A 288,358-nucleotide genomic window follows, 5' to 3' on the forward strand; every position below is an offset into this window, starting at 1 on the left:
CTGGCTATGCACACATCCCACCCACTCCTTACTTCAAGTACAGTGGAACGCCAATTATACGAACTTCAATTATCTGGATGTCCAATTATCCGGATTGCTTCGGGGGGGAGGTTCAGTTTATATTTGAGTTGCTCCCGAAGTACTATTCTTATCCTCCTAGCCACATGAGATTGCCCCTGGAAGTCTCAGCAGTTATTTTTGTCGCTGACAGAGCATGGGTAGGAGCGAGTAGGATTGCCCCTGCCCCAGCGCTGCTGCTAGACCATCAGGGAAACAAGGTAGGCCTGTGATATTTTCCTGTGGGTCTGGGAGGGGGGTTAGAGGTACCTGTTCAGGGAGGAAGGGGTAATGCTGTCTATTCTTGTTGGGGGGGGGGGCTGTTTGTGCTGAAGGTATTTTTTTAATTAAAAACAAAAGAAAAAAATTTAACCCCAATCATCTGGATTTTTGATTATCCGGACTACCCTCTGCTGATAATCAGTGTTCCACTGTACTCAGAAGATTCTGAGAAAAAGTCTGCTACACCTGTACCTCCCTATTTCCCAGCATTTCAAATTAGAGAGAGAGCATAGCCTCATCTTGCTCAATAAATTGTAAGGGAGGACTACTCTTTTGGCATCCCTCCACCTATGAAAAGTTGTAAACTCCTAACGTATCTGTTTAAACTTTGGAATTAAGATTTAAGGGGCAGTTCTTACACAAGGGTGACATCTAGTGTCTAGCATCAGGGCATGACTACAGAGCTCCAAAAGCAGCTCTGCTGTATCCACGGCAATGACTGCAATAAAATTGGATCCACACCTTCCCCCATGCAAACTATTGATGGGAGATCTCAGCCCTGGGTCCAACTCAGCAAGAAGCCCAGAGGAACAGACTATCAAAACAAAAAAAGGTCTGCCCTCTCTAAAACTTCTTAAGTCATGAATTGTAAAGACACTTGCAAATATCTACTTAACTCTAAAGAGAAGGGAAAGGTGTATAGGGAATATCAAATCAAGGATTAACAGCAATTTGCTTTCCCTTACCCCAGTCTTGAAATATAATTCATTCCCTTCCCCAGACAATAATTATGGCCATTTCATGATTAAGAACAAGTCAGTTACACTGGCTTTATGTCACCACTCTACAGTACTCAGAAACTTTAACTGACACAAAACAGAACAAAGCAAGCACAACACGATGTAGAAAAAAGAAAAATCAGATATAAAACTTTATTGCACTTCCAACACATTAAATTAACAGCATCTCCTCATCTGCATGTCAGGGCATGAGAATCCATGCTCCTGCCTTCCTAGTTTTAATAAAGTGGCCTTTGAAAATCGGTTCTGGAATCAGTGCAAAATGAAATCTGGAACCAATGAATGAATTGGCTTTGGGTCGGGTAGTTTTTGTTTTTAAGGAATAAATGGTTCTTTTGTTGTACTGTAAAAAAATCTTTGGCATCTTAGTTTATTCCTTAAAGAGCACCAGATACCTTCATGGAGTACTTTGGAAATGGTAATTATGCCCTCCAAGTCTCTCTGGCAATTCCAGTTGTTTCCCCCAACCCCATTCTGTTTTATTCTCAGGCATTGCAAATTTGTGACCATCTCTGGGAAAAAGTGACTAAAAGTTACCAGAAACAAAAAAATATGATGAGGTTTTAATAAATTCTGTTAGAGCAAACAATTTGTAATACAACAGTACAAAATCCATCCTTTTATGTGAGAAAAAAATAAATTACAGAAGTTCAAACACATAACTTTTGCAGATTGCTTATGGACTTGTTACATGAAAAAAAGGCCATTCTTAACATTTTGAATCCTCCCAGAGACAGTCACAAAAACTGCTGAAAACCCACATAGCTCAGAAAGCCCTTGGAGAAGAATGATTTATCTGTCAAAAATGTATTTGCTCCTGGTAAAGAAATTAAATAGTTAAAATAAAACCATGCTATAAAAAAAAAATAAACAGTGCCCAAATATTTTTCCTGAGGCATCAGTGGCTCTTTAAGACCAATACCTAGGGTGACCACCTTTACTAAACAATCTTGTTTTTATCTCTTGTCACATTAGCTTACAGGGGCAACTGTAGTGCATTTCTAAAAGGAACTGACTTTACTGTTACAGGAAGTCTTGTTGCCTCAACAGGAAGTCACCTAAGCCAGGCAACACAAAATGGCTGTCTCCTTTAACTCAGATTGGGGTTTTGGGGTTCAGCAAATGGTCAGATGTGATGAAAGAACTTTATCCCAGTTGTATCTTTGTATTAGCCATGAAATATTTTTTAAAAACAGTTCACTTCATGCTGAGAAATTACCCATAGTTTAGCAGGTGGTCTCAATGGAGATCTTCCTTAAAGGCACATCCCTCAGCTTTCAAGTATTGACCTGTCGCTGGAGAATCCAGTCACTGTCTTCACCAACGAAGCACCCAAAGCTTAGCAGTCAATGCTTCACCCCTTCAGTTGGGGGAATATCTTCACCCACCCCCCTATAGCTGTGGCATTTCTGTTGGGTTTCCCCAACCCCAGAATCAACAGCAAGAGTTCCACATTCATAACAGACCCAAGTTACCATAAGCTGTCTTTCTTGGGTTAGTATTGCCAAATGTGATGGCTGCACTGTTGTATGTGTTAAAAGGAAGTCACCCCAACTTTACAACAAAATGAAAATGGGTGAAAAAGGCAATATTCCAAGCTGGATGAGGTCATATCATGCCTGTTACATTCCAGGCAATACCCAGCAAGTTTAACAGCCTCGGTCATCCTGTCACTGAGGAAAGGGAAGTGATCTACATCCTGCCTCTCCATGACTGCTTCTCACCAGTAGATCCCTGGGATAGATGCATTTGTGTCACTGCATCTCCTATGTTTTGTTGGTATGTTCCATCAAATTTCAGTCTGTTCTCTTAACAATTTCCAGCTGCCAGTTTAATGGCATATATCCCCCTTCCGCTATCAGGGAAGTCTTTGTCCATGCCATTTTCTTCCGATAGGGTTTTCTACCTCTGAAGGAGGGCAGTTGAAGGGACAAGGGCATTCTGAAGTTGCAGGGTAGGACATCACTTCTAAACGGGGTGCAGGGGGGAGGGTTATCATTCCCCTTCCCCCAACCAGCAAAATTTGGAACAGGAAGGTCCTCTGCTCCTTCTGTCCCACAGTTTTTGCCCAGCAGCTCTTAAATATTTTTTGTCTTTCATCATCAGGCATCTTTGGCAGCAATGGGAGGGAAAAATGACATTGAAAATTGTGGCCTAGGCCTCAGAAGTAGCCTGGGGTTTGAGTTCGGCCTTTTCCATGGCAGTTCCATAAGGTAGAGAACGCTTGAAGAAGCCCAGCTATAAACAAAAAACAGAAACCACAAATCAGATACATTATATACACAAATATCTGCATACGAAATACTTATGTATGGAATAATCAGTAGCATAAACCTCACAAATCGATTTTTTAAAAAGTGTGTAAAGGCCACACACCATTCCCACCCATCTTTCTATGATAGGACTCCTGTACCACAGCTATGACCTATTTTTTTTTTTCAGTCAACATGAGAATTACCCAAATATGGGGCTAATTTTTCAAAATGATCTGCTTCTCCATGGACACAATGAAGGAGTTTCTCAATACCAGGGGTGCTCAAGCAACCACAGAACTGCCACATATGTTTATTAAAAACTTTATATACAGCATTAACAGCCTAAAAAGGATCCAAGCAGTTTACAATGTATAGTTCACATTCATTAAGAAAAGAACTCCATTTAAAAATAGAAGAAAGAATAAAAGCAAAAGTTAATTTTTTTTTCTTAAAATACTATAACAATCAACATCTCAATAATAACAATTCTAATAATAAAAATTATAATAGTAAAACAATCAAATCTCAATAAACCATAACTAATATATACAACTAAAAATTTCCATAACAGAAATCAATCATTACATAAATACAGATTACAGTCTCGGACTTAATTCTTCAATTTGAGAAAGCCAATTGAAAATAATGTGCTTTTAAATGTCTTTTAAAATTTATATATGACTAGTGTTTAAGCCCATTAGATTAACGGGTGCTAGAATATATGTGCAGACTTAAGAGTTAAAACAATTTACTGTCTGTCTCCTTGGCTACTGTCTGTCTATCTGTCTCATTGGCTGCTGTATGTCTCTCTGTCTTTTTTTCCTATCTCTCTCCTTTTGTTGTTTTTTTTTTCTGTGTGTGTCTCTCTCTCCTTGTGCATTTTTTTCCTTTAAATCTGTCTCCCTAGCTCCCTGTCCTTTTGTGTGTTTGACTACCATCTTCTGTCTGTTTGGCCAGCCTCCTAAAAATGAACAGCCTCACTCTCAGCCACGATTCTTTCATCTGCCAATTCCTTTATTCTTTTTCCTTCCAGTGACCTTACAGCTTCTTGCTCCTCTTCTTTCAATCTCTGCCACTCAGAGACGACGACACAGAACCTTCTGTTTTGCTTTCCTTTTCAGGGCTATCTGGGCTCGCCCGCCACGGCCTGCAGCGGCCAGCAGCCGCCGATAGATGCCGCATCCAGCAGCTGCGGCCTGCAGCTGCTGACATCCACCGCGCCAAAATCCACCTCAGGGGAGAGAGAGAGAGATGCGCGCGCATGCGCACTCCTACCTGCGGTGCCCTACAGTGCACGGAAAATGGGAGCACACAGATGGGAGTGCGCATGCGCGGCTTAGGGTTTTATTATATTAGATTCTTCTTTTCTCAAGTCTATGGGCAAGTTATTCCATAGCCGCGGAACTAAATAAAAGAATGCATAATCTCTACTTGATGCAAGATGTGCCTTCGAGATATGAGGAACAACTACCCTATTGTCATTCAAAGATCATAATAAATGCCTTGGGGCATTAAATAACACCAAATTAGAAAGATATGAAGGCTGTAGCTGAAATAATGCTCTATGTGCCAACATCAAGATCTTAAATTTGATCCTAAATTCCATTGGTAACAAATGGAATTTTAAATACAAAGGTGTCACATGATCACAAATATATGCAAGGCCTAATAATCTAATTGCAGCATTTTGCACCGTTTGCAGGTGCTTCAGGTGTCTTGACCTGCATATACTAAATTACCATAATCTAATTTTGACAATATAAAGGCATGAATTAACGTGTGCAATGATTTCTCATCCAAAAAATCTCGAATGGCTCTAAGCTGTCTTAATGCCCCAAAACCTTTAGCAACCACGGTTGAAACCTGCTCCTCAAAAGTTTAGATGACAATTGATTATAATCCCTAAGTACCTGAAATTATTTACAAGCTTTATACTATATTTATTGAAAGAAAAATCTAATTGCGGTGTTGTCTTATCTCCTGAGATACAACATGCTATTATAGTCTTGGATATATTTAGAACCAATTTATGTTCACTCAACCTTCTATTTTATTTAAGCCATCTAAAAAAGAGGACCTAAATCTAAAGTTGCATGTGATAGTCTATAGACTAATAAGATGTCATCTGCAAAAATGTATGTACTGATTCCTAGTTCTTGAATTCGTCTTGCCAAGGGGCTCAGAAAGATATTAAACAGAACTGGTGACAAGGCTGACCCTTGAAGTACTCCACAATTTAACGTTCTATCCTGAAATATTGATCCCTCAGTGACTACTCTAAAAGTACGTCCTTGGAGAAAAGCTGAAAACCAGTCAGATAGGAATACAGGAGCTTCCGAGATGAGAAGTCCCTCAGGGGAGGATTCTCAAATGTTACAGTGCCCTTAACATGGTCACTAAACCGGTTCCAGCCAGTTTGGCGTGCCAGTAATTTTACTGGCTGATTATTATCAGAACAGCCTTTGCTGAGCTTCCTAGCAGTCTCCGATTCTGCCATGCAAATGTAGTACAGCAAGGTCATTAATATTAAAAAGGTAAAAAAAGGAGCACTCCAACTGATCCTCTATGATTCCCTAACCTCGTTGTGCCACATTTGTGGCAAAAATTTTCCGACTCAGGCTCTGACAGGAAAATAAGGCTTGACAGCTCATACCCGGCCACACCAAACCCCCACCCCCAAAAAAAGAAACGTTTAAAAAACCCTCCTAATTGAAAGCAGCAGGAGGTATGCCCTCTGCCAGTGATTCCCATCCCCCGACATGAGGGATGCCCACTCTCTCCTGCAGCTGCCACTGGGCCCCAACAGTCCCGCTCCCTGACAGGAGGGATGCCTACTCCTTCCTGCCACCTCCCCCCAACAATCCCCCTCTCCCCGGTAGGAGGGATGCCTACTCCCTCCCGCTGTGGGGTCCCCGGCACCCCCAATTTACCCCCCGCCTTATACCTTTCAGATGTTGGCCAGCTGGAGGGATGCCTACTTCCTCCAGCCAGCAGGCCTGCCTCTCCAAAATGGCAGGCCTTTCCCTTCCTGGGCTGCACCGGGGAGGGGCGTAAGGCGCCAATTGGCCTAGGAACTCGAGGCCCCTCCTATACGCAACACATGCACTTATGGGGGGAATTCTATAAAAGGGAAAGGGGATGGAAGGTATATACCTCCTTTTTGTGGTTACATGTTCAAAGCAGTTTACATATACTGTATTCAGGTACTTATTTTGTACCTGGGGCAATGGAGGATTAAGCGACTTGCCCTGGGTCTCAAGGAGCAGCACTAGGATCGATCTCACAACCTCAGAGTGCTGAGGCAGCAGCTCTACCACTAGGCCACTCCTCACCTCCTTATCAGTAATGCCTAGCCGACATCAGCACGCAACCCTAAATTTGTTAATTGACTTTAATTGGCGTTTTAATTGAAAACACCATCAAAAGTCAATTCAAAACATTCAAAACATTCAAAACTAACTGAAGTTGTGCGTGGAATTCAGCAGGGTGCCTCCTGACACATAACTAAAATGGGCTGAGAATCGGTGTGGTATGACAGTAGGTGTCTGCGTTAGGCGCCATTAGGTGTAGTTAATTTAGGCTCCAGTAGGTGCAATAAAAGCGCCAAGTGGCGCATAAGTGTTAGGCACCATTTCATCCTCATATGCCTTCATGAAACAACCTCCTTGAAAGCTCCTACACAAACATACCTTGGATTGCTGACTTAGAACAGTGGTTCTTAAACCTGTCCTGGGGGACCCCCCCAGCCAGTCGGGTTTTCAAGATATCCCTAATGAATATGCATGCATATCACCTCTCTTATATGCAAATCTACCTCATGCATATTCATTAGGGATTATCTTTTGCCTTCTGTTCCTTGGCTGTTGCCTCACTGATGTAAGGGGAGCTCATGATTGGCTAGCTCAGCCAGTGACCAGAGGAGAAGGAATATGGAAAGAGTAACAGAGCCCATTCAGCTGTTGCACTGGTGGAACCACCACACCACGACCTCTGCCTTCATGGGAGAAGCAGTAAAAGCCTGAATGAGTAGGAGGGGAGAGAGTTCCATTAACACTTACAAGAATAAAGTAATCAGAAATACTCCCATCTGTGGAACTACTTATAAAAAGACATTGTGCTTAGAAAGCCCAAATCAAAAATTACTTAGAGACTTGAAGAGAAACACTTCTCTGGAGGAGGGATCCAGAGAGAGAGACAGAGAGAGTAAAACTGTACAAGGACTTTCACCAGAAAATCTAAAAGAAACCAAGTGACTAACTTTTTCTATGACCTCTGTCTGCATATCATTATGCTGAAGTGTCTTATGGTTTTTGCCTGAAAAATTCAAAGAAACCCTCGATTCAGAACTTAATCTTGTTTGGATTGACTTACTGGATGCAGAAAGAAAGCTGAGTGAGTGGATTACTGTGTCAACTGGCCTCCAAACTCAAGCTGGACCCCCCCCCTTCCATCCAGTATTAATCGCTTGTCTCACCGCCCAACTTCCTTACAGTGTCTGCCCACTCTCTCCTTTCATGTCCCCTCTTCCATCATGTTCAACCTCTGTCTCTTCCCCACATCTGCCCTCTTTCTCTCTTCTCTTTCATCCAGTATCTGCCCTCTGTTTCTCCCTTCTATAAAGCTTCTGCCTTTTCTCTCCCTTTCCAGAAGTATCTCCTTGTGATGCTCCCCCCTTCCATACAGCATCAGTCCCCTCTCTCTTTCCATCCAGTGTCTTCCTTATCTCTCTTCCCCCCTTTCATCACATCTCCCTCCTGTCTTTTCTCCTCCCCACCTGACACTCCGGCTGCTGATTCTTCTCCAAACAAGCATCATCATCAAAACAGCCTACCCATTGTTAGAATTCTCCTGTGGGGCTGCACATGCAACTTCAGTACGTACCGCTGGTCATGCCCCTCCGATGTCCTCTGTTGGTTCTGGTATAGAGCCGGCTGTCGGTCATACAGATGTGGCCCCTCGGGAGAGTGAGGCCAATTGTTTTGCCACTGCTGTTGCTCATTTGGAAATGCAGCAGCAGTGTACAGGGTGGCAGCAAGAGAGAGGTGTAGGAAGTGCTACTCTTGGGTATGCGGCAGCCCAGAACTGTTGCATGGGACTGTGAAAAAAGATGCACAGCCACAAAGAACACTGATCATGGTCCTTGAGGGCCACAGCCCAGTCATGTTTTCCACAATGAATATGCGTGAGATTGATTTACATATACTGCTTCTACTGTATGCACACAGATCTCATGCATAATTATTGTGGCAATCATAAAAACCCTTTGCTAAAGGAACCAGGAGTTAACTGCAAAATCTGGAGTTACCTTGTACAGGACATAGATTAGCAGAGCCAGGAGGAGCAGGCCCAAGAGGATGGCCAGGATAATAATCCACAAGGGGACCCCGTAATTGCTCTCTGGTTTACTCCAATGAATTGATGTGTTCACCTTTAAAACCAAAGGACAGACATATGAAGCACAGAAAACACGCAGGCTTCTTACACAACTACAAAGACGAGCAAACAAGTAAATATAGCGAAAGGGTCAGCACAGAGAACCCACATGTGAGAACAGCCTCTAGATCTGTGTCATACACTCAGCCTTCAGGCTTCATTGCCCCATACACAGTAAGGGACTGATATTCAAAGCAATTTAACTGTCCAGAAACAGCTCCTGGCTGGTTAAATGGTTTGTGCAGGGTTATTTGCTCATATTCAGGAGGACTAAACCAGTTAGTGCTGCTGAGCATCACCACAGACCCCCAAACTCAAAGCTGGTTATGTGATGAGCGGTCCGGGGTGGGGCGTGGGTACAGAGCCAGCATTTATGCAGTTAATCACACTGAACAAGTCAGTCTTACCTTTGTGGTGTTGCTTAGGCAGTTAAGTGCTGAATAACGCACTTAACCACATAAGACAGCTGCATGAACCAGGATATTCAATACCTGTGCCCAAACATGGTTTGGCACTGAATATCCAGGAATAACACTGGCGGCAGCTAAAACAACCAACACTACAGGGTAAAGGAGATGTTACTTGATATACTGCTTTTTCTGTGCAGTTATAATCAAAAAAACGAACAAGAAGGTGACTATTTGGTGCTCAATCTCCTTTAGCAGATAATAAACCACTGACTTGACACGATTGTGTTTCGACCCCAAAGGCCTGCCTCAGGAGTCTGATTTTGGATCTGAGGAGAAAGATATCTATGGGTTCACAAACGTGTGACCCATCTCTTTTAGTCTTGAAAAAGACTGTTTATACATCTGTCGTCGAAAACAAACTATATAATTACGTGAAGTAAAACAAGTTATTTGTGTCCAACTTGTGACCCACATACAGTGGTCGAAGATAGTGCTGCGAACCCGTTTGCTTTTAGACTTGTTCCAAACGGGATCACAGCACTGTCTTCGGCCACTGTATATGGGTTACAAATTGAACACAAATATCTTGTTTTACTTCACATAATCGTTCGTTTTTGACGACAGATGAATAAACAGTCTTCTTCAAGACTAAAAGAGATGGGTCACACATTTGTGAACCCATAGATATCTTTCTCCTCAGATCACAAAATCAGACTCCTGAGGCAGGCCTTTGGAGCCGAAACATGATCATGTCGAGTTAGTGGTATATTATCTAATAAAGGAGACTGAGCACCAAACAGTCACCTTCTTGTTCATTTTTTTGCCTTCCACGACCCAGGAGGGGAGAATCTCCTGTTTTTTCTGAACAGTTATAATCAAAAGCAGTTTAGATATTTTAGACAAGTACTTATTTTGTACCTGGGGCAATGATGTGTTAAGTGACTTGCCCAGAGTCATAAGGAGTTGCAGTGGGAATCGAACTCATAACCTCAGGGTGCTGAGGCAGCTGCTCTAACCACTAGGCCACTCCTCCACTAGTAGATTATGGACCCTTGAATTATCAGTTTGGGAGCCGAGTGCACAGATTCTAGTACACAGTAACACTAAGGACCAGATTCAGTGAAGGGTGCCCAAATCTGGGTGTCAGAAAAAAGATTTGTGCCCAACGCTATTCTACAGAGGGCACTCAGGGTTGGGCACCCTTGATAGAATAGAGTGTAGTGCCAATTCCCACACCCACAGTGGGTGCCATTCAGGTGTAATTCCTGATGCCTAATTTTGGGCATGCAACAGTGGTATTCTATAACACTGCATACAAATTTCCGGAACACCCCTGACCGTCCATGCCCCTCCTATGGCCATACCTTATTTTGGGTTACGCACTATAGTATTTTGGCAAGCACTATGGTATTTGGGCAAGCAGTGTTATAGAATATCGCCAATTATCAATAATAGATTGTTAACGCTCAATTATTGCCCTTAATTGGCTTATTACCCAATATAACTGCACACACATTTTGGGAATGCACACATATGGGTGCCCTTTATACAACTATCCAGTTCCCAAACAGAAAAAGCATCTCTCTGTTTGCAGAGCTCAGGCAGAGAATTCAGATTTCAGGAGCTTGTGTTCCCTACCCCCCTGGTCCATCTCTTTGTCTCTCTCCCAGTGCATCTCTCTCAAGTTGACAAGGGAAGGGACCCCTCCATCTGCCAGCTAGCAGTGAACAGTACTCACCTGATACGATCCCATGGGATAGTTCCGGGGCAGGATTTTATAGGGCATCTGCTGGATCTGATATACTGCCTCGCACTGCAGTAGGAATGGCTGGTTCTCTCTCTGAAAGGCAAAGAAAGGAACACTTTCTAACTTAAGAGCACTAATTACCCTGGAGAAATGGAGGCCACAGACTAGAGCAGTGGTTCTCAACCCTGTCCTGGAGGATCACCAGCCAGTCGGGTTTTCAGGATATGCAGGAGAGAGATTTGCATATAATGGAGGTGACAGGCATGCAGATCTGCCCCATGCATATTCATTAGGGCTATCCTGAAAACCTACTGGCTGGTGGTTCTCCAGGACAGGGCTTGGAACCACTGGACTAGAGGTCTATACAAGCATTGAGTTCAGAGACCTGTTCTGTCTCAGCACTAATGCAAAACACTTGTGCAGCTGATTCATGCAGCTTGAAGGATCACTGGCCCATAAAGACCGTGGGTGCACCAGTGTAGGGATCCCAAAGCAGCTATGACAGTTCATGCTCTCTGGCAGACTCCAAGACTAAGCAACTCAGAAGGTCTCATTAAGCTCTGTGATGGGTCAGTGTCTGTGCTGGCTGTGATATCTCTCCTCAGGCTATGAGAATAATCGGGGAAGCCTCCAAGGTAGCATATTTGCAGTTGGACAGGACTGTAAAGGTCACCCCTTCAATCAGATTTTGTGGTGGGGAAAGGAGGTAAGGAGAAGTTGTAAAATCATTGAGGTTAGACCTGCTGAGAAAAAAAAAATCATTTCTAATGAGCTTCGTTTTCTTGCATTACTGTCAGAAAGCCTTGCACAAATATAACTTCGATGTCTATGGTCAATATTTAAGTCACCTCTGACTGAAGATATCAGATAACTTTAAATTAGGGCTCAATAAATCTCAGCCAGCAAGGAGAATAGAATAGAAACATGGCTGAGAAATGTCCTGTTTTGGACTGGGATGGACCGTGGCAGAGGCCAACAACAGCCTGCTAGAATCGCAATCCTCTGCAGGCCGCAATTAGTTTTTAAAGTGAGACCAGGAGGCCAGGGAGAAGCCAGATAACGGGGCCGAGGGTAACATGTCACGTGAGGTCCTTAAAATATTGGGGCTGCTTGGACAACCACAGTGCTGGCGCCTATGCCCCTATGCTTCACTTCTCGACTGACAACCCCCATGTGAGCTCTGACATCGGGCCTCCTAATGCTGCAGCTGTAGTGACAGTGAACGGCCAGCAAGAGGCAGCGCTTAAGACAGGCTTTTCGCTGCCAGAGTGCTGTCGCTCCCGCTTTAGGAGGCCTGAAGGTATGTGGGGAGGAGGGTTGGTCATGGAATCGGTGAGCCCGATTTTTTAAGAAAACAAATCAATTCGTATCAATTCACTGAAGTGAATAATTTTGAATCAGCGAAAATGCGGATTACAAATTAACATACATGATCTATTTCTAGACAGAAAACAGTATAAAACACAAAAGCATTATCCTTCATCAGTCTTCTACATGTCATAATTCAACAACAAAACTCATTTACAAATAAGTGTGTTTTAAATAGCCATTTTGGTTGTACTATACCCACAGAAGGTTAAAGGGTCATAGATAAGAAATACTGTACTGCCTTTTTACCTCTATGTGCCAGGTGCACAGTTATAGAAATGCCCCATATAGTTTTAGAAATGAATCATTCATTGTAAGAACAATCTTAAAAGCCCTAACACATTAATTTAAACAACATTTTCTAACCTTTTTCAAGGCCACAGCACACCTACATTTTCAGAGAAATCTCTATATAACAGGAGTATGGACATGGCCAAAAGAAAATTAGAGAAACACTGAAGTCCCATCAGAGGCTGAGCTGAAAGAAGTCTAAAGATATCGTCTCAGGAGGAGGTAAGAGAGGGGATATTGAATGCAAAGCAGGGCCATACTCTAGGACTCAGGCTGTATCTAGGAAGAGGCAGCCTGTGTGACTGCTCACAAAGAAGCTACTGCACACTGAACAATCCCAGCGCTGGCAACTCACGCTAATTAGAGAATGACACGGGGAAAAAAATCTGTCCCCGTCACCGGAATACCATCCCCTTCACTGACCCGTCCCCGCCGTCACCTTCACCGTCCTGTTCCCGCAGCATCCACCCTTCCCTCTCGCCACTTCACCGCCCTTCAGCGGCCTGAGAATCTCCCTCCCTCCCCCTTACCTTTGTGGCGTAAAGAAACTTAAGGGAGGGAAGGCGCACGGTCACCGATTGCGCGTGTGGCCCCTTCCCTCCCTCCCTCTGGCCAAATCTATCTATCTCCCTCCCTTTGCAGAGCTTTAGAAAAGAAACTGATGCTGGTGAAGCCTGCCAGTACCGCCCTGCAGTCGCGTGTGTTTGGGCAGAAGCTTCTCCTCTGACAATTGTCATTTTATAAACACAAATAAAACAGAGCAAAGTTCAATAAAACCCATCTCCCCTCCCTTTCACAAATATCCCCTTCACTATTGTGAAAACTGAACAAACCAAATTACTACAGAATGCTACATAGAAAAATCAAGCTAACAGAATACTTTAGTCACACATAGCAAGAATAATGTTAGGGGAGTGCAACTAGGGCAATTGCCCCCTGGTCAGAGAGAGAGCCCTAAGCCAGCTGGAAGCTAAAGAAGCACAGCTTGGACTTTGCGGTCCCCAGTTATGTCTAATACCAGCTCTAGCAGGATACATATTTCAAATCTGAAATATTCTAATCACAAAATATAAAATAATTTTTTTTTTTTTTCTTTTTGTTATCTGGTAATTTTATTCTTCAAATCACATTGGTCTCAGGCTTTGGTTTTAGGTTCCTTCTGTCTTCATTGTGGCATGGCTGGCTCCTGAAGGTAAAATAGGCACAAGAGGAGCTCAGGAGAAGATGCCGAGTCTGACACAGGCGCAATTTTTTTTTACCACAGGAGTAAGACTTTTCACTGCTCCCACGGGGCGGTAAAAGGTCTTGTGCCCATTCCCGCGGGGCGGTGAAAGGTCTTGTTGCAAATGTCTCCATTCCTGCGGATTTACTGCGGTGACCCACGGTATACCATATTAAACGGTCCCTATGTCATTCTCTAATGCTAATCTCAGTGCTGCCCTGTTTCAGCCTTAAACTGAAGTGGTTTTTTTTTTGTGAGGATTGAAACACATTCAGTGGTTGGAGGAGCACTGAATGATTAGGTTCTACCTTTGATAATCTTCATTCTGTAAATCCACGGAGGATTCTGTACAGTATTCAATCTACACCTGCGAACCAGGTCTTGGAGAAAGCCACATGCATTGTTTTCTGCTCCTCCTTCTCAGCAGAGGAACAAAAAGCTCCCTACAGTTGAGTCCAAATGCCAAAGACAGCACTGGAACAAAGCAGATAGAAAGGGCATGGGGAACTTCACCAAAAACATATCATTATTTTGTTCTGTTCTACAATATGTAAGAAAAACATTAATAAACTGGAAACATGGGAAAAAACAGGCATGAACATGGCAACAATATGAACCAATCTGCTATGTGCAATGAGCACAAACTCGAACTTAGCCAGCGGCAAAGACAAGTACTCCGAGGGCTCTTACTCAAGATGCATACAGCCTACGCTTAAACCTCTGACAAGGTCAGAAGGCAAGCTGGCTCACAGGGGGACAGATACTGAGCTCTGATGGTGGCACACAGCAGGCTGGCTCCACAGGTCCACCTGAGGCTTGACCCGTGAAGCTGCAATCCAGCTCCACAGGAACTGCTTCCTTTCCCAGGCAGAGAGCCACCTGAATAAGGGATCTCAAGGCACTAAATCTACCAAAAAGAACTTGCGTCAAAAAAAGAATAAAATAAGTAGAGCAGATCACAAAACACTTCTGCACTCTTTGTTTGCAGAAATACTGTAGGGGGCTCTGTGCTCCTCTGCCAAGTAGGAGGAGCAGAAAATGTGTAGATTTCTGCAAGAATCGGTTCGTGGGTACAAATTGAACACCTACTGTGCAGACTTCGGTGTGAATGCTGCTAGACGTAATGATTTAAGTTTTGGATTTTGAATATAATTACTCAACTTTTCTAAATCTGAGTTCAAAGCAACAATCAGATACTCAAGTTATTTTTCTACCAAAGTGAACTTACTGTACAGTCAAAGCTGTACCTGAGGTGACAGAGGACAAAGTGACTTGCTCAAGGTCACAGGGAGCGTCACACTGCTCCTACTGATTCCATTACAGTGTCACAGCAGACTTGCTGTCTCTTTTTTGGCTATATTATGGCGAGCTGCTGAATTGCAATTGGGGTTACAGAACTCACCTGCATGAAGGTCTGTGCCCAGATTCGGAAGTACATATTGAGAACTGCTGTATTCCGCTTTTCCAGTGTCCCAACGTCACAACGCAGATGAAAACACTCCACCTGTGGCTGCGAGCATCTCTGCAGGGAGAGAAAGAGAAAGTGAGGCACGCTCTACACTGCTGTTGCTACCTGAGCTGTTTCTGTTCTGTACCTGCTTTGAGGTACACGAAGGGGTATGTAGAAGGGGTTAGACTATTCTGTTTAGTTTTCTGACCAATCTTCTTACACCCAGGAACACTTCAAAAAGGAGCAAGAGACTCACCAATGTATGCGTAGTCCCAGAGGGGTTGCGGTTGAGATCCCTCTGCTGGATGTGGTGCTGTAGATTGGGCGCTTTTGTTGTAGTCTGCTCTGTTGGAGAATGCTGCATTTAAGGGAAAATATTTTACTATCCGCTGCCTCTCTCCTTTCAATGCTCATCCAGATATTTAGTTTTCTACAGATTTTTAAAAATAGTTTCTTGAATTGTTGCTGTGATGGCAGAGATTGGTCGGTCAATGTCAATGCCAACCTTTAACCAGCAGGAGGCGCCAAACCTATAGAAGGCCAGCCATGCTTCAGAGACCCCTACTCAGCTGACTGCTTGTGGATAACCAGGAATTCCCACTTGTTAAATCATAGAAATAACTTTTTTGAATTACTACTATTAATTTATAGTCACAAAGAAGACAGTCTGAAGTAAAACTGTTGTAGAGTCCCTCCATCTAAATAGGGTTACCAGAGTTTCCATCTGTTCTGCCCTGAGTCTGCCCTCAGCCCTGCCCCATTCCACCTCCCCCCACCCCAAATCCAGCCCCGGCTCTTCGGGCCAGAGCTGGAATGCATCCGCGCATGTGGATAAAGGAGGATTAAAAATGTTTTAAATAAATCAGAGGAAAGAGACACACTTTATAGTAAACCTTACATCTCATTTATCTCAGTTTTACCAGCTGCTCAGTTTTATATGCCTATGCTCCAAAAGTCATTTCGTAACAGGATACTGCTTAACCCTGAAAAATTAAATTGCCTGAATATTCAAGTAAATTACACTTTGCATTACAACAGAACTGTTCTACAGTTCTACAGGGAGGGGATGTTTCTGCAGAGAAAACAGAAAACTGAAGTAGGCAAAAAAATTCAAGCAAATTAATTCAAGATTTTTATTCTTTCTGACTCAATGAAAGTCTTTCTGACATGTCTAAGGGCAAAATAACTCTGCCAAATTTTAACAGAATGGATGAAACCTAGCATGAGGAGGAAATCTGTAAAACAGCACAAATTTGAAAACAGGTCAATCAGACTAGCCCAATGCATTTCTAAGGGAGGAGGAGTTCTAGCTTCACATAGAAATTTAAGACAAATGTATCAGTTACAGAACAGGGCAAGGCAATTTAAAAAGTGGAATTTCTTACTCTTCCAAACAACCAGAAACTACTCACCCTCCCTACAATACTAAAACTACATCGCCCAACTGCCAGATTCCTAAAAGCTAAACCTCTGCAATATCACCCTGTAGTGCATACTGCTCATACACACAAAAAAATATCTCCCTATAACAGCAGTACCAAACTGCCCCATCTCCTAAAACTATTCCCTGCAAAGTTCCCACTTCAAAAATCTACTCCAACTGCCTCATCATCCTGTAAACTGCTCCAACCTGAAGAACTACCACCCACCATAGGTGCCAGCTCTGTGGGTGCTAGAATACCCCTAATACTCTTTCCAACACTGCCCAGCCTCAGAGCTCAAATATTCCCCATGTAAAGCTGAAAGAAAGGCAGTCTCTTCTCAGCTATTGCTCCCACTTCCCCCTGCAGCCTATTGGTCAGGCATTCCTTAGCCAGCCAATAAGCTGCAAAGTAAGCAGGAACAATAGCTGAGGAGACACCATTGATCAGATATTCCTTAGCCAGTCAATAGGCTGCAGGGCAAAGAAGGACTGAGCAATAGGCTAATAGCAGAGAGAAGAGTTGCAGTGTTTCCAGTCCAGTGAATATTGGCAGGGGGGGGGAACAAAATAGGGACAGGAATCAAATTTGGCATGGGAAAAAAACACCTAGTAAAATGACACACTAGACTAGAGTTTTAAGAAATAAGCCAGTTTGGACCAGGTTTTTGAGAAAAATAAGTCGTGCTCCCCCTAAAAAAAATGATCCACTATATTTCTATGGGAGAAGCAGTTTCAGCTTCTTCAGCTTAGAAACTTTGATACAGTGAAATATAGCAGGTAAGGTATTGCTCCTAAACTGCTTATTGTCTCTTTCAATTGAACTGAGAAAATTTAGAAACCTTTGTTATATAAAAAATACATACCTTTGCTCTATAAAAACACCCAACCAACCCTCCTATATCTCATCTTAATATTAACCTACTTCACTGGCCATTTTCACCTATCTACCCTTTGATAAGTCTTCCTAAAAAAACAAAACAGATTTTCAACTTTGCATGAAAGTCCATCTGAGCCGGACTCATTTCAGGTAAAATGCCCCAGGCTAATGGAACAGCCATTGAGAAAGCAAGGTGCTTTACACTGTCTAATGCACATCAGTCTTTCTGCAGCTGTGATCCCCCAAGCTGTGTGTGGCTGTGAAAAGTGTGTGTCCCCAGGCAGTGCAGGACAAATACATTCTATAAAATGTCTGCCCAGGTCATGATCCTAAATGCAGGTATTGTGATACCATTTAGGGTCTGGGTTCAGAGTCTGGAAAACTCTGGTCTACACCACGGCCTGGAACATGCTCATGTCATCTCCTCTGAAAATATTGCAGGGCCAAGCCACACAAAACATAAAAAACCATCACCACCATCTTGAACTGTTAAGTGGCAGCCAGTGAAGTGTGTAGAAAAAAAAGGGAAGGGGGAGGTGACATGATCTTGCCTCCCCCTCCATGTCACCTAGTTTCAAAAGATATAAGTTTTGCTGGGGCTGCTTAAATCATTACAAAGCTGAGTGGTAAGTCAAGGGAAGAAATCTAAATGTCCGGTTAAATAATATAAGAACCAAATGGGACAGAAGCAGCCTTGAACAGCCTCCCAGTGGAGGTGGTGAATACTCAAATAGAATTTAAACATGCTAGAGACCAATAGAGCAAAAGTAGTAGGAACAGGGCTGAAGAGATAAAATACGCCAATGGGAGAAGGTGATATCTGGTGCAGTGTTAATGTACCTGAGTTACTGGTCTTAAGGAAAAGGAGAACATAAGAATAGCCTTACCAATGGTCATCTAGCCCAGTAGCCCAATCTTCGCAGAGCCCAATCCAAGTCACAAGTACCTGGCAAAAACCCAAATAGTAACACTATTCCATGCTACCGACCCATGTCTGTCTCAACAAAAGACTATGAACTTTTCCTCCAGGAACTTATCCAAACCTTTTATAAAACCAGTTACATTAACTGCTCTTACCACATCCTCTGGCAAGTTAGTGAGGCAGGGTGGGCAAAAGGCTGGATTGGCCTTAAGTGTACAGCAGCATTATGGAAATGTGTTTTCTGTTGGGGGTCTGCTGAGTACTTTCAACTGACTCAGAACAGTGACTGCTGGAAACAAGATGTAGAGGCTTGGTGGATCATGGTCTGACCAGCATGGAATTTACTGTATATTCCTCCATAATATCCTACCCCTAGGACAGAATGTAACCTTCCCTCATCCCCAGAATCAAGCAAGTCTTCTGGTCATTGTCCTCTCTACACAGTCTTTTCTTGCCCACTTAGGGCCTGATTCACTATTTTCTGTCTATGGCAATGGACTTTCATGACTTGTATAAAGGGCCTAAAGAAATTCCAAAAAATAATATATATATATATATAAAACTTAATTAACATTACAATTTGTCTGTTGTCAAAGTTTATTCAATTTGAAAATTCATAAAATACATAGCAAGTCCTCACCAGTAAGTTGCGCTCGTTGATGGGGTGACTTGAAGTACAGTTCATCAACCTCTGGGTGGAATAGTGCATCACATACATCACCTGCTCATTCTGAAACTTCATCGGACATCTCAGCTCCAGCATACCGTGACTGATAGAACTGGGACCAATATTAACCAACTGCAAGGGGAAAGGAGGACAATTATCCGTATGATAGGTTAGGACAGCATTCTACAACCAATGGGAAACCACTGTTCAAAAACCACATGGACACACAGTTACAGAGACTTTCAACTCTAGGACTGGGAGGCTCAGGGTATGAGCACAGGGATACAAACCCTCTCACCTCTAGCACCTCTCACCTCTAGCTGAGAGGATGGGGATAACGATATAGAGCAGGGGTGCCCAAATGGTCGATTGCGATCGACCAGTAGATTGCAAAGGCAACGCGAGTCGATTGTGTTGCCTTTGTGATCTTTTTCTCCCTGCTGCTTCCCCAAGCCAAGCGCTGGACTCACAGGACTTCACCTCTGACGTCAATTATGACGTCGGAGAGGAAGTTATGGGCCAGCCAATCACTGCCGGGCTGGCCTGGAACTTCCTCCCCGACATTAGAATTGACGTTGGAGGTGAAGTCTTGTGGGCCTGGTGCTTGTACACGGCAAGCCTGGCTTGGGGAAGCAGCAGGGAAAAATCGGCGTGATGGCTTGGGGGGGGGGGTAGGGAAAGAATCAGGAAAATGGAAAAATCGGTACAATGGCTTGGGGGGCAGGGGGAGAGAGAAAGAAAGACAAGCAGGCAGAGGGAGAGAGAAAGAAAGGCAGAAATAAAGAGGGGGCGGGGGGAGAGAGAGAAAGAAAGGCAGAAATAAAGGGGGGGCAGGGGGAAAGAGAAAGAAAGACAGGCAGGCAGGGGGAGAGAGAAAGAAAAGGGATTTACAGAAGAAGGAAGTGCAACCAGAGACATCTTGAAATCACCAGACACAAAGGTAGGAAAAATTATTTTATTTTCAATTTAGTGATCAAAATGTGTCCGTTTTGAGAATTTATATCTGCTGTCTATATTTTGCACTATAGCCCCCTTTTACTAAACCGTGATAGTGGATTTTAGCGCAGGGAGCCTATGAGCGTCGGGAGCTGCGAGGGGCATTCAGCGCAGCTCCCTGTGCTAAAAACCACTATTGTGGTTTAGTAAAAGGAGAGGGGGTATATTTGTCTATTTTTGTATAGTTGTTACTGAGGTGACATTGCATATTTTAAAGTCATCTGCCTTGACCTCTCTGCGTACAGTGTGCTTTGTGTTTTTTTAAATTTTATTGTTGGTAGATCATATTGACTTGGTCATTTTAAAAGTAGCCCGCAAGCCAAAAAAGTGTGGGCTGGATTGTTGATTATTGCAGATTTAGCTGGATATAGGTCCTCGGCTACAATACCAATAGAATACATGGTGATGGGATGATCAGTGTATAATCAGAGCCAATTTATCACGTCACAATGTAGGCATTTCAAACCTTTATATATCTATGGCATTAAGAAGTGTGTGCTCATTCAGTGTATTTAACCTTTCTATTCTATTACGAGGTACCTACTTTAAGCTTGTATATGAAAATATAGGCTACAAGCTAAATAAGTGAAATTATAGGGAAATATGAAGGCATGGGTTATATCGTCTGCACGCCCAGGCTCACCTCGTACACATGTTCCACTTTTGGACCCAGCTCCTCCTCTTTCACGGGCTTTTGGACAGGCTTCCAGTTTTTGATTGGGAAGGAGAAACTGTCCTTGGAAACACTAAGAAACCAAAAGTGCTTATGGCCAACAGTATCATGCATTCTTTTTATCTCTTCCTCTTTGTCTCTCCCAACTAATCAACGTGAACACCTCTCTTGGTATTTTCCCTTCCTCTATGGCAGACAGCAAGAGTGAAATCTTTTCCCTACTGCATTCTCTGTACAGCCACCAGGTGTTGCTGTAAGCAAACAGGTGGCTCTTCTCCATTTTGCCTCTCTCCTTTCCTTTCCCCCTTTGCATCAGTGATGAGTCCACGTTCAGAATGAAACTCAGCTTATTTTAGATCAAGAATTCTCAAACCCAAGCCACAGCCAGCCAGTCAAGTTTCCAGAATACTGACAATGAGATAATTTGTATAAAATAGAGGCAGTGCTTGCAAATTTATCTCATGCATATTCAAACAACAAAAGGAGAAAACCAAAACAGTCTGCAGTGAATAAGGCACAAACCAAAAGCAAAGAAAACTGCAGACAGCTGTATAAAGAAGCAGGCTAAATTTATTAAATCAAAATCATGAATGCGGTTAATGTTACCACCTTGAGCCAAACCAAAGGACCCGACACGGTCCGTGTTTTGGCAAACACGCCTTCATCAGGGGTCCCAGGTGGATAAGGTATCAAATAAAACCGCAGGCAAAAAAAACTCAGCCCGAGTGCAAAAACAGCAATATGGAAACGATCTCTGGATACTCTGAGTATTGCTGTTTTTGCACAGAGGCCGAGTTTTTTTGTCTGCAGTTTTATTTGATACCTTATCCACCTGGGACCCCTGATGAAGGCATGTTTACCAAAACACGGACCGTGTCAGGCCCTTTGGTTTGGCTCAAGGTGGTAACATTAACCGCATTCATGATTTTGATTTAATAAATTTAGCCTGCTTCATAAGAACATAAGCAGTGCCTCTGCTGTGTCAGGCCAGAGGTCCATCGCGCCCAGCAGTCCGCTCACACTTTCTTTGTACATCTGTCTCATGCATATTCACCATCTTTATAACCAGACTGACTGACTAAGGTTCTTCAAAATTTATCTCCTGCGTATTCGTTATCTTCAAAATCAGACCGGCTTGGTGTGTCCCAAATATTGGGTTGAGAACTCTGGTTTAGAGGAATAGGAAAGTATCTAGCTTTGCCACGGCTCATATTGCTACACTCACCCGTTGATAGACATGGTAGAAAATGCCTCCACCTGAAGATCCCAAGGAACCACCTCACTCCTGGAGTTATTCTCATTCTTGCTGTCAAAGACAAAAACACAAAATCACACATCATCCTTACCATTTTCTGTGCCCTTTTAATCCCTCCCCCCCTCTCTACCCAGATTCTTGCGTTACCTGTTACTGCAATGGTTTACCCTTGATCTTCCTGAGCTAATCTTACTCCCAATGCAGGAAAATAGACATGGGGAAAAAAAAAATCAGTCTAAGACCATTGCACTAACGGGTAGCACAGTGGTCATGTAAAGAGCAAGCAAATCATGTCAGATTAAATTACAGTTATCGCAAAAAAACACACTAAATCTAGCAGCTCTTTTCACTCATTTCACAGAGCTGAATCTTTAAGTCAGCACAAGGGATGCAGAGGTTTCCCCCCACCTACTGCCAAGTTGGCCTGCCATACGACAAAAATGTCTCTGGTCCCTGACTCCCCATTCATGACCTCCCCTTGACCTCCATCCCTCACCTTCTCATGCACCTTTAAGCTTGAAGCAGGAGTGCTGCTCACTTGGTCCTGCCTATGGTCCACCATCTTGAAACCCCAACCTGGGCTGAACTGCGTGGAGTCAATTTGCCAAATTATTGCCTTATTTGGTAGGCTGATGTTTTGCAATGTGTCCCACAATGCACTGCATTGGCTTTGGCAATGCCAATTTTCAAGATGGCAGCACGGAGATAAGAGAGTGTGGGTATCAGTCCTGCTCCTGCTTCCTAATTTAAAGTTGTAAAAGGTCCAAGAGGCTCTTCAACTAGATCATCAGAGATGTTTTAGGGGTCAGGGATCTAAGTAAATCAGGTCTGGAGATTTTTCACAAGTCTTCAGTTGACACTAGCATAGACCTGTCTGTGCATATATTTGGTGTATTCTGCCCTGTTAATGTACATTTTTTTTGTGTGGCAGACTTATTTACATACCATTTGGTTACTGCACTGTGGAGCTAAAATTCAGCATTAGACTTGCACTAGGAAGCTGTGCGTTAAATGTTAGTGCCCAGCTCCAATGCAAGCTTATGGAGTCTAGTTCCCCTCCCCCATTATTCACATACCTGCGAACCTGAAACTCAATCTGAACTTTCTGCCTGGAGTCCCGGAGGAGGGGCACAGTGAACCTCAAGCCTCCCCACAGCTTTAACCAGGAGTGAAAGATGGAACAGATGAAGACATGGAAGTAAAAGTTACAGTGAACAAAAGATTTATAGAGAGAGGAAGAGGAGGTAATGAAAGAGACAAGAGGAAAAAAAATTACTCTTCAGTATTCTTAGAGCACTCTAAACCAAGATATTTTATATCAGAATTACACGTAGGTATAAAATGTCTCTGCCTCATACAGCTTAAAATCTAAAGGGTTGATATTCAAAGTGATTGAACCATGTGGGAGAGGCTTCCCCTCCAGTTAAACTGCTTTATCCCGGCTATCTGCTGATATTCAGTAGCATATAACAGAATAGTGTCACTGAATATCAGCGCTGACTAACCCTGCAGTATCCAAGTAATGCAAGGGTGGTCCACGAGCAGAGACGGCAGATGGCCCATCTAGTCTATTCAGAGATGTTGCATGGATAGTTAACTGGGCAAACAGGAACATATAAAAAACAGTCCTATCTTCACCTGGTTAGCTATCTGGTTACTGGCACTGAATATTGGCCGGTACCTGGATGTGGACTCCCTTACCGTCCCCCTCCACCCCTCTAAAGAAACTGCCATCTTTCCTCCAACCATTCCTTTCCTGAAAAGTACTAGGATCACCCTTCCAATTTCTCTTCCCTCCCAGATTCCCCCCAGGTCTACCCATCTATTCCAAGTGGCCTGGTGCGGGGTATTGGGGCAAGAGCAAACCTCATTCACTCTTGCCTATCACTCCTGTATCAAAATGGCTGTCACAAAGAGAAAACTAACCCCCTCTTTTACTAAGATGTGCTAATTCGATTAGCGTACGCTAAACGCTAACACAAGCATGTTAGTCTATGGACATGTTAGCGTTTAGCATGCGCTAATTCGATTAGCGCACCTTAATAAAAGAGGGCCTAAGCTTCTCTGGGTAGGGGACAGTATTTGGTTTGGACAAGAAAAATATAGCTATTGGCAGCCCTCATGCCACTTTTGAAACGTGCTTGAAAGTACTTTCTATGGAAGTTCAAGTTAATGCTTTTATTTTAAAAAAACAGGCTTTTTGGAAGTTAAAACAAGTTTATAGAATCAGATGTTATTTTCAACAGAATCAATTTAAATTACTAGTTCAAGAATGTATTGTCAAAAGAAAGAGTGGGGAAGGGACACAAGTCAACCAAGAATGTATTGTAACACAGATCACTATAATAATATGGGCTGTACTAAGCAAACTATAATCACATTAGAAATCTTCAAAATACTTTGACAAAACTAATATATCAGGCAAGAAAGTTCGATAAGAAGTCTCCATTATTAAAATTACAATGGCTGTTTGTGGAACATCGCGTAGCATTCAAACTTAGCTATCTAATTTTTAAAGCATTTCAAGGCTAGGTCCCTCTTTCCTTAGTCAGTCGGTTCTTTTTTCAAAAACAATACTAACCAATTACGACAAAGGTACAAATTTGGTACTACACTTTCCAAATGCAAAAGGGATTAAATATAGGAGGGTGTTTGGTCAGTCCTTGGCATACTAGTTCGTTAGGTGCCATTCGACCCGTGCTTAAGCCCTAGTGACTTGATAAATTACATATCTAAAAAGAAATCAGTTTTGTGCTAGTCTGTTAAGGTCCTTCAGCATCATCTCCATGGTTGTTTTCAATGTGTCCAGATGCAGGTTGCCCTCTTTGCCTGGTTCCTTCGATCTTTCCAAACATAATGTCCTTCTCTTCCGACAGTGTGACCAAAATAAGACGGTCGTAACTTCATCATTTGAGCTTTGAGTGACATAGCTGGTTTGATCTCTTCCAGAATCGATTCATTAGTTCTTCTGGCGGTCCACAGCACGCATAAAATCCTTCTCCAGCACCTAAGCTCAAATGAGTCAATCTTCTTTCTGTCTTGTTTCCATAGTGTCCAGCTTTTGCATCTGTAATTGACCATTGAGAAAATGGATGTGTGGACAAGTCTGATTTTTGTTTGGAGTGTTATTTTCTTGCCTATGAATAGTTTGTCGAGAGCCTTCATTGAAGAGTGACCAAGTGCTATTCTGCGCAGTATTTCTTCACCACTTTCCATGTTCATGATCTTCGTCTTGTTTATGTTCAACTCTAATCCCATGTCATGACTTTCGGCTTTGACTTTTCTCAGTAGATACAGCATATTTTCTTTGCTACAGGTGATGAGTGTTGTATCATCTGCATAGTGCAGGTTGTTTATATTTCGGCCAACAACTTTGAAACCAACACTCTTCTTCCAAATTTGCTTTTCTGAATATGGCTTTTCCATAAAGGTTGAACAGGTAAGGTGACAAGATGCATCCTTGCTGATGCCACATTTTATTGGAAACCAATCAATCAGGAAACCAATCAATCAGTGCTGCCATATTCTGTTCTGTGGTGGGGCTGAGGCGTCAGTTTGAAACACAAAAAAACTTTGACATCCAGATATACAGAAATTTTATACTTTCGATATTCTGTTCTTACTGCAGCTTTTTCATTTTCGTAGAGGCTCTTTATCAGATGAGTTATGTGTTTGGGTATTCCCATTTGATGATAGAGTTCTCCATAGTTTATCGTGATCCACACAGTCAAAAGCTTTGCTATAGTCAATGAAGCAAAAGTATAGTTGCTTTTGGTATTCTTTGCTCTTCTCCATTATCTGTCTAACACTGACAATGTCTCTTTTTCCTTGACCTTTTCTGAAACCAGCCTGAATTTCAGGTAGTTCTTGCTCAATGTATAATTGTAGCCTTTGTTGTATTATTTCAGCAATATTTTGCTGGCATGTGGAATTAATGCATCACCTTGCTAGCATGTGGAATTAATGCATCACCTCTATTCGATATAGGTATGAACAGTGATCTTCTCCAATTGGCCGGCCATGTTTTTTCCTTCCAAATCTGTTTGCATAGTTGAGTGAGGGCTATGATAGCACCTTCTGAGCCTTTGATTAATTCCAAGTGACTTGAGTAGCCTCATGAGACTGCCGCTGGAAGTCTTCCAGCGGCAGTCTTACGAGGCTACTCAAGTCACCTGGTATCAATGATATTCCAATTGAATTAATCAAAGGCTCAGAAGGTGCTATCATGGCCCTCACGAAGCTATTTTCATCGCTGAAAAAGTATAAGCAGGAGCGAGTGGGAATTGCTCCTGCTCCAGCGCGCTACTAGATCACCAGGGAAAAAAGGTAAGCCTGGGGTCCTTCCTCTGGGTCTGGGATGGGAATTGGTGGTGTCTGCTGGGGGTTGTTTCTGGGGTTCCGATAGGAGAGAGTAGGTATCCCTCCTGCCGCAGACAGTGGGGGGAGGGGGGAGGTTCAGGGGTGGCGGCGGGTGGGAGTGGGCATTCCTCCTATCGGTGGACTTGCAGTGGGGTTTGTGGGTTCCCTGCTGCGGCCACTCAGCTGATCGTGGCAGGGAGATTTCCTTGCTGCAATCAGTTTAGCGGCCATGTCTATTTGAAATGTAGACCAGCATTAAGCCACTTCCAGGTGAAACCACACCCATGCTCAGTCTTGGGAGAGCTTAAGTGTCTCTAGGTGCCTCCTTGCACCCCCAACAGGTGTCCTGCCTCAGATTGTTTTTTTTAAGAAAACGTGCATTCCGATTGGCTGCTTAGACAGCGGTAGGATGTTTACTGCTGCCTACAATCGGGATGCCATTTATAGAATTTGTCCCATTGTGTATTTCTCCTGTCCAGTGAAACACCTGGGCCCTGAAAAATGGTCTTTTTCCTCCTTCAGAAAGTACTCTAGAGAGCATGGGGATCCAGGTTACTCCTTCTATGCTACTGTGCACTTCAGTTCTGCTAGAAAAAGGCTGTATTCTTGAAGCTAGCAAGTTAAAAGTAAAACCTGATGAATGGAGAAAGAATTATTTTATGCTTGATGTAGCTCACAGAATATCTACCGTCTAGAGAAGCTGATCACAGAAAGAAGAATCTCACTCAGAACTACTGCACCCCTATCGGCTCTCCCTAAGTACCCTTGCCACCGATGCTTTATCCAGCCACTAGGAGAGGCCTCAGCTGAGATACAAGAAGAGGTCAGCATCCATAATGGCTTTTGATCTCAGGACAAGGTCATCAGCTCATTCTATCAGAGCACTGCCAGACACAGCAATGCAAGAGATGAACTGTCCAAAAAGTCCTACAAGTAGCAGCAACAATCATGCACCTATAAAATGTGCATGCATTATCTAACAGCTAGACCCATTGCCTGCATCACAGCATGTGTGTGTGTATGTACATTCCATGTGAGCTATATATGCTGAAGCACAATTGTGCCCACTACTTCTCCATTTTTGTATCACAGCTCAGAATTTAAACATTTCAGTTATTCTACGGGAGTCTTGCCCCCTACCCAAGATGAAAAAGGTCTCCCATAATTACTCACGCTAGTGCCAGACTTCATAGGGTTCCCGAGGTCACAGATTACCACCTGGGTTTGGTTCTCTTCATAGGTACAAGGGAGAATGGAGAGAGACTGCAGAAAAAAAAGACACACAAAGGCACCAGTAATGACACTGCAAGGAACAAATAAGGGGGGGGGGGGTAGAGGGGGTGAGACAGCACAGGTTAGACCAGGGGTCTCAAAGTCCCTCCTTGAGGGCCGCAATCCAGTCGGGTTTTCAGGATTTCCCCAATGAATGTGCATGAGATCTATGTGCATGCACTGCTTTCAATGCCTATTCATTGGGGAAATCCTGAAAACCCGACTGGATTGCGGCCCTCAAGGAGGGACTTTGAGATCCCTGGGTTAGACAGAGTAGCAAGAAGAGAGGGCAGGGAGGAGCATCTAGGTTCTGAAATTTCTCCTTCTCCATGTACCACCTGCTCTTCCATCCTCTGTACCTTATCCATCACTCTCCCTTAGGTATATGTACAAAGCTTTCAATTTATTTATCTTTGCTGCTAAATACAAAGAAAAAAGTCAAACAAGCTGAATGCAAGATCTTTTTATTGTACTAACTTAATGCACCAGCTTGAGAACTTTGCTCCTTTACTCAGTTCAGTACAGAAGCTACCTGAACACACAAATACATTCCATAGGAGATGCGAGTTCTCATTGCTTTTTAATCACACCCCTTCCCCCACTTTAAGAACATAAGAATAGCCATATTCAGTCAGATCAATGGTCCACCTAGCCTAGTATCCTTTTTCCAAAGTGTCCGATTCAGGTTACAAATACCTGGCAGAAACCCAAATAACAGCAACATTCCATGCTACCAAACAAGGGCAAGCAGTGGCTTCCCCCATGCCTGTCTTAATAGACTATGGATTTTTTTCCTGCAGGAACTTGTTCAAATCTTTTTTAAACCCAGCTATGCTAACCATTGCTACCTTTGGCAATGAATTCCAGAGGAACTATTCGTTGAGTGAAAAAAATATTTCCTCCTGTTTGTTTTTAAGGTATTTCCATGTAACTTCATTGAGTGTTCCTTACTCTTTATAATTTTTGAAAGAGTAAAAAAATCAATTCACTTCTTTAATTTTTGGAAACTGAGGGAGACTAGCAGTAAAATTTACTGCTACAGTGGAATTAAGTCTGGTGCTGGGTGAAGAAACTTAGGGTTTCTATTAAGCCCCTTTCCCTTTGTTTCAAAGTGTTTGACAATTCTAGTTTCAAACATTTCATGTCCACAGCAGTTTGGCTGTTCTAGTTTACAATCCTGATCCTAAAGCTGGCAGGAGAAATGCTCACTCCCTTCTGCTGGCAGGCCCGCCTCTTCAAAATAGCAGACCTTCCCCTTCCCGGTGCATGCTGGGATGAACTGAGAAGAGGCCTAAGGCCCTGACTGGCCCTGACTATTCCTATGGGAGGGGCCTTAGGCACCTGGGTCCATCTAAGTCTTAGGCCCCCTCCCTCCCAGTGCATTCCAAGGTGAACCAGAAGGGGCCTAAAGCCCTGATTTGCCCAGGTGCCTAAGGCTCCTCCTAAGGCCACTAGAGGGAGGGGCCTTAGGCACCTGGGCCAATCAGGGCCTTAGGCCTCTCCCCAGTGCATCCCAGGATGCTGGTGGGAGTGAGTGAACATCCCTCCTGCTGGTCTTCTAAAAATGAATGGGGGGGTCGGAGATTGGGACTGCCCACTAGACCACCAGGCTTGGTGTGGTGGGGGACTGTTAGGGGGAAGCTTGCAGTTGGTAGGTCCCCCAACCTTGCGACAGAAAAAAAAAAAAGTATCCCAATGTTTGGGGTGTGGGGAGGCTTTTAGTATCGGGAGGAGTGCTTTATTTTTTAGGCATAGCTCTTGTGTGCGCGTTGTGCACAGACAAAAGCTGTGCCCATTTAAAAAATGTAGCCCCTATTCTCCCTGCTTGCTGGTTCAGGCAGGGAGAGCAAGCTTTTATGTTTTATTTTTGACAAGCAAGCAGGCAGCAGGAGGAAGAGCTGTGCTAGCAATTTTTCTTCTGAGCAGTCCCCCTCCCTCCCCCCCCATTACCAGTGATTTTCTGCAACCATAGCATGCATATATTTTATATGCTACTGTGCAGAGAATCTGGCCCTGGGTTCTAGCCCTCGAGGACGATGGTTGTCCACCTCTAGGTTAGAATAAACCTTCACAGAAATTAGAACACAATGACAGGGAAAATTACCGTGGGGGAATAATCTTCGAGTCAGAGATCACTGCATCAGTGACCTTGTAGTCAGGATATTACAAGGGACATTCAGAACAATATAACAATGTAATCTATTTGAAATCAAAATGATCAAAGAAAGGGATTGGGATTTTGTATATGGCCTTTTTGTAGTTTTATAATCGCACTCAAAGCGGTTTACATACAGGTACTTCAAGCATTTTCCCTATTGGTCCTGGTGAGCTCACAATCTATCTAATGTTCCTGGGGAAATGAGAGGATTAAGTGACTTGTCCAGGGTCACAAGGAGCAGCATGGGGTTTGAACCCACAACCTCAGGGTGCTGAGGCTGTAGCTCTAACCACTATCACACTCTCCTCCAAAGAGTGATCCAAAACACAAAAGGACTTATTTTTTCACTTATTACAGTTACTTTTAGACCAAGTTTCTGTAAAACTTTTCAATATCCCTCCTGAAGTTGTTTCTCCCTAAATGTTTTTTTTCTTTTGGTTATTTTATTTTAAACAAATGTAATTTATCCTTCTATTCCTTATGTATCTTTACATAACTATAGATAAGATTGTATGTTTTTATTGTTTAAATGGTTGTTATTTGTCCCCCCCCAAATTACTATTGTTAAATGCATTGAATTATTGGATATTGCGTTCAAATCAAAATTTTAATAAGCTTGAAACTTCCTATTTATTTATTTGGGAAGCTCAGAATGGTTTACCTGAATTTATTTAGGTGCTCAAGTATTTTTCCCTGTCTGTCCTTGCAGGTTCACAATTTATCTAATGTACCTGGGGCATTGGGTGGGATTAAGTGACTTGCCAACACCCTACAGGGTGCTGAGGCTGTAGCTTTAATCACTGCTCCACACTCTCCCCTATTTCAGTCTCCCTCAGTTTCTCCATAGATAAGCAGGATCAGCCACACCATCGCAACAGCACCAGACTGGAAATGCTCTCCCAGAGCCCAGAAAAACTTACTGTAAAGTGCTCCCATGTGTGTAGCCATTTGTTTACCTTCTCAGTTTGTTGATTCTGCTCTTGCTCTTCATTTCTTTCTAAACTAAAATTGTAGGGCCCAATATTAAGCCTATGGCAAGTCAGCAGTTTTTAAGCTACTGACAGCCGTGGACTGAATGAAAACTGGATATTCAGTGTGAGGCTATGTCCAGGCTCTGGTATTAAACATTCAGGTATGTGCAGTCACCTGAAATTAAGTGGCTTGGGTTAGTACTGGTCACATCTCAGACAGGGATGGCACAGAAGTGAGGGGAAGGACTCTATTCCATGTGACCTCTCTGTACCTCATTATTGCGTACAATCCCACTGTACTGTGCTTCTGGAGGGAGGATTGCATATAGCTCGGCCTCATAGGCTCCACCCTCCCCGTCATTCTTGGCATTGAAGATTACGGTGAGTGCATTATCATCTCCAAGGTGCACAACATTTTTGTCCCTAGAAAAGAAAATAGGAAGGTCAGTAAAAGTCTTTTCTTTAATGATAAAAACTGTGGTAATACAATTTATTTATTTTTTTTACACAGAGGGGTCAATATTTAGCAGCACTTATCTGAGTAGAAGTGACTCCTCGATACGTGTTGCTCACTGGGGCCAGTCAGTAATTTTCAGTGAGACTATTGCTGAAAGTTATCCAGTGTTAACTGGAAAGTGTCACAGTGGCCCAGGGTGGAGCTGTGAGTAATCTGGTTAGCAGCAATATTCAGTCTGCTAATTGGTTAACTATCTGGATAAAGTCAGGACAGGAAAAGAGCTCCTTTATCTTTATCTGGGTACCAATCAGAATAAGTGCCAACATAAGAACAGCTACTGTATACCCGGATATTCAGTGCTGAATACCTAGGTTACATTTATATCTGGGGGTGGGGGAGAGGCAGGGAGAAAGAGAGATGGTGTCCAGATATTATGCACCCTAGGCAAACCTTTAATCATCCCCCTCACCAATGTGCTTTTAGGCTCCTTGGGCTCCGAACAATCATGATCACCCAAAAACCACCCTTCCCAGAATCTGTGTAAATGACCAGTTTGAAAACTCCTCACTTTCCCTGTTGGTAAAAGTACCCCCTTGTTAGTTCCTTGGCTTACTGTACTTGTCAGAACCTATGGCTTGGAGTTGGTCTTTGGTACTCCTTAGAAGCTGCTGCTCCTGGGCAACTGCCTAGTCATGCCTAATGTTTAGGCCAGCCCTGGGGGAGGATTCATTACTTAAGAGGGACACCTAGTAGTTGGTATCTGGAAATATATCCGGTATCTGCCCTCCCCCTCCCCCAAGCTAAGTGCTGTTGCTCAAATGACCAGACTAGCTATATTAGTGCCAGAGATGAAGGGGGAGGGGAGAGAAGTATAAAAAATTAGGAGTATGATTCTTTAGAAGACCATTCTGCCAACAAACAGTCCAAAACTAAAATGTTGGTTTAAATATGTACAACAGCACAGAAGAATAGGGGTTTATTGTATGATTGCATCATTTTATAAGTCATAAAAGGGCAATTCAACAGCAAGGCACATGGTAGGAGTAGGTACCTACTTTTCCTTATAGATCACCAGTATAACTGGATACATATGGGCTATGTGCTTTGACAAAAGCACTTACACCCTTTTTTTTAAATTAAACTTTATTGATTTTAAAATATTAACAGTGCAATAAAAAAGTATGTGAACATATAGCAAAACAAGATAAGCAGTTTCGACTTACAAACATATCTGAGCAATAATTTTAACCCACTCACCCTCTGATTAATCAATAAAAGCACGAATACATATATTCATTCAGTAACCTTCCTTTCTGTAAAATAATAATGCAATCCCACTCACCCTTTCCTGGATGTGCATGTGAAAATAACAAAAAGTTAAGACATAGAACCAACTAAACTGAAGGGGGGAATTCTGTGCTAAGTGCGAGTTCTATAAATGCGGTTTCACATGGAACTGTCTTTATAGAATACTGGTTTAGTCTGCATTCTTAGGCCTAACTTTAGGCATGAGCATTGACACCTGCCAAAGGCCAGTATCAATGCTTACACTTAACTACTGTTAGTCAGGTACATAAATGGAAGAATTCTAACACTCCGTGCCTAAATCCTAGGAACACTCAAGATTCGCCCATGACCCTTCCTTGTCCAGGTCTCCCTTTGGAGTTGCAGACGAGATGACAAAGGCGTGCAGGTTGTAGGGGTGTTTCCTTATTTGCACCTGAAGGTTAGGCCTCTCTGACGTCATAAAGCCTGAACCATTGTTTGCAAGAAATCATTCCAGCCTAAACCTAGCAAGAAGAGAAAGAAGATGCATTCTGGGTATGTACCAGAACTGTATTCTAGTCAAGGACATCCAGCTATGCCTACATGCTCTGCCTATGTGAATCTTGGGGGAGTTATGGCTCCTGTGCTTCTTATCTAATGCCTCTGTTCAGCAGCCTGTACGAGACTTTATATAGAAAGGCTATTCATCTAAGTTATGTTTCTGGAGAGGTCATCTGATGAGATTCAAGTGAAATGTGCTAATTAGAATTTAGTCTATGCTGGGATGTGAGTGAACTTGCATCTTATTATAGGTTTCTCTGCACTTCTTCTATAATAATTAAGACCTGGAAAGTTACCTCTTGTGACTCTCTGCCTGAGAGAGAGAGAGAACTGGACTTTAAACAGATCTGGATTGCATCACATAAAGGAAACCTTTGCTGACAACCTAATTTACAGCTGGACCAGTGGCTGACGAACTCTTGTTCCTGTACCAAGGGAATTCATATCTTTCGTGCTGAGAAGAATAATTCCGTTTCCCGGGCTAAGGCCTAATTGGATGGTGAGAGTAAGGAACTTATCTATCTTTTCAGCTGGGTTAGAGAGGGAATCCTATTGTCTATAGGATAAAGATTTGTAAAGCTACTCTTGGTGATAAACTGTAATGGTTTGCTGCTAATCAGGAATTATTTAGAGTGTAATAATTAGTTTTACTTATTTTCTAGCAAGTGTGTTGTAATAATTATGTACTGAGTTTCATATATGTATTCGGATATTTTGTGAACAATAATTAGTTATTGTTGCTGGCTTATGAACTATATTTTTCTATTTTCATAATAAAAGTATTTCATAATGCCTGGGTCTCTATTCATAGTTTAAACTGGCAAAATAACGAACCTTGGGTAAGGAGATTATGGTTTCCCCTAGAAAACTAACAGGCATGTATTTGTTTATGTAACTGATTAGTCATCCATAAATCTTTCTACAAGTTTATAGCATGGGGTGCAGAGCAGTAATCAATGCTAATTACCACTTGTTAACGCCAATTGCTGTAATCACCAATTACTTTACACATTTATTTGCAATCCACGCCAAAAAACTGTGCATCTAACTTTGGGCAACTTATACAGAATTTGAGATAGTGTGTGTGCTTTAAGTGCCAGTGATATCAGCATAACTTATAGGGGCATAGTTATTAATGTGTGTTACCATTAAGACATATTATTTCAGCCCAAGTCCCGCATTATGCAATTAAACCTAGTTACTAATAACTGGGGTGAGCAGTATAATAACCTGCCTTAACCTTAGCCCATGTTGATAGCTTCCACCTTAGTTCATTTGCAGACTGTGATATCTAAGATGCTTTAAAGTGTATTGGGCTGACATTGTAATTTGGATTCAGGCAGGCACATAACGTTGAATTGCTGCTGATATCAGTTTGTGATTCACTGAAGGAAGGGTTGGACAAAAACTTGAAGTATTTTATGGTTTCCTTAGATGTGTCTGGAGCTTTTGATTTGGTTAATGTGGATTTATAATTGCTAAAGTAGAAAGAAATAGGTTTGAGAAATGAGGTATTAAGTTGGTTTTCATCATATTTAGATGGAAGATCATTACAGGTAAAAAATGGTGGAATGGTATCCAAAGCTGTTTTATTGGAGAGAGGAGCTCCTCAAGGACCTTGTCGGCCTTGTTGTTTAACATTTACATGGCTGGATTGGGTGAAGTGTTTTGAAACTTGTGACTACAATATAGAATGTATGAGGGTTTTCCCCCCCAATTGCGAAGAAGGAGTTAGGGATCGAACGTCGATTGAATGTATGAAGAAGTTGTAGAGTGGATGGTAAGTCATGGATTACAGTTGAATGTTAATAAAACTGAAGTTATGAAGGCTTCTGTGCATGCGTGGATGTCGACGTGATGACGTCACACACATGCGCATATGTGCATGATGTCATCGCACAGACATACTGAGATCTTCCAGATGCGGCCCCAAGCTCAGGGAAGGAGACATGAGGTTTGTGTGGGGGTGGAGTGGAATGGGGCAGGGCCAGGTGTCCTCTTTTTTTAAAAGAAGGAATCTAGTAACCCTAGTCATGAAGCACCCACAGCTATCTCACAGCTGAACACATCATACGTGCTGAGTTCAGGTGAAGCGGTACTTACCCATACACAGCGAGCTTGAGGTCTGGCACACAGATGTTATCCTCTCCACAGTCCAACTGTATCTGTGCCTAGAGTCCACCACGGAGAAAGGACAAAAAATATTCATTAAGTCCTCTTATCATTTCCCACCTTATCCTTCCCTTCATCTCTCATGGCCTTCCATTACACTGCAGGGGCTTAAAAAATGCATGAAGCAATCAGAACTGTAAGTGATTCAACTAGCCCAGTGACTGATTAGTGTTTTGTGCTGCCAAAAAGAGAAGAGTTCAACTTCTAGCTAATGTAAAGGATATCAGAGGTAAAAAAGAAGGCTGCTTTGGAAGTAGGCCTGAAAGCCTTATGCTGCTCTCTCCACCCAAGGAAGCCACCATTGTGCAGAAGGGAGTATAAAAACAAGTGGAAAAGACGCTGCACATTACTTTTTTTTTTTTTTATACCTCTGGGAAACAGTTACTCCCTCTTCTCACAAGAAGGGTCAGTCTCCCTGCAAAAGGAAGTGACTGTGCCTTCCTCATCTGCTGGAAGTTACTGCCCCAGCGTCCTGCCAGATCTGGCAAGCACAAAAGCCTACAAAGAGGCACACTCTTCCTTGTACCTTTTGCTCGATGTAGTTCTTGGTCAGATAGTTGAGAACAGGCTGGAGGCCGTGAGTGTCAGCAGGGGCGTGAGGATCCAGGGTGAAGTTCAGGCTGACATATATGGCCGACAGTTTATCACGGAACTCTGATTCATCCTAGAAAGGAGAGGCAGAGGTGGAGGGAGTGAGGAAGATATAATGAAGGGAAGGCCCATTGTTATCCTAGTGATCTATTAGCAGCTTGCATCTCCAAAATACCCATAACAAATCATCTTCAAATAGGACCGGGGATGCGTCTAAGGGAGGTGGTAGGAAAGGAAGTGAAAGTTAGTGTAAGTTAAGTTCTGCACTTCTTAAACTTGAAAGTGAGAGAAGTCTGTGATAGTCTGTTTGTATATAAGTGTTGATGGGCAGTAAGAACACCTGCTGTCAACATGTCTTATTTATATTGTTCAGCTGATAGCAGGATCATACGTTGATCCTCATACCAGAAAGCTTTGCATCCTTAATTTATTCACTCCAAGCAGGGCAGGATTAACCAATAGGCCAAGTAGGCACGTGCCTAGGGCCCGAAATGGTCAGGAGGGCCCGATGAAGGAGGACATCAACATTGTTTTTTCCAAACGGCGACCTGGGTTGGCCACTGTTGGGAATAGGATACTAGGTTTATGCTCTTAAGTTCTTATGTCTGTCTGTATCTTGTTTATCAGGGAACAAAGGTAAAAATGGATTGACTTTCCATTCCCAGTTCTCTTATCCTGTGCAAAGCAAATGAGTTTCTGATTCATCAAACAGAATATCAACATATTTAATGCTGGTTTTTACTAAATGGCGCTAGAGGTTTATAGCGCGGAACAGTGAGGTAAATTCTCCGGAATTCTATGAGTGTCAGAGTATTTACCTCACTGGCCTTTGCTAAAAACCTCTAGCGCTGTTTAGTAAAAGGAGCCCCAAGTGCAAAATGAGCTTTATACCTCCTGAGGGATAAAGTATTTTATGGTATAAGATGGTATTTCACACTAGCAAGTCAGACGTATGATAAAATACAACACTTGCAGAAAAAATGTAGGGCCTTAGGTATGAGTGGCTCACTGCAGAACCAAAACTCTGGAATGCACTTGGAAAGGTTTAAAAAGTCTTTGAAGACTGCCTATGGGCCTTTGGTGATAAACTAAATAATATCTGATGCCAGACATCAAGCTTCCAATTTTTAGGCAGATAAAGGCCAAATGGCTCATCTATTTGCAGTACCCATTATCTCCCCTCCCTAAGAGATCCCAATACCCCTTCACATATAGGTCATGTAATGTTTTCTATGTTAAATTTTTTGGAAAGTTTTGTGTCTTCTGTCAAGCTCACATCGTATCTTTTGTAATCCACTGAGGATTGTAGATCGAGCAGACTAGAAATCTTTTGAATGAAATACATAAAATGGTCAAAATGGGAAAACTTGGCATACCAATTTTCTTTGGAAATCTACTGACATATGAACTGCAGGTTCTAAAGCACCTGTGGTAATTTCAAATCCTACTGTACACACATCCCTCTAGACTAGGGTTACCAGATTTTTCCAAAAGAAAATCTGGACCCATGGCCACGCCCCCAGGCCCGCCCAGTTCCACCTGTGTCATGCCCCGTTCTGCTCCCAGCCCCTCCCCCAGTCGTCATCCGTGCATGTGACACGATGACATCTTGTGCGCGTGATGTCACCGCATTACATCCACGCATACCATGCCCCTTCCTGATGTGATTTTGACAAAGTGCCTGGTTTTGAAAAGCCGTCCAGGGAATTCCTGACATCTGGTAAGCCTACTGTAGACTGTGATTTTGCTGTGCCTGTATACTTGTACCCCATGGGGAGGAGGAAGAGCATTTTTAAAAGGCACATTTGTGTGATTAAAATGAGCTTTACCTATGTAAAAGGCTGAAAATTGCCTCATTATGGTATAAGAAAAAAGGGACCTCTTGATGCTTTCTGTTATAAGATCACCATCTCCTGCTAAAGTTATTTGGACCAGTAATCTCTGAACTGGTGTGAATGGCTAGTCCTGGGGAACAGATATAAGCCCCTGACATTCCTTTTACACTGGCCCCTCCTAATTCCAAGCAAACCAGAGAAAATTGACCCCAGGGAATCCACAGAGAAGAAAGTCCAAGAAAAACCAAGAAAACACTGTGGAGCGACGATGATCCTGAAATGGACTTTAAAAGCTTTGGGTTTAAGCAGCGCTTCTCTCTTCACATATCAGCCTTTCCACGTTATCTACCACCATAGGACTTATAGGGACACCTGAAGAAGACATTTTGTCGAAACACGGACCGTGTTGGGTCCTGTGCTACCAGCGGATTAGGTCCTTTAGGTTTTTCTGTGGATTGTTTTATTTTCATGTGGATTGTTTTATTGTGCATCTGGAACTTTGAGTCTTTTATTAAAGTCCATTTCAGGATCATCGTCGCTCAAGTTTCAAGTTTATTAAAATATTTGATTTGATCGTAAAATCCAAATCCAATGCAATTTACATTTAGTTAAGAATTAAGTTTAAAAAACAAACATAACAGGACAATTGGAACTATTTTGACAAAACAAAACACAGTATTCTCTGTCCCTCCTAATTCCATGCAGGAGGACAACTGGTTGGGGAGGGGTGGGAGTTAGTTTCTGTGAATTCTGCATGTAAACCACTTTGAACTGGAAGGTATCGCGGGATATAAATAAATTTTATCAATATTACCCGGAGGTAGATCTTCATGTCTCTGCATTCTTCTTGCACACCATTCCGAATGTGGATGGTCTGCATTAGGTGTGGCTGGCGGGATTTCAGGAACAGGGCCCGCTTCACGGCCCCTTTCTGTTTCATGCGGTCCAGCTGCAGATCCACGTTAAAACCTGGAAGACATGAGACAGACAAGTAGTTGGCACATCTGTCACCATGCAGCTGGCAGCACAGCACAGTGTGTAAAAAAACCCATCAAATCAGTTTAGGTGCATATCTGGCCCTTGGTGGGTAACTCTGAAAAAATGATAGATTTACCAAACATGAAAGAAATTTGGCTTGGCACATGCCTCCCCTCTTTCAGGTTTATTTAAAATTTAATGCTATCGCTTATAACAGTATATATAGTAAAATATATATAACAGACAAGAACAACCACGGACTAAGTTGCCACATAAGGAATAATGATAGAACTACAATAAATGAAGAAAAAGACACAAATAAGGGAAATACAATTGGGAGGGTAAAATATATAAACTTTGATGGAGACTCCAGTGGATGGAACCTAGGCACACTGCTGGGCAGAGCTCTGGATTTCTGGCCCATAAATATCCAAGAAAAAGGACCATTTAAACTAAATTAATTTATGGAGCATGTATGGCTGGGAAAACTGGATGGACCACTCATGCCTTTATCTGCTGTCATGTACTATGTTACTATGTGATGCATCCTATATATTAAGGAAAAATACCGAATCTGGGAAAGTTGCAGAACTGGGACAGTGGTTTAATCTTCAAAAGCGTCCCTAAACAAAAAACTCTTGAATCCATCAAGAGCAGCTTTTCCTCTTTAAAAAGAAGTCAATAAGTTCCACAACTGAGGTGCGTATATTGAAAAGATCTCCTTGTGTCTGGTATTAATTATTTTCATAGAAGGGATTGAAAATAGGTTATGATCCACTGAAAGCAGGGTCCCTAAGGGGAGTATGCGGAATTAGTAATTTATCAAGAAATGATGGAAGATTTGATTGTCGAATTTTAAAACATAAGAGTAATTTTATAAGTTATTCGGTGCTGAATCGGTAACCAGTAGGCGTTTCGCAAAAGGGGGGTTACGTTGTCAAATGTTTTTTGAGTTAGTGATGATTTTTATTGATGCATTCTGAATTAACTGTAGTCGTCTGGAGTGATCTGGAGAGGGGGCATAAAGGAATCTGCAGCTATGAAGACGTCATTCTGCACTGCTTACCTATGCTGTCAGGGACATGTTTACCAGAGGCGTTCAGGCAGAAATTCAAATTCACGCTGAAAAAAAAAATAAAAAATAGGAAGAGTATTAACTGGCCAACTGGCTTGGAATCCTCTTCTGTCTATGGCACACTAAGTCATTTTCAGGCAGTCTCTCATATCCAGCTTAATACCCTCCTGGCAGTCTATATTCCAACAGCTCATTTGTTTATTTCAGAACATGTTACCTCTTATATAGTTATATAATCCCCAAATACATCAATCCAGGCATTACCTTTCTTCCTCATTGCATCTCATGCAGGTTCCCTCCCTTCAGTTTCTCCTAATTCTAATACAGTAGACTCCCAGTTATCCGGCACCCATGGGAATTGGAAGATGCCAGATAAATGTAGTTTCTGGTTACTTGAGAGTTACCACAGAAATAGGCCTAGTACTATACCAACTCTGTATTGATTTGATATTAATATTGAAATACAGTAAATTAAAGCTGACAACCCCCCTCCCTCTCTTACCCAAAGTAGTAGCAGCAGCTAGTAAGCAGGGGCAGTGCTGTAAATAGGCTTGCTTCTGGTCAGCTCCAGTAGGACTGGACACAGCCCGTTTACAGCACTGCCTCTGCTTACCAGCTGCCGTTTCTGCTTCAAGGAAGTGAGGGAGGGAGGAGGGGGGTTGTCAAGACTGGCTGCCTGCTGGTTCGGGGGCCAGAAGGAGGGGGGGGGGTGTTGTCAGAATCGGCTGCCGCTGCTGCTTTGGGAGCTGGAGGGAGGCATATTTGCGGCTGCTGCTGATGTTTCAGGGGCTGGAGGGAGGGAGGTTTGTTGGGTCAGGAGCACGACTTTGGAGGTTGTTGGGTGAGGAGCATGGGAGACGATTTTTTTTTTTTTTGCACCAGCAATCTTTTTGGCCTGTCAGTTAAGAGTGCTGATTAGTTGAATACCGGTGGGATTCTACTTTACAAGGAAACATGTTCAGCTATGTAATCATATGAAACTGTTGACCCAGCCTGCCAAATGAGGCTATTCAGACTGACAACTTGAGTCCTTGGGGCCTCTCCCTCCTCAGTGCTTCCTGCAGCCTGCTTTATGAATAGCACTTCCCTGAAGCATATCTCACCCTCATCCTACACTCATCCTGTAGCTGGGCCCTGCGAGAGCTAAACGCCTTCCACCGGCAGTTGCTCCACGACATTGGTGCCTGTGATCTCCACCCCCATAGTGGACCTTACTCAGGGTACTTACCATGGTACTTGTGTGCTGGTGCCCTCAATGGTGCAGGTCTTCTCTTCTGGGTTAAACATGGTAGGAAAGATGGTTAGGGAAGCACTGGCATAGATGATGGGGCGGCCTCTGTTGGTTCCCAAAGAGAATTACAGACAGGAATCAATGCAGTGACCGATGGAACACTTGATTCGACTCATTGACTTTATACACCACTTAACACAGCCAGGGTTGTAAAGCCATTCACAAACAGAACAATAATCACATAAATGGTTTAAAGTTATTAATACCTAAAGCCCAACACCAGCATAATAAAATCAGGATTAATAAGCAAGATCACTCTCTCATCATAAAGTCACTCTATAACTCTGCTTATAGGTTTTCAAAGCTTTCTGAAAGCACAAATATCCAGGAATACTACACAAATTAATTAACATGGCATTCTCTAATTCTAGTAGCTGTTAATTTAACAGTGCTCAAAAGGCAGCAATTTGAAGCACATATTCCTGAGAAGAACAAAGTTGGTTGAAATGCACACTCCTCTAATCTTTCCGAAAGATCAATACAGTAGAATCTCAGTTACCCAGCACCTATGGAGATTGGTGGATTTGCCGGATAACTGTTTTTCTGGTTTCCTGAGAGCTACTGTATTGAACAAGGAGTGTCTGCCAGATTTCAATTTCCTCCCTCCCATCCCAAAGTACCAGTGCGGCAGCGGTCCTGAGCTGCAACACCCCTTCCCTCCCTCAAACCCTGAAGCAGCAGAAGCAGGCGGCAGTCCTGAGCCGTGAACCACCTCGCTCCCTTCCTTATCTGAAGCGGCAACTGATCAGCTGGAGGCAGCGCTCAAAACAGGCCGCTCGCAGACATCCCCGGCAGGGCATTTCCTCCGATGCGTCATGCTGGTTGCGAGCAGTCTGTTTTGAGGGCTGCCTCCTGCTGACTGGCTGCCGCTTCAGATAAGGAAGGGAGGGAGGCAGGGAAGGAGCGAAGGGGCTTGCGGCTCCGGACCACCGCCTGCTTCTGATGCCCTCGGTGCTTGAGGAAGAGAAGGGGGGGGGGTTGCGGCTCAGGACCATCACCTGTTTCTGCTGTCCTTTGGACTTGAGGAAGGGAGAGAGGGGGGTTTGCAGTTCAGGACCACTGTCCCACTGGTACTTTGGATCAGGAGGGAAGTGGGGTTCGCGGCTCAGGACTGCTGCCACTTCTACTGCTTCAGGGCTTGAGGGGGTGGGGTTTCGTGGCTCAGGACTGCTGCCGCTGGTGCTTCAGGGGACTTTTTTCCCCCACCGGTGATTTATTTTGCCGGTTGGCTGAGTGCACCAGTTAACTGAGCTGGTTAACTGAGATTCTACTTAGAGAATGACACGGTGGTTATTACCCGTGGCTAGCCCGCTGAAACGGGAGAGAAAAAATAGAGGTCGCTGCGGGGACGGGGACAAGGCCATTCACCGCCCCGTGGAGCGGTGGTCTTGTCTCCGCAGTGAGGCAATCACGGATCGCGCAGTCCAGCAGCCCCCACCCGCCCGATCGCAGCATTCTGGCATCTCCCTCCTTCCACCTCACCTTAGATGCCGAGTTTGCCGACTTTCTTTTTCACCCAGCTGCACGTTTTCAAAAGAGCCATGCACGCGCGGCTGCTCGAGTTGATCAATCTTTTCCTCTCCTGCAACTTCCTGTTTCCGGTTGCGTCATAGGAGAAGATTGAACAACTGGAGCAGCCACGCGTGCACTGCTGTTTGAAAGCGTGTGGCTGGGCGAAAAAGAAAGTCAGCAAACTCGGCATCTAAAGTGAGGTGGCGGAACGCTGCGATCGGGCGGAAGGGGGCTGCTGGAACGCGTGTGTTCCCGGCTCACACTAGGAAGGAGAGAGTGAAAGTGAAAGAGATTCTGGGCCAAGGGGATGAAGAGGGAGAGAAAGAAACCCACAGCAGGAAGGAAAGGGGAGGGCAGGCAGGTGAGCCAGATGCTGGAAGCAGGGGGGGGGAGGGGGGAGGGGAAAGAGGGGAAAGAAGCTAGATGGGGTTGAAGAGAAGAGACACATTGGTGTGGAAGAAGAAGAGAGGGGAAATCTGGACACAGGAAGGTAACAGAAACAGAGGGAAAATTATGTGCATGGAGGCATAGGGACAGAGACATAAAGAGGACATACTTGCCATGGGGATGGTATATGGACACGGGGGGGGGGGGGGCAATGCCAGATACATAGGGAAAATATTAGAAATGGGGAAAATAGGAACACAGAAGCGAGATGGTTTGTAGGGATGGGACAGGGATCGAGCTCGCAGGCTCCAGCGGCTTGCACAAATTACATTGTAACGCACCATGAAGGTAAGAGGGAGGGAGGGAGGTAGTTAGTTAGTCAGTCAGCCCATCCGTGTGAGGGGAGCTGAAGGATGGTAGAAAGGAACAGATGGTGAAGGAGGGAGGGAAGGGTGGTGGTAGAAAGGAATAGAACAGATGTTGAAGGAGGGTGGAGAGGAACAGACGATGAAGGGAAATGTGGAAGAAAGAGTGGGGAGAAGACGCTGGAAGGGAAGAAGACACATGCCAGACTATGGGGGAGCGGAGGGAAGAAGATGGGTGCCAGACCAATTGGTGGTGGGGGGGGGTGAAGGAAGAAGCACAGTAACAGAGCAAATGGAAGACGCAGAGAGAAGACACACAGTGAATGGAAGGAATTGAATGAGAAGATGAGGAAAGCACAAACCAGACAACAAACGTAGAAAAAAAAAATTCTATTTCTATTTCTTTTCTTCTTTTTTTTTTTTTTTGCTTTAGGATAAAGTAGTATATTAGTTGTGTTGATAAAAATTTATAAACAAAGCCCTGCCAGCTGAACATCTCTTTCTCTAGTTCAGCAGCCAGGACTTTGATTTATAAGGAAAGAATAAGCTAAATATTGCAGTACTGAGGCTTGTATGGATGCTGCGGGGACGGGGTGGTGAATGGGATGGCAGTAACGGTGACGGGGCGGTGAAGGGGACTGTGGGCCGGGGCCGGGGCAGTGACGTTGACAGATTTTTTCCCCGTGTCATTCTCTAATTCTACTGTAAGTACTCCTATATCATAAGCTTTGTAGAGTGTACACAGCAGCTTAAAAGAAATCCACACTGTGATTGGAAGCCAATGAAGGAGTTTTAAGAGAATTGGTATAACAGTCAAATTTTTTTTTCCCTATGATTACCCAAACCACTGTGTTCTGGATTAATTAACATATTCTTAGTCAGTCATTGATATAATGAATTTCAGTAATCCAACAGCATGGACTACTTTAATTTAATTGACCAATGTAAGAAACCATCAATTGATTAATAATTTTTAGTTAAGAAAATTAAGGATGCATTAGAACTATCTGACATGAAAATTATCTGGAGCCAAATAACAACCCAGCAGAGGTTCTGTCAAAGGAGTCTGCAGCTGAAGAGAGTATGCTGCAAGACTGGCCCCTGCTGGGCACATATTAGCACTGCAAATGTAGATCCAGAACCCAGAGCAGATGATCCTAACTAGCCTGAATCTTTAAAAATCTTTCATTCATACAAAAAAGAACTTTACACAATATTCAGATGGTACAACTAGGGATGGGCAGGCAGTAAAGTCTTCTGGATCCTCCATTTCACCTCTACTGTATAACATCTTTATGACTACCCTAAACTCAACTCAACTAAACTAAACCCTGGGGAATGGTTATTCTCATATGCAGACATCCTTTTGCTAATCCCTTAGACCTGAATCCAGATAACCTGACTTCTAAGTTATCCCAAGCCATAAGCACAGTACAGGAATAGCCAACAAAACACCATCTTAAACTAAATTCCACAATAACTAAGCTACTATGGTTCAGACTACAAATGCACCTGATCCCTGGCAGAGCTGGGATTGAAACTTAGAAGTTCTCCTGATTCCCATTACCTTATTTAAGGTGCTTCAAATGCAGCTGACAAAATAACACCTACCTGAACAGAATGGCTTTATCCATACCAAAGGCTCCCACTATCATATCTGGGGGGGGGGGGAAAAAGCAAAAATGGTCAAGAGTTCATGAAGAGCGACATAGCACAGAGCAGAACTCACCACCCTCAGCATTCAAAGATCACCACAAGGCATGCAATGGCGAACAAGAAGAAACAGCTGTGCAGGTGCTGAGTGAAGCCATTGCCATGTTTGACAAAGAAATAAAACTAAAATGTCAGATGAGATGAACACTGGGTATGGAAATGTTTTGCTGGCATGAGCTAGCTTGAAACAGCAAAAAGAATGAAAAGTTATCTAAGGTATTTGCTGCTTGAAAAGAGACAACACAGTATGTCCTGGGCTGCACAGAGAATGCTGGAGTCTTAATTCTAGGGATAACACTGGCAGCAGTCAGCAAAATGCTGAGTGCTGCCAGATGAATATCGAATCCATTGACTAACAAAGCAAGAGAAAAAAACCCATTATGGGGTACTTCATATGCTTATAGCAGAGAAGAAGAAAACAGGCATAACTCTTAACATTGGCCTTCTGATCTTCTGGACATTTCTTTGAATCTGGTGTGGGGGGGGGGGGGGTCATAGCCAATACCGTCATTATCATGAGATTCAAATGAACTTTGCATTAATGTTTGTGCAAATACTTGCACATGATTTTCTCCTGCACAAAACTCCTTTGATTTCAGGGTGGCTGAAGTACAGAAAATAGTGCAGAGAAGCCGTATTAAGCAGTGTCTTTCACAGTCTTTATGGATGAAGCTCCAGGTATGCTAGTGTAGGAGGGGGCAAAGGGAACAGCTTTATGTAAAATCATTGTGTGTCTGTGTCTGTCTAGAACAAAATGAAAATCCATCACCTGCCCTTTGCCTGTCTCTGTTTGTGAACATGCAATGGCCCTATTTGAGGTGGGAAAATCAAATGCCAGCAATGCCATGCTGAAAAACAAAGCCTTGTACTGGCTGATAATGGCATGTGGAGTGAGGGGTGGAGAAAGATCTAAAAGACAAAGACACATTTATCTTAATATGACTCTACTGTGACATCTCCAACTAGATTGTGGTGATGTAGACAGCCATTATCTTGCACAGCATCTCATGTCTTAAGTTCTTTACAATTTTCAATCATGCAACCGGGTCCTCTCTTTCTAAGAGGCTCATTTTTAAAACAGAAAAATGTTCAAAAAGCGGCTTAAAGGGGGGAAGATGGACATTTCTCTCACCAAAACATCCAAATTGCTATTTTTGAAACCTAGTTTGTAGATGGATTTCTATACTGTCCATTTGAAGTGCATCTAAATTTCAAAGGGGCATGTTGAAGGTGTGGTTTAGGTGGAACTAAGACTGACTTATGATTTGGACATTTTTCTGTAATACTGGAACATTGTAAAAAACATCCCAGGCAAAATTTGAACATTTGAGGCTAGACATGTTTCAATAATAAAGTGCCAAAAAAGTACTCAAACTGACCAGAAGACCACTGGAGGAATTAAGCCGTGATCCCCCCACCCCACCCACTCCTCCAATGGTCACTGACCCTCCTACCCAAAAGATGTGAATGTGTATTTCAGCAAAACACGGAAAACTGTAGACACACGTACAATGACGCAGGCAGTTTATTATGTCAATAAATTGAATGCGGTTAAAAACAACACCAACACCTTAAAAACAAACCAGGGGACCCGACATGGTCCATGTTTCGGTAAATACGCCTTCATCAGAGGTCCCAGGTTGAAAGAGGAATCAAATGAAACCGCAAACAAACTATAGCCTGTGTAAAGACGAACGCCGGAGGTCACCCAGCAGCCCACGTAGATTGACCTCCAGCGTTCATCTTTACACAGGCTATAGTTTGTTTGCTGTTTCATTTGATTCCTCTTTCAACCGGTGACCCATAATGAAGGCGTGTTTACCGAAACATGGACCGTGTCGGGTCCCCTGGTTTGTTTTTAAGGTGTTGTTTTTAACCGCATTCAGTTTATTGACATAATAAACTCTGCCTGCATCATGTACGTGTGTCGGCAGTTTTCCTTGTTTTCATACCCTTCACTGCAGTGTCTTCATACCCTTCACTGCAGACCCTGTTGGTTCTTCCTTCTTTGTTTACAATGTGTATGACAGCTTCAGATGTTATGGTACCTGGAGAAGCCTAGTGGTCAATTCAGGGGAATATAGAGGAGCCCTAGGCCCATATCTCACTCTAACTAGTACAGTTGTGGTGGAACATGTGAGCCCTCCAAAACCTACTGTTCCTAGATATAAGTGATACCTGCTGCCATAAAGGCTATTGTTGTGATGTACAGTTGGGTACAGTAGGTTTTAGATGGTTTTAGAGGGCTCACCATATAATATAAGGGGGTTATGATGAGGTGTGTACCTGGGACTTTTTATGGTCACTGCAATACCCCCCTAGAGTACCCCACTGTTCTGCTGGGATGTCTGTGTGGCCAGTCTGCTAAAACTGCTGGCTCCTTCTACATCCCAATGCTTGTTTTTCTTTTGGACTTTTTTTTTTTTCAAAAATAAGATAGACACATTGCACTCAAACACATCAAAGAAATGGTCATTTTTAAAACAAAAAGATGTTTTTCTGTTTTGAAATGGATCACGTTCGCTACAGGATTTTTAAATGTTTTCTGCAAAACATCCAAACTTGGATTTAGAATTCATATCGAAAATGCCACTCCACATCAGGATCACAATATGCAGTCACACCTATCTGCAGCCTCACCGCTGCTTTCAACCCAGTATACTCACCAGGGTAGCCATTGCCATCCAGGTCCTTGGCCCCTCGAATGGCAAAGCCAAAGAATGCTGGGGGCTGCTTGGGTCCCCAGTGACCCTGTAGGACTTGGGAAGGTCTGGCATTCAGTCCCTCGGCTTGCCCATTGTAAATGTATACCAGGCCCTGCTGGTGATCTCCTCCGAAAGGCGCTCCAATTGCAACATCTGTGAATAAGAAAGACCAAAACACATGAAAGACTCAAGAGGGTATGGGGAGGTAAAGGATGGTGGAGGGGCATGGTTTAATGTAAATCACTATGGGAAGATTGTGGGTCCTGAACAATTAAATCACCTGTTTGGGGCTAACCAGTCATTTTCAGCGGCACAACTCATTAGTGCCAATGAAAATGTCCAGTTGGCAAGGAACTCAAAATCGCATGTTTTGGTTGGGGGCATTCCAGGGGGTAGAGTCAGCACTTTGCTGGTTAAGTACCAATATTCCGAATTTAATCAGCCAAGTTCACTAGAGAATGACATGGGGACATAATTTGTCCCCGACCCTACTGATAACCGCCGGAAACCATCCTGTGTCATTCTTTAGTGTTTATCTCAACCGCAGTCCTTCTACACTAGCCTTCTTCAAAGCAAGGCTTGAGGTTCAGTGGCTGAGCCCATTCATACTCTAATTCTTTCCTCTCTCTTTAAAGAATGACAAGGGGATGGTTTCCCGCAGTTAACCACAGGGACAGGGACAAATTCTGTCCCCGTGTCATTCCTATATTTATGCAGTGCCCAATAGCTGGTGAAGTACTCAATATCGCACGTAACTGGCTATGGTATAGCTGGTTCTGGAAACCTGGAAATTCAATGCAGCTGCCTGGACATAGCTAGGCACTGAATTTCCAGCCACAATGCTGGCAGCAGTCAGCAAAACACTAAGCATTACCAGCTTAATATTGACCCCTCTCTTTTAAAAGTGGTTTTAATTGTTTCTATGAACCAACTGTAGCAGCCTCTTTCTAATTTGCAAAGCAATCATTCTCTTCCTCTGCCCTAATATGAAAAATAGTGGTTTAAAAAGTGGGCTGTGAAACCAAGACTCAGATCCCTCACCCCACCCCCAAACAAGCTTTATGATCTCAGGCAAAACAGTATCTCCTATTGCTCCAGGTACCCCCAAGGCTGTAACCTCTATTGGGCAGGGAATTATTCTACCTCAGTCGAATCAAGTCTCTTTCATTTGAAGGAAACTCTGCAATGAGAAGGCATAGGATGAAGTTAAGAGGTGATAGGCTCCGGAGTAATCTGAGGAAATACTCTTTTACGGAAAGGGTGGTAGATGCATGGAACAGTCTCCCAGAAGAGGTGGTGGAAACAGAGACTATGTCTGAATTCAAGAGGGCCTGGGATAGGCACGTGGGATCTCTTCGGAGAGAGAAAGAGATAATGCTACTATGGATGAGCAGACTAGATGGGCCATTTGGCCTTTATCTGCCATTATGTTTCTAATAAATAAGTTTAAGCCTTGACTTCCAAAATACGGAGAAACTGCCAGGTTTTCCCGGATGTCTGGTAACCCTATATAAGAATATTGCAGCTCACAACTCCCTGAATTCCCATTCTCTCCCAGCAGAAGGTAACATCGGAATGGTACATGGGAACTGGTTATAGTGCAGCTTAACTCCTGCAGTATCAGTCTCTCCCAGCAGGAGGCACTAAGGAATGGGGCAAGAATACTGCCTGCTGGAAATCTCACTGCTCTAGAAGTCCCAACCTCTTCCCAGCAGAAAGTATTATATAGGGAGAACTGCAGAGTATGGTTTAGAACAGACTCACTATAGCAAGACATTATTTTATTAAATATTTAACTTTTTACACTTTGATACAAACCATTATAACCATCTTGATCCAAGTCTCCAAGGGATGCAATTGAACTCCCAAAGCGGCCATATTCCTCACTCCCCGTTAGTGCCTCAGTGGTGCTAGCGTTCATGGTGTCACCCTGCAGGTAAATGTACACACGGCCCACTTCCTGCACCCTTCCATCAGGCGTCTTTTCCATTAGCAGTGGGGCGCCGATCAGCAGGTCATCCAGCCTGCCAACAGGAAAGCACACAGTTACCACAGCCCCAGGAGGGATAGTATTACTATCTGCAATCAGCAGGGGTGATTACAAACTTGGAATCATATGGCATGGAGGTGAGGAAAACACTTTACATGCCTTTGAAATAAGACTTGGCTTTGACTGTGAGTCAAAACATAGGGAAGAGATAAGCCACCACAAATCCCATTTCTCCGCCAGACGTTCCTTATGATCTTGGGCAAGTCATGTCACCTTCCACTGCCTCAGCTAAAATGTAAGCCCTTCGAGGATAGGGAAATACCAACTCTACCTAAATGTAACTTGTCTTGAGTTTGGATACAGGAAAGTTAGTTTCAAACGAAAAACCTCCAGTTCTAAATTCATAAGCACGTTATTCTTAAACATAAATCATAGAGATCCGGGGAAAATGAAAACAGGGAATAAAGTCAACATACACACACAAACAAATCTGGGAATATTGTACTAAGATTTGATATCATATTACATGCAGAAGAGCAGATGCTCAAATTTCCCACATCAAAATATAACAGATTACCAGATAGCACCATGACAAATTGCTGCATCTTTTAAGCTGATCCGAGATGCCAAGTTGCATTCATTAGGCATGTGTCACACTCATTTGAAGTCTCTCTCTCATACTATTTGAGCCCCTTCTTTCATTCATTACAGCCTCCTGATCACGGCTCTTATAGAAGGCAAGGAAAAAAAAAGCCAAGTGGATGAACCAGTAGGGAGAAACCTAAACCCATCTTCCAGAGTACTTTGCCTCTCTTGGTACATCCCTTTCCCTGTACTTACATGTGCTCTCAAACCTATGCAATACTTTTAGTGCTGAGCAGAGGGCAAATTTTAGCCCAGAGAATTTGGCAGCATTACCCCAGACACTGTCTGCATCCTTTCAAAGGCTCCACAGAAAAGCAAGTATCATTTTATACTGCTTTTTTGAATTTGCAAAGATATACTACATAATAATTTAATAATAATTTATTTCTTATATATCGCTATACCGTGAAGTTCGAAGCGGTTTGATGTAAATCTTTCTACATTTATACCTGGGCACACCATCTGAAATAGCTCACTTTTTGGCCTTCACATTCACCATTGGCATCTCTGCATCCCAGATTATACCTAAACCCAGTGCTTCACAAACTTAATCAATATCTCTCCCCATTTTAATACTCAAAAATGTTTAACAGCCCGGAAGATAACACACACACAAAAAATCCCCAGACCCTCCCTTTCTCCCATCCACTTCACTCCTTATGTTTTGGGTAAGTGAAAGAGGAGGCAGTTTGACAGTGGTAACAGAAAGAACAGGGCCCTAATGTGTCTTAAGAGAGCTCAATAGCTGCCAACAAGAAGTACACACAGGAGGAGGGGTCAGGGCCTGTGAACATTCACTGGGCACAGGTCAAAGACGACATTCAGAGGACAGGGAATAACCCTATTTCTGTGATTCCATCTAGGGTCCTGACCCACAGTGGCTTTCAAGACATTCCCAATGATATTTGCAGCTGGAGACAGCTGATATATTGTTTAAAATCGGGACTTAGAAAACATCTTTTGAATTGACTTTTGATGGCCTCAGCTGACAGAACTACACTTTGGGTCACTGGCTGTTCAGAGTTCAGTTTTCTGTTTTGCTTTTGTTATTTCTTTGTGCACAATGGAAGAACGGGACTTGGGCGATTGTATGTGATGATCTTAAGGTGGCCAAATAGGTTGAAAAGGTGACGGCGAAAGCTAGACAGATGCTAGATTGCATAAGGAGAGGTATGGCCAGTAGGAAAAAGGAGGTATTGATGCCCCTGTATAAGACTCTGGTGAGACCTCGTTTAGAATATTGTGTACAATTCTGGAGGCTGCACCTTGAAAAAGATATAGAAAGGATGGAGTCGGTCAAGAGGAAGGCCATTGAAATAGTGTGTGGTTTTCATCAAAAGTCACATGGGTCAGACTTAAAGATCTCAATCTGTAGACTTTGGAGGAAAGGCGGGAGAGGGGAGATATGATAGAGACGTTTAAATACCTACGTAATGTAAATGCGCATGAGTCGAGTCTCTTTCATTTGAAGGAAACTCTGCAATGAGAGGGCATAGGATGAAGTTAAGAGGTGATAGGCTCCGGAGTAATCTAAGGAAATACTCTTTTACGGAAAGGGTGGTAGATGCATAGAACAGTCTCCCAGAAGAGGTGGTGGAGACACACAGACTGTGTCTGAATTCAAAAGGGCCTGGAATAGGCACGTGGGATCTCTTGGAGAAAGAGATAATGGTAACTGCGGATGGGCAGACTAGATGGGCCATTTAGCCTTTAATCTGCCGTCATGTTTCTATGTGTCCTGTTTTTGTTGTATTTTCTAATGTCTTAGGTCTTGTATGATCTGTTATACCCTTTACAGTTCCCTTGCCTTTTAGTGCATTTTATGTAAACCGCTCTAATATGATCCTCCCCACCCTGTAAACCCATCTTCATTTCTCTTTAAAACACACTCACCCATCACCATTGACATCAGTTGCAGCCACAGCATACCCAAAATACGAAGCCATCTGGAAAGAGATGAAATGATACCATGGTCTGTAATTACAAGGCACAATCTCCCCACCAAGCAAGCAAAAGTGGAGAACAGAAACAGGGGGTAGAAAGAGGGGCATTTAATTATGGCTGCTTACAACACTCGTAACACGGGCCAGACTGACATGATTAGAAGGGAAATTTCTCAACCTTTCCACAGAAGAACATGTTTCACTTGTGCTCCTCCTCAGTCCTGCTCTGACGGTCTCTGGAGGTGAAATGGGTAATTTTGTCTCCACATCCCTGCAAAGACTGCATATTCACCAAGAAGTGTGCTAATTCTAATTCATACCAATTCAGGATGGCCTGTGAGACAGACATCTACCTTACACAAAGATGGTCAAACTACAGCTTGTGTATCACACTCACTTATGGAGGAAATTTGGGTCCTAGTTAGTACCACCTGCAGGAGTAATTTATTAACTGCCTTTATGATGAGATTCACCCAAGATGGCACACAGCAGATACAGCTTGACATAAAAACTTACTATTTTTGCAACAGCATAATTGCAATCAATGAGATAAACTTGCAGATGTCAAACTGAATCCTTGTAATAGGAGTAACACTGTGAACTGAAAAAAAAACCCCACAAAATGTTTTTTTGTTGTATCTTCCACAGAACTCAGCTGATTCTTATGATGTGTTTTTATTCAGTTCACAATTCATTTTAACAAGGTAGTGCTATGGTGCGGTGGGAAATATTTACAAAACGTTTCATATCAACTTTATTCAGGACATGACACACTAATACCCCCCTCCCCCCCTTTATGAAGCTGCGTTAAGACTTTTTTATCTCTGGCCATGACAGTATTAGCTCCGATGTTCATAGGAATTCTATGAGCATTGGAGCTTTTATTGCCACGGCCGGCGATAAAAAAGCTCAATGCGACTTCATAAAAGAGGGTGTAAATTTCATAAGAATCGGCTGTGTTCTGTGAAAGATACCCAAAACAAAAAAAGTGCACAAAATATCGTATCAATAAACAAACTTAACTTGAGTTAGCCACCATTTTTTTTCGCATAAAGTTCTTCAGAATGCCACACGATTTTAGCGTATGGTAACTGTCCTCATAAGAACCTTTGTATTATGCGTTTTTTCATTCAATATATTATTTTATGGTTTTCTTTATAAGTTATAAAGTGCTTGTGCTTAATACTATAGTGATAGCAAATGTAGCTTTTACTTAACTTTTTCTTAATAAACTGGGTCTGGCTCAATCCCCACCGACGCGTTTCATTATTTCATCAGGGTCGGGGAAGGAGAACGCAGAGCAGTATACTATCTTAGCTGAATGCTAAATCCGGCTCATAAACCATGGATTTAGCATTCAGCTAAGATAGTATACTGCTCTGCGTTCTCCTTCCCCGACCCTGATGAAATAATGAAACGCGTCGGTGGGGATTGAGCCAGACCCAGTTTATTAAGAAAAAGTTAAGTAAAAGCTACATTTGCTATCACTATAGTATTAAGCACAAGCACTTTATAACTTATAAAGAAAACCATAAAATAATATATTGAATGAAAAAACGCATAATACAAAGGTTCTTATGAGGACAGTTACCATACGCTAAAATCGTGTGGCATTCTGAAGAACTTTATGCGAAAAAAAATGGTGGCTAACTCAAGTTAAGTCTGTGAAAGATACGACAAAAATATTTTGGTGCGTTTTCTTTTTGATTCACAGTGTAGTATCAGAAATATATACAGCAGGGTATAACAATCAATAACAGAAAGTCAGCAGAATATGAATGATACCATAATAGCAGCATGGAAGAACATTCATATGATGCTCAATGTCAGCACAGTACAATTGTCACACCTGAGGCAGCACACATTAGAACAGTGGTCTCAAACTTGCGGCCCGCCAGATACTATTTTGAGGCCCTCGGTATGTTTATCATATTCACAAGTAAAATAAAACAGTTTCTTGATGATATGTCTCTTTAGCTATAAATTACAATACTATTATTAAGACTTAGCCAAAAGGAAAGATTTATAAACTATAAAGAGTTTTACCTCATGCAAAATTATCATTTCTTTAATAAGACATTAACTATTTTTTCTGAGGCCCTCCAAGTACCTACAAATCCAAAATGTGACCCTGCAAAGGGTTTGAGTTTGAGACCACTGCATTAGAACATTCAAACACAGATATGACACACCCCTCCCTCATATTCAGCAGTACTTAGCCAGCTGGGAACAGCAACCAGCCAGTAAGTACCACGTAAAGCACAGTTACTTACCGTAACAGGTGTTATCCAGGGACAGCAGGCATATATTCTCACATGTGGGTGACGTCATCTACGGAGCCCCGGCGCGGACAGCTTTTCAAGCAAACTTGCTAGAAGTTTCAAGTTTGCACACTGCACCACGCATGTGCGTGCCTTCTGCCCACTAGAGGGCGCATCCCACCTCGTGGTCCTCAGTTCCATAACTAGCTTAGAAGCCATCCCCGGGGAGGTGGGCGGGTTGTGAGAATATATGCCTGCTGTCCCTGGATAACACCTGTTACGGTAAGTAACTGTGCTTTATCCCAGGACAAGCAGGCATGATATTCTCACATGTGGGTGACCTCCAAGCCAAACCAAAAAGGGCAGGTGGGAGGATGGCAATTTTAAGAAAACAGATTTTGTAAAACTGACTGGCCAAACCGGCCGTCACTCCTGGACAGAGTGTCCAGACAGTAGTGAGAGGTGAATGTATGAACCGAAGACCAAGTGGCAGCCTTACATATGTCTTCCATCGGGGTGGAACGGAGGAAGGCTATCGAAGCTGCCATTGCTCGGACCTTGTGCCCCGTGACTCGACCCGGGGGAGGAAGGCCAGCCTGAGTATAGCAAAGGGAGATGCACGCCGCCAACCAGTTAGACAGAGTGCGCTTGGAAACTGGGTGCCCTAATCGATTGGGATCGAAGGACAAGAATAATTGCGGGACCTTCCGATGGGACTTGGTGCGTTGAAGGTAAAATGCCAACGCCCTCTTACAGTCAAGCGTGTGAAGCGCCGTCTCGCCAGGATGGGAGTGGGGCTTAGGGAAGAACACAGGAAGGACAATGGACTGATTGAGGTGGAAATCAGAAACAACCTTCGGGACAAACTTGGGATGGGTGCGGAGGACCACCTTGTCATGATGGAATACGGTGAAGGGTGGGTCCGCAACCAAGGCTTGTAGTTCCCCAATCCGCCTAGCGGAGGTGAGGGCAATCAGAAACACCACCTTCCAAGTCAGAAATTTCAAGAGGGACTTGTTGAGTGGCTCAAAGGGTGGTTTCATCAGTTGAGTTAAAACCACATTCAAATTCCATACGACTGGGGGAGGTTTGAGCGGGGGACAAACCCTGAGTAATCCTTTCATGAAGCGTGTCACCAAGGGATGGAGAGACAGAGGGCGTCCATCCAGGTGTTGGTGGAAGGCGGAAATCGCACTAAGATGGACACGCACCGAAGTGGTTTTCAGGCCAGAGCGCGACAAATGGAATAAGTAGTCCAGAACCGAGGGTACCGGGGCCGATACCGGGTCCAGGAGGAAAGAAGAGCACCAGGTGGAAAACCTGGTCCATTTCTGCGAATAGCAAAGCCTCGTCGAGATCTTGCGGGAGGCTTCCAGCACTTCCCTCACTGATTGAGACAGGTCCGGAGGGGTCAGGGAACAAGAAACCAAGCTGTCAGGTGCAATGACTGCAGATTGGGATGTAACATGGATCCTTGATTCTGAGATAGCAGAGAAGGACCGACAGGCAGAAGAAGGGGTTCCCTGGCGCTGAGTTGGAGCAGTAGGGAGAACCAGTTCTGACGCGGCCACCGAGGAGCTATGAGAATCATCGTGGCCGTGGACGATCTGAGGTGTACCAACGTTCGCATGATCAGAGGGAAAGGAGGGAATGCATAGAGGAACTTCCCGTCCCAATCGAGAAGGAAGGCATCCGCCTCCAGACGATCCCGCGAGTACATCCGAGAACAATATAGTGGTAGTTTGTGTGCCTCCGGAGAGGCGAACAGATCTACCTGTGGCGTTCCCCAGCGAGCGAAGACCTCGTGCAGAACTGCTGAGTGTAGAGTCCACTCGTGGGGTTGCAGGAGTCGACTGAGTTTGTCCGCCAGACAATTCAGTTCCCCCTGGATGTAGACCGCCCGGAGGAAGATGTTCCGGGAGGCCGCCCACTCCCAGAGGCGAAGGGCCTCGGAGCAGAGGGGCCACGACCCCGTTCCCCCCTGTTTGTTCACATAGTACATTGCTACTTGGTTGTCCGTGCGGACGAGGACCACCTGGTCCTGTACTACGTGAACGAAGGCTCGAAGTGCTAGGAAGATGGCCCGAAGCTCTAGCACGTTGATGTGACAGCGACGGTCCTCCGCCGACCACAGGCCCTGTGTGCGAAGACCGTCGAGGTGGGCTCCCCACGCGTAGTCCGAGGAGTCCGTGGTCAGAACCTTGCGAAATGGGGGAGTGCGAAACATTAGTCCCGTGGACAGATTTGAAGAGTCTGTCCACCAACTTAGCGATTTCCGCAAAAGCGGAGTCACCGAAATGAGGCGCGACTCCGGATCGCACTCCTGGCGCCATTGTGATGCGAGTGTATACTGAGGGATCCTCAGATGCAGCCTCGCAAATGGCGTGACGTGTACCGTCGAGGCCATATGGCCGAGCAGCATCATCATGCGCTTGGCCGACACCCTTGGTAGTTGAGAGACCTGGCGGCTCATCCGTACCAAGACTTCCAACCGTTGGGTCGGAAGGTAGGAGCGCAGGCGCACCGTGTCCAGCACCGCACCTATGAATTGAAGAGACTGAGCCGGCCTCAACTGAGACTTTGGAAAGTTTATCTCGAATCCGAGGGTTTGCAGGAAGGCAATAGACTGTCGGGTCGCTGAGATAACCTCCTCCCTGGTCGGGGCTTTGATGAGCCAGTCGTCCAGGTAAGGGAACACGTGGAGCCCGCGAGACCTCAGGGCTGCCGCCACTACTACCATGCACTTCGTGAATACTCGTGGGGACGCGGCCAGGCCGAAGGGCAGGACTCTGTACTGGAGGTGTAGGTCTCCCACCTGGAATCGTAAGAATTTTCGGCAGGTGGGGTGCACCGGGACATGGGTATATGCTTCCTTCAAGTCGAGGGAGCACATCCAGTCCCCTTCCTCCAAGAGAGGATACAAGACCGGGAGAGATAGCATTCGAAATTTCTCCCTGGCCAGGCATTTGTTGAGCTTCCTGAGGTCGAGTATGGGGCGCATGTCCCCGGTCTTTTTTGGGACCAAAAAGTAACGGGAGTAAAATCCCGTCCCCCACTGGTCCTTGGGGACCGGCTCGACCGCCCGAAGCTTCAGGAGAGCTTTGGCTTCGGTCAGAAGGGTCGGTAGTTGCGACCGGTTGCACCAGGCTAAACTTGGGGGACTGTCCGGTGGTGAGGACACAAAATTGAGCGAGTAGCCTTCGGAGACGATCCGGAGCACCCAAGCGTCTGAGGTAATCGCGGTCCATGCCTTCCGGAAGGACCGAAGACGCCCCCCGATAGGAAGGGGTTCTGGTGAAGGTGCGGAGGGGAACCCGCCCCGTCCGCTCAGCCCGTCAAAAGGAAGGCGCGGGCTTAGAAGGGCCCTGCGCCGGGGCTTGGGTTTGTCCCCCTCTGCCTCGTTGAGACGAACGTCTCGGAGGCGGTCTTGAGAAGGACGGGGTCGACTTCTGGGGGTACCGGCGCGGCGGAGGCCGGAAAGGTTTCTGTGGCGGGGGCCTAGGTTTGGGGCGGACCAGGGATGCTAAAGAGCGTTCCTGTTCCGACAACCGTTTGGTCGCCGCCTCCAAAGACTCGTCAAATAACTCGGACCCCACACAGGGCAGGTCTGCAAGACGTTCCTGCAGGTTTGGGTCCATGTCGAGGGTGCGAAGCCAGGCCAAGCGGCGCATGGCCACTGCGAGGGCCGACACCCTCGAAACCAGCTCAAAGGTGTCGTACACTGAATGGAAAAGGTACAACCGCAATTGAGACAGGTTGGACATAAACTTATCGAATCCTGCTCTTTTGGAGTCCGGTAACGAGTTCCGATATTGAGGAAGGTCCTTCACCATCCCACGCAAGTAGGAGGAAAAGGTGAAGGAGTAATTTAGAACTCTGGTGGCCATCAGAGTGTTTGAATAGAGGCGACGGCCAAACTTGTCCAGGGTCCGCCCCTCCCTGCCGGGTGGAACCGCCGCAGAAACCCGTGAGGGCTGTGATTTTTTAAGGGCAGATTCCACCAGGAGGGACTGGTGGGAGAGCTGCGCCTTATCAAACCCTTTCGGGGGAATCGTCCTATACTTTGATTCCATTTTTGACGGGACAGACGTGCCTGTAAGAGGGCTCGACAAGTTCTTCAGCCAGGTCTGCAGGAGGACACTGTTGAGAGGGAGTCTAGGTACCTCTCTAGGGGGAGTGGGAAGGTCCTGTTCCTCTAGAAATTCCTTGGAATATTTGGAACCTACCATCAGGTCAATCCCCAGGGCTTGGGCCATGTCCTGGACAAAAGATGAGAAGGAGGACGGCCTAGCCTGGGGGGACGGGGTTCTCGACCGTCCCACCGAGGAGCGGGGGGAGGCCTCATGGGAATACTGAGGATTCCTAACCGATCCTGAATCCCAGGATCCTCTCTCCACGGCCCTCGAGGGGGAGGGTGAAATCATCCTCCTAGGGGAGTCCCTGGGGGAGGATCCCGGGGTCCGTGGGGTCCTCTCCCGTTTCCTCGGCGAGGCGGCGCGGGAAGACTTTCCCCGAGGTGAGCGGAGGAGCCTCGGATTATCGAGGCGCAACTCCGACACCTGCAGCGCCTCGCCCCCGAACGACGAGGAACGATCGCGCCGAGGCGAGCCCCGGGGTCGCTTAGGCTTCCTCGATCGGCGCCTCGTCCGAGGTCGCCTCGAGGGCGAGGCGTCCGGGGAAGATCCCGAAGCCGAGGAGGAAAGTCGGCGCACTCTGCGGAACTTTTCTTTTGGGCGGACACTGCGCTCAGGAGGCTCCCCCGAGGTCGAGGTCCGGGGCGGGGCCGAGACCGAGGTGGACGGGGCCGCAATACCCGAGACCGAGGTCGCCGAGGCCGGGGCTCCCGAGGTCGAGGGAGCCGAGACCGGGGCCTCCGAGGCCGAGGGCGCCCCGGCCGAGGTCGACGTCGCCGGGCCCGCAGCACGCTGCAGCACTTCCAGGGCTCCCGACAGCTCCGATGAGATCAAGGCTCGAAGGAGATCCTGGAAGGCCGGAATCCCCACGAAGGTGGGGAGTTCCGAGTCCGGGGCACACTCCCTGGAGGGCGACCTCGGTCTCGAGTATTCCCTCGGGGTGTGCGGAGTCGAGGTCCGATGCGGGGCCGGGGTCGACCCACCCGCTTTGGCCTGACTCGAGGATGGCTTCTTTGCTGAAGGGGATGGAACAGAGGACTTACCCGAAGCTGGCTTCGATGACGACGGCTTCGAAGATGAGGGCCGAGGCGACGCCGAGGCCCCCGAGGACGCCGAGGCCGAGGTCAAGGCCGGGGCCGAAGCCGGGGCCGACGTCGAGGCCTTGGGCGGCGCGTCGACGGCGAACAATTCCGCCATTCTGGCCTTACGGCGACGGAGGGCCCTGTTCTGGAAGGTAGCACAGCGATCACACGAGGCTGTTGGATGTTCGGGCCCAAGACAGACAATGCACCACCGGTGAGGGTCGGTGATGGAGAGTAGTCTCTCACACCGGCTGCATTTCTTGAATCCCGTAACAGGACGGGACATCGACGAGAAAAAGAAGAAGGCCGGGAACGACCGACGTTCCCCGGCTCAGGCTTCCGGGAGCCCCCGGAGCCCAACGAAAAACAATTATTATTTTTTTTTTTTTTTTTTTTGTAAGACGGACGAAAAATAAAGCAGCACCGCGATTAATCCGATCAATAAACAAACTAAACGCGGCAGCTAGAAGGCAAAAACACTGGAGCTCAGATCCACAGGGCTTTCTTGCTCCGCGGAAAAATTTGAACTGAGGACCACGAGGTGGGATGCGCCCTCTAGTGGGCAGAAGGCACGCACATGCGTGGTGCAGTGTGCAAACTTGAAACTTCTAGCAAGTTTGCTTGAAAAGCTGTCCGCGCCGGGGCTCCGTAGATGACGTCACCCACATGTGAGAATATCATGCCTGCTTGTCCTGGGATAAACAGTTATCCACTGAATATTCGGATTGCCAGCTTCCCGGTGACCAGCTACATTACATGACGTAGCCAGTCACTGCCGATATTCAGTGGCTGGCCAGCCAACGCAAGTGGAAATTCAATGCCGGTGCGCGGAGATGGCCCCAGCAATGAATTTCTGGAATGGCCACAGCCTGTGGGAAGTAGACAGACTGCAGCCCGTGGGCTGAATATCAGGGCCTCGATGTTTTATGCTGTTTGTACAATACGATGCAACATCTAAATAGGCAGCCAAGGGGGAAAGTGCAGTTGAGACATATAGATGGACATAAACCGCCCAATATTCAGTGTTATTTGGCCAGTAAGGAACGGTTTCCTGGCTGACCAAATAGTACAGAGCTAGCTATCCGCTGATATTCAGCCACTGTTGAAAACAGGATACTGAGCTTGATTGATGGACCTTTGGTCTGTCTCAGTGTGGCAATTCTTTATGTTCTTATTCAGTGACTAGCTGGCTAAGTTCAGCAGCCAAAGACAGACCTACTTCTTAGGCAAATCTATCTTTGGCTGCTGGATATAGACTTAGCTAGCTATGTCACAAATGGCCATAAAACCCCCCAAAGCTCAATGCCCATCACCGGATAAGGAGCCAGCATTGAATTTCCGGTTTTGCCGCTGAACACAGGAGATATTTAGACTTCGGGAAACAGTTGACTATCAGCCTAAACGGGTACAACAAAATCATGGGGATAAACAGATTGGAAGAGTAGCTTAGTAGGCAAGAGACTTCTAACTGGTTTAAAATAACACCCAGCTGGCTATCTGGTAATATTCGGCTTCATTTACCCGGATAGTGCCCTCTCTAACTGGTCAAACAAACCAGCTATTTTGTGGGTGGCTGTGACAGGGTGGAGTACCTGTCACTGGCCAGCGAAGGGAGCCCAGGCAGTGGAGCTCATTGAGCCTGAGAGGAGCGCTAATTTGCATAAGAGCTGCAAATGCTGCTGGGAGCTGTCCACTCACCTTGAGTGGATTGTGGTGCTGAAAAGAACAGCTCCCAGCAGAGACAGCTCAGAAAGAAAGAATCTCCTTTGGAAGCTGGGCGACCCTGGGGAGGAGGTATGCTGTTCTCTGACTTAACTCACAGTAAGCCCTGAAAGGCCTCAGCTGACCGGCATGACAAGGAGCCCGGTGCAGTGGAGGGATAGAGCGGCCGGGCTGAACAGTCCTGACAGGGGGACTGGTGCAGCAGAGAATGGAAGTCCGGTGGTGGGAGGGTCCGTGGGGATCTACACACTAGAAGAGAGATCTGAGAGAGAGAGATCTGGACCTGCCATGAAGTCTGGTGGTGGGAGGGTCTGTGGGGTCCTACACACTGAGAGAGAGATCTGGACCTGCTGTGAAGTCTGGTGATGGGAGGGTTCGTAGGTACCTATACACTTTTCCCCTTTTCACAAAGCTACAGGAAGGATTGGTCAACCTACAACTAACAGACTACCTAGACAAATTTATCACCCTCTGTGAACACCAATCAGGCTTCAGGAAAGGATACAGCACAGAAACTTTCATAGCTTCCATACTAAACCACCTCTATGATCTTTTCAGCAAAGGCAAAAGCGCATTGATTCTGCAACTTGACCTTAGCAGTGCGTTCGACCTAGTAGACCACGAAATCATGTTACTGTGCCTTGATGCAATAGGAATCTCGGGAAAGGTAATGAAATGGTTCCAAGAATTCCTAACAAACAGATCCTACCGAGTAACCAGCAATGGAAATTACTCCAACCCATGGAAAAACCCATCAGGGGTGCCCCAAGGCTCCCCTCTATCACCCACATTATTCAACATCTACCTCGCATCCTTAGGTCACCTACTACAAAAATTAAACTTAAAACACTATATATGCGCAGATGATATATCCATCCTAATCCCCTTAAATGACATCACAAATGAAACTATAGATAACCTCTCACACACAATGATAGAAATCGAAAAATGGACCATCAGCTTCAAACTAAAACTAAACACAGAGAAAACAAGTCTTTTTGGCAAGCCCCAATGACAAAATAAATGAAAACATCGTTAAAAATAAACGGCCATGAATATCCAATCTCCAAAACCATAAAAATACTGGGTATCACTCTAGATCACAGGTGTCAAAGTCGGTCCTCGAGGGCCGGAATCCATTCGGGTTTTCAGGATTTCCCCAATGAATATGCATGAGATCTATGTGCATGCACTGCTTTCAATGCATATTCATTGGGGAAATCCTGAAAACCCGACTGGATTACGGCCCTCGAGGAGGGACTTTGACACCCCTGCTCTAGATACTCACTTAACCATGGCTGACCACACAAACCTACTGGTGAAGAAATGCTTTTATACGCTGTGGAAGCTAAGGACTATTAAAAAATACTTTGACACAACATCCTTTAGATTACTGGTGCAGTCACTGATCCTATCTACCCTAGATTACTGCAACATCACCTACCTGGGTATCCCCCCCAAAAAACCAGTACAAAAAACTAGAAAAAGCCTGGTCCCTGTTCAAGGGCACGGTACACGAAGCGCAGAACCTGTACGTCCCCAGGTTTAGGAAAGGGTGCAAGAAGAATCGAACAAAATACCCGGTGTGGATAACAAATGCAGTAAGAAAGGCAATAAGTGACAAGAAAGCATCGTTCAGAAAATGGAAAAAGGACCAAACCAAAGACAAACAAGATGAACACAAAAGGCACCAAAAGAAATGTCACCGAGTGGTAAGGAAAGCAAAAAGAGAATATGAGGAGAGACTAGCAGAGAAAGCAGGAAACTTCAAACCATTCTTCAAGTATGTGAAGGGGAGACAACCGGCCAGAGAGGAAGTGGGACCATTGGATGATGGAGACAGGAAGGGAATGGTAAAGGAAGAAACAGAGATAGCTGAAAGGTTAAACAAGTTCTTCTCGTCAGTCTTCACGAGAGAGGATACATCCAATATTCCAGAACCCGAGGAGATCTTACATGGAGACCAGGATGGGAAACTGGTCAAACTAGAAGTAAGCCGGGAGGAAGTCCTCCGTCAGATAGACAGACTAAAGAGCGACAAATCACCAGGTCCGGACGGCATCCACCCAAGGGTACTAAAAGAGCTGAGAAACGAAATAGCAGAAACTTTTCGCAAAATATGTAACCTTTCCTTAGAAACAGGGGAGATCCCAGAGGACTGGAAAATAGCAAATGTCACGCCCATCTTCAAGAAAGGATCAAGGGGAGACCCGGGAAACTACAGGCCGGTGAGTTTGACCTCGGTTCCGGGAAAGATGATGGAAGCACTGATTAAGGACACCATCTGCGACCACATAGAAAACAATGGGCAGCTGAAGGCAAGCCAGCACGGCTTCTGCAAGGGAAGGTCATGCCTCACGAACTTGCTGTACTTCTTTGAGGGAATAAACAGACAGATGGATAGAGGGGAATCCATTGACATCATTTACCTTGACTTCTAAAAAGCCTTCGACAAGGTACCCCACGAACGGCTGCTTAAGAAGCTGTGGAACCACGGGGTGCAAGGGGATATCCACCAATGGATCAAACACTGGCTGGCAGGCAGGAAACAAAGGGTTGGAGTAAAGGGCCATTACTCAGAATGGCAATGGGTCACAAGTGGAGTCCCACAGGGGTCGGTGCTGGGACCGCTCCTGTTCAATATATTTATTAATGACTTGGAGACAGGGACGAACTGGGAGGTCATTAAATTTGCGGACAACGCCAAACTCTACAGCAGGGTTAGAACCAAGGAAGACTGTGAAAACCTGCAAAGGGACTTAACGAGATTGGAAGACTGGGCAAGAAAATGGCAAATGAGTTTTAACACTGAGAAATGCAAAGTCATTCATGTAGGGAAAAAGAACCCGATGTTCAACTATAAAATGGGGGGATCGTTGCTGGGGGTGAGCAAACTTGAAAGAGACCTGGGGGTGATGGTGGACACAACATTAAAAGCATCAGCACAGTGTGCGACAGCCTCAAAGAAAGCGAACAGAATGTTGGGTATCATCAAAAAGGGTATCACGACCAGGACGAAGGAAGTAATTTTGCCGCTGTATCGGGCGATGGTGTGCCCACATCTGGAGTACTGTGTCCAGTACTGGTCGCCGTACCTCACAAAGGACATGGCGGTACTTGAGGGAGTCCAGAGAAGAGCGACAAAACTAATAAAGGGTATGGAAAACTTCTCATATGCTGACAGATTGGAAATGCTGGGGCTATTCTCCCTGGAAAAGCGGAGACTTAAAGGAGACATGATAGAAACCTTCAAAATCATGAAGGGCATAGAGAAGGTAGATAGGGACAAATTCTTCAGGCTGTGGGGAGCCACAAGTACAAGGGGGCACTCGGAGAAATTGAAAAAGGACAGGTTTAGAACAAATGCTAGGAAGTTCTTTTTCACTCAGAGGGTGGTGGACACATGGAACGCGCTCCCGGAGGATGTGATAGGCCAGAGCACGCTACAGGGGTTCAAGGAGGGTCTAGATAGGTTCCTAAAAGAAAAGGGGATTGAGGGGTACAGATAGAAGTAGAGGTAGGTTATAGCATTAGACAGAAACCACTTCACAGGTCATGGACCTGATGGGCCGCCGCGGGAGCGGACCGCTGGGTGCGATGGACCTCTGGTCTGACCCAGTGGAGGCAACTTCTTATGTTCTTATGAGTGCAAAACACTGCAGTTCGCTTGATCTTCGGACTGTGAAAAAAAGACCACATTAGCCTCTATTACAAAAGATTGCACTGGCTACCAGTGGAGGCGCAAATATTGTTCAAATTTGCATGTATCTGTTTCAAACAAGTCTGGGGTCTAGCACCTTCATACCTGCAAATACACTTAACTCTACACAACCCCACACGTACAACCAGAAACAAAAACATCTTTGCATACCCAAAGATCACAGGCTGCAAATACAAATCCTTCCTAGACAGAACCTTCATGTTCCAAGCAAACAGACAGCAATCCTGGTTAGGAAACCACATAAATAAAACCAGACAGACCTAAAACATATTCCGAAAATCAATTAAAACCGCTCTATTTGACAAATTCCTTGCCTAATCAGATGACCTCTCTCAGGTATTTTTCCCCTTATAACTCCAATGTATTATGTAACATCTTTCTTCTCTCATGTTTCTCCAATTTATTATGTAACATCCTTCTTCTTGCATTTTGTAATTTGCTAATTGTCCAGCCTTCTTTCTATGTGAACCGCCTAGAAGTCACTTTGACTATGGCGGTATAGAAAAATAAAGTTGTTCCAGGTGGTGGTGGGGACCCAAGAGGCCAGGGAATGAGAGACTGGCGGTGGCCCCACAAGAGGCAGCTGGAAGAGCTGGCAGAGTCCAAGGCTGAGGGGTTCAGATGGCTGATCGGCAGTGGGACCAGCAGGGTCAGTGGCGACCAATGAAGAGACCGGTGATGGCACTGAAAGATGTTCAAAGACTCCCCAGGAAGCAGCTTGAGAAACCCTGGGAGCATTGGCCAAGATCTAAGGAGCGTCCAGCGGAGGGACCAGCTAGGATGAGCGGTGGAGTGACCGAAAAATGGCACCGGAAACTGCCGAAGATAGAGAGGGCCAATGGAGGGCCGGAGGAAGGACTTGAGATGACCTAGGGGAGACTGATTCCAGGGAGGACCCGAGAGAACAACGGAGTCCAGGGAGGACCCAAGGAATGACCAGGAGGAGTTGGGAAGACCTGGTCATGGATTTTAACAGAATGTATGCTGTATGTGTGTGTAACCCTGTTGTGTTATGTTTCAACAGAGACCTGGAGAAGACCAGAAGATACCTGGGGGATATTTGATGGGTTTAATCACTCAGCCTGGTTACATGATGACAGTGGCTTAGAGGCAGAATCAGCACTTAACTGGTTAAGTGCCAATATTTAACCTTATGTTCTAGTGATGTCCGTAATGTTATAGTTAGTCTACAAGTTTTGTGGGTTTTTATTTTTTACCTCCTACCTTCTCTTTTATTGTAAACTGCTTAGAGTTTAACTTTGGTTTCATATTGTCGGTATATCAAATACATTGAACTTGAACTTAACTGGACAAACAGGATCAATAAATAGTTCTTCTATCTCTGTTCAGTTTATCAGTATCTGGTTAAGTGCCCGCTGTCTATATATACCTGGATATTTAATGCCAGTAGATTCCCCGCTAGAAAACCCTTCTTTCCCAGCCTGACAGCTCTTTTTGTCCTTTAGATCTGTTCTTCCCATTTCTGGTGCATCTCTCCTTTTTCCTCTCATACTGTTACATCTGTTTCACAAGTGGTGAAAGCATGCAGAGCATGGCTCATGAAATTCTTTCTGCATATATCTGTGTTTGTGTGTGTAATTCTGTTGTGTCTTGTCTATATGTGTTGTGTCGGGGGGGGGGGGGGGGGAGTCGGGACCTGAGATTGGTGGAGCACTTTGAAAAGGAATTTGTTATATGGGGGACAATTGGGGGGGGGTAATTTATGAGGTGGGGCACTTACGAAAAAGTAGAGAATAGGATGAAACAGTTGAAAAGGAAGAATTCCCTAACTGCTGTATTTCACTGTATGTAAGTTTCTATGTTATAGAAGCTGAACACCTTTTCCCACAGAAACATGCTAGGCCGTTTTTGGTCAAAGAGGAGTTAATGGCTCTGAACTTCTTGGTCCAGTTTGGCATATTTTCAACTCATTGTGTCTTTTTATTGGTTTTTGCCATGTGACAAGTTTCACCCCATTCCATAAAATCTTTGAAAAGCTATTTTACTCCCTGGATAGACAGATATTCTCAACCACTATTGTATAATTTTTTTGCAATCTCCATTGGGTTGCGAAGACAAAGGCAAAAAAAAAGAAAATTTTTAAAAGGGGAAAACCGCCTCACAAATTTCTTACCTGCTCCCCTGAGAAGTTATACAGAGACTTTAGATCTGTTCCATTCAATATAGTAACCTGGGGAAATATAACATGATAGAATATTTTGATGTAAGCAGAACACTCGCACAATACACCTATGTAAGGTCTACGCAATGTAACAGCCCTACAAAAATTCCTCACCATTGGCTAGTTTCACTTTAAAGGTTGCAGCTACTAAAGAGTCCATGAGCTACACAGGAATTTAAATTCTGTCTATACCCCATTATTGAAGTTTAAAGTAGATTACAATAGTAAATAACTCTAATAATAAACATCAAACAATAGAATAAATCAATAAAATCCATACATAAATAAAAACATAGTAATCTAAGAAAGAAATCATACCCCTTGATAGTTAAACATAACAGTCAGCATGCTAGATGCAATGTTTAAATCTGTATCTGGATATTGGCTCTGAAAACACGTGCTGCCAGTTACCTGGGTACCACCAATTTTCAGTACCGGTACCCAAACACTTATCCAGATAAGTTAGGACAGGTACCTGAGACATATCTGGCCACTATTTGAAACAGGATCCTGAGCTTGATGGACCTTTGGTCTGACTCACTTTGGCAATTCTTATGTTTTTAAGCATTTGGTTAAAAGCAGACACTAGTTATATTTCTCACACTGAAGGGATCCTAAAGCAGACATCCATATTTGAATGGAAAGTTCTAGTAGGTACATACTACTAAATTGGTTGAGTTAAATACAGGGGTGAAATACCATTCACAATCTAGAAAATAAGAGCTAGAAATCTTGAGCTCAATTCTCATAGTAAGAGGTAACCAAAGTAGGGCAATCAAGAGGGATGGCTCTCTCTCCCACCTTATTCAGTGTTATGCATCATCTGTAACTGCTTAAGCAGCTTCTTTGTAACCCCCCGACAAGGATGGCATTACAGTTGTCAGATTTGTATGTTACATTTGGCCACAATATACAACTTCCATCTCAGAAGAAGCAGTGGAGAGATTTCTTTTCAAGACCTACAGAAAGCGTTAAATACTAACTTCTCACCTAAAAGCTGAAATTTTGACTGTAGCCAGATGGGCACTGCCAAAGAGGTGAGGGAAGTGATAATATTGGAGCTAGATTTTTCTAGAGCTATTGGTAATGCTCCTGGCTGACTGGTCAGTGACAAGACAAGACATAGGAACTTCCATTTCACACAACCTCCTCCGAATTCAGACAGACAATTTTAGTAGATATTTAAGAAGTAAATAAAAATGTCATTTCCCACAACATACTATAGGCATGGTTTGGGTATGCATGGTAAGAAGAGGGGTGCAGTGCTTGCCAAATGTTGCAAGTGCTAATGCTGAACTGGTCCCTCTCCACTCTCTGCTAATATGGAGAAATTAGGTCTTACCTGCTAATTTCCTTTCCTTTAGTCCCTCCAAACCGGTCCATACTAATGGGTTGTGAACTATCTATCTTTTGCTCTTCCCTCCAACTTAAGCATGCAAACTACACCTATCACTCATTTCAAGTCTCTGAACTCCCACCACCAAAGCAAATCAGGTCTTGCTGATGGCTGAGAGCAGAAAGGGAGCCTCCTTCAAAGCTTAGCCCTTACAAGAGAGACTATCCCCTACCTCATCAGTTGTCCTCTGCATCTGCTACCTCCCTCTGTCTCTTCCCAACCAATTCTAGGTCCCCCAAGCTACAGAATGCAGTGTTACCAGATCAGTTATTGGAAAGAAACTCTAATTCTAAAAGGATCTTACATAGCCATAGGTCATGTTTCCCTTAGGAACACCAGCCACAAAATCTGTAGAGAGAAATAAAACAAAAACACAGCATAAGTTTCTATCAGTGAAAGGTGTGGGCCCTCCTAGGGTTGTCACAGCTCCGAGGGAGATGGCAGTCATATTTTGAAGAGATTCATATGTCAGAGGAACTTATGAGGTTGGCTTTAAAATGTCAGAGGAGATGCCACCCAATTGCAGAACTCAGAGGCTGTCACTAGACAGGATTACCATATGACTCGAGAAAAAGGAGTACAGATTGAGACATCTGGGTATTATTTCCATTGCTTTCAATGGAAGTAAAACTCAGATGTCTCAATTCGTCTTCCTTTTTCTGAAGCCAAATGACAACCCTATCACTAGATCTCCCACGTCCAATGGCCAATAACCCATTAGAGCACATGGTGTTGGAAGAATCAACTTTAGTACTTTATGGGCTGCTCTTTCATTAAGAACTGTGGCTTTGCTGATCTGAAAAGGCCTGGGGTAAATCCAGATGCAAAATCCTATTAGTAACTTGGCAGGCAGGTATACCAACCCCAGCCACCATGCAGTAACAGAGCATGTCGAATAAGGGCATTCAGGCTAAATAAAAGAGACAACATTGATAAAAAAGTGATTTTTACCTTCAGTTGAATCCCCACTGAACTCGCCCACAGCAATGGAATAACCTACAAAAATACAAGGAAGCGATAAGCCACTACATACTGCTTGGTTGTTCCTAGTTCTTGCAAATAAGCAATTTCATTTTTCATCCCTGTTGTAATATTACAGTTTCACTAGTCCCTCTGCGTTTCATCTCCTGGCTCCACACTTACACAGCCAATTTCCTGTCAAAAGTTCAACCACCTTTTTAAAAAAAATAAATTAACCACAGTCTAAGTTTCTTTTCTGCTTTACTTCCCAAGAGACATAAACAATACTTCCTATTGCCAGAAGGGGACACTACAAGGTAATGTTTCTGAAGGGGGCACTTCTTCCGGACTCCAGTCATAATGTGTCACCCACCCATCAGAGATTAAGCATGCCAAGATTAAAAAAATAAATAAATAAAAGTAAGAAGGGCAAGTTCATTTTTGGCTAAAGGTTGGATTTATGGGGTAGTTTGTTTTTTTGCATCAAAATTAATTGTAGACTGTTTTTTTAAATGTTTTAACTAAAGTAGCATACAAAGTAGATAATCATCATCCAGAAGACACAGTAACATAAAAATTGAGAAAATAGCCAGTCATTATGGGCCCCTTGTACAAAACCATGGTAGTGATACTGCTGTAGTAAATACACCGAAGCCGATCCAATTCCTATAGGCTTTGATGCACTTGCTACAGGAGAAATGCTACTGTGTAGAGAATGACACGGTGACTGTTACCCGCGGCTAGCCACAGGTAACCTGCTGAAAAGGGAAGACAAAACAAACAAACAAAAAACCTCGTTGCAGTGGGTACAGAGACAAGGCCATTCACTGTCCCATGGAGCGGTGAATGGCCTTGTCCCCACAGTAAAGTATCTGCCGTGTTGATTCCCTTTCCACTCCTCCTAGTCAGCAGCCCTCTTCGCGATCATGACACTCCCTCCCTCCTGCCAGTGGTAAAAATTTTTTTTTAAAAAACCATCTGGCATCTCTTCCTCTTGTCTAGCCACCTCCCTTCCCTTTACCACCTCTGAGGTGTCCGGACATGGTATCCATTCTCACAAGTCCCACATGATTGCCCCAAAACTTCTCCTCTGACATACTTCCTGTTTCCGCCTGGGTGTCTTGTGTCAGAGGAGAAGCTTTGGGGCAGTTGCGCGAGACTTGTGACACATTTTATATTCAAAATTGAATTCCATTTTTGTTTTGAATTTCGCTACTAGTATAGCCATATGGTGGGCTGGAGCCTTGCTCTCCTGTGAGATACTACCAGGCTAAAAGGCAAAGCACCGATAAGAGTTGGAAACTGGACTAGAGAGTTGCGCGGGGACAGAAATCCCACCCCTCCATGCCCGAACTCGCCAGGATTTTCTCCGTCCCACCCGTCCCCGTCAGGATCTTCTCCGTCCCTACCCATCCCCACAAGGAACTACCTCCATCCCCGCCCGCCCCCATAAAAAGCAGCAATTACTTCTGACAGGATCATCAATTCCACAGTTTCTATGTGTTTGCACTGCTGTTTTCCTTGTGGAACCCTTTTTTGTTTTCTGTTCAGGTAATTAACATATAAACCCCCTCTTTTACTAAGGGTGACGTGTCCATTATATTATATTGACGAACCCTGCTTCCAAAGCCTTCCATCTCTGTGGGAGTCCCGTGGGCCAGAGTGGGGTCCCCGTGGGAGTCCCGTGGGTTAAGGGGGATTCCCGCGCAATCCCCGTTCCCGTGCAGACCTCTAAACTGGACCATGCAACTTTTAGTCTTTCCCAAAAACATCATCGTGGAGTCTGCCACTGCAACAGCCTGTTAGTATTTCCTCTCTCTCTCTCTCTCTCTCTCTCTGCACTACCATGATAAACACTGTAGGAGATATCTTCTTGTAAGTTACTGAAGTTTCAGATTAAATACGAGATGGCTTTGGAGTTATTCTCAAGCACTGCAGTCATGTAGTTATTGTACTGCTAGTGATGAAGGAGGCAAAACCCAGAGTGAAACTCCCCCAGTTAGTTTTGATTCTGCAAGGTAAGACACCTTTTTCTCCCTCCACTAACTTTAATAAATATTTTTTGGTAGAACGTATGTCTGTCAGTGACTCGCTGGGGGAAGAAAGCGAGTTTCCCAAGCTTGGGCAGGCTACGGCGGCACTTCTGTGCTCTTCCTACTCGCGCTGCCATGGAGCAGTGGGTGCTGCAGGTACCTGCGCTGTGGGAGAGAGGGTCCACAGCAGAGTGTCTGGGGTGTCATGGAGACCAGAAGAGGGTGCGCATTACCGAGGTAGCTGTCGTCATAGGTGCCAGCGGCCTGGCGAGTCTGCATCTGCCCTTTGATTTCCGTGATGAAGTACTCGGGGAAGAAGGACTTTTCGATCTGCTCCTGTGTGGCTGTGATCACCTGACCTATGGCAAGAACCAAAACAGGTTTACAGCGGGCTCCCAGGCACCTGGTACTGATGGGAGCAAAGCAACACTCTTAAAAGAGGAAGAGCTATAAACAAGAATGGAAAATTTATTTTTAAGATGTTTAGAAGCTCAAGAACTAAATAAAACCCTCCAGAAAATAGCAACGTTGAACCACAAGACCTGAAACTTTGGCTTTTTTTCTGGTGGGTGTTTATGAAAATGTCTTCAAATAAAGACCTTTTATTGGAACCTTGAGTAACCTCTTTACTTTGTGGAAAACCTGTGGTTCGTCCTTACTCTGCAGGGCTTTGGTTTGCCGAACAGTGTAGGGTTTTTCCCCCCCCTGTTTCTTTCTGTAGAAGCTCAAGACCACCTCATCCAATCAGACTGGTAGAGTGGTGGATGCCAACTAGAAACTACTTACAACAGGTATGACTATTCAGCCACCATCTGCTTTCCAGTATAACTGGAGAAATACGGATTCAGTGATGTAATTGAAGTTTGTGGAGGTTATGACAGTGATGGTCTTATCAGTATAAGACCCAGGCTGCAGCATTGCCTCTCTTTATTAGAAAATACCCTGCAATTTTTACATTTACAACTGCATTATAACAACTAAAAAACAGAAAGCTCTCCGTGTCATTCCTCTAGATCTGAGGTGGACGACCCGGTCCTCGAGAGCTACAAGCTAGTTGGGTTTTCAGGATTTCTCCAATACATAGGCATGACATCAATTTGCATACATTGGGGACAGTACATGCAAATACAATCATGGCATATTCATTGAGGAAATCCTGAAACTCCAATTGGGTTGGGGCCTTGAGGACTGAGGTTACCCACTCCTACTCTAGGCTAGGGTTACTAGACACCCGGATTTCCCTGGACATGTTCTCCTTTTGAGAACATGTCCAGGGGTTCGGACAGCTTTTCAAAACCCGGCACTTTGTCCGGGTTTTGAAAAGCCTCCTCAAATCTCATTGGGCAGGGAGGAAGGCCACGCCCGACAAGAGTAGGCAGTAGGGGACGAGATTAGGGGGTCCGGATTTTCCGATTGGAAAATCTGGCAATCCTACTTTAGGTTAAAGTAGGATATAAGGTACTCAGGTCAATCCTGTATTTATAATAATCCCGACCCCAAAACAAGATGTTCCGATGGTCTTACTACATCCATTCTTACACCCTACACATTCATCAGTGAGTTATCATGCATGACCTCTCTATTCACACCTCCCCACTCTGTCCTGTCACCCCCCCCCCCATGAGGGTTAATCTACACTGTCGGTTCTAGGAGCAAATCCTGGCTCTGGTGCTTGAACAGTGATCTGCTTTCCCTTTGCTAGAGGACCCTGAAGTGCTGTTACTAGGACTCTTGCCTTTCCAGGGTCTGTTCTCTCATTCTTCCTCTGAAGCATCTGAAGCATTAGTATCAAAGCTGGGGCATCTTAAGCATTTTTGGTCTCTTCTCTTTAACAAGATACACAAAAGCATTTTAACTCATGTCTTCAATTATTAAACCTCTTCTTCCTTGCATTGCCTTAACTGTCTCCTCCTTCACCACCTCCCCCCAACAGAACCCAATCTAGAGGCATAGACACCTCACCTTTCTCTTCTTACCTTGCCAGAAGTAACTTCCTGGTCCCCCCAGCAGCACTCGGCCTGTCTGTAAAAAGAGGACATTTTTTTTAAATTTCCATATTCTAGAGACTGCAACTAGATAGGTACAACAACCTTAACTCCATCAGAGTTGGTAGTCACATGGGTAGAGATGGAAAGGGGACCCCAAGAGGTCAGCAAGTCTGTCCACAGCCTATAGACAGTCTTCAATACACTCAATCCTTTACAGACAGACAATTGTGTCCAACCTGGTTTCAAAACCCTCTAGTACTGGACATTCATCCCTCCCCACCCCTATTACTCTCACAATGGGAAACTGCCTCCACATGTTTCTTCAGTCTTTCATCAAACAGTTTTAGCTCATTACTCAGTGGAAGTGGAGAACTATCAGTCTCTATCCCATTTTATTTGCTTCCTCCCATACATACCCTTTTATGTACTCTGCCCCTTCAGCCTTGCCTCACAGGCATTTGGAATCAGCTCCCATTACAATTAGGCTGGCTAAGGATACTGCAGTGTTTAAAAAAGCACAGTTACTTACCGTAACAGGTGTTATCCAGGGACAGCAGGCATATATTCTCACATGTGGGTGACGTCATCTACGGAGCCCCGGCGCGGACAGCTTTTCAAGCAAACTTGATTGAAGTTTCAAGTTTGCACACTGCACCACGCATGTGCGTGCCTTCTCGCCCACTAGAGGGCGCATCCCACCTCGTGGTCCTCAGTTCCATAACTAGCAAGGAAGCCATCCCCGGGGAGGCGGGCGGGTTGTGAGAATATATGCCTGCTGTCCCTGGATAACACCTGTTACGGTAAGTAACTGTGCTTTATCCCAGGACAAGCAGGCATGATATTCTCACATGTGGGTGACCTCCAAGCCAACCAAAGAAGGGCAGGTGGGAGGATGGCAATTTAGGAAAACAGATTTCGCAAAACTGACTGGCCAAACCGGCCGTCACTCCTGGATAGGGTGTCCAGACAGTAATGAGAGGTGAATGTATGAACCGAAGACCAAGTGGCAGCCTTACATATGTCCTCCATCGGAGTGGATCGGAGGAAGGCTATCGAGGCTGCCATTGCTCGGACCTTGTGCCCCGTGACTCGACCCGGGGGAGGAAGGCCAGCCTGAGCGTAGCAAAAGGAAATGCAAGCGGCCAACCAGTTGGACAGAGTGCGCTTGGAAACTGGGTGCCCTAATCGATTGGGATCGAAGGACAAAAATAATTGAGGAACCTTCCGATGAGACCTGGTGCGTTGAAGGTAAAATGCCAACGCCCTCTTACAGTCGAGCGTGTGAAGCGCCGTCTCGCCAGGGTGGGAGTGGGGCTTCGGGAAGAACACAGGAAGGACAATGGACTGATTGAGGTGGAAGTCAGAAACAACTTTGGGTAAAAACTTAGGGTGGGTGCGGAGAACCACCTTGTCGTGATGAAAGACAGTGAAAGGAGGGTCCGCAACCAAGGCTTGCAGCTCCCCAATCCGCCTGGCGGAGGTGAGGGCGATCAGAAACACCGCCTTCCAAGTCAGAAATTTCAAGAGGGACTTGTTGAGTGGCTCAAAAGGGGGTTTCATCAGTTGAGCCAGGACCACATTCAAATTCCATACGACAGACGGAGGCTTAAGAGGGGGACAAACCCTGAGTAACCCTTTCATGAAGCGTGTCACCAAGGGATGGAGGGACAGAGGGCGTCCATCCAGAGGTTGGTGGAAGGCAGAAATCGCACTGAGATGAACCCGCACCGAAGTGGTTTTCAAGCCCGAGCGTGACAGATGGAATAAATAGTCCAACACCGAGGATATCGGAGCTGATATCGGATCCAGGTGAAGGGACGTACACCAGGTGGAGAACCTGGTCCATTTCTGCGCATAGCAAAGCCTCGTCGAGATCTTGCGGGAGGCTTCCAACACCTCCCTCACCGATTGAGACAGGTCCGGAGGAGTCAGGGCACAAGAAACCAAGCTGTCAGGTGCAATGACTGTAGGTTGGGATGTAACATGGATCCTTGACTCTGAGTTAGCAGAGAAGGAGAGGCAGGCAGGGGAAGAGGTTCTCTGGCACTGAGCTGGAGCAGCAGGGAGAACCAGTGCTGACGCGGCCACCGAGGCGCTATGAGAATCATCGTGGCCGTGGACGATTTTAGGTGTACTAACGTTCGCATGATCAGAGGGAACGGAGGGAATGCGTACAGGAACCTCCCTTCCCAATCGAGGAGGAAGGCGTCCGCTTCCAGACGGTCCCGCGAGTACATTCGAGAACAATATAGTGGTAGTTTGTGTGTCTCCGGAGAGGCAAACAGATCCACCTGTGGCGTTCCCCAGCGAGCGAAGACCTCGCGCAGAACTGCTGAGTGTAGGGTCCACTCGTGCGGTTGCAGGAGTCGACTGAGTTTGTCCGCCAGGCAATTCCGTTCTCCTTGGATGTAGACCGCCCTGAGGAATATGTTCCGGGAGGCCGCCCACTCCCAAAGGCGAAGAGCCTCGGAACAGAGGGGCCAAGACCCCGTTCCCCCCTGCTTGTTCACATAGTACATTGCCACCTGATTGTCCGTACGGACGAGGACCACCTGGTCCTGCAATATGTGAACGAAGGCTCGAAGTGCTAGGAAGATGGCCCGCAGTTCTAGCACGTTGATGTGACACCGACGGTCTTCTGCCGACCACAGGCCCTGCGTGCGGAGACCGTCGAGATGGGCTCCCCACGCGTACTCCGAGGAGTCCGTGGTCAGGACCTTGCGGGAGGGCGGAGTGCGAAACAGTAGCCCCCTGGACAGATTTGAAGAGTCTGTCCACCAAAGTAGCGATTTCCGCAAAGGCGGAGTCACTGAAATGAGGCGAGACACCGGGTCGCACTCCTGACGCCACTGGGACGCGAGGGTCCACTGAGGGATCCTCAGATGTAGCCTCGCAAGCGGTGTGACATGTACCGTCGAGGCCATATGGCCCAGTAGCATCATCATGTGCTTGGCCGACACTCTCGATAGTTGAGAGACCTGGCGGCTCATCCGTACCAAGGTTTCCAGCCGCTGGGTCGGCAGGTAGGAGCGCAGGCGCACCGTGTCCAGCACCGCACCTATGAATTGAAGAGACTGAGACGGTCTCAACTGAGACTTTGGAAAGTTTATCTCGAACCCGAGGGTTTGCAGGAAGGCAATCGACTGTCGGGTCGCTGAGATAACCCCCTCCCTGGTCGGGGCTTTGATGAGCCAATCGTCCAGGTAAGGGAACACATGCAGTCCACGTGACCTCAGGGCTGCCGCAACCACCACCATGCACTTCGTGAATACTCGTGGGGACGCGGCCAGGCCGAAGGGCAGTACCCTGTACTGGAGGTGAAGGTCCCCCACCTGGAATCGTAAGAGTCTTCGGCAGGTGGGGTGCACCGGAACGTGGGTGTATGCTTCCTTCAGGTCGAGGGAGCACATCCAGTCCCCTTCCTCCAAGAGAGGATACAAAACCGGGAGAGATAGCATTCGAAACTTCTCCCGGGCCAGGAATTTGTTGAGCTTCCTGAGGTCTAGTATGGGGCGCAGGTCCCCGGTCTTTTTTGGGACCAAAAAGTAGCGGGAGTAAAACCCCGTACCTCGCTGGTCCTTGGGGACCGGCTCGACCGCCCGAAGCTTCAAGAGGGCTTTGGCTTCGGTTATAAGGGCCGGTAACTGCGAACGGTTGCAGGGGACTAAACTTGGGGGACTGTCCGGCGGCGAGGACACAAAGTTGAGCGAGTAGCCCTCGGAGACGATCCGGAGCACCCAAGCGTCTGAGGTAATCCCGGTCCATGCCTCCCGGAAGGACCGAAGACGGCCCCCGATAGGAAGGGGTTCCTGTGAGAGTGCGGAGGGGAACCCGCCCCGTCCGCTCAGCCCGTCAAAAGGAAGGCGCGGGCTTAGAAGGGCCCTGCGCCGGGGTTTGGGTTTGTCCCCCTCTGCCCCGCTGAGACGGACGTCTCGGAGGCGGTCTCGAGAAAGCCGGGGTCGATTTCTGAGGGTATCGGCGCGGCGGAGGCCGGAAAGGTTTCTGCGGCGGGGGCCTAGGTTTGGGGCGGACCAGGGATGCTAGAGAGCGCTCCTGCTCCGACAACCGCTTGGTCGCCGCGTCCAATGACTCGTCAAATAACTCGGACCCCACACAAGGCAAGTCTGCAAGACGTTCCTGCAGATTTGGGTCCATGTCGAGGGTGCGAAGCCAGGCCAAGCGGCGCATGGCCACTGCGAGGGCCGACACCCTCGAAACCAGCTCAAAGGTGTCGTACACTGCATGGAAAAGGTACAACCGCAATTGAGACAGGTTGGACATAAACTTATCGAATCCTGCTCTTTGGGAGTCCGGTAACGAGTTTCGATATTGAGGAAGATCCTTCACCATACCCCGCAAATAGGAGGAAAAGGTGAAGGCGTAATTTAGAACCCTGGTGGCCATCAGGGAATTTGAATAGAGGCGACGGCCAAACTTGTCCAGGGTCCGCCCTTCCCTGCCTGGTGGAACCGTCGCAGAAACCCGTGAGGGCTGTGATTTTTTAAGAGCTGACTCCACCAGAAGGGACTGGTGTGAGAGCTGCGCCTTATCGAACCCTTTAGGAGGAATCGTTCTATACTTCGATTCCATTTTTGAAGGTACAGACGTGACTGTAAGAGGGTTTGACAAGTTCTTCAGCCAGGTCTGCAGAAGGACGCTGTTGAGAGGGAGTCTGGGCACCTCTCTAGGAGGAGTGGGGAGGTCCTGTTCCTCCAAAAATTCTTTGGAATACCGAGAACATACCATCTGGTCAATCCCCAGGGCTTGGGCCATGTCCTGAACGAAGGATGAAAATGAGGACGGCCTAGCCTGGGGAGACGGGGTTCTCGACCGCCCCACCGAGGAGAGGGGGGAGGCCTCATGGGAATAATGAGGATCCCTAACAGATCCCGAATCCCAGGATCCCCTCTCGAGGGCCCTCGAGGGGGAAGGGGAAGTTGTCCTCCTCGCAGAACCCTTGGGTGAGGACCCCGGGGTTCGTGGGACACTTTCCCGTTTCCTCGGCGAGGCGGCCCGGGAAGACTTCCCACGAGGTGAGCGGAGGAGCCTCGGATTGTCGAGGCGCAACTCCGACACCTGCAGCGCCTCGCCCCCGAACGACGAGGAGCGGTCGCGCCGAGGCGAGCCTCGAGGTCGCTTAGACCTCCTCGATCGACGCCCCGTCCGAGGTCGCGTCGAGGGCGAGGCGTGTCTGGGAGACCCGGAGGAAGAGGAGGAAAGACGGCGCACTCTGCGCGACTTTTCTTTGGGCCTTACACTCCGCTCAGGGGGTTCCCCCGAGGTCGAGGTCCGGGGCGGGGCCGAGACCGAGGTGAACGGGGTCACTGTACCCGAGACCGAGGTCGCCGAGGCCGGGGCTCCCGCAGTCGAGGGGGCCGAGGCCGGGGCCTCCGAGACCGAAGGCGCCCCGGCCGAGGTCGAGGCCGCCGGGACCGCAGCACGCTGCAACACTTCCAGGGCTCCCGATAGCTCCGATGAGATCAGAGCTCGGAGGAGATCCTGGAAGGCCGGAATCCCCACGAAGGTGGGGAGTTCCGAGTCCGGGGCACACTCCCTGGAGGGCGACCTCGGTCTCGAGTATTCCCTCGGGGTGTGCGGAGTCGAGGTCCGATGCGGGGCCGGGGTCGACCCACCCGCCTTGGCCTGACTCGAGGATGGCTTCTTTGCTGAAGGGGATGGAACAGAGGACTTACCCGAAGCTTGCTTCACTGACGACGCCTTCGAGGATGAGGGTCGGGGCGAGGCCGAGGCCCCTGAGGACGCCGAGGCCGAGGTCAAGGCCGGGGCCGAAGCCGGGGCCGACGTCGAGGCCTTAGGCGGTGCGTCGACGGCGAACAATTCCGCCATTCTGGCCTTGCGGCGACGTAGGGCCCTGTTTTGGAAGGTAGAGCAGCGATCACACGACTCTGTCGGATGTTCGGGCCCAAGACAGACAATGCACCACCGGTGAGGGTCAGTGATGGAAAGCAACCTCTCGCACCGGCTGCACTTTTTGAATCCCGTAACAGGACGGGACATCCACGAAGAAAAAGAAGAAGGCCGGGAACGTACCGACGTCCCCGGCCACGGCTTCCGGGAGCCCCCGGAGCCAGACGAAAACGAATTACTTTATTTATTTTTTTTTTTTGAAAAGAACCGAAAAGAAAAACAGCACCGCGAACTAATTCGATGGCAAAACAAACTAAACGCGGCAGCTAGAAGGCAAAAACACTGGAGCTCAGATCCACAGGGCTTTCTTGCTCCGCGGAAAAATTTGAACTGAGGACCACGAGGTGGGATGCGCCCTCTAGTGGGCGAGAAGGCACGCACATGCGTGGTGCAGTGTGCAAACTTGAAACTTCAATCAAGTTTGCTTGAAAAGCTGTCCGCGCCGGGGCTCCGTAGATGACGTCACCCACATGTGAGAATATCATGCCTGCTTGTCCTGGGATAAAATATATTTTGAATTTCCATGCAAATGTCTTGTTAAATTACAAGACATTGAATATATATTTTGGGATCCAATTCAATTGCAACAATTTTTAATAACTCGAGAACAGAAATGATTTTCTTCCTTAATGCTTTTTAATGACTCATCACTGAGAATATAGGTGGATGTAAGATTACCAAATAGTATGGAATGGTCAAGATTCTTTAGGAATCAAAACCAATTCTTTGTTTCCTTTATTTTTGTTAGTTGGATAGTTGTATGCCTCTCCATTTATTGTGGGCTTGAAAAGGAATGTTTGTGTTGTATATGATTGTAAAAATTTGGTGTAAGTACCGTATTTTCACGCATATAACGCGCGCGTTATACGCGTTTTTACCTACCGCGCATACCCCTCGCGCGTTATATGCGTGAGCGCGGTATACCAAAGTTTTAAAACATAGTTCCCACCCCGCCCGACGCCCGATTCACCCCCCCCAGCAGGACCGCTCGCACCCCCACCCCGAACGACCGCTCGCACGCGCTCCCACCCGCACCCGCATCCACGATCGGAGCAAGAGGGAGCCCAAGCCCTCTTGCCCGGCCGACTCCCCGACGTCCGATACACCCCCCCCCCCCCGGCAGGACCACTCGCACCCCCACCCCGAACGACCGCCGACTTCCCGACAATATCGGGCCAGAAGGGAGCCCAAACCCTCCTGGCCACGGCGACCCCCTAACCCCACCCCGCACTACATTACGGGCAGGAGGGATCCCAGGCCCTCCTGCCCTCGACGCAAACCCCCCTCCCCCCCCAAGAACCTCCGACCGCCCCCCAGCCGACCCGCGATCCCCCTGGCGACCCCCCCAACCCCCCTTCCCCGTACCTTTGGTAGTTGGGCCAGAAGGGAGCCCAAACCCTCCTGGCCACGGCGACCCCCTAACCCCACCCCGCACTACATTACGGGCAGGAGGGATCCCAGGCCCTCCTGCCCTCGACGCAAACCCCCCTCCCCCCCAAGAACCTCCGACCGCCCCCCAGCCGACCCGCGATCCCCCTGGCGACCCCCACGACCCCCCCACCCCCCTTCCCCGTACCTTTAGTAGTTGGCCGGACAGACGGGAGCCAAACCCGCCTGTCCGGCAGGCAGCCAACGAAGGAATGAGGCCGGATTGGCCCATCCATCCTAAAGCTCCGCCTACTGGTGGGGCCTAAGGCGCGTGGGCCAATCAGAATAGGCCCTGGAGCCTTAGGTCCCACCTGGGGGAGCGGCCTGAGGCACATGGGCCCAACCCGACCATGTGCCTCAGGCCGCGCCCCCAGGTGGGACCTAAGGCTCCAGGGCCTATTCTGATTGGCCCACGCGCCTTAGGCCCCACCAGTAGGCGGAGCTTTAGGATGGATGGGCCAATCCGGCCTCATTCCTTCGTTGGCTGCCTGCCGGACAGGCGGGTTTGGCTCCCGTCTGTCCGGCCAACTACTAAAGGTACGGGGAAGGGGGATGGGGGGGTCGTGGGGGTCGCCAGGGGGATCGCGGGTCGGCTGGGGGGCGTCGGAGGTTCTTGGGGGGGAGGGGGGTTTGCGTCGAGGGCAGGAGGGCCTGGGATCCCTCCTGCCCGTAATGTAGTGCGGGGTGGTTTTAGGGGGTCGCCGTGGCCAGGAGGGTTTGGGCTCCCTTCTGGCCCAACTACCAAAGGTACGGGGAAGGGGGGTGGGGGGGTCGTGGGGGTCACCAGGGGGATCGCGGGGCGGCTGGGGGGCGGTCGGAGGTTCTTGGGGGGGAGGGGGGTTTGCGTCGAGGGCAGGAGGGCCTGGGATCCCTCCTGCCCGTAATGTAGTGCGGGGTGGGGTTAGGGGGTCGCCGTGGCCAGGAGGATTTGGGCTCCCTCCTGGCCCGATATTGTTGGGGAGTCGGCGGTCCTTCGGGGGGGGGAGGGGAGGGATGTATCGGACGTCGGGGGGGGGCATCAGGCTTTCAGGATGGGGACAGACCTTCAAGGGGGGACAGTGCACGGAAGTCAGGGGGGGTGAACGGAGAGTCGGGACAGCGCACGGAAAGTCAGGGCGGGCGAAAGGAGCGTCGGGCAGCATGCGCGGTATACCCGTGAGCGCGGTATATCAAAGTTTTTGTGCAAATCATCGTGATTTCTGCGCGCTATATTCGTGTGCGCGTTTTATACGGGTGCGTGTTATTTGTGTGAAAATACGGTAACCTTTATCCTTGGTATCTTTTGATATTGTAAACTTTTAAATTTATAAAATATATATATATATATATTTTTTTTTTTGAAAGATTATTTGTTGTCTAGGGCATTTGTAAATTGATGATGGGCATTTGAAAAGCGACACAGGCAGCAAAGATCGATACTACCATCACCAATCTACTGACCAAATCAATAGACATTAAAGCATTCCGAAAAGAAATCAAAACTCATCTCTTCAAAAAACACTTCCCATCATCATAACCTCAGAAATGTATTAGAAAATGCTCTCATGACTACCCTAACACCACCACCAGCAACACCTCGAATCCGGACAGTATTAGCTCTATTCGTCTAAACAACAGAATCCGGACAATATTATCTCTATTCGTCTAAACAACCTATCACTATCTACTACCAATCTATCCTGGAAAAGTCCAGAATAACAATTGTAACTTAACGCATTCTTGATTATATGTACTGCAATGCTACTGGAAATGTCCAGTCTTCTAACTTGTAATCCGCTTAGAACCGCAAGGCACAAGCGGAATAGAAATCACTAATGTAATGTAATGTAATGTAATGTACTAGAACTAGACAAAACTACAAAAAAGAGGAATGGAAGTAAAGTTATATCATATCAAATACAAAAAAGTTCTCCAATAATTGAAAAAGTTGGCTAAGCGCCAAAATACTGCTTAAAAGCAAAAGAAAAAGCCTCAGATTGTTGGCGAGGTAAATCCGCACTCTACCACCCAAACATCAAAGGCACAAAAACCTATCAGCAGTTTAACGATCACTGACCGCTAAACGCGCTACTGGGAAAGGGCTGAATATTGCCTCCAAAATGTCACTGAACTCCTCAATTTAGGATTTTAAAAAGCAGGTGGCAAGAAGAGCAGATTTAAGATGGGTAAAAGTCTTTGGGATCTTAGTGTTGATTTTCAATAGTAAGGCCCAAATTCTATGCACGTCGCCTAAAAAAAAACTGGTTGTCAAAAAGGTTGGCGCATAGTGCAATTCTATAAATCACCTCCAGAATTAGGTGCGGTTTATAGGATCACGTGTAGCGTCCATCTGCACAACTAACATTTAGGTGCAGGCATTTATGCCAATGAAAACCAAGCCTAAATGCCTGCCCCAAAGTTGAACAAGGATCGGGGGTATTCTATAACAGTGTGCCTAACTTTGAGGAATGCCCATGAACCACTCATGCTCCTTTCCCTGGTCATGTCGCCTTTTGAGATCTGCACACTAGAAATTTACGTGCACCACTTTATGGAATAAGCTTAGAAAGCCGTGCGTGTAAATCCTAATTAGAGCCAATAATTGCTTGTTAGTGGCCAATTCTCAGTGCTGATTAGCTTTGACATACGCCCAAATTTGTACAAGCAACACAAAGTGCCATATATAGAATCCGGCCCTAAGCTCATAAATTAGGCTCATGCGGGGTTTAATTTGTGAGAGAATGGTCTGGGTCGCAGTTCCACCAAGTCTTCCAGACTCCAAGGCAGCAGGGGTATTCTGCTCCAGCCCTCCCTTCCGAGCAGCCTGCAGGAAAGAGGGGAGGGAGCCTGGAGCAGAACAGAGCAAAGCACAGTCTCTCTGCTCCCTAAATCTTCTATTGCTCCGAGCCCTGACTTGCCTGTGCCCTCCACAAACTCCACAGCTCTATTCTCTTTTTGTCTACTAATTAAGCCTTGGGCTCATAAATCTACGCAAATGAACGGCAGGCCTAAATTTATGAGCATCAAACTGTTTAAAGCTCCTAAATTAAGATTCATTTTCAGTTGAAATGTATAAGCACCTACGTTAGGCTGAAAAAGGGCATAAATTTAGCAACCTATTTAACAGGCTGAGGCTCAGAACTCCTGCGCCGTTCTGTACAGCGCATGAGAATGCCGCTGAAACAGCGCTGAAAAATAATAGCACTAATAGCATGCAAAAATACACGCGCTACTGGTATGGAGCACCAGGTTTGCCTGGTACAAGAGCTGAACGGTAAGCGAAGTTCGTGGGATGCCCAATCAAACTGGGGAGCTGGAGGAGCCGGAAAGAGGACAGTCCTATATTTCTTGGTGAAACAGTGCTGTCGGCCCGGTAGGAGGAGGAGCCCATGCTGCCGATGACTGAGGGGGGCAGAATGATTGGCGACCTGAGCCCCGACTGCTTCCTGCTCTGCAGTGCCATACAACGGGGAAATCTTACCACTTGCCCCTCTGTGAGAGGATCAGCATGATGGGACTGGGAGGACGGGACAGGCTGGAAGAGGAGCAGAAGACAACTGACGTGTGGAATGCTGCATTCTGTGCCCCTTCCATCTGAATGGTTGGAATGTTGGGCTAGGACCCCTCCACATTGTGCCCACGTTGATGCCTCTTTCCAGTTTGAACCCCTATCGTCAGCAGTAAGGGCTGCATTTGATTTGTGCGATGTTTCCAAGAATTGGGAGGAACAACCAAGCACCTCATTTGACTCTATTTACATGCTATTTGAGTTGGTCTTCAGCGACCGCATTGTTCCCTGCGCTGGTGCCCCCTGAATATGTGCCTAACACCAGCGCTAATCTGGCACCAATTGCCTCTAGCACCAGCATTAAGCTTCTGAACATTAATCAGGCCCTTTGAATATAAAATTTAGGCACAGCCCTAGGAAATTTTCAGAGATGCCAATTTAGAAGTATACTGTTTATTATTTATTTATTCAAAGTATTTGATTAAACGCTTATCCAGCAGTACAAAGCGTTGAACAAAATTTAAAAATTACAGGAAGACAGACGTGTCTGCAATGTAAAACATATATATATTAAATTATTGGACAAACCAGGACTAAACAGACAAACTCAAATCTTTACAACACTAGGAAAAAGGGGCAGAAGTACAATTTTTATAGAAAGAATATATAAGAGGAAAATACAATAGGAGAAGGGAAATAAAATCAAATTAGGCGCATAAATCCTATAAATATTAGGCCCTATGAATTTGTGGGTGAAAAATCAGTTTATGTTTAAACAATTTTATTGATGACAACACCACAGCCAATTCAAGATGACATCATTGCTAACATCATACAAAGACTTACACCGAAGAAACTGCTATCCGGGTCATCAAATTTCCATATAACAAACTAAGTACAATCCCCACCCCCACCCTCCCCTAACGATAGTGCCTAACAGTTTTAAATACATAATACCTCCCTTGCATGCTGATACAGAACCACCCTCCTCTACTCCATCTTACCCTTGCTGATCCCAAAAAGGACTTAATCCAGTATATGTAACAAGAAGCTACAACCCTTTGGGTTTAAGGACTGTATATAAGGGAGTGAAAAATCAGTTTAAACCAGTAACAAAGGACCTCAGTTACAACGCCATCGACACTAAAATCCATGAATGGACACCCAGTAGATTTTATTGCACATGCTTATTAACACAGGCTGTAGAAAATGAGCAATCCTGGTTGACAGAGTGACCCAACAACTATGCATTGCCCATAGGAAGCCTTTTATAGCAGTGTCACACACAGGAGTGTTCCTTACCTTTGTGAATTCAGCACTGAAGCCTCCCTGGCAATAACCCTGTCCAGCGGCGGAGCTTAGGTCTATGGGGTGGGAGGAGGGAAGAGCAGAAAACATCAACATTATGCCGGGGCTTGCTCATACTTCAACTTGTAAGTACCGTATTTGCTGGGGTATAAAAACAATTTTTAAGAAAAAAAAATATTTATGCGCGTGTACATTGCCCCCTCCCTGCCAGGCACTGCTCAAAGCCCCCTTCCCACCCAGGCTTTCGCTGCTGGAATTCCTGGTGATCCAGAGGTGCAGCGGGCAGGAGCGAGCTTTCCGCGCTCCTACCCTGCTGCTAATCCGGTCAGTCGGTAGCTGCTGCGAGATCGGGTTTCTTCAGCAGCTAAGCGGCACCAAGCGGGAGCGTACTTTGGTGCTCCTGCTCGGTGCCTTCCTGATTGACTCCTGCAAATTCTCGCGTTTCGCAAGAATTCGTGGGAGCCAATCAAGCTGCTCAGCTCTGAGCAGGAGCGCCAAAGTGCGCTCCCGCTTGGTGCCGCTCAGCAGCTGAAGAAATCTGAACTCACGCCAGCCACCAACCGACTGGGTTAGAAGTGGGGCAGGAGCGCGGAAAGCTCGCTCCTGCCCTCTGCACTTCTGGACCACCAGGAATTCCAGCGGCAGAGGAGGTAGGACGGACAGTGTGCAGAGCTCATCATTTAGATTATCAGCATATAAGACGCACCCCTTATTTTAAGTTTATTTTGAGGGGAAAAAAGTGTGTCCTATATGCCAGCAAATACGTTAACTTCCTTGTGACAGCAATGGAAAGGGAGTACAAATGAAGAGTAGGAATATGTCAAAGGGTCAGGATACAGAAGGAGAGGAGAGACATGTAACAGTACTAACATGAGTGTGTACATCCTTATTTGGGTCCATACACAGAGTCTTGTTCCACCATATTTGGAATCCTTTGTGAATCCATTCAGAGCACAGGTGCAATGAATTCATCAGACTAGAGCAGCGTTTTGCAAACTTTGTCGAGCTGAAGCACACTAAACATAGTGGCTGCGGCTCAAGGCCATCCGGAAGTGAGCGGACGTCGATGCGATGACATCACGTGCATACATGATGTCATCACATTGACGGATGCACAAGTGCAAAGACCCTCCAGACGGGCTGTGAGGCGCCAGTGGGGGGTGCCGGAAGGGAAGACAACAGAGAAGGAGAGGCGCTGGCTGATTGCCTTACAGGATGTACCTCTCGCTGCGAAAGGCAGGTCCTGTAGGCAATCAGCCGGCGCCTCTCCTCCTCCCCAGCATCTCGAGGCACACCCGAAATCTCAGGAGGCACACAATTTGCAATACACTGGACTAGAGAATGGTAGAGGCCGCCTCGCTGGCAGCCAGTGCTGTGGCACTCTTACCTGACCGGCAGGGAGAATATTCCACAAATTTAGTGAAGTTGTTAATAGAGAGGTAGCAGGTGCCAACAGGGTCACTGAGAGGTTCCTCTTTTTTGGTGCGCCAGCTGTACAGGGGGGCACAGGCCTGGAGGGAGAGTAAGAAAGTGAGAGCGCCCCAAAAATTAAGTCCAGTAAATGAGATTCATTTGATTATACATGATTCCTCTGCCACCCATCTCTTCTGTGTTTTCTCAAATCTCCATGGATCCAATCTCAAATAGGCTGCTGTGGACAGATCACAATATGATGCTCCATAGGAATACAATTATCAAAAAGAGATAAACATGTCCACTCTTCTTATAAGCTTAGGATTCTGTGATTTTAAATGAACCTTGAGGTTCCTTTCAGACCCATTTTTCTGCATGTCAATCATTAAGAAGGGAGCACCTTCAAAACTTAAACATCCCAACTCCAGCAAAAGGCAAGACAAAAGTTGGAGTCATATGTTGTGGTTCTAGTAACCTGACCTTCGAACTCATGTCATGCATCAATATAATTCCTCTTCCCGGGCTCCCGACCTGCTTAAAAGCATTGGGACCCATACCCTTTCCTGTCACGCTACTCAGAACCTGTGTTCCCGCTAAGCTGCGCTGGGGTGCGCTGGCGCACAAAATATTACCTCGCAGCGCACATGTTTCTCGTCACAGCGCACACAGTGTAGAGCACAGTTCTTCAACCGCCGGTCCGCAAACAAAATCTTGCCGGTCCGCGAAGGATTCGGTCCCCGCCGCAACGAAAGGCCGGCGTCAGCTGACTTGCAACTTCCTGTTGTAGTCGCTGTGCCGGGACTCCTGCCTTCGCCGGGACTCCTGCCTTCCACCGCGTTTGCCTCCTGCCTTGTCTCCGCACCTCCAGACCAGCAGCGGCAGCTGTGTATGCTTTTAACTTCGGCACAGAGCTGCCCCTAATCAATAGTTTAGCGCGGTTTCATAAGGCAGCCTCGGGGCCTTTGCTAGGCCGGCCCACATCGCATCATCGAAGCGGGCCGGCTATCAAAGGCCCCGAGGCTGCCTCATGAAACCGCGCTAAACTATTGATTAGGGGCAGCTCTGTGCCGAAGTTAAAAGCATATAGAGCTGCCGCTGCTGGTCTGAACTCTTGGGCCGCTGAAGGAGGGCAAAAAGCAGCTGTCCTGGAGGTTTCCCTTCCTCTCGCCTTTACAGGTTCCTTTTTTCCACCTTTTTTTTTTTCCTTCAAACGGCAATGGGCCCCAGCATAGACATCAATCAAGTAAGTTCCACTGTCAATCAAGCGGTTCTGCTCGGCCAAAGCTTCCCCTGTGACATGAGCCACCCTCAGGGGAAAGAAAGTGACCCACAAAGGTGAGGGGAAGGGGGGCAGATGATGGAAGTTGGGGGGGGGGAGAGAGAGAGAGAGAGAGAAGGGGCAGATGATGGAATGGAGGAGATGAGAGAGAGAGAGAAGGGGACAGATGATGGAAGTGAGAAGAAGGGAGAGAGAGCAGAAGGCAGATGGATGTCAGTTGAGAAGGGAGAGCAGATGCTGAATGGAAGTGGGGAAAGAACACATACTGGATGGAAGGAGGAGATAAATAAAGGGGGAAGAAAATAGTAAGATAATGGAGGGGTGAGGGAAAGGGGTGACAAGCTGTGTGTAGACACAGTGAAAAGAGGGAAACGGGACTAAATAGTAAGAAAGAATTTAATTTAGATGGAGGCAGAAAATAGAGAAGGAAGACCAGAGAAGAAAAGGGAAGAGAGAGCAGAGAATGATCAGATCTGAGTGGAGGAAATGAGAAGAGAGATATGCTAAAAACCACATAGGGGAGGGAAGGATAGAGATGCCAGACCATGAGGGGAACAGAAGGAAGATGATGGATGCTAGACCAAATTGGGGGGTGGGGGGGGGGCAGGAGGAGAGATGGCAGGGAAAGACAGACAGTGAATGGAAGGGGCAGATGCTGGACTGAAGAGACAGAGAAGGTTATCATGCTGCTGTACCGGGCCATGGTACGCCCTCACCTGGAGTACTGCGTCCAGCACTGGTACTTTAAGAAGGACACGGTACTACTCGAAAGGATCCAGAGAAGAGCAACTAAAATGGTTAAGGGGCTGGAGGAGTTGCCGTACAGCGAAAGATTAGAGAAACTGGGCCTCTTCTCCCTTGAGCAGAGGAGATTGAGAGGGGACATGATAGAAACATTCAAGGTACTGAAGGGAATAGACTTAGTAGCTAAGGCAGGGAGAACGAGAGGGCACTCTCTAAAGTTGAAAGGGGATAGATTCCATACAAACGTAAGGAAGTTCTGTGGTAGAAAGCAACATATTTATTTGGCTCATAACTTGCTGGCGCCCGATATTTTTAGCTCACAGTGAAAAAAGTTTGCTCACAACACCCGCCCGCTTAGAGGGAACACTGCTCAGAACTGTAAAAAAAAAAAAAAAAACAACAACAAATGGATTCAAACTCTTACCAGAATAGACTTTTCATGTGAACGCACCGTTGCTCCAAACCACTGTCGGGATTTGAACTCTACCTCCTCTTCCCACTGCGTCTGGTTTATGTCAATCTCTGAAGTGCGAGCTCCTATGCACAGTAAACAATGCACAAGGTCATGTGACATCTTTACAAACAGAATGCTGTCAGACTCAGCAAACCCTACCGAACTGGGACCTGCCACCCTGGTCCTTGTGCAGCTCTTCTAAGCTACCTCCTTTCTTATGCATGGCTACCCAAACCTTCAATTAAGCAATAGAACACATAAGGGTGGTGAGGGGGAGAATTTACACCCTGTTTGCCATCCTCATCACCACAAAACATGAACAAGAGGTTTTAAAGACAAAATGTAAGAGTAACAGCAGGAAACAGGGGAAAGGAGTTTATAATTAAAATTTAGGAAGTGGGGGGTGGGGGGAGAGGGAAATACTATGTTAATAAGTGGCTTTTAACCCTTTCAGGACCATAAGGATCGTAGGCCAGTTTTTGTGGTTTTAACGACATTTTTATGGTAAAAAGGGCTTGCAGATGCCAAAAAATTGATTTTTTTTGTGAAATATCTTTTTTTTTTTTTTAAATCAAACTTCTGGCTTATGGACAGTGTGGCAAGTGAATCTTCTCGTCAATCTGGCAACGACGCTAATGAATGAATGTCGGAACCAGTTTGTTTACATAAAGGCAGAATCATATGGAATCCGTACATATCAAATTTAGAACTGTAGACTATCCCAATCAAAATTTATAGGATTTTAAAGTTATGGGACAAATATGTCCCTTGGTCCTGAAAGGGTTAAGCTGCTCACAGTCATGGGCTGAACTAACCCCAGATATTCAAATGCCAGGGCATGTGCAGCTCTCAGCAGGGGAATATCTGAGATTGTGTGCTGACCCAGAAATTAACCGGACACTAGCCGATATTGAGAACCTTGGTGCATAAAGTTAACACAGTCATTTTGCCATGCGTACTCTATGTGCTTACTTAAAGCCGGTTAAGAGGAATGAATATTGCCACTAAAGTCTAAGTTGTGGCTCTGCCCAAATCCAGTCCTCGAGAGCCAGAGCCAGGTCAGGTTTTCAGGATATCCACAATGAATATATATGAGATGGATTTGCATGCACTGCCTCCTTGAGATGCAAATCTATCTCATACATATTTATTGTGGATATCCTGAAAACATGACCTGGCTCCGGCTCTCGAGGACCGGAATTGCCTACAGGATGTGCCTCTCGCTGCAAAAGGCAGGCCCTATAGGCAATCAGCCAGCGCCTCTCCTCCTTCCCAGCATCTCGCGGCACACCCGAAATCTCAGGAGGCACACAGTTTGCAATACACTTGACTAGAGAATGGTGGAGGCCGCCTCACTGGCAGCCGGTGCTGTGGCACTCACCACAACACTAACGCTGTGGCAAAACACCAACGCTGATGCACTGAACATAAACCAATTGGTTTCACTAACTGGTAGAATCTTCTTACTATAGTCTCCATCCAGGAGCAAAGTCATTTTTTTGGCCCTACTGCCCCTAACCCAGCTAGTCAGGCGATAGCCAAAGAAGAATGTGGTTTAGTAATTAGAGCTAAAGCCTCAGCACCCTGAGGTTGTGGGTTCAAACTCCACACTGCTCCTTCTAACCCTGTGCAAGTCACTTAATCCTCCACTGTATCGGGTACATTAAATGGACCGTGAGCCCACTGGGACAGATAGGGGAAATGCTTGAAGTACCTATATGTAAACCGGTACACTGACAAATGCACACAGGACAATCGCGCCCTGTCAAATGTGTGCACTGATAAGGGCGCGCTGGACAATGGCGCTCCGTCAATTGCACTAGTGTTAGGGTAAGGTTTAGATTAAATCCTCATCGAAACCTTACTCTAACACTAGATATGAAGTGAATATTTTTTAAGTGTAGTGGAGGGGGGGGTCCCCAAAACGACAAAATAGTAACCCTCAAAACGACAAAATAGTATTCGCTCCTGCGCGCACTTGTCGGTGCACACATTTGACGGGGCGCTATTGTCCTGCGCGAATTTGTCGGGCCACGTGTAAACCACTTTGAGTGTGGTTGTATAACTACAAGAAGGCAGTACACAAATCCCAGTCCCCTTTTCCCTTAGAGCAGGGGTGTCAAAGTCCCTCCTCGAGGGCCGCAACCCAGTCGTGTTTTCAGGATTTCCCCAATGAACAGGCATGAGATCTATTTGCATGCACTGCTTTCATTGTATGCTAACAGATTGTTCCCTCTAAGCTGAGCAGGAGTCCTCCACCCACAGTCTCACCAATAGAGGGTGCTGTTTTACTGTCACATTTTTCAATTGTGAGGGACATGCAAGTTCTGCAGGACTCCAGGGAACATACCTGTCCTTAGCGACTGAAAATATTCCACCCCCTAGTGGTAGCAATGCAGCTGGAGGACACCTGCTCAGCTTAGAGGGAACACTCCGCCAGCCAGTTTGGCAGGAGCCTCTCCTGTCTGATTAAATCCCCTCCGATTATCTGGCCCAAGGAGTCTCATTTCCATTATACACAGGGTACACACTTCCACTCACTCGACTACTGTAAGTCTAACTAGACATGCACACTATGCAAATAAAAAAAAGTTCCTGCTCCATGTAACTTATAACTTCTTTGCAATTTATTTGAATTTGCTACACCTCCTTTCCTGGCATAGGTTTGATAGCATGTGCACTTGTAGAAAGGAAAAAGGGTTCCAGCAGGAAACGTAGGAAGGCGTGCTCACATTTCTTCCTACTGGCTTTTCTCCTCTTAAGACTTGCGTTTCATGAAAACAGCGATCAGTATCGGTGCACTGTCACCGAGGCTCTAATGCAGTGTTTGCCAACCTTTTGCTGCTGTGACCACATGATTGTGGCCAAATAAAATTATGCAACTCCCAGAGGATGAGCAGCATAATATCTTAGTGTGTAAACTCCAAGATATATTCACCCGAAGTGGTTCAAAACACAAAATATAAAAATGATACAAAATACCACTTCCAGAGAGTATGTGTTCAGAATTAGTTCTACAAAGATTATATCTACTCAGGGAAAGCCTCAGAATAGGAGCTTACTTTGCGTAAGCTCCTATTCTGAGGCTTTCCCTGAGTAGATATAATCTTTGTAGAACTAATTCTGAACACATACTCTCTGGAAGTGGTATTTTGTATCATTTTTATATTCAGCATAATATCTTGCCATGTACTTGACCTGAGTTGGCCATTGTTGGAAACAGGATTATTGGGCTTGACGGAACCTTTGGTCTGTCCCAGTATGGCAACTCTTGTGTTCTTACAAATAGAATGTTAGGAATTATCAGGAAAGGAATGGAAAACGAAGATGACAATGATATAATGCCCTTGCATCGCTCTCTGGTACAGCTGCAACTTGAATACTGTGTGCAGTTCTGGTCGCCGCATCTCAAAAAAGAAATAGCAGAATTAGGAAAAGTACACAAAAAGGGCGACGAAAAGGATAAAAAGTTTTGGGATGACTTCCCTATGAGGAGAGGCTAAAGCGGTTGGGGCTCCTCAGCTTGGAGAAGAAATGGCTCAGGGGTGATATGATAGAGGTCTATAAAATACTGAGTGGAATAGAAAGAGTGTAAATTGCTTATTCACTCTTAAAAAATACTAGAGAAAGGGGGGATGTGATAAAGCTACTAAGTAGTAGATTTAAAACAAATCAGAGAAAATATTTCTCCAGACAACATGTAATTAACTCTGGAATTTGTTGCTGGAGAATGTTAGCTTAGCAGGGTTTAAAAAGGGCTTGTATAATTTCCTAAAAGAGAAGTCCATAGGCCATTATTGAGATAGCTTGGAGAAATCCACTGTTTATGCCAAGGATAAGCAGCATAAAATCTGTTTTATTACTTGGGACCTGGGTGGGCCACTGTTGGAGACAGGATACTGGGACTGGGCTTGATGGACCTTCAGTCTGTCCCAGTATGGCAATTCATATGTTCTTATGATGCACCTAGGGGAAGCCCACCCAGGTTGTGACCCTAAACACGAGTTTTGTGACCTTCATTCAGGGTCCCAACCTACAGTTTGGGAAGTCCTATTCTAATGAATAGAGAAGGGGCTCAAAGAATGAGGCTGGAATCTCTGTTCCCAAATAGGCACTATATGACGCACTGGGAGACCCTTCCAACGTCATGCTGCCACCACATTCACTGTAAAAAAAATATTTCCTGGTGGTGTTCCTGAGTCCATAACTTTTACTCCCTCAATGAGCTCTTGCTGAAGAAATACTGGTCCCTAGAACTTCCTTCTTGAAAAGTACAGCCAAGTACAGAAATGGAGTTATACAGGATCTGGAAAAGACTTTTTTCCCAGACAGGTTGCTGTCTTCCTGCTGTAGATCTCTTATTGGCCACTAGAAGATGCTCATTTCATTGCCCATCCTTCTCTCTCAGCACCAGCACTCAGATAGATACTTCTTATAAACATGATACTCCAGAGCATATACCTACCTTCCGCTAATCTATGCATAAGATCAAAGCCTCCAAGTAAAAGCACACCATAAAAACTACATATAGCTCTTGAGGGAGACAGAAGAGAATTCTTCACAATATAATTTTGCTTCCTTCTGTGAGAAGGGAACTCTTTATAATACTTTTTGTAATACTCTGGTGTCAATCGTTGCAGATGCAAGCAGGAACAGCAAGAGGGAGGAAGGAGGAAGGAGAGAGGGGGGTGGGAAGAACTGACAGGCTGCCTAGGAAGGAAGGGAGAGGGAGATAAGATGTTTTGCAGTTGCTTGAGATCACGCTGTCTCAGCAACTAGAGAACACAGACTCTATGAGAATAAATAGTAGCAAACTGAAGAACATGAAACCATATATGGGTAAAAGTAAATAAGGTTAGGGTTGCCCAAAGGAGGAGAAGAGCAGGAGTAGTGAAAGAAGTAAACAGAGGCGGAGGAAAAGGAAGTACAGTAAGTAACAGGTTATCTAAGGATGTGAGCTACCTCTACCCTGACCCAATGGTCACGTAGACAAGAGGGACCAGAATGAGAGAACAAACTATATAATGTAAAGCCACAGTCAGCTTTGTGTGCCTACTTTGTGTGTACGACACCCTTTCTTGCAAGAGAAAACTTTTTGCTGTTTCACATCGGAGTCTGTCCTGAGTTCATCCAGAGAGAGATTGTTGTTTCTCACACTTCCACACAAATCCTATTTTAATTATGAGCATTCCAAGACGTACATGATGGTGGCTGGCCCCTACAGAGCCAGGAATTATTTTCCTCACCAGTCATTAAGCATCTTACACACAGGATATTACAGTTTGATGCATGCTCCACAACAAATAAAAAACAAGCTGATGTTCACAGCTTCAAAACAGCTTGTAACATCAGACTAATGCACCATTAAAAAAAACTTTTTTATTTGGTAGATTTCTAAAGTAAATTGTTAACAGGAAGGTATTATTGTAATTTGCTGGAATTGTCCAGCTTTTCTCTTTTTATCCATGCAGAGCCTTATGGTTTGCGGCAGAATACAAATACATCACAAACCCAAAGAGGTACATGGGGAAGAAGGAGTTTAGGATTTCACTCATGTTTCTTCAATAATACCTGAAGGCTGAGTTACATTCAAGTACAGTAAGTATCTTCCTGTCCCTAAGAGCTTACAATCTTGAAAAAAGCTAAGCTCCTAAATTAATGCTCTATTTTTAGTCAAAAGTTCATCTTAATCTAAGTATATTTTTTAAAAGTAGGCCCACCATTCATTTGCCTCCAGCCACCAACTTCAAGACTCCATGCGCGAATCTAGCTCGATATATTAAATTGGTCAAGTTTCAACAGAGATAGAAAGCAAGCTTCGTATAATTTTTTTAAACAAAATTATATGCTTTCATTCAGAGACTACATCAAATGCTTTGGGTACAGGTATTGTTACTGAAATTATTGGAGGATTTAGTAGATTGAAACAATTTTTTATTGATGAGAACGAAAGACAATAGAAATCAGCCAAGCACAACAGGGTAGCCATTACAGAAACAAAAAGACAACAGGCCACAGAATATAAGATCAGCAACAGGCATACAAACCATAAGACTCATATGATACACCTATCTTCCATCCCAACAATAAAAAGAAAACAAATACAGCCAACTCTTATGAGCCCTGAAAAGTAAGAACCCAGACCCACCCACCCCTAATCCCAAACTAACAGCATAAAAGCGCATATTGATGGAAGACTTGTAACATTAAGGGCTCCTTTTACTAAGCTGCGATAGCGGTTTTAGCGTGCGCGCTAGACCTTAATGCCAGCATTGAGCTGGCGTTAGTTCTAGCTGCGTAGTGCGGGTTTAGTGAGCACTAAAATCCTGCGTGCGCTAAAAACGCTATCGCAGCTTACTTAGTACAACAAACATCAAGACCACCATGCAGGAAGTGGAGGATTTATTTTATGTCAGCAGGATTTATTTTATATCAGAGTTAGCAGCTAATTCTTATAATTGTTTTCCAAATGTGCCTATTCACTGAGGCTTTAATACTAAGGAACCCCCTTTATAGATGGTCTACAAGTTCTTTTTTTTTTTGCCAGTCGAGAGATTTGTACATTTTCTTTAATTGAGAAAATTTTCTCTATTGAGATTTTGTTTTAAGATGGTAAAAATACATTAAAGAGCAAACAAAATAAATATAAACCGAATGCCATCAACACTTTATACCACATCATCATCAGCACTTGGGATAGACTGAGATTCGTCATTTCTTTTTCTGCTGACTGCAAAAAAGCCAGGTTTTCCCATCCCTCGCAACCTCGTCCTCTCATCTTTCTTGGAAGCAGTTTGGTTAATCTCTTGCTCTCTCATCTCGTCTTTGCTCAGAAACAGAAACCGAAGCTGTTCTCTGTAATTAAGTCATGGTAGAAGCTGCAAACACATCAGAAGCAGCGCCTGCCACCACAGCAAGCCATCCCAGGTACAACTGGTGAGCGAGAGCTAGCATGGAATACACGCCAGAGGGAGAGCTCACATTTCAATGGAACTGGGGCTGCTGGGTCTAGGAATTTATACAATTCATTTCTGTTTTCAGTCAATTAGATGATATTTCAGAATGGTAATAAAAATAAGTGGAGTAAATATTCAGCCAGCCATTTTTTTTTTTTTTTAGCCGCGGCTGGCGTCATGACTGGATATCCAATGCCAGGTTACGTCTGGGCATTGGCATTGAATAGTTGGATATATGTGGCGACTATTGTTTATCTGGTTAAATGCAATATTCAGCACATAATTGCTTAAGTGAAACAGGACAAAGACAGGACTGAGTTTTATTAGGCCCGATTTCTCCAGTTAGCTTATGCAGTTACATGCTAAATATTGCCACTTAACCACATGCCAATTCCAGCCCTGATGCTCAAAAGCTTACAGTGAAAGTAAGACTGGTTGTAGCCAGTCTTACTTGCAAGGTAGCTCAGCCTCCGATGCACAGAAGGATTCTTGGAGGGGTTTTACTGATCATGGTAGCAGCCACCAGTGACATAGCAAGAGAGGGAGGCACCCAGAGCACTGGCACTCGGCATCACTCAGCCGGCTGCTCCCCCACTCTTCCCGCCGCTCAAGCACCCCCCCCCCTTCCCTGCGTACCTCTCGAAATGTTCACTAGTGTGAGCAATATCTTTCACCTCTTACTCGTGTCGGTCTCGGCTCCCTTCTGACATCATGTCTTGGTCCTGCGACCAGGAAGTGGCATCAGAAGGGATCCAATTCCAGTGTAAACAGGAAGTGAAAGATACTACTCACACCAGCAAACGTTTCAAGAGTTACGCAGGGGGACAGAAAGGAGGAGAGATGCCAGCACCCCCGACAAGATGGCACCCATGGTTTTCTGCACCCCCTGTCCCCCCCTTACTACACCACTGGCAGCCACCAAGAATCCTATACAAAAGACTTACCAGGAGCTCATTAGTATTAAAATGAGCACTGCTTGTAATACAGAAAAGAGAACACCCACCTCTTACTGGGCAAAATTTTCCAATAGATCTTGAATTTGAGCTGTTGGTAGCTTCAGTTTTCCTTCAATAGGAACTGTTTTTGCTTGTTTTGTATGCATGTGTTCTCCCGCACACAAAAAACACACAACAGCTGTTCCCAAACTTAGAAAGAAAAAAAAAAAAAGACTTCTGAACAACAAAAGAGGCTTCTGGTGTGGGTGGAAGGATTTTGTTTGTTTGTTTGTTGTTGTTGTTGTGGGGGGAAGGGGTGTTGCTGCTTGTAGCTCCAGAGAACAGCCTTGCACTGAACAAGGTCTTCTATAAGAGCTGTGCCTAATGCTCAGCTGTTGTGTGTAGGCACCAGGCACAGTTCCTCCCTCTTTCACCAAGATACTCAACACAAGAAGTGTGCATATAATTTTCATGTTCTTTGTATTGTGCCAGCCCAGCAAACATAAATCATTCTCAACCCAGAGTTTTCCACCAGGTTTCCAGAACTCTGTCCATCCTGCTCTCCATCCCTAGACTGCCTACAAAATTTCTAGCTATAACTTTATCGGTCTGCAGTGGTTAAATGTGTCACTGAATACACTGGACAACAAAGTTTTTGCTTCTTCAACTCTTTTGGGTGTATCTTATAGATTTTTGGCTGCTGATCACGAAATCACTGGAATCCATCAATGCTGACTATTGTTGGACACTAGTGCTGCCCAATTTAGGAAAAAAAATTTGATTCAATTCAGACTATTGAATTGGTTTTTTGATTCGATTCGATTTTCCTGCCCAATTGGATGGTTTTTTTCAAACATCCTGGTGGGTTTATTTCATAGCTTCTTCACCCCCTTTGCTCTCTCCTAACCACACTGGCGCTGTGGTGTAAACAAAATAAAGAAACAAAAAGGACTTTTTCTCTGTCTGTCAAATCCTAGCTCACGTTTGCGGTCCAACACCAGCTCTGGCAGGATACACATTTCAAATCTGACATATTATAATCACAAAACAGAAAATAAAATTATTTTTTCTACCTTTTGTTGTCTGGTCCTTATTCAAATCTTGTTGGTCCCAGGCTCTTGTTGTCTTCTGATAACTTGCTTGCCAGGGTCTCCTTCTTTCTCCGTGCTAACCATCCATCTGCCATCTCTGTCCGCCCCTTCCGTTTCCCTTTCCTCCCCCGGAGGTCTGGTATCTTTCCTTTTTTTCGTCTCCATCCACAGATTCACCTTTTTTCAACTACCCTTTCATCCAGCATCTCTCCCTCCTTCCCTACCACCCCAGGGTCCACCATTTCTCCCTTTCAGTTCCCAACTACCCTCCTATCCAGTATCTCTATTCCTCCCACACCATCCCTTGTGTCCAACTTCTCTCCCTTTCTGTTCCTTCCCTCCCTAAATCCAGGGCAGGTTTAACCAATAGGCCAAGTAGGCATGTGCCTAGGGCCCGATGAAGGAGGTCATCAACATTGTTTTTTCCAAACAGCGAAGGGCCCCTCCAGCATCAATCGGCAATGCGGACCCCCCCCCTCCCGATCGGCAACGCAGGCCCCACCATCAACGGAAAGTAAGACAAGCAAGCAATGCAGGTAAGAAAGGCAACGGGAACTGTAATTGTGCAAGTGGTGCTGCTTGCCCAAAGCTTCCCTCTGACGTAGCTTCCTGTTTCTTTCTGGGCGCATGGTGGGGTGGGGTGGGGCGGAGCAGGGGGGCCCAGTATACTTGTGTGCCTAGGGGCCCTCGACAAATTAATCCTGCCCTGCCTAAATCCTGTTGTCCATCATCTCTTTCCCCTCTCGTCTATTTTTAGACCCATTATTTCTTCCCCCCCAAGTCCGGCATATGCATGTCTCTTTGAACCCCCCCTTCCCTCCCTCCCTCCCTGTACTTCTACACCAGGGCCCCCCTCCCGTGAAGGTCTGTCCCCCCTGAAGGCCTGTGCCACCATTCCTGAAGGCCTGTTTTCCCCTTGAAGGCTTGTCCTCCCCCCCGCCTTGAAGGCCTGCATTCCACCCCTGAAGGCCTGCCTGTCCCCCCTGAAAGGCCTGCATTCCACCCCTGTAGGCCTGCCTGCCTGTCCTCCCTGAAAGCCTGTCCTATCCCCCCCACCCCGAAGGACTGCTCACCCTCCCCCCACCCCCGCCAGAAGGCCTGCGTGTTCCCCCTGGCCTCCCACTGGTGTCCGGCTTCCTTCCTGGCCTCCCCGCACCGTTTATCTTACAGGAGCAGCCTTCAGACAAGATCGTGGTGCTAGCGATCTTTGCAAACTGCTTCGGAGCCGTTTCCTCTGCCATGGTCCCGCCCCTCCTCTGACATCAGAGGCAGGATCAAGGCGGAGGAAACAGCTCTGAAGCAGTTTGCAAAGATCGCTAGCACCGCGGGAGGCCAGGGAGGAAGCCGGACGCTGGGAGGGGAAAGCCGGACAGCAGCACTTCCCGACTGATCCTCTCCCCTTGCTCTCTAAAGCAGGTACGGCAGCGGCCGGCCAGCAAGAGCAGCGCTGCCGCTCCTGCTTTAGGGGGGGAGGGTCAGCTGAATCAAGAAGCTGATTTTTTGTTTGTTTGTTTCAAATCGATTCACCCGAAGTGAATCGGTGAACCGATTTGAATCGTGAATCAGACAGCACTATTGGAAACTGCAACAAGATGCACCAGACACTGAGTACAAATGAAAATCAGCAGGAAAACACTTTTAGCCACGGCAAACTATCACAGCGTATCAGAAATTTTGTGCATTAAAACATGTTACATTCAATTAAAGATACCATCGTGTTTCGCAAAATCCCCATGTGATACCGCCAGTGAGAAATTATATTTGTGTTTATTTTGAAGGGGGTCTATCATAATTACCAGTTTGTTTTAAGGAAACAAAACTTTTGGAAAAATTTGTTGTCCAATGATATCAGTTGATAGCTCCACACAAGTGAAGTAACCAGCCAGGAGCCTCCACTTTGAATATCAACATTTTAGGTACTTTCTAGCTGTCTTCACAGACTCCCCTTTCTTGCTGTTCCAGTCTCTGGCCTCTATTTTTCCTTGTATGCAGCAACTCCATGGGGCTCAGGTGATAAGCCAGAATCTTTTTTTTTTTAATCCCACCAGCTGCCAACCTGTTTCCTTATTTAAAAAACAGCAGCCATTGAACCTCAGCTTGCTGCTTCTTTCCTTTGCAGTACCATAGCTGCTGATTTTAGATTATAAAATTAAGATAAGTAGCAAGTGGGGAAAAAGAAGAGATGCTCTGGTGGATGCAAATAGCATAATTACGAGTACTCATTTGTAGTAGGTGTTAATCCGAGGGCAGGCAGATGTTCTCACATGTGAGTGACATCATCCATGGAGCCTGGTACGGGCAGTGCAAAAAGTGCACTGTCACTTTAAAAATCTTGAGACTTCCTTCCTGCACAATGTCAGCTCGTGGGACCTTCAGTTCAGTAACAAAGCTAAGAAGCCAACTAGGGGAGGTGGGAGGGTTGTGATAATATCTGCCTGCTTCCCTCGGGTAAGAACATAAGAAGTTGCCTCTGCTGGGTCAGACCAGGGGTCCATCGCGCCCAGCAGTCCGCTCCCGCGGCAACCCATCAGGTCCATGCCCTGTAAGTGATCCTTTGTCTAAAATCCTTTAATCCCCATTTTTCTTCTATCTATACCCTTTCATGGTCCTATCTCTACCTCTATCTATATCCCTCAATCCCCGTATCCTTCAGGAACTTGTCCAATCCCTCTTTGAATCCCCTTAATGTAGTCTGTCCCATCACATCCTCTGGAAGCGCATTCCAGGTGTCCACCACCCTTTTGAGTAAAGAAAAATTTCCTAGCATTGGTTCTAAACCTGTCCCTTTTCAGTTTCTCCGAACAAGGGGGCACTCGGAGAAACTGAAAAGGGACAGGTTTAGAACCAATGCTAGGAAATTTTTCTTCACTCAAAAGGGTGGTGGACACCTGGAATGCGCTTCCAGAGGATGTGATAGGCAGAGTACATTAAGGGGATTCAAAGAGGGCTTGGACAAGTTCCTGAAGGATACGGGGATTGAGGGATATAGATAGAGGTAGAGATAGGACCATGAAAGGGTATAGATAGAAGAAAAATGGGGATTAAAGGGTTTTAGACACCTGAAAGGTTCAAAAATGAGTGACCAAAATGATAAAGGGGATGGAACTCCTCTTATATGAGGAAAGGCTCTTCAGCTTGGAAAAGAGACAGCTGAGGGTGTAAAATGGCTAAAAGTAAATCCATTTTTTTAAACTCTTTCAAACGGTACAAAAACTAAGGGACACTTAATGAAATTATGTGGAAATACTTTTAAAACAAGCAGGAAGAAAAAGTTTTTCACTGAAAGATTAGTTAAACTACGAATCTTGTGGTAGCATAATGGCACTTAAGAGTATCTGAGTTTAAAAAAGGTTTCAACAAGTTCCTAGAAGAAAAGCCCATAGTCTGATATCGAGATAGACATGGGGGAAGCCACTGCTTGCCCTGTGATTGGTAACATGGAATCTTGCTCCTATTCTGCAGGTACTTATGACCTGGATTGGCCACTGTTGAAAAGGGAAAGGGATTGGGACTTGTAAACTGCCCGTTTTGTAGTTTTACAAGCACACTCAAAGCAGTTTACATACAGGTACTTCACGCATTTTCCCTATCTGTCCCAGCGGGCTCACAATCTGTCTAATGTACCTGGAGCAGTGGAGGAGCAGAATATCGGGCTAGATGGACCTTTGGTCTACCAACTATGGCTATTCTTATGTTCTAAGGCACAAAATTCCAGGCACCAAGGTAGAATTTTTAGGCATCACAGCAATCTGTCGAGCCCGTCTTAAAGGCCTCTTGAAAATATTATTTGCACAAGGCTGGAAATGAAGGTTTTAGGAAAAAACGATAAAATTTATGTCCTTAGCTTGGTTCTCCAGATGTCCAAGTTTGTAATGAACCACAGTCTGCTCTTGAATTAAAGCCAGATAAGATTTTTATGTTAAAGCAGTCTATTCTTGGGCTGAGCTCAGTCACCACCTGAGGCTGCTGAACTTCTGCCACTTCCTGCTGCTACAGTTGAACTTGTAAAAACGATCAGTAAATATTGAAACTTCCTTTACATGCTTAAAACAAGGATCCATCCAATGTGATGATGGCAGTCCAGATGGAATCCCAAGCTATAACATCTGGCAAAGCTAAACGAGTCTTCCATACCTAACTAGCAGGAAAAGTCCAGAACCAACAGCCTTTTATCCTGCGGGAGAAAGGAGCAGTCGTCTTGAGTTTCCTGTTCCCAATAGCTTCCGAATTAGAGAGCCAGTCTCACCTGAGAGTAACACTACTAGAGTAGGCAGAGCAAACAGAATGGGATAAATTCAAGAAAGGGTACCAAAATTTAGCGATGCGCACTTATGCCATGTCAAAGGCAGTTCAATATGAACCTTATATATTTGAATATAAGTCGATCAGAGTATAAGACGAGGTACCCTTTTTCACCCCAAAAAGGTTGACTCAAATTTATGACTGGGTGCGTGTGTGTGTGTTATTATTCATATGCCCTGCCAAGATCTGTGCCCTGCCCCCCCTCACCCTCCCCTGTCAGGCTCTCCACCCTGTCCGCCCTCCCTGCCCTGCACCCTGTTCCACCTCTCTCCCAATATCCTGCAGGCCTCCACTGAACCTGCTATATAACCTGGTGGTCCAGTGGTAGGCCTGGACAGGAAGGATCCCTCCCATCTCCTGTCTCAGCTGACTCTAATAATTTTTTACCTCCTTCCCGCCTTCCCCAACATACCTTTTTGAATCCCTGGTGGTCCAGCGGTCTATTGAACAGGAGCGAGCTTTCCGTGTTCCTGCCCCAGGCTGAGCCTCTCCCTTCCTGAATGGCTGCCTCAAATTCTCATGGGCCAGCGGTGTACTGGGCAGGAGCAAGCTTTTTGTGCTCTTACCCGGACTGAGACGCTCCCTGAATGGCTGCTACCAGTTCTCGCAGGACTCCTGCCCAGTACACTGCTGGGCCGCGAGAACTCAAGGCAGTCATTCTGGGAGGGGCTCAGTGCAAGGCAGGAGTGTGGAAAGCTCACTCCTGCTCGATACACCGCTGGACTACCAGGGATTTTAAAAAGTACACGAGGGGAGGCGGGAGGAAGGTAAAAAAATTGTTAGAGTTGGCTGGAACAGGAGATGGGAGAGATCCCTCCTGTCCTGGCCCACTAGGTCATATGGCAGGCCAGCGGAGGGTTTTTTTCTTCCTTTTTGAAGTGTATTGAATTCCTTTGCCTTAATTCTCTCTCTTTCTTTGTACTTACTGTAATTGTATTTCTTTTCCTCCTATTTTCTATTCATGACTGTAAACCGCCTAGCAGCAAAAGACATAACAAGTATTCACACTACTTTCTTTCATTCATGCATACATATTCCTGACATTAACAAAATTCAAGAAAGACAGGCATGTGGCAATGATCAGTCACAGTTTTAGTAAGTTTTATTTTACAATTTAAACCCCAACTATTCCCATTGTCCAGAAACATAAGCAACCAGAATTAATTTTTTGCCATTAACACATCAACTAGGCAAACATCAATTAGTCGATATAAAACGATGAACCACTTAGCCAAACACTAAACATATTCCACAGTGTGAACTCACAAATAATACAATGAAAGATGAATATATGATATACAGAAACTATAATAATAGTATATAGATGGTATAAGTGGTAAGACATACATATATTTAAATCATGTATTGTAACACTGAAGCTCATGCAAACTGCTCCAATTGACTTCCCAGTCATTAGTAGTGGTATAGAAGCTTCCAATAAATAAACAGACATGGACCATGGTACCACTGAATCATGAGGTTTTGGTGGCTCATAACAGCATCGTACATGAACCACCTTTTCCCCTCTTTGATTAAAAGTTGGCTTCTATACTTTATCATTCCCAACGCAATCTTCCAGAGGGGAATGGTCAATGAAACACTGCCGTGACTGTCCCCCAAGATCCTTCAAACCATCTTCCCAAACTCAACAAATCACTATAGCTCCCGTACACCCCTCTCAATGTAATCAAAATATGTGTAGCACGAGTGGGTGGGAGAACCAGCAAAAACCTGTCTACCCACCTGAACTTCCTTAAAACAAAAATTGCTTCCCAAACCTGCCAAAACAGATCCTTCTCACAACAAAGCTGCCTCCTTCTGATTGGCGCCGAGTGGCTGGCAGTGGACCACTCAGAGCATACCTTGCCTCAATTCCTAGCTCCATTCCCTTTACCCTTGCTCTATCCCAGTCTTTCCTCCACAGATGTCCCCCACTCCACATACACCTCATTCAAGTAGATGAGGGAAGCGAAGGTCAGCTTAGCAATGTAATGACACTTTTTCTCTAAAATGGAGGTGTGGCCTATATACTGAAAAACAGCACATAAGGGGTTTAAGGAACTTAAGTACGTCTGGCACCCTAAGCACCTGCTCAGAACTTGCTAAGCAGTTATCATGGCAGAATCTGCCCACCACAACCAGGCAAATTCGCAGATCTGAGAACCTGCCTCCTCAACCCACGTACCAACTAACAGTTGCAGGGGAGGGGGACATGGTGAGAGAGAAAGAGACCCTATCCAAGTACTCAATACAGAGAAACAGAGAAAAATGAAGGCATATAAAGTCCATATGGCCTATCTAGTTTGCCTACTCATGCCAATTACGGTATATGCTTGAATATAAACTATTTAAGTATAAACCGAGATAGTAGTTCTCCCCCCCCCAAAAAAAAAAGGGGGAACCTTAACTTGAATATAAACTGGAGGGTTTATATTCAAGTATAAAGGGAACTCCAGCCCACCCCCCCAAGACCACCTTCAATGCTACCCTTTACCTCGAGGCCACCATCACTGCTACCCTCCTTTTCAAACTCCCCCCCAAGGCCACAGGTACTGCTACTCTGCACTGCATACTGCCCCCCCCCCCCTTTGTGCCCAAGATGATCAGTGTCGCTGTCCTCCTCCTCTCTCCACTGACTGGCACTGTAAGAGGTATTTACCATAGTTATCATACACATATTGGTCCTGAAAGAACCTGGCGCTGATGTTCTATGTTGGGCTGCTGTGGGGCCTTGAGCATCTGCGCATGCTCAAGACCTTCCGGCATGAAAATCTCGGAGAGGGCGGAAGGCCTTGAGCATGCGCAGATGCTCAAGGCCCCACAGCAGCCCAGCGTAACAACATCAGCGTCCGGCTCTTTCAGCACCAGCACGCACATGGTAAGTACAGTGCCAGTCAGTGGGAGAGAAAGTGGACCGCAGCACCGATCATCTTGGGTGCGAAGAGAGGAGAGAAGCACCGGTGGCCTTGGGGGGAGTGAGATTGCAGTGGAGAGTAGCAATGGCAGTGGCCTCGGGGAGAGTTTGGAGTGGGAGGACAGCAGCGACAGTGCTCTTCAAGGGGGGCTCGAATATAAATTGAGACCCCCCCCCCCCCCCCGTTTTTGGCCCATTTTTTTGGGGCCAAAAATCTCAGTTTATATTCAAGTATATACAATACTATCCCTTCTTCTCCCCTAGAGATCAAATGTACTTGTCTCAAGCTTTCTTGAATTCAGATACATTTGTCGTCTCCACCACCTCCAGTGGGAGATCGTTCCACACATTCACCACCCTTTCCATGAAAAAGTATTTTCTGAAGTTACTTCCGAGTCTACCCTCCTTTACCTTCATCCTATGCCCCCTCATTCCAGAGCTTCCTTTCAATTCAGAGACTCTCCTCATGAGTATTTATGCCATGTAGGTATTTAGATGCCTCTATCATATCCCCCCCCCTCTCCAGTCTTTCCTCCAAAGATTTAGATTTTTAAGTCTGTCCTCATACATTTTATGATGAAGACCACCGACCATTTTAGTAGTGTTCCTCTGAACCAACTCCAGCCTGCTTATTTCTTTTTGAAGGTGTGGTCTCCGGAACTACAGCCTAAGACAGTGAGAGACGCCTCTCATTAAGAGAAAGTCATGTGTTCTCTTCACCATGGAATTACAAACATCAGAAAAACAACACATTAGTGATTAAAGAGTTCATGCTAATTTCCTGTTTTGATTCCTTGAGCAGTCCTCTCTCCTAATCACTCATGACCCTAGCAGCGGCCATTTTCAGTCACACATTATCTCACATGTTATGATTAGAGATATCCTTCCCAAAATCACAGCAGAAAAGGAGATGCTTAAAGAAATGCCCAAAAAACTGATATGGAAATACCTTTTTACAGAAAGGTGGCATATGTGTGGAACAGTCTCCCGGAAGAGGTGGTAGAGTCCGAGACTGTGTCTGAATTCAAGAAAGCATGAGATAGACACGTGGGATCTCTTAGACAGAGGAAGAGATAATGGTTACTGCGGATGGGCAGACATTAAGCCTTTATCTACTATCACATCTCTCTGCACATTTTCTCTACTTGTTTCAAATAAAAACAATGAGGGTTTGGCAGGACTTTGTGGGACAGAATTCTTTCACCAGTAAGCTATGAAGCCTGTCTGCTGGCCCCCCTCCCCCCCAAATCTTGTATTCAGCTCAAACCTTCAGCTTTCAAACCTCCAAAACCCCTGGGAAGAAGCAGCCATAGCTAAACAGGCATAAAGCACAAACAGTGTAGCATGACATGAACAGGAAGAACGTGAGGACAGGAAACCGTCATCGGGGCTGTAAGATCTGTCAGCAAGGCTGAATCTACACACAGAAACAGTGGGGAAGAGCCTTTTCCGCTCATTGTATATTCTCACTTCCTATCTGCTTCATAAGGACTTCATCTAGATGGGATGGAAGCTGCGGTCTTGCACAGCCAGCCAAAACACTGGGTCTGCTGGCTTGTGCTCAAGTGGTCATAGAGCAAGTGCTAAAGGGCAGTGCAGCGTCCAGGCTGAAGCTCCATCTAGATCTGTTCCCTTATGGGGAAGAAGGGAGGGGGGAGAAGAGGGGAATGTGATGTTATTGGTTATGCAACATGTTTTGTCGTGATGCATGTTTATCGCAGTATCAGATGCAGTGCTCCCATCCACCTGCTTAAAAATATTAACGTTCCCATCATATTCCACTTCTAAGTACCCTCCTTATACTGCCCTAAATGAGGTTTGACATTTCTTTAAGAGCAGTTAAGTTATCCAGTTCCAGGAGACAGACTTTGGCCAACCTATGTATCCCAAATGCTGATGCTGATTTTACAAAATTAAAATCAGTCCTGTAGGTACCATATTACATCAGGATACAAATGTCATAAGTCCAACACTGGGCAAGTCACCTAACCCTCCAGGTACAGTGGTTAGATTGTAAGTCCTCCGGGACAGAGAGGGAAGACACTTAGTGTTACCTGACCACCATACAATGTAAACTGCTTAGGGTCCCCATGGAGGCATATAAGTGGTATATAAATACCTACAGTAAAATAAATAAATTTTATATATACAAGCAGATGGTTGAATCCAGGGGTGTTAAAGTCCTCGAGGGCCGCAATCCAGTCGGGTTTTCAAGATTTCCCCAATGAATATGCATGAGATCTATTTGCATGCACTGCTTTCATTGTATGCTAATAGATCTCATGCATATTCATTGAGGAAATTCTGAAAAACCGACTGGATTGCGGCCCTTGATGAGGGACTTTGACACCCCTGGTTTAATCAATCCATAATACTTTATCCTTTTACCCTTTACTAGGGTACAAGGATAGCTCAAGCGGCTCTAGGAGGTGACCGGTGCCTTAAACATGAAGGAAATTACCATTTTTTTCTCTCTCATGTCCTTAAGGTAAAATAAAAGTTCATGGCAGACAGGGAGAAACAAAGTTCAGGGTCTAAATTGAAGGGAGACAAAAGCAAAAAGCACACCAATGGATGAATCTCCCCTCCTCCCCTCCAAAAAAAACAAAACGACACAATACCCCAACCCACAGGGCCTGATTAACAAAGCTAGCTATCCAAGTTGCATCACCTGCTACCCAGATAATAGCTCTCACCAGGCCCTGTCAGTGAATAGATACCTTTGAAAATAATGCCCAATTGCCAGGCATGGAAATAAAACTCTGTCAGAAGCCATTCCAGTACAACCAATATTCAGCGCCGGTACCTGGATAACCATCCAGACAATGAGGCTAAAGAGGTTAGTACTCTTCAGCTTAGAAAAGAGAGATCTATAAAATAAGTGCAGTGGAATGGGTAGCACAAATCAATTGTTTACTTTTTCAAAATGTACAAGCTGTGGGGGGGGGGGGCATGCTTTGAAGTTACAAAGTAGTACACTTAAAACAAATGAGGGAAAAAAATTTGTTTTACTGAGTGCATAGCTAAGTTCTGGAGCTCTTTGCTGGGGGACACAGTAGATGGTGAAAGCTAGAAGGATGCTTGGGTGCATAGGCAGAGGTATGGATAGTAGGAATAAGGAGGTATTGATGCCCCTGTATAAGACTCTGGTGAGACCTCATTTAGAATATTGTGTACAATTTTGGAGGCTGCACCTTCAAAAAGATATAAAAAGGATGGAGTTGGTCCAGAGGAAGACTATTAAAATGATGTGTGGTCATCATGAGGTGTCTGGGGGACAGACTTAAAGATCTCAATATGTATACTTTAGAGGAAAGGCGGGAGAGGGGAGATATGATAGAAATGTTTAAATACATACGTGGCATAGGTACGCAGTCTCATTTGAAAGGGAGCTCTGAAATGAGAGGGCATAGGTTGAAGTTAAGAGGTACCCAGGCTCAGGAGTAATTTATGGAAATACTGTTTTACAGAAAGGGCGATAGATGTATGGAATAGTCTCCCAGTAGCAGTGGTGGAGACAAAGGCTGCATCTTAATTCAAGAAAGCATTGGACAGGCATGTGGGATCTCTTAGGGAAAGGAGGAGATAGTGAATGCTGCAGATAGGCAGACTGGATAGGCCATTTGGCCTTTAAAACGCCTAAAAACACATCTGTTCCTGAAGTACTTAGGTAACTGATCTATACAATCTTAGTCCTCAACAAATGATCTTTAGAACTGTTATTCACTAACTCTGAACTTTGTTTATTCCACTTGATCTGTAATACCTTTTAATCATTGTAAACCGCATAGAACTTCACGGTCCTGCGGTATATAAACTGTTATTATTATTATGTTTCTCTGTTTCTAAGTAGTTAACATAGTTTGAGTTAAAAAATAAAAATATTGATGTTTATTAAGTGATATATTTATGATTAATTTGTCTTTACATATTGATACACTTATTGTACATTTGAAAATGAATAAAGATTTAAAAAAAAAAAAAGTTTGAACAAATTCCTAGAAGAAAAATTCTTAAACCATTATTAAAGGAAGACCGTGGAATATCACAGCTTATCCCTGGATGTAAATATCATGAATTCTTGCTATATTGGGAGACTCTACTAGGTACTTGTGACCTGAATTGGACACTTTTGGAAATGAGATCCTGGGCTAGATTAACCTCAGCTCTGATCCAGTAGGGAAGTATCTCGTCTTGTTCCTCCATCCCAGATAGAAGCGGGGGAGGAATGGATGCCAGAACCTTTCGCACCCCACAGATCCAGTATTTCTCCCTTTTCCCTACAGATCTCAGCATCATTTAGCTCTCTCTCCCCTCCTCCTTTTGCAGTAAGACAGTGTTTTCTCTTCCATTGTGCTCACCTTCCCTACCCTTCCTCGTTTGGCATCTCTCTTTTGCTCACGTCCCTCCCCACTACCACCACCCCGGGTCCTTTAAAACTTCTTATCCTAGATCAGTGTTTCTCAACTCAGTCCTGGAGTACCCCCTTGCCAGTCAGGTTTTCAGGATATCCACAATGAATATGCATGAAAGAAATTTACATATAATGGAGGCAGTGTATGCAAATCAAGTTTATGCATATTCATAGTGGATATCCTAAAAACTTGACTGGCAAGTGGGTACTCCAGGACCGAGTTGAGAAGCACTGTCCTAGATCACCAACAGCAGTGCTGGACAAAAGGCTGCCTTTGTCAACCAGCAAGGCCTTCCCTCTGCTGGTCCTCACTATCTTACTGCAAGGGCGAAGAGCAAAGCACCAATGCTGGAAGGAAGGGCACTTTGGCATGCGAGATGGAGGGGAGGTGTCAAATGTGTGCATCACATATCTAAAACATTTGACTTGGCACATTTGTATTACTGGTGTAGTATGTCCTCCTCTGTAAATGCTGGTCTCACTTCACTGTGACCTGTATAAAGTATATTTCATTTTTAGGACAGAGGATGTTTTCTCTTGCTCATTTGGACTCCTAACTGAATTAGAACCAGGTCCTAAATCTGACTTAAAAGCTAACAAAAGTCCCTCCACAGAGAAAGCCTATCCTTTGAAGCAGTGCTTAAAAACCTAGTGTCTGAAGTGAGGATCACTAGAGATTCTTATATACGGTATACCTTTGTTCGCATCTTAAACATTTCTGGTCCTTCCATTCCCAAATGAGAAAACAGGCATGTCGTCTTCTTACCTCACGACGCCCTGCTTGCTGACATTGTTTTGACTGGCTGTCTAGCAGCTATCAGCAGAAACCTCCCAAGGCTTGCTAACTACAAGAAAACCTCAGAAAGTAACAAACACAGGTGGGATACAAAGGAACCATTTCATAGGGCATCCATGTAATAGTCTCACCATCGCACTGCAGCTTGGGCGAGAAACACGGGAACTAACCAACATCACACTCCACCTTAGGCATGCCTTTAACCACAGGAAGCTGACATCCTGGCCATGTGACCTAACTCCAGGCCTGCTTGTCTAGTCCTCATCAACACATTTTGGCCCTGGTCATAAGAATATAAGAGTTGCCATACTGGGACAGATCGAAGGGCCATCAAGCCCAGTATCCTCTTTCCAATCCAGGTTACAAGTGCCTGGCAACATCCCGAAAGAGTAAAACATATTGTATGCTTCTTATCCTGTAAATAAGCAGTGGAGTTTCTCAAGTCTATCTTAATAGTGGCTTATGAGAGAATAGTCTATGCAAAGTATTACAAAATTCTGCATACTTTATTTCTGAAAAATATCACCACTATCTGAGTGGTAATTTAAAGGAAAAAGTCATTGCGCAAAGGTGCACTAGGCTTGCCTTCCTCATCTTCCCCTCCCTGCAGTTTGACCTCAGTCCATTCTTCTTTTCCTTCAGTTCTCTTGCACCTCAGACTTCATCTTTCTCCATCTCATTACTGGTCCTCCAGGCTCCACCCCCTTCAAGCTCCATTCTTAACCCTCACTCCCCAAGCTCATCCCCCTCTGTCTCATTCTTGATCTCCCCTTGCCAGGCTTATATACCACCTCCTGGTTACAGGTTACAGGCCCCCTACAGACAGGAAAATACATACTGTACCAGAATGTAACTCACCTTCAGCTACTTATGAAAAAGTGTGAGCTAAGGCTCAACCTTCATCTTCCTCCTCTCTCTTTTTCTGACTCTCAGCTGCATCTCCCCTTTGCTTACTAAGTTTGTTCCCTACCACATCTACTTCTTTCTCTTCCTACTGTGCAGCTGACTTTGTACCTCTTTTGGGCAGGGCCATTTTTGCTCCCACATCCTCCTCTTTAAGCTATGGAATCTACCACTTCCTCTCCCAGTCACAAAGCAGCTACAGCATCTTCTCCTGGCATGCCTTCCCTTCTCTTCTGGCTGCCTTTCAGCCTCTCCTATCCCATGGCCAAATTCTGGGCAATAACAGTAAAAGAGTGTGTAATCTATACAGAGATTTATCCAGAAAGATACTCAAACATTCATTTGCTCTGAAAATCACAATTGCCATGCACCTTCCATCTCGCTACTTCAGCAGAAAGGGTACAATCAAGAAATTCTCACACACACAGTAGCACAATCAAGAGATAAGATACAGATACAGGATACAAAGAATACACACACAGACACTTTATTGTTTATAAAACTGGTAGAGGGTGCTGATCAGAGCCAGGAGTCAGAGAGCAGAGATATATAGGAAAGCTCTAGATTCAATCTTTTACACAAGGATTCTGGTCTCCAGATGGTTGCCTTAAAACTCACAAGATGTGGCTAATTTTGATGAAACTATGGGTTCCATTTTTGTGACAAACTATAAGCAGATCCAAAAACAAGATCATTAAGGAATCTTACCAAAAGTCAAACTTTTTCAGAGATGCCATCGCCCCATAACCACTAACCCTCTGCAGTTAGCACCACAGATACAAAACACTGATAAGATGGCTGGCTTCCAAATGTCATGAATCAGATTGAATGTTGGACGATTGCTTTTAAATTGAAACTAAATCCAGAAAAAACTAAATTTTAAGATGCTGAATGGTCTCGACTATACTATAGAACAGTCTATAAAAATATTGGGAGTGACTTATAGATAAACATCTCACTTTAGAACATCATACTGATCTATTATTGAAGAAATGCTTTGCTGTGCTCTGGAAACTTCGAACTATTAAGAAATACTTTGATGAAGCTTCTTTCCGTCTGTTAGTGCAGTCATCCATTTTAAGTATTCTTGATTATTGTAATGTTATCTATTTGGGTGCTTTTAAGAAAATTTTAAGAAAATTGAGAGTGGTTCAAAACACCACAGTTCGATTGATCTTTGGATTTAAAAAATGGGAGCATATTACACCATATTGAAACTCCACTGGCTGCCGATTGAGGCCAGAGTTTTGTTTAAATTTGCTTCTATCTGTTACAAATCTATTTTTGGCTTGTCACCTGGATACCTTATTTCCCATTTTTCTCTGAACCACCCAAATAAGATTCCATGCAGAGTTTATTTGCATTTCCTTCTGTTAAATTATGTCATTACAAAAGAGTTCTGGACAGAACTCTCTCTTTTCAAGCTGCTAAATTGAATGGTTGGTTCGGTAAAATTATGTTGTGATCTTTTTCTTATCTTGATTTTAGAAAATTATTGAAGACTCAATTATTTGAAAAATTTATATCCTAACTGGTTTTCTCTTTTAAAAATTCCATGCTTCTTTTATGTAATGTAATTTTTACTGTACGATCGGCTCTTATATGCTGTAAACCATTCAGAACCATTCTTTTAAATTGTACTTTTCTTTTAAATCATATTCTCCACTGCAGGATCAGTTCCTATTTATTGTACATTGCTTAGAATTGTATTTTCCTTTTCAATTATATTCTTCACTGTATGACTAGTTATTATTTGTTGTAAACCACCTAGAACCATTTTTTGGTTAGGCGGTATATAAAAAATAAAATTACCGTATTTGCCGGCGTATAAGACGACTTTTCAGTACCTTAAAATCCTCCCCAAAGTCGGGGGTCGTCTTATAAGCCGGGTACTGTTTACATGCCCTTACTTTACATGCCCTAACACACAGTTCTTCAACTGCCGGTCCGCAGAAAATTTCTGCCGGTCCACACAGGACCGGCGAGATCAAGTCGGCAGTTAAATTTCCTGCCGACTGCGGTTCCTGTTGATTAATGTTCCTCCCAGCCTCAGGCGATCAAGATAGGCTGCCAACGTCGGGGCCTTCCCTCTCTGAGTCTCGCCTGTTCGGAAACAGGAAGTTGAAACAAGTTGCTGAAGAGGGCCGCGGGGAAGTTGCGATTAGACCGGAGAGAGCTGCAGATTCAGGTGCAGGTGGAGGGAGATGGTCAGCGTGTGCGAACAAGATCCTGGGGAGCCTTCACAGTGGCTGTCTCCCCTCCCACCAGCTCTCCAATTTGCCAGGGCAGTGATTTACCGGCAACTTCCTGCAGGCAAGTACGGAGAGCTGCTGGAAGGGGAGGAAGCCACTGTAGGAGGCAGGGAAGGTGCTGGAAAAGGGAGATCTGTTACTGGACTTGAAGGGAGTTAGAAGGAGAGGTGTGCGGAAGAAGGGGTAGTCTTATACGGCGAGTATATAACAAACTCTATATTTTAACTGTAAAAGTTGGGGGGTCGTCTTATACGCCCAGTCGTCTTATATGCCGGCAAATACGGTATTGTTATTATTCCTAGTAGCTGGTCATGATTAGGAAGCTTGACTTTAATTTATGAGCAACAGGCTTCAAGATATTCCAGAAAACGGGCATGTGGGAAGCTTGAATAATAGATAAGCAGGATACTGCATTAAGGGAAAATAAGAGAAATGCCAAATGCATATTTATAAACTGATCACTGCTTGGGAAGATCGAAGGGACCAGACGAAGATGGCTGGACACTTTGTAAACAACCATGGGGATGACACTGAAGGACCTTTCTGGACTAGCACAAAAGCGATTTCTTTTTAGATCTGCATTCAGCAGCGTTCTGTGGATGGGCGTCAAAGATTATGCAGATAGTGGTTATTGAGCCACTGTTCAGATAAATAGCGGCTGAATAGTGGATAAGTTTATGTGGCTTAACATCAAAGGCCTCCATTATTAAGCCGTGCTAGAGGTTTTTAGCACAAGCCAGCGTGGTAAATGCTCCGACGCTCATATAATTCCTATGAGCATCGGAGCACGCTAAAAATCTCTAGTGCAGGGGGGGGGGGGGGCCTAAATGAATAATTTGAATTAAACTTTAAGTTTATCTGTTAGGTTTGGAACCTCATATTCAGTGGTTCAGCTTAAAAACAGGCTGGCTACAAGCCTGCTTGCAGCTATCCGGATAACTTAGTCTGACCACCGAAATAGTAACATAGTAACATAGTAGATGACGGCAGATAAAGACCCGAATGGTCCATCCAGTCTGCCCAACCTGATTCAATTTAAAATTTTTTTTTTTTTTTTCTTCTTAGCTATTTCTGGGCGAGAATCCAAAGCTTTACCCGGTACTGTGCTTGGGTTCCAACTGCTGAAACTCCCAAATTTTCTGGGGGAAAAAATATGGGGGACCCAAAACACACCAGTCCTCAACTTTGAACATTCATCCTCATCGGGGCCATTGCAGCATGTGGCCGCTGCATATTTAAAGGGTTTCTGTGCCGAGGTTTACTCCCACGGTAGACATCATTGCACAGCATATTAAAATGCAGGCTAAAGAGCCCATTAGCTATCCTGCACCAATGCAGGGCTGGGTGCTCAACGCTAGAAGTCTACCGCCAGGTTTGAAGCAGTGTAGAAGCTGCTGCTGATCATGGGGGCTCATCTCTTTCCACTTTGCCCCCCACCAAAGTTTAAAATAACGTCCCTGCAGCATCTTCTCACGGCTTGCTCACATCACTGGCACCCCCTCCCTCAACAGGATCAGCCCCCTCCTGCCCAATTCAACCTGACCTTGTTCTTTTCTGACCCAACTCCCGATGTTAAATAAATAAATAGTCCTTGTGTGTGGTGGCCTTCCCACTTACTAATTTGGCCGGCACAAGCCACCCTCTCCCCTTCAACATGACTCCTCCCACTTTCCTGACCTAAAAACATTGCCCTGGTGTCTAATGGCACCCCCATAAAGGAAAAGTCCCATTTCTCTACTTTAAACAAGGCAGGGCAGATGCCCACTTGCTACTGCCCCCGAGTCATCATCTCCAAAACAGGGAAGGTGTGGCTCATTGGTAGAGCTGCTTACTCTGCACCCAGAGGTTGTGGGATCAAATAAGAACATAAGAAGTTGCTCCCGCTGAGTCAGACCAGAGGTCAATCTTGCTCAGCGGTCCGCTCCCGCAGCGACCCATCAGGCCTAGGGCCTGAACAGTGGTTCCTGATTAATTTTATAACTTACCTCTAATCTACCTCTACTCTTATCTGTACCCCTCAATCCCTTTGTCTTCCAAGTACCTATCCAAAGCTTCTTTGAACCCCCTGTTTATCACATCCTCCGGTAGCGCGTTCCATGTATCCACCACCCTCTGTGTGAAAAATAACTTCCTAGCGTTTGTTCTAAACTTCTCCCCTTTCAATTTCTCTGAGTGCCCCCTTGTACTTGCTGATCCCCTTAATTTGAAAAATCTGTCCCTGTCTATTTTTTCTATGCCCTTCATGATCTTGAAGGTTTCTATCATGTCTCCTCTAAGTCTCCACTTTTCCAGGGAGAAAATCCCAGTGCTGCTCCTGGTGACCCTGGGCAAGTCACTTAATCCTCCAGTGCCCACCGCTTTGAATGTCAGCTTTGAAATGCCAAAGCCATACAAAGGCAGCATACAAGTGCCCATTCTATTCCCCATTCCCCCCCACATGGTGAATCCTGGGATGCACCAGACACGCCAGTCTGTCATAGAAGGCAATCCCTTAAATGGCACACTGACCTCACCCAGTGCATTGCACATGTGAGGGCACTGCCTTTAAGAGATGATGGCCTGGTGGCCAGAGCAAAAGGCCATCACTTCTGCCTTGTTTAAAGTAGGGGTCTGGGCAAGAGGTTGGGGGAGTCCCCACTAGACACCAGGGACTTTTAAAGTCCAGATCAGATTTGGGGAGGGGGGAGACGGTCACGTCGGGGAGTGGGATAAATTCTTTTTTAATATTCAGGTAAGAGTGGGGGACAGGAGGGAACAGGGTCAGATCAAGTTTAGATAGGAGGCTAGGGAGATTAGAGACCAATGAATGTCACCCATTTTGAGAGTGCCTGGGCCAAATTGCTGCTCAGGAAGGGTGGCATTTCAGTGGGATGGCAGGAAGTTAGTCCCATTGCAGCAGAACAGAGGAAAAGCTCAGCCTAGGTGAAGATCTGTGAAGCTCGCTAGAAGAGATTCAACTGCCACTGGCAGAAAAAATAAGGGCAATAGCTGCAGTGAAGATTTGCGCCATCTACTGGCAGGAGCCAAAAGCTATGTCAGAGTGGAGGTCATGTGGGCTGAAAGCTGAGGTGGAGAGAATGGGTATATACCAAAAAAGACATGCACATTGCATAATACACCTCCTACACACACACAGACCTATTCTCACAAATGCACATCTACATTCTCCACCACACTGTACACACATTTTGGATTTGTAGGTACTTGGAGGGCCTCAGAAAAAAATAGCTTATGTCTTATTAAAGAAATGACAATTTTCCTTATAGTTTATAAATCTTTCTTTTTGGCTAAGTCTTAATAATAATATTGTAATTTATAGCTAAAGAGACATATGATCAAGAAACTGTTTTATTTTACTTTTGTGATTATGATAAATATATAGAGGGCCTCAAAATAGTACCTGGCGGAAGTGGGTGTTTTTCATCTTGTTCAATCTCTGAGATATATCGAGACAGGTTTACCAGATTCCAGCTCTTGGCGTCTCTGGATTTCTCAATGTTTTCCCAGTACTGAGCTGGATTTCACCAAGAGGTGATGGAAACATCCAAACCGAAGTGCCTTATGTCCCGTGTCGGGGCATCCGCTGAACAAACTGGTGCCCTGGGAAAGGGGTTGCTCTCAGTCCCCTTCTTCCCTTTCAAGCTTGTATGATCACAGATTCACAGGCTGACTTAAAAGGGCAATGTGGCAGCCCCCTGGCTTGGTGCTCAAGGCAATCGCCTTCTTGCACAGCCCTGTACATATCCCTAGTACAAAGGGCACTCCAGAGGTGAAGGAGCAGAGGTGAAGGAGCTGAATTACTCAATCTTTCTTCTGCAGGCAAGAACTTCCCTCCAGACAGACGACTGGAGATCAAGCACTTCCACCACATGCGATGATAACATTTTTTTTTAAATCCTTTCTATTTTTAGTGCCAAGTGGTTACTGTAAAAACTAATCAATAAATTTCTTAGGGACAGAATTTTGGCTGCTGCCAGATCAGCTGAAGTGCTAGTGTTCAACTTTATTTGTACATTCAGTGGCATTATACATCTATGTTGCCGATTCAGCGCATAAATCAGACTTATGTGATCCAGAGAGCTGCTGAATTTTGCTACTCTCCAGCTATCTTGTGCTCCAGACACTGGCCTTAAATCGACTCCTTTTATATGTGGATATATTCTGGTGCACACAAACGTATGTCATGGCATTTATAAGTATAACCACCAGCTATCTATTTATCTAAAGGCAGAACTGCCACTGGTCACGTAAGCAGCTTTGAATGCCTGGCCCTTAAAACATTCAGTTTCAGCATAAAGCATGACCATCTCTGGGAAAAGGTGACTAAAGTAGCAAATCCAAAATGTTGAGAATGGCTGATTTTTTTCATGTTGTGGGTCCATAATCAATCTGCAAAAGTTACATGGTTCAACTTCTGTGACTTATTTCTTTCACATAAAAGAACAGGGTTTGGGCTAGTGCAGTCTGATTTGGCCAAAATGTTTTTGATTCAATTTATTCACTCATATGAATCGATTTTTCAATTCAGTTCCTTAAGGCTACTATCAATAAATGGTTTCTACTAATCATCATAGAAAATACCTTTGAATGGTCTTTTAATTTTTGTAATTATGTTGATCCCAGTCTCTGGTTTCCGCTTTCCTTCGTCTTATCTTTGCTCTTTTGCTAGGGTCTTCCTGGTCTGTTTGCCATTTGCCCATGTCCATCATTCAATTCCCCTCAGTTTCCCTGCCCCTATCTTCCTGACAGGTTGGGGATCTCACCTCTCTGTACCTTTATTCTTGCCCCCTTTCCAGCAGAACCTCTCTGTGACTCTACCCCCCCCCCTCCCAATGGCCAGCACTGCATCTCTATATCCCTATTCCTTCTCTCGTTCAGCTTCTCTCCTTATTCCCTCCTCCCCTCTTGTCCTCCCTTCCCCAGGACCTGCATCTCCCTTCCTTCTCTAATCCTCCCCCCCTCTCCATCCAGTGTCCTCTTTCTCCTGCCTTCCATCCAATATCTGTTCTCCTTCCCCCTCCTCCTTCCATGATCTGTTCTCCTTCTCTTCCCCTCAATCCAACATCTGCCCTCTTTTGTTCCCCTTTTCCATCCAGCCTCTGCCCTCTGTCACTCTCCAGTCCCCTCCTCTTTCATCCAGTCTCTCTTCCTTCTGTCCCCCCAATCCAGTATCTGCTCTCTTTCTCTCCAGTCCCCACCTCTGGCATCCAGCCTCTGTTCAAAAGCGACCAAAGGGTTGACCCCTTGAATCCACCGAAGAATGAAAGTCCAAAACAAAAAAGATACTTTGGAGTCTGATGTTACTGATGCAGACTTTATTATATCAAGAAGGTAATCCACAATCTTTGAAACAAGGAAGATCATTCACAACTCTAAATCAATGAAGTTGCCAAGGCATTCGAGATGCTAGCGGACAACATGCTGAAGCACGACCATATGGATAAACTTGTAAGTTTCTTTGAGCACACACATATCAGAGGGCATCAATTGCATGGCTGTTCTGCAGCATACGCGCCTGCAATTTTCAGACCAGAACTATGGAATCAGAACGAGGCAACTGCAGATGGAGATGCACAACCAACTAATACAGTGGAAGGTTGGCATCATGGATTGCAGTTTCTCTTTCACTATCATCCTACTAGGACTTTTCTGCAAGGAATCAAGCAAGATATGAGCTGTCAGAAGACGCTTCTGCTTCAAGGAACAAGTGGATTAATACATCCATCGACAAAGAAATACCAGATGCTGAAAGATCGTGTTGCTAAGGCAGTTGGAAAGAGTGGAGATTCTTATATTTCTTCACGCAATGGCACATTTGTCACATTCATGTCAGACATTATAAAGAACTTATCGATAGTTGATGTAACTCTTATCAATAAATTTTTATGTATTCAAATACAGTGTGTGTAGGTTACCTGCCCCTTTTATATGGCATATACCACATTTCTGATATTATATACTGATTTACATACATGCTGCATACATATTTATTTTATTTATTTAAAAAATTTCTATATCGTTTTATTCCAAAGTGGTTTACAATAAAATTGCATACATAAAATTTTGAAACAGGTGAGAACAGATAAAAACAAAAGCAGAAAGATTCAATCCTTGCAATAGGTCAAACGCTCGAAGAAATGCATCAACGAATAATTGCGTTTTCAGCAATTTCCTGAATGAACTCCTATCCCTACATTTCCGAATTTGACCAACAAGGCCATTCCACAGTTTTACTCCTGCACATGAAAAGGTCATGGCATTCGTTTCCACATACTGTCTTTTATTATGTTTATGAGTGCATACGAAAACTTAAAGAATAAATCACAGAATATATGTGCAGAAACTAAATTAATCAAACAACAGACATGGGATTAAGTGACGCGGGTTTAAGTGTCTATGGGATTAACTGTCGCAGGACTAAGTGTCGTGGGATTAACTGTCTTAGATTTGCTTGGGACCTGGGTTGGTCACGGTTGGAAACAGGATACTGGGCTTGATGGACCTTCAGTCTGTCCCAGTATGGCTCTAGAGCAGCGGCGGCGGCACAGCGGCAAAAGAAGCTACTCACTGTGGGGCTGTGAAGTCAACAGTCACACAGGCTGCTGATTCTGCCCTGGAATATGAAGTCTCAGTCCAACATCCGAGTATCAAATCATTTGATTTAGCTCAATTCTTATTATTTTATTGTATAAAACTCTGTAACCTTATAAATATAAGTTTAAATTTAATTTACAAAGCTAAAAATAATGTTAAAATAAATTTTAGAAGGGGGGTAGTAGGAAAAAAAAAGTGAATATTAAATAGACAAATTACAAATACGAACAGGGAGAAAAGTTAATAATTACATACTTAAAATAAATGAATTAGGGGAAGTGGGGGGCCAGAATAAAATACCAGGAAAGGGGATCGCTTCTTAAAAGTAGGTCATTTAATATACTGCTGTACTGTTGGAAAAGATATTTACATGCTATGGTATGCGTCTTGGAATAAGAACGTTTTTAGTTTAGTCTTAAATTTGTCGAGTGAATTTTCGTGGCAGAGTTGAGGTGGCATAGCATTCCATAAAGTTGGAGCTACAATGGAAAAATTAGTATTTCTAGTGTAGTAGAATTCCTTGATAGAAGGTATGGTTAATGCATTTTGATCAGCTCATCTAAGGATCTGTAAGAAAAAAGGCCTCAGACACACCTCCTCTGCCCTTGATAATGAATTTGTATCTGACGGGAATTGCGGGGTAATATATTCCTCACAGGCCTTAATTCATCTCTACCTTTTATAAATACATTATTTATCATTTTTACTCTTTTCAAATATTTCAATCATTCATCTTCAGTATCCAAAATATAAATATATAAATATGTTTCTAACAAAATTCATCTCAACTTTGATTTGACCTGGAAGCTGTGGATCCAACATGTTTTGCAATGAACTTGCTTTTATCAAGAATCCCCCAGTGCCGCTACTGCCATCCGACTCTCCCTACAAAAAGAATGGACAGGTTCTGGAATATAAAGTGATATCCAAGGGTGCAGGACCAGAAGCCTGCACAAATGCCAACTCCGTTCGGCAGCGAGTGGCTTCTTTTGCTGCTCTAGAGAATCAGCAACAGAAGCAGCAGGTTGGAGGCGAGTAAAGTTCCTATTTTTCCCCAAACCAAAATCGATTTGAATCGAGAATCAGACAGCATTAGTTTGGGCTGTTTTACGACAAACCTAGTGTAAGCCTCGTTTTTTTTGTTTCTGAAGTCTTTCGTCACCTTTCCCCTCCCCCCCCATAGATGGTCACAAATGTTCTCATTCCCCATCACCTCTCTAACATCTGCCTGCTATTATGGATCTGAATTTTATTCACCATCGGGGTGAGGTTCAATCTGTACATTACTTTGCATCCTGTTTATACACGTATGTGTGGATGGAATTTCCTTTACACATTCTATGCCAGACAAATCATTCCAAGCTCTCCTAGCAAATTCCTTCTCCAGTCTTTTTCCTAATGCTTCACTTTTTAATTTTCCTAGCCCTCCTTCAATAAAACACAGATCTTAGAAACTAATCCCCGAGAGCTTCCCTGTACAAGACAATTTTTGAAACCATGTTAAAAATCTGGTTTCCCTAATCAGCGCATATCCCACCTATTAATGAATCCCCATGTTTGAGATTAGCATCATCCCTCTCCCCAAAGCTTTTCCTTATGCTCCTCCAACATCATAAATATTCCTCACTATACATCTCTAATAGTTTTCCCACTAGGCCTCTACCCATTGTCTCACCTTGTTCTTATTAAATATTCCCAGAAAATCTGATTTACTTCAATTGTAGCACATATTGGAAAGCCCCCTCTTTCCACAATCCCTCTAAAAACCCTCCTTTACTCCTTTTTAGATAGGATTTCTCTCCTTTAACCTCATTTAAAAAATTCCTAGGTTTTTAGGCAGGGTATAAATTTTTAAATAACTATATAAAATCCCTCTTAGTTTGGATGTTAGGTAATACAAATTTATCTAATTATGCCATTTCTATACTATCTTTTTCCTGAATATAGAGCCCGAAGCAATTTACATAAAACTGTAGAACAAAATATTAGATTAATAAGATTTCTGAAATAAATATGGATGGACCACTCGGGTCTTTATCTGCCGTCATTTACTATGTAAATAAGGTTTTAGAATGTTTCAAAACAATGGATAAGAGTCTTTAGGCATAGGCATTCTACAGTATGTGAAAAAGAAATTTCTGAAATCTTAACATGAATTACTTTAAATGAAATAAAGATTAACCTATGGTTTTATATATGTCAATAAGCTTCAACTCCCTTAGGAAAGTGCACCAAATTAAGAAACTCCTCTCAAATTAACCTATAAAATTTTTTAAAGACAAAGCAGGCTGTTTAAAGTTTATCCTTGCCTGCAATGGGAGCCAATGAAGCTCCTTAAAAAGGGGAATAACATGATTCTATGGGGAGGGGGGGGGGGGAAAGGAAATCAGATGAAGTGCTGTACTCTGAACCATCTGTAGTTTTTTCAGGATTCCCTCAGCCACGTCTCCATAAAGAGAACTGCAGTAATCAAGCTGCAATACGATCATGAATTGAACCAACAGGGAAACATATTAATGATTTGAAAAGAGTGAATAGATCTTAACTGTTTTAGCTTTGAGAAAGAACTTCTTTACCAGAAAAAGAAAAAAAAAAAAAGTTATGCCTCCGTTTTTTCCTACTCAAAGTCTCTTCCAGCAGAGCTGGCCCTAGCACTAGGCAGACCAGGGTGGCAGTTTTAGGAGCATGCCAATGCAGCATTGACAGCTGTCATGTAGCACAATGGAACAGTCACTCAGGAGTGAAACAGGTAAAGCAGTCAGTACAGTGTGGATCTGGTGGTGGTGCTCCTCCCACCCTGGCCATGGGAGCTTGGACTGGTGCTGCTACAGGTACACCCACCCTTCAGAGTTGGCCTCTGCTCCATACATGGGACAAGTCGACACTCTGTTTCCGAGGTAAGGACCCAATATGCAAACAGTTCTCTAGGAGCCACACAGACTCAGTCAGGAATAGCCTTACAGGGACTCAGCAAACACAAAGTGTGGAGGGCCATGTATGTTAATGCACACAGTTTAGGCAATAAAATTCTAGAACTGGAAACTGAAATAAGGGATGCCAACCTGGACGTGGTGGCAATATCCGAGACTTGGTTCACGGACGCACATGGGTGGGATATGGCTATACCGGGGTACAATTTACTTCGTCAGGACAGAGAGGGCAGGTTAGGTGGAGGGGTAGCACTATACATTAAAGAGGACATCAAAACCACCAGGATCACTGATGTCAAGTATACCGGGGAATCCCTCTGGGTAAACCTGGCAAGAGGTGGCAAAAAATGCCTGTATCTTGGAGTGGTATACAGACCTCCAAGACAACCGGAAGACATGGACGCAGAATTAATTGAAGACATAGAGAATATAACTCTACGGGGCGACACTGTACTGCTAGGGGACTTCAACATACCTGATGCAGACTGGAACACATTTTCAGCAACAACCAGCAGCAGCAGGAGGCTTTTGACCTCCATAAAAGGAGTACATCTCAGACAGATGGTAACGGAACCCACTAGAGCCCAGGCGATCCTAGACCTGGTACTCACCAACGGGGAAAGCGTCTCAGAGGTCTCGGTAGGAGATACGCTAGCCTCCAGCGATCATAACATGGTATGGTTCAACCTTGGGAAAGGATCCCCTAAATCAATTACAAAAACAAAGGTGCTCCAATTCCGGGGCACCGACTTCGCACGCATGGGGGATTTCGTTCATCAGATGCTGCAGGACCATGCAGGGACCAGCAATGTGGAAACTATGTGGTCGTACCTAAAATCATCCATACACGAAGCAACTAATCGCTACATAAAATCAGTAGATAAACAACAAAGAAACAACAAACCCCAATGGTTCACTGAAGAGATCTCGCACCTCATTAAGGAAAAGAAAAAAGCATTTCTTTCCTACAAACGTACGCAGAGAAGAGAAACTAAAGTAGAATATAAGACCAGATCTGCAACGGTCAAAACAGCAGTTAGGGAGGCCAAACTTCGAGTGGAAGAAACTCTGGCAAAGAACATTAAAAAAGGGGACAAATCCTTCTTTAGGTATATCAGTGATAGGAAAAGGAATACAGACGGTATAGTACGCCTTAGACAACCGGACGGGAACTACACGGTGGCGGATACAGAAAAAGCAGAACTACTAAATGAATATTTCTGCTCAGTCTTCACCTGCGAAGCACCGGGACACGGACCACAGTTGATGATAAAACAAGACGTGGATGACCCGTTTCAGAATTTTGAGTTCACACCTGGGGACGTTTACAACGAACTGGCAAGGCTAAAGGTAAACAAGGCCATGGGACCGGACAATTTACACCCAAGAGTGCTCAGAGAATTGAGAGATGTTCTGGCGGAACCGTTAGCAGTGCTCTTCAATCTCTCACTAAGTACGGGGAAAGTTCCGTTAGATTGGAAAACAGCCAACGTCATTCCTCTACATAAAAAGGGTTGCAAGGCTGAGGCTGCAAACTATAGACCGGTAAGCCTCACCTCAATAGTGTGTAAACTCATGGAAACACTAATTAAGTATAAATTAGATACGATCCTGAACGAGGGAAATCTCCGGGATCCCAGCCAACATGGATTCACCAAGGGTAGGTCATGCCAGTCAAATCTAATCAACTTCTTTGACTGGGTAACAAGAAGACTGGACTCAGGAGAGTCCTTGGACGTCGTGTACCTGGACTTCAGCAAAGCGTTCGACAGCGTCCCACACCGCAGGCTGCTGAACAAGATGAAATCGATGGGATTAGGAGAGACTCTAACTGCATGGGTTAAAGATTGGCTTAATGGCAGACTTCAGAGGGTGGTAGTTAACGGTACCCGCTCTAAAATGTCAGAGGTGACTAGCGGAGTGCCACAGGGTTCGGTCCTGGGCCCACTCCTCTTCAACATATTCATTGGGGATCTGACTCAAGGGCTTCAAGGCAAAGTAACCTTATTCGCTGATGACGCCAAACTATGCAATATAGTAAACGGCTATAATCTACAGGATGCTATGGAGCAAGACCTGCGTACTTTAGAAAGTTGGTCCTTGATGTGGCAGCTGGGCTTTAACGCCAAGAAATGTAAGGTCATGCATCTCGGTAACGGAAATCCTTGCAGAACTTACACCCTGAATGGAGAAACTTTAACCAGGACTACGGCAGAACGAGACTTAGGAGTAATCATCAGTGCTGACATGAAAGCAGCCACTCAAGTGGAGAAGGCTTCATCTAAAGCACGGCAGATGATAGGTTGTATCAAGAGAAGCTTCGTCAACAGGAAACCTGAAGTCATGATGCCATTGTACAGAGCCATGGTGAGACCTCATCTGGAGTACTGTGTGCAATTCTGGAGGCCACATTACCGTAAGGATGTGCTCAGAATTGAGTCGGTTCAGCGGATGGCCACCAGGATGGTCTCGGGGCTAAAGGGTCTCCCGTACGAGGAAAGACTGAGCAAATTGCAGCTCTACACTCTTGAAGAGCGTAGGGAGAGGGGAGACATGATTGAGACATTTAAGTACATCACGGGACGGGTCGAGGTGGAAGAGGATATCTTTCTTCTCAGGGGACCCTCGACCACAAGAGGACATCCGCTCAAACTCAGGGGAGGGAAGTTTCGTGGAGACGCAAGGAAGTACTTCTTCACGGAGAGAGTGATCGAGCATTGGAACAAGCTTCCAGTGCAGGTGGTCGAGGCACGCAGCATCCCAGACTTCAAGAACAAATGGGATACCCATGTGGGATCCCTACGGGGTCATGCCAAGGGATAGGGTCACTAGGACTTGAATGAGCGGGTCAGTAGAGTGGCAGTATAATTACAATTATACTTAAGGGGTCAGAAGACTTAAGAGGGTGGGTAAATAGTGTGGGCAGACTTGATGGGCTATATGGCCCTTATCTGCCGTCATCTTTCTATGTTTCTATGTTTCTACATGTCTCATCTCTCCTTCTCCTTTCTGACAGGAAATATCACACACCGTGCTACTAGAGCAGTATCGCAAACTGTGTGCCGTGCGAGTTTCCAAGTGTGCCGCCAGATGCCGGGGAGAAGGAGAGGCACGGCGAGAGGCTCAGCCTATAGGCAGTCAGCCGGCACCGGTGTCTCTCCACACCTTTACTTTTTCAGCATCCCCCCCATTAATATCTCAAGACCCCGTCTTGAGGGCCTTAGCACATGCGCCGGTGTCGACGTGATGACATCATGCACGTGCGTGACGTCATTGCGTTGACATCCACGCCCTCAAGCCACAGCCCCAAATTTTAGTGTGCTGACAGCTTGCAAAGTTTGCGAGACACTGTACTAGAGGGATGCAACTAGAACTTGACCACATGCCACCGACTTGTCTCTCTTCTCTTACTCTAAGTAAAAATCTACCCGGGCACAGGTTACTATAGTATAGTGAGAGCCTGGCACAGGGAGCAGTCACGTCTGTTCCACATTTACTGTACACAGATCTTATTTCCTGTACAAGCTGCTGAGTATCCACTGGAGGTGAGCCGACAGCTGCAGAGTGCAGCACTGACTCATCTCCCCAACACCCTGCCTGCTTCCTTCCAGTTCCATACACGCACACAATTACGAGCCAGTGGCACAGTGCCAAATCAGTGCTACAGCCCCTGGGTCACTGGGATTCCTGGGCAGTTTCCAGTTACCATGCCGTTGTCTAGACTTTATTTACAAGACACTAATCGCTGCTAAATAACGTAATTATCATAGTACATATCAAGCTTTTTAAGGTGATGCAATACGTACCTGTGTAATGTTTGCTTCAACTCTATTCTTACTAGGGAAGCATGATGATACCCTACTGTTTCCCATCTGAAAATGTTTACAGGGACTAATTAACAAATCCCTGCAGAAATATGCTGACTGATAGAAATACGGAGACAGAATCTTACAGTCTAGGGAGCTGTCTGAAATGATGCCTAGCTCAGTAGTGACCCATTTTGTTATGGAGAAGAAGAAAGCAAACCCTTTTTACATTGGGTTCAGTCTTTGGGTGGGATCTTAGTCCTAGCTGGCTCCAGTTTTCAGTGACAGCTTAATCCGGGCCTCAGTTTTCTTAGGGAAATCAGAAATGCAATTCCATTCATGAAAGGACACACAAAAATCAGGGCTGGTCTGTTTCCTGTCAAGAAATGGAGCCAGCCAGTCTGTGCACAGAGAATGTGCATCAAAGGGGCACCATGGCCTTCTTTTACTCCTCTTCTGGCTCTCCAAAAGATGGAGATCTGTTACCCCCAGCTCCCCCCACACCGCGCTCTATTGGATCTGCTGTTCGGTGTTGCCTTTAGGTAAATTTGGCACTGGCTCAAGATTCACCTAGTGCAGGGGTGTCAAATGTCGGTTCTCGAGAGCCACAATCCAGTCAGGTTTTCAGGATTTCCCCAATGAATATGCATGAGATCTATTAGCATACAATGAAAGCAGTGCATGCAAATAGATCTCATGCATATTCATTGGGGAAATTACGAAAACCCGACTGGATTGCAGCCCTCGAGGACTGACATTTGACACCCCTGACCTAGTGCATAAGATAGCCTTGGGCCAGCTCCTCTAGCAACTGTGGGGAACATATTCAGTTAGTGGCAGTCAGCATTATTTTGGACAGCAACGGAATTATCTCTGGTATTCAATGCTGGATATATCCAGGCTCCAGCACTAAATATCCGGGCAAATGTGGCCCCAGCTAAATAGTGAATGGGTGCCAATATTCAGCACTTAACCACATAAGATGAACCGCATAGAAGTAGGATTGTGTTTTAAGCCATACATTAAGTACCAGTTCTGTCCCGGACTGTCCACAAAATAGTCAGTTTTGACTTTGCCGCTAATTTGAGTATATGCAGCGATACGATTCTATCCAGTAAACATGCTCAGTTAGCCCCAGACAAGCAATTTAAATGACTAAATGTCCATTTTATGCCATTTCTGGATGACATTTTTTGATAATGAGCCCCATAACAACACTATAACCTATAAAATCTATTTTGGAAAGCTAGGGTTAAAACTTGTAACCTTGCAAAACTTTAAGAAGAAAACAGGCAATTCACCCTATGAAACATTTTCTATCCCACCGCATTTTCCTTTTCACTCATGCAATAATTGCATTGGGTCTAAGGTATGTTTGATGCTGTCCTCCTCCTAGCCTGTGGCTAACACACCCTGTCTGATCCCAGTCTACAAACTTTGAGAGAAAGCTTCCCTAATCTAAAGGCCAGGGCCTCAGCCAGAATTTTCACATCATAATTCAGCAGGGAGACTGGCATGCAAGATCCACATTCCAGGGCTCCTTCCCTAGTTTATGAATCACACATGTCACTCCTTTCATCATTTATTCAGAGACTTGCTCTCATCCAAACTCTATTAACTACTAACATTTCTACATATTTCTATATGTTTTTAAGAAATGCATACCAGTGTGAGGGTTGACGCAGGGGCAGTACTACTATTCTATAAGAAACACCCAGTTTCTTTCTTGGAACAGGCTTCTGCTTCCTTTTGGGAGGAAGGGGGAAAAACTAGGAATTTCACTGGTGGCTAAAACTCAGAGATACTGTACCCCCTTCTGGAGGGTGCACAATCTGCAGTCCCTGTCTGAACAGTCATAGCTATGTTTACAGTTTTTTAAACTTAATATACTGTTCTGACAGGCATAACAGAACAGTACACATAACAGAGTAGCCCAGCATCTCTCAAACTCTGTGCCATGGCCATGTGCCCCGAAGAGATTCCGGATGTGCCATGAGAGATTCCAGAATTTTACTTTATTTTTAAAAAATTCCCTTCATAACTACAGTATATAGTAGAATAAATGGCATATACGTTGAGGGAGAAATTCTGTATAGAAGGCTGGTCTCAGAAGCCGCCCAAATGTCTGCTGAGAATCGCACACTGGCATCCTATATAGAATCGCATCTGTCTTAATGAACAGACACCTAACCCCACCTAACCACCCAGATTCTAACTGGCACCCATGTCACAGTGCTGGTTGGAGAATCACGCCTGATCCCTTGCCATCAACTGATCGCAGCAAGGGAATCTCCCTGCTGTGATCAGTTGAGTGGCAGCGGCAGCGGCAGGGACTCCCTCCCCCGACACTGTCCATGGCAGGAGGGATGCCCACTCCTTCCTGGCACCGGCCCCATCGATCACCCAAACCCCCTGACACTCCATAACACCCATCTGACACTCCCCACCAACATCCCTCCAAACACTTCCCGACCTCCCCTTCCCCCGGTACCTTTAGGATTTGACCGGCAAGAGGGATTCCCAGCTTAGGAGATAGCCGACAAGAGGGATGCCCCATGGGAGGGGCCTTCATCATCTAGGACAATCAGAGTCTTAGGCTCCTCCCCGATGCATCTCAGAATGCACTGGAAAGAGGAAGGCCCACCATTTTGGAAGAGGCAGGCTTTCCAACAGGAGGAAATGGGCATCCCTCTTGCTGGCCATCTCTCTCCTAAAGGTACCGGGGAGTATATTCAGGAAGTGTCAGGGGCATGTCAGGGTATGAGAAAGTGTCGGGAGGTATCGGGGAGTGTCGGGGGATCGACGGGGGTCGGCGGCAGAAGAGAGTGGTCATCCCTCCTGCCGCGGACAGTGTCAGGGGGATTTAGGAGTGGCAGTGAGAGGGAATAGGCATCCCTTCTGCTGGCTGACTTGAGAGGGGAAAGGGGTTCATTGGTTCCATGATGCAGCTGCTCAGCTGATCACAGCAGGGAGATTTCTTTGCCACCATCAGCTGTGCAGCTGCATCTATTTGAAATGTAGGCTAGCATTTTGATGGCCTACATTTCAGGCAAATATCACAACCCTAGGGAGACGCCTAGGGCCGCTTCAGCTTGCCCAAGGCCATTTCCAGGCAAAACCACGCCCAGCTTGGGCGAGCTTAAGCATCCCTAAATGTCTCTCCGCACCCACGACAGGCGCCTACAATTTAGGCGGCCTGTCTCTGGAGGGGTTTTGTTGGTTTTTTTAAGAAAACATGCGTCCTGATTGGCTGTTAGACAGTAGTAAGATGCCTACCGCTGCCTACAATCGGGACGCCATTTATAGAATTTGCCCCCGTGTACGCAAGAGTTTGTCAATATTATGAGCATCTGTGGGCATATGGATACAACTGCCTAGACAAGTATCATTCTTTGACATGATTGGTCCTTGAAAACTAATGGCAAGTAATTTTATTTTTTATGCAGTAGTTATCCTAACTTGAGCAACAAAGCAATCAAGGCTTTGATACCGTTTGTATCTTCTTATATTTGTGAACTTGGATTTTCAGCTCTGACCGAAATTAAATTAAAAAAAAAAAAAAAAAAGGGAATGACTGCAGATGATGGATGATGAAATGCGTGTTTGCTTGTCGATTATCAAGCTGCGTTTTGAGTTAATTTGCACTCAAAAACAAGCACATCCATCACATTGATTAGAAATTCTATTCTATCTACTTTAGCTTCGCCGTTCTTACAATACCCATACATAGCTTAAAGAACTTTAAATAAATAACTTTCAAATTTAATTTTTTTTTTGTTGGCTTTACAATTTTATAATTTCAATTTTAATTTGCCACGAAAAACATTTGCTCCGTTTAGTATGCTGGAAATAAAAAAGGTTGAGAGACACTGTAGTAGCAGGAAAGGAACATCGATTAATAAATGGGACCGATGAGAAGTGAAGAAAACGATTAAAGATCAGTCGGTCTAATCTCAGGTAGCCTTCTAAGTAGCATAAGCTTCTTCAAACAGGTGAGTTTTAAGAGCCGAGTGAAACTTCATAACCGATTGCTCCGTATGCAGGGCCAGAAATGAATTCCAAAGAAGGGGGAGGGCTGTACAAAAGAAGGCATCGTAGCGTGATGATTTTAGGTTGGCCTGATGTGGGGGGAGGGGTATATGCAGGTGATATGCAGGGAGTAGAAAGTCTTGGCTAGGAAGGAAAGCATGCTGGGTGACTGTCAATCAATGAAAGCTCATTACCCTATAGCCCAAGTTAGGTGCATTCTTTCTGACTGGAATGGAAGTAGAAAAGGGCAGAAGGAAAACAACCAGGCTAAAAAGCCCCAAAACCCCAAACTATAGCAGTGTAAATCTATCCTCATCTAGATATTTCACTGTTTGTTTCTATTCTTATTGTCATAGTATGTTTTAATTTTTAAAAAATTTTTAATATTGTATTTGAATGTTTAACAATTGTATAACTTTTATATATCATTTTAGATTGTACGTACATAGTGTGTTTTATGAAACTGTACCATGTGCTGAAATGTCTCAGTATTCTCCTGTTGTGAACCGCCCAGAACTACTGGTTGGGCAATATACAAGAAAATAAATTATTATTATTATTATTATTATAGTTTGTACTAGTCTTTAAGCCCGTTACATTAACGGGTGCTAGAATATATGTCTGCCTTTCTTTCTGTCTCTCTCCCTCCCGCTGTCTTTCTTTCTGTCTGTCTCACACCCTGGCCCACTTTGTCTGTCTTTCTGTCTCTCTCCCTGCCCCTGTGTCTTTCTTCCTTTCTTTCTGTCTCCCTCCCTACTTCCCTGTGCAGAAGCCGAAGCAGCATTCCCTCCCTCTCCATTTCCCTCCCCCTCCATGTCCTTGTGCAGCAGCATTTTTTTCCCTCCCCCCACTTCCCTGTGCAAAAGCCGAAGCAGCATTCCCTCCCCCTTCATTTCCCTGTGCAGCAGCATTTTTTTTCCCTTTCCCCCCCCCCCCACTTCCCTGTGCAGCAGCCACAGCATTCCCTCTCCCTCCATTTCCCTGTGCAGCAGCAGGATATCTCCATCACTCCTACACTTCCCACAGTCTGGCCGGCTCCCTTGCCAGAGTTATTTTTAAATTTAAAGGTGCCGCGGTGGCTCCTCTAACGATCCCCTGCATCTGAAGTGTTCTCTGACCCAGGTGCGGCTCGTGAGAGGAGCTACGGCGGCACCTGTAAACTGAAAAATAACTCCGGCAAGGGAGCTGGCCAACTGGCAGTTCAATGAGAGCCACAGCTTCAAAACGGAGCCCTGTGTCGGACACTCTCCTGCCGGTCCTCTAAGCTGACCGCCATTGACAGAGCTGCACGCTCATGCGCCTCTAGCCACCTCACGCGCCTCCAGCTAGCGCAGGCACCGTGAGGACTGGCACAGAAGCACACCTCACGGCGCCAGGAATCACAAACTTTCAACAGCGCATGCGCGCTCTAGGATTTTATTATTATAGATACCTTGAATGACTTCAGCTTCTTTGTTCAACCACTTCAAATGATCCATTAAAAAAAAAAAAAAAAAGGTACAGAAGGCAACGAAAATGATAAAAGGGATGGGATGACTTCCTTATGAGGAAAGGCCAAAACAGCTAGAGCTCTTCAGCTTGGATAAGAGATGGCTCAAGGGAGATATGACAGAGCTCTATAAAATACTGAGGGTTGGAAGGGTGGACAAACCTACTTTGTCCGGTCTGACCTTTTCATTGAACCTTGATTATGTATTGTCCGGGTTTTTGCTAACTGTTACATTTTGTTGGGTTGAGGGGAATGGTGGGGTAGGGTTAAGAGATGGAGTAGAGGTATACAGTACTGTGATTTTTAGTGGATTAGCGAGGGGAGGGGGAGTTAGGTAAGGGATTGAGTAGGCTGGTTTGTTCAGTATTTAACGGATGAGGTTTTCTTACTACTGCACAATGATGTATAATACAGTACAGTATACAGATGTTTTATAAAAACTTATGTGTTAGGTGGGGATGGGGTTGATTATGTTGTTATTCTTTAAAAAAAAAACCTGATGACTTGAATTGCATACTTCTTTCTGTTTGGATTTGCTTGTACCTTGTTGGTATTGTCTGTTTTTGTTTCTGCTGCCTTGTCGTCGTCACTAAAAATTGTTCAAATTTAAAACAAAAAGGAGGAGAAAATATTTCTTTACTCAATGTGTAATTAAACTCTGGAATTCATTGCCAGGTAATGTGATGAAAGCAGTTAGCTTACAATGTTTCTGTCTGTTTCACTCCCTGGCCCCCTTTGTCTGTCTTTCTGTCTCTCTTCCTGCCCCTGTGTCTTTCTTCCTTTCTTTCTGTCTCCCTCCCTACTTCCCTGTGCAGAAGCCGAAGCAGCATTCCCTCCCTCTCCATTTCCCTCCCCCTCCAAGCTATTGAATAATTTCTTAAACAAAGTCCATAAGCCCTTATTATGATGGACTTGGGGAAATCCACTGGCTATTCCTAGGATAAGCAGCATAAAATCTGCTTTACTCCTTGGGATTTTGCCAGGTACTTGTGAAGTGAGTTGGCCACTGCTTGAAAAAGGATACTTGGTCTTGATGAACCTTCGGTCTGTCCCACTATGGCAACTCTTACATTGTGTATAAATCTAGCTTTTATATCCTGACATGAGCCTAAGATATCTCATTCCAAAAGGCCTTATGTAATACATTGCTCCTCTGTTCGATCTTCCTTGGTTTATTAGGTAAGGGTTAGCTATATTGCCTCCGACACAGAAGGCCTACAAAGCTTTTTTCCATGCTACTTTCCACTCTGGCTAATACAATTCAGCATTTTTTTTATGATCCGTCCTTTTCCAGATTAGCTTAGATTTATACATTTACTCTGAAGCTTCTAGCCTCGCCAATTCCATTCTGTGTGTCATGCTGACTAGGCCTCACTCTATGTTTTTAATGTGGAAATTTCCAGCACTAGTTGTGATAAAGGACATATAAGTCAGAAGTGGAGAATGAAATGACTGGATATGATGTATGGTGCTGAAGTCTGTACAGTCCTTATCCTATCATCAACCAACTCTCATTTGTTTCACTAGGTTCTCTGGAGGGGAAAGAGCACACCCTCAAGTTTACCTACTTCTGCATCCCAGATACCTGATTATTCTATTATAATGGCCACACAACACATGCCAATTACAACTTGTCATTCTGCAGAAGTACGCACCTAGAGAAAACAATCTCTTCTGACCTAGGCAGAGACCTTGCACCATATCTTGAATACAAAGATAACTCTAACCAAGTGGTCTCAAACTCAAACCCTTTGCAGGGCCACATTTTAGATTTGTAGGTACTTGGAGGGCCTCAGAAAAAATAGTTAGTCTTATTAAAGAAATGACAATTTTGCATGAGGTAAAACTCTTTATAGTTTAAATCTTTCATTTTGGCTGTCTTAATAATAATATTGTAATTTATAGCTAAAGAGACATATGATCAAGAAACTTTTATTTTACTTTTGTGATTATGGATAAACATACCGAGGGCCTCAAAATAGTAACTGGCAGGCTGCATATGGCCCCCGGGCCGCGAGTTTGAGACCACTGCTCTAACCCAACTCAATTTTGGGACTAGACAAAATATTTTGAGCCAGGAATATTCTCTTCCCGGCACTGTCCTTAGCATTTTGATCTATTTTTTGCTCTCATTATTGCTCTTTTGTCTCTATACATCTACGGTAGTTATGGATCCTTTTTATTTTTCATTTGGAGGACAAACTAATCCAGCCTGGTTTTCATGCTGCTTTATATGTACATGACTTTTTTTTTAAAAAAAAATGAACGAATCCAAACTTCTGCATGCAGTATGGACAAAACTAGAACTGAACCACTGTCTGATGGGAAGGGGAGGGATGGTATCAGGTAAGAGTCCCCCAATTATGTATACAGAAGAGATAAGCCAGAACTTCTAAGGCAACTATTTTTGTCTCTTACCTGTACTGTCAAACTGAATGGGAATACAGCTGCTAGCATTTTGGTGCCAGGGGCAATAGTATACCTCCCCACCCTCCAGGACTCTGGGTTGGCTTGTATTGGCTTTTGGAGCCCCAACGAGAATGCTGACACTGTAAAAGAAAGAAATATTGAATCAGTAAAACATCTCTTTCACACCAACAAACTCTTGCTGACTGTCAAATGGCAAGACAAAAATCTTGAAAGGACGTATAGCTGCAACTCTACAAGGGAAGGGGTAAAGACTGGGGATCATCTCCAATCCTCAACAGCTGCAACTTCTATCAGGCCTGCCTAGAAGCCAAGCCAGCTCCTGTGACAATGATACTATCCTAAACGTACATCCCAATGCATTCTGGTATCTGTTGTCCCTGCTTCTATCCTAAAACATTTATCAAGAAGGGTTTGTGTCGGAAAGTGAGAATTGATCCCCAAGTCTCTTTCCAGAAATTATAGGTCACTGGAACCATAACAAAATAAATAAATAGAAACTATTAAAGCGGCATCTATTTTGTTTGACGACAGCAGCTCTTTAGGGCTTCTGCACTTGGACTCCTTTATATTTTGTGGGCCTGTATATTGTGTTTTTCTTTGTATTTTTAACCATGGGCGTCGGAACGGGAGAGGCCACAGGGGCCATGGCTTCTCCAAAGATTGGCGATTGGAGGAGTTGATTATGGGAAGATATCACCCCCTCCTACCTCCCCCCTGGTTGCTGTAATTTTAAAGTCTGCGGGCAGCTGCTGCGTAGCGTCAACGAGCGTCGCTGCAGAATGAACACTTCTGGGACAGGCCTGCTCATTGACGCTGCACAACTGCTGACTGAAGGCTTTAAAATTACAGCCAACTGGGAGGAGGTGAGTAGGGGAGTCAGGAGCTGGAGAGAGACGTGCTGCAGGATCCTGCTGGGCAGAGCTTTTGGTCCTCTCTCCCCCCCCCCCCCCCCCCCCGAAACAAAAAAGCATTCAGCTTCCTATGTTTTTAACTATCTATGTTATATTGATATCCGCCTTAGACAAAGGCAGAATGTAAGTAAATAAACTAAATAGTGAATGGGAATATGCACACCTTATACCATTCCCCTCACCAGCACCCTCTTTTGGCAGTACAGCTTGGCCATTCAAGAAATGGCTACAGTCCATGTGCAGCAGCCATATGGTGTTCGGGTTTAAGCTCGGCTGCCTACAGATCATAACCACAACTGCTCCTGGATATTAGGTGTCACGTATGGCTGCTCTGGAGCAAGTAAAACCATCATGCTGGAGGTCTGAAAGTCTATGCCAAGATTCAATATCTTAACATAGGGGTGGGCAACCTCAGCCCAAGGACCACAATTCAGTTGGGTGTTCAGCATTTCCCTAATGAATATACATGAGATCTATCTGCATGCACTACCTCCACTGTGTGCAAACAGATCTCATGCAGAGTCATTGAGAAATCCTGAAAACCCAACTGGATTGTGGCCCTCGAGGACCGAGGTTGACCACCCCTGCCTCAATCTGGTGAATTCCTTGAGCCACAGAAATACGATTTAACCAGCAAGCAGACTTGTATTAGGAGTCACACAACAGCCACAGACAAGTTTATTTAATACACCACAAATAAGATATCTAAGTGGTTTACATTAGAGAATGACACATTACATTAGAGAATGACAATTTGTCCCTGTGGGAACTCATTTTCCCGTCCCCGTGAGTTCTTTTCTTGTCCCTGCCCCATTCCTGCAAGCTCTGTCCTCATCTGCACAAGCCTCAAACACTTTAAAATCATAAGTAGCAACATTCTAGAGCTCAGATTGTGATGTCATAATGCCTCATTCCACCAATGCCTAAGCTCCGTCCTCATCTGCACAAGCCTCAAACACTTTAAAATCATAAGTAGCAACATTCTAGAGCTCAGATTGTGATGTCATAATGCCTCATTCCACCAATGCCTAAGCTCCCACCAATGCCTAAGCTCCGTCCTCATCTGCACAAGCCTCAAACACTTTAAAATCATAAGTGTTCAAGGCTTGTGTGGTTAAGGCAGAGCATACAGGAATTGGGCAGGGACAGCGACAAAACTCGCAGGGACAGGATGGGGAAATTGAGTTTCTGCAGGGACAATTTTGTCCCCTTGTCATTCTCTGGTTTACGTTTAAATATATTCCTGCAGAGCAGGAAAAGGGAGCACCACATAAGAAAATATATTGTAAGCTAGGACAAGGCAGGGCTTCTCAACCCAACTTGTTGGCTTTTCAGGATATTCACAATTAATATGCATGAGGAATAGGGGGAGAGTGTGGTGCAGTGGTCAAGGCTACAACCTCAGCACTCTGAAGCCATGGGTTCAAACCTACACTGCTTCTTGTGACCCTGGGCAAGTCTCCCAATTGCCCCAGGTAAAATGCTGGAGTACCCGAATAAATTCTATAAACCATTCTGCGTTCCCTTGAAATAAGGTATAGAAAATTGAATAAATAAATGTACCTGGTTGTGCTCAAAGGTCTGGGTTGAAAAGCACTCTAGAAGGTTTCACAGAGTTTCAGTTTTCTACCAGGATTTACCATTAAAGAATTACTTTTCTGGTTAAAAAAAGCAGTGATGAACCTCCTGTTGCAAATACAGACATACACACACGTCCAGCCTTTGAAAGGCCTCCTCATATTTCACTTCCCTATAGCATTTCACGTCAGACGAACAATGAAAAGCAGCCTTCTCCCTATCTCACCCCAGATAAAACTTCTATCCATCTAGTAACTGGACACACTTCCAAGCCACAGCAACAGCTCTCCCCCTCCCCCGCTTAGACTTCAGAGAACAAGACTGTCACACACCCACTCCAATGAAGAACAGACCCAGTTTAGGCATGCTGTCCTTTATTTCACACAGGAGGCGGGAGAGGGAACAAATTAGCGCTGTCTCGCTTGTGTGTGGAGGAAAGGAAATGTTTCTCTCATTCAACAGATTTATTTAATTTTAGCTATCTCCAGGAGCGCACAAAAGGGTCTTTCTAGCAAAAAGCCAACAAAACTAGAGCACACCATTCTAAGTGGGAGAGATGGGGGAATCTCTCCTCAGGGACAGCACCTCAGCCACTCTTGCTTCAGAAATCAGGGGCATATGTCCAACCTAGTTAAAATGAAAATATAACTTGGCGCTTTCAAGGTTTTTATTTTGTTAGCTCATAGTCCTTTTAAGGGGGAGTGGGTAAAACAAAGATCCTGAAATACCCTGCAGACCTTATGGATCTTTACTGTGCAGCCTTAAAAATCAGTACCACATATCTGTTTTGACAGCTCGTGTGGTCCATGAGATCTTTGTTTTAACCCACTGCCCAAGACTCATAAAGCCTCTCTCTGCATTAAAGTAGCGGAAGCCCAAAGCCTAAATTACCTCCGGTATTCGAGCCAGGAACCTGCAGGTTTGTATATCTTGAAAACCTGTGGGCATCAAACTGGGAGGAGAGACATGAGAAATCCTGGACGGTGAAAGGGGTAACGCAGGCCTTCTATTGTCATACATTATCTCTCTTCTGTTTCTTCCCTACCTCTGTCACCACTATCAACTCCACTGCTCACTCCTTCCTGCCATTTAAATGTAAACTTACTAGGGAAAATCACTTACCTAAATTTTAGCTTCCTTTCAGATTGCTTAGATAATTTAGGCGATTTGACTTGCCTGTTTAATTTCCTCCTTCTTTTCGACTCTCTCTTATTTTGTCTAAACAGAAGTATTAATAGTAACAGTAGTAATGAGATAGGATTCCTGAATTCGCCCAGGGCAGGCCCAAAAGGGGGGAAAAAAAAAAAAAATCACTTTTATAAATGTACTAAGGAAATAGTGAATCTGGAACACACAGCATACACCCACTCATGTCCTTATCTCACAATGTGAATGTTTTATTGTAACTCGTTCTGAGCTTCTGGGAGGAAAGGATAGAAATTTAAATAAATAAATAAACCCACAGCTATAACTAGGTCCTCTGGAATGTAAAGCAATGCAGTATTTCACTAATTTCCCTGATCCTTTTTTCTACATTATCAGATTTTTTTTTTTTAGAGGGGAGGGGAGGTAACAAAGTCTGCCATATTTGTCTTTTCACTGGCTGCTCTAATCACAGTCCTCGATGGTAGTTAAAATAATCTTCTCCTTCATTTGAGCAGGGACAGGGATATCCCTTTTCACTCACTCTGAAAAATGAAATGTGTGCTTTTCTCTAAAGAAAGAGACCGGCGAGCCAGATGCAAACGGATACTTCCAAATAAAAGACGGGCATACTTGCGTGAAGGGATTAAGTCTCTCTTATCTGTCATCCCTTTCAATTCATCCATCCGAGGCTCTGGACTGTTGGTGGGGGAGCAAGTGGGGTTAGGTGCTGCCTGGATAGTCTGCGTGTAAAGCTTTCGGACTTTTAAATGGCTATCAATTATCAGAGCCTGGAATCGTTGAAAATGATACAGGCACCATTATGAAAAGAAAACAAATTAGTAAGATTTTCCCCATGTAAACTTTACAGAATAAACACCTATTGCTTGCTTTTCTTGTATGTACATTTTAAGATTGTGGACTTGACTCATTGCCTAGAAAGCTGGATATCAGAAAATACCCAATGCCCCTATCTACAGTTTTGATAGCTGCAGTTTATTAACTCCCGCTCACCCCACTGATCCAGAAGATAAGTAGCTGTATCTGCAGGAGGGGGTAAGATGAGGATCCATAGGGTCCCCCAGGGTAAGAGGAATCTGTAAGGTCTGCAGGAATGAAAAGGAGGATCAGTGGAGTGAGTGAGTGAGGTCCGCCGGAGTGAAAATGAAGATCCCCAGACCCCAGGTGAGCAGGATTCGTGAGGTCCACGGGAGTGGAAAAGGAGAATTCTTGGAGTGTGCGAGGTCCACAGGAGTTAAAGATCCACGGACCCTGGATAAGCGCGATCTGTGAGGTCTGCTGGAGTGAAAAGGAGAATTTGTGGAGTTAAAACAAAGATCCCCATGCTATGGCTGTTTTCTTCCTAAGGCTTCAGATCTGTGAGGCCTGCGGCACCCTCGTTTTACCAACTCCCCTTTTAAGGTGATCTAATGGCTTTTCCCAGTCTCCGTTTCTATTGGGAAAATGGAGATTCTTTACAGAAGGGAGATACCAATTAAAGAAGGGGTTCCTAAACTTTTTGCATGGAGGGTACACAGAGAGAGAGATATGCTAGGGGGTCCCCCTTAATGTTTGCTAAACAGTGTGGGGGGGGAGACGAATCGAATTGGGGTTCAATTCATTTCTTTCCTTTCCCAAGAAGAAGGGTAGAATTCTCAAGGTAAAACAGTGTCAGTATTTTTAAATTTCTAAAAGAAGAAATTTTCTCGAAGCTTTCTCTATTCCCTGTAGGTTAGGGTATTATATGGCAACTCCCTCCTTACCCTTCTCTTATTCACTCGTCCCTTCTGTGTCCTACCCTCTTGTCTCTTCTTCTCTTTGCTCTCACTCTTCTCATCTACTTCTTGCCCTTCCTACCTTGAACTATGGTATCATTATAATATCCCATATGTGAGTCTCAGCCTCCCCATTAAAAGCTTTTTTCAGCACATGGGTCGAGTCAGTTCTTCTCCCAATGATGGAGCCAGTATTTCTGTCCCTATTTAAAATATTTTTGAATTCCTCTATGGGCCAGGAAGAAAATGTGAGAGATTAGAGAAACTGGCCTCTTCTCCCTTGAAAAGAGACTGAGAGGGGACATGATCGAAACATTCAAGATAATGAAGGGAATAGACTTAGTAGATAAAGACAGGTTGTTCACCCTCTCCAAGGTAGAGAGAACGAGAAGGCACTCTCTAAAATTAAAAGGGATACATTCCGTGCAAACATAAGGAAGTTCTTCTTCACCCAGAGAGTGGTAGAAAACTGGAACGCTCTGCCGGAGGCTGTTATATGCCAACGAAAAAACCACTCTAAATAATCCTTATGAATTATGCAATGGAGATGTTATAATTAGGTCTACAAAAATTTTTATGCTCAGAATCATGGAGGGTTAACTGCGGAGAACCCCAGAAAGTACCACCTCACCGCCCAATCATCGCATGTGAAAAGGTAGACAGCAGATTATATCATGTCTTTTAAAGATGTAAACTGTAAGAAGCCCATAAGGGCTACAAAGTTCTTTTAAAAAAGTATACATCTGGTTATTTGAAAAACCTCAGCAAACTTATCTTTTAGCTTGCAGGTTCCGACGTGCACGTTTCGTTCCTGCCTCAGGGAACCAACGATAATATGTAGAAAACACTCATGCGGTGGGCATCAAAGGTTCAAAAATAACACCTGTCTCACGTAAAAAACGGAGAACATTTCTTACAGCTTGTTTTCTCACAGGGTTTTTAGGATTTCCCCAATGAATATGCATGAGATCTATGTGTATGCACTGCTTTCAATGCATATTCATTGAGGAAATCCTGAAAACCCAACTGGATTGTGGCCCTCAAGGAGGGACTTTGAGATCCCTGCATTAGATGGAAACAAGATAGGAGCAAGATGTGAAGAGAGGACAAGCAAAAAAAAAAAAAAAAAGGTAGACCAAAATAAAAACAGCACCACATAAATTTAAGAGTCACATACCGGTAATTAAAACAATATTTTCCCGACTCCTAAATTTTTGGTCCACAGCCAAGTTAAAAACAAAACAAACTACACATTTACCCCTCCAGTACCCAGCAAATATGTGGATAATTCATGTCAGCTACAGTGCTTCCAAGTGTGTGAAGCTGAAAAGTGCTTTGGGGCTACATAGTGTTACAATTGCTCAATGTATTCATTTGGTCCTCTGGGCTTAAATGAGAGGGCAAACAGTAAAATATGCCAAAAACAGTACAATAATAAAGTGCACGATATATTAAAAACAGAAACATTCCATTCATAACAACAATGGAGAATAAAGAAAATTCAAGCAGTACCATCCCCATGAATACCCAGTATCCAGCCACATTGATCTATTGTAAATTGCAGGATAGCAAACAAAGAAGAACCCAACCGTTCCACAGTGAAAGGGTTACAAGCAAAAAAGAAAAGAGAAACTGCAGAAGCAATGTCCATGATGCAATCAATGTCCATTCAGTCAATCAAAATATGTCACAAAGTATCCACATATGCATTGAAAGTTATAGACCCAACACGGTCCGTGTTTTGGCAAACAGTCTCCCTCAGGGGTCCTAAAAATGAGGATTCAATGATAAAAATGTGGATGTGGAACAAAAATGCAGAAAAAAATCCTATTCGTAAAATTTCCAACTTCTGGAAACCGCCATGTGAGAAAGCTTCAGACAATTGCAAGATACCAAATTCTAATAAACAAACATTATCATAGTATTCAAAAATAGCAAACATACCAACAGCTCCGTACCAAAACCTCGTCCAGTGCTATCTTGACAACAAATGGACAGAACTTAGAACTCGAACATGTTCTCTGATTTGGGGGCTTGGTTCAGTCCATTCTCAGCTGCACTGTATTCCTACAGTCTGACGTGAAGTCATACGCAGCAGCAGAATTCCCAAAAGGTACAGTGAATAGCTGCCCTAGAGGCAGCTGCCTGCCACCCAAAAGACTACCATCACCTTAAGTGGCACTTCTGGCAGTGCTGTCACTTTGTTACTGCCAGTTGTTGCAACATCAAGAGAAAACCAGGGAAGCTAAGGTGCAAGTCCTGGCTTCTCTCATTGATCTCAGGCAACTCACTTCACTGCAGGTGATTGAGGCCAGCAGAGTGATGGATTTTAAGAGGAAATGGGATACTCACGTGGGATCTCTAAGGGAGTGAACTCTGGGGGGCGGATAATTGGAATGGGCAGACTTGGTGGGCTATAGCTCTTTTCTGCCGTCATTTTCTATGTTTCTACGTAAATAACAGTGTCCTTTTACAACTAGTCAAAACATATCCAACTCATAGCACAAAACCAGCTTAAAATGTTAGCATAAACATATCTACAGGTATAGAAAAGAAGAAGAAAGAAGAGAAAAAGGAGAAAGGAAAAGATTCCCAGTGAGCACCATACAACAACCAGCCAAGTCAAATTTTGAAGAGACGACATAGACAATAGCCTTAATACATCAATGGTCTTTACTACATTAATACTGAACAGGGGCCCATACTTTGAGAAATGTGCTGGTATAACATTTTCATATTTGGTGGTGTTACAAACTGTATTCCACCATACAACACATTCCACTTTAGATAAATCTTTCCAGCAGTGTAAAATATTCTTAATAGCCAAAAATAGTAAAATGTTGGGCAGACGAGCATTATATTCAGACATAGGTTATGGAAGACCATGATGACCCAAGATGCAAAAGAGCTTAAGATGCAAAAGAGCTTGTATATTCAAGATGGATGAGATGGTGTTCCAAACATTCCAATATAGAGAGAGATGACAGCAGTGATATGTGAGATAATGTTCCCACAGTTTTCTTACAAGACCAACAAAATCAGAAGTGTCCTTTGAGAGTTTGGCTAATCTTTTTGGGGTCCAATGAGTTCTGTGTAAAAGGAAGTATGTCGACTGTAATACTGCTGCGGATCATATAGATTTAAAAACATTCGGGTCCAAACCTTTTGCTAAATATCATCATCTACCTCACTTTCCAGCTCAGAATGCCATGAACTCATCAATTGCAACATAGAAGTAGAAGAGGTCTGTTTTAGTATTGCATACCATTTAGAAGCTGTGCCTTTTTGAGCATTAAACAATTTAGATTGTGAAAGAATATCAGGTGTGGATTTCAATTTAGTTGGATCTGGGTAGTTCACATGTATACTGCGTCGTAGTTGAAGCCACTTGTAACGTTGATTGGTCAAGAGGCCATATGTATCTTGTAGTTCCTCAAAAGTCAACCATTGTTGATGTTTAATCAGATCACTCAGCGCCACGTCTTTAAAATTGATGACATTGACAATTGTGACTCTTATGTTCTTCCTTATACTCGTCAGTTACTTTCCCTAAATGTAAAGGGCTTAAACAACAATTTAAAGCAAAAGAAAATACTATCCTACTTAAATTCCAAACAATAATTTTACTACAAGAGACACATCTCACCGCACCTAAGGCGCTTAAAATGTGCCTTAAATGGACACTGGAACCCTTTTTCTCTCTTGCTGAGGGAATTAGGAATGGAGTTATTATCTTAACTAGTCTTCAAGCCCGTTACATTAATGGGTGCTAGAATAGATGTGTCTGTCTGTCTTTCTTTATCTCTCTCCTTGGCCGCTGTCTGTATCCTTCTGTCTCCCCCTCCCCCCGAGCAAAGCTGTCTGCCCCCAGCACCCACCTCCCCCCAAATGTCTTTCCATGGCCCTCTTCTGTCTTCCCCCCCCCCCCCAGAGCAAAGCTGTCTGTCCCCAGCACACCTCCCCCCAAAGCAGCCCCCTTTCCCAATCTCTCCATGGCCCCTTCTGTCTCCCCCCAGCACACCCCTCCCCCCAAAGCAGCCCCCTTTTCCCTCTCCCTGTCTCTCCATGGCCCCTTCTGTCTTCCCCCCAGAGCAAAGTTGTTTGCACCAAACACACCCCTCCCCCCAAAGCAGCCCCCTTTCCCACTCCCACTGACTCTCTCTGGCCCCCTTTCTCTGTCTGTCTTTCTGTCCCACTCCCTCCTGCTGTCTGTCTGTCATTTTTCCCCATTTCCCTGTGCAGCAGCATTTCCATCCCACTTCCCTATGCAGCAGCAACAGCATTTCCCTCCTATCCCCCCCTTTCCTGTGCAGAAGCAGTAGCAGCATTTTTCCCTTCTCTTACCTTCTCTTCCCTGCTCCGTTCAGCCCCTCCCCCTTCTTTTACTGCCGTTGTCCTGCTCAATCTGGCCTGCTCCTGACCCTCCCACCACCGACAAACCTCGGGGCTCCAGCCGCGTAGGTAGCACTTTAAACACGCTGCTTCGCGGCCTTCTACTGCCGATTTCCTCTGCCGCGTCTGTCTCTGATGATGTCATCAGAGACGCAGCAGAGAAGGGCGCGAAGCAGCGTGTTTATAGTGCTGCCTATGCCGCTGGAGCAGGGAGGTTTGTGGAGGGTCAACGGCCGGAGCGGGGCTGCTGTCCACCACTCGTTTGCTGCCACTGGTGCTGCCTACTTCGCTGGAGCCCCGAGGTTTGTAGAGAGCACAGTCGCGCACATGCGCCTCCAGCCCCTGCATGCGCCGTGAGGTGTCAATTAGAATGTTGCCACAGAAGCACACCTCACGGCGCCAGGACTCACGAATTTTTGAGAGCGCATGCGCGCTCTAGCGTTTTATTATTATTGATTAGAAAAAGACAAGACCTAAATGTTATTTCTATCAATACTGATACCAAAGGTCATTGGGTACAACTTATTTTAAACATCAGTAATACTGTGGTCGCCATAACTAATATATATGCTCCTAATGCAGATTTACCAGAATTTTTTGAGGAATTAGTCAACCAAATTGTATCAATTAATGTCACCCACCATAACATTGCAAGGGACTTCAATATGATATTAAATCCCAGTATTGACAGAATATCTAAAGCACTTTATAAGAAACCGAGCTATAATGATGCACTTGGACTGTGTGGAGAATAATTCATCCAGATAGTAAAAAATACACTTTCTATTTGCCACCTCACTCTTCCTATTCAAGAATAGATATGTATCTCGTCAGTAACTCGCCTACCTTTAACCACATAAGTTTTAGCGACTAACATATAACCAATTATTCAAAGCTTGTACTCAAACATGGCCTGCCACAGAATATCCAGAATACTGCCAGCAGTGGACAAAAACACTAACCACCGCTGGCTGAATGCCTACTCCAATATGTTCAAAACATATGACATAATTTAACTTTTTTTTTTATGGTCACATGACTAAATTGACACTGATATAGTAAATGAAGGTAGATAAAGGCCTGTGTGGTCCATCCAGTCTGCCCAGTCACATTCATTATCAAGGCAATGTTGAACCAACACACTATAAGATGTCTCCCCCACCCCCCAGCATAGGCAAGACCTGTACACAGACAATATGAATGTGGTATAAGTTATGCATACTTGTTCCTGATCTGTCTTGCCCCATATTATGAGGCAAGACGGATCAGGACACTGCTGTTAGCTCTGTCTCCTGCTTTATTTGGCTGGGGAAAGGATATAGGGAGAGATTTTTGCTCTGTGCATCCTCCAACCCCCATCTCTCTTTGAAGTCCAAAAATAAAAAAAAAGAATTGTTTTGGAAGAAGTGAAGCTTCTGTGCTGAAGCCCCTATGCATGGTTAAAATAGACATTAAAAAAAACCCCAAACAAAAAACTGGCAACTTTCTCTTACACTCTCCCTAATATACTCCTCTCCCCCACCCCAAAGTCTGTTGTAGAACTACCAACAATGATCCTTTTCATACCAAATTCAGGTGTGCAGCTAAACCCGAGCACAGCTGGGCTCTCCGTAACCAGTAGTTTTTGTCCCTTGTATTATTAAAACTGAGAAAGTGATTTTAAAAGGTCAGGGGTGGGGTGCGGGGGAGGAAAGATTACTCCAGTCCCACAAAGGAAGCATTAACAGCCCAATAAGGTACATGAATCAAGGCCTGCCACCGCAGCCACATTAGGGTTGTCCAGAAAAGCTCAAAAGTTGGAAAAACAGCGCAAATTGAAGTTATTCCCATGAATTTGATTGTGCTCGATAAGAAAATAATTTTGAAAAATTTTGCAAAGCCCCTCCTGGGGTCCCTCAAAGCCACTAAGCTCCATTTTTCTTAAAATTTGCTATTATTTTTGCTTAATGGAGCAAATTTATGGGTATTATGGCTAAAAATTTTATGCTTTTTCACATTCAGCAATGATACATCGATAAACAGACAAGTCTGTTTTATTGAAAAAGAACAATAAATCAGTACAGAAAAATACTAGAGTCTCCAATATGATTATTATAGGAAGTGGGGTCAGATTCATTAGGACTCCACTAATGCAGTGTTATAACCACATAAGAATAGGAAAGCATTATCCTGTCATCGAATAATAATAAAAAGACATTTTATGCAAAAAAAATCTAGCAATATTTTATTAAATGAACCTTCAAAATATCTGCACTTTACTGCAGAAAATAACAGAAATTTAACATACAGTGGTGCCTCACACAACGAACTTAATTCGTTCCAGAAGCAAGTTTGTTATGCGAAAAGTTCGTTATGTGAAACGCGTTTTCCCATAACAATACATGTTAAAAAAAATAATTCGTTCTGCAGCATAAAATATGCTAAGATGACATAAAAAAAGATAAATTTGTCAAAATGGTGGTCTTGCTGAGGCCAAACTCTTTGACGAGGTCACACTGTTTTACCCCACATTCACTCCTTCTAATTATTTCCCGTTTCATTTCAACAGAAATCACCTTCCTGCTTTTTTTAGAAGCCATGATATATAAAAAATATTGAGTTTATCTTAAAAGGACGACTGTATACAGTGAGAGAGGGCAGTTAAGCGCAGTGACTAACAACTGCCTGCGCGGAAGGATGCAATACATCGGCAGCTCGGGCGACTTCGTTGTGTGAAACGAAGTTCGTTGTGTGAAACGAAGTTCGTTGTGTGAAGTTCGTTGTGTGAAACGAAGTTCGTTGTGTGAATCAAGACATGAAGTTCGTTGTGTGCAGCATTCGTTGTGCGAGGCGTTCGTTATGCGAGGCACCACTGTACTTAACTAATAGTTAAACATGTACACTTTGGTGTAGTCATCTACCAATGGCATTCCAAACACTCAAGCATTCAGTGTCTTCTTGAGATAGATAGGATAAAGCCTGCAATGCTGTTCAACTCCTTGCAACAAGGCCTCACACTGCACTGATGCACTGAATGCAGCATAAGACCTTGTTGCAAGGAGCTGAACAGCACTGCAGGCTTTATCCAACACTATCCAACTATCTCAAGACATTGAAGCCCGGATTCTATAAATGGCAGTGTTATCGGCAGCTGACTTAAAAACTGCTGCCGATCGCATGTCAATCATGCAACAACACCATTTATGGAATTGCAGCTTCAGAAGGTAGATGGCAAAAATGTAGGACAGGATTTTTCAAGGTCTACATTTCTGGCGCCTGTCTTTCCAGTGAATCGCGCTTACTAAAGTGCTTTACAACGCCTAATTCCACTTCCGGCATTAGTCACATCTACAGTGGTGTTGTCGTAAAGCACCTCTGCAGAAGCAATGGAGGTGCCGTTTTTAAGGTGCCAGTAGGCGCCAACTTTTGTTTTAAAATAAGAAGGCTACAAAAATGGTGTATGGTCATCATAAGGTGTATGGGGACAGACTTAAGGAAATGCAGGAAAGGGGAGATATGATAGAGATGTTTAAATACCTACATGGCATAAATGCGCATGAGTCGAGTCTCTTTCATTTGAAAGGAAGCTCTAAAATGAGAGGGCATAGGATAAAGTTAAGAGGTGATAGGCTCAGGAGTAATCTAAGGAAATACTTTTTTACACAAAGGGTGGTAGGTGCATGGACCAGTCTCCCAGAAGAGGTGGTGGAGACAAAGACTGTGTCTGAATTCAAGAAGGCATGGGATAGGCACGTGGGATCTCTTAGAGAGAGGAAGAAATAATAGTTACTGCAGATGGGCAGACTGGATAGGCCATTTGGCCTTTATCTGCCATTATATTTATATATTATAGAATATGGGCATGAATGTTTAAATGTTTGGAACGTCATTAATAGATGACTACACCAAAGTGTACGTGTTTAGCTATTAATAAAGTATGTTAAATTTCTGCTATTTTCTGCAGTAAAGTGCAGATATTAAAGGTTCATTTAATAAAACACTGCTATATTTTTTGCATAAAAAGTATTTTTATTATTATTTGATGACAGGAGAATGTTTTCTTTTGTAGTTGTAACACTATATTAGTGGGGTTCTAAGGAATCCGACCCCATATTGGAGACTGGTGTTATTTCCGTACCGATTTATTGTTCTTTTTCAGTAAAACGGCCTTGACATAAAACGTCTTTAAATCAGTGTATCCCAGTTCCGCCCACACACAAGCCTCATCTCTTCTTCCCCGAGGCTGAGCCACATCTGGACGTCCTTCGAACATGCCTGGGTATGACATGACGACATCGCATGCAATCGTGCATGCATGTAATAACTTCATTGCATCGTATCCATGCATGCTTGGAGGCCCTGTTCTCATATAGCTGGGACTGCTATAGAAAGAAAGAGAGACTCTGGAGCCAGCTAGCTGGCCGGCAGTGTTCTGCCTGCAAGAATGGAAAGGTAGGAGAGAGGGAAATACTAGACCACAAGGGGAGGGAGGAAGAGAGACCACAGAGGGAGGAACACAGGCCTGAATTACTAATGTGCGTCAAAACTTTAACACATTAAGACCTTCTTCTATCAAACTGCGATAGCAGATTATCAATGAGCGTCGGGAGCAGCACAGGCCATTCACTGCTAGCGCAGTTTGATAGAAGAGGTCCTAAATGCTCAACATGCGTTAAATCGCATTATCAATGCATTTTGGGACAGATTCTATAAACGACATCCAAATTGCAGGCGGCTTTGGGGAGGCTTACCGGCTCAGCTGATTGGGGATTCCCTTGCCGATATCAGCTGATGGTAATGGATCCTGCAATCAGGCAGGCGTAATTTCTCTAACAGGCACCAGTGACATGCGCGCCGTTTAGAGAATCGAAGGGGGAGAGGGGTAGGTGTCCATCCGTTAGGGCACACACAGTTCTGTATAGGACGCCAGTGTGTGATTCTCAGATGCTTCTTAGGCCGGCTGCTGAAACAAAATATGCCCCTAAATGTGCAACCCTAGTTTAGACACATTCCAGGAAGCAAAGTCCATAAGGGTAGACCTAGAGAAGACCACTACTTATATCTGGGGTAGGTAACATGTAATCTTGCTACTTTTTAGGACTCTGCTACGCACTTTTCACCTGGATTGATCATTGTTAGAAGCAGGATACTGGATTAGATGGACCGTTGGTCTGACTCAGTATGACAAGTCATCTGTTCTTAGGCTCTGAATTTAGTCTCCCCCTTTGTGAAAGGTACTCTGTTCTACTATTTTTATTCCAGTTAGAGATGGGCACTTTATACATTTATTTTGGGCCAAATTCTATAAACGGCGCCTCGATTGTAGGCGGCGGTAGGCTTCTAACCAGCCAATTGGGACACGTGTTTTTTTAAATACCCTGAGGTAGGCTGCCTACATCATCGGCGCCTGTATCTGTTGAGGGAGATGCATAGGGGCACTTAAGCTCGCCAAAGGCGTGGTTTCGCCTGGAGGTGGGCTTAGGCGAGACTAGATGGCCCTAGGCATCTCCCTAGGGCTGTGATAGGCACCTGAAATGTAGGGAAGCAAAACGCTGGTCTACATTTCAAATAGACGTGGCCGCTGAACCAATCGCAGCAAGGGATCTCCCTACTGCGATCAGTTTAGCAGCCACAGCAGGGAACCCATCCTGCCCCCCCAGTCAGCTGGTAGAAGGGATGCCCACTCCCTCCTGCCAGAACCCCCAAGCCCCTCCCCTAATTTCCACAACAGGAGGAGTGCCCAATTCCTCCTGCCGCAACAGCGAACCCTCCCAACACAGACCAAGGCCGGAGGAATGACCACTCCCTTCTGCCACTGGCCCCATCATCCCCCGAACCCCACCAAACACTCCTCAACTCCACACTGACACCTGCCAGATACCCGTTACCCCGACACTCCCCCCCGTGCAATTCTCAAAAGCTGCTTAGGCGGCTGCTGAGACCATGCATCCTACATAGAATCAGGAAAAATCTATAGAAAGTTGCCTTGATGAAGGCAGTAAAAAAGCTAGTAAAAGTCAATGTTTACCTAAAATGTGATGGTCATGTTAGTCCACTTTCCCAGGTAATATATAGAAATTTAAAAAAAAAACCCCCAAAGGAAATAAGGTAATACCACTTTTTGAAGAAAGTGAACCAAGGTGGTGTACAGCAATACACTTCTTCCTCCGTATTCATGGTTTCAGCAATCGCAGTTTTGATTATTCACGGTTTTTAGCTTGCTGGCCCCTCCCCCAAAATTACATCAGCTTGCATAGAGAAATCCTCGATTCCAAGTGTTTATATAGAAAATTGCTGAGTTCCAGCACTTTCTTCACCGTGTTTTGCCCTTTCCTTCGGGAACAGACCAGGTCTCCCACCATGTTATTCGCGGTTTCACCATATTCACAATGGTTTTTAATAGAAAACAGCGAACAACATATGAAAAAGTTATTCGCGGTTTTTCGGTGTTTGCGGTTCTGTTAATCCCCTATCACAGCGAATACAGAGGGAGAAGTGTAAAGCCAAACATGGGCAATAGATAATTACAACGACTAAAACATTCATTAACAGTACACATAGCATATCATACTTACAATGTCAAAACCGTGAGCAACAAAACATCTTAGACAGCATAGGATGTAAGTGAAGGGAGAACATACAGATAGGAAAAAAAAAGAGTGACTAACTTTAAAGGAAAAATTACATGTGAAGTCAGGAAAATGATTTCAGCGAGAGTAGGAAGGAATAAGCAAGTCCTGCTACGTGCAGCTGGCCCTAGTCCTTGTGAATGTGACTAGCCGGTTAATTACTTCTTCCATTAAAGCTTTGGGAGAAGAGCCAAGCTTTCGCCTGCTTCCTTAAGTAGAGATAGTCTTGTGTGAAGCTTTTTTTTTCTATATAGAAAAGTCAACACCTACCGTACTTTCACAGAAAAGCTTCCAAACTGGTACAATCTAGCCAACAAAAAAATAGGGGCACTGCTATAGAATTAAAATACCTCTGTACTTTACCCGAATATAACTCTTCTTCAGCTAGAACTAAAAGCTGCAAGCCAAGTCCCAAAAAATGCATACATACCAATAAGCTGGGACAGCAACAATGCAAACTCTTTTCCCCCACTACTAAACAATCTTTTTCAGTTTTGCCCTAGCAAGAACCAACTCCAATAGCCCTATACGACTAGTCTGGGAATACAACACCCCTACTTCTCTGAACCAGTGGATTAGAGAGATTGTGAACAATAAAGTGAAATGAGCGTCTCTCATGGAGTTAAAAATTTGACTATGGCGAGATCTTTGATAGGGAAGGAGAGGCACAGATGTCAGCAGAGTGGATGTACAGCACAGAAAGTTTGAGTAGACAGAACTCAGAGTCGAATCAACAAGAAGGCCTCGTTACGCTAGTCCAAACAGAAACAGATGGCCTGCAGCAGAAGATGACAGGCCTCAAAAGTGAATTTTAAGGGATTTTGGACAGCTAATACTTAAGAACATATGGTGTAAACATGGGAGCATAAGATATTCTGTGGAGTTAGAAGTAGAGGGAGTAAAACTAAGTATTAGAAAAAAAAAAATTAAAATCGTCAGTTTAAGTGCCAGACAGAGGGAGCGTATCCAGGAGGCAACAGGCAGAGAGGAAGGACAATAGCAGAGAATGCAGAAGGGCAGCGATCATGTGCAGGAATAGCCTAATGCAGGGCTGCCCAGGTCCGGTCCTCGAGATCTACTGGCAGACCAGGTTTTCTGGATATCCACAATGAACATGCATGAGAGAGATTTGCATACCAAGAAAGCAGTGCAGGCAAATCTCTCTCATGCATATTCATTGTGGATATCCTGAAAACCTGGCCTGCCAGTAGATCTCGAGGACCAGACTTGGGCAGCTCTGGCCTAGTATTTTGAGAAGCAAGCCAAAAACCCAGGAAGTCCAGTTCAGACCCCACTGATGCTCCCTGTGATCTTGGACAAGTCACTTAACCCCTCTATTAGCTCATGTACACACCAAAATTATAGGCCCTCAAAGGACAGAGAAATATCTAGTGTAACTGAATGTAACTCACCTTCAACTGAAGGAGTCTGGGACTGGTTTTCCTAAGTATTGAACTAAGTTTTCTCTTTAATAAAATGCTGAATTATGTTTAGCTGCAGACCTAACTTATCTCATGTTCTAGCCTGCCTGCACTGGGTGTTTTAGCTTGGGCATTCTAGCTTCTTATGGCTATCTCAGCATACACGATATTGTATTCCGCCCTCCTGGACATGTAACAGAAAGACTGCAGGGCTTAGATAAGTGACCTGCTAGTGTGAGCTTAGGACCAATGATTGTTAAGAAAAGTAACATGTGAAAAGTTTTTTCTAGAATTCAGTTGTATAGCCAGAAGAATGTATAAATATTTCTGTAACTTCCTGGTTTCGGGACTTCTGAAGCCAGCTTGGGGCTCAGGGGTCCTCATATGCTGAATAAAACATCTGTGCTTTCTTCAAGTCTCTAAGTTTTGTGGCTGCCCAAAGTGACCTTTCACAACTACTACTGAAAAGACATGAGCTGAATAAGATCTTACTACAGTATGTCTTGTGTGCCATCATCTTTTTAATAATGGCTCAAGGTGAGCTACATTCAAGAGCAGTAGGTACCTCTGTCATCTGAGGGCTTGCAATCTAAGGCCCTAATGCTCAAAGCTCTGACTCCATGTTATAAAATACTGTGGTTTTAGAGATATTTTTTTCTTCACTGGGTGATGCTCAATACAACAGCATGCAATAAGTACATACATTATATGCATGCTGGAAGGAGGAGGGAGCTGGCCAAAAGGTAAACACCCGCTGGAAGGAGGCACGTACTTGGGGTGCAGAACGGAGGGAGGGAGGGTCGGGTTGGAACTTGGGAGAGAGAGGGCTGCGTTGGGACACCGAAGGCAGAACAGGAGGCCCTCCCTCTCCCCCCCCCCCCCCGTTTGTAAGGACGAGTCCAACGTAAGTTGGATGTTCGTAAAATGGGAACTGCCTGTATTTTATTTTATTTATTTTACATCCCATTCTCCCCAATGAGCTCAGAACAGGTTACAGGTTCGCATACATAATATACAGTTAACTGGTTACAATTTGCCATAGTTACAGTGCAAGAATTATTTTTTTTTTTTTTAATTCTTTATTGATTTTCTAAACTTCAAAAGTGCAATACACAAATCTATATCATATAATAAGTTAATAAAAGCACATTCAACTTACAAATATGCATAACCAACCATTTTCTCCCCCCCCCCCCCACACCCAATGATTATTCAATAAAACACAGAAACATAGACTATCCCAATAACCTTACTCTATTCAGATTAAAAATATCCTCCCACCCCATGTGGACTCAAAAGTCAAATTAGGACAGAAATAGCCCCTCCCCCACCCACCCTTTCCTGGATGTGTACGAAAATAAACCAAAACTGACTGATAATCAAAGACCTACTATAGTGATGTCAACGGCCCCCAAGTGCAATATTTTTTTTTAATACAAGTTTTTATCCTAGCGCGAGACATACTGAGGATCTAGCACCAATAAATATTTCTTTGTAATCCATCGGTTGTGGGTAGGGGAGTTAGGTGAAGAGGTATGTTTTTATTGCTTTCCTAAAGTTCAGGAGTCCTTCAAGGGATCTGATCCGCGGGGGCAGGTGATTCCAGTGGCTCAGTATGAAGTGGGAGTAGGAACGTCATTTGGCAGTTTGCAGTGGAAGGGCACAACCAGGTGGCATATTTCATTCTGGGAGCAGAGGGACCTGTTCGGCTTTCTCTAGGGCGGGTTATTTGAAGACTAGGTATTAGGGTGGATATGTAAAAATTTTTCCCCTTATGTAATACAACTATGTATGAGTATTCTTTAGGCTTTTCTTTTTTTTTTTTGCTTTGCTAATTTTGATCAGGACAAAGGGATTGAGGGGTACAGATAGGAGTAGAGGTAGGTTATAGAAATAGTCAGGGACCACTGCTCAGGCAATAGGCCTGATGGGCCGCCACGGGAGTGGACCGCTGGGCGAGATGGACCTCTGGTCTGACTCAGCGGAGGCAACTTCTTATGTTCTTATACAGTATATCAAGTTAATAAATTAAAGGGTTGATATTCAAAATGATGGTTTAACAAGCCAAAACAGCTCCTGGCTGGTTAAATTGCTTGTTCAGGGCTAACTGGTCATATTCATATAACTTGTCCATGGAAAAACAAAGGATACACCAAAGACTGGATCTGCCTGACCAACGACAATGGAGCTAGTTGACAACCTGAAACCTCTTGGGTGAAGGAGGGGGACATAAGATTTGGGAATTTCTCACAAGAGATGCAAGGGTTCAGGTTTCAAGTATTGCAAACGGGCCAGGTTTTCAGGATAGCTTTACTAAATATGTATCAGATAATATCCATGTAGATCTCTCGCATGCATTCATTAGGGATATCCTGAAAACCTGGCCCATTTGCGGCACTCAAGGCCTGAACTCCTGCACCCTAAGAAATAAACGCTCTGTCCAGCCAGGAACCTCTCGCGCAAGATGGGAACCATCTCATGTCAGAAAAATTCTCAGATTCTTGGTGATCGGCCTGTGCTGGAGCGATTCTTACCCTGGCAGCTCATTATGTGCTACTGTCAGGGCAGACAGGAAGCATACTCCTGTTACTATTGTCTCCTCTGGAGCTGGAAGGTCTCTTTGCATGCCAGCCTTTGTTTGGCCCTTAGAACAATGAAACCTAAGGAGCCCTGAGACCCAGAGATAAGAAAATTTCAGATAAAAACTTTAGTGAAAAAAAATAGAGAAAAAGAAAACAACTGCCAGAACAATGAATTATCGGAAGCAGGAACTTGCTTCAATTAAAACGTGGAGCAGAAGGGTGGCAATTTATTTTCCCTTCTTGCAAAACAAGTCAGTTAGAGGAACTGTCTTATGGCTGCAGTGTGTGGAATGCACGTGTACTTTACAGAGACATGTGTGTAAGGGGTTCTGTGTCTCATCCGACGTGCTCTTCTCTTTTTCCACTAGTTTTAGATGCAACTATTCTCGCTGTACCTTGGCACACAAATGGTCAGTTAGCATTAGTAGAAAAGATGTCTTATGATACAAGATAGCCCAAATGGCACAGATATAGTGAACAATCACGATTTTACGCATTCTGGCTCCTCCCCCACAAATTACAGTACGTCATTCTCTGGAAGCTTCAGACCGTCAACGTTTCTGGCCTCCTCCCCCAACTTTTTTAACTTTCTGATACGTTATGCGCGGTTTTATCATATTCTCGATGGTTTTTAACAGAAAACAGTGCATAACATATGAAAAAGTTTAAACAGTTGGGGGGAGGAGGCCTGAAATGCTGACGGTCTGAAAGCTGCCAGAGGATGAAGTACTGTAATTTGGAGGGGGAGGAGCCAGCACATGAAAAATTGCAAATAATCGAAGTTGAGATTGCTGAAAACGCAAATATGGAGGGAGAACTGTATATAGAATAGAAGAAAAAAAAAATCCCCAAGGAGATACAAAAGAAGGATTATGGCGCCACTTCCCAACCCTGGTTTTCCGAGTTGGAAGAACTGGGCTCGTTTTACTCATCGCTGTTTCTTTTACAATCAGTGTGACTATCTTGTATCATAAATGATGATCTATTATAACATTTTCAAATAAGTGATGCAAGGTGTCAAATTGTATAGTGAATGAACAACACAGGCTCCACAACAAATTAAATAGAAGGAAAAGCCTCAGAAAAAGGCCCTCCCACCTCCACAAAGGTGGCTATTAAGGTGGTTGAGCGGTCACCTCATTGGCAACAAAAACCTTCCTTTTAGTTGAAAAAAGCACTCTGCTATACTGTGCAAACACAAAATGATAGATGAACGTAAATCAACTTATCTTCAGCCGATCGGTACACCGATGGTGGCCAGTGTTGACACCTTGTTTGGCATCTCTCCCACTGCCGGGGGAGTGTGTCGGTTGGTAACGGGAGAGATTAGGTGTCTTTCCTGCTGCCGGGGAAGTGTATCGGTTGGTGGCAGGAAAGCGTGGGCATCTTTCCCAATGCTGAAGGGGGTAGGAGGGGTTAGTTGGCAGTGGGAGAGATTGGGCATCTCTCCCACTAGTTTGTGAGCGAGTTTAGGGACTATGCAAGCACATGCTTTGAATGAAGAAGCTTAATGGGTTAAGCTGGAGAGCAACCAAGTTACCCAGTATAAAACATAAACTCAGTCCTAGATTTCTACAACCCCGTCCTGGTACATTAGGGGACCTGAAGTGCTGACAGCGACAGCATATCCTCTCCCACTGTCTTGAACTCCTGGACCTGAGTGTAGCATAGTGGTTAAAGCCACAGCCTCAGCATCCTAAGGTTGTGGGTTCAAATCCTGACTGCTCCTTGTGACTCTGGGCAGGTTACTTAAATCTTCCTCTGCCCTAGGTACATCAGAGAGCTTGTGAGCCCACCAGGACAGATAGGGAAAATGATTAAAGTACCTTTATGTAAACTGCTCTGTGTGGGGGGTTGTAAAACTACTAAAAGGCAAATACAAATCCCTTTCTGGATTACTTGGGCCTAAGCGAGACTTTACTTGCACTGTTGCCAGATACTCTCTACTGTGAGGCTGAAGGAGGCAGAGAACTTGAGCGAGCCAGCCAGGGCTTAAATCTCTGCAGCATGTTGGAGGACTTGCCAAATCTTTCCTCTCCTCTTCCCCAAGTTCAAAACAAGGGAGAGCCATGAACCAACAGCTTAACACAGGAGGTAAGGGAGCCTCTGGTCAGGGCATCTGATCAGGATGCTATCTTGGTTCTAGATACCATGGGGTTACTGATTCTAAAAGTAGCATTCACAACTGCCCAGCCTCCAACTCCTGGGAGGGAGGGAGGGGGAATCCATTACTGCTCTAGGGCGACATCTAGTGGCCAGATTCAGTGCTCCTGATTGTAAGATTCCAGAGGGAGCTACAATGTAAGGCCCCGAGCCCAAAACTGCAATTGTAATGATCAGACTAAGTATGCTGGGGGGAGGGAGAATGATAAAAAAAAAGAAATGAAGACTCCTGGTTTCTTTGTTCTAACTGTGATAAACAAAACAAAACAAAAAAGTCAAAATATCACAAGACAGAAAACAATTATATGTATGTATAATTACCAAAGATCTCCAGGTTACCAGCGCTGCCTGCTGGTTCCAAGGGTGAGTTTAAAGGGTGAGTTGTTGTTAATTGGGATTTTATAAAAAGGGCCCAAGTTTTCTGCTCACTGCAAAGATCCTGAGTAAACACATCTGACAATTAGAGCCCTTGCCAGTACTTAAAAATGAAGAGGGCAGTAGCTGGTGGTTGGTGGAAAACTTGTGTTGGTAGAGCAGATGTTTTTCCTGGAGTATGTTTCAGAGGTCCTGACTAAGCCAACTATGTGCCTCTGAGACAGGCGGAATGTAGGCGGTGAGAACTGTTAAAAAGCAAGAGCTTCTAAAGAAGTTGGTCCTGTGGTGCCAGGTATCTGTATCACCTTCTGCCAACTCCTATGACCCAGTGATAGGGAGGGGAACTATACTTTCTTTCAGCATTCATCTGGTAGCAATGGCCTAGCATTCAGCTTTCCTTATCTACTGAAAATCTTTCACATAAACCACAACCCCAAATAATACACTGTGAACCACAGAATAAGGAGGTTAGGTCAAAGCCACTTCCCATTACCTAGACTCATCAGAGACTCCAACCATCCCATATACCTGCAGGATGTTTATCTTATGACTGGATTTACTATACCACTTTTGCCAAGAGTGGGTTAAAGCAATTTACACTCTAAAATAAGTCTGAATGCAGAATTGCTCTTAAGCCTTTTGGCCTGGCTCCAACTATGCAGTGGCCTGGGATCAGTTTCCAGCGTGGATATTCCACCGATTAAGATTTAAATACACATGCTTCCAAAGTAATACATTTGCTTTTATTTTTTTTTTTGGGGGGGTGTTAACCCAAGCACAGTACCGGGTAAAGCTTAGGATTCTTGCCCAGAAATAGATAAGAAGAAAAAATTTAAAACATTTAAATTGAATCAGGTTGGGCAGACTGGATGGACCATTCGGGTCTTTATCTGCCGTCTTTTATTATGTTACTATGTAGAAGAAAAAGAGATATTCTGTAAATTAATGAAATGTTATATAAAAGTGGTCATCAACAATGTCTGGCCAAACTAATATGGCATTAGGGATGCCAACTCCCTCCTGACGTCCGAACCCCTTGGGAGGGGCCTTTATCACATGATGCACCGGGGCATGGGTGTGGCCTAAAGCCCGCACTGCATCACTGGAGGCCAGAGGAGCAGGAGGGACTGAGCACCCCTCCTGCTCCCAACTTGCAGGTACGGGGTGGGGGAGGGGCCGGGCTGATGGCGGGGGTCCGATGGCAGGAGGGAGTTGGCATCCCTCCTGCCATATTAGTTTGATGTCATCAGCAGGCGGGCAAGGGTGCGTCTGGTGGCAGGAGGGTGTGGGCATCTCTTGTCTCATATCATTGCGGCAGCAGCGGCGATGGCAGCAGGGAATGGGCATCCCTCCTGCCATTTTTTTTGTTCAGGAGGAGGGAGGGAGGGAGGCATTTTTTTTTAATTGGGCAGATATTTTGCATACATGCAAAATATCTGTACCTTTAAAAGAAAATGTCACTACTGTCAGGGCTCTGCCCAGACTCAATCGCTCATTGAGCGATTGAGTTGGGGAGTTTGCATGTAAACACACAGAGCTCCACAGTGTCTGCTCTACGAACCATTCCAGGTGCTACAAGATGACACTGCCAATAGAACAAATTAGACCTAAGTGGGGATTAGAGAACACCCTGAAGCTATTACGTTCTTTGATCCCAGAGGCTTTTTTTAATTTTTTTGAGGGGGGGGGAAGTGAACTGGCTACCTACTTGTGGGGAAAATGTGGTAGGGGCAAGCTCACTGGCTGCTTGAGTAGGAGGTAGGCTGACTGAAATGAATTATTTGGGCTCCCTTTTATCAAGCTGCGTAAGGATTAAAAAAATAATAATAATAATTTTTAAAAAAAAATCAAACCACTGAGGTAAAAGCTTAGACGGCTCAAAGGAATTCTATGAGCATCGGAGCTTTTACTGCGGCGGTCTGTGATAAAAACCCTTACGCAGCTTGATAAAAGGAGGCCTTATTTATTGGGTTTCACCCAAAGTGGTTTATAATACATTGAACAGTAATTAGGTACTAAAATATTGGGGATAGCTGGCTAGATATCTGACTGGTAGGGGGGCTGGGGAGAATAGGTTAGCTTTTTGGGAATGTCTGCCTAGAACTTGGTAAACACAAGCAGAACACAAAATGAGAGGGAAAGAGTGGGGTGATAAACTGAATGGTCTGTTGCCACATGGTTAGTGCCTGTGGTTTGGGGGGATTTTTGTTCTGCAATTGATAGATCCCAAACAGGAACTCTGAACTGCCACCAGTACTGGGCCTCTTGAAAACAGCTGCTATTATTACTGTTAGTATTAGCAGTTGCAAAAATTTGACACTGCCTGAAACTCCAAGCTTTACTTAGGCTCCACAAATTGATAAAGTAACATTCCCAAAAACCAAGACCTCTACTTATGTGTATTACAGTCTCCTAGAGGAATTCTGTCATAAGCCAAAAAAAATCCAAGATATTTGAGAAATAAAATTTTTCTCTATTGCAGTGCAATTCAATATAATTCAAGGAACAGTGACTATATTATGTTATTGTGATAAAGAATTGAAGGATTTTTAAATATTGTGCAGTTTAAATTATTTTAGCACAAAATTCCCCCAAGAGTAACTCTTCTTGCAGCTGAAGCTCAGTGAATGGTTCTAGATAGGATTACCAGATGTCTAGAAAACCTGGACAAGTCCTCTTTTTTAGAGGACTGTCCAGATACCTGAATGGATTTCCAAAATCCAGCAGTTTGGAAAGTCTCGAGCTCGGGTCATGTCTAGAGGGCCTCAGAGCATGTGCGGATGCGATACAATGATGTCACACGCATGTGTGCGCGCAAAGTCATCACATCACATCTGTGCATGCTCAGAGGCCTTCCAGAAAGGGCCCTGAGCTTTGGGAAGAAGAGACGAGGTTCGTGTGGGTGTGGCGCTGGGGACAGGGCTGGACGGACTGTGTTGCGGTTGAGGGTAGAATGGGGCAGGGTCGCATGTCCTTTTTTAATGAGGAAATCTGGTAATCCTAATTCTAAATAGTAGAAGATGCAAAGATGCATTAAAAAAAAAAAAAAAAGGACAGGGGAGGTAGAGCAGCTGAACAGAGCAACAGACTGAATTTGTAGTACACAGCTGACAGGAAGGGTCTCAAGAGGAAGAAGAAAAGAGGTGCAAGGGAAGAGAGGATGTGAAAGATACAGTGAAGAGAGGGAGATGAAGTAACGGACAACAGATATGGGCAAACTTTGAAAGTCAACCAAGGTTAGGCGAGCCATAAAATAGGATATATGAGGGGACAGTATGAAGGGACAGTAATGCAGTGGAACAGGAGTTGGATGGTAGAAAGAATACAGAGAAAAAGGGTAGGGGGGTAGGGAAGGAAATAAAGCAGTACATTTTCACCTCCCTATTCGCGGTTTCGGCGATCGCAGTTTCAACTACAGAATTCCTCAGAGGCAGCCCGCATCGACCAGAACCGGCCCTGGAACTTAGATCGGGGCGAAGAGGAGTGGGCGATCAGAGGAGGAGGGAGGCAATCGGAGGAGGAGGGGAGCGATCGGAGGGGAGCAGCTGCCCCAGGAGCAGAGCCGTGGACACAGCTCTAGTGGCAACTTCATGAACGGACCTTACCTGGTGGTCTAGCAGTGACACGGGGCAAAAGCCATCTTCCTACACTTCTGCCCCGTGTAGAGCCATGCTATGTACCCGTGCTGCAAGTTCCCGTGGTCTCATGAGACTACAACGGGAGTTCCTGTTGTAGTCTCGCAAGACCACGGGAACTCACAGCACGGGGCAGGATTGTAGGAAGATCGCTCCTACCCCGTGTCACCGCTAGACCACCAGGTAAGGTCTGGGGGTGGATCAGAATCAGCCCAAAAGTTATTCACAAATTTTCCTTATTCGCAGTTCGGCTCTGCCTCTATCCCCCACAAATACGGAGGGGGGGGGGGAGTGTACATACAGTAAAGTAGTAATGCATAGAGCGTCACCAGCACCTTGAAGAGGTTTTGGGCATTGAGAGTTAATGAAACAGGACTCTCCAATATAACAAGTGAAGAACATATCAAATTATTTTGTTGCAATAAAAAATCAATAATAATATTAGGTGCACAAAAATGTGGGGGATTTCTTTTCACCAGGATTTGATAGGGATGCAGCAGCCAAGAGAGAAAATCTATTCCAACACCTTAAAACTCTGAGCTCTGGACACGTTTCTGGAACAGCCTTAGGCCAAGTCAAACAGGAATCTGAAGCGGTGCTGGATGCAGCCAGAACATTTGCCAAATGTATCCCATTCTACTGGCCCAAGTGTGTGTATTATGGAACAGCGCTGCTCTCATAGCTGCCAAAGCTCCAGCTCCTGCAGGAAGCAACCACATTTTGATAGTGGAGAAAAATAATATTTTGATTCATTTACTAAAAACCTCTACATGTTATATTACATAGAGGTATGTCATTTAGACTGATCAGTGTTACACTTCACAATCCGGTTCTCTGGGCACTGGATGTCTTCAACTCCACTAGACATGGAACTCAAAGGAGCTAGATGGGTGTATCGCAAACTGTGTGCCTCCTGAGATTTCAGGTGTGCCGCAACACACTGGGGAGGAAGAGAGGCACCAGCGCCGGCTGACTGCCCACAGGACAGTTTTAATCGTTACATTTTTTTGTTGAAATGTTATTTTATACTCTGTACAACGCTTTGTAGAATCGAAAAAGCGTTTAATCAAAAAACTTAATAAACAATAAACAAGGACGTGCCTCTCGTGGCAAGAGCCACGTCCTGTAGGCAATCAGCCGGCACCAGTGCATCTCCTTCTCTCAGACCCTTTTCCTTGCTGGCATTCCCCACTACCAGCGCAGGGCCCGTTTGAAGGGCCTTTGCGCATCTGCGGACGTCGATGTGATGACATCACGCACATGGGAATGTCGCACACTTCCAGGAGTTTTGAGCCACGAACACTAGGTTTAGTGTGCCACGGCTTGAGAAAGATTGCGAGACACTGAGCTAGGTGATCAAATTCCTCAGTAATAGCAGAACAGAACAATCCTCCACACCAAGAACAGAGCATACAAAAAGAGTGGAAACGAGAAAAACTAACAAAGGAATATTTCAGTTTTCTTTATAGTGATCTTACTGACTTGACATGGGCCATGAAATATTCAGTTCTTTCTTAAGAAATGTTCACATATCGATGTCAAATCTTTTTTTTTTATCATCTCTGGAAAAGAAAGTGATTTAATTGCAGGTAAACAACAAAAAATTTCCTTGATTTACTCATGAATCAAAAGATATCCACAAAAATGGTATTCTAACTGAGGAATAAATTAGGACACCCTCACATATCCTCCCACTTAAAATGCCTCAAATCACACACAGGTGTATCACATCAGGTGCACATGATCAACATCATTAATCTGCATTTTGAAGGAGGTTTGCCCTACTTAAACCTCAGACATTTAGTTTGGTGTGCTCATGACTGCTGCGGTGAGAGTGAACACCATAGTGAGATTAAAAGAGCTGTCTGAGGCCTTCAGAAAGAAGATTGTAGCAGCTTACAAGTCTGGTAAGGGATTTAAAAAGATCTTGAAAGAATTTGACATCAGCCATGCCACGGTCCGGAAAATAGCGTACAAGTGGAGGACTTTCCAAACAACTGCCAACATGTCCAGATCTGGCCATCCAAGCAAGTTGACCCCCAAAGCAAACCACAAGATGCTAAAAGGAGTATCCAAAAACCCTAAAATGTCATCACAGGACCTACAGCAGGCTCTTGCTACTGTTGATAAGAAAGTGCATGCCTCTACAGTCGGAAAGAGACTGCACAAATTTAACTTGCACGAGGTGTTCTCTAAAAGAAACATCAAGGCCAGACTGAAGTTTGCCAGAGAGAACGTAGACAAACACCAGGACTTCTAGAATAGAATAGTGTTCTATGGACAGATGAGTCTAAAATTGAATTATTTGGACACCAGAAAAGAGGACATGTTTGGCGTACACCAAATACAGTATTCCAGGAAAAGAACCTCATACCAACTGTGAAGTATGGAGGTGGAAGTGTCATGGTTTGGGGATGCTTTGCTGCAGCAGGACCTGGCCAGCTCACCATCATAGAATCCACCATGAATTTTACAGTGTATCAGAGGATGATATGAGACCATCTGTAAGAAAATTAAAGCTGAAGTGAACTGGACCCTGTAACACGACAATGACTCAAAACATACTAGTAAATCCATCAAGGACTGGCTGAAACTAAGAAATGGAGAGTCCTGGAGTGGCTGAGTCAAAGCCCTGATCTTAATCCCACTGAGATGCTGTGGGGTGATTTGAAAAAGGCTTTACATGCAAGAAACTTCTCAAACATCTCATAGCTGAAAGAATTCTGCATTGAGGAGTTGGCCAAACTTTCCTCCGATTGATGTCAGAGTCTGGTAGATGGCTACAAGAAGCATCTCACTGCAGTTATTTCAGCCAAAGGAGGCAATACTAGCTATTAGAATTTATTCCTCAGTTATAATATACATTTTTGTGGATATCTTTTGTTTCATGAGTAAATCAAGGAACATTTTTTGTTGTTTACCTGCAATTACATCACTTTATTTTCCAGATATAAAAAAAAGATTTGACTTTGACATTGATATGTGAATATTTCTTAAGAAAGAACTGACTGAATAATTCATGGGGGTGTCCTAATTTTTTCACATGACTGTACATGATCAACATAGAAACTGACACGTGATAAAGAGTATTTTTTTGCAAAAACACGTTGAAATCCAAAAATGCTATGAGTGAAAATGACAGTGATAAGAGTCAATAATATACATAAAAAGTATTATGCATTTTAAATTATTGAAAGATGCAATCCTTAAAAAAGAAGGGGGGGAATCTACTGAGAATTCTATTGTTGGGTTTGTTTGTTTTTTAACTACTGTAAACCACATAGAACTTTATGGCCTTGCAGTATATAAATTTATTATTATTATTAAAGTTTCTCTCATCCATCCCATACATGCATTCTATAATAGTTTATAGTTTAGTCAATATTTCAGCTTTTTCTGTCAAACATTAAGGGCTTCTCTTACAAAGGCGTGTTAGGTCCTTAAAGTGCGGAATAGCATGTGCTAAAATGCCGCACGTGCTAGCCGCTACCGCCTTCTCTTGAGCAGGCAGTAGTTTTTCGGCTAGCGCACACTATAACGCGTGCTAATCTGGTGCGTGCGCTAAAAACGCTAGCACACCTTCGTAAAAGGAGCTGTAAGAGGCAAAAGGAAGCAAAATGTATTCAAAATGTCACTGAGCAGATAATTAGATAATGTTATAGTTAGATCTTTTTTCTGATGTTCAGCAGAACCCACCAAGATGATTATGCTGCAGAATGCACAGGTAACTTTAGATCTACTATTTGCAGTCTCCACAAGTTCAATAAATATTTCATATAGCTAACTCTGTCTGTTAACTCGCTCTCGCCGTTCCGCCACCCCAGCCCCACTCATTTTCGGCCAAGTGACCTTGTTTACCCAAAACTCTGTGCAAGGACGAAGGGAGATATTTTTAAAAAGGTCAAATGTATGTGGGTTAAAAGTAACCTACTCAATGTAAGTAATATAACCAAGTTACAATCTTATAATTCTTTTTTTCCTGGGGTGAATGATCTTTCTGTCCAGATGAGTTAGGTCTTTTGCTGTGTGATATATGGAGTTCCTGTCTACTGATATTTTCTATTGTATTTTTATCTATATTTTATTGTAAACCGACGTGATCTGTGAAGGCAGGGTGATGTATCAAATTTTAATAAACTGTAACGATCATTAAATCTAGTCCTTTAACCTGTAAGCGCTCTAGGCAAAGGGAAATATTTACCGTTCCTGAATTTAACTGACCTTGAAATACCAATGAAATAGGCTAGGCAGATAACTAAAAGCTAAAACACGTAAACGGATTCCTTTTTTGGACCCAAATCATTGGTCTTAAAAACCTTTGAGTTCTGTTTTGGGCTGGGATAATTGACTTTGAAAAATATATATTTTTCTTTTATATTTTATTGTGGATAGATATTCTTTTTCATCTCACCTCTAAGTAGCATCAGGATTTTTTATTTTTATTTTTTTAATTGAGAAGGCTTGCCTTAGGTGGGCTTTTACAAAGGCAGCTCATGCTAAATGCTAAGCTGCCCATAGAAACAGAATGGGTTGTTTGACATTTAGGGTCAGATTCTGCCTATTGCATGTCAATCACACTTAGGCGCCCATTAAAGAATCATATCTAACTTAAAACTTAGGCACCTGTAATGTAGGCCTGGTTTTAAGGCCTACATTATAGGTGCCTAAGTCCTTTAGAGCAGTGGTCCCCCAACCCTGTCCTGGAGGACCACCAGCCAGTCAGGTTTTCAGGATAGCCCTAATGAATATTCATGAAAGAGATTTGCATGTAATGAAGATGATAGGAGTACAGATATGCCCCATGCACATTCGTTAAGGCTATCCCGAAAACCCGACTGGCTAGTGGTCCTCCAGGACAGGGTTGGGGGACCCCTGCTTTAGAGCAGTGTTTCTCAACTTGATCCTGGAGTACTCCCTTGCCAGTCAGGTTTTCAGGATATCCACAATGAATATGCACGAAAGAAATTTGCATATAATGGAGGCAGTTTAAGCAAATCAAGTTTATGCCTATTCACTGTGGATATCCTGAAAACCTGACTGGCAAGGGGATACTCCATTACCGAGTTGAGGAACACTGCTTTACAGAATCATGCCTAGCAGCGCCCAAGGGCTCCTTTTACAAAGGTGCGTTAGGGCCTTAACGCGCGGAATAGCGCACACTAAAATGCCATGCGCGCTAGCCGCCACCGCCTCCTCTTGAGCAGGCGGTGGTTTTTTGGCTAGCGCACGCTATAGCATGCGCTAATCTGGTGCATGCACTAAAAACACTAGCGCACCTTTGTAAAAGGAGCCCTAAGTCTTTCTCCACCTTTAAACACACTTTCTTTGGTGTTAGGCACCGATAAGCGCCTATCTTTTATAGAATCACGCCTAGGGAACATAGGTGCCTGTCTCCCAATTAAACGTTATTTTTTTTTTCAATTAAGTAAGGCACCTAACTTAAGTGCCTATTTATAGAATTTCCCAGTTAGTGCGCACTGCTTGACACACCTTTGTAAAAGGATCCATAAACGTTTTGGCAATTCCCATAGTTAATCCTTAACTGGCTTGTTTTATACAATCTATTGTTTCTTTTTTGTTGTTCTTTTTCATATCAATTTACCTTATTCTTAGTTGTTCTATTGTGGACTAATATTTGATTGTAATTTCCTCTTTATATTTATACTAGTCTTTAAGCCCATTACATTAACGGGTGCTAGAATAGAGTGTCTGTCTGTCTGTGTTTCTTTATCTCTCTCTCCTTGGCCGCTGTCTGTGTCTCTCCTTGGCAGTGTCTACCCCCAGCACACCCCTCCCCCAAAGCAGCCCCCTTTCCTTCTCCCTGTCTCTCCAAGGCCCCTTCTGTCTTCCCCCCAGAGTAAAACTGTCTGTCCCCAGCACACCTCCCCCCCAAAGCAGTCCCCTTTCCCTCTCCCTATCTCTCCATGGCCCCTTTCCCTCTCCCTCTGGCCCCCTGAATTAATCCCCCTGCTTACCCTCCCTCCATCCCGGCGTCTTCTGGCCTGCTCCTTTTCAAAGCAGGCCGCGATCGTGGTGGCCGGCCCCAGCGAACTTCGCAGGCCGCTCCCCAACCCGGAAGCATGCTCCTCCCGACGCGATCCCGTGTGTTAGAGGGAACGTGCCACCAAGGCCAGAAAGTGGCCCGCGAGGCCCGCCAAAGCCAGCCACGATCGCAGGCTGCCCCGAAGAGGAGGATCAGCGGTAGCGACAGCAGCGGTGAGCGAGGGCGGGAGGTATGGTTCAGCTTACTTCGGGATGGTGAGGTGAGGGCGGGAGGTCTGTTGAGCTTGCTTCGGGTTGTTGAGAGCGGGAGGAGGGGAGTGGCCAGAGTGATCATTGGCCGGATTCTAAAATGGAACACGGCCACGGATCACACACCACAGCAGCAGTAATCACGCTTTTTTAAAAGCGCATGCGTCACTAACCTTTTATTATATAGGATTTCCTGTTTGTTTTAATCTTATTTCTGTCATTCACCCCCCCCCCCCCCCTCTTTTACAGACGCATAGCGCAAATTATAATGCCGGCAGTGGCGGTAACTGCTCTGATGCTCATAGAATTCCTAGACGAACCAAAATAAGTTTTTTTTCCCCAAAAATCACCTATTTGGACATCTAGGCCAACAAGACATTCAACCCTTAGGGCACCTAACTTTATACCCCGTTTTCAACCAAAGAAATGCCCAAGTTGAAAACATCCAAATCCAGACCATTTGGACTTGAGAGTGGCCATAATTGTGATGAACTGGCCACATAAACATGAGCACTGGGGCACCTTAGAAGGCACTGCTGTGAACTTCACACAAAGAGTGCCAGACATACATCTCACCATAACCCCTTTATCATTTATGGCCAGTCAACCAAAATCTACTAGACCCACCTGTCTTATCACTCCAATAGCCCTCATGGCTGCAGGTGGCACCTATATGGCAGTAGGGTAAGGTTTTGGTTGTTTTTAGTGGGCTCACACTTTCCACCACAAATGTAGTAGTTAAGAGTGTCTTATGGGCCTGGGTCCTCCTCTCTGTGGTTCACTAGCCCATCTACCAGGTTACTTAAGACACCTGTGTGATGCTCTACAAGGCTTTTTCACACCAAGTGCTGCTTTCTAGAGACAGGTATGTACTCTTTCATTTAAATTTGGGGGGGGGGGGGATGGGAGTGGGTTAGTGAGGCGTGAGAACGTGTGTAGGGGTCTTACCTCAATGTATTCAGTGGTCATCCGGTCAGCTTGGGTACTTTTGTGGCACTTAAGATTCTTCTGAAACAGTTTTGTTGTGAGCTATTTTCCCTATGATAAGAAATAACTGGAAGCTCGCTGGACTGTGAAATATGTTGTTTAACTTGCTTTTTTTTTTTTAAACCAAACCTTTCAAACCACCCTCATAATATAATGAAAAAAAAAAAAAACACAGATAAATTGCTTGTACTGACAGCCTACTTCCATGCTATCGACAGCACCATCTAACTCACCAAGACTGAAAAGATATTCTTATGAGCAGTAATGTTCCTACAACAGAAATTACTTCCATAGGAAGACAAGTTAGAACTGACAAGGCACTCCTTAAGCAGAAATTATTTCCATAGGAAAGAGCACAATGGAACTGTGGAAAGATGTTCTTGTTAAGAGGAATGTTCTCACAGGGCTAGGAGCCAGGCCACAGCTGCAGACACAGCAGGAGTCGGCCACCACATAGCATGCAATCGGCAACAGAGGTACAGGCGCATCGCCCATCCTGGCTCTGTTCCCTCAGAACTGCAAGTCTCGGGATCACCTGCAGTTATTTATCCACCGCCTTCCTATTTCCCTGTGGCTACTTCCCGACATCCCGCCAAGAAGAAAAGTCAAAAAGTATGTGAAAACCCATTCAGTCCAAAAAGGCAAATGCCCAATACCACAAATTAAAACATTTTGATCAGTGGTCCTGATGAATGATGCAATGCAAAGAAAAATAACTCCAAGGAAGTGACATCGGCCAAAGCCGATGAATGCCTAAGCAATGAGCTATGAGGGAGGGCAATAAAAATGCATCCCCTGACCAAAAAGAAAACGGGGAAGCCTGTGAAAAAGATGCTCAAGGAGTTCAGAGTTCAGATCTGCACAAACAGCTGAGAGTTTGCTGGGTTGCAACAAAAATGTGGCACAATAGCAGCACTAGATGCAGAAATCCCAGACTCTGAATCTGGCAGTGAGAAAGGTAGCCACTAGGGAGGAAATTGTCACAACAATGGAAGTTAAGGGATGGACCGTAGGCTGAATAGCAATATTGCATTCATGAAGCAAGAAATAGGCAATGGCTAAGCTCACGTGAGACATGGTTAGGGTTACCAGGCCTACCCCATTCCACCCGACCATGCCCCATTCCACCACCTCGACCTGTTTGCTCATTGGGATGGCATCTGTGCATGCACCGGTGTGCGTGATGATGTCACAGGCATGCGCATGTCATCACCGTGTTGCATGCGCAGATGCCATCCCGACATCACTCATTGCTAGAAGCTTTTCAAAACCCAAAGTGCCAGGTTTTGAAAAGTCATCCAGACGCCCAGACATGTCCGGGGAAATCCAGACGTCTTGTAACCCTAGACATGGTTAGTAAAGGCCCAAGGACTTAAAGAACTAGAAACCTGCAAGGTGACCAGAGCAGAGATGAGGGTAAATGGTGCACACCAGTGTCTCTCAAACTGTGTACCATTGTGCCCCAAAGAGATTCCAGAATTTTACTTTATTTTTAAAAATTCCCTTCATAACTATACACTAGAATAGACGACATGTGCGCCCTGTACGCAAGATTCTGTCAATGTTATGAGTGTCTGCGTGTTTAAGGATACAACCACCCAGACAAGCATCATTCTTTGACAAGATTGGTCCTTGAAAACTAATGGCAAGTAATTTTATAGTTTTATTTTTTATGCAATAGCTATCCTAACCTGAGCAACAAAGCAATCAAGGCTTTTCTACCGTTTGTATCTTCTTCTATTTGCAAACTTGGATTTTCAGCTCTGACAGAAATTAAATTAAAAAAGAGAGAGAGAGAGAGAGAACTGCAGATGGTAGATGATGAAATGTGTGTTTGTTTGTCAACTATCAAGCTGCATTTTGAGTTAATTTGCAATCAAAAACAAGCACATCCATCACACAGATTTGCAATTCTATTCTATCTACTTTAGTTTCACCATTGTTATAATTACCCATATATAGCTTAAAAAACTTTAAATAAATAACTCTCAAATTTAATTTTTTGTTGGTTTTGCAATTTTACAATTTCAATTATAATGGGCCGTAAAAAATACCATTTGCTCCGTACTGTGCTGCGAAAAAACATTTGCTCCATTCAGTGTGCAAGAGCTAAATAAAAAAAATAAAAAGTTTGAGACACACTGGTATACCAGACATTGATGAATAATTAGTTTGCATAATGGTAGTATCTGAAGATCTAGCACAGTGTATTGCAAACTTTGTGCCATGGCACACTAGTGTGCCTCCTGAGATTTCAGGTATGCCGCAAGATGCTGGGGAGGAGGAAAGGTGCCAGCTGACTGAGGACAAGATATGCTTCTCACGACGAGAGACACGTCCTGTCGGCAATCTGCCGACGTCAGCGCCTCTCCTCACGTCTTCTCTGCCAGCACCCCCGCTGGCGGCTTAGGGCCCATCTGTAGGACCTTCACTCATGTGCGGACTTCAACGTGTTGATGTCATACTCGCGCATGACATCATCGCCTCAACATCCGTGCACTTCCAGATGCCTCGAGCTGTGGCCATTACTTTTAGTGTGCCACGGCTTGAGAAAGTTTGCAAGACACTGATCTAGCAGGTGGAGAGATTCAGTCGCCACAAATAAAAGTTGGTGGAACACACCAGAGTTTAGGCCCAAACCAGGAGTAAAGGCCCCAGGGAGGAATATAATAAGCTGTGAAGGAAGCAGAATTGAGCAAAACAATTTCGGCAGGACTCCAGTGGGCAATATGAAGGTGGAGCAATTTAACAGGGTCTCGGAACTCACACTGCAAAGGAAGAAAACAAAGGACTTGACTATCAAAGAGGGGAAAACCCCCCAAAAAGGTATAGGTAGCTCTTCCCCTTTGGACTACTTACACAATCAGTGTGGAGTCAAGAGTTAAATCCATGGAAGAAGTATGCTGCAAAAAGCTGAACTGACTGGGCTGCCACAGAGAAAATAGAAGGAAATGGGGCAGAGAGACTAGCCAGGGTGGTAAATGTGGCCAAGTGCCCAAAGGAAATTTGCACAGACTCACAAGGAGCTGAAGGAACCCTAAGTCAGATTGGAAACTCTGAGAAAGTCAGAGATGAATGGATCAGAAGGGGCTGGGCTGAAAGAGTATGTGTATGGTTTGGATGTGACTAGAGTCTGACTGAGCCTAGAGATATAGAAGGACTAAAGCCAATTATGAGACTGATGGTATGGCAAAACCAGAGTGCTTAGGCTGACAGGAGCTGATTTAATAATAGCCAAAGATATACTGGTTAGGAAGTTAAAAAGACTACAGAGAAAGATGCTTTGTTGTCTTTCAAATATGACTGAGGAAGAGGCTTGGTGAAGGGAAATAGTGGGAGATTAGGAGGGCAATCGAATAGTGACAAGGGGCATAGATGATAAAAGCAATGGTGCAGGAAAGGAGCACAGAACTGAAGTCCCTCAACCTTGGGGTGCCAGTTCTTTAATGGGAGCGCTGAATATGGAGAGAGGGGGGAGTAAAAGAGGGTAGATGGCAGAATTTGAGCACTTACAAGCCAGGATTGAAGAATGCCTGATCATGGATAGGCCAGGTGGTGGGTGGGGGGGGGGATCTCATTGACAGCTTCAGTAGTTGGAGAACAAGGCCACTGATGGGCAGACTTCTACGGTCTGTGCCATGAAAATGGCAAGGACAAATCAAGATCAACTATGTGTGTATAGTATCACATCATACCTTATGATACGAGTTTATCCTATTTGGGCAGACTAGATAAGACTGTGCAGATCTTTATCTGCCATCATAATCATCTACTATGAATTATATCTGGATAAAAGTTAAACTTCTTAGGATACCCCTAATGAACACATATGAGAGAGATTTGCATACAATAGAGGTAGTGGGTATACTTTTTTTTTACTGTCCAAATTGTTTCATACATCTATAAATACGACAGTGTATATACCTCAAAGTGATACTTTGAGGTAATGTTTTTTTGCAGATTCCTCAGAAATGCCACCAGCCAGCCATTCTCTATTTTAACAGCTGTGCAACAAAAATGGTTATGACATACTCATCATCAGATCTGCTTTTCTTTTTTACTTTTTATGAAAAGTGCTTAGGGGCTCGATCGAAATGGAAGTACGTCTAAAATCCTGTCTAAATCGGCACTTTGATAATTAATAAGACGAGTCGTGCAAGTGTTGATAACTGAAATGGGTTTTAGACGTATTTAAAAACAGTTTAGGCCTCATCAGTGCTGCTATACACCAAGAGCTGAAAGGGGCGTTTTAGGAGGAGTGGTCAGGGCAGGATTTGGGCGGGACATGGGCTGACCTAGACTTAACCAAAAGTTTAACGAGGCTGCCTGTACGTTGCGACTTAGGCGATGTAAAAACAGGTCTAAGTGCCCAGAAGGTATCCAAAGAGACCAGATAACCACTGCAGACTCAAAGTACAGACCCCCACACACTCCCCCAGTGATCAATGACCACCCCCCCACAACACCATAAAAATCAAAATAAAAACGTACATACCTCCCTCCAGAACATTAGCACCTGGCATAGGAAAGCCTAGTAGTGCAGCACAGAGGTGGCTTAAATAGTCTGGGGGCTATTGGGGTTGTAGACAGGTGGGTCTAGTACATTTGGGGGGGGGGGGGCTCACCATGACCTATAAGGGAATTGTGATGAGATGTAGCACCCTTTTTGTGAAGTTCGCAGCAGTGCCCTGTAAGGTACCCCACTACTCTGTTGCCATGTCTAGGTGTCCAGTTCATCACTTTGCTGGCCCCTTCCATGTCCAAAAGGTCTTGTTTTTAACTTGGACAAATTTTTGGAGAAGATTGAGGTATAAAGCTAGACAACTTAGCAGTCTGGCCGATCAAATAAATGGATGTATAATTAGATGATTTTCGAAAAAAAAAAATAATTTTGGACGTATTTTTCAGGAATGGATTTTAGACACTGCAGACTTTGGGCAACTAGCAACTTAGGCCCAAAACGGACTTAGACGTATCTTTTGATTATGTGCTTTATAAAACTTTAAAGTCACGTAAATATGTGTCTTAAATAACTTAGCTTTTCTGACATTTAATGTCGGCTTTTATTCCTTTGTTTTTCAAGCTTTTTTATCTGCTTTGAGAAGGGACCAATTCAACATGTTTCCCCACTCAGTTTTTTCAAGAAGTCTCCCCTTCACTCTTGTCACACACCATCCTGACTTCGTTTTCTGTCTATTTATACGACTTTAAACTTTTATAAAGCACACTATGAACGCTAAGCACTTTTCAAAAAAAGTTTGAAAAAAAAAAAGCAGATCTGATGATGTGTATGCCATAAAATTTTTTGTTGCACATCTGTTGAAATAGAGAATGGCAGGCTGGTGGCATTTCTGAGGAATCTGCAAAAAGCATTACTTTGAAGAATCACTTTGAGGTATATAGACTGTCGTATTTATATACCATGTTTCCTCAAAAATAAGCCCTACTCCGAAAATAAGTCCTAGCAGGATTTTCAGGATAGGTCTTAATATAAGCCCTACCCCAAAAATAAGCCCTAGTCCCGGGATTTGCTGGCAGTTTCCCTTCCTTCCCTTGGGCAGCAGAACTCTTTTTTTTGTGTTTAAAGTTTGTATTCATTTTCATAATACAACAAGTGTATTATATAAAGTTATACGATCTCATAAAATACACACTTGATTTTCCTTCATGTATCACTGTAAATACAACATATCATTCTATAGTCATGTATTATAATATCTGAAAAAGTATGTAATACATAACATGTATAACAATTATTACTAAAGTTGAAAACCCACCCATCCCCTCTCCTCCCATTAAAAAATTGCATACAAATACAACCAAAATATTGATAAATTCATATATATTATGAGATTAATAAAATAATACCCACCCACATCCCCTCTTAACAAATAACTTATTATGGGAAAATGGTATCATTCATTACAGAAGTCTGTTAATGGTCCCCAGATCTTCTGAAACTTACCAAAATAACCTCTTTGTGTTGCTAATGTACGCTCCATTTTATATATAAGGCATACGGAATTCCACCAAAAGTTATAATTTAACCTGTCATAATTTTTCCAATTGTATGTTATTTGCTAAACTGCTACTCCAGTCAATATAAATAAAAGTTTATTATTTGAAGAAATTTAACTCTTTGCTCTCATTGCTGTGCCGCATAAAATAGTATCATAAGTCAAGGCTACTGGATTATCCAACATCCTATTTATTTGGTGCAGCAGAACTCTTGAGTGAGCACTATTCCCCTCCGAGCACCCGCCCCCGCCATGCAGCCGAACCCCCATCCTTCCCTTCCTTCCATCTGAACCCTGCCGACCGCGAGTGAGCCCTAGTACATACCTCCCTAAGCAGCGTCGGGCCGGCAGCACTCTAAACAGGCTGCTTCGGCCTTGTCCGCTCGTGAATTCACTCATGGGCGGCGGGGTTCGGCTGCGAGTTCGGCTGCGAGGGGGGTGCTTTCTCAAGGGTTCTGCTGCACGAGGGATGGGAGGGAGGAGAGGAAAATGCTGCACATGTGGGGGAGAAAAAAGAAAGAGGAAGAATTGGGGTGAAGGAGAGGAAGGGAGAGATGACCTAGTGCATTTTTTGGGTCTAAAATTAATGACACTGTCTTATTTTCGGGGAAATATGGTATGTATGATTCAAAGGACGTCAGCATAAGGTTCAGCCTTTGACTAAGTTGAAACACGTTAAAAAAACCAGCAGAGCGATCAGGAAAGCTGAAGAGAAGAAAATAGAAGAGAAGCTGTGCTTGATAATTCCCTGATGAGTGCTGGACAGAAAAGAGGCAGGAGAAGCAGGCTATTTATAGAAGAAGAAAAAAAAAACCCTGAAATAAAGCATCCAGGCCTTTTCATTTCTTTGCTCCATATCCAGCCAGACTAAGCCTGCACAAAGCACTTAGATAACCCCAACACATGGTTTCCAAGCCTCCAGCTGTCAGAGCTCCCTGACCTGGCCTACAGCTTGTTTTTCATGGCCAGTGTCCGACGCTGGCAGCAGAGTTGCAGCAATGACAGAATCTCAGCTGGATCCATCCCATGACGGCATCATGCTGCCTACTAACTCGAAAGCAAAATGAGAAACAGTAAACCCCTAGCAAATACCAGCCCTTAGCCCAGCCTCAGCAGACTCTACTCTTCCCTAGTCCAGCCTGCCCGAGGCACCTTTCCCTAACTTTCTTTGTAAAAGGTGAAGATGGGAAGCTGCACTCTAGCTCTGCGCCATTCCAGTTCGAATCCTGCACCCAGCAATATCCATGCTGTCTTCGTCACCCTGCGGCACATCAGAAATCTGCTTCAAAACACACATCTGAGACACAGTCTTGCCCTCCCTCAGCCCCCTGTAGTAGAGGCAGATATGTTTGCTTGTATCCTGCTGTGGACAGACTGTATTTCCTTCCTCTCTTTTTAAACTTCAAAGTATTTATAGCCAGAATAATAAGGAATCTATGACACTCTGCAGTAATACTTCCCCAGATACAGAGACAAAATGAAAAGGTGGATAGTTTTCCAAGATCCTTTGCAGTAGCACCAACTAGTGATGACAAGCTCCCGAGCTGTACATCAAGCTGGTCTAGTTCTCGATTTACTAAGTTACATATAAAATTCTACTTTTTCTTTTTTTTTTTTTTTTAATTGAAGGGCTGGTCTATACATGCACTGGGGGCAAAGCTAGGCCTGGATCTTTTAAAAAAAGGAAGCCAGCTGGCAAATCTGCTAAATACGCTGCGTATTTTCTGAATGAATGATATTCCACTGACACACCCCCATCTTGCTATGGCTGTACTGGATATTTACCATTTTGTGCCAGCAGAGCTGGCAAAAAAAAGTGTCACCATGCTGGAAAACCAGCAATGAGACTGAAGCAAGGGACAAATGAATAACATGCAGGTCAGGGCTGTGGAGTCAATACACCAAATCTTTGACTTCGACTCCTACTATGTATAGTAAATCTAGCTTAGGTTGGTGACAAAGCAGTAACCAGGGCAGCATCTCTAACAAATTCAGATCCAGGACGACGACAACAAAAATGATAAATTTGAAGCTGGAATTAGTACGCTTTTAACAATGTCGACTCACTCCACCCAAAGCTGCTTCTGAATCCTACTCTACAGCCCTAAAGCAGATACAAACATTGCATAAGCTGCTGCTTACATTTAACACTATTTATTTTAATAATTTCTATTCCGCTTAAAACCTAAGTGGATTAAAATAAAGCACACATAACTTATAATACATCAATAAAACATCGGTATATCACAAACATTAAAATTACTGCGAAACAATTAGCCGTCAAACTATCCTTAAGACAACAAAGAATCTGCCACATGACTCTGCTCCAAAGATCATCCATTATAATAAAATGCCTTAAAAACAAATGAGTTTTTTTAACAGTGTTTTAAAAGATATCAAGTTTTTATATAACCTTAAAGAACCCGGTAAAGCATTCCATAACTGTGGGCCAGCCATAGAAATGGCTGTCGGCCACGTTTTCATATAATGCATCTCATTTACTGACTCGATGGATGATCTTATTGCCAACCATGATCGCAAGGAATGGGTTGGCCGATATGTCTTCAAAATTTGTGTCATAGATACCAAGGTGCTGCTTCATAGATCACTTGATGAATAACTGTCAAGATTCTATACTCAATTTGAAAAGTAACTGGTAACCAACGTAGTTGTTTTAACACTGGAGAAATGTTAAAATCATGATACCTCAGTGATTATTCTAGCTGCCGTTTTCTGACATACTTGCAAGGCCCACACTTTAGATTTAGCAATGCCTAGCAACAACGCGTTGCAAAAATCAAATTTTGTAATTACCAAGCTCTGCATCACTGTCTGAAAATCAGTCACCGACATCGATTTTACTCTAGAAAGCACCCGCAATTGCAAGAATGCTCCCTTAACTTACAAAATATGTTCCTGCATTGCGAGTCGAGGGTATAAATAAACCCCCAACAACCTCATATGAGGAAGGATCGACAATTTCACATCTTGCAACTATACCTTCTGTACCTGCAGTAACTGTTCATCATTTCCAATAAACATAACTTCTGTTTTATGCAAATTTAAAACCAATTTATTTTTATTCATCCAATTTTTGATCATAGTCGGTCAGTTTTTTAACCACATACTCGGTGCCCATCTGCATTGAGACTCCTTTTTTCACAGACATCACAGAAGATAATCTCCTTCACTCTTTACCACAAATTTAGGATCACTCAGTAAAGAATGGGACCATCTCAGCATTATACCCCACATCTCCTATCTGAAACTCATGTGACAAAACTGTTAAATCTGCTATGTCAAAGGCAGCAACATATCAGACACCATACAAAATGTTTTCCCCATGTCTAAACTTTGTCAGAGCACATCCAGCTTAAATATTGTGAGTGTCTCAACCCTATGCCCCTTTCTAAACCCATACTGATGTTTATCGTAATGAGTTCTTCTTTTCCACAAACTCTTTCAAAAGCTCCTAACACCATTCGCTCAGTAATTTTGGAAACCACTGGCATTTTCTACACACATTCTTGCAGCAGGTCTTCATGGAAAAGTCCATGGTTTGTCTGTTTAGCCTTCAGGGAAAGCAGAGACCACAGACCCCTGCAACAGTGAAATTCTCATGCAAACAGCCCCAAAATAATGCATTCCCACTATTCTGCTTTTAATCCTCTCAACCGTAGAGCTGCAATAAGAGACAAGAGTGCCGAGCTACAGGAATGGAGGACTTGCTTCAGAAACTGCAAACGAAGCTCAAGGAATCCAAATCAGAATAGAGATTTCTTGCTCTGTTTCTCAAACCAGAAAGCCCCCTCCTGACATCCAATGTCCAAGCAAGCATCCGGTAGTACTTGGCAATATACTGATTGTTGCTTCGACTATGGAGAGTTGTCAGCCTTTAAGTAAAATGAGATTTGAAGGAAGGAGACCTGAGCTCCTGGGAGGGTTCAGGGCATCCAGTTCCTAAGAGCTGAAAGATGAGCACTGGAAAATGCCAACAATGGTGAGCGAAACAGTAAAACCAAGAGCTTCAAATCTTATTTTCTGTAAAAATTATAAAGCTGGAAACAATCACAAGAAAAAACCCCTCTGGAAATCCATAGAACGCAAAATAAGGGGCTAAAGGACAGACAGCAGACAAGAGAGGATAAAAAGTAAATTAAAAAGAAAGTGAACAGGAACACCCCCTCATCAATTCGTATTTGCTTGCATGGAAATACCTATAATTTTCTCATAACTTTCAAAGCAAAGTACTTGTGTGTAGAGACGCAAAATTCCTGTAATCTCCTGGTTTTCATACCCAGAATACCAATGAAAGGCATTTTATTGAAGCTTAACATTTTGGCCTGGCATTTCCCCCTATGCTTGACTAGGCCTCCAGTACCAGGAACCTTCATGCTAAGCAGTGTCTCTCCCCCCTCTGGTCAAGCCACTGCAAGGACAGCTCTCTGATGGGAAAGCAGCTTTTGAGCTTGCCAGCGTATACTCTTGTGCACGGTCTCCACTCCGGCCCTGGATCGGTAGCATGGAATGCTGCTACTCTTTGGGTTTTGGCCACCGTGAGAATGGGCTACTAGGATTGATGGACCATTGGTCTGACCCAGTAAGGCTATTCTTATGTTCTTACTCTGCAAATTTGATAGGTGAACCAACAACTCTTGGCTGTTATTGCTGCAAGAGGTGTTTCCTTCAAGGGGTGTGAAGACCAATGCAATCAAGACTTTTTGATTTCTTATTCTCTGTTACTGTGTCTGTAACTGCTTCTCTACACTTCCAATGTTAAAGAACAATCACCAAAATGCAACCCTAAGAACATATTTATGGTCCTTCGTGTTTTTCCTGTCCTCAGATCAAATCTTGTTTTGTCCATGAGCTGCATCCTGCTTCTCTCTCCTTCCTGCAGCTCAGGAATCTCAGCCAGCACACTCAACTTGACAGGTTTTCCTTTCTATCTCCTTCCTGCTGATCAGATCTTCCCCCTCCTTTCCTCTTCTCAGCAAGTGGCAATAATATCAGGAATGAGGTGAAAGAGCAACAGGGACAAAATAAGAATAGCCACTGCCTCCAGGGCCTAGGACAGCTGAACTTGCTAAATGTGAATCTGCCCAGCCACCTTACATCCCCATGCTTGCACCTGTCAGGGGCTAGGCACCATCAGTGCCCAGGGAAAGGAGGTGCTCTCCCAGCTTTCAATGATGCATGGCTAAAGATGTGCGTCTCTCTGCTGCAGGAATTGGAATGCAGGGAGGGACAAAAGTGAAAAGTAATTTAAACTTGCTTCTATAGCAGATCATAGCAATTTCCAGATGCAAAATTGATAAAAGTAATAAGGAAATAAGCAAATATATAAATAAAAATTTTTTTGATAAATATCGCATTAAATAGGAGGTGGAGGCACCGTTGGGTAAATGAGGAATTTTCCCACAAACATAGTTCGTTTGTTGGGCTGTCTGATACCTGTATAGGTCCTCCTTTTCTCCCTGTTTTGTGACTCTGAGATTGGTGCTGTATAGTATTTTTCATCATTAAGAATATTTGATAGGATATATGGCTTCTTTGCATGGGTACCATCCAGACATCAGAATGTAAGTGTCAGATCTGTGGGTGCTTAAGCACCTCCAGTAAAAAGCAACCTCCTTTACTGTGACCAGAGCATTTCACCTGTGTTGAAAAATATTTTGTGTCCCCCACTTATTCTAAAGAAATTGGTTTCTATGCCTGAGCAGGGCAGGGGATTCCTGGGCAATGCATGAGAGATGCATTGCAAGCCATTTTTTAGTATTGCGTGATTGGGCAGAACTTTTCATGATGGTCTGTCTGATGCAGCTGTTGGCAGTATAGTTAATGACATATCTGCTTATTGAATGTAGAGTTAATACTGGAATTGATGTGTGTGACAGCATGGTTGCAGAATGTCACTCCTTGCATTACTGACTTTTTTTGCTGGAGATGTACTGATAGCATTGGCATTAGAAGGGCATTTGTAATTCTTGGTACATGGCCCTTGTTTATGGAAGTTTTGATATACCTCATGTCCTGAGGTACAATCAGCTCAATATACATATTACATACTGGTACAGCCACTGGAGAGGCTTAAGATACTCCCTGTCTGTTTTCCTGAAGTAGGTGCTGATCCTGGGTGTAGGAGCCCTGACTGTGACCCAGATTTGGGGGCAAGAGGTTATAGAGCTGTGCTTAGAGCCTCAGTTCCTAAATTTACGGAGTATAGTTTCTAGATTCGTATTTCACACTTTCCTTGTCCCCCCAACCATTCACTGGAAAAGCTGATGAATGGCAAGGCACCGATGACAAGAAGCTCGTAGTTGAAAAAAAAAAAATAATAATAATTAATTGGATAGGTGCCTGTTTTCTTAGGTGTGATTCTACAAAATGTGGCCGCATAACTCCAAAGTATGCATGTTTAGGGGTGGAGAAGGGCGCCACTAGGCGTGATTCTTTAGCGCTACATATGTTCTCTTGTTGTGAAGTGCCCAGAACTTCTGATTGGGCGGTATATAAGAAATAAAATTATTATTATTATTATTAAAAGGACTTAGGTGCCTATAATGTAGGCCTTTTAAAATCCTTAAGTTAGGCGCAAACCAGTAATAGGTACCTATCTTTTTTTGATGCCATTTACAGAATTTTCCCCACAGTGATTTTGTGGACATCGACATAGGGTCACTTTGGCATTTTTGATATGGTGTTGATTTATATGGATTAATTTTGATCAATATTTCAGACTCCCAAGGCAGGCCTTGCGGCCAAAATATGGATTGTTGAGTTGACATTTTACATTAATAAAGCCATCTGTTGGAACACCATAGACTGTATGTTTCTTCGTCTCCTTTGCTGTTTTGTTTATCTTTGGATCTACGGTGGATTTGTTTTCTGTTTTGGGCTAACTAGATAGGGCAGGCAAAAATTATGATGCCTTTGTGGTGACCCCTTAGTCACTGGCCACAATCTTCTTGCAGCTGGTCCTCCAGGTCAAGGTCAGAATTATATTTGGAAAATCTTCCTGCACATCTTTCTGTGCAGAAAGGTAGAATCTGCACTAGGTGAGCACAGCCCCCCAAATTTATTTATTTATTTATTTAGTTCAATCATTTGTTTACTTTCCCATGTTGTTTAAAGGAATGTTATAACAGCGGGATATGTATTGGCCCGCTCTCTCTCCCCCGCCCCACCCACACTTACACTCCCCTGCCAATAACCACACAACTCATGTATATGGATAAACAGCCGCAGCTCTGTTTATTAAAAAACCATTACTTTAACATTTACATAACAAAAACAGTTTCCCGAGCTACACCTTATCCAATACCCATAATATTTGGCCCCCGATCCTGCCATGCCAGCAAGGGTCTGGGGGGTGGCATGTCCCAACATGCCCCTTTAACCGTAGTACCAGAACCCGGGCACGGCTCCCTGCCGGCCCCCCCCGCTCATCTCCTGATGAGCTGTACCATACCATAGCTCGGGATAACCGCAGACCGAAACTCTGCCACCTCCTAATCCAAACAAAAGAGGGCGGGAGGGTGGGCAGGAAAAAGCCGCCTCGGAGGACCCGGGAAGAGACCGGGTCCTCCAAGGTCCCGGCTTTATCGCCTCTCCCAGCGCTCCCCAACCAATCAGGAGGCAGCCCCGCAGCAGGAAATTTAAACCTGCCTATCCTATGCTGCCTCCTGTTCCCCTACACCTCTCCCCCCCCCCTCGCGCGGAGCGCTCGTCTCGATGGGAGGCAGCGCGGGCCCCCATCCCCGCGTTACAGCCGCCCATCGAGACGAGCTCTCGGGCTCTCCTTAACAGCGGGATATGTATTGGCCCGCTCTCTCTCCCCCGCCCCACCCACACTTACACTCCCCTGCCAATAACCACACAACTCATGTATATGGATAAACAGCCGCAGCTCTGTTTATTAAAAAACCATTACTTTAACATTTACATAACAAAAACAGTTTCCCGAGCTACACCTTATCCAATACCCATAATATTTGGCCCCCGATCCTGCCATGCCAGCAAGGGTCTGGGGGGTGGCATGTCCCAACATGCCCCTTTAACCGTAGTACCAGAACCCGGGCACGGCTCCCTGCCGGCCCCCCCCCGCTCATCTCCTGATGAGCTGTACCATACCATAGCTCGGGATAACCGCCACAAGGCCTGCAAAACAGGCCTCCACCCAAAACAGGAGCTGCGACTACACATCCGTGGCAACAAGGTGAGACTCGCAACAGGTGGCAAAGTCATCCAGCAGCAAGTCACACCCCACTGCCGACAAATGAACCCGATCCCGTGCATACAAACCCTCACAAGTTAAATCCACCCAAGAATGTTGGATCTGCAATCCCCCCATACCCTCTACCCATTTAGCCACCTGTCTATTGATTTTAATTAACCCTCGAGTCCATCTGCGCGACTCTAATCTGCGCAGGCGTGGAATGATATCCGACCATACCAGCCGCAAATGGGGAAACCAGTCCAGCACACAGCGAAGGTCATCCTTTATACGGTCAATGAGCTGTTTGACTGTCATGACGTCCACATCGTTGCCGCCTAGATGCACCAACAGGAGATCCGGCCTACGGGGATTAGAACGCTGGCGAGCCATCAGGGGAAGAAGCTGATGCCAGCGCATCCCCCGTTGCCCCCACCAGGAAACACGGACTCCCCGGTGCTCCAATCCCAAGTGACGGCCACCCGGGCGGATAAGTGCCCGCTCCCCCGCCCGATGTATAAAGGAGTGGCCCACGATCCACACAGAACAGGCCCGGGATACAGCGGCTGCAAAACAAAGAATACATTGAACTCCAGTCCCGACAATCACAGGAACTGTTAGTGACATAAGGTGCCCATGCCCATGCACTAATCCCAAAGCACTCCCCCCCCAGCCCAATGGAACCTAGACCCCTTCCGGCCTCCCGAGGCCCCCTGGCCGTATGTAGCCTCTGTAAGCCCCAGAAGACCAACGCCCTAGGCGCCGTATACCATCCGCAGATAATCCCGCAGCATGGGCACTGGTCGCAGCCCCAATCCGGAAGGAGTGAGTCCCATAACGAGAAGGCCGTTCACCACAGCTACCAAGGGCTAAGCGTAGAACTGCCAAAAACTGATAGCGCGTGAGTGAAGAGCCATCCTCATGTAAGAATAAGGGAGCTCCCCCCTGAACCCGTACCTGAAGGAAGTTACGCATCAACGTAACCGGACAGGACGTACTGCCCGGGATAGGATGCAGCACCAGAGAATGGCCTCTACCCGTTTGATCCGTTTTGGAACGCGCCAGAAAGACCCTCAATGTGGGACCAGAAAAACTAACATGCCTACGCAGTAACCCCTGCACAGCGCCACCGACAGACTGAGTCCCCAGCAACTCTCCCACCCGTAGCGCTCCGAAAAACGCCACCGAGAAAGCTGCCTGAAAAAGCCGCCCCTCAAAGGGGGAGCGTGTTATCGCAGGCAGTGCTGCTAGGAGACGGACCAGCAAGTCGTGTGTGATTGGCAAACGGCTATCCGGAGTACGCGGTACCAAGCGCCCCATGGCGGCCAGCATGCGACGCACTAAGAACCCCGACATAGGGCAAGCCCAACCAAAAGCTTTGCAGAAAAAGGCAAAGCCCGCAAGGCGCCCTGAAACCGAACCCCGGGAATCACCGGATCGGAAGGCGTGCAACACATAGTCCACCAATAACGCCTCCGTCACGGAACCCGAGACCCATCCTCTCGACTCCAAAAAGGCGGCCACCAGGCGAAAGCCGGCACAGTAATGATTCCACGTCGACGCAGCTACTGACATGCGGAGCATCTCCCAGACTTCTTCTTGACCAGGTCCCATAAACCTTCGGGCATCGGTGTACCTTCCCGACGTGCTTCCGGAGCAAGGAGTCGAAACTGTGAAAAACGAAAGCGAGACAATGCATCAGCTATAGAATTCCGTGACCCCGGGACATGACGCGCACGAATAAAAAGATTTAATTGCAAGCACCGCAACACCAATTCCCGAACCAACACATTGACCTCCAAACAACGCGCACTCAGCTTGTTCACCACCTCTACTACACCCTGATTGTCACACCAAAAAACTATCCGCCTGTCTCGTAACCGTGCTGGCCACAGTTCACACGCCACCACTAAAGGAAACAGTTCTAACAGCGTAATGTTACGCGTAACACCCTGAACTTTCCAACTTTCCGGCCAACGCGCCGCACACCACTCGCCCTGACAATACAATCCAAATCCAAGACCTCCAGCAGCATCAGAAAACAGCTCGAGATCGAAATTAGCCACCTCTAAAGCCTGAATCCGAAGCGTGCCATTGAACCCACGCAAAAATGTATCCCACATACTCAAATCAGCGCGCACTCCTGCAGACAGCCTGATAAAATGCCTTTTGTCTCTAACACCCGAAGTCGCCACTGCCAATCGTCGCAGAAATGCTCTACCCATGGGAAGCACCCGGCAAGCGAAATTGAGGGACCCCAACAGAGACTGCACATGCTTCAGGGTCACCGAACGCGATTGTAGAACTAGGTGAATCAAAGCTAGCAGCTGACCGATTTTACCCTCAGGAAGCCGAGTAACCATAGCCTCCGTATCAATTTCAATGCCCAGGAAGGTAAGTATCTGCACTGGCCCTTCTGATTTGTCCACTGCCAAGGGAACTCCGAACTCCGCTGCCATAAGCTCAAAAACACGCTTCAAATGAGCACAATCATCGGAGGCCGGAGAACCCACGAACAGGAAATCATCTAAATAATGTACCACTGAGTCCATGCGGGCCCGCGAAACCGTAACCCAGTGGAGAAAAGAACTGAAAAGCTCGAAGTATGCGCACGAAATGGAGCAACCCATAGGCAAGCAACGATCAAAATAGTAAAACCCCTCAAAGCGGAAGCCCAATAACGGGTACGAATCAGGATGGACCGGCAAGAGGCGAAAAGCTGCCTCTATGTCAACCTTCGCCAGCAATGCCCCCCTACCTGCGCGCAACACCAGTCGCACTGCAGAATCAAAAGAAGCGTACCGCACCGAGCACATATCCGCTGGGATACCCTCATTAACCGATGCGCCAACTGGGCGAGACAAGTTGTGAATAAGTCGAAACTTCCCAGGCTCCTTCTTGGGAATCACTGCTAAGGGTGAGACAATCATAGAAGGAAAGGGGCGAACCCGAAACGGCCCAGCAATCCTTCCCAATGCGATTTCCCCGTCCAATTTTGCCTGCACCACCTCCCTTAAGTGTCGCACCGAAGACGCATTTTGCACCCGACATTCCCTCAATTCACCCCGAAAAGGAATAGGGAAACCCTCCGTAAACCCCTTTTCGAGGAGATCAGCAGCCCCGCGATCCCCGTAACGCTGTAACCAAGGGCGAAGAGCCGCCACCCGCACTTGCGTGGGCAACCTGCTCAGCACCCTACGATTTACTTGGTCCTGCCGAAGCTCCACCTCCTTTTTTGGGGCATTTGAGGGCGGAATGCGCTTGATTACAGATTGAACAGGCATGCCTGAATCTACAATCCGTGAAGGCGCAAGTAGCCTGGTTGAAACGCCAACACACTCCTGTGCCCCCCCCTGCAAAACCTCCAACTGTGGGCCGAAAGGACCGGCCACTACCCCCTCCCGCAGGGGATCGGACGGGACCCTGAACCACGGAACTGTTCCGGCACGCCATGTGGGTTAACCACAAGTTAACATCCTGCGTGCCCCAGGACATGAACCCGTTCTCTTCCATTTTGTCTCGGAAGGCCTCGTCGTAATTGAGCCACGACCAGCCTCCGAAACGTTGGTAGGCATCCAACACCGAGTCAGCGTAAGATAATAAAATCCCGTAATCCTGCGGCCGCGCCCTACCCCAAACACTTGCCAAGCGCAAGAAGGATCTAATCCAATTAACAATGTTCCTCGACACCGGCCCCGCTTTGGACAACCCACCCTCCTTCTTATCTTTCTTTTTACTCCTACGGCGCGACCTGCCCTCCATCAAGCGGAATATATCTACGCAAGCGCGCTTCCTAATCCTGTGACGCAACCTTTTTGGAACCCTCTCCCATAGCTCTGACAATGCCACTAACGCCGGAGCACCTCTCGTCTGAGACCCGGACGACCCCGCCTCACCGCCACCCGTCTCCCCCCCCACCTGGCATGCATGTGAGGACGTAGAAGAACTAGAAGTAGAAGACGAAGACGAAGAGGATGACGACGACGAGGATATACGCCCGCGCCTACCCCGCCTCTTACGTTTCGATTTAACCCTCTTACCCCCAGCAGCAGCCACAGGCGCCGTATTACCATGAAGCGGTGGGTCCCGCACTCCAGCCAGAGGATCCACGGCGCCGTCCGCAGCTACCGCCCGCTCAGCCGATGGCTCCCGAGCATCACCAGCAACAGCCACTCCCGACCCATGCTGTGCCATCACTCCAGGAGACTCGCCGGGCACCGCTCTCGCACACTCCAGTCTCTGCGAAGAATGACTGTCCACGCTAGCAATCGGGACCTGTAAAGAAAAACCAGACAGAGGAGCAGCAACCGAAACTCCCCCACTCTCCCGGACCCCAAGACCCTCATGACTCCAGATTCCATCAGCCCACCCCTGACTCTGCCTAGGGTGCCTACCCACTCCCTGCACCGAACCCCAGGGCAAAGACGAGCCAGCTGGGGGGCCTCCCATCATCCACGGGGGAATCCCCCACCCAGACCCCCAGGGATTCAAACCCCAGGAAGGCCCTGCACCGAATGGACCCATGAGCCGGTCACTCGCAGCGCCCACCCCACCAGTCCCATTGCCTCCCACGACACTGGCCATCTCCCTCTCACTCCCAGCCGAAGTTCCCGGGGCAGAAGCAAAAGGGGTTTGCATGCCATACTGACTGCCTCCCGCATCACTAGCCACCTCCCGTTCTCTGCCTACCGAAGGCCCCAGGACAGACGTGTGAGGGATTTGAGGCGCATGCAGTCTGCCAGCCAAAACCGGCAGACTGGAAGGCCTCCTCGCCGATTTTCCCACACCGCGGCCACGTGGTCTCCCGGCTGCTGACCTCCCCCTCCCCCGCTCAGGCATGGGCACAGTAGGCCCCGCACCAGGTCGCGCAGCCCTACCTCCTACCTCGCCCAGGCCCGCCCCCGTGACCACGAGGGCCGAAAGAGCAGCCGTTTTGGAACGGCGCGTCGGTCTCCCCCTCTCCCCACCACCGCCGACTCCCACCTGTTCCTCATCACTGAGGGAGTCGCCGGCGAGTAGGGAGATCTCTGCCGCGCCATCCGCACCAGCCATGCTCTCACCGCTAGAAGCCGGAAACCAGGAAAAAGCCGCCTCGGAGGACCCGGGAAGAGACCGGGTCCTCCAAGGTCCCGGCTTTATCGCCTCTCCCAGCGCTCCCCAACCAATCAGGAGGCAGCCCCGCAGCAGGAAATTTAAACCTGCCTATCCTATGCTGCCTCCTGTTCCCCTACACCTCTCCCCCCCCCCCTCGCGCGGAGCGCTCGTCTCGATGGGAGGCAGCGCGGGCCCCCATCCCCGCGTTACAGCCGCCCATCGAGACGAGCTCTCGGGCTCTCCTTTAGTGCACACTATTTCTCAGTACTGTACATTCTTTCACATCATTTCCGTTTCTTTCATGTCATTTCAGGCAAAAATATGAACACACACAAAAAAAATTCATGTTGTTTCAAATGCATATACAGTACTCATTGTTGCTAGCCCATGTGGTACCTGAGAAAGACAGAATCTTTAGTCTAGACTGGGGCGATTAACCTCGTCTGAAGGCTATACATAAGAATGTATGAGAGGCAGATGTACACACACAAGTGTGTGCTAATCTATCCCATAAAAATTCAGCAACATCTTGAAACCCTGATCAGTGTGTCATCCTTGAGAACTGAAAGATCTCCCGTGTTTTCTAGACTGCTGGCAAAATCCTATCTTCAAATCCTCAAACAGGACAATGTCTGGCTTCTAGGATTTCCACCATGAACATTTGCGAGGTCATTTCCTGCATTTCACCCAAGAACATGATTTATTTGCAAAGTTTACCTATTCTGAATGAATACCATTTAAAAAAAGTGATGTATACCACTTGTGTGAGCAACTACAGACTAATCAACCCCAGGTGATTCAAAATTCAGCCCCAAATTACAAGTACTCATAAAAATCTACTAATAATGCAAAATAAAGCTTATGGAGTTGGTACACCAAACCTTCAATTATGGCTCCTACTGATATTAGGCTTTAATTTTTTTTCTGATCTAAAGTACTGGTAAATACAATTTTAGATCCAGGACAAAGAGATATAAAAGTATGAAATGATAAAAACTTGATGTTGAATTAATTTTATTTTCAAACAAAAATCCAATCAACAAAATACCAACATCCAGAAAACAATAGAAGGAAAACCAAATACAAAGCAAGTAGATCCAACAATCCCAGCCCTAACCATCCCACTCCCAACTCCCTGATCCAGAAACAAAGAAAATCAAAATGCAGTAGGCTTGGACTCTTATAGCCCACTACCAAGGAATAACATTGAAACCCAACACTCAAAAAAAAAAAATACAGAAGAAAAGTTTGCATCCTCCCACGCACCTCTGGCACCCCCGCGAGAACAATATAGAGAGCTCCGGCCCTGGAGAGTTTACAAGGAATTCAAAATGTCACTCTGAGCCCTTGGTGATAGGAGTCCCAAATCTGAAGAAACTGTCACTTTCGTCGCAAGCTGTGACACACATTCCTCTGTTCCAGCAGCAGCAGAGCATGCAAACGATTCCTCCAAGCCCGAAAGGAGGGTAAAGTGTCGCCGATCCAGACAGAATCACCTTCTTCCCCAAGGCGCCCACCCGCCACATAAACTGACGCTGACCCCTATCAGGCAAACAAAAAGCCTCATATTTATTCAGCAAAAGACCAGCGGCAGAAAGAGGAAGCGTACAACCCAAAACACCCTCCAAGTAAGACAAGACCTGCCTCCAAAAGCGTTTAATTTTCACACAGGACCAAAAAGCATGGATGAATGAATGGGGCTGCAGGAGGCATTTAGGACAAAGAGGTGAATCCGTTTAACCTGAGAAATATAACTGACTCTTTGTAAAATAGCCACAATGAAGTACCCAAAATTGACATTCATGCAGATCCGCATTAACGGAGACTCCAGGGATCCGTTTAATCAAAGAAAGGAAATACATAGCATCTCGCGCTATCCCCAGATCTTGACACCAACACGCTTGTAACGCTGCACGATCAGTCTGTCCCATAAGACGGCGAAAGTCCTTATAGAGGCCAGAAACCGTAAATCCAACCACCAAATAGGGATCTAGAAGTACCGCAAACCTGTCTTCAATAGGAAAAGCTAAAGCATCCCAAGGGAGAGACCAAATATAATGATGAAGTTGCCGAAAAGAAAGAAAATCCCCAAGGGAAAACACCAGACAAATGAAGATCACTCCAAGATATTAAAGAACCATCAGCCTGTAAAACATGGGTAAGCAGGGTAAGGTCCCAAGACGCTAATTTACGAAAACTAGCATTCCTAATTCCTGGGCGGAATTGTAGATTCCCTTGAATAGGTAAATATCTAGTGATCGAGGGATTACCGTTCCAAAATTTCAACACATAGGACCATATTATTTGCAAGGAGTTCAACAGCAAACCACCCTTAAATCGAGCAGGTAATTCAGATCGAGGTAGCTGCACTAAGGAAAGGATATGCCATGGGGCAAAAAATTCTTTCTCATAGGGTTTAGGTATAAAATCCTGGCAATCTGAAAGCCACTTCCCAAGATATTGCATCAAACAGGCAGCATTATACAACTGAAAATGCGGTATCCCCAACCTCCTACCCTCCCAAGCACCAAGCAGGTATCACAAAGCCACCCGCGGCCTCCTTCACCCCCCCTCCCAGCAAAAACGAGAAAGCATAGAATGTAGTTTGGTAATATCCTTTTTCAAAAGCCAAAAAGGGAGCAACTGCAAAGTATAAAGCCATTTAGGAAAAAGGAACATTTTAAATAAATGAATCCTGCCTTGTAAGGACAAAGGAAGAGGAGACCAGCGGGAAAACACTGCAGAATAACGCAACAAGGAGTCAATGTTAACGCAATATAACGCAGATGTATGAGCTGTCAATAGGATCCCTAAATAGAGAAAAGAAGTGGAGGCCCATTGAAGAGGAAAAGGCCCAGGCCAAGAGTCCCGCAATTGCCGGGAAGTGGCTATAGCAAGGGATTTGTCAAGATTAAGCTTAAAACCAGAATAATCCCCATATTCCATAAAGGTGGCCATCAGATTCGGGAGGGACACAGTAGGATCCGAGATATGGACTAAAAGGTCATCAGCAAAGGCTGAAATCTTAAATTCCCAAGAGCCTATTCGAATGCCCGGAATAGCCACGTTAAACAGAACATCATGAATCAAAGGATTCAAAGACAGAGCAAACAGTGGGGAAAGGGGACAACCCTGACGCGTGCCGCGACATATGGGGAACAAGGGAGAACAGAGTCCATTGGCCCAGACAAAAGCCTTGGGGGAACGATAGAACAACCGAACAGCATCTTGAAAAAATCCCTGAATACCATAACCATCTAAAACCGCAAACAAAAAGTTCCAAGAGACCTGATCAAAGGCCTTTTCAGCGTCAAAGCTGACCAGGAGAGAAGATTGTTGCATCCACTCCACATATTCCAAAGATGCCAAGATGGATCTAATATTTCTAACACTAGTACGTCCCTACACAAATCTCACCTGAGGATATGCTATCAAATCAGGAAGGACGCAAGCCAAACGATTAGCCAAAACCTTGGCAAACAGTTTGGCCTCCACAGTCAGCAACGATATAGGGCAATACGACGAAGAGAGGTCAGCCTCCTTATGTGGCTTCAACAACACTACAATTTGAGCAGTAGTTAAGGAATATAGAAAGCTACCTCGCTGAATAGCTGCTGTAAAAGTATCCACCAAAACATGCGCCACAGTGGGTTGAAGAAGTTTATAGAATTCCATCCGGAAGCCATCCGGCCCGGGAGCCTTCAACAATGACCCTGTCTGTACGACGCCCGCCACCTCCTCTGCAGTAATCGGGGCATTGAGTTTAGCCATGGCCCGTTGCGATAAACACGGGAGAAGAAGGCCATCCAGTATACAGTACCCACCATTAAATCAGGTTGTTGTTCATAAAGTTTCTTATAGTATTCAAAGAATACTGCGTTAATCTCTGTGTCCGTCTGGGCCATGACCCCTCCAGCTGAGCGAAGTTGCAATATATGAGTATGCCCTGTAGAGCAACGCACCACCCTCGCCAAAAGCGTCCCTCACTGGTTCCCATAGCGAAAAAATTGATACCTATAGTAAGCAAGCGATTTGGTAGCTCTATTATGTAATAATTCCTGCAGCATACACTGGGAAGTCAGAAGTTGCGAGCGGAGAGAGGGATAAAAACTTTATATTATATGGCAAATTTGTATTTTGAAGCTGGAGTCAGAGTTAGTACATTTATACTGACTCCGACTCCAAAGCTCTGCTTAAATCAAAACAAGAATTAAATAGCCTTCATGGTTGGGCCCATACAGAGCAGACCATATTACAGGCTTTCCTAAACAATCAATGCCCACTTGCTTACAGAAACAGGACCCAAGTAAATTCTGGTCTTCAGACTTTCATTTTGAAGCTGCTGTTGGGCCCTTATGTCATGCATGCTAAAGCAGTGCAATTTGGAGATTACTTATTCATATGGTTTGGTCAGACTGTAATTCCTCAATTCTTAAGACACACCTCTTTGCTTGTCTGTGGAAAATTAAATGTGGTTTACATTCAATGGTGTCTTAGAATCAAGGTCCAAAATTTCAAATCTATTGGCTTAATTCCTTATTCCCTTCACTACAACATCCAAACAGCCACCAGAGGTCTGGAGGACTTTTGTTTCTCCCCGCTCACCCCCAATTTGGGCCCAGGTGCCCTCCACAACTGGTACCTGTGGAGGGGCTGGCGGGGAACAGAACTGCGTGATACACTCTCTGCATCTGGACACATTCTGTCACCATCTATCTGCTACGTGCATTTCTGGCTGACAAGCAATAGCCAGTGTGACTAAGAGAGCCCTTGTCTCATCCACACTCTGACCCACCATAGAAACATAGAAAATGACAGCAGAAAAGGGCCACAGCCCATTTAGTCTGCTCACACTAATGACCCACCCCCTAACTTCCTCCGTGAAGAGATCCCACATGCCAATCCCATCTTTTCTTAAAATCTGGCACGCTGCTGGCCTCAATTACCTGTTGTGGAAGATTATTCCAGCGATCAACCACCCTTTCGGTGAAGAAATATTTTCTGGTGTCGCCATGAAATTTCCTACTCCTGATTTTCAACGGATGCCCTCTTGTTGCCGTGGGTCCTTTAAGAAAAAAAAGATATCTTCTTCCACCTCGATACGGCCCGTGACACATTTGAACGTCTCGATCATGTCTCCCCTCTCTCTGCGTTCCTCGAGTGAATACAGCTGCAACTTATCCAGTCGTTCCTCATACGGGAGATCCTCGAGTCCTGAGACCATCCTGGTGACCATTCGCTGAATCACCTCAACTCTCAGAGAGGCACGGTGAGACCATGCCTCTCTGGTCTCACCGTGCCTTCCCCAGGCTTTGTGATCTTCAAGTGGTTAAGTCCCAGTGCTGCCTCAGTAAAGAAGTCAGAGGCTTCTCTTCTAGCCCGCTGACAATGGTACTCATATGTACATACTTAATTCATGCATAAACTGAGCATGCATGAGGAGTGCCAATGTGGGAATGAGGCCTCCAACTTTGCCGAGACAACATTGGAACCACTCAAAGATTACATAACCTAGGGCATCCTCTCCAGAAACAGTAAAATTGCTCAGTATTAACATGGTGGGGGGAATAGAGAAAAAAAAACAATGCCTATTTATGCCCCTGCATGGGATTCTGCTACCCTGACCTTCTGTGGGTCTTTTCTTGGAATATCAGTAACTGCAGGTAAGCATCTCTAATGATTAAAAAAGAAGCTGCAAGGTATACATTTTGCTGGGCATTTTAATAAAAACCAGTAGTAACAGAAGAAAAACATGCTTATTTCATTGTCTACGGTAATGCGGTACTTTGAACCTTTAACTGCGAACTTTATTTACTATATTTTTCACTTTCGCAAAATTGAGGTGAATCTTAGAATCAAGGAAATACAGTGCATGAGGGGGAATTGGCAGAGGTCTGTGAAACAATCCTTTATCCACCACCCGTAATACCATTTTCTCCGTGGTTGCACCTTCACTGTGGAACTCCCTTCCTATCCATTTGAGACAAGAACACTGTGCATCTAATTTAAATTATGTCTTCAACCCATGAATAATCACCGTCAGCATTGCTCCTTTCTCACTAGGCTCTTTGCTGCTCTCTCTATTCCTTCAAGGTCCTTTCCCACCCTCTTGGTTTGTCCTTCCTCCTACCCTAAATTTAAGTGATGTATCCTTTTACCGTTTTTCCTTTTCTATCCATCATTACCCTATAGTATGTCCTTTTTTTTGTCTCCTGTTATTTATATTATTACCTATGAAGCATATGTATAAATATTTTTCATTTTATGTTAAATGTTCTTCATTTTATGTAAACCGCTTAGGTATTTAGATGGTATATCAAATACAATAAACTAGACTAGTTGGTAATTTAGACTTTCAACTGGGGCTAGATGCTGTGGGTTTTAAACAGTGGCATGCCAAGGGTTTGAAATGGGTGGGAGAGGTGATAGATGGACAAGGGGTGGTGCTTAAGTATGGGGTACTAAAATCTTTATTTGATATTCCATTCAGGGACATGTTTAATATTGTACCTGAAAATATACATAGTTCCAGTTTTAGAGGACTGAGCTTATCTGTAGATCATGCCCAAACTCTGGATCAGTGTCTCAAATTTAAAGATGAGCAAAGGAAGTTGCTAACAAACCTCCATCAATATTTCTTGGGTCCCCTCCCAGGGTTATGTTTAGAATGTCTGGCTTAGATGTGAAGTGGGGATTTGGGGGTACGACAATGAAATTGATCTACTATAGAGGAACCTGGTCAGTGTCCCAGAGTTTCTATTTATTTTGATAAGAGTTAGAATACAAATTCTTACTTAGAACTCATGTTTCACCTTGGAAAGCTTTAAAGGCACATTTGGACACTGATTGCAGATCCCAACGCATACTATAGCTATCAACCTTGTAATCTCCCTGGGAATGCCCAGGCTAATTTCTTGTTGTAAACCGCCTAAAACTGAAAGGTATTGGCGGGATAGAAGACATCAATGTCATGTCCCAAGAGTGGTATAGTGAAACTTTGGATCACTTGTTCTGGAAATGCCCTACAGTGGAGGGCTTTTGGAAACAGGAGGATAGGAGAGTCCTAGTGGTTAAAGCTGCTGCCTCAACACTCTGAGGTCACGAGTTGGATCCAAGCCTGTTGGTTGTGACTCTGGGCAAGTCATGTAACCCTTCATTGCCCCAGGTATTACAATTAGATTTTGAGCCTGCCAGGATAGATAGTACCCCCGAGTACCTGACTGTAAACCACATTAGGTGAATCTCTTCATGAAAAGGTGGCAAATAAACTCCAAAACAAAATATCTGGGCATTCTGTAATTCCTTATTTCATGGTAATTTTTCATTTCACCTCTGTAATCTACTTTTTCAAGGAGCAAACAACCCTCTTTTTGAAGGGCTAATGACCGTTTGTGAGAGGGAGAAAGGACACAAATTGAAAAGGCTTTTTAACATGGCACTAATCAAGCACAAAGATGCAGGATATGGGGATGACCGGGGGAGGGGGCAGGGGATAAAAAGCAAGGACAAGGGGGAAGAGCTGTGCCTTTGTTCTTCTGAGCAGGCACCAGGCACAGTTCCTCCCCTTTTCACCAGGGTTGCTCCTCCCAATGCTATTCTTCTGAGCATCACCCTGTAAATTAAAAATCGCTGCCAACACGGTATTTATTACCATATTGTCATAGCATTGTGCCCAACTGTGCACACTAAATTCTTCTGAACAACCGAACTAAAATAAAACATTTACAAGTTGTTTTTACAAAAATCACCATGTGTGTACCTCATTTCACTCCAGTTCAATGTACAAGTTTCCAGAACCTTCTCAGTTGTCTTCCCCAGGACAGAGGCTGACAAATGAGATTTCTGGGAGACCCGCAGCCAAGTTACAGCTTCTGAAGCCAAAAACAACTAAACTTATGGAAAATGGGGTTTGAAAACCGACTTAAAAAGAATAAAATACAGATTTTCTACTATAACTGCATTAAAAATACCACTTCTCTCTCCCCAACCACAGACACTTTGCCACAAGAACTTAGGTTATTGCAATTAGAGAGAAGCTCTGAAAGCTTATATCTTACAATATTCATTAACGTAATAAAAGGGATCATATACATCTGCAGCCACTTGAAAAAGAAAAGAAAAAAAAAAAAAACCCAAGCCACCCCTGCACAACAGTCAATTCTACAAACCTCCAGAACAGTCTGAATGAAAATTGCCTGCATTTGAAATATAGGACATCTCTGCTGGAGAGTGGAAGGATATGACCAATGACATTCCACACAGGTCCCGATTCATATTTAAACAGCCCCGCCTCTTATGTCCTCATTAGCAAAAGGTGATGAGGCACTGTGTATGGATCAGTCCTAAGCAGGGGGAGAAAGCCTTCAGAACCTTTAAAGTGCAGTGATTAGGTTCTATCTACAAAGTTACACTTGCCATACTCCGAGTTGTGTTCCAAAAAAAAAAAAAAAAAAAAAAAAAAACTTTTTGAGAGAAAAAAAAATTCTTCAATAAAGATCTAACGAATTACAAATTCTTTACAAAGCAAATGCAGAGTTCATATTAACTCATCATTTCCTTACTCTCGCTGTGGAGCTTTTCTCCCAACATCTTTAAGGAGGATGCCAAACGGGGTCAGACTGTACAGAAGTTTCCTGCTCATGACAGTGGCTAGCAAAAGATCCCCTTAAGAGTCCCACACTTGTTACATTTCATGTATAAGCTTTTTATTATGGAGTATATGGGTTGTTTAATTCGTAAGAGCTCCCCTTCGAGGGTCTAAATGTGGAAGTGACTGAAGAGTTCCGTAGATGTACCTTTTAAGACTCTTGTACCTGGAAGTCCTGAAGCACATTTTAGTTTAAAGTACTATGCTAACACCTGATTTCACCAAGCAAGTCACTATCCAGTACTACTTTTCCCGTAAGATCAGGGCAGACTTACATGAGCCCCAAGATCCTACCTCAACAACCAAAAGAGGAACTCTCCTGCTCCAAGGAAAAGATTCTCTCCTTCCCTGAAAATTCCTAGACCAAGAGCTTCCTTACATCCCTTAGAAACTTAGAAACATAGAAATAGACGGCAGATAAGGGCCACGGCCCATCAAGTCTGCCCACTCCAATGACCCTCCCTATCTATCTTTGCGGATAGATCCCACATGTTTGTCCCATTTGGCCTTAAAATCTGGCACGCTTCTGGCCTCAATAACCTGAAGTGGAAGATTATTCCAGCGATCAACCACCCTTTCGGTGAAGAAGAACTTCCTAGTGTCACCGTGCAGTTTCCCGCCCCTGATTTTCCACTGATGTCCCCTTGTTGCCGCGGGACCCTTGAAAAAGAAGATATCCTCTTCCACTTCGATGCGACCCGTGAGGTACTTGAATGTCTCGATCATATCTCCCCTCTCTCTACGTTCCTCGAGTGAGTAGAGCTGCAACTTCCCTAACCGCTCCTCGTACGGGAGCTCCTTGAGTCCCGAGACCATCCTGGTGGCCATTCTCTGGACCAATTCCAGTCTCAGTACATCCTTGCGGTAATGTGGCTTCCAAAATTGCACACAGTACTCCAGGTGCGGTCTCACCATGGATCTATACAGTGGCATAATGACTTCAGGTTTACGGCTGATGAAACTCCTGCGTATGCAACCTATGATTTGCCTTGCTTCGGATGAAGCTTGCTCAACTTGATTTGCAGACTTCATGTCTTCCCTGACAATCACCCCTAAGTCTCTTTCTGCTTCAGTTTTTGTCAAGATCTCGCCATTTAGGGTGTAAAGCTTGCATGGATTTCGGCTTCCCAGGTGCATGACTTTGCATTTTTTGGCATTGAAACTGAGTTGCCAGGACCTAGACCAGTGCTCCAGTAGAAGTAGGTCATGCATCATATCATCTGCCATTGAATTATTGTCTGTTGTGCTCTTGTTCACTACATTGCTTAGCTTGGCATCATCGGCGAATAATGTTATTCTTCCTCGGAGCCCTTCTGTCAAGTCTCTTATGTAGATGTTGAAAAAGATCGGGCCCAGGACGGAGCCCTGTGGCACTCCACTTATCACCTCTGACATTTCGGAGGGGGTGCCATTCACCACTACCCTCTGAAGCCTACCTCCAAGCCAGTTCCCAACCCAATTTGTCAATGTGTCGCCCAAACCTAAAGAACTCATCTTGCTTAGCAACCTGCGGTGTGGTACGCTATCAAATGCTTTGCTGAAATCTAGGTAGACAATGTCCAGGGACTCACCAGCATCCAGCTTCCTCGTCACCCAGTCAAAGAAGCTGATCAGGTTGGATTGGCAGGATTTCCCCTTAGTAAATCCATGTTGGCGGGGATCCCTTAGTTTCTCCTCGTCCATGATTCTATCCAATTGGTGTTTGATTAGGGTTTCCATTAGTTTGCTCACTATCGATGTGAGACTCACTGGTCTGTAATTTGCCATCTCCATCTTGGAGCCTTTCTTGTAGAGTGGGATGACGTTAGCTGTCTTCCAGTCCATCGGGACATTACCTGTACTAAGGGAGAGATTGAAGAGCATGGATAGCGGTTCCGCTAGGACATCACCCAACTCCCTGAGCACCCTAGGGTGTAGGTTGTCAGGCCCCATTGCCTTGTTGACTTTGATTTTTGACAGCTCTCTTTCACCTTAGGACAGGGGTAGGCAATTCTGGTCCTCGAGAGCCGGAGCCAGGTCAGGTTTTCAGGAAAGCCACAATAAATATGCATGAGATAGATTTGCATCTCAAGGAGACAGTGCATGCAAATCCATCTCATACATATTCATGGTGGAAATCCTGAAAACCTGACCTAGCTCCGGCTCTCGAGGACCGGAATTGCCTACCCCTGCCTTAGGATCCCAGGAAGTACTTCTGGGTTAGAAAATCAATTTCCTTAGAGACATTACATACACCCCCTGCATCTATGGAGCTCTTCAGTCACTTCCACATTTAGACCCTCAAAGGGGAGCTCTTACGAATTAAACAACCCATATACTCCATAATAAAAAGCTTATACATTAAATGTAACAAGTGTGGGACTCTTAAGGGGATCTTTTGCTAGCCACTGTCATGAGCAGGAAACTTCTGTACAGTCTGACCCCGTTTGGCAGTTCACGTGTTAATAGTCCATCTTCTAAATATCAAAAATGATCTAGAACCTTTCAAAAAGCACCGTTTCCTTCAGTGCAGTGTTGGCTATCTGGCATCTGCTACAGCTTTTCCTGGCCACATTTTATCTTTTATTTGACAATGTCTAAATTGAACTAAACAAAAATCACACGCTAAATGCTAAGATGCTCACAGGAAAATAATGGGCTTTTTAGCATTTACTACACTCTAATCCAGGGGTAGGGAACTCCGCACCTCGAGAGCCATATTCCAGTCGTGTTTTCAGGATTTCCCCAATGAATATGCATTGAAAGCAGTGCATGCAAATAGATCTCATGCATATTCATTGGGGAAATCCTGAAAACCCGATTGGAATACGGTTCTCGAGGACCGGAGTTCCCTACCCTTGCTCTAAGGGCTAGATTCACTAACCTGATATCCGTGTCTGATTACATGCAGGCTGACGAATTCATTAAAGGCCTGCAAGAAAATGGGGGTGATCGTTGGCACCCCCCCAACCAACTGCACAGATCGCTAGAGCCCTGACAGTAGTGAAAGGAGAAGCAGCCTCCTGTCACTGCTGTCAGGGCTTCTGCTGGCTTTAAAAAAAAAAAATTTTAAATCGGGCAGATATTTTGCGTTTTACACACGCAAAATATCTGCTCGATTAAAAAAAAAAAAAAATTAACCCCCTCCCTCTATCGACAAATGCCCCGTCCCTCATGAACAAATGCCTCTCTCCTTCAACGAACCCCCCAAAAATGTACCTTGCCGCAGCAGCCCTTTAAAATTATGGCAAGAGGATTCCCCCACTCCCTCCTGCCATCGGTCCCACTCCTGACTTCCCCACCCACCAACCAAAAAACAAATGGTAAGAGGGATGCCAATTCCCTCCTGCCACCCATTGGATGCCCCCTCTCTGTTCCTGGTCCCTTCCCCACCCCCTCCCCCCTCCCTTTACCTTTAACGGAGCAGGAGGGGTGCTCAATCTCTCCTGCTCAAATGCCTCCCACGATGAGTCTGAGGCCTTAGGCCCTGCCCCAGTGCATCATGTGATGCACAGGGTGGGGCCTAAGGCCCTGATAGGCTCAGGTACCTCAGCCAATCAGGGACTTCCTTAGTGAGTACCTAAGGAAGTCCCTGAATGGAACAGGGTGGGGCCATGTGTCTGGATTTTTGAGGCCTGAAAAATGGTAACCTTAATCCTAGGCAGGTACAGTTTAACATAAATCGTACAAGTTTATTAACAGCATAACAATAGTAAAATGACCAAATATAAACATAAATAAGATAAACTTGTAAACAGCAAATTGAAACCATGAAAACAATAAAAAAAATACACATTAACAGCACTACAAAATGATCATGCAACAGAAACATGAAGAGTCAGTACAATACAAAAAATACCTTAATAAGGCAGCATGGAAGAAACAACCAACAGATAACACACATTGTCAGCATAATACTAATGAAACACCTATTAAGCACGCATTAGCACATAGAGCTTTGTCTGAGTTACAACCGTCATATCTTTCTAACATGGTTTTGTTTTATGCGCCTAGGCGTTTAAGATCTATGAATGATAATAGTTATTCCCCATATTTCAAAGGCTTATGTTGCCTCGATTAGAAATGCTGTATTTTTTTTTTAGTCCCAATATTATGGATCAGCTTGCCGGTGGAATTGAGAAAGGAAGAATCATTCCAAAAAATTTAAAAGACATCTAAAGGCATATATTTTTTCAAATGGCCTTTTTAAATTGATGAGCTGAATTTGGGACTGCAATCTGTATTTATATAATTTATATATATATATATATTATTTTTTTTATATATTTTAAAATTTGTATTAATTAATTAATTTTTAGTTTTATATGCTAATTTGGTTGTATGTATTAGAAATGTTAATTTCTTTCTTTTTCTTTCCTATTTAAATGCAGTTCTTTTTATAAATTTGATTGTTATATTGTAAACCGCTTTGATCTTTTTTGGCTGTATTATGCGGTATATAAAGATTTTAATAAACAAACATTAGAACGTTCAAATAACAGGTATGATACTAATACTATTCTACAATACAGCTTACTATGTAGCGGAGGGGCCAAGTGCAGATATATAGAAGGGAACTAGATGAACTATAGAGTCAGTTGGGATAAACAGATTGGTGGCTAAACAAAAGGCAAGTTCTTGTTGAATTGAGTTTATAAAAGCTATCTAGATCTATATAATAGAAAGTGTGCACTTTAATGGCTATATCCTATTATTAAATTAAAATGTTGACCTCTGTGTATGAATGCAACCCTCCATGAGGTTTCTGAGAACAAAGCGAAACAGCAGCACCCCGATTTATTTCAAGAGCAGCAGAATAGGAAAGGGCTTTTGTAAAACCACAATATGTTTTACAGCAGTGTATCGCAAAGTAGTGTGCCCCAAAGGATTCCAGGTGTGCCCCGAGATGCCGGCGAGGAGGAGAGGCCCCAGCTGACTGCTTACAGGACTTGCCTCTCACAGCGAGAGGCACGTCCTGTAGTCAGCGAGCTGGCAGCTGGCAACTGCATCTCTCCTCCTACTCCTCCCCTCCCCCCCAGTGGTAATAGGAGGTTCAAGGCCGCAACTGGAGAATGTCCGTGTATGCGCAGGCATCGACATGACAACATCACGCATGCGCATGTCACCATCACGTCAATGTCCACGCATGTCCATGCCCTCCAGTTGCATTCCCAAGATTAGTGTGCCGAAGCTTAAAAAGTTTGCAACACACTGCTTTATAGCATGCTTTATATATTGAAGAGAGAATAATATGGTAGCCCAACTGTTTAGCTGCAAACTGAAGTATGACATGAAGATCATCAGTAGTAGTGATCATAGGAAAAAAAAGAAAAATTATGTTCTTACCTGTTAATTTTCTTTCCTTTAGACGCAGCAGATGAATCCAGAGACCAATGGGATAGCACACATCTACCAGCAGGTGGAGATAGATAAACTGATTAACAGGTGGTTCTATTGGCTGGCACACCTCCTGCATCTTCAGTATTGCTCCTTGCCCAAGCATCCGTAACCATCAATATGCTTAGCATGTAAAAAACTTGTTTTCCATAACAAATTTCAAAAGGTAATAATACAGAATACAACTATCAATAATAACAGTCTTCGAAAGTTGCAAAAGAAAAAACCGACAGTCAATATCCAGAAAGGGTGGGGCTCTGGATTCATCTGCTGCGTCTAAAGGAAATAAAAAATTAACAGGTAAGAACATAATTTTTCCTTCCTTAGCAACAGCAGCAGATGAATCCAGAGACCAATGGGATGTAGCAAAGCAATCCTCAATCAGGGTGGGAAGCAAACGACGCCTCCACAACAACCAAAGCACTAAACGCTGCCTCCACATACGCCCCCACATCCAACCGGTAATGCCGAGATAAAGTATTCTTGGAAGACCAAGCAGCCACATGACAAAACTATTCCAAGGAAAAAACTCATAGACTATGTCCAAGTAGCTGCCATAGCTCTGGCTGAATGGTCATGAAGTTCTTCCACCAAGTAAGCGTAAAGAATGTCCTCCCGGACCCTTCGAGCGATGGCTTTGGATGCTGCCATACGTTTGTCGCATCCCTTTAAAAAGAGGTGATCTAAATGACTAAAAGTCGTTAGAAACATACAGATTGCGGAGAATGCTACGCACTTTTAAAAAATGCAGTGATGAAAAGCTCGCCTCTCCATTCCTCCTCCCAGGAAGAAGGAAGGAAAAGTGAGAGCAGCATAAAAGAAAGGATGACACCACCTTAGAAAGAAATTGTGGTACTGTCCGAACTGACACCCCAGAATTTGTAAATCAGAAATAAGAATCCCATATTCTACAAAATATAGTTTGATAAAAAAAACATATTCCTTCTGTAGACTCACACCGAACCCGCAGCTCCAACACAACCAGAAACCAGTAAAGAAGTTCAAATAAAACATATACTCACAACTTTGTTAATAGTGCCGAGAGATGCCGGTTGCTCAGCATTATGAGGGCAGAATTGTTTAACAGTCACTGTGGTCTCTCTTTTTTTTTTTTTTTTAACAGTGAAGGGAAAGAAGAAAAATTGAGACCCAGTTCAGACCCTCTATCATTGGAGGAAGGGTGAGGCAGGGACATGGGGGGGCCCAGGTGTAACCCCTAAAGCCAGCACCGTTCAGCCGGACACCCCTTTCTTACTGAAGAGATACCTCAACAGGAGAAATAAAATTGCCATCTCACTGAAGAGAAACCTCAACAGGAGAAAATAATTTTCCAGTCACAGCCAGAATTCAGGAGCTAGTTGAATAGCGACCATCACCTGCTGGGAGATAGAGCATACTGAAGATGCAGGAGGTGCCAGCCAATAGGACCATCTGTTAATCAGTTTCTCTATCTCCACCTGCTGGTAGATGTATGCTATCCCATTGGTCTCTGGATTCATCTGCTGCTGTTGCTAAGGAAAAAGAGCCCCTGCTAAAATAAATATTTGCTACAAACTCAGCCAACACATAAATCTCTCATCACTGGTCTTAACCCCAATGCAGCATGTCTCTGAGGTCTAATCTTTATTCCATATAGTACACACCATGACTGTTTATTGACATGAACACAGAAGATTTAGAATCAGAAAATAATATTAAATATTGAACTAGGCCAGTTACTGGGCAGACTTGCATGGTCTGTGTCTGTGTATGGCCGTTTGGTGGAGGATGGGCAGGGGAGGGCTTCAATGGCTGGGAGGGTGTAGATGGGCTGGAGTACGTCTTAACAGAGATTTTGGCAGTTGGAACCCAAGCACAGTACCGGGTAAAGCTTTGGATTCTTGCCCAGAAATAGCTAAGAAGAAAAATTACAAAAAAAAAAAAAATTTAAATTGAATCAGGTTGGGCAGACTGGATGGACCATTCAGGTCTTTATCTGCCGTCATCTACTATGTTACTATGGCATGTGTCAGATACAAAGGGACAACTACCGATTCAGTGACATCACAATCTCTTCCTTAATACTGATGAGAGCGCCAACCTTCTTATCCTGATTTATTCATCAGAGAGATTACAAGCTGACGCATAAGTCATCACTATTTGCTGCCACGGAAATACCAGTAATTACAATTTTGTTGGCACCGATAGGCAGTACCTCCTATGGTCTGGGAAGATGACACCCTCCCAATGCATCTCAATCCTGCTCTGAAGCCCCTGACACCTTCCCCACCCCCTCCAGCCCCAACACAGCTTTCCAAATGTAGTCGTCCTGCATCATCCCCTGCTGTTCTAGTACTGCAACAAAACATACAGCCCCACTCAAGAATCCAAAGTATAACAATCACTGCAGAAGAACACAGGGCTCCCAAAAAAGCGTATAAAGAAATTCAGCGGCCGGCTTTGGGTCAATAAGGACTCCAGAGAGCAGGATCTTCTCACAATTGCTTACGGCAATGCACTACAAAGAATGGCTTTCATTTGGTAAGCAGAATGAATGCCATCCATACCCGAGCTGGTTCTCTAGCCTTCCCGTTACACTTTGATTTGTTACATGCAAAATAAGTTGCAGGGAAAGGGTCTCTGTTTTTTTTTCTTCCCACACAATTTGGATACATTGTATAGCCCCATCCAAACCAACACAGTACAATGCCAAAACCACACTCATCCGCACCCAGGATTCTGGTAACCCCTTGGCAGTAAGCACTATATGAGTATTTATAGAACACTGACGAGGTGCACAATGCCGATTTATCCCGTCTTCATCTAATGAGAGAGTCTGCAGCATGAGAGACTTTAAAAAAAATATATACCGGTATATCTTTATTAATTTTTCAGTCTAAAAACAGTGCATAAAGGAATACATATACGTAAGTTGAAAAACAGCACTTACATCCATCAATAAATATATGAAGAACCATTTTCACCCCCTTCCCACCCACCCTAATTCCAATGTATTCAATGAAACCATACAACAGTACATATATGTAATTAATAAACAAATCCTAATATAATATCCCTCTCCTACCCACCCACCCACCCTTCCCTGGATGTGCAAATCAAACTGGAAATAAGGGAATAAACCATTTAATTAAAATTGATAAAATTGGTCAATGGACCTCCACGTCAGTTTAAACAACTTATTATTACCCATTTGTAAACACAAGCATAATGAATTCCACTAAACAGTGAAATTTAATCTGTCAGAATTCTTCCAATTTTTAGTAGCCAATTGCATGGCTACCCCAGTCATTATACCAAGTAATCTGCTTTTATGTCTATCTATTGGAGGTGGAGGTGTCCCACAGATTACCACTTCATACAACAGCAGTACCGCAGTCTCCAGAATCAAATTAATATGTCCCCATATAGATTTCTAAAAGTTGAGTATCAAAGGACAATAGAACAACAAATGATCCAGTGCCCCTATTTCAAGATGACAGTGCCAGCATCTATTAGATTTAGAACTATCTAACTTCTTCATCTAATGAGAGAGTCTGCAGCACACTACGAGGCCAAAATATCACAAGGTGCAAGCTGAAAAAGCCGACAGATAAAGGTCATAGGAGGAACAGAAATGATATATCCATTAGAATTCATAACCTGACCAGATTTTCTCTTTTAGTTTTCAATTAGACATCATCAAATAAAAGATAAAACATGACCAGGAACAGCTCTAACAGAATCAAGACAGCCAACAGAAGAGCAATACAAGGCATATAATAATAATAATAATAATAATATTTTATTCTTTTATACTGCCATAACCAAAAGTTCTAGACGGTTTACACTAAAAAGAGCTGGACAATCGGTGAAATACAATAATGCAGTTAAAAAAAATACACATATTTGTAATATAGAATTTCAATAATAAAATTCTCATTAAGTAATAAACTTATCGAACAAAGTGGTCTTAATTAATTTCCGAAAACTGCAATAGGATAACATAGCTTGCTGAATACATTTACCTAACCAAGATTGTTGCCTACCAGCTTGAAATGCTAGGGTCCTATCTAAGAAGGTCTTATATCTACACCCATTAATTTTTGGATAAGCAAATAAGTAGAAGTTTCTAGTTTCTTTTGATGGTCTATGCAACACAAATTGAGGAAAAAGGTAAGCTGGAGATAATCCTGATATCAGCTTAAAGTAGATGCAGGAAAATTTGAATAATACTCTTGCCTCCAAAGGCAGCCAATGAAGTAAACGATAATATGGACTAATATGGTCGTTCTTTTTTAAACCAAAAATCAATCGAACAGCTGTATTCTGAATTATCCTTAATTTCCTTAGAATTTTTTGAGTGCTCCTAAATAGATGATGTTACAATAGTCTAAAATAGATAAAAAATAATGCCTGCACCAATAGTCTGAATGATAAAGAATCAAAATAATTTTTTATGGTTCTTAATTTCCACAATGTAAAAAAGCATTTTTGTACCACTAAGTTTGTATGTTCTGCTAGTATTAAATGTCGGTCTAGGTATCACTCCGAAATCTCAAATATGACTCACACTAACATCCATAAAATGACAAAAGCCCTAGAAATGGTGTGATATACATTCCTGTTCTTGGATACTAGTATTCAATAGAACATATTTCTGTTTCCATTCTGGAAAGAAAAAAAAATGGAGATCTTACAAATGTAATTAGGTCATAAAGATTTTGAAGAGATTACCTGTAACTTTAAAGTTCAGGGAAGACATCGCTATATACTCAGCACTGATGACCAAAATAGTATTACTAGAATTAGTCTTTGTTGAATTTAATATTTGTATTACATTACATTAGGGATTTCTATTCCGCCATTACCTTGCGGTTTAAGGCGGATTACAAAAGAGTTAGAGGGTGGGTTACAAAGAGATATCTGGTCCTTTTCAGGGAAAATAAGGAGTAGAGCAGGTTGTTTTGGGGGTCAGGGAGCTAGTGGGAAGAAAGAAGGATGCGTTTTAATATAGAGAAATGCAAGGTCATGCATGTTGGGAAAAAGAACCCGATGTTCAGCTATACAATGGGGGGGGAACATTGCTAGATGTAAGTACCCTTGAAAGAGACCTGGGTGTGCTGGTGGATACAACAATGAAAGCATCAGCACAATGCGCGACAGCCTCAAAGAAAGCAAACAGAATGCTGGGTATCATCAAGAAGGGTATCACGACCAGGACAAAGGAAGTCATCATGCCACTGTACCGTGCAATGGTGCGCCCGCATCTGGAGTACTGTGTCCAGTATTGGTCGCCATACCTCAAGAAGGACATAGCATTGCTTGAGGGGGTCCAGAGAAGAGCGACGAAAATGGTAAGAGTTATGGAAAACCTTTCGTATGCCGACAGGCTAGAACAGCTGGGGCTGTTCTCCCTGGAAAAGAGGAGACTTAGAGGAGACATGATACAAACTTTCAAGATCCTGAAAGGCATAGATAAGGTAGACAGGGACAGATTCTTCAGACTGTGGGGAACAACAAGTACAAGGGGGCACTCGGAGAAACTGAAAGGGGATAGGTTTAGAACCAATGCCAGGAAGTTCTTCTTCACCCAGAGAGTGGTGGACACATGGAACGCACTCCCGGAGGTTGTGGTGGGGCAGAAGACACTACAGGGATTCAAAGAAGGTTTGGATAAATTCCTGAAGGAAAAGGGGATAGAGGGATACAGATAGAAGTAAGGATAGGTTTTTTTAGGACAGGGAACACTTGACAGGTCATGGACCTGATGGGCCGCCGCGGGTGCGGACCGCTGGGTGCGATGGACTTCTGGTCTGATCCCGGTGGAGGCAACTTCTTATGTTCTTATGTTGTGATGTTAAGTCCTTTTCAGGGGTTTCTTGAAATGTATAGTCTTTATTTCTTTTCTGAATGTTTTGTAGTCTGGGGTCGCTATCAGTAGGTTGGAGATTTGGTTGTCTAGTTTTGCTGCTTGAGTGGTTAGGAGGCCATCATATAGCTTTTTTCCATTTAACTTCTTTTATTATATGGAACCCTGAGGATACTTTGCATTAGGGGGGGGGGGGAGAAAAAGAATTCAGAGCAAGAGTTGGAAATGGAGCAGCATAATGCACATGTACAAATCAAGTTGAAATGGATCGAGTTTCAGCTTGGCCCCAAAACACAGAAAGATGGAATGTAGGACTCGAGGGGAGCTTTTGTTGCGCAGGGCTTAGGCCAGTAGTTTATAGTTTATTATTTTTAGTTCAACTTTAAGAAGGCGCATTACATACACAATAAATATACAAACATATAAAATATATCATTCATCTAATATAGAAACGTACCAGTAACCATATTTCATCTTACAAAATAAATGCCGTTTCAACAATTTATTAAAATTGCACAGAAGTTTGTTCAATTCAGTGGGGCCCCGCACAGAAGACCCTCATTCATATTGTTTCCAAACGCAGCTTTTTTTCACGTTGGGATGGTCAAATCAGAGTGCTCTGCTGGACGTAATGCACGAGAGGGCACATAAGGTGAAACACATTCTTGTAGATATTTAGGGCTCCTTTTACAAAGGCGCGTTAGCGGTTTAACGCGCGTAATAAGTGCGCGCTAAACCGACGGACGCACTAGCCGCTACCGCCTCCTCTTGAGCAGGCGGTAGTTTTGGGCCAGCGCGTGATGAAAAGTCTCGCGCGTTAGCCCCGCTAGCACGCCTTAGGCGCCAATTGATTCATGCTCAAATAAACCACCACCAACAGCTTATATTGAACTCTTATACTCCATTTTTAACCAATACAGCATGACACAATATGAAGAAACATGATCCTGCTTCTTTGTTCCAAACAATACCTGGATGATAGAATTTCGAGTGACTTGTAGCGCATGCATAGCAGAAGTAATGTCTAGAAATACAGCACTGCAGTAATCTAAGCCAGGTAACACTACAATAAGCAGAAAGCATGGGAACAAAAGGCAGCTAGATTTGTACAAGGGACTTTCAGTAGATTGTTTGAGCAAAAAGAGGGATATGCTCCATTGAGAAGACAACCAGAGAGGTTCTGGAAGCCAGCTGTGAATGTATCTTTGCGAGTGTGTGGTGGAGGAAGGGTGGGGATCTAAACATCTGGCCATCGCACAATATTTGCGGGGAGAGTGATGCAGGAATGATACAAATGGATGATAGAGCAGATGTGCATCAAAATCTTCTGAAAATGGGAATGGATGGTGAACAGAGTACAAGACCAATAAGAAGGGTGTTTTGCTACCCCCACATATCAAACAGATGGTCTTTAGCAAAAGAGGACAAGCCAAAAAAGCAAGACACATATACATTTTAGGGACTTCATACAGCTGATATTTGAGAACACATGGTGGAAATGCTGAAACAGAGCTAGGGATGGATCTATTTCTATACCAAAAGCTTGGTATGGAGTCAGAGGAACAAACCAACTGGAAAAATGGGGGAGGGGAGGGATGGGGGGGATGAGATGGAAACAGAAAAGGTTTCAGATTTAGTCAAGACAGCTGGAAAGTGCCAAGGGTTAATGAGCAGGGAGGGATGTGGAAAGGATGATTTTTGCATAACCAGTGAAGAAAAGATAGCAAAACAGCCATAGGAAGAAAGGGAACTTTCCTTAATTTGTTTTTTCTTTTACACATTAACGCTCAAATTCTATAAATGGTACTAAAAATATTGCAGGTACATGTGCATATTTACCCATACAGCCCCCAAAAGGGGGTATGGTCATGGGCAGATCAGGGTATTCCTGGAATTTATGTGTGGTTTGTGATAGGGGCGCAGCACAGCCCTGGCCTTGAGTCACGTAACAGTCAAGTGCCTGGTCCTACCCCCGAGTTCAGTGCTAAGCTGAGGGAGCCCCAGAAGAGAAGGATAAGACAACCCAGAACCTGGAGTCTAATACTGTACTTTTAAGAAGCAATAGATTAGAACCCAGGCTACAAAGTAAAGGCCCCTTTAACATGCATGAGGTAATGTGCATCTACCTTCATCTAATTATTCCTTAGATCTTAATATCTTTGTGCCTGAGCCACTAAAGGAGATCTTTCCTTCATATCCTTGCTTATTTCTATTTTATATACTGATAAGATTATTTTCTTTTAATCCAGTCTGCTCTAAGAGTTTATTCTTGTAGTTTTCCCAGATTGTCTTGGAATTTTCCTTCTATTATGAGTGTGTGATACACTTTCTTCCCTGTTCTGTCTTTCCTATCTGCTCTGCAGCTTTTGCCGGGCCATAGACAAAGGCATTCTTTCAGACTCTTTCCTGCCTTCTGAGATGTATCAGATTTTTCTTCTCTTGCTAATATGTTATACAGCATGCTGTGGGTTAGGGACAATTATGAAAGTTTTACTTGTGCAAGTATCTTTCGTCTTTTTTTTTTCAGTAATGTGTGGTTCTATTTTGTAACACATAAATTGGATTATAAGATGTTTGTCTTGAGGAGAGTGTGGCACAATGATTAAAGCTATAGCCTCAGCACTAGAGAGTTGCGCGGGGACAGAAATCCCACCCGTCCCCACCCGTCCCCGCCAAAGTCCCACCCGTCCCCACCCGTCCCCGTGAGGAATCCCTCCGTCCCCACCCGTCCCCGCGAGGAATCCCTCCGTCCCCACCCGTCCCCGCGAGGAATCCCCTCCGTCCCCACCCGTCCCCGCGAGGAATCCCCTCCGTCCCCGCGAGGAATCCCCCTACATCCCCACCTGTCCCTATAAACTACAGAAATAGTTATTTCATTTAATTATGCTACTGAATTAAAGGCTCTGGTAGAAACCCATTTAAAAATAAGCAAAAAGACTTTATTAATTTGGAAATATTAATTGGGAAGAATACATACTTTGTAAACGGGTTTCTACCAGAGCCTCTAATGTTTATAAATTTTTATCAACACAACTAATATACTACTTTATCCTTAAGCAAAAAAATAAAAAATAAAAAATTTTTTTCCTACCTTTATTGCCTGGTTTCTGCTTTCCTCATGTTCTCATTCAGTTCCTTCCATCCACTGTCTCTCTTCCTTCTGCGTCTTCCATTTGCTCTGTTACTGTGCCTCTCCCTTTCTCCCCCCTCCCAAATTGGTCTGGCACCCATCTTTTTCCCTCCACTCCCCCCATAGTCTGGCACCTCTGTCTTCTTCCCTGCCAGCGTCTTCTTCCCATTCCCTCTTCCCCATTTCCTTTCAGTGTCCTTCTCCCCCACCATCTTTCCCATGTCCTTTCAGGCAGCATCCTTCTCCCCTCTCTGCCTTCCCCATGTCCTTTCAGCGGCCTTCTCCCCCCTCTGTCTTCCCCATGTCCTTTCAGTGGCATTCTCCACCCCTTTGTCTTCCCCAGTGCTTTCAGGGTCCTTCCCCCCCCCTTCCTCCCGTTTACCCCATGTCCTTTCAGCGTTCTTTTCCACCCCTTTGTCTTCCCCAGTACTTTCAGCGGCCTTCTCCCCCCTTAAGCGTCTTTTCTTTTCCACTCCACCTTTCCTCCCTCCCTGCCTCCACCTTTGTGGCGCTTTTGCACCCGACCGACAACAGAACAGGCCCGGTCGGACAAATCTCCCTGTCCTGTAGCCGCGATCTAAATTACCTTCTTACAGCAGCTGGAGTAGTGAAGCTGCTGTAAGAGGTAATTTAGATTCGCGGCTACAGGGCAGGGAGGTTTGTCGGCCGGGCCTGTTGTCGGTCGATCGGGGGACCTGACCGGCTGTGCACATTCTTCGGGGCGGACCGCCCCCTCCCCCCTCTTTCGTTCGCCATTGCCTTCTTCCTACCTGCCCTGCCGCAGCCGCACACAGCCGACCGGAAGTCTTCCTGATGTCAGCGCTGACGTCGGAGGAAGGGAGGGCTTTGCTTAAGCCCTCCCTCCGACGTCAGCGCTGACATCGGGAAGATTTCCGTTCGGATGTGTGCTGCGACAGGGCAGGTAAGGAGAAGGAGACTACCCTCGCGGCTCGACCAACCCCGCTGCGATCCAACCCCGCAGGAACCCCGCTACCCTCGGAGGCGTCCCCACGGGATCCCCGCGACCCTAGGGGGCGTCCCCACGGGATCCCCGCGACCCTAGGGGGCGTCCCCACGGGATCCCCGTGACCCAAAGGGGGAACCCGCGGGATCCCCGCGGGTCCCGCGGGATTCCCGTCATCCCCGTTCCCGTGCAGCTCTCTACTCAGCACCCTGAGGTTGCAAGTTCAAATCCTTGTGACCCTGGGCAAGTCACCCAATCCTCCCCCCAAGTACATTAGATAGATTGTGAGCCCGCCAGAACAGACAAAGAAAAATGCATGAGTACCTGAATAAATTAATGTAAACAGTTCTGAGCTCCCCAGGGAGAACAGTATAGAAAATTGAATGAATAAATAAATTGGACAAATTTGGTTGCAGACTGTATCAAAAATTCAATGCTGACCAGCAGGATTTTGAGTTACTATTCAAGCTATGCATAAAAGATGGGTACAACAGGGAGGGAGGGTTCTTGAGTGGGCAGACTTGTTGGGCCTCCGGCCCTCTTCTGCCGTCATATTTTATGTTTCTATGCTTCTAATCTGATTATGTGGTGTAGTGGTTAGGGCTGAAGTGTTGCAGTGTTAAGGTTGGGAAAGAGGGGAGGGGTTCAATACCCACAGTTTTTTTTTCTTTTTTGAAGGTTTAAGCGCCAGAATTGAAGCGGCGACGGTGATGGTGGTTGTGGCGGCAGTGAAAGCATTGATGCCTTATTCTAAATTTAGCACGAGGCAGGAGAAGCAGGCAGAGAAGCGCAGGCCTGAGTGCGGCCTCTACATCCACCACCCCACGGTAGCCCTGATTCAGAGGTTGATAAAGATGAAGTCCAACCAGATTAGGGCCTATGATAGAGATGGGTACAAGAAGCAAGAGGCCTGCCTGTGCTTGCGGAATGAGAGTGAGGAGGTGCTTTTAGTAAGCAGTACTTGATACCCAGACAGATGAATAGTATCAGGTAGTGGCATGGAACCAAAAGAAAAACCCAGCATGGTTGCTTTTCGGGAAGTCTGAGGAGGCTGCTGTGAAAGGAACTTTGGGAAGATGAGTAGGAATGTTTGAGAATTGAGACAGGAAACACAGAACATATGTCTATGTTCTCATTGTTACCTTAGTGCTAGAAGATTGAGAGGATACAGCAAACATTGGAAGGAAAAGGGAGTGGTTTCAGATTGATGATGCTATAAAAAAGGCACGCGAGACGTGCTTCTGGAAATAAAATATTTTTGGAGAGAAAAGGTAATGGGTAATTTCTGAGCTCAGATGTATGTGAGATGCATGTTAAGCGTGTCTGGCGTGTGTGAATGATATCTTGGGCATTGTAAGAATGTAACAGTTGTAATGGGGCAAGGGATCTTGGGTGTGGCCCTCCTGTGGCCCTTACAGTTTCCAACGCCAAGCGCTATTCTATAAAATGGTGGACTTGCAAGCTGGTGTTGAAGACCACTGATAAGTCAAATAGGGAAGAACACAGTGGAGAGGTACCACATTAAACGTAGAAGATTGGAGAAGAACAGATGAAATAGTGATGAAGTTTGAAGCCATAAGTAAAAATTAGCTGAGTTTAAAAAAAAAAAAAAGGAAAGGAAAGGATTATTGAAATGGTTTGGTAGTTAATAAAATGGTCAAGAGATGACAATTTGAAGAACTTTAAATAAGGCATTAGGAAACAATTATCAAGTGACAGGTGGAAAGAGATCAGTGGAAATTAATCAGGTGAGAACTTTCCTGGAAAGAGGAGCACATAATTGTAATACAGTATTGAGAATGCAACCATCAAGGAATTTAGGTAAGTGGAAAAAAAGCAGTTGAGGGTGAAAAGAAGACTGTAAATGGAGAAGAACCAGTAGGCATGGTTGGCTGTGAATGAACAATACTGGAAGTATGTAATAAACTGTTTAAGAATCTGCGGCAACCACAACAGGGGCTGTGGAATTCAGTCTTCAGATTACCATGAGCCAGAACATTGGGAGATGCAAGTCCGGTGCATATGCCAGATACATCTGGCTAGAGAACGGGGATGGTGAAACAAATAACTTTTTTTTTTTCCTTTCATTGTAAATTCACAGCTCTAGAGATGTTCTTTCATTTTTTTGGTGCATTTCAAAGAGCGACAAGGCTGTACAGGCCTCACCTAGCACTAGATTCATCTGGAGAGGCATTTGTTTGGATGGGATTCCACCAAAATCACCGAGATCAGATGAGAGCCTGGTTGGTGGATCAACACTTCTCCCCAGGGGTAATCATTCATATTGGAATATTGGACAAGATTGGAAAAGTCATGGCTAGAAAGTTTGAGGCTGAGAGGAGACTTCACCTTAACGAGTTGGATACCTGGCACGATTATGGTTCATCTGGCAATACACCTAGGCTCAAATATGAAAACAAGCCATTGTAGACAAAGAGAACTTAACAAAATTAATAAGCAAATATAAAGCTGGGTGGTGAGGCTGTATAAGTATGTCATGAAAATTCAGGAGGAGGACATGAAGGGTTGGCAGATGGTGATTTATTTGACCGACACTGCTATCGACCTGTTTAGCAGATTGTAGAAAGCAATAAAATTTGCACTCAGATTATAAATGGCTGCACTTTATTTATGGGGGGTGGGCATTACTGTTATGTGGCTCACACCCAATGTGACAATTCAAGACAATGGAAGAAGAAATTATGGTGAACTTTAGGTGGAATCTCATCCAGGAGTGTGCATTAGCATTGAAAGGGTTCAGCATTTTTTAGGGTCAGCAGACTGGTGGCCATTTTACCTGTTGAATTCCTCTGGGATGGTGGAAAGGGTTGGGGAGAGACCCTGTAAGCAATCTGAGGTCCCTGCAGAACTAAGGAATGGCCATGTTGGGTTGAAGACTGGTTTGATCCTTATTCCAGATGGACAGGAACCGAGACGGAAGGAGAGGCACCTATGTACTAGCTTGGTTTAAACATATTGTCATATATGACCCGACAGTTGAGGTAGAGAAAAGAAGCAGAGATCGGGGGGCTTGAGTTCCTAACACACACCAGGACACACTTTGCAAGAGTCTTCTGTTATTGTAAATGGAGACGACGACATTAATAAAGGCAGACGGAGGGCAATACTTACTTTGAAGTATGTTAACAGTGTCAGTCTTATAATCTAAATGGCTACCTAGGAAGCAGAACTTGAATTCTGGATTCCCTGGTTCTCAACTCATTACTCCAACAACCAGGCCTTAGATTGGTGGAGAAATGAAAGAAAATGCAAAATTATTTCAAACACAGACCAGTTTTTGCGTTCTATTTTTCGTGTGCTCCTATCACAAGTATACTAATGCACATACTGAGCCACCACACGCCCTGGAACCTGCAATGCCAGGTGACAACAGTCTGGCAAATAAGAAAAATCTAAGTGGAATCCAACTGTGAATTAAAAATCTGTTTAAAAACACAATTTTTTTAAACCTCACTTCATCTGTTTAAAAAAGCAAAACAAAACATTTTTTTAATCTCCCTTCATGCTGCTGTTGAGCGAGAAAGTTAATCTAAACCCAAATAACTCTGATGGAAGGGAGATTGCAATAAAGATAAGTCCACTGGCATTTCGCCAAAGAGGAGCTTAACTGTTTCTATGTCAGTAAAAGAAGTGCGACCAAAAGAAAAAAGAAACAGGGATAAGGGAAACAGGGTCAAGCAACATGTGAGGAGCACAATCACTGATGACACAAACGCAAGCCGTGATAATCTGTTACAAACCCCAAAACTAGCATTTTAGGCAGATCAAGGCTGGTGAGAACAAGTTTATTCTGTTCAATAATGCAGAGAGGGCGTACCTAGCCGGATTGCCAAAAATGTGTTGAAGTGCAAACTGAGAGAGCTGACAACTATTCAAAAGCAACAAACTTTTGGGAATGTTAAAAATATATTTCACTCTCTCTTTCAGGCAGCCCTCCCCGCAAGTGAAGAACCTCTTTCTAGTCACAATGTCTAGCTTACAGAAACAGAAAATGCCGCTTCTGGTCTTTAAGCACCATCCCATCGCTGCTCCTTTTTCCTTCCTCCTGCAGTAGCACTGACCTTACTCGACTCCTGGCTTCCATACAATAAAAGGATCCTCCGCGCGTCAGAGGCTGTGCAGAATTCCTGCACCAATTTTCCACTACAGTCTAATCTCGTTATAACGGACTCGCTTATAACGGAACCTCGCCTATAGCGGACGAGATCCGCTGGTCCCGGCCGTGCGCCATTATAAACATACAGAAAATCGCATATAGCAGACGTGCATATAAAGGACTTTCTGATATAACGGACAACTAATTTGGTCCCCAGAGCCGCTTTTCGCTGTAGTTTTCTTCGGCTATAACAGACATGCAGGCTCCACCTACAAGGAACGTGGCATGCCGGTGATATAGTATCAAAATGCAGCCCAGAATATTTTTTCTTTCCAGTACAGTACGACATAATGCTTTAGAACATCTTTTAGTGTTCTGGTTTTGCAATCATTTCGTGCCATACCAATGTTTTGCTGAGTTTTGTTCTTGTTGTTGCTGATATGGTTGTGCAGAGACTGTTGTTCATTGATTGAACGTTGTTTCAAGTTGACCTAAATAAAGTTTTTTAAAAATGCGACTCTGGATACAACGGACCGTTTTTCCAGGTCACTTGAAGTCCGTTATACCGAGATTATACTGTACCATTTCCAGTGGCAGACCATTTTCAATTAAATACCCTTTAATAGTATGTAAAACAGTATGAGAGGTGTTAGGCAGTCAAATTCTGAATAGGAAAAGTGAAAAGACAAAACTAACATACTGCCCAGGAAGTCATATTAACTACACTTTACCTATTCTAAATTTCCACATGTTTTTTTTTTAATCTCATGTGTTAAAGTAAGTATTGTTTCAAGCTTACATAAAGCTGTATAATCTGCCAATGGAAACATACTCTTGAAATGGTGGCCTTTACATTTTTCACCAAAACAATTTATCCTTTATTTCTACTATACAAGGGCATTTTTTTTCTTATAAATGTTATCACCTTGATTATATCCGATTTCATTATTCATTTTCATCTTCTGTTCTATTGGGCCGAGGCTATTGGAAGTTAAATATTTTCTCTCAGTCCACATCTCCAAAAGGGTTAGCTTTGCACGCATTGCAACAGTAAACTTCATCCAGGCCAGGGTATGTAGAGTCTGTGCGATTCCATTTTTATAGGGGGAGGGGGAACTGTGACCCCACACACTATAAAGTGCAAAAGAGACAGACACGAACTGAAACGCTACAATCACAATGTTACAACTACAAAAGTGTTATCAAGCAGCCAAATCACAAGAGGAAGCAAAACCAGATCAGGATACCATGTCTCCTCGACCACCTTCATTGCAACACTCATGCCAAGACTGTGGTGCTGGGCTGATCATAACTGCAGAGTTTAATTATCAAAACGTGTATGGGCAGGGCATTAAAGATAATGAAGACGTTACAAAGCTGAATATGTCTAGGCCCGAAGACAGGGGTAGGGAACTCTGGTCCTCGAGAGCCGTATTCCAATCGGGTTTTCAGGATTTCCCCCAATGAATATGCATTGAAAGCAGTGCATGCACATAGATCTCATGCATAGTCATTGGGGAAATCCTGAAAACCCAACTGGAATACGGCTCTCGAGGACCGGAGTTCCCTACCCCTGCCCTAAGGTGCCCAAGACTCTTGTATTAGCCCTGCTTAGTGCACGAGGTGCACATACTTAGACAACCAGAAAGGATGAGAGCAGAGAGAGTCACTTAGCACCAGTGCAGCCCAAGTAATGAGTAGCAAGTCCTCTGAAGGCACCAAAAGGTGCCGAGTTGCTGTGGCACCACTGACAACCTGCCAGACTCAAAGGAAATAATTTGATAAAGTGATGTACCACTTACATGCGTTTCAGGAACCATAATCAGTAATGTGCACTAGGTACCATGTGACACATGTAACCTATAGACCCGTGTACGGCAAACTTTTTTTGCTCCGGCACACCGACAGCGCAAATGTTTTTCTCTGGCACACCCACAATCCCACCCTGCTCCCACCCTAGCCTCACCCCGCACAAACCTCATCTCGTCTTCATCTTTTGAGGGCCTACCAGCATGCACAGATGCCGATGCAATGATGTCACATGCATGTGCACAACATCATCACGTTGACCCTACACGCATGCTCGGAGGCCCTCTAGACACAGCCCCGAGCTCAGGGAAAATGAGACGAAGTGTGTGTGGGGGCAGAGAGGAGGAGAGGCACCGATGCCAGAAGTGACACACCATGTGTCTTTCAATCCCTGGTGGCACACCCGGAATCTCGCTGCGGGACACAGTTTGCAATTCACCGCTATACACTTGCCTACAAAATCTGGCACTTTCACACCCCCTCATTCCAGATATATTCCAAATTACTGACCAAAACAACAGACATAAAAGAGTTCCGCAAAGAAATAAAAACACTACTGTTCAAAAAATACCTCCCATCATTCTAACCACCACCCAATGAGTTCCCAACCAACGACTTCGGAAACACCCATCTAAACCATCTCTTTGTCCATGACCAAGAATGAACTGTAACTCTTCTACATTACACCCGATTTAAACGATCAAGTTGACATGTATTACCTCTACAAAATGCATTATCTTCTGTTATATGTAATAACTTCTGTGATAAGTATTATCTTCTGTGAACTTGAGGTATCGTAACTCCTTACTATTACTGTAATATACTCCTATCCGAAATGTAACTCTACTGGAACTACCCAGATATCTTCTAAAATGTAATCCGCCTAGAACCGCAAGGCACAGGCGGAATAGAAGTCCCTAATGTAATGTAATGTAATATACCCCTCTATTCCCTTTGCTCCTCATAGCAGAACATTCTCTTCATTCCAAACACCATACAAAATTACCTACGATATTGCACATTATGCCATCTTTTCAGTCACCGAACCCTCCCTCTCAAATGCTTTGTGTGGTGCAGTGGTTAGAGCTACAGCCTCAGCACCCTGAGGTTGTGGGTTCAAACCCCACACTGCTCCCTGTAATCCTGGGCAAGTCACTTAATACTCCACTGCCCTAGGTACATTACATAGATTATGAGCCCATACAGGTATATTAGAGAACTAGTCTTTAAGCCCGTTACATTAACAGTTGCTAGAGCAGATGTCAGTCTGTCTGTTTTGTTTTCTTTGTCTCTCTCCTTGGACGCTGTCTGTGTGTCTGTCTGTCATTCGTTCTGTCTGTGGCTCTCCCTGGCCCCCTTCTATCTCCCCCCCCAAAGCAATGCAAGATTGCTCCCTGCCCCCCAGCACACCCCTCCCCACCTAAAGCAAAGCAAGTTTGTTCCCTGGCCCCCTTTCCCTCTCCCCCACTCCAACTTCCCTGTGTAGCCGCAGCATTTCCCTCCCCCCCTCCATTTCCCTGTACAGCAGCATTTCCCTCCCCTCCCCCCACCCCACTTCTCTGTGTAGCAGCATGTTTGTTTCTGGCTGGCTCCCTTACCCTTTCAACGCACAACAACCAACCTTCCTCTTCCCCGGACCCGATCTCCACGCTCCCGCCCCTGTACCGCGGAACACATGAAGCATCCAGCAGGTCGGGCAGTGCCAGCAGCCAGGCGCGGTACCGCGGGGTCGGCAGCCCGTAGGCTCAACTGTAAGGCGGTCGTCGTCGGGCGCCGTTGAAAGAGCTGCACAGTGACGCGCCTCCAGCTAGCGTAGGCGCCGTGAGGACTGGCACAGAAGCACACCTTGCAGCGCCAGGAATCACGAAATTTCAAGAGCGCATGCGCACTCTAGGGGTTTTATTATTATAGATACATAAAGAACTCCTATAAAAGCAACCCTTCGTAGTTCTTTCTTTTCCAGCTCTGTTTCTCCTGAGGGTTTCTCAGACTGGAAAATAATTAAGTGAAGACTCGTCAGTGTACTACAAAGGGTTGCTTTTATAATATACCTGTATGAGATTAGTCCGATTTGGACTTCTGATGAAGACTTGAAAGCCGAAACACAGCTTGTGTTGAGTCCTTTATGAGAACTTTTTTTTTTAAATCAGTAAAGAACTTTTCTCCATTGTGCCTGTTGGACTCCCACTTGTTTGTAAACCTAAGCATGCCTATGCCCACTTACATTAATATTCTATAACTACCGTATTTTCACGCAAATAACACGCACCCGTATAAAACGCGCACACGTGTATAGCGCGCAGAAATCACGATGATAAGCACAAAAACTTTGGTATAACGCGCTCACGATTATACCGCGCATGCTGCCCGACTCTCCGTTCACCCCCCTGACTTCCGTGCACTGCCCCGCCTCTCCGTGCGCTGTCCCGACTCTCCGTTCACCCCCCCCTGACTTCCATGCACTGCCCTGACTTTCCGTGCGCTGTCCCGACTCTCCGTTCACCCCCCCTGACTTCCGTGCACTGCCCTGACTTTCCGTGCGCTGTCCCGACTCTCCGTTCACCCCCCTGACTTCCGTGCACTGCCCCGCCTCTCCGTGCGCTGTCCCGACTCTCCGTTCACCCCCCCCCCCGACGTCCGATTCATCCCCCCCCCGGCAGGACCATTCGCACCCCCACCCCGAAGGACCGCCGACTCCCCGACAATATCGGGCCAGGAGGGAGCCCAAACCCTCCTGGCCACGGCGACCCCCTACCCCCACCCCGCACTACATTACGGGCAGGAGGGATCCCAGGCCCTCCTGCCCTCGACGCAAACCCCCCTCCCCCCCAACGACCGCCCCCCCCAAGAACCTCCGACCGCTCCCCCAGCCAACCCGCGACCCCCCCTGGCGACCCCCACGAACCCCCCCACCCCCCTTCCCCGTACCTTTGGTAGTTGGGCCAGAAGGGAGCCCAAACCCTCCTGGCCACGGCGACCCCCTAACCCCACCCCGCACTACATTACGGGCAGGAGGGATCCCAGGCCCTCCTGCCCTCGACGCAAACCCCCCTCCCCCCCAACGACCGTCCCCCCCCAAGAACCTCCGACCGCTCCCCCAGCCGACCCGCGACCCCCCTGGCGACCCCCACGACCCCCCCACCCCCCTTCCCCGTACCTTTGGAAGTTGGCCGGACAGACGGGAGCCAAACCCGCCTGTCCGGCAGGCAGCCAACGAAGGAATGAGGCCGGATTGGCCCATCCGTCCTAAAGCTCCGCCTACTGGTGGGGCCTAAGGCGCGTGGGCCAATCAGAATAGGCCCTGGAGCCTTAGGTCCCACCTGGGGGCGCGGCCTGAGGCACATGGGCCCAACCCGACCATGTGCCTCAGGCCGCGCCCCCAGGTGGGACCTAAGGCTCCAGGGCCTATTCTGATTGGCCCACGCGCCTTAGGCCCCACCAGTAGGCGGAGCTTTAGGACGGATGGGCCAATCCGGCCTCATTCCTTCGTTGGCTGCCTGCCGGACAGGCGGGTTTGGCTCCCGTCTGTCCGGCCAACTTCCAAAGGTACGGGGAAGGGGGGTGGGGGGGGTCGTGGGGGTCGGCCAGGGGGGTCGCGGGTCGGCGGGGGGGGCGGTCGGAGGTTCTTGGGGGGGGACGGTCGTTGGGGGGGAGGGGGGTTTGCGTCGAGGGCAGGAGGGCCTGGGATCCCTCCTGCCCGTAATGTAGTGCGGGGTGGGGTTAGGGGGTCGCCGTGGCCAGGAGGGTTTGGGCTCCCTTCTGGCCCGATATTGTCGGGAAGTCGGCGGTCCTTCGGGGTGGGGGTGCGAGTGGTCCTGCCGGGGGGGGGGGATGTATCGGACGTCGGGGAGTCGGCCGGGCAAGAGGGCTTGGGCTCCCTCTTGCTCCGATCGTGGATGCGGGTGCGGGTGGGAGCGCGTGCGAGTGGTCGTTCGGGGTGGGGGTGCGAGTGGTCCTGCTGGGGGGGTGAATCGGGCGTCGGGCGGGGTGGGAACTATGTTTGAAAACTTTCGTATACCGCGCTCACGCATATAACGCGCGAGGGGTATGCGCGGTAGGTAAAAACGCGTATAACGCGCGCGTTATATGCGTGAAAATACGGTAGTATTTTAGCCCGTTACATTAACAGGTGCTGGAATATATGTCTGTCTTTATTTCTGTCTCTCTCTTTCCCTCCCGCTGTCTTTCTTTCTGTCTGTCTCTCTCCCTGGCCCCCTTTGTCTGTCTGTCTTTCTGTGTGTCTCCCTGCCTCTGTGTGTCTCCCTGCCCCTGTGTCTTTCTTCTTTTCTTTCTGTCTCCCCTTCCTCCCGGTGTCTGTCTTTCTTTCTATCAATCTGTCTCTCTCTCTGCTTCCTATGCAGCAGCATTTCTCTCCCCCCACTTCCCTGTGCAGCAGCCACAGCAGTATTCCCTCCCCATCCATTTCCCTGTGCAGCAGCCACAGCAGCAGCATTCCCTACCCCTCCATTTCCCTCCCTCCACACCACTTCCCTGTGCAGCAGCAGCGTTTCCCCTACCTCCCCTTTCTCTTCCCGCAGTCTGGCCGGCTCCCTTACTGCCCCCCCTTCCCTTCCCGCGGTCCCGACAAACCTGCCGATTCCAGCAGCGTGTGCACGTCCCTGATGATATCATCAGAGACGCGGCAGAGCAAATCAGGGCAGTAGAAGGCCCCGAAGCAGCGTGTATAGAGTGCTGCACACACTGCTGGAATCGACAGGTTTGTAGTCGGGACTACGGTAAGGGAAGTGGGGGGGGGGGCAGTAAGGGAGCCATGTCTCTGTCTCGCAGCGGGCTTGCTGGCTCCGGCCAGCCAAAGTTCATTTTTTAGTTCAAAGCCGACGCTGCGTCTCCTCTCTCAATCCCCGCCAGAGTCGGAAGTCTTCTCCGACTCTGGTAAGGTTCGATAGAGGAGCCGCGGCGGGGGCTTTGAACAAAAAAATGAACTTTGTCATGCCGGAGCCAGCAAGCCCACTGTGAGACAGAGAGATGCGTGGTAAGCTCACATGCGCACTCTGCTGGCCATAGAACTACAGATCAGGCAACACGGCGTTAAGAGTGCGAATGCGCGCTTAGCATTTTATTATTATAGATGGTATCCTGATGCACAGTTGCCCAGCATACGGCATCAACACGCCTAAACAGAGGCTCCAATTTATAGCGCTACCTCCAAAAGCAGACAGCTGAAAGCACACGAGAGACCTGAAAGAGATGAACATGTAATGATTGATCCTCGGGCAACACTCCTGGAATCCCTGTCATATAACATGTAAAAATGTCACACACAGTTGAGCCTACCTAGATATCCTGTCTTTGATTTACATCTTAACACAGCTGTACTGAATTTATAACAAGTACTAAACAGTTTCACAGATTTATTTATTTTTTTAAAGTTGTTAGTTTTTAATGCCAATCTAATATAATGCAATCTAATATAATAAAACGCTAGGCCGCGCATGCGCACTTCCTATGTGTGCGCTGGTTTTCCGTGAGCTGTAGCGACACATAGGAAGTGCGCATGCACGGCTTACAGTCTGGAGCGGTGAACGGTGGCTACTCTCACGATCCCCGCCTGCGTTTATTGCTCTTGACGTCGCCGCAATGTAGGGACCCGCAGGTAGGACTGCGCATGCCCCTACAGTACTCTCTATGCTCTCTCTCTTCCTCCCCCCCCCCCGAGGAGGATGTCGGCCGCGGCGGCACGAGTCGGATGTCGGCCGCGGCGGCACGAGTCGGATGTCGGCCGCGGCGGCACGAGTCGGATGTCGGCCGCGGCGGCACGAGTCAGATGTCGGCCGCGGCGGCACGAGTCAGATGTCGGCCGCGGCGGCACGAGTCGGATGTCGGCCGCGGCGGCACGAGTCGGATGTCGGCTGCGGCGGCACGAGTCGGATGTCGGCTGCGGCGGCACGAGTCGGATGTCGGCCGCGGCGGTTGCTGGCCGCGGCGGCTGTCGGCGGCTGCAGGCCGCAGCAGCCAAACCCAGAAAGCATTTTAACATAAGTAGGAAGGAAGGTATGAGGAAGGTATGGGGGGGAGGAAAATACTGCACAGAGAAGTGGGGTGGGAGGGAAATGCTGCAACAAACGGAAATGGAGGGGCAGAAAAGGGGTTGATGGACAGGGGAAGAGGTGCTGATGAACAGGGAGGGGGGGGGCAGAAAAATGAAGACAGGCCTATTGCTGGACAGATGATGGACAGGGGGAGGTAAAACAAAGGGAGAAGGGCTTCTGCTGGATAAGGTGAGCAGTGATGGGGTGGTGGAGGACACAGGGGAGGTAAAAGCAAGGGAGAATGGACAGGGGGAGCAGGCAAGGGGTGGTAGTGGACAGCCAAGGGAAAAAAAAAAAAGACAGACAGACAGAAATACAGAAAGCGGCTAAGGAGAGAGAAAAAAAAATAAAGACAGAAACACACACATATTTTAGCACCCGTTAATGTAACGGGCTATAAGACTAGTACAATTTATATACAAATAATGATAATCAACCAAGCACTTATAATCAATCAGTATCTATACAACATAATTTTTTTAAAAAGTAAGCTTTGTTACCTAATTAGGTCCAGCCCGGCAGCTCCAAAGAGCCCTGAACTAAACCAATACTGGGCAAAAATGAGTGGGTGGAGAAGGGGGAAGGGTCCAGAGAGGAACGTCTTGGCTAGGTGAGTTAGGCCTCTCTTTTCTCTTTCCACAGTGTTGATTCAGCTGCAACACATGGTAATTAAAGGAGCTGTTCAGATTTGGATAGAGGAGGTCATGGCCACACATGCAGGGAAAGGCACAAGGAATACATGGTGTGAAAAATGCTCTTGGAGCCAAGGAACTGGTTTAGAAAGTGGATTTTAAGACCAAAAATAATAAAAGAATGGCAATAGATGGGGCCCCGGGGTTTTCCAACCTGGGTTCTCTTTTTTTCTTCATAATTTCCACTGCCACTCTGCCTTTATTCTCCATGTCTTCCCTTCTACACAACTGCCTGCCATGGCCCACTCTCCTCATCATATCCGTTCACTAAGCTGTGGTCCTGGGCATTCATAGCAGCTCCCATCAGTTAGGTGCCCAGGTAACCCAGGGCTTGAGATTTTTAGACGATCAAAGCTAGCTAGAATGTACAATGATTACGACAACAAAATATTTAACTATGTTGTTTAAAACTGCTAATACTGTAATATTAATAATCTTCCACTATAACGTGCTTGAATGTAAGTTCAACACAGATATAGAACAAGCCTAAGAGACTGTGTTGTCTCGCTTCAGAGACAATAATAAAAAATGACTCGTGTTTTGCTCATTTCTGACCTGATAATACATTTTGAAGGCAATGTTAAATTAGAAATAAAACAACAAAAAAAAAAGATGACACCTTTTATTTCTTTTAAAGTGGCAACCACACTCACTTCAGAGAAAATGCATATTACCATATCCATCTGAAGTACCACCCCATGCATCTGCACTGTTCTTTTACCAAGCCAGCAGACTTGCATACAGACCAAGTGGTTGGAATTTTCCCCTTAAAACTTCTTTTTACCACTGCCAAAAAAAAAATAAACCACCCACACAACATATGTACAGCTATGACTTTCTCATCCATTTTAGCTCTGCAGTACTCTATTCTGCCAATGCTGGAGCAGACATGGGATTTGCATGGAGTAACTTGTCAGACTGAAAGTTCTTTGAACCCTGAGTAATGGAGATGTAGAAGGGAGTTTCCTTGGAAAGACAAGGGGTGGAGGCAGATCCAAATATTTTGGCAAAGCCAGACTACCATCAAACACTGGAATAAAAATAAAAAAATAAAAAAAAGATAGATGCAGCTAATGGCTAGAGGCTCTAAGCCAACAGCTGACAAAATCATGACTTCAGCTTCTAACATAAAATTTGGGAATCCTTCCATAGCAGCATCATGGACAAACTTGGCTAAAAATAGGCTGGCTGCAGAACTCTGTGCTGGCAGTGCCACAAGGGGCCATGTAAACCAAAGCATTAACAAGTGTCACAAACCCAAACCCTCTATTCTGGACAGAAAACGTACAAGGTCACTCCAGGACAGATATGTTATGATGCAAGATCAGTGCACTCCGCCATGAATAACACAGAGATGGCCTCAAAAGCCCCTTCCCTACAATAAATGCTGACTCTCAAGCAACTCCCAGAATGATTCACAAAGCTGCGAGACTGAAGGCAGACTAAGGAATAGAATGAGCAAAGCTGCTTCATGGAGAGGGTGGGGAATGGGTAGAAGGGCCTGCCATAGTAATGATGCAGATAAGGAACTGCAGGGAGAAATCTCAGGAGCTGGAAACAAGAGAATGACACGGGGACAAATTTTTCCCCATCCCATCCCCGTGAGTTTTGTCACTGTCCCTGTCCCATTCCTGTAAGTTCTGCCTTAACTGCCCAAGCCTTGGACACTTATGATTTTAAAGTGTTTGAGGCTTATGAAAATGAGGACAGAGCTTGCAGGAATGGGACAGGGACAGGAAAAGAACTCTTTGGGATGGAAAAAAAGAAAAAAAAAAAAAAAAAGAGTTCCCGCAGGGATGGTGAAAAATTTGTCCCTGTGTCATTCTCTACTGGGAACACCAAAGCAAAAGCAGGCTCTCCGATACTGCAAGAGAAATTGAGAAGAAGCATGGAGGTCATCTTGCCATCCTCATATTCCAGGTTTCTACAACTGTATCCTGTGTATCACAAGCAAGCAAGCAATGCACTTGATTTAAAGTCCTTTTTGCCAAAAGGCCTAAACTGTCAAAGTTGAGCAGAGAAAAGGTTTGAACTGGAGAATGGCACGGGGACAAATTTTTCACCATACCCGCGGGAACTCTTTCCCATCCTGGCAAAAATTGGCTAACTGGCACCAAGGAGATTTTCCTTTTCTTGTCCCATTCCTGCAAGCTCTGTCCTCATCTGCACAAGCCTCAAACACTTTAAAATCGTAAGTGGCCGAGGCTTGTGGCGGTACTTGAGGGAGTACAAAGAAGAGCAACCAAACTGATAAAGGGAATGGAAAATCTCCCATATACCGACAGATTGAAGCAGTTGGGACTTTTCTCCCTGGAGAAGCGAAGACTTAGAGGAGACATGATAGAAACCTTCAAGATCCTGAAGGGCATAGAAAAAGTAGACAGAGACAGATTTTTCAAATTAAGGGGCACCACAAGTACAAGGGGGCATTGGGGGAAATTGAAAGGGGACAGGTTTAGAACAAACGCTAGGAAGTTCTTTTTCACTCAGAGGGTGGTGGACACATGGAACGCGCTTCCAGAGGCTGTTGTAGACAAGAAAACATTAAATGGTTTCAAAGAAGGTTTGGATAGATTCCTAGAAGAAAAAGGGATTGGGGGGTATAGATAGGTATAGACCTTTGCTCAGGCAATGGGCCTGATGGGCCGCCGCGGGAGCGGACCGCTGAGCAGGATGGACCTATGGTCTGCCTCAGCGGAGGCAACTTCTTATGTTCTTAAGGAGAGGGACAAAACTCACAGGGACAGGATGGGGAAATTGAGTTTCTGCAGGGACGGGAAAAAATTTGTCCCCGTGTCCGTCTCTAGTTTGACCAGCCAAAGTGCCAGCTTCTCTCTCACACACTCCCACCACAAAACAGGAACAGCACAAGCAGTAGCAGTGCCCGTTTTCCTCTCACACACACCCCCAGGTACAGCACAAGTGGTACAAGCTTCCCTCATACAATGGATGGAAGCGGTGCAGCACAGGGAATGGGAAGGGGGAGGCAATGACAGCGTGAGATTTGCACACACATATTGCCCTATTAAACAAAACACAACACCTGTCGGTACACAGCCAAGACGTCTCTGAAGTGTGAAATTGAGTTTGGTCCCCGATCTCTGTTAAATTACAGTAGTGTATGACTGAGGTAAAAACATGATTAGAAACAAGCAGACAAGACTAAATATATTGAAAACTACATGTTTAAAAAGATTATGTGAAGTATCCCAGGAGGATCTAGGAGAGAGTGTATAAAAATTGGCGATGAATAAATTCTGTGAGTGGATTTGGTAAAGGTGTGGGGTAACTATAGAAAATGATGGCACTGGAAAGATAGATTAGATAGAAATCTGATGGCAGATAAAGGCCAAATGGCCCATCCAGTCTGCCCAGCCGCAGCATCCACTATCTCCTCCTCTCCCTAAGAGATTAACTTGACTAGGACAGCACTGTTTGAAGTTAAGACTTGTCAAACAACTAAAAACCTTCTTAGATTCACAAGTATCCGATAGTCAGTATGTGTCTTTGGATTTGGGAGTATCTGCTAGATTTAAAAAAAAAAAAAAAAAGCTTCAGATAATTCAGAATACTGTGGCCAGATTTGTACTGGAAGGCAATGAGAAAGTGCACTAGCTCCAGTAAAACTACGATGTTTGTTTAAATTAATGTTCTTCCGATAGTTAAAAATCTTTTAGCCTTGGTCTAATACGCAGGTAATCATTCAGACCACCCCAAGTCCATATGATATTACTGTATTACGCTTTCAAAAACATTTTTTTCCAAGACTTCAGCGACACCACTTACTGCTCAAATCCTTTCATGGCTGTAAGCTTTGTGTATCCCTCTTAAAACTGCCTTTTATATACTTTGGTGCAATACTTTGGAGCAATAAGTGGTGTCACTGAGGTCTGGAAAAGTTTTTGAAGCGTAGTACTATAATATCATATGGACTTGAGGAGGTTTGAATATTTAAGTTAATGATCACATAATTATGCATACAGAAAAAATTAATAATTTGTTAATAAAAAAAACTGCAACTCTATCCTACAGATTCTTCTGTATATATGGTGCCCAGGTTAGGTATCTAAAGTTGCACACGCTCCCAAAATGTGCGTGCAATTTAATTCGATAACGAGCCAGTCAATAATTGAATAATTGATTATTGATGCTAATTGGCAACAAGGAGATTTTGCATATATCTGACTCATGCTGGGCACCTAGCTCACCAAAATCCAATCCTTCCTCTCTGAGCACACTACCAAAACCGTTATCCGCACCTTTATCACCTCATGCCTAGACTACTGCAACCCCCTTCTCATGGATCTTTATTTCAATCCATTCAAAATTCTGCCGTGCTACTTATATTCCACCAGAGTCGCTATGCTCACATCACCCCTCCCCTCAAGTCACTTCATTAGCTCCCTATCCATTTCTGCATACAGTTCAAACTCCTCTGCAATATCTCTCTTCTCTTATCTCTCCCTATACTCCTGTCTGGGAACTCCGTTCATTGTTTACCTGACCACACAAAAAAAAAAAAAAAAAGCACTCTCTCAGCACCCTGAGCAGTGTCAGCGCGATGAAAATCGTGAATAATCGAAGTCACAAGTGCTGAACTCACAAATATGGAAGAAGACCTGTACAGTGCTGCTCAAAAAGGGCGTTGACCCTTCCTAAAAGTTGAGCATAGTGTAATAGAATAGGTTAGAATGGCCATCTTGAGTGCTAGCATTTATATCAGTCTTCTGCAGGTGTAAGGGACAATTTCCATCCCCTAACTTTGGGTGCACGCCCTCTAAAGAATAGCTTTTAGTGTCATTTATAGAATCCAACCCATGCCCTTAGATCTTTTAGTAAGCACTGGAGCTGCCTTCTTTAGGAGTGTTGTCCAAAAATAAAGTGGAGGAATCGGGTTTTTAGTGTTGTTGGTCCAGAGAACTGGAACAAGTTAATTAGGCCCTCTTTTACTATGCCATGGTAAAGGTTTCCACCGTGGCCCGGGGCGCTAAATGCTCCGACGCTGCTTTGACACTCATAGAATTCCTATGAGCGTCGGAGCATTTAGCGCCCCGGGCTGCAGTAGAAACCTCTGCCGTGGCTTAGTAAAAAAACAAAACAAAAAAAAGGGTGTGTGGAGGGTTAAATGAGCTACATAAAATAGATGCTCTTATCTTTTAGAGTTAAAGAAATTTGTCTTTGCACACTATTCATATTTTTAAATTTTGGAATGTTCATAGTTTTATATCTGTTTTATTCCAGTTGGATTATCCTTTACTTTCTCCCTCCTTCCTCCTGTTGTTCCCTTTTTTGTTCTTTTCTCTCAAGATTGTAGTTCTACCCCTTTGTCCTTTTGTATATGTTCATCCAAATTATTTTGTCCAACAAGCCCCCAGTACGTCTGTATCTATTAATTTTAGTTATATTATATGTATTTTATATTTTATCTTTTAAGTGGTGTACACCGCCTAAAAGCCCAATTAGGCAGAATAACAAATTTTTAATAAACTTGGAAACTTTCTTCTCTATATCCTTTATTTTATGGCAAACCATTTTGCATGAACTCTGTTCACTAATGGTACAGAAATAATTATGATGATGATTCTGGGCTTCTTTAAAAACATGGTAAATTAGATTCAAATGCAGGAGTGCCAAGCAGCAATCTCAAATGGTCAGTAAAGGACTTGGATTTCAGGACATACCCAATGAATATGCATGAGCTATTTAATCTCTAATGGAGGTAGTTAATGGATATCTGATGCACATTCGTCAGCCAAGTCCTGAAAATCAGAGGAGTCTACAGCCTTTGAAAAATTGCTTGTCCCCCCATCCCAACACCAAGGACCCCACACCACTGGTACTTTCAAGCACTGTAAAGTATCAGGCCTCAAGGAAATCCCGCTGAGAGCAACCTGGATGGACATGTCATTAGAATGAATAAACAGAGCTTCTCAAAACATCTTCAACTGAGGCAAAAAGGAGTTAACTCTACAAGTGCTTCAAAGACAATCTAACAGTCTGCCACAGGCAGGCATCAATCACCAGTACTTTGAACAAATGGCAGGCCCTAATGAGACCTTCATATAGGAGAGTCAAACAGGTTCCACAAAATCTCCCTCAGGTTGTACCTAAAGGCTGCCATGGAGCACAGGCAACTAGATCAGAGTGCAGAGATTCTGTATGAAGGATCAGTCTTCAGAGCCTTAAGTGAGGCCAGGGATCACATCTGCTGTAACCCTATCATCGTTGTCTTTGACAGACTAGCAACAGTGCTGAAGGTGACATCATGACATCCTCTGCCTTATATTACTGATGCATCTCGATGGCTGTAAGAGCACAAACTGCAGATGTTCATATGAAAAGGATTTCCGCTGGACCTTCGGTTAAGAACCAGTGTGTCAGCCAGATGTCTCACTTGGAACATGTTTTGCTAGAATTTATACTTCTGAAGCACAACAAAAGCTTCTGGCAGCAGCAAAGCATCTCACAAAAATGCTATGGGGCTCATAATCGAAACAAACACGTCTAAAAACCCGCCCAAGTCAGCACTTGGGATGACCTAAAAGATAGATTGTCCAAGTGCCAATAATCAAACCAACTTTTTGGATGTATCCAGGGACTTTTTAGGCCTCTGATTGCCGCTGTGTGTCAAGTGCTAAAAGGGGCATATCTGGAGGAGTGGTTGGGGTGGTATTTGGCCAGGGTGTGGGCTGACCTAGACTTAGGGCTCCTTTTACGAAGCCACACCTTTTTTAGCACGCGCTAACCCCTGCGCTAGCCGAAAAACTACCGCCTGCTCAAGAGGAGGCGGTAGCGGCTAGCGCGGCTGGCAAATTAGCATGCGCTATTATACACGTTAAACTACTAACGCAGCTTCGTAAAAGGAGCCCTTAGTCATCCTACAGAGATAATCGAAGGTTTCACGAGACTTTCTGGACAAAACTTATACGTTGTGAGTTAAGATGTAAAAGCAGGTATATAAGTGCCAAAAAGGTATCCAAAGTGACCAGATAACCACTGCAGAGACAATGTAAATACCCCCCACACACTTCCCCAGTGATCACTGACTCCCTCACTCTGCCACAAACATCAGATTAAAAATGTACATACCTTTCTCCGGAACATCAGCACCTGCTATAGGAAAGCCTAGTAGAGTGGCCTTAAGTAGCTAGTGAACCATAGAGAGGAGGACCGAGGCCCAAAAGCCACTCTAACCACTACATTCATGGTGGAAAATGCGAGCCCCCCCCCCAAAACGCTATTGTACTGCCATATAAGTGGCACCTGCAGCCATAAGGGCTATTGGGGTTGTAGGCAGGCCAGTATAGTGAGTTTGGGGGGGTTTCTGGGGAGACTCAACCTATCCTATAAGGAAGTTCTGGTGAAATGTTTAAGTGGCACCCTTTTTATGAAGTTCACAGCAGTGCCCTGTAAGGTGCCCCACTGCTCTGCTGCCACGTCTGGATGGCCACTCCATCACAATGATGGCCTCTCCCACATCCAAATGGTCTTGTTCTGGGCGTGTAGGAATTGGACAAATTTTTGGTTGAAAATGTGGTATAATTGGCCTCTTTAAAAACTTTCTAGGACCCAGTGCATAAATTTATAGTCAAGGGGGGGTTGATATTCAGCGGCCATGAGCTTTTTTTTTTTTTTTGCCAAAGACAGTGTTATTCACAGATATTCAATTTCGGGCCACTGGCATTGAACATAAAAGGTCTATGTGGTCAGCTCTCTCTTACCCAGTTAAGTGCAATACTCAGAATTTAAGCGCATAAAGAAAAGGACTGACTTGTACACGGTCCAATTTAACCACCAAACTTAGGCGTCCTTTTACTAAGGTACATTAACAGATTTAGGACGTGCAAATGATTACCATATATAATCGGAATATAAACTGAGATTTTTGAGCCAATAAAATAGCCCAAAAATGGAGGTCTTGGTTTATATTCAAGTCATCCAGCTGTGCATCCCCCCAGACCTGTTGCAATCCTCCCTTGAGTCTTGGTGGTCCAGCGTTGAGGAGGACAGGAGCGACCTCTCCTGTCTTCTGTCCCAGCTGGCTCTGCACTACCCCATTCCTCTCTCGCCTCCCAGATCCTGCAAAGGCCTACCTTGCACACACTGGTAGTCCAACGGTGAACCAAGGCAGGAGTGATCCTCCTATGCTCCTGTCCTGTGCAGAGTCGCTACAGAAAATGGCTGCCACAAGCTCCCACTGCAACCTCACAAGTTCCCATGGTCTCACGAGATTGCAGCGGGTATTTGCAGCAGCCATCTTCTTTAGATGCTCTACATGGGGTGGAAGCAAAGGAGGATCGCTCCTGCCCTGGTTCACGGCTGGAACACCAGGGGGTGCAGGCAGGGTAGGCCTTTGCAGGTTCCAGGAGGCGGGAGGGAGCTGGGGTGGTGTGGAGCTGGCTAAAATAGGTGATGGGAGGGGTTGTTCCTGTCCCGGCTTACCGCTGATCCACCAGGGCTCAAGGCTTACAACGGGTTGAGGAGTGGGTCGGGGGACGCAGAGCCAGCTGGGACAGGACAAGGAGGGACTGCTCACCACTGGATCACCAATACTTATACTGGAATATAAAACCTTGGTTTATACTCGAGCCAACCTTTTCCCCTCCTTTTTTGGGAGAAAAAAAGGTTACCTCGGTTTATATTCAGATCAATTTATATTTGAGTATATATGGTAGTACATGCTAAATACAAAAAAAACAAAAACATTTATACCTATGAGCTTCTTAGCATTTAGCACATTCTAATCATTAGCACAGGCTAAATCTGTTAGTGAACTTTAGTAAAAGGACCCCTTACTAAGTGGTCTTCACTAATTTTTAAGCCATTTTTGGTTTAAAAGGGCTGAAGGAGAGCCAACAAATATCTTCCTACTTAGGGCCATGATGCCTATAGCGCTTTTCAACATTCGTTCCTAACAGAACACCTGGCCTTGGTCACACAATGAGCCCTATGCAAATACAGGACCACAAACTAAAAGTCCTAATATACACAAATGAAACCCTAAGATGCCAAGCTCTGTGTGCAATATATATCTCAGTACTAAGAGGGTACAAAAAAGGCAGTCAAAATGATAAACAGTAGGAAAGGGTCCCCTTATGAAGAAGGCCTAATCACCTTAGGGCTCTTCAGCATGGGGAAAATTCAAACTAGAGGAGATAGGAGAATAGGGTGAGAGGGTGAGAGTAGGTAAATATGGAGGAGTAACCTAATGGTTAGTGCAGTGGATTTCAATCCTTGGGAACTGGGTTTGGTTCCCACTCCAGCTCCTTGTAACTCTAGCAAGTCAACACTCCATTGCCCCAGGTAGAAGAACAGATTGTGAGCCCATTAGGGACAGAGAAAGTATTCTGCATATACCTCCACCTTTTACTAAACCGCGGTAGAGATTTCTACAGCGGCCAACAGCCAGGAAAGGCCGCGAAGCAGCCCATTCAGAGTGCTGCCGCCGCTGCTATTTTTGGAGGCTTCGGAGTAGAGATATGTCAGTCTCACGGTGGGAGGGAGGGATAGATAGAAAGATGCTGCAGAGGGAAGGCCCGGCCCCGGTGGGGAAGACTGCAAAGCAGCTCAATCAGAGAGCTGCCGCCACTTTAGGAGGCCTTGGAGCGGAGGTATGTCAGGTCTCACCGGGATGGGGGTGAGGGGGGGTCACAGAATTGACAGGTCTGATTTTTTTCAACGAATCAGGGAGCACTAGTGTCAGGGATGGAGTCTGCGAGTGTTGGGGACATTCGGGGAGGGGGGGGCTTTGGGGGTCGATCTTAACTATGGCTTATTTTTGGGGTAGGGCTTATATTAGGAGCATCTAAGGCTTATTTTGGGGGAAACACGGTAGTTAGGCCTTTTTTCAATAGTAACTCTCAAGCAACCAGAAACTAAATTTAACTGACATCTACCAATCCCCATGAATGCTAGCTAACAAAGTCTACTGTTAGTAGGAATAGTCATTTTCCCTTACACATAGTGCTAACACTAGGGGACACTGCCATAAACAAATAGGCAGCACATTTTAAACATTTTGAAGAATGCATTTTTTTTTTTCTCAACAAACTGGAATTTGGTGCTAGAGGATGTGGTGAAAGCTTCTAACACAGCTGGATTTAAAAGAGATGTAGACAGACCCTGGAAGAAGAGCTCATCAGCCAATTTAGCAGCCCTGTATACTGAATAGATTGCAATCTGTTGAGGAGGAATGGTCTCTTACATATTTTGTGTCCAGCACTGTGTTACGTCTAGTAAGCTTAACAGCACATGTTCTTATGCTTAGAGAATGACATAGGGACAAATTTTCCCTGTCCCTGTGGGAACTAATTTTCCCATCCCTGCCCCATTCCTGCAAGCTCTGTCCTCATCTTCACAAGCCTCAAACACTTAAAATCATAACTGTTCGAGGCTTGTGTGCAGTTAAGGCCAGGGCTGTGGAGTCGGAGTCGGAGGAAATTTCGGGTACCTGGAGTCGGAGTCAGAAGTACAAAAAACTGAGGAGTCGGAACATTTATCTACCGACTCCATTTTTGAACTTGGCATACCAATCACGAGCGATTCTTTCAGCTATAGCACCCACTATATACACAGCACAAATGTTGCGAGCAGCTTCTGCGGCCTTAGAACCTTGATTAAAAGCAAAAAGAAGGTGGTGTCGAAAATGCTCATTTCTCTCAACTTGACATTCCATTTTAATGATCTGAAAATTAACCAGTGCTGTGGAGTCGGAGTCGGAGTCTGAAGTACAAAAAACTGAGGAGTCGGAGACGGAACATTTATCTACGATTCCACAGCCCTGGTTAAGGCAGAGCTTACAGGAATAGGGCAGGGGTGAATAAGGTAGAACTTAGAGGAATGGGGCAGGGGCAGCAACAAAACTCATGGGGACTGGATGGGGAAATCGAGTTCCTTCGGACACAGGGACAAATTTTTCCCCGTGTCATTCTCTACTTACACTTACATTATTGCTCTTGGGGTGAACAGAAACAGACAGGGCTTGCATTTGTTGGGAGGGGAAGGAGAGTGAAATATGAACATGCTCGAGATAGAAGCAATATTGCTGAAGGGCTGTCTGGTAAGGTTTACCTTTGCAGATGAAACCAAAATCTGCAATAAGGTAGTCACCACTGATGATGTGGATAACATGAGGAAGGACCAAGCTTGAAGAATGGTCTAGATCTAGAATCTGGCAGCTAAAATTTAATGCTAAGAAATACAGGGTAATGCAAATGGAGTGCAAAAACCCGAGGGAATGGTAGTTTAGGGGGTGAAGAACTTTTGTGAATGAAAGAGGAGTGGGACTTGGGTGTAATCCTTTGTGATCTTAAGTTGGCCAAACAGATTTTTTTTTTTTTTTTTTAAAAAGGTGACAGGGAAAGCTAGAAGGTTGCTCGGGTGCATAGGGAGAGGAATTGCTAGTAGGAAAAAGGAGACAATGATGCCCCAGTATAAGACTCTGGCGAGACCTCATTTAGAATACTGTGTTCAATACTAGAGACCCCATCTTCAAAAAGATATAAACAGAATGGAGTCAGTCCAGAGAAAGGCTACTAAAATGATTAGTGGTCTTCCTCATAAAGTGTAAGAGGACAGATTTAAAGATCTCAATAAGTATACTATGGAGGAAAGGCGGGGTAGGACAATGTGGTAAGATCAGATAGCATAGCTGGTTTTAAGAAAGGTTTGGACAATTTCCTGGAGGAAAAGTCCATAATCTGTTATTGAGAAAGACATGGGGGAAGCCACTGCTTGCCCTGGATCGGAAGCATAGAATGTTGCTACTCCTTGGGTTTTGGCCAGGTACTAGGGACCTGGATTGGCCACCGTAAGAACGAGCTACTGGGCTTGATTGACCATTGGTCTGACCCAGTAAGCCTATTCTTATGTTCTTATAAATACAAATGTGTAATAAAAGCGCATAAGGTGAGTCTCTTTCAATTGAAAGGAAGCTCTGGCACGAGGGGGCATAGGATGAAGGTGAAAGGGCTGATAAGAGTAAGAAGTAACCAGGCCAAAACCCAAAGAGTAGCAATATTCCATGCTACCAATCCAGGGCAAGCAGACTATGGACTTTTCCTCCACAAAATTGGCCAAATCCGTCTTGAAACCAGCTATGCTATCTACTCTTACCACAACCTCTGGCAAATGCATTCAAGAGCTTAACTATTCTCTAGAGTGAAAAAAAAATTGCTCATATTGGTTTTAAAATTATTTCCCTGTAACTTCATCGAGTGTCCCCTAGTTTATTTTTTGAGGGTTAGTATTGGGGTGATCATGATTGTCAGGGGGGGGGGGGTGCAAGGACCTGAAAGCTGATTTGGGAACACAAGGTTGAAGATTTATCTTGGATACCTACCAGCCTTGAATGAACCCTGGCCTGAAGTTGAAGGAGACACAGCCTGCCAGAGAGTTTTGGAACCTCCCTAAAGTTTCTACCCTAGACCCTAGAAATTCTAACACCAACTTTGAATCGGTGTCCATTTTAATCCCAGTTTTTGTGTCACAGGAAAGTAAAGTGACATGCCCAAGGTTGAACAAAGTGGACTCAAATTCAGCTGTGTTGGGGCATCAAACTATTTGATGAAACAGTTTTGCAGACACATGTTCAAATATCACCTCCCACCTACTTGCTTGTCACTTTGCACTTTGATCTCCTAGCATCTCAGGTCTAATCATGGGTTAAAATTTGATAAGGATCAACTCTTCCCTCCTTTTGGAAGGGTTAATAGGAATCAAGTACCAGAACTTAAGTAGTAGGTTCGCCACCTCGGAGGTAACCTTCAGTGCAGTCGTGGACTGTGCAAAAAAATAACCTATGCTTCAATCTCTCATACCGTGTTTGCCACTCAGTGTTTACTGTACCATGTCTTCCATGCTATGAACGCCTGCCTTACTGGTTTTTTTTATTTTGCCAAGTCACTTTATCAGCCATGCTTGTAATACAATGTCTACCATGTCATGTTTTTCCACTCTACGCTCACCATACCATGTTTTGTCATTTTATGTTTTACCATGCTTTGTTAACTATGTTTTGCCATCTCTATCAGACCACGGTTGCCTATGTCTACCACAGAATGGCTGAGAGTGTGGTGCAGGAGTTACAATTACAGCCTGAGCAACCTGTGTTTGGGGACTCAAGCCCACATTGTCCCCTGTGGCCCTGAGCGGGTTCCCCATTGCCTCAGGATAGATTGTTGTGCCCACTGGGACAGATAGGGGGAAAATGCTCGAGTACCTGAATATGCTTAAGTACCTGAATAAATTTGCGTAAACCATTCAGCTTCCCTTGGAGAAAGGTATAGAAAATTGAATGAATAAATAAATAAATTTGGAGAAGTTGCCCCCCCTCTCTCCCCAATGCAGGTTCTACACCAAGCCTTACACAGTAAATTTGAGAGCTGAGATCATACCCCACATACCCTGAGTGAGGTTTATGACTATCATGATTGGCATAAAACTAACCCACTTCAGAGAAACTGCTACCATGACAAAAGTAGTAAAGCAGACCTGGGGCCCAGTACAACTTATATCCAGTTCCTCCAGCTATAGCTGTTGCAGCATACCTACTCCTAATTCCAGTATCCATTCTAGGAGCTTCTGGTGTACATTTAATAAAATCGAAAAGGGGGGGGGGAGTGTGTCAAGGAATCAGAACAGGGTTGCTTCTCATTTCAGGTAATATAGCAGCTTCTCAAGGGCAATGCTAGTAGCTTGGCAGGAGAAAAGCAACCGACCTGGTAAGAAGAGACCGATTTCCTCTGGCAGGAGTGGACAAACTATGACTCGAAACAACTTGGGATAAACCTAAGCTAGGTCTCCGATTCCTGGGGCCGGGTCTCTTTAAGCTGTCTTAGATCCAAGTCTCCCTCCCCCATTGCTATGTCTAGAGAGCAGGATTAATAATTTCCTGAGACTCTGTAGAGGCTGAACACGGAAAGTAAAGCTGCTGCTGCTGCTTCATCAATTGGGGGGAGGAGGGGAGGAATACAAGCATAGTGTAAGCCTAGAGCAGGGATCTCAAAGTCCCTTCTGGAGGGCCGCAATCCAGTTGGGTTTTCAGGATTTCCCCCAATGAATATTCTTATTCTATTCCTTCAAATTTTGAATGCAATTTTTGTTTTAGTTTGGATGTAATCCGCCTCTAACCCCAAGGTAATGGCGGAATAGAAATCACTAATGTAATGTAATGAATATGCATTGAAAGCAGTGCCTGCACATAGATCTCATGCATATTCATTGGGGAAATCCTGAAAATCCGACTGGATTGCGGCCCTCAAGGAGGGACTTTAAAGACTAGAGCTATATACAATGAATGGAAACAAAAGAATTAAAAAAAAAAAACACAACGAGGAAAGATAACAATGGCTAGGAAAATCTGTAAAAAGCCTGCAAGTAGCCCCCCCCCCAAAAAAAAAAAAAAACAAAAAAAAAACCGGTCACCGAGAAAATGAAAAAAAAAAAAAAAGCCAACAAAAAACAGCTAGAACGTGAAATAGAGACGGGCAGGATTTCTGCAGGAGGTCCGACGCCTCCAACTCGTCAGTCTGTCTAGCAAGGCAAGGCAAGGTAAAGAGAAGGATAGAGAAGATGCGAGATCCGAATGCAGTGGGCATGTGTGCACGACAGACACTTGAGAATAAAGCGAAACGATTAAAAAAAAAGGCAAGCGTAAAACGGAGCGGCGAGAGGAGGCGGAACCGCAGGGTGCGCATGAGGGGAAGAAAGTAAAATCACGCTTCTCGACTCGGACTGTGAGCAAAGCTGAGAGCGAGGCAGTTCCCCCTTCACAGGCTGCAGTGAAACATTAACAGGAGCTCGCTAATCTCAGCCCAACTTTTCCCCCCCAAATGTCAGGGCAACCAAATGGCTTTTTGAAGTCCCGCTTTCCCAACAAGGTGCGAGGCTGACAAAAAACGAGCAGCTGCAAACTTTCAGTGAAAACAGAGCCCAGGGTTAGTTTTGTTGGTGGGTTTTCTTTAGGGGGCGGAGGGAGAATGACCTTTACTGCGGTCGGTTCCGAATTTTTTTTTTTTTTTTTTTTGCAAAACTCACCTCTGAGGCTCAGGAAGGTAAAAATCCACAGAAAAGCCAAAGAAGCTGCCTTCAGGTCCGCTGAACACTGCCGAGTTGTCCACGTCCAAATTAAATCCGTTAGCCCAGTGCAAAGCCAGTAGCAGAGAGACGGGGAGAAACCGAATGGGGGAAGCCAACGCTGGCTGCATGGTCGTGGCAAGGAGGAGAAATGGAAGAAAAGAAGGATCTGGTCTGCTTCCCTCCGGCGACCCAACTCCACTCTCTGCTCAGAAGCCCCCTTTCAAAAACTTAGCTGCAGGGTGTTTCCAGCACGGAAAAGTGACTCAGTGGCAGAGGAGGGGTTTCTGCAGCCTCACGAACTTCTCTCCCTGCCCCTTTTTTTTCTCTCTCTCTCTCTGCTGCAGGCTAAAGGGCCGCATGCTTCTCGTTTGCTTTCTTTCAAGAGCAGAAGTAGGGAACTCCGGTCCTGGAGAGCCGTATTCCAGTCGGGTTTTCTGGATTTCCCCAATGAATATGATATCTATTTGCATGCACTGCTTTCAATGCATATTCATTGGGGAAAACCCGACTGGAATACGGCTCTCCAGGACCGGAGTTCCCTACCACTGTTTCAGAGTGTGCGCCTGTATTTGCACAGATTTCTCACCAAGGGATAACGCAATTATTGAAGGCCATTTCATTTTTGCAACTGCTTAATTTGATTACACCAGGGGTAGGGAACTCCGGTCCTCGAGAGCCGTATTCCAGTTGGGTTTTCAGGATTTCCCCAATGAATATGCATGAGATCTGTTTGCATGCACTGCTTTCGATGCAGCTTCATTGAGGAAATCCTGAAAACCCGACTGGATTCCGGCCCTCGAGGACCGGAGTTGCCCACCCCTGGATTAAGCGGCTATCAAATAGCAGAAGAAAGAAAAAAATATATATATATCAGGAAGAAAGAGAGAGGGATACGTTTACAGCAGGGGTCTCAAAGCCCCTCCTTGAGGGCCGCAATCCAGTCGGGTTTTCAGGATTTCTCCAATGAATATGCATGAGATCTATTTGTATGCACTGCTTTCAATGCATATTCATTGGGGAAATCCTGAAAACCCGACTGGAATACAGCTCTCGAGAACCGGAGTTCCCTACCCCTGGATTACACTGAGCATGAGGGGCACCAAAAGGTTTACCTTCTATGTCAGGGGTGGGCAACTCCGGTCCTCGAGGGCCTTCGGAATCCAGTGGGGTTTTCAGGATTTCCTCAATGAATATGCATGAGATCTGTTTGCATGCACTGCTTTCGATGCATATTCATTGAGAAAATCCTGAAAACCCGACTGGATTCCGGCCCTCGAGGACCGGAGTTGCCCACCCCTGTTCTAGGTTAAGCGGCTATCAAATAGCAGAAGAAAGAAAAAAATATATATATCAGGAAGAAAGAGAGAGGGATACGTTTACAGGATGGAGAACAAGTGAAAGGCCATTTACTGTTAAGACGAATTTAGAATGGCCTATTTCAGGTGAACCGTGGATCCCGGAGGCAAAAAGGAAATACACTTCAGTAAATCGATGTGTCTGCCCACCCAGATTCAGCAGCAAGGATCCTTAAATTCCCATTGCTTTTGGCAATAATCTTGCTGCTCCAGAACCAATTTTTATCTGTACTAAAGGAAGACAGCTTGTAACAAGTAGAATTTCTCTCAGTTTGTAGCTTGCCAGCATATCTGGTGTCTCTCAAAATTATTTCTTTGCTCTTTAGACCAGTGACCTCGGTTACCTCATCCCAGTCCAAAATGAACCAAAAGACAAATGAGCAATGACTGGAGCCAGGACAAGCTGCCCAGGTGTTCTACTCTTTAAACATAAGGTCCTTTCAAAATGATACAGAAAGGTTGAAGGCCCCCAGAGTAGCTGTAGCCCTGTCAGCCTTGTTATCTAACTAGGTTACAGAGACTAGGCTCTTCCAGCAGCAGGCTGGCCATGGACACAACCCCAGAATAAAGGATAGGTCCTTTGTGTAAGCCAGGGGTGTCAAAGTCCCTCCTCGAGGGCCGCAGTCCAGTCAGGTTTTCAGGATTTCCCCAATGAATAGGCATGAGATCTGTTAGCATACAATGAAAGCAGTGCATGCAAATAGATCTCATGCCTATTCATTGGGGAAATCCTGAAAACCCGACTGGATTGCGGCCCTTGAGTTGGGACTTTGACACCCCTGTAAGCCATATCAGACACTATGGGCCAGATTCTGTAAATGGCGCTTAACATTTATCACTGAAATAAAAAAAATCAGTGCTAAATGTAGGCATTCTATAGCAGTAGGGTTGTCCAGAAAAACCTTAAGTTGGAAAAACTGTGCAAATTTAAGTTTTTCCCATGAATTTGATTGTGCTTGAATATAATTTAAAAAAAAAATTTTAAGCTCGTCCTGGGGTCACTCAAAGCCACTGTTTATATAAAGCTCTGTTTTTCTTAAAATTGGTTATTCTATTTTGCTTAATGGAGCAAATGTCTTGGTATTATAGCTATAACTTATATGTTTTGACACTCAACAATGATACATTTACGGAGAGGGTGGTGGATGCCTGGAATGCGCTCCCAAGAGAGGTGGTGGAGAGTAACACTGTGACTGAGTTCAAAGAAGTGTGGGATGAACACAGAGGATCTAGAATCAGAAAATAATATTAAATATTGAACTAAGGCCAGTACTGGGCAGACTTGCACGGTCTGTGTCTGTGTATGGCCGTTTGGTGGGGGATGGGCTGGGGAGGGCTTCAGTGCCTGGGTGGATGTAGATGGGCTGGAGTAGTTTTAACGGAGATTTCGGCAGTTGGAACCCAGGCACAGTACCGGGTAGAGCTTTGGATTCTTACCCAGAAATAGCTAAGAAAAAAATTAATAAAATTTAAATTGAATCAGGTTGGGCAGACTGGATGGACCATTCGGGTCTTTATCTGCCATCATCTACTATGTTACTATATGTTAAAAAGACATTTTGGGCTAGATTCTCTAAAGGGTGCCTAACTTACACCCCTCCCCCCCCCCTTGTTACAAAACTATAGCATGTTTTTTAGCTCCGGCCGTGGCAGTAACAGCTCCAACGCTCACAGGAATTCCATGTGCATTAGAGCTGTTACCACCGTGACTGGCACTAAAAATGCTAGCGTGGTTTTGTAAAAGGGGGGTGGGGGGTTTAACTGAAAAAATCCCCTTGCTTCAATAATTGAAAAAAATGAAAATTCCCCCTCCCCCCCTTATACTAAGCCACGGTAGGCATCTATCGCATGGCACTTAGAGGCACCTAATGCCTAAGTGGGCATTTTTATGGGCAAAGCACGACACCATTAGACACCATTAAGAGCAATTCTCCAAAAACCTTGCTGCCAGAAATGTAGGCCTTTAAAACCCTATATTTCCTATATTTCCATCATAGGTGCTTCTAGGCGCGATCCTGTAAACCAGGGGTGTCCAATGTCGGTCCTCGAGGGCCGCAGTCCAGTCGGATTTTCAGGATTTCCCCAATGAATATACATGAGGTCTATTTGCATGCACTGCTTTCATTGTATGCTAATAGATCTCATGCATATTCATTGGGGAAATCCTGAAAACCCGACTGGATTGCGGCCCTCGAGGACCGACATTGGACACCCCTGCTGTAAACAGTGCCTAAGCATGACTGACACCAGCTGGCACCATTTTTCTAGGCGCTGGACGATTTATCCTGTGTCGGTCGTTATTGACCACCTTCACTGTGTTGACAAACTGTTCAGAAGTATGGAAGTTTGGATCTTCAGACCACCTGTTCACTGGCTTTGCCAACCATTTGCTGATAGAGGAAATGAAGAAAAATCTAAGAAGTCGGGGAGAGAAAAAGAGAAACAGAGAAGAGTATGACTTTGGAGAGAGGGCGGCAGATAGAAATGAAAGGGAACAGGTGAAGAGGAACCTAGAAGGAGTAGATGAGCGTGAAAGGTGGAAGAATGATACACTACATGGAAGTTCGTCAAATGACAATGAATGTATGTCCTGTTGTATTGAAAGAATGACAAATGGTAATGTATGTTTGTCACTGCGCCTACCCTATGGAACTCATTGCCTCACCATCTGCGGATGGAAACTTCAATAAAGCAATTTAAAGCAAAACTCAAAACTTTTTTATTCGAGGATGCTTTCAGATAAAACTGTCCTTTTCAGGACTAAACTAATGGCAGTCTCTCTCCCCACCTATTGTCTTTACCCTTATGTGCGCTTTATTTAAATATTGTAGTTCTTCCCTCTTTCCCATTTGTGTGTAATTAACTTACTTGTTCTTTGTCAACGTCTACTAAATTAACACTGTCTTGTTTTTAATATTTTAATTCCAAAATGTTTTGTTACTTTTAAAGACTCCTTCTTTTTATTATTGCTGTACACCGCCTAGAAATTTGAATAAGCGGTATAACAAATTTTTTAATAAACTTGAAACTTGATGTAAGTCCCCTTGTATTGTACAGTATTGTAAGTATGTCAAATGGTGTGTCAGAGAAAGGAAAGGGATTGGGTAAGTCAAGAAGTAGGAAAGTATATCAAATTGTAACCCGTCTTGACTGCACATTATGTACGTTCACCTATAACCCATTCTGAGCTCAGCATACATACCTGACTGGAACTTCTGCCTAGATCTGTTCATGTATGAATTTCAGCTGAATTTCTTTCTTCATGAATTGCTAGATTGATAAACAGAATCGTACTTACTTAAGCAGGATATAGGACAATCTTTTTTTTTTAAAAAACCCCAAAACAGGATTGTTCTGTGTAAAGCAGAAGGCAGCCCGTCAGAGATGTTACCCTATAGATCAGAGGTCTCAAAGTCCCTCCTTGAGGGCCGCAATCCAGTCAGATTTTCAGGATTTCCCCAATGAATATGCATGAGATCTATGTGCATGCACTGCTTTCAATGCATATTCATTGGGGAAATTCTGAAAACCTGACTGAATTGCGGCCCTCAAGGAGGGACTTTGAGATCCCTGCTATAGATAGAATTGCTCAGCCTGTTCCTCCCAGGCGTGTTACTCTACAAATATCATGTACTCCAAGCTCTAGTTGGCCTATTCTTCCCACACACTACAGATAAAGTAGTCCCATTCCAGACACACCCTTATAAATCAGCAAATCTAGCCTGTGTTTGTTGTAAATTCTTGATGTAGTCCAGTGTCTGGGACAGGATGCAGGCCTCCTTCCCACTTCTTTCTGCCTAATGAACCCTTTATCTCCTGTTCAGAGATAATATCAACAGAGTTTGCTTCAGTGATCCCTTTACAATGGAGGAAGCTGGAAAGGCACAGGAAGAAAGGGAAGGATTAGAAATACATATATATTTTCAATGATTAGCAGTTTAGCAGTGACATACGGCTAGATTCACTAAGGGCACGGATCCGATCCGATCCGTGAGGGATCCAATCTGTGTCCGGGGGCATGAGGGCAATCGGAATCACGCCCCCCAACCGAGCATCCAGATTGCTCTATAGCGATCCCGACGCATGCGCAGACCATCTGTAGATAGTCTGCGCATGCGCTGGCCCTCCGTGCCTGGCAGAGCAGGAATTTTTTTTTTTTTTTGCTTTTTTTTTCTTCCCAAGCCCGTGGTTTTAACCCGCTTTATGCCCGCGTGTTAAAACCACAGGCTTGCACTGTGGGGGAAGGGCAGGAGAGTCGGGGCGAGAGCAGGAGATGGGGCAGAGAGCAGATCGTGGCAGGCAGGAGATTGGGGCTAAGAGCAGGAGTTCGGGGCTAAGAGCAGAGAGCAGGGCGGCAGAAGGCAGGGCAGTCGGAAAGCACCTGAGCGACTGGTCCTCAGCAGTCGCTTATTTTTGGATCGGTCAGCCCAGTTGGTGTCCCTCTTTTTTTTTTTTGTGAATCGCTGCCTGCCTACATTTGAATGCTGCTCCTCCTCATTTGCATGCGCAGATCGGAGGATGATCGAGACAGAGGTTAATGAATCGGGTCAGAGGGAAATCGGATCGCAAAGGGGTCATTAAGTGATCGGAAGTTGATCGGTGGGCTTAGTTACCTAGCTTGGACAAGGTAAGGTGAGAGGGAGAGAACATGTATTAGGATGGGGTACAAAGGGGAACAGATGGCCTTTATTCCCATGACTGATATGTTTTGTGACTGACACGGTGACAAAATTCATCACCGTTCCCGTCCCCACGGATAACCGCGGGAAATCATCTTCATGTCATTCTTTAAGGAGAGAGGGAAGAATCAGAGTATGAATGGCCACAACCACTGACCCGCAAGCTTTGCTTTGAAGAATGCTGGTGTAGAAGGACTGAGGTTGAGACAGACACTATAGAATGACAGTCTCTGGTATCCAGAGCAGATATTGTGATGTCATAATGCCTCATTCCACCAGTGCCTAAGAACCAATCACATCAGTGATGTCACAATGGCTTCATTATCCTTGGCTCACATAAGAATCAGAGTATGAATGGCCACAACCACTGACCCGCAAGCCTTGCTTTGAAGAATGCTGGTGTAGAAGGACTGAGGTTAAAATAGACACTAGAAAATGACATGGGATTATTTCCCGCGGTTATCCGCGGGGACAGGAACGGTGATGAATTTTGTCACCGTGTCATTCTCTATTTGTGTTTACTGCTGACAAAAATGCTACAGCTCTGATGTTTTAATTGCAGATAAAGTTATACTGATCCAGTCTTCACTTTGAATAAAGAAAACAATCTTTGTTTTCCTTCAGATTTTTTATTTACTTCCCTCCCCCCACCCCTTTTACAAAACCATAGCGCGTTTTGTAGTGCTGGCCGCAGCGGTAACAGCTCAGATGCTCATAGGAATTCTATGAGCATCGGAGCTGTGACTGCCACGGCTGTCACTAAAAGCCATATTATGTTTTCGTAAAAGAGGAGCTAATTCCTATGAGTGTCGGAGCTGTTACCGCCGTGGTCAGCGCTAAAGATACAATTATTTGTAGATGCCTTTATGTGATATTTATAGGGTTGCTATTGCTTTTTATTTTTTTATTTATTTATAATTTCAACATTAAATTACAAGAAAATTAACTTTTTGTTACAGAAAAACAAATTACAATAAACTAAACAATAATTGATACCCTTCCTTAGACCACAGTGTCATGGGGGAGGCTCGGTCGAAAAAAATTAGAGAAGCTATTTTAAACCAATGAAGAAATATAATTATTTAAGTGCAAACTTAGCACAAACGTTCTGCAAATTTATTCTATTCGCTCAGTTTGGAGCAATTCTTTTTAGCTCCAGAAAAGCCTTCATCTGCTCGAGAAGGAAAAACACATATTTGACTTGAATATACTTTACAATATACTTACAAGGGCATGCTAATAGAAACAACGCCCCCAAAGATTTAGGGGTCCCTTTACTAAGGCGCGCTAGTGCGTCTTAGGGCACACTAAATGCTAACGCATGCTAACGCATCCATTATATCCTATGAATGCGTTGCCGCGCATTAGCATTTCGCGCGCGCTAAGACGCACTAGCGCACCTTAGTAAAAGGACTCCTTAGTCTCTTGTCTTAGAGCCAAAAATTGTTTTCTCTGTTCTTGAGTAGATTTGATAACATCCTGATATGCCCGTAATTCTCTTTCCATGAATAGATTTTTTGAGGATCTGAAATACTGTTTCATAAATGCATCTAAGGGCCTCTTTTACAAAGCCACGCGGCAACAGCCCCGAAGCCCCTAGAGATTTAAAGGGCTTCAGGGTTGTTGCCGCGTGGCAGCCGCTAGCACGGCTTTGTAAAAGAGGCCCCAGGTCATGTTGGAAGACAAAAGAAACAAGGAGTGTCGTTCTAGATGTTGTATCTGAGATGGACTCTTCCAGGATTTCAGTCAATTTTGCAGGTCAAGTTGAGTACTTTCAATATTTGCCTTTTCCAAGACTTCTCGATCTTGTTTACGGTAATATTAGAGGGAAGATAATAAATTTTATTTAATGGTGGAATACAATCAGAGGTATATTTTAACACTTCCACAGGGTAATTTTTAAACATATCATAGGCAGGCATCCCGGAAGTCAGGAAAATTAAGGAGTCCTTTTATCAAGCCACGCTAGCTGGATTAGCGCGTCGGATATTTCATCACGCGCTAACCCCCGCGGCCGGCTAAAAAGCTAATGCCTGCTCAGTACAGGCATTAGCGGTTAGTGCGGCAGGCGGTTTAACACGCGGTGTTACATGCATTAAACCCCTACCGCAGCTTGATAAAAGGACCTTTAAGAATTTTCACATTGAAACGCCTGTTGAAATTTTCAATTTTCTTTTATAGAGCCGTGCAAACAACAGTCCTGGTTGGGTAATTATATCAGCGGAGCCATGTCGTCCTATGGCACTTTTAGAAAAGAAATCGAGACAATATTATTTGATAAATTTATCTCTTAATCTGTGCTTTTATCTTTATTTTTAAACACAACTAATCTTATCCTATCAATTTTAAACTTTTAATGTCTTTTTATACAACAAGCTGTATCCATTTTTTACTATTTTGTATTTCACTGATTGTCCAGTTTTTCTCTTTTGTGGAAACCGCCTAGAATTATTTTGATTAAGGCAGTATAGAAAAATAAAGTTATGTTATGTTATGTGCTTTTATCACTGTTATCTTAGTCATGCAGGGACTGCATTTCTTTCTGGATTTTTGTAGCTGAATTTTTTTGTTTCAGTGTTGAATTGTTCAAGAGTTTTAGAAATGTCTTCCAGTTTTCTCCCCAGAGCCTTTACCTCATTAGATGTCTTCAAGGTTATTACATCCAGCCTCCGGAGCATTCCCCAAATTGCTACCAAAGTCACCTCTCTGGAGGAGGTCAGTCCCCTATGCTGGTGTCCGTTGGCAGAAGCTCTTCTACCGTTGCTTCCTCCTCGGCAGGATCACTAGTTGCACCTTCGGCAACCTTACTTCCTGCTGCCATGGCGATGACTTCAACCGGACAGGGAGGCGCTCCTGGAGACAGGGGCGACAGCGAGATCTCATGCCCCTGCGGGATTAGGCCTTCTCCGCCTCTCATGCTATGAGGCTTCCTTTGCCTGTTTGTAGACAGAGCGCTGGCAAAAAAAATGCTCTCTCAGGTGTTGTCTAAATGGTTGCGAAGGCGTCGAGAAGGCTGGCGCCTTCACACGTCCCTTCCGTTTGTGCGACATATCCAAAGGAAAATTAACACGCCAACAGCACCGGGAGTTCGATCTTAGAATCAGCTAGTAGGTGCCGCCATCTTGGCCACTCCCCTAGAACTAAAATTTCCGCTATTGCTTTTTATGATGTTTGGTTATGTTTTCTAGGGTTGAGAGATGCTGAAGATGTCTAGAGTAGTGTGTGATTATAATACTTTTAGGTTTAGTTGATGTTTATTTTATGAGCTGTTGTTTGTTTAAAATATTTTGCATGTTCCTTCTGTTCACCACCTAGATTTTAAGCGGTTTATCATTTTTTTTTAAATAAATAAAAACTGCGCTATGGTTTTGTAAAAAGAGGAGCGGGCGGGAGGGGGGGAAAGGGTTAGATGAGCTTTTGAACACTCCTTGTAAATTTGTTACAAGAAAGGGTGGTGGATGTCCTCCAGGAACAGTAGTGGAGACTAGAGAATGACACGAGGACAAATTTCTCTCTGTCCCCTTGGGAACCCATTTTCCCGTCCCATCCCGGTGAGTTCTTTTCCTGTCCCTGCCCCATTCCTGCAAGCTCTGTCCTCACCTGCGCAAGCCACAGACACTTTAAAATCATAAGTGTTCAAGGCTTGTGCGGTTAAGGCAGATCTTACAGGAATGGGGCAAGGACAGGGACAATGATAAAGCTCATGGAGATGGGACGGGAAAATTGAGTTCCTGCAGGGACGGGGACAAATTTGTCCCTGTGTCATTCTCTAGTGGAGACAAAAAAACAGGTGAGGGAAGTCTGGAATGCTTGAGATATGCCCAGAGGATCTCTAGTGGCAAGATGGTAAAAGCCTCTAGTGCTGCACTGGGAGGGAGGGAGATTGGCTGAGTCAATTTGTCTGTATTTTATGACCTATGGTAAGAGTAGACTCCGGAGGTTTATTTTGGATTTATCTCACTTCTTTCAGCAGTAGTTCAAGGTGAGTTACATTCAGGTACAGTAGGTATTTCCCCATCCACAGAGGGTTTAAAATCTAAGGGATCCTTTTCCAAAGACACATTCAGCCCTTAATGTGTGATTAGTAAGGGAAAATGAGCTAACACAAAACACATTAAAGCATTTTGTGGTATTTTGCCTGTTAGCACACTTGACTCCAGCATTAGGTATGTTTTTACAAGTATTTTTTCTGAGGGAGTGTGTCATGGATGGCCAATGAATTAGTGTATCTGGCTTATGTACAGTGAAAAGGATTTTTCACAAGGATAAGGTCTCTATAGTACAACCCAGGTGATACCGTTAGTTCACCCTCAATACCTTGTGTCAAGAAGAGCTTTTCAATACATTTTTTGCCCTCAGAGATGCCACCAGAAGATCACAATATCATATCTTCTGGCTTTACGCACCCAATCGTCATTGGGTCAATATATAGTGTGTATATAACTTTCTATTATTTTTTAATTATTTTAATTTGTTTTAAGACAATAAATAGTTTAAAGGAATTTTTCCATAAATTAAATACTTAGCTGACTGGTGGTTAGCAAGGGATTAATGAGCCAACATGTTTCACCCTTAGAGGGGGTTTCCTCAGGGCTACTATCCCTTTTTCCTACCAATTATTCACGACATGACCACCCAGTGAAGTTTTTTTGAAAAACCACCAACCACCAGTCAGCTAAGTATTTAATTTATGGAAAAATTCCTTTAAACTATTTATTGTCTTAAAACAAATTAAAATAATTAAAAAATAATAGAAAGTTATATACACACTATATATTGACCCAATGACGATTGGGTGCGTAAAGCCAGAAGATATGATATTGTGATCTTCTGGTGGCATCTCTGAGGGCAAAAAATGTATTGAAAAGCTCTTCTTGACACAAGGTATTGAGGGTGAACTAACGGTATCACCTGGGTTGTACTATATGGATGGCCAATGGGCATGGAAGTTCGCATTAGCTAACTGGTTAATGGTAAAAAGTTCTGCATTAACTCCACACGTCTCCTACATAGAGGGTGATAAGTGCTCCCACCTTAATTCTTGCTCAGTAATGCACTAATTGCAAAATTAGTGTGTAACTGAAAAATTTTATTTTTTTTTTTTTTAATGTTGTCAAATCTGTGCAATAATGTCCCATGTTTGAATATGTTAAGTCCTGATTTCAGCACACTTTAGTAAAAGTTCCCCTGAAGTTGTACCTGAGGTAATGGTGGTGTATGTGACTTGTTCAAGGTCACTAGGAACTGCAACAGAATTTGAACTGAGCTTCCCTGGTTTACAAGCCAATACTCTAACCCTTTGTTTCCTAAACTGCGCTGTGGCACCCTGGGGGGGGCCATGCAGGGCAGGATTAATTCATCAAGGGCCCCTAGGCACACAAGTACACTGGGCCTCCTGCCCCGCCCCACCCCACCCCACCATGTGTCCAGGCAGAAATAGGAAGCTGCGTCAGAGGGAAGCTTTGGACAAGCAGCACCGCTTGCAAAATTACAGTTCCTGTTGCCTTTCTTACCCGCGTTGCTTGCTTGTCTTACTTTCTGTCGATGGGGGGAGGCGCATTGCTGATCGGGGGGGGCCCGCATTGCCGATCGGGGGGGGGGGAGGGCCGCATTGCTGATCAATGCTGGAGGGGCCCATTGCCATTTGGAAAAAAACAATGTTGATGCCCTCCATCGGGCCCCCCTGACCATTTTGGGCCCTAGGCACGTGCCTACTGTGCCTAATGGTTAATCCTGCCCTGGGGCCATGGCAAACTCACAGAGGTGGATGGTGAGACCATTTGTATGGGGTTTGTCCCCACCTGATTTTCGGGTCTCTGAGCATACAGTTCTCTATACATTACATATTGCTGTCCTTTTCTTTACTAAGAACTCACAGAGGTGTCATGGAGAAGACATAAACAAGCTATCAATCTGGCACCCCACCTTCCCCCAATGGAAAACCTCTGTCCCTTCCTCATGCTGCAGTTTATAATCTTTGGGCAACTGGCAACTTAAATGCACTGACTTCAATGACCTGTAAATTTTCCATCTGTTGTAGCATCCTGTCTCTGAAGGCACAGGAAGTTGAAGCAGAGGAGAAAGCTTCTGGGGCCCCTGAAGGCAGTTAAGCTGACAATGGCCCCAAAATCACAAGCTACAGCGTGGGGAAGGGAGAGAGAGGTACCGGATCCCACAGAGAAATACCGCAACCGATTGGGAGGGTTAAGTGAGAAAAATGCCCAAATCCAGAGGGTGGGAGAAGGAAGGAGACAGATGCCAGACCAGGGAAGGAGAGAGGTTAGAGATGCCAGACCATGGAGGAGAGAGATACCAGATTGGGGAGAGGAAGGAGTAGAAGAAAGAAAGAGATACCAGATTGTGTATGGGGGGCGTGGGGGAGAAGAGAGATGCCTGACCATGGGAAGGAACTGTTAGGTATTTTTTTTTTTTACTTAGGGGTGCTGTGAAAAAATTAGTGACACACTAAGGGTGTCTTGAACCAAAAAAGTTTGGGAACCACTGCTCTAACCACTGGGCTACTCCTCCACAATTGCAAACAATCTACCCTTCATTCCTTTGAGGACAGAGGCAAGGATGTAGGTGATTAGGGAGAAAGAACTGCAGTGGCTCGACTTCCAAGAAGGCTCTGGGTTAATCTACCGTATGTGAATTGACCATGATTGAAACCTAAATTCAATGAGCAATGGAAAAGCAGATGTTTTGGACAGTGGCTTTGCTAGTTTTGATAGCGCTGTAGATTATAAGAAACCTCGGTAATAAGGTAAGGAAGGGGGCCTGAGAGTTGGATTCACTGTTTGTCTTATGAAAATCATAGAGAAAGATGTTAAGAGCAGAATTGATCTTGCAGCAGGGGTAGTTTCAGGCATGCTTGTAAAAAATGACACGGGGACAAATTTGTCTCCTTCCCCGCAGGAACTCAATTTCCCCGTCCCCATGAGTTTTCTCACTGTCCCTGCCCCATTCCTGTATGCTCTGCCTTAACCACACAATCCTCGAACACTTACGATTTAAAGTGTTTGAGGCTTGTGCAGATGAGGACGGAGCTTGCAGGAATGGGGCAGGGGCAGGGACAGGAAAAGAACTTGTGGGGACGGGAAAATGAGTTCCTGCGGGGACAGGGGAAAACGTTGTCCCCGTGTCATTCTCCATATGCTTGTACTGATATGGTAGGCAGTGGTGGGAAAAGGATGGAAAGCTTGGGTTTAAAAAAAAAACAAAGGGGTAGAGAAGTGCTGTTAGGCTGAGAATGTATATATTGATTCTATGCAAAGTGGAATAATCTCAATAGACCGGCCTGGATAAGCCAATTAGGTCTTTTTCTGCAGCCACTGCCTATGTTACTGGTAAAAGGCAGATAACAGAAGCACACTTGAATGAGACTGCATGGGGCAGTCAGGCTGGTACCAGCAGGCTATAGTATCCCAGAAACCAACCAGGTTGGTGATGGCTGGCTAGTGCTCTGCTGTCACTATGGTAGTATGTAACTACTTTCCATTACAGTTTTTCAAACACCTCAGGAGTAGGCAGTTTTCTCAACTTCCACAGGGGAAGTAAAACCCGGATGTCTCAATCCGTCCTCCTTTTTCTGGAGCCATATGGTAACCCTACCATAGATTTCAGTCTGAGAAAAAGTCCAGTCTCCTTTACCACTATACCCTGATTCCAGCCTGTAAAATGGTAATTAGAGCAAATTTCATGTTCAAGCCTCTGTCAGAGGGAATTTCATGGATTCTTTCTGCCCTAATTCCAGTATGGCTGTATACTGTAAGGGACAGGTTCCTTTCTCCTTTGGCAAAGGCCCAACAGAGATTAACACAGAGGAGAGGGACATACTCTCCTCTGGATGTACTAATATCTCAGCCAACACAGCATTTATTTACATGGGATAGTGTTCTATAAGCAATCTGGAGGAGCTACTTAAATCCACATAGATTCCCCTCCCCCCACCCCAGACTCCTCTCTGCCTCTTTCCCATCTAGTTTTCATTAACAAATCCCCCATGATATAGAAATTTACAGGTCTCCTCTCTCAGAAACAGAGAACACCTCCAAGCTTAGCTCATCTACCCATTTCCCCCACATCTTGCAATACCACAGACTATGCTTTATCTCAACATTACCTTCATTTTCTCATGGCTAAATATCCTCTGTGCTTATTCTAGTTCTCAAATTCCTTTGCCATTTTTGCTTCTGCTAAGAAGCTGTTCCATGCACCAGCATCCTTTCTGCAAAGTAATATTTCCTGTATGTACCACTTTTTCAGCATCCTGTCATGAACCTTCTAGAACAGTGGTCTCAAACTTGCAGCCCGGGGTCCACATGCGGCCCACCAGGTACTATTTTGAGGTCTTCAATATGTTTATAATAATCACAAAAGTAAAATAAAACAGTTTCTTGGTCATATGTCTCTTTAGCTGTAAATTACATTATTATTATTAAGACTTAGCCAAAAGGAAAGATTTATAAACTATAAAGAGTTTTACCTCATGCAAAATTGTCATTTCTTTAATAAGACATTAACTATTTTTTTTCTGAGGCCCTCCAAGTACCTAGAAATCCAAAATGTGGCCCTGCAAAGGGTTTGAGTTTGAGACCACTGTTCTAGAACTACCTTGGGCTAGATTCACTAACCTCAATTGCATGGCTAATCTGTGCAGGCCTGATGAATTCCCAAAACAAAAAATTTAAATGAGGGCGATCAGAGGAACATGCCCCTCTGACCGCACAGATCACTAGTATGCGATCCCGACGCATGCGCAGGCCATCTGTAGATGGTCTGCGCATGCATCTAAGACCCGTCTGAGCCACAACTCTTTTTTAACTTTTACTAGCCCAGGAAGCCGGTGGTTTTAACCCACTTTAAATCCGTGGGTTAAAACCACGGGCTCGCAGTGTGGGAAAGGGCAGGAGAGATTTGGGGCAGGGTGGTGATTCGGGGCGGCAGGCAGGAGAGATTCAGGGCAGAGAGATAATTTTTATTACTATTTAAAAAACAGTGTTTGCTCTTTGTCCTGTGAAATAATAATAATAAAAACATTAACAAATGAAGAATTCTCCAAATGACATGGGGAACTAAACAGACTATCATGCTTTGCCCCGAGTGCTCCTAAATATTGTCAGGGCAGCAATGGAGCTGGAGTTGGAGAGTGGGAAAGGCCGTTTACGACTGGTCCCCAGCTGTCGCTTCTTGTGTTGATCAGCCAGCCCAGTCGGTTTGCAAGGTTTCTTTAGTGAATTGGATTCCTGCCTACTTTGCATGCCGTTCCCCTCATTTGCATGCACGGATCGGAATCGGGCCGGAGTAAAATCGGGTCACAAAGGGGTCGCAAACCGACTGATACATGATCGGGTTGCTTAGTGAATCTAGTCCAATGTCTTTCAAAAGTATTTTGCTACTAGTACGGTATATTATTTACACCTTGAAGGTATTTGAATGTCTTCATCATATCCCCCCCCCCCTCTTGTCTCCCCTACACTCCCTCCTCTCCTCCAGGGCATTGGCAGCAGCAAGACAACTGAACCCATTCAAGAGCTAATAACTGTCAATGAAGCGAAAAATGCTGTATTTAGTGACAATTGTTTGGTATTCAGCCACATTGTCACCAAAGCTTTTGGACAATTCCCGGAGCCCATTTGCTGTTTTAACCCAAAGAGCCATAAATACAAACTGGGCAAATGGCTACATACTGTATATAGCAGAACAACAGGTGAGAATTAGGCATTTAACAGAATTAACATCAGCTGGAGCCAGGAGCTCACAGATCACTGTAAAGCAATTTGGAATAAATTTGAGATGTGATGGTAAGTGGCTGGCACATATTATACTAAGAATCCCTTCTTATGTCATAGCTAGTGTGACCATATGGCTTCAGAAAAAAAGGGGACAGTTTGAGACATCCGGGTTTTACTTCCATTGAAAGCAACCAAGATGTCTCAATCTGAAATCCTTACTTCCATTGCTTTCAATGGAAGTAAAACCCGGATGTCGCAATCCGTCCCCTTTTTTCTGGAGCCATATGGTCACACTAGTCATAGCACTCTCTCCCTTTTGCAGGGTGCTGCATAATGCCTGACTCCTGCATATAACACTGTTCCACCTAATTGAGGAGTTTCAGATCAGTGAGGCAAATGTATAACAAACACTATAACTTCCTAAGTATTATGTCTCCCTTTTAGTATGTATTATATCTCTCTTATTTGAATTTCAGTGTTGTTAAGTATATTTCCTACTGGCCATACCTCTCCCTATGCAACCTAGAATCCTTCTAGCTTTCGCCGTCACCTTTTCACCACCTTAAGATCATTACATACAATCACACTCAAGTCCCGCTCTTCCGTCGTGCACATAAGCTCTTCACTCCCTAATCTGTACCATTCCCTCGGATTTTTGCAGCACAAATGCATGACCTTGCATTTCTTAGCATTAAATTTTAGCTGCCAAACTTCAGACCATGTCCTTGTATATGTGTTTTTTACTATTTAAAGCATATGTTTTTAGCACTGATATTATTTGACCTCATGTGGATTTTATTGATATACATTTAGGGCTCCTTTTACGAAGGTGCGCTATGCGTTTTAGCGCATGCATCGGGATTAGCGCGCGCTAGCCAAAAATCTACCGCCTGCTCAAAAGGAGGCGGTAGCAGCTAGCGCGCGGGGCAATTTAGCTCATGCCATTCCGCGTGTTAAGGCCCTAGTGCGGCTTTGTAAAAGGAGCCCTTAATATAAATATCGTTTGATTTGGTTTTTATTGTTTTATTTACAATTTTGCCTCTGACGCAGCGTTGAGGCAAAATATGGCCACGTCAAGCGCATGTTTCATTAAATTATTTCTGCTTCCTGTATTTGTTTGGTCTGCTTTCTGTTCTGTTCTTTTGTCATCACAGATCATCTGCCTCGTTTACATCTCTTTTAATTAGCACAGATGGAAGCATGTAGTTAGGAAGGGGAAAAGGGATGGGACTTGTATACCACCTTTTTGTAATTATACATTCAAAGGGTGACCCATCAAATGCGCACATGACAATTGCGCCCCGACAAATACGCCCAACAATTATGACAATTGCACGCACAACAAATGCACGCACTGAATAGGAAGTGACCCGTCAAATGCGCCCCGACAATTGCACTCCTCAATCACAATCCACAGCGGATACTATTTTGTCTTTTGAGGGTTACAAAGTAGCCATCTTTATTGAGGGGGAGGGGAAACCCCCCCTACACTTAAAAGATTCACTTGGTATCTAGTGTTAGGGTAAGGTTTACATGATGATTATGGGAACCCTTTACATACGTGGATATCTGGAAGGCCCTGATTTGCTAAGACTCCTCAGGCCCTGTCCCTTGGGAGGGGCTTGAGGAGTTTCAGCAAATCAGGGCCTTCCAGATATTCACTTATAGCAGATTCAGATTGGTGTATGCATTTCATGGGGTTCAATTGACGGGGCATTTGTCCGTGCGCGCAATTTTTGGGGCATAATTGTCATGTGCAGATTTGTTGATATGCCATTCAGAGTGGTTTACATATATACGTGGGGCCGCTGAAACGTTCTAAGCCCAATCAAGAAGAAAATGAGGAGCCATGAAATGAAATGAAATGAAGTGTCAAGAAAAGTGTGGAATAACTTGAAAGTTTCATGCAGTGGTGTAGTAAGGGGGAGAGCAGGAGGCTCTGGGCGCCATCTTGGTAGGGCCACCAGCACCTCTCCACCTGCTACACTAGCGTCCCCCATACCTCTTTAAATCTCTGCCAGCGTGAGCAACTTCTCCGGCCAGCTGCTCGTGCCGGCCTGTGGCTCCCCTCTGAAATTACTTTCTGGTCGCAGGAAGCATCCTGGTAGCATCCTGCTTGCTTTTTTTGGCTGTCGCCACACATTGGGCGGAAGGTTTCATCGTATTGTCTATGATGACACCCAGATCCTTTTCTTGGGTGTTAACCCCCAAGGTGGACCCTAGCATCTGGTAACTGTGATTTGGGTTATTCTTCCCAATGTGCATCGCTTTGCATTTGTTCACTTTAAATTTCATCTGCCACTTGGATGCCCAGTCTTTCAATTTCCTAAGGTGTGCCTGAAATTTTTCACAATCCGCATGCGTTTAACAACTTTGAACAGTTTAGTGTCATCTGCAAATTTAATCACCTCACTCATCATTCCAATTTCCAGATCATAAGAACATAAGAATTGCCGCTGCTGGGTCAGACCAGTGGTCCATCTTGCCCAACAGTCTGCTGCCGCTGTGGACCATAGGTCAAAGACCAGTGCCCTGAGACTAGCCTTACTTGCGTACATTCTGGTTCAGCAGGAACTTGTCTAACTTTGTCTTGAATCCCTGGAGGGTGTTTTTCCCTATAACAGCCTCCGGAAGAGCGTTCCAGTTTTCTACCACCCTCTGGGTGAAGAAGAACTTCCTTACGTTTGTACGGAATCTATCCCCTTTTAACTTTAGAGAGTGCCTTCTCGTTCTCTCTACCTTGGAGAGGGTGAACAATCTGTCTTTATCTTCTAAGTCTATTCCCTTCATTATCTTGAATATTTCGATCATATCCCTTTTCAGTCTCCTCTTTTCAAGGGAGAAGAGGCCCAGTTTCTCTAATCTCTCACTGTACGACAACTCCTCCAGCCCCTTAACCATTTTAGTCACTCTTCTCTGGACCCTTTCAATTAGTACTGTGTCCTTCTTCATGTACAGTGACCAGTGCTGGACATAGTATTCCAGGTGGGGGGCATACCATGGCCAGGTACAGCGGCATGATGACCTTCTCCAATCTGTTCGTGATCACATTCTTAATCATTCCTAGCATTCTGTTCGCCCTTATCACTGCCACCGCGCATTGCGCGGACGGCTTCATTGACTTGTCAGCCAGTACTCCCAAGTCTCTTCCCAGGAGGGTCTCTCTGAGTACTGCATCGGACATCCTGTATTCGTGTATAAGATTTTTGTTACCGACATGCATCACCTTACACTTATCCACGTTAAACCTCATTTGCCATGTCGCGGCACATTTCTCGAGCGTGTTTATGCCACGTTGCAAGTCTTCCCAATCCTTCTGTGTCTTCAGAACTCTGAATAACTTTGTATCGTCTGCAAATTTAATCACCTCACTCATCAAACCAATTTCCAGGTCGTTTATAAATATGTTGAAGAGCACTGGTTCAAGCACCGAACCCTGCGGCACTCCACTCGTGATGCTTTTCTAGTCCGAGTATTGTCCATTTACCCCCCCCCCCTCTCTGTTTCCTATCCGCCAGCCAGTTTTTAATCTACGTGAGTATTTCACCCTCGATTCCATGGCTCACAGTTTTTCGAAGTAGTCGTTCATGCGGGACCTTGTTGAACGCCTTCTGAAAATCCAGATATACAATGTCGACTGGGCCACCCTTGTCTATTTGCCTGTTTACTCCCTCAAAGAAGTGCAGCAAGTTTGTCAATCTTCCTTGGCTGAAGCCGTACTGGCTGGTCCTCATCAGATCGTGTCCATCTACCATCTTTCCCAGTACTGAGGTCAGTCTCACCAGTCTGTAGTTTCCCAGATCCTTGTGACACTCCACTGTTTACTCTCCTCCATTGAGAAAATTGACCATTTATCCCTACCCTCTGTTTTCTATCTGATAACCAATTCCTAATCCACAACTTAACTTTACCTCCTATCCCATCACTCTTTAATTTTCTCAAGAGCCTCTCATGAGGAACTTTGTCAAAAGCTTTCTGAAAATCTAAATACATTACATCAACCGGCTCACCTTTATCCACGTTTATTCACACCTTCAAAGAAGTCAAGCAAATTGGTGAAGCAGGATCTCCCTTGGCTGAATCCATGCTGACTCTGTCTCATTAAATCATGTTTGTCTACGTGTTCAACAATTTTATTTTTTATAATTGTTTCCACCATTTTGCTCAGCACTGAAGTCAAGCTTACCGGTCTGTAATTTCCCAGATCTCCCCCTAGAACCCTTTTTAAAACTCGGCGTAACATTGGCCACCCTACAATCTTCAGGTACTATAGACGATTTTAGCGACAGGTTACAGATCATTAACAGCAGCTGAGCAATTTCATGTTTGAGTTCTTTTAATACCCTGGGATGTATACCATCCAGTCCAAGCAATTTATCACTTTTTATCTTGTCGTTTTGGCTTAGTACATCTTCCAGATTCACCGAGATTTTTCTGCTTCATCATCCTCGAAAAACATTTCTGGTTCAGTTAGATCTCTTACATCTTCTTCCATAAAGACCAAAGCAAAGAATTAATTCAATCTCTCCACTATGGCCTTATCCTCCCTGAGTGCCCCTTTTGCTCCTTGATAATCTAGCGGTCCCACAGATTCCCTCACAGGTTTTCTGGTTCTGATGTACCTAAAAAATTGTTATGAGTTTTTGCCTCTTTGGCAAGTTTCTCTTCATATTCTCTCTTAGCTTTCTTTATCAATGCTTTGCATCTAGCTTGCCAGTGCACGTGTCTCTTCTTGTTTTCTTCATTTGGATCCTTTTTCCATGCTTTAAAGGATTATTTTTTGGCTCTAATAGCTTCTTTCACTTCACCTTTTAACCATGCCGGCTCTTGTTTCTTCTTCTTTCCACCTTTGCTGATACGTGGAATACATCTGGTCTGGGCTTCCACGATGGTATTTTTAAATATCATCAATACCTAGTTTATAGCCCTAACCTTTGCAACTGATCCTTTTAGCTTCTTTTTAACCATTTTCCTCATTTTATCATAGGCGCCCTTTCGAAAATTAAATGCCTCTATAGTAGATTTCTTTTATGATGTCACTCCCGGTATCAGCTCAAATTTTATCACGTTATGATAACTGTTTCCCAGCGGACCCAACACAGTTAACTCCTGTACTATGCCTTGCATTCCACTAAGGGCCAAATCTAAAATAGCTCCCCCTCATGTCGGTTCCCAGATCAGTTGCTCCAAGAAACAGTCTTTTATGACATCTGGGAATTTTACCTCCCTAGCACTCCCCGTGAGCCCTTTCCCCCTACAAAATAGGTGGCAGTAGGGGGCTCATGCGCTAATGGCCACTTGAGAAGTCCTGGCATGCTGCTGAGAACCACAAATAAGCACTGGGGAGCGATGGCCGCCCATTTATTTGGCTGACAAGGCTCAGCATTCCCGCCAGCAAAGGAATGCCTAGTACATCCACAAGAAGGGAAGAGGAGAGAGAGGAATGTGTTGCTCCCCCTCTCCACTCCTACCCCCCTCCCTAATTTGCAGGGTAGGTTACACCCTGGAAAGACAGCCTGTTAAAAATTTACCAGCACAATACTGATCTAGGGCACATTTCAGAAGCATCTTTTATAGAACTCTCTACCTTCTGGTGTTTCTGACTTACCAAGCTACCTTGGATTCCAAAAGATTCCGAAAACGTAGTTTTGAACACGCTTTTGCTGGACTTTAGGTGTTTCGGTATGCTTTTTATCTTATTGTAAATTCTGTCTGATTATGAGGTTGGTTTTCCAAGCTGTTTTAAAACTACTGCCTTGATTCTTTTTATAGTTTTGTAAACTGCTTTAAACTACTATTAAGCGGTATATCAAGTCATTAAAACAAATCAATTATTTCTGTAAAGTTTCCACTGGAGAGAAACCAGAAATTACCATCCAGATCCCAAAACTAGGGCAAGAATCTCCTTCCACTTTTCCCTTCTCTCCCCCTATTTTCCCATTTGCTTTTCCCTTTATAAGACCCAGGGCTTTGTCTCTCTTCCCTGACTCTGGTAAAGTCACACTGTTTAGATATGTTAAATATTTTTTTTTTAAAAAGGCCCTTTGTAATCTGTCCTGGGAAGAGGAGTTTCTCCTGCAGCCAAAGCCATTACATCATCTAATTGGATTTCAAGGTCCGCTTGGAGCTTGTGTGAAAGCACACTGCTGTGTTCTCCTCCTGACAGCAGGTGAGGGAGGGTCCATTTTAGATAGAGCCTATTTCTGTTTTCTGATGTAATACTTTCAGAACCCCAACTATCTGTTATAAGGGACAGGCTGGGCCAGTCCTAGCTTCACCTCCAGTTTCAAGGTTTATTAAAAATTTGATTAATCGCCTATCATCGTTCTAGGCGATATACAATAATGTTAAAAAAGGGGATTTACAAATTTAAAATAATCAACAAAACCAAAACAGACGAACAAGAAGGAACAAAAGGAATAGGGATGAACTACAGTATAATCAGAAAAGAGAACAATGAAGGGAAGAACAAAAGAGAGAGGAAAAATATCATTCAAAGCTGCCTTTACCGAATCCAGGTGAGGGGACAGTATCAGTGTTCAAAAGCATCTCTATATAAGAAAGTTTTTTAAAAGCTCCTTTGAATTTATCTATATTAGATTCCTCCCTGAGATGGGAGGGCAGAGTTCCAGATAAGGGGAGCAGTGACAGCGAATGAAGTTGTACGGCGAGTATGGAAAGTCTTAAGGGAGGGGACAAAGAGTAAATTTTGGAAGGAAGATCTAAGAGTTCTAGAGGGAGCTTGTGGAATGAGTAATTTATCAATGAAGGCAGGTTGTCTAGATTTGAGTGTTTTTAAAAGTGAGTAGAGCAGGTTGTGCCTCTTGTAGGCAAATTGAAACATAAGTCCATGTGACATAGGCGTCGGAACAAGGGAAGCCACAGAGGCCACGGCCTCCCTAAAAATTGGCAGTCAGAGTAAGTTATGGCTCACCCACATCCTCCTGGTCGCTGTAATTTTAAATCTTCCGGCAGCTGCTGTTCAGCATCGCTGCAGAATGAAGACTTCCGAGGCGGGCCTGCTTGTTAACGCAGTGCGGCAGCTGCCGGAAGATTTTAAATTACAGCGACTGGGGAAGGAAGGTGAGGGAGTCGAGAGCTGGAGAAAGAGGTCATGCCACAGGATCCTGCTGGGGCTAGGGTGGAGCCTTTGGGCCCCCCCCCACCCAATGAAAAAGCATTCCACTGCCTACGCGGTGATGGGTCAAAAGCGTGCGAGGACAAAGGCGCGCGGACAACTGAGCGCAGGGTTTCATCGCGCTGAAGAAAACCCATATTTTAAAGGCTCTGATGGGGGTGGGGTGGGTGGGGGAACCCCCCCCCACTCTACTTAATAGGGATCGCGCTGCCTCACGCTGCCATGTTGGGGGGGTGTAACCCCCCCAGGTTATACTGAAAACTTAACTTTTTCCCTAAAAAACAGGGAAAAAGATAAGTTTCCAGTATAATAAGGGGGGTTACAACCCTCCAAACCCCCCAGAATGCCAGCATGATCTCTATTAAGTAAAGTGGGGGGGGGGGTTCCCCACCAACACCCCCATCGGAGCCCTTTAAAATAAGGTTTTTCTTCAGCGAGATGAAGTCCTGCGCTCAGTTGTTCGCGCTCGGTTGTCGGCGCACCTTTGTCCTCGCGCGCTTTAGACTATGAGCAAAGACAGGGAGTACATCCGTGGCCCTTTGAGGCCAACCTTAGTAGCACATAGTAAAAGACCAGCATGGTCCATTCACTCTGCCCAGAAAGGTGACCAGGGCTGAACTTGCTGCTCCGTACAGATTACCTTTCCCCCTTTGTTAAATTCCACATGCCATTACCTCCTCTCCCCTCTTGTGTGTGTGCCTTTTATTTATTTTACAAAGCTTATAATTCACCAAATCACCTTGGGTCAAGGCAGAGTACAATCAAATATTTACAATAAACAAAAACATAATACTGCACAAACTGAAAAGCAAGTGCAAAGTGATGAATGTGGGGAAGAGGTGGTGGAAACAGAGACTGTCTGAATTTAAGAGGGCCTGGGATAGGCACATGGGATCTTTCTGAGAGAGAGAGAGAGAGATAATGTTACTGTGGATGGACAGACTAGATGGGCCATTTGACCTATATCTGCCGTCATGTTTCTATGTTTCTATAGCTAGGTGATGCAAGGTTCCACATTAAGTGTCACTGCCCAGGAAAAGGATCTAGGTGTCATCATTGATGATATCTTGAAACCCTCAGCATACGTTAGAGCAGGGGTGCCCAAAAGGTTGATCGCGATCGACCAGTAGATCGCGAAGGCAATGTGAGTCGATTGCAGAGCCCATCTCAAGCTCTGTGATAGACTTGCGTTGCCTTCCATTCTACCTGCTTCCCGACCCTGTAAAGAAGACGCTGAAGCACTGGGCCGACCAACGTTCCTCACTCAACGTCAATTCTGATGTCAGAGAGGAAGTTCCGGGCCAGCCAATTACTGCCTGGCTGGCCCGGAACTTCCTCTCCAACGTTAGAATTGACGTTGGGTGGGAAAGGTTGGTTGGTCCGGCGCTTCAGTGTTCTCTTTATGGTGGCAACCTGTTTGTTCCCTGATGGCGGCGAAAGTGGCGGCCTGTTCCCCGTTGGCGGCTGTGGCTTGGGGGAGGGCAGGGAGATAGAAAGACAGACAGAAAGGGGGCATGGAGAGAGAAAGACAGGGAGACAAACAGAAAGGGCATGGAGAGAGAAAGACAGGGAGACAGAATGAAAGAAAGGGGGCATGGAGAGAGAAAGACAGACATACAGAAATAAAGGGGGGCAGGGAGACAGAAAGAAAGGGGGCAGGGTGAATCAAAGAAAGACTGAAATAAAAAAGAAAGGGGAGGAGGGCAGAGAGAGAGGAAGAAAAAGTTGGGGGAGGGAATGAGGTCTGGAGGAGAGGAAGCATACAGGAGGCTGAAAGAAGGGAAGAACTATTGGATGCACAGTCAGAAGAAGAAAGTGCAACCAGAGACTCATGAAATCAGCAAACAACAAAGGTAGGAAAAATGATTTTATTTTTAATTTAGTGATCAAAATGTGTCCGTTTTGAGAATTTTTATCTGCTTTCTATATTTTGCACTATGGCCCACTTTTACTAAACCGCAATAGCGGTTTTTAGTGCAGGGAGCCCATGAGCATCAAGAGCAGCACAGGGCATTCAGTGCATCTCCCTGCACTAAAAACCGCTTTTGTGGTTTAGTAAAAGGGGAGGGGGTATATTTGTCTATTTTTTGTATAGTTGTTACTGAGGTGACATTGCATAAAGTCAGCTGCCTTGACTTCTTTGAAAACCTGCGGAATATAAATGATAATTAATATTTTCTCTGCATACAGTGTGCTTTGTGTTTTTTTAAATTTTATTGTTGGTCGATCATTTTGACTTGGTCATTTTAAAAAGAGCTAGCCCAAAAAGTGTGGGCACCCCTGGGTTAGAGTAAGCCGGCTAGTGATCAAAGTATACATGGACTGGGGAAAACATATGCAATGGCTGACTCATCATCATATGTGACTAAAGTGAATATAAACAATCCAACATGAATGCCATTGTGATTTAAACAAGAGCATAAGCACTTTATATTGTATCTGTTGCTCAATGGGCAGCCAGTGAAGCCGTATCAGAACCGGGGTAATATGGCCCAATACAAGCGGTGCAGCCACTTGCAAAATCAGCTGCAAAGATGAAGAGAAGAAGCAGGCAAGCCATGCAAGACTACATTCCCAAAATCCACACAGGTCATAATAAGCGCTTCAGCTACAGTACGGAAATCAGATTTTGCTAAGATAAGACATAAGCATCTAATTATCTTCAGCTTGTGAAAACAGTTTTTGATTGCAGTGGTAACATGCAGATGGAAAGTATAGCCAATAAAGCATCAAGATACCGCAATTCCACACACAGAAATGTCCATGCTAGTTATGTGAACAAGAGATAGAATAAGTCTTATCTCAAGACACAAAGAGGACTTTAGTTTAAGGACAATTTATCATCAAACCATGACTAGCCAGTCAAGAAACAATAGCATCATAAGAACATAAGAATTTGCCTCCGCTGGGTCGGACCAGATGTCCATCGCGCCCAGCAGTCCGCAACCGTGGTGGTCCATCAGGTCCACGACCTGTCAGGTTATCTTGCTTTAGCCCTATAGCCCCCTTGATTTTATCTATACTCTTTCCATTCTCATATCTACCCCTATCAAAAACATCAAAGAGCCGGTCACCATAAAATTAATTCCCCAAGGTAACAGCCAGTCAATATTCAGCGGTGCATAGGCGGCTGGGTACGGCTCCTAGCTGGCTATCTTCTGATTTTATGGCTATCTCCTGCTGAATATCCGGTTTGCCAGATTGGCCAGTGACTGGTTATTACATTACATTAGTATTGTACCATTAGTATTACATTACTATTCCACCATTACCTTGCGGTTCAAGGCGGATTACATAAAGGAGTTATCTGGACATTTAGGAATACATAAGGAGTTATCTGGACAGTTTCGGTGGTATTACATAGTGGAGCGGGTTGCTATTGGGGATTGAGATGATTCTTGCTGTGTTAGTTTGTCTTTAAGGATTTCTTGAATAGCAGGGTTTTTATTTCTTTTCTGAAGGTTTTGTAGTCTGAGGTCGTGATTAGTAAATTGGAGAGTTGGTAGTCTAGTTTTGCTGCTTGAGTGGCCAGGAGGCCATCGTACATTTTTTTTCATTTGACGTTTCTGATTGGAGGGTGCGTGAATGGTGCGTAGGTTCTCCTATGTCCGGTTGTGGGTTTTTTGGATTAGTCGGTTGTTCAAGTAAGCTGGGCTGTCTCTGTTTAAATAGAAGACAGTAGAATTTGAAAAGTATTCTTGCTTGTATTGGGAGCCAGTGTGAATCGAAATATGCCGCTGTGATGTGGTCGTGTTTCCTCAGTGAGTAGATAAGTCTCAGAGCTGTGTTTTGTACTGTTTGTAGTTGTTTTATCATGGTTGTGGGGCAGGAGAGATAGAGGATGTTGCAGTAGTCTAGAACAGTGTTTTTCAACCGCTGTTCCGCGGCACACTAGTGTGCCGCGAGATGTTGCCTGGTGTGCCGCAGGGCCGCCGGGCCCGGAGCTACAGGGGGCCCGAGGCAGGGGCGCCAGTAGCTCGCCGATAAGTCTTCTTCTCCCCGACGTCAATTCTACAGTCGGAGAGGAAGTTCGGGCCAGCCAATCGCTGCCTGGCTGGGCGGAACTTCCTTTCCGATTGTAGAATTGACGTCAGGGAGAGCATGCGTCGGCGTCGGCTTTGGGGCCTGTTATCCATTGGTGGGTCCTGTTCCCCGATGGCCGCGGCAGTGGCAGTGGCTTGGGGAACGGCAGGGAGAAAGAAAGAAAGGGGGCAGGCAGGGAAACAGAAGGAAAGAAGAGAAACAGAAAAAAAGAAAGAAAGGTCAGGGAGAGAGGAAGAAAAAGTTGGGGGAGGGAATGAGGTGTGGAGGAGAGAAAGCATACAGGCTGATAGAAGGGAAGAAAGATTGGATGCACAGTCAGAAGAAGAAAGTGCAACCAGAAATCACCAGACAAGGTAGGAAAAATGATTTTATTTTAAATTTAGCAAAGTGGAGGCAGTATTACCACAGTTTTCAAAGGAATTTGCCCAAATAACTTAATAGTTAACTGGGTAAATTCCCAGAGATGAAAACTTCCCTTCACTTACTATGCACAGTTCTGAATTTATATCTGCTGTCTATATTTTACAATATGGTCACCTTTTACTAAACCGCAATAGTGGTTTTTAGCACAGGGAGCCTATGAGCGTCAAGAGCAGCGCTGGACATTCAGCGCAGCTCCCTGCGCTAAAAACTGCTATTGTGGTTTAATAAAAAGGATGGAGGGTATATTTGTCTATTTTTGTATGCTATAAAATCCAAATACAGAGAGAGACAGAGCTGTTGACGAAGAGCTACGTGTGTGTCTTTCTTCGATTCCAGCCAGAATATCAGCTTTGTGTTCAGCCAAACAGGCCCAGGTTTCGCACTGAATAAAGTATTTTATAATTTTTATTTCGTAATAAAGTAATTATAAAATACTTTCTTTGTGTTTATTTGATTCCTATTCAAGAGAATTACTTTATATATAGTCAATATAGGCAGAGAGTTAAATTTTTTAACATTTTCTAATGGTGGTGTGCCTCGTGATTTTTTTCATGAAACAAGTGTGCCTTTGCCCAAAAAAGGTTGAAAAACACTGGTCTAGAAGACAAGACATAGTTAGTCTCTGTCAATATTCATCATCTGGCCAGTTAGGCCTGTCTGTCTTTGGCTCCTAGTCCTTAGCTGTCTGAGACTGCAGTGGAGATATTCAATGCCAATGGCCAGATATGATCCCAGCACTGAATATCTGGGATTGCCACACAGTGGCGTACCTAGGGTATGTGGCACCCGGGGCCCATCATTTTTTGACACCCCCCCCCCCCCATCTATATGAAAAATATGATTTTTAGTAACAATCCACATATCGCACAACAAGAGTGTACCTAGGAAAAGGCAGCATCTTAAACACTGCACTAGACCACCAACACATACATTGTAAAACTAAATAAGCCAGATCCCGCACAGTCAATTGATCCTGTAGTCAATGCCAATTGAAAACTATGTTCTTTTCATACACACAGAACAGAGATACACCCTCGCCCAATATGGAATAATCACAAACTAAAAATAGAAATATGTAGACAAAAGTTAAACTGAACCGCCAAGAAACCAGACCCTGGATACAATGCAACACCACAAAAACAGTAACACATGTCCTCTAATACAGTGCAAAATATAAATATAGTAGATGTAAATTTGAAAAAACTGATACATAACAATCACCACTTTACAAATTAACAAATAAAAATAAAACAAATAATAAGAAATAAAAAAATACCATTTTATTGGACTAATCCCCGTAAGCTCGGTCCCCATCCCCGCAAACCACCTGATTCCATCCACACAAGTCTTGAATTGTTTATATTAAAGTATAAAAAGAAACAATATTCTGTACAATTGTCAATTTATAAATCAGCGTCTTCTCTCCACTCTCTCTTCCCCATTTCTCTTCAGCGTCCTCAGCCCACTCTCTCTCCAATTTCTTTCAGCGCACGCACATAAAAACAAGCAAGTAATTTATATCATTTTCATTCTATTCATTCATAGAAATTAAAGTTTAAATAATGTCAGTCACATAACAAAACATGATTTTACAAAAATAATTCCCTGCACAGTCAAGCCTGCAAGGATTACTAGATGTCTTTCAGCAGCTCCCCTCCCTCCCTCCCCCTTACCTTTGTGGCCAAGTCAAAATGATCTACTAACAATAAAATTTTAAAAACACAAAGAACACTGTACGCAGAGAAAATGTTAATTATCATTTATATTCCGCGGGTTTTCAAAGAGGTCAAGGCAGATGACTTTATGCAATGTTACCTCAGTAACAACTATACAAAAATAGACAAATATTCCCCCTCCCTTTTTACTAAAATGCAATAGCGTTTTTCAGTGCAGGGAGCTGCGCTGAATGCCCCATGCTGCTCTCAACGCTCATAGGCTCCCTGCGCTAAAAAACTCTATTGCGGTTTAGTAAAAGGGGACCATAGTGCAAAATATAGACAGCATATATAAATTCTCAAAGCAGATACATTTTGATCACTAAATTGAAAATAAAATCATTTTTCCTACCTTTGGTAATTTCATCAGTCTCTGGTTGCACTTTATTCTTCTGACTGTGCATCCAATCTTTCTTCCCTTCTTTCAGCCTTCTGTATGCTTCCTCTCCTCCAGACCTCATTTCCTCCCCCAACTTTTTCTTTGTTTCACCCTGCCCCTTCTTTCTTTTTCTCTCTCTTCATGCCCCCTTTCTTTTTTTCTGTTTCTCTTCTATCCTTCTGTCTCCCTGCCTGCCCTCTTTCTTTCTTTCTCCCTGCCCTCCCCCAAGCCACTGCCACTGCCGCTGCCATCGGGGAGCAGGCCCCCAAGCCGCCACTGCTGCCATCCAATAACAGGCCCCAAAGCCGCCACCGCTGCCGCCCAAGCTCTCCCTGCTTCCCTGTGTCGGGCCGACCAGCATTCCTCTCCCCGATGTCAATTCTGCCGTCGGAGAGGAAGTTCTGGCCCAGCCAGGCAGTGATTGGCTGGCCAGAACTTCCTCTTTGACCGCAGAATTGACTTCGGGGCGAGGAAGGCTGATCGGCCTGGTAGATCATCAAGACAAAGTGAGTCTATCACGGATCCCGGGATAGTCTCTGCGATCGACTCACTTTGCCTTGGCGATCTACCGGTCAATCGCGATCGACCTATTGGGCACCCCTGTGTTAGGCCCTATCTTGAGTCTCCCTCACAGATGATACTTTAGTATGCTTTCCTTGTGTCACAGTTAGCTTACTGTAACATCATCTATTCAAGCCTCTCACAGTACACTCTACATTATCTTCAGATCTTCAAATTTATTGCCAGATAATGTGGCAAAAGCAGTTAGCTTAGGAGGGTTTAAAAAAGGTTTGGATAATTTCTACTACTATTACTATTAATTATTTCTATAGCACTACCAGATGTATGCAGCACTGTACAGAATCACAAAGAAAGCAGTCCCTGCTCAATGGAGCTTACAATCTAAACAGACAAGACAGACAAACAGGATACCAGTGTGGGGGTACAGTTAAGGGGATGGATAATCTGCTGGCTAAGTTGGTGAGCAGTGGGGAGTAGGATTATGGATTGAAGGCTATATCAAAAAGGTGGGTTTTCAGTCTGCTTTTAAACAAGGGAAAGGAAGGGGCATGGCAGAGAAACTCAGGTAGTTTATTTCAGGCATAGGGGGCAGCTAGATGAAAGGAACGAAGTCTGGAATTTGCAGTGGAGAAGGGTACGGCTAAGAGCAGTTTATCTGAGGAACAGAGTTTTCTGGGAGGTATATAAGAAGAAAGAAGAGAGGAGAGATCAGCAATAGGAGCTTGAGTTGTATGCAAAGGCGGATATGGAGCCAGTGAAGTGATTTAAGGAGAGGGGTGACATGAGTGTAGCGAGGTTTGTAGAAGATGAGTCATGCAGCAGAGTTATACACAGATTGCAGGGGGGAGAGGCGGCACTGCAGGAGACCAGTTAGAAGTAGATTGCAGTAATCTAAGCGTGAGATTACAAGAGTGTGGGCAAGGGTCTGGGTAGTGTGATCAGAGAGGAAAGGGCAAATTTTGGAGATGTTGTAGAGATAGAAGTGACAGACCGTAGCAGTTTGTTGGATGTGCACAGAAAATGAGAGGTTGGAATCGAAGACAACCCCAAGGTTGTGAGCAGAGGAGACTGGAACGATGACAGTATTATCTACAGAGATGGAGGGAGAGGAGCAGAGAGTTTATTTATTTTATTTAAAATTATTTGTAACCTGCCTATCTACAAATCTAGGTGAGGAACAGTAAAAACATTCAAAATCATTCAAATCCTAACAAACATGAAATAACAACAAGGAAAGAGGAGCAGCTCAGTCTTGGATATGTTTAGTTTCAGATAACTTAGATCTAGGCACTCTTCTTTTACTCAGGATTCACCACTTAACCAACTTATACGTGTACATATATACTTTTAACAATATACACTCTTTGTCACGTTCCAAAATACAATCATCTTCCAGAAAATCAGCAACATCACTTAAGGCTCAAGCTTTTCATCGCCTTATGTGCCAAACTGTCATTGGTTCTAAACATTGGTATTCATAACTACTTTATAAGTTGACCTCTTATTATTTTTAATTTTATTTTACTTTTATGTACTTAATTTGTGGTTTGACATTTTGTCCGAAGTTTCAGATAATGGCAGGACATCCAGGCAGCAATGTCAACCAAATAGGCAGAGACTTTTTCTTGGACTTTATGTGAAATTTTGGGTGTGGAGAGATAGATCTGTGAGTCATCAACATATACTTGATACTGGAAGCCATGGGAGGAGATCAGGGCACCGAGGGAAGAGGTATAGAGAGAGAAAAGAAGAGGTCCTAACACAGAACTCTGGGGTACACCAACCGCTAGCAGGATAGCAGCAGAAAAGGACCCACCAACACATACACTAAAGTGTGATGGGAGAGGTAGGAAGCAAACCAGTAGAGGACAGATTGGGGAATCCAAGCAAGGATAGTGTATCAAGGAGTAAGCTGTGATTAACAGTATCAAAGGTCAAGAAGGATGAGGATCGAGTAAAGGCCATCAGATCTGGCCAATAACAGGTCACTGCAGACTTTGGTGAGGGCAGTCTCTGTGGAGTGTTGGGGGCAAAAGCTTAACTGTAGAGGATCAAGAATCTGTTGAGATGTAAGGGAGTCAAGGCAGTGATAGAGAACAGCACGCTCGAATAGCTTGGATAGGAACAGAAGAAGGGAGACATGACAATAGTTGGACAGGCAGGTAGGGTCCAGGGAGGGTATTTTGAGAAGCGGTTTAATCACTGCATGTTTGAAGGCAGCGAGGACAGTTGCAGTGGAAAAGGATAGGTTGAAAATATGGCAGATGGAAGGGATAACAATATATGAGATGGGATCAAGTAGAAGGGTGGAAATAGGGTCTGTGGGGCATTAAGTAGGCTTGGCTGAAGACAGAAGTTGTGTGCTTTCTTTCTCTGTGATTTCAGAGAAGGAAGAAAAGTTAGCGGCAGTTGATGGAAGGTCGAGAGGGTGGAACCAAGCAAGCAGAGCTTCCTGAGTTTTTTGGGTGAAGGATGAAAGGGTGGTGTGAGTTTGAAGGTCAGGAGAGTGGATGGTGGAGAAGGGAGAAGGATGTGACTTTGCAGTGAATTAAGGGGCGATCTTATGGACCTTGTCATGGAAGTAATCAGCCATAGTCTGGGGAGACAGAGAAGGAGGGGTTGGAGGTGGGGGCGCTTTGAGGAGGGAGTTCAGCATGGCAAAGAGACGGCGGGAGTTGGAAGAAAAGGAGTTAGATGGATGTATTAGTCTTCTTGACCAGTGTAAACGTAGAATTAAAAGAGGTCAGCAAAATTTTAAAGTGAAGAAAGTCAGCATATGTGTGAGATTTAAACCAAAAGCGCTAGGCACAACGGGTACAGGAACATAAATAGCGAATACTGGGAGTGAGCCAAGGTTGAGGTTTGGTCCGCCTTACAGAGTGTAGAACAGGGGGAGCAAGGGTGTCCTGAGAAGAGGAGAGAATAGAGTTGTACAATGAGATAGCCTCATGGACAGACTTAGATAACATAGTAGAGGTAAGGAGAGGTGAAACAGTGGTTGAGAATGTGGAAGGATCGAGGGCTAAGATTTCAAAACCTGTTGGTGACTGGGCATGGCTGAAGGGGAGGACTTAACGAGATTGGAAGACTGGGCAAGAAAATGGCAAATGAGTTTTAACACTGAGAAATGCAAAGTCATGCATGTAGGGAAAAAGAACCCTATGCTCAACTATAAAATGGGGGGATCGTTGCTGGGGGTGAGCAAACTTGAAAGAGACCTGGGGGTGATGGTGGACACAACATTGAAAGCATCAGCACAGTGTGCGACAGCCTCAAAGAAAGCAAACAGAATGTTGGGTATCATCAAAAAGGGTATCACGACCAGGACGAAGGAAGTCATTTTGCCGCTATATCAGGCGATGGTGCGCCCACATCTGGAGTACTGTGTCCAGTACTGGTCGCCGTACCTCAAAAAGGACATGGCGGTACTTGAGGGAGTCCAGAGAAGAGCGATAAAGCTGATAAAAGGTATGGAAAACTTCTCATACGCTGACAGATTGGAAATGCTGGGGCTATTCTCCCTGGAAAAGCGGAGACTTAGAGGAGACATGATAGAAACCTTCAAAATCATGAAGGGCATAGAGAAAGTAGACAGGGACAAATTCTTCAGGCTGTGGGGAGCCACAAGTACAAGGGGGCACTCGGAGAAATTGAAAAAGGACAGGTTTAGAACAAATGCTAGGAAGTTATTTTTCACTCAGAGGGTGGTGGACACATGGAATGTGCTACCGGAGGTTGTGATAGGCCAGAGCATGCTACAGGGGTTCAAGGAGGGTCTAGATAGGTTCCTAAAAGAAAAGGGGATTGAGGGGTACAGATAGAAGCAGAGGTAGGTTATAGGATTAGTCAGAAACCACTTCACAGGTCATGGACCTGATGGACCGCTGCGGGAGCGGACCACTGGGCACGATGGACCTCTGGTCTGACCCAGTGGAGGCAACTTCTTATGTTCTTATGGAGTAATTGTGAAGGTTATCAGATGATGATCAGAGATGGGGAGCAGTGAGGTAGAGAAGTTAGAGAGAGAGAACGGTTGGAGAAAAAGACAAGATCAAGGCAGTGGCCATCCTGGAGAGTGGGGACACAGCTGGAGGTAGTGTAGCACAGCTGGAGGTCAAATGAGGAGGTTAAGAAAAGAAACTTAGAAGCATACGTGTCAGTGGGATCGTTAGGGTGAAAGTTAAAATCCCCAAGAATGAGGGAGGGAGAAGATGAATCAAGGAAGCCCGAAAGCCAGGAGTAAAATTCAGTGAGAAAGGAGGAAGGGGACTTGTTGGGGGGGACAATAAATGACTGCTATCCGAAGAGGTAGAGGAGTGAATAGGCAGATGGAATGGACTTCAAATGAGGAAAGGCTGTGGAATTGAGGTGGGAGAAGAAGTTGGAATCTGCAAGAAGGAGACAGAAGAAACCCAACACCTTTGCCTCGACCAGTAGGATGTGGTGTATGGGAGAAGTGGTAGCCACCATGAGAGAGGGAGACAGCTGCAGTAGAGTCCTCAGGGCAAATTCATGTCTCAGTTAGAGCAAGCAGATGGAGGGGCTCGGAGATAAAGAGGTCATGAATTTAGGGCAGTTTGTTGGAGGCAGAATGAGCATTCCATAGGGCACAAGAGAGAGGAGAACTGAAGGAGAGGAATAGGTATAAGGTTAGGGCAATTACACATGTAGGAAAGCAGAATGCATGGAGGGCCAGGTTTGGGATTGACATCCCTGGCAGTGAGCAGATGGAGTAAGAGAGTGTGCCTAAGCAAAGGGGAATAATGATGGTAATGACGAAGATGGGTGGGGCTCAAAGAGAAAGGAGATGGAAGAAAGAGAATGCTTGAGCTTAAGTGCAATGAATAATGTAGATGAGAAGATGACTGGTGGGGGAATAGAAAAAGGAGAAGGATAGTGAGGACTTGTGGTATGGAGAGGAGAGGAGAGGGAAAGGGAGAAAGATTGAGGAGAGTGAGTATAAGAAGTAGAAAGTGAACTGGACCATAAGGAGAGGAACAGAGAAAGGAAATAGAAATACAAAAGAAGTGAGGTAGTGAGAACAGTGAGGTGCCCTCAGGAGGCACACATTCTTGCTCCTTTGTCGTGCAACGCCCTGAGAGAGTTCCGATTAAATAGATAGCAAGGCTAGTGAGGTCACATGAGTGCTTGCTTGGGAGGGGCTACAGTCAGCCAGTCAGAAGCAGCAAAGGAGTCCCTAGAGGTCGACTGTAAGTCATTATTATTAAGATGGACTTGGGGAAATCCACTGCTTATTCCTAGGATAAGCAGCATAAAATCTGTTTTTCTCCTTGGGATCTTACTTGTGACCTGGGTTAGACACTGTTGGAAACAGGATACTTAACTTGATGGACCCTCACTCTGCCCCAGTATGGCAGCTCTTGTATTCTTACAATACAAAACACTGCTGTTTGTACCGTATTTTGACTTGTGCTACTAGATTTGATCATGCCACTACCCTTCTTATTTAGTAACACTGACTTCCCATCTCATTCCACATCCAATATAAAATTTTGGTTCTAATCCACAAAGTCTTTTACTCCAGCATTCTATTATCCACATCTTCCTCTAATATGCGTTATATACCAGCTAGAGCTCTTCACTCCCTCAATGACAACTATTTTAGAATTCTATCCCTGAAAGAAACCCATTATGTCTCTACTAGAGAATATGCTTTCTTTTGGCAAGCTCACAAGAATTACCATACTGGGACAGACCAAAGGTCCATCAAGCCCAGGATCCTGTTTCCAACAGTGGCAAGCCCAGATCCCAAGTACCTAATGGTTCTGATGATTTCCTGGGGACCCACTAGTCTGCAATATTATATATACAGTATTTTCTTTTTCTTTTCTCTTTCTCTTATTCTCGTTTTCTTTACAATTTGATGGCATTCCTTTCTACTTTTCCCTTGTTTTATTGATGTGTACATTATCTTGTTATCTGATTAAGGAAAGGAAATACAGCAAGGTGTAAAAAACCATAAACCATGTTATGCAGGGGCACTAAAGAATACTGAAACTAGATTAACCTACCAGGCAAACAAATGCGGAAGAGCAACTTTGTTGTCGAGATAAAGTCATTGACTTCCTATAGAAGCATGAATACTGTTTAAATTATGTATGTTAATAATCAATATTATCATGGTTTTGTGCTTTTGCCATTCACATTGATTCTGTCATTTTCTTCCTCTGGGAAAAGTCTTCATTCAAATGGTCACTTAAAGTTAAATTACCCATCTGTTGATGGTATTAGATACAAATGTGTCCATTTTCTAACTATCCCTTATCAATCTGCAAAGATCTGAATTATTTGCCAACAGAAATTAGGCTGGAAATAGAGCAATTCTATGCAGTGCCCGGTAAGGTTTCTGCCACAACATGTTATAAATCCAAATGTTTCAAATCCTCTTTGGGAATGCATGATTGAAGAGGATTTGAAACATTTGGATTTATAACATGTTGTGACAGAAACCTTACCGGGCACTGCATAGAATACACAGTGAACATAGTCCGTGTCGGAGGAGTTTTGAATCAAACTTTACAGGCACTTTAACATTTTGGATTGGGTTTCCTGAAGAAGCCAACGAAACGCGGTCTGCGTCGAGACCCTCCAAAGATTCCAAAGATAAGTGTTTGAAACTCCTGACCTTTGGGTCCACCAAATGAGTTTAAACATCTTTACAACAAGGGATTGAATTGTGACCTTATTAGCCTTCCAAAATTGCCAGCAAGTGGGTGCAATTTACTGTGTTCTCTTATGCAATGACTGGGAGGTAAGTTACTTAATGGGAACAAGTTTCCCAGGAGCTTCATAACTCTGAGCATATGGCACAGTTAAAGGTTTTGTTAATATCAATTTTTTTTTCAAGAATACAATATAGTTCTTTATATAAAGAAGGGTTTTTTTGGATATAGTTTTGATATTGGACTTTATTCCTTTATTTATTGAAGCAATTCATTCCCTGGACATATATTCATTTGGCACAAATAAAGGCAGTACAGTCAGAAACTGACTCAGATAGTTCTCAAGGCTACAACCTCTAGTTATCAGGAATTTGGCTGGGACTCTGTTAAAAGTGGTTGCTACAAAGCAGGAAAGGGTTGCTTAGTCTCTGTACTCCAAGCTGATCTCCTATCTGCTCTCTCTATGTGCAAGCAGGGGTGTAGACACAGGTGGACCTCCGTTGGCCATGCTGCCCCCCTCCTACTTTAAAATTAGGTTCACCCAGTTAGTGGCAGCCCCCACAGCCCAGTGAGAGGAGAACTGGGGGGGGTGATGTCCTCATTTGTGCCTACCCAGGTAAACCACGTGAGCCCCACCAAAAACTCATTTCTGGTTCAACCAGTGTTTCTAAATCTGCAGATCCGATGTACTTCCAGAACCTGCCTTGTGATTCCATTTTCCCAGCTAGCAGCTCTGCTTTGATTTCAATTCATGCTTTGGTTGTGGGACTCTGCTCACCGCAAACTCTGACCCCCGGTTCCTGCTCCAACTCTTGCTACTTTCAAATTCTAGATCTAGGTTTCTGTTTACTCAACTGCAGCTCCTGGTTTCTGCACAGGAGACTTTTTGCCTGGCCCTGCCTGGGCACCCACACACCCAAGACACAGTTGCTGCTCTGAGACCTGTAGATCCCATCGGAGCTAGATGAGATAACATTCAAAATTGGACTCTTACTTAGAAAAAAAAAAGTCTGAGTTTAGCCTAGCAACTCAGTCAGAAATACTGTGTGCTGTTGTGCAGAAGACCCTGGTTTTATTCCTGAGGCTAGGTTACCGGATATTCAGGTTTCCCCGGACACGTCCTCTCTTTGAGGACTGTTGCAAGAGTCTGGGCGGTTTTTTAAATTTTATAACTTTTGTCCAGAAAAAAATGGACATTTAGTACCACCTAAACAGCTTGTGCACCTATCTGGAGTCCTCCCCTGTCCCCCCACCCCTGCACCTATCTGAAGACCGTCCACCCTCCCCACCCTCCCTCGTGGGATCCAGTGCTTGCTCACCTAGCACTGCTGTAACTCTTCAGGCCATCAGCAGCATGATTGAAGTAAACACACTGCCTTCAGTGACCCGGAAGCTCCTCCTCTGCTAATGCTTCCTGTCCCCGCATAGGCAGAAAGCAGTAGCAAAAAGAAAGCTTCTGGATTGTCGAGGCAACGTGTTTACTTCAGTCACGCTGCCAACAGCCTGAAGACTTACAGCAGCACTAGATCCCGGGGGGGTGGGAGTCGGGGGATAGCATGGGGAGGGTAAAAGAGATTCTGGACCACAGGGATGGGGCGAAAAGGGAAGGAAAGATACCAGACCTTCAGGAAAGGGAATGGAGAGGACAGATAAAGATGCCAGACCACAGGAGAGGGGAAAGGAAGGAGAGAGATGCCATAGAAACATGATGTTAGATAAAGGCCAAATGACCCATCTAGTCTGCCCATCCGCAGTAACCATTATCTCTTCCTCTCTCTCTCAGATCCCATGTGCCTATCCCACGCCTTCTTGAATTCAGACACAGTCTTTGTCTCCACCATTTCTTCTGGGAGACTGTTCCACGCATCTACCACCCTTTCTGTAAAAAAGTATTTCCTTAGATTACTCCTGAGCCTATCACCTCTCAATTTCATCCTATGCCCTCATTCCAGAGCTTCCTTTCAAATGAAAGAGACTTGACTAATGCGCATTTATGCCACGCAAGTATTTAAATGTCTTTATCATATCTCTCCCACCTTTCCTTGAAAGAATACATATTGAGATCTTTAAGTCTGTCCACATATGCCTCATGATGAAGACCATTCACCATTTTAGTAGCTTTCCTCTGGACCGACTCCATCCTTTTTATATCTTTTTGAAGGTGCGGTCTCCAGACTTGTACACAATATTCTAAATGAGATCTCACTAGTGTGTTATACAGGGGCATCAATACCACCTTTTTCCTACTGGCCATACCTCTTCCTATGCACCCTAGCATCCTTCTATCTTTCACTGTTATCTTTTCAACCTGTTTGGTCACCTTAAGATCATCACATACAATCACACCCAAGTCCTGCTCTTCTGTCGTGCATATAAGTTTTTCACCCCCTAAACTGTACCGTTTCTTTGGGTTTTTGCAGCCCAAATGCATGAACTTGCATTTCTTGGCATTAAATTTTAGCTGCCAAATTTCAGACCATTCTTCAAGCTTCGCTTGGTCTTTCTTCATGTTGTTCACACCATCTAGGGTGTTTACTCTATTGCAGATTTTGGTATCATCTGCAAAGAGGCAAATCTTACCTTACAGCCCTTCATCAAATTGCCTATAAAAATGTTAAAAAGAACAGGCCCAAAAACAAACCTTGAGGTACACCACTGGTAACATCCCTTTTCTCAGAGCAATCTCCATTGACCGCTACACTCTGTCATCTTCCACTTAACCAGTTCCTGACCCAGTCTGTCACTTTGGGGCCCATCCTAAGAGCACTCAGTTTATTTATTAGACATCTGTGTGGAACACTGTCAAAGGCTTTGCTGAAATCTAAATATACCTCATCTAGCACACTCCCTCTACTCAGTTCTCGTCACCTAGTCAAAGAAATTGATCAGATTTGTCTGATAAGATCTACCTGTAAAGAAATCCATGTTGCCTCTGGTCCTGTAATCCACCAGATTCCAGAAACTTCACCATTCTCTGTTTTAAAAGCATTTCCATTAATTTGCTTACCACAGAATTCAGACTTACAGGCCTATAATTCCCTACTTCTTCCTTACTTCCACTTTTTTGTAGAGGGACCACATCCACCCTTCTTCAATCTTCCAGTACCACTTCCAACTCTACCGAAGCATTGAAAAAGTCAGTCAGGAGCGTAATGGAGGGATCCAAGATGGCGTCTTGCTGAGAGGCAGGAGAGGTCGGCTTTTCTGGAGCTCCGTGGTGGTAAGCACATCGGTTCTCATGCCGGGAAAATGGGCAAGAGAAAGGGAAAGGTGAAAGTCCAAGTCCCGGTGGTTAGCCAAGTACCACCAATGAAACAAACTATCTTGGAGGATTACAGAACGCCGACTGGTCCCACGTTGGTTGACTCTTCTGAGCAAGCGCAATACACGCAAAATGCATGTATGAGTTGCACTAGTGGCAACGGGATCTTGTTGAGTCCTGAGAATAGAGCGGCTCCCCTGCAGCCTGGAAGGAGTCTACTGGATCGAGAGTATCAGCATGGAAGCTTGGAGGGAACTCAAGCTTCTTTGTCGCTGTCTGAGAATCTCTCTCCGATAGAGTTTTCTTCCCCACAGCAAGGTGTGTCGGTGAGGGTATCCACTCCACAAACTTTAGATCTAGTTGAAACTGTGAGTGGGGCATGTGGAGGGAAAGACCCTTCTGAAAGTTCTGCAGGTGTGAAAAATAAGAAGCCAGCTGTCATTCCCTTTTCTTTGGAAGGAAGAGGGTATAAAATATTTAGATATTTGGATTCAAAAAACACTGGAAGAGACGATGAAAGTAAATGAAAAATTTTTATTGCTGAAGGTTTCAGAGAAGTGTGAGCAATGGAATCCCTTACATCTGTCTTGGTGGGGGAGAGTCCAAACGGTTAAGATGATGATTTTGCCTGTGGTTTGCTACCAAATGGGCATGTTGCCAGTTTATTTTCAGGGGTCCTTTTATAAGAATTTGAATAGCATTTTCACCAAATTTATTTGGCTGGATAAATCTGCTCATATTGCTTTAGTATCTTTATAAAAACCAATTGTGGCAGGTGGGGTAAATTTCCCAAATTTTTATAGGTACTATCAGGCCTATATACTGCATAAGGGTATGTATTGGATCATTCCTGAGCTCATGGAACATCTTCCTGATTGGCTTTACTTAGAGTGGCAACTTATGTCCCCATTAAGATAGATAGTGGCAAAGAGATCACCCTCTCTAGGGACCCAATCTCCAACATTGAGTTCCTCAGAGGCAACACTGGGGTCAAGGCAATCATTTCCCTTTTCTAATAATACAGGCCCATTAAGATTATGTTATATGGCGAGTATCAAATTTCCCAGAATCTATAAGGGCAATAGTATCCAAAGTTGGACTTATCAATGTCCGCTCTTTAAAATCTAAATACCACCTACTTCATGATATGGTGATCCAAAATTATTATGATATACTTTGTATCACCGAAACATGGCTAGCGGAAGGTGAGGAAAGTTATCTTGCCTATGCCTGCCCCTCGGGCTATTGTTACCAGTTTATCACCGAAAAGGTAAAAAGGGAGGTGGTTTAGCAATAATTCACCGAGATTCTTTGCTCTCTAAGATAGAATTTTCTTCCCCTAGCAGTATCTTAGAATCTATTCAATTTAAAATAAAATCCAACTCTTCATTAGATTATTTACTACTTTACCTTCCCCCTCCGGTTAATAACCAATCATTAATCTTACTTCAATCTGTTATGTTTGAATTTTGCACTTCATCCTTCAACCCTATCATTTTAGGAGATTTTAATATTCATTTTGATGATCTTAATAATACTTTTACCTCAGATATCTTTACTCTCTTAAAGGATTTAAACCTCAGTCCATTGGTAAACTCTCTCACTCATAAAGCAGGGCACACATGGTTCTTGTTTCATCACCACTCAAAGATCGGTTTCAAGTTACGGCTTGCACACAATTCCCTTGGACTGACCATTTTCTCATAAGTATCTCTCAGTCTACTAGGTTCAATGCCTTAATCCTTCACCATTTTCCACTTTGTCAAACTAAGCTGTGCCGGATGATTTGGGGTTCACAGCTCAGTCCAGCCGTTCCTGAAAAAGGGGATGTTCACCCCCGAAACGGAGTCCCGTCGGACGAGCTGGCTGCTTTTTCTTTTTTTTTTTTAAATAAAAGCTTTTATTAAAATAAACACACCAAGCATTACATATACATAGGAGATGCAACAACAAGAAAACAACAAGCAATACACCACACTCCAGAAAACGCCCGAAGTGTAGCCAAGAGCAGAGACATGTGCAATCCCTACAGTCCAACAAAAACAAACAAAAACACCCACCAGAACACAGCCAATACCCCCTCCCCCTCCCCCCAGGGACAAAACACCATACCTACAGCACCCAAAAGGTTGAGAATCATCCGATTTTATACGTAAACAAAGAATGGAAGAGAAAGATGATTATAGGGTCCCCCTAATTCCAGTCTTTCCAGTCCAGCCCCAAGCTCAACTCAAAGCCCCAAGCCACCCCTGCCACAAACCCCCACAGAAGCCTGAAATCTATGCCAAATGTGAGCATAGCCATGGAGTTTGCCATGCCGTAGGGCCGTTAAATGGTAAAGAAGCTGCCAATTAAGCAAGCGTTGCTCCACCATGTCCCATGTGGGAGGGTGCGGTTGATTCCACAAGGAGGCTATTGCCAGTCTAGCAGCAGTGAATGCCAACTTGCAAAACAGAGAATCCCCCCAAGCTAGATCCAATTGATGCCAGAACAACAAGGCATGACGCCAATCAACCAGAATCTGGATATCCAGGATCTGGGACACTCGAGAGAAAACCTCAGTCCAGAACCCACACACCCTCCCACATTGCCACCACATATAGAAGTAGGTACCCACCTCCCCACAGCCCCTCCAGCAAAGAACACTCACACACCCCTGCCAACGTGCCACAACCTGAGGGGTATAGTACCAACGAAAGAGGACCTTATATCCATTCTCACAAAGCAGCTATACCCGCCGAGGAAATCTCTGACCAGATGTCCCCCCAAGTGTCCCAGCAAATAGCAGAGCCCCAATCACCCGCCCAGGCCCTCATGTAGGGATGCTGGGCTCCCCGACAATTAAGGCACCGATATACAGCAGACAGGGCTCCCTTCCGGAGCACCGGACCCAGCAACAGCTCAAAGGGAGTCTTGCCACCCCTCAAATCCCCCAGTAGACCCGAGGTCCGGATATAGTGAACAACTTGTAGATAGGGAAACAGATCCCGGACCCCAAAGTCAAACTGGCCCCGGAGCTCTGCAAAGGGCCTAATACGGCCCAAGACCGGATCCCACAATTGTCCCACACAAACTAAGCCCCTAGATTCCCAATCAGTAAACACTCCCCCACCCCTTCCCGGTGGAAAGTCTGGATTATGTCTCAACGGGGTATACCAGGAATGGCGCCTACCCAACAATAAACCACCTCGGGTCTGGTTCCATACCCTCAAAGAAGTTCCCACCGAGGACAGGCCACCCACCAACCGCACCCTGCCAGGTAACCATGGCCGATGTAACAAAGGCACCCCATCACTTAAACTTTGCTCTATCACCACCCACGGCATCGGTGTCTGCGTCTGCCACTCTAAAAGGGCGCGCAACTGGGCAGCCTGGTAATATTTTACCACATTGGGAACCCCCAATCCCCCATCACTCCTCCCCATACATAAAACCTTCCTACTCACTCTAGGTCTCCGACCGGCCCAAATAAAATTGAAGATATGCCTTTGGACCCCCTCTAACGCTCCCCTGCCCACCCAGAGCGGCAATACCTGGAATAAGAACAAAAGACGAGGTATAATCATCATCTTCACAATTGCCACCCTACCCAACCAAGAAAAATACTGATCTTTCCAACTAAGCAAGTCTTGTCGAATGCGGCGAAAGAGCGGAGGAAAATTCAGATCATAGAGATCCACTCCCGGCGGTCCGAAACAAACCCCAAGGTATCGCAGTGAATGCTGAACCCACCGAAACGAAAACCGGTCTCGGAGGTAAGACACTCGGTCGTCAGGCAGGTTAATATTAAGGAGCTCAGATTTTCCAACATTGACTCGAAAGCCCGATACCTTACCAAAATCCTCCAACTCCCGTAATATAGCAGGTAAGGAACTTTCAGGATCCTCCACTGTGAACAAAATATCATCCGCGAACAAAGCAAACTTATAATCCCCTCCCGGCACCGTAACTCCCTTAATATCCCGATTCATCCGCACCCGCTGCGCCAGGGGCTCCACCGACAAAGCAAAGAGGAGCGGGGAAAGAGGACACCCCTGACGTGTTCCCCGTGCTAAAGAAAAAGTCTCCGAGTAACCCCCATTCACCTTAATACAACCAAGAGGACAAGTGTAAAGGACCCGTATCCAATCCCGTATGCGCGGACCCAAACCCACCGACTCCAAGACCCGAAACAAGAAAGGCCAGGAGACCCTATCAAACGCTTTCTCAGCATCGATAGATAGAAACACCGTTTCCCGCACACCCTCCCTGGCCCGTTCAAACAGATTATAAACCCGTCGAGTATTATCGCCCACCTGACGTCCCGCTACAAAGCCCGACTGATCCGGATGGATCAGCCGGGGAATCCAGCTCATCATTCTGTCCGCCAAAATTTGCGTGAAAATCTTAGTGTCAACCCCCAAAAGCGAGATCGGTCTATAGGAAGCACATTGAAGGGGGTCCTTCCCCTCCTTGGCCAACACCGTTACACCCGCCAGTCGCATGAAGAAGGGAAGGGCACTATTCTCTTGCAAAGAGTTAAGGAAGCGCAACAAAGGAGGTAGCAAAAGATCCTGAAAACGTTTATAGTACCAAACGGTAAAACCATCCAACCCAGGCGACTTACCAAGTTTCATAGAACGCAGCGCTCCACGAGCCTCGATCAGCGTGAGAGGACGGTCCAACCGCACTACATCATCATGTGCAATCCGGGGCAACGCCGTCGAAGTTAGATAAGCATCCAGGTCCTGCAAGAGCCCAGGAGCTTCCGGAGTGTATAGATGGGAGTAGTACTCCACAAAGCGGGCACGAATAGCATCCTCTTTCTGCAACAGCTCATCTGAGGCCGCCCGAAGCGAGAGAATCTGATTGCGCGTCTGCCGCACTTTCAGACGATGGGCAACCAGTCGACTAGCTTTATTAGAAAACTCAAAGTATCTCTGTTGAAGAAGTTGCAAATTATGGTGTAATCGCTCTAAATCTAAAGCTTGGAGATCCCGGCGCGCTTGAAACAATCGCCCACGCAATTCTACATCCCAAGGGCTACGCTTATGCAAGCTCTCCAACCGACCAATCAGAATCAACAAAGCCGCCGCATCTTCCCGTCTCTTACGCTGCCGGGCCGAGGCCAGGACAATCAATCTGCCCCTAAGGGTAGCCTTTAACCCCTCCCAAACCGCTTCCAACGAAGCTCCACACTCCACATTCACATCCAAATAGTCCTGTATCCACCCCTCAATCTGTTCTCCCACCTCCGGGTCGTCTAGGAGACTATCATTAAAACGCCAGAATTTCTGTCCCGAGCCACCACCCGCCCCTTGTAACCGCAACCAAACCGGGGCATGATCCGACCACGTAAGGGACTCAATCCTCGCTGACTCCACCCGACGGAGTAGTCCCCGCTCCACAAAAACATAATCGATTCTAGAGTAGGAGGAATGTAGTCCCGAAAAATAAGTATAGTCCCTAACTGATGGATGTAACCACCTCCAACAATCCACCACATTCAGAGTAGCCAATGCCTCTCGCAACAATTTACGATCCCTTCTCCCATAGTAATCCGCCCTCCCCGAATTATCCAAATGGGGAGTCACAGTAAGGTTAAAATCCCCTCCTAACACCAGGGCCCCCCCCTTAAACCGGAGAATCCGAGGCACCAACTCACGAAAGAAGGCCCCCTGACCCTCGTTAGGGGCATAGATATTAACCAGGGAGTACAAGACCCCCTCAATCAGGGCCTCCATCATGATATATCTACCCTGAGGATCCCGCACCACCCTATGAGCTGGCTGCTTTTTCCACGGAGAAGCTAAGTACTTCCAGTTAGTTTTTTTGCCTTGTTGGATTTGGACGTTTGATATTTTCACCTTGGCCCCCTGGATAAGGGGTAGAGACAATTTCAGTGAATCGTAGAGTGTGTTTTTTGTTTCATTATATATGTTTTTTCACACTCAGCACTGTTGTGTGCACTTTTATCACTTAATTTACACGGAGAGAGCCCGGGGATGTTTCACAGTTAACACTCTCTGGGTGTAAGCCAGTGACAGCCATTACTTCTGGGAGTTTCCAGTGGGTTGCTGTGTGACTGAGGGCTCTCCCAAGCACTGAAAATTCATTATTTGGTTTCAGAATAGTTATACCATTCCTGGACTTGTCTCTTCCCCTGATCCAGTTCTATTTCCTGGGGTTTGGGAGTTTTTGTTTTTTCTTGTGGCACTGTCATCTAGACATAGGGACACTGGATCATTTGTTCTATTGTCCTTTGATACTCAACTTTTGGAGGTCAATATGGGGACAGATTAATACCATACTGGAGTCATCGATTCCATTGACATATGATGTAGTCATATGTGGGATGATATTGCATCATAAACCCCTATTGGACCGACATAAATGTCGGCTTTTCCTTATTATGACTGGGGTAGCCATGCAAATGGTTACTCGCAATTGGGAAAATTGGGATCGGCTTAGTTTTACTTTTTGGTGGGCGAATTTATGCTTATGTTATAAGTATGAGAAGTTGAACGCTGACATGCTGGGGCATAATAAGTTATTCAAATTAGTTTGGGGTCCATTGACATCTTTTGTGGCTTCGCTATAGTTGTCTTTTATCTTTATTTTCCATTGTTTTAACACATCCAGGGGAGGGGAGGTATCTCTTTTGATTGGTTTTATTCCCTGATTGAAAATGTTGGATGGGAGAGGGTTTTTTTATTCTTTCTGTATTGTTACTGATGGATTATAAGTGCTTATTATGATTATTAATATATATATGTATATTGTTGTGCACTTTTTGTTAGCTTTGAAAACTTAATAAAGATTATTAAAAAAAAGAAGCCAGCCGTTATAACCTTAGAGGTACTTTGGGAGGCTATACAGCACTTAAATTCCTCTTTTTTGAGAAGAGTGGATAAAATGGAGGGTGAAATGAAAAATGTTTCTGAACAAATTGCTTCTCAGTCCCAAGGCTTAGTTCAACAATTGAAGAAAGTAACAACTTTGGAGCAGAAAGTGGAGGAGGTACAGAATCTGGGAGTAGCTTTGGTGAAAGATAACACCTTAACCCAACGAAAGATTGAATATTTGGAAAATCAGTTAAGAAGGAATAATTTGAGATTCTTAAATTTTTCCAAGTCCCCTTTGATATCAGCAGTGGACTTAGTGAGACAATATTTGAAAGAGGTCCTTAAGATTATGGATGAAGCTCTTTCACCGATTATGAATGCTCAGTATGTTTCTGGGAAAGAAATGGGAGGGGCTGGGACCTTGGGGAGACCAGATCCGATGGTGAACTTAACTGACTTTCTGGAATCATCTCTTGAAATAGTTACCTAGAGACCGACTCTAATTGTAACATATACATTGGAGCTGGATTGCAATAATTACATTACATTAGAGATTTCTATTCTGCCATTACCTTGTGGTTCAAGGCGGATTACAAAAGAGATAAAAAATGGTGGGTTACAATGGAAGAACATTTGTCCTTTCTAGAGAGGTAAAGAGTAGGTTATGTAGTTTCTGTGTGGCGGGAAGAGGGAGGGAGGAAGGACGGTAAGTTTGAAGTTATGGCTGTTTCAGGAATTTCTTGAAGAGTATAGTTTTTATTTCTTTTCTGAACGTCTTATAGTCTGGTGTCGTTATCAGTAGATTGGAGATTTGGTTATCTAGTTTAGCTGCTTGAGTGGCCAGGAGGCCATCGTATAGTTTTTTCCGTTTTACTTCTTTGATCAAGGGGTGTGTGAATGGGGTGTGTGTTTTTCTATGTCTGATTGAGGTGGTTTGGATGAGGCAGTTGTTCAGGTGGGTTGGGCTGTCTCCGTTTAAGGTTTTAAATAACATACAGTAGAATTTAAATAATATTATTTCTTGGATTGGTAGCCAATGTGAGTTGATGTATGCTTCTGTAATATGG

At 44.7% G+C, this 288,358-nt stretch overlaps 2 protein-coding genes across 2 annotated transcripts; both read right to left on the bottom strand.

The window, feature by feature from the left end:
• Nucleotides 1–1,182: 1,182 nt before the first annotated feature.
• ITGA5 (integrin subunit alpha 5) lies at nt 1,183–240,923 on the bottom strand. Its single transcript, XM_033937236.1, has 30 exons — nt 240,492–240,923; nt 135,663–135,793; nt 89,804–89,916; nt 87,331–87,454; nt 85,938–85,999; nt 73,781–73,826; nt 72,038–72,163; nt 69,763–69,807; nt 69,116–69,159; nt 67,368–67,424; nt 52,265–52,317; nt 49,555–49,760; nt 47,698–47,889; nt 44,930–44,975; nt 40,992–41,099; nt 39,755–39,810; nt 38,525–38,679; nt 35,811–35,948; nt 35,216–35,283; nt 31,101–31,251; nt 27,601–27,690; nt 23,145–23,224; nt 22,039–22,119; nt 20,784–20,886; nt 19,118–19,276; nt 15,512–15,613; nt 15,208–15,327; nt 10,916–11,017; nt 8,640–8,762; nt 1,183–3,317 (listed from the first exon to the last, which is right to left on the bottom strand). The coding sequence occupies exons 1-30, from the start codon at nt 240,659–240,661 to the stop codon at nt 3,234–3,236; spliced, it is 3,135 nt and encodes a 1,044-aa protein (XP_033793127.1). The 5' UTR covers nt 240,662–240,923; the 3' UTR covers nt 1,183–3,233.
• Nucleotides 183,643–188,657, bottom strand: LOC117357060. The gene is made up of 2 exons (XM_033937237.1): nt 187,799–188,657; nt 183,643–184,294 (listed from the first exon to the last, which is right to left on the bottom strand). Exons 1-2 carry the CDS (start codon nt 188,565–188,567, stop codon nt 183,711–183,713), a joined length of 1,353 nt encoding a protein of 450 aa, XP_033793128.1. The 5' UTR covers nt 188,568–188,657; the 3' UTR covers nt 183,643–183,710.
• Nucleotides 240,924–288,358: the final 47,435 nt, after the last annotated feature.

The sequence above is a fragment of the Geotrypetes seraphini genome, chromosome 3 (assembly GCF_902459505.1).
Source record: "Geotrypetes seraphini chromosome 3, aGeoSer1.1, whole genome shotgun sequence".
Classification (NCBI taxonomy): Eukaryota; Metazoa; Chordata; class Amphibia; order Gymnophiona; family Dermophiidae; genus Geotrypetes; species Geotrypetes seraphini.

What these genes read in the sequence shown, in the direction of transcription:
- LOC117357060 (XM_033937237.1), bottom strand. Translation starts at nt 188,567, where the DNA reads ATGCCTGAGCGGGGGAGGGGGAGGTCAGCAGCCGGGAGACCACGTGGC. An exon ending in GCGGGACCCACCGCTTCATG is followed by an intron (nt 184,295 to 187,798) that starts GTAATACGGCGC and finishes TTTGTTTTGCAG; the next exon opens with CCGCTGTATCCCGGGCCTGT.
- ITGA5 (XM_033937236.1), bottom strand. Translation starts at nt 240,661, where the DNA reads ATGCAGCCAGCGTTGGCTTCCCCCATTCGGTTTCTCCCCGTCTCTCTG. An exon ending in ACATGTCCCTGACAGCATAG is followed by an intron (nt 38,680 to 39,754) that starts GTAAGCAGTGCA and finishes CATGTCTTCCAG; the next exon opens with GTTTTAACGTGGATCTGCAG. An exon ending in ATCCCATGGGATCGTATCAG is followed by an intron (nt 8,763 to 10,915) that starts GTGAGTACTGTT and finishes TTGGTTTTAAAG; the next exon opens with GTGAACACATCAATTCATTG.